The 288,358-nt window shown below is 36.0% G+C and overlaps 2 protein-coding genes across 6 annotated transcripts in view; both read right to left on the bottom strand.

Annotated features, from left to right (window-relative positions):
- Positions 1-78,632: 78,632 nt before the first annotated feature.
- NRK (Nik related kinase) lies at positions 78,633-217,180 on the bottom strand. 3 transcript variants are annotated; one of them, XM_023249087.2, is made up of 29 exons: positions 216,817-217,180; positions 208,770-208,835; positions 147,811-147,867; positions 146,406-146,477; positions 138,986-139,111; positions 135,779-135,889; positions 134,209-134,299; positions 131,189-131,319; positions 129,489-129,543; positions 124,248-124,326; positions 123,033-123,208; positions 121,393-121,456; positions 119,807-120,974; positions 117,543-117,650; positions 114,557-114,624; positions 112,359-112,453; positions 109,669-109,766; positions 108,296-108,660; positions 106,199-106,538; positions 103,073-103,259; positions 102,251-102,406; positions 98,670-98,813; positions 96,608-96,766; positions 92,510-92,614; positions 90,762-90,904; positions 90,313-90,462; positions 87,261-87,420; positions 83,463-83,602; positions 78,633-81,787 (listed from the first exon to the last, which is right to left on the bottom strand). In XM_023249087.2, the coding sequence occupies exons 1-29, from the start codon at positions 216,871-216,873 to the stop codon at positions 81,692-81,694; spliced, it is 4,767 nt and encodes a 1,588-aa protein (XP_023104855.1). In that variant the 5' UTR covers positions 216,874-217,180; the 3' UTR covers positions 78,633-81,691. The 3 variants fall into 3 exon arrangements, with proteins under 3 accessions (XP_023104855.1, XP_019679682.1, XP_019679683.1); XM_019824123.3 differs by lacking the exon at positions 90,762-90,904 and having other exon boundaries at positions 92,514-92,614; XM_019824124.3 differs by lacking the exon at positions 90,762-90,904 and having other exon boundaries at positions 87,261-87,396; positions 92,514-92,614.
- Positions 217,181-267,168: 49,988 nt separating this feature from the next.
- The window catches only part of IL1RAPL2 (interleukin 1 receptor accessory protein like 2), a 1,211,101-nt gene continuing 1,189,911 nt past the window's right edge, over positions 267,169-288,358 (bottom strand). For 2 of the 3 annotated variants that reach the window (XM_045051172.1, XM_045051173.1), the window contains exons 11-12: positions 282,877-283,047; positions 267,169-269,988 (exon numbers count right to left, since the gene is read on the bottom strand). In XM_045051172.1, the coding sequence (XP_044907107.1) occupies positions 269,291-269,988; positions 282,877-283,047 (869 nt within the window). In that variant the 3' untranslated portion in view covers positions 267,169-269,290. Of the gene's footprint in view, positions 269,989-270,929; positions 271,734-282,876; positions 283,048-288,358 lie in introns of those variants that run through there. The other variant, XM_045051174.1, reaches the window with a different exon arrangement.

The following is a 288,358-nucleotide window of genomic DNA, read 5'->3' as shown; positions in this document are numbered from 1 at the left end:
TTTTTTAGCTCCTCCTGACTGTTTCTTAGTTCCTTGATCTCAGTAGCAATAGATTCTCTGCTCTCCTCTATGATTTTTTCAAGCCCAGCGATTAATTTTATGACTATTATTTTAAATTCATTTTCTCTTACATTGCTTAAATCATTTTTGATCAGTTTGTCAGCTATGCTACTTCCTGGAGTTTCTTTTGAGGAGAATTCTTCTGTTCCATCATTTTGGATAGTCCCTGGAGTGGCACAGAATGGCAGGGCTCTTCCCCTGTGCTGTCTGGAGTAACTTGCATTGGTGGGCAGGCCGCAGTCAGACCTGGTGTCTGCCCCCAGTCCACTGCTGGGGCCACAGACTGGTGTGTACATTATCTCCTCTCTCCCAGGGGCAGGACTCACTGTGGAGTGGTGTGGCCCCTGTCTGGGCTACTTGCACAGTGCCAGGCTTGTGGTGTTGCTTCGATGGGATCTGGCCAAGGGCATATTAGCCGGGGTGGATCTGCAAGGTGCACAGGGGCGGGAGCAGCAGGCTTAGCTCACTTTGCCATTGGTGGTCCCCTGAGGGAGGCGCCCTGAAGCACTGGGATGGAGGCAGGCAGACCTGTCAGATGGACAGATCCACAGAAGCACAGCATTTGATATTTGCGCAGTGCAAGCAAGTTCAGTGATCCAAACTGGTTCCCTTTGGGATTTCAGCTGGGAGATACGTGAGAGAGATGGCACTGGCTAGTGGCTTTGTTCCCCACCGAGCTGAACCCTGTCTTCAGGAGCTCAACACCTCTCCCTCCTGTTGTCCTCTCACTCTCTCGCTCTCTGAGCAGAGCTGTTGACTTATAACATTCCAGATGTTAAGTCCCACTGTCTGTCAGAACTCATGCACTCTGGCCCTTCCACTTTTGCATGCCAGACTTGGGGTCTCTGCCTGCTGGGCGGGGTGCCCCTCCACTGCCCCGGCTCCCTCCCACCAGTCCATGTAGTGCGCTCTGTCTCTCCACCTTTCCTACCCTCTTCTGTGGGCCTCTTGTCTACGCTTGGCTCCAGAGAGTCCTTTCTGCTAGTCTTCTGGTGGTTTTCTGGGTTATTTAGGAAGACGTGTGTAGAATCTAAATGATCAGCAGGACGCAGTGAGCCCAGAGTCCTCCTATGCCGTCATCTTCTTCCCCTCTCCTGGGTTTCTTTTTTAACATTACTTTGGATATTCAGAGTCTTTTCTGGGTCCATACAAATTTTAGAATTGTTTGTTCTAGCTCGGTGAAGAATGCTGGTGTTATTTTGTTAGGGATTGCATTGAATATGTAGATTGTATTGTATAGTATCTACATTTTAACAATATTTGTTCTTCCAGTCCATGAGCATGGAATGTTTATTCCATTTATTTGTGTCTTCTTCAATTTATTTCAGAAGCTTTCTATAGTTTTCAGTGTGTAGATCTTTTTTTCCCTCTTTGGTTAAGTTTATTCCTAGTTATTTTATGATTTTTAGTGCAATTGTAAATGGGATCAATTCCTTGATTTCCCTTTCTATTGTTTCATTATAAGTGTATAGAAATGCCACAGATGCCTGTAAGTCAATTTTGTATCCTGAGACTCTGATGAATTCATGTATAAGTTGTAGCAGTTTTAGGGTGGAGCCTTTGGGTTTTCCATGTAGAGTATCATGTCATGTGTGAAGAGTGATAGTTTGACTTTTTCCTTGCCGATTTGCATGTCTTTTGTTACTTTTTGTTGTTTGATTGATGCAGCTAGGACTTCCAACACTATGTTGAAAAGCAGTTGTGAGAGTGGACATCCCTCTCGTGTTCCTGACCTTGGGGGGAAAGCTCTCAGTTTTTCCCCATTGAGGATATTAGCTGTGTGTCTTTTGTATATGGCCATTAACATCTTGATGTGTTTATCTTCTATCCCTACTTTTTTGAGGGTTTTTTATCAAGAAAGCATGCTGTATGTATTTTGTCAAATGCTTTTTCTGTATTCATTGAGAGGATCATGTAGTTCTTATCATTTCTTTGATTAATGTTATGTATGACATTGATTGATTTGTGGGTATTGAACCAGTCCTGCAGCTCAGGAATAAATCCCACTTGATCGTGGTGAATAATTCTTTTAATGTGTTGTTGGGTTGGTTTGCTAGTATCTTGTTGAGGTTTTTGCATCCATGTTCATCAGGAAATTGATCTGTAGTTCTTCTTTTTAGTGGGGTCTTTGTCTGCTTTTGGAATCAAGGTAATGATGGCCTTTTGAGTTTGGAAGGCCTTGAATGAGTTTTGAAGTTTTCCTTCCATTTCTATTTTTTGTAACAGCTCCAAAAGAATAGGTATTAACTCTTCTTTAGATGTTTGGTAGAATTCCCTGGAAAGCCATCTGGCCCTGGACTCTTGTTTGTTGGGAGATTTTTGATTACTGATTCAATTTCTTTACTGGTTATGGTTCTGTTCACATTTTCTATTTCTTCCTGTTTCAGTTTCGGTAGCTCATATATTTCTAGGAATTTGCCCATTTCTTCCAAATTACCCTATTTGTTAGCATATAATTGCTAATAATATTCCCTTTTTTTGTTTGTATTTCTGAGGTCTTGGTTGTGGTCTCTCGCCTTTCATTTGTGATTTTATTTATTTGGATCCTTTCCTTTTTCTTTTTGTTTCTTTTTTTTTTCTTTTTTTCAATATATGAAATTTATTGTCAAATTGGTTTCCATACAACACCCAGCTCATCCCAAAAGCTGCCCTCCTCAATACCCATCACACACCCTCCCCTCCCTCCCACCCCCCATCAACCCTCAGTTTGTTCTCAGTTTTTAAGAGTCCCTTATGCTTTGGCTCTCTCCCACTCAAACCTCTTTTTTTTTTCCTTCCCCTCCTCCATGGGTTTCTGTTAAGTTTCTCAGGATCCACATAAGAGTGAAACCATATGGTATCTGTCTTTCTCTGTATGGCTTATTTCACTTCGCATCACGCTCTCCAGTTCCATCCACGTTGCTACAAAGGGCGATATTTCGTTCTTTCTCATTGCCATGTAGTACTCCATTGTGTATATAAACCACAATTTCTTTATCCATTCATCAGTTGATGGACATTTAGGCTCTTTCCATCATTTGGCTATTGTTGAGAGTGCTGCTATAAACATTGGGGTACAAGTGCCCCTATGCATCAGTACTCCTGTATCCCTTGGGTAAATTCCTAGCAGTGCTACTGCTGGGTCATAGGGTAGGTCTATTTTTAATTTTCTGAGGAACCTCCACACTGCTTTCCAGAGTGGCTGTGCCAATTTGCATTCACACCAACAGTGCAAGAGGGTTCCCGATTCTCCACATCCTCTCCAGCATCTATAGTGTCCTGATTTGTTTATTTTAGCCACTCTGGCGTGAGGTGATATCTGAGTGTGGTTTTGATTTGTATTTCCCTGATAAGGAGCGACGTTGAGCATCTTTTCATGTGCCTCTTGGCCATCTGGATGTCTTCTTTAGAGAAGTGTCTATTCATGTTTTCTGCCCATTTCTTCACTGGGTTATTTGTTTTTCGGGTGTAGAGTTTGGTGAGCTCTTTATAGATTTTGGATACTAGCCCTTTGTCCGATATGTCATTTGCAAATACCTTTTCCCATTCTGTTGGTTGCCTTTTAGTTTTTTTGGTTGTTTCCTTTGCTGTGCAGAAGCTTTTTATCTTCATAAGGTCCCAGTAATTCATTTTTGTTTTTATTTCCCTTGCCTTTGGGGATGTGTCGAGTAAGAGATTGCTACGGCTGAGGTCAGAGAGGTCTTTTCCTGCTTTCTACTCTAGGGTTTTGATGGTTTCCTGTCTCACATTCAGGTCCTTTATCCATTTTGAGTTTATTTTTGTGAATGTTGTGAGAAAGTGGTCTAGTTTCAATCTTCTGCATGTTGCTGTCCAGTTCTCCCAGCACCATTTGTTAAAGAGACTGTCTTTTTTCCATTGGATATTATTTCCTGCTTTGTCAAAGATTAGTTGGCCATACGTCTGTGGGTCTAGTTCTGGGGTTTCTATTCTATTCCATTGGTCTGTGTGTCTGTTTTTGTGCCAATACCATGCTGTCTTGATGATGACAGCTTTGTAGTAGAGGCTAAAGTCTGGGATGGTGATGCCTCCTGCTTTGGCCTTCTTTTTCAAAATTACTTTGGCTATTCGAGGCCTTTTGTGGTTCCATATGAATTTTAGGATTGCTTGTTCTAGTTTCGAGAAAAATGCTGGTGCAATTTTGATTGGGATTGCATTGAATGTGTAGATAGCTTTGGGTAGTATTGACATTTTGACAATATTTATTCTTCTAATCCATGAGCATGGAATGTTTTTCCATTTCTTTATATCTACCTCAATTTCCTTCATAAGCTTTCTATAGTTTTCAGCATATAGATCTTGTACATCTTTGGTTAGATTTATTCCTAGGTATTTTATGCTTCTTGGTGCAATTGTGAATGGGATCAGTTTCTTTATTTGTCTTTCTGTTGCTTCATTGTTAGTGTATAAGAATGCAACTGATTTCTGTACATTGATTTTGTATCCTGCAACTTTGCTAAATTCATGTATCAGTTCTAGCAGACTTTTGGTGGAGTCTATCGGATTTTCCATGTATAATATGTCATCTGCAAAAAGCGAAAGCTTGACTTCATCTTTGCCAATTTGGATGCCTTTGATTTCCTTGTGTTGTCTGATTGCTGATGCTAGAACTTCCAACACTATGTTAAACAACAGCGGTGAGAGTGGGCATCCCTGTCGTGTTCCTGATCTCAGGGAAAAACCTCTCAGTTTTTCCCCATTGAGGATGATGTTAGCTGTTGGCTTTTCATAAATGGCTTTTATGATCTTTAAGTATGTTCCTTCTATCCCGACTTTCTCAAGGGATTTTATTAAGAAAGGGTGCTGGATTTTGTCAAAGTCCTTTTCTGCATCGATTGACAGGATCATACGGTTCTTCTCTTTTCTTTTCTTAATGTGATGTATCACGTTGATTGATTTGTGAATGTTGAACCAGCCCTGCATCCCAGGAATGAATCCCACTTGATTATTGTGAATCATTCTTTTTATATGCTGTTGAATTCGATTTGCTAGTATCTTATTGAGAATTTTTGCATCCATATTCATCAGGGATATTGGCCTGTAGTTCTCTTTTTTTACTGGGTCTCTGTCAGGTTTAGGAATCAAAGTAATACTGGCTTCATAAAATGAGTCTGGAAGTTTTCCTTCCCTTTCTATTTCTTGGAATAGCTTGAGAAGGATAGGTATTATTTCTGCTTTAAACGTCTGGTAGAACTCCCCTGGGAAGCCATCTGGTCCTGGACTCTTATTTGTTGGGAGATTTTTGATAACCAATTCAATTTCTTCGCTGGTTATGGGTCTGTTCAAGCTTTCTATTTCCTCCTGATTGAGTTTTGGAAGAGTGTGGGTGTTTAGGAATTTGTCCATTTCTTCCAGGTTGTCCAATTTGTTGGCATATAATTTTTCATAGTATTCCCTGATAATTGTTTGTATCTCTGAGGGATTGGTTGTAATAATTCCATTTTCATTCATGATTTTATCTATTTGGGTCATCTGTCCTTTCTTTTTGAGAAGCCTGGCTGGAGGTTTATCAATTTTGTTTATTTTTTCAAACAACCAACTCTTGGTTTCGTTGATCTGCTCTACAGTTTTTTTAGATTCTATATTGTTTATTTCTGCTCTGATCTTTATTATTTCTCTTCTTCTGCTGGGTTTAGGCTGCCTTTGCTGTTCTGCTTCTAGTTTCTTGAGGTGTGCTGTTAGATTTTTTATTTGGGATTTTTCTTGTTTCTTGAGATAGGCCTGGATTGCGATGTATTTTCCTCTCAGGACTGCCTTCGCTGCATCCCAAAGCGTTTGGATTGTTGTATTTTCATTTTCGTTTGTTTCCATATATTTTTAATTTATTCTCTAATTGACTGGTTGACCCACTCATTCTTTAGTAGGGTGTTCTTTAACCTTCATGCTTTTGGAGGTTTTCCAGACTTTTTCCTTTGGTTGATTTCAAGCTTCATAGCATTGTGGCCTGAACGTATGCATGGTATAATTTCAATTCTTGTGAACTTATGAAGGGCTGTTTTGTGACCCAGTATATGATCTATCTTGGAGAATGTTCCAGGTGCACTCGAGAAGAAAGTATATTCTGTTGCTTTGGGATGCAGAGTTCTAAATATATCTGTCAAGTCTATCTGATCCAATGTTTCACTCAGGGCCCTTGTTTCTTTATTGGCCATGTGTCTAGATGATCTATCCATTTCTGTAAGTGGAGTGTTAAAGTTCCCTGCAATTACCACATTCTTATCAATAAGGTTGCTTATGTTTATGAGTAATTGTTTTATATATTTGGGGGCTCCCGTATTTGGCGCATAGACATTTATAATTGTTAGCTCTTCCTGATGGATGGACCCTGTAATTATTATATAATGCCCTTCTTCATCTCTTGTTACAGCCTTTAATTTAAAGTCTAGTTTGTCTGATATAAGTATGGCTACTCCAGCTTTCTTTTGGCTTCCAGTAGCATGATAAATAGTTCTCCATCCCCTCACTCTCAATCTAAAGGTGTCCTCAGATCTATAATGAGTCTCTTGCAGACAGCAAATAGATGGGTCTTGTTTTTTTATCCATTCTGATACCCTATGTCTTTTGGTTGGCGCATTTAATCCATTTACATTCAGTGTTATTATAGAAAGATACGGGTTTAGAGTCATTGTGATGTCTGTATGATTTATGCTTGTAGCGATGTCTCTGGTACTTTGTCTCACAGGATGCCCTTTAGGATCTCTTGTAGGGCTGGTTTAGTGGTGACAAGTTCCTTCAGTGTTTGTTTGTTTGGGAAGACCTTTATCTCTCCTTCTATTCTAAATGACAGACTTGCTGGATAAAGGATTCTCGGCTGCATATTTTTTCTGTTCAGCACATTAAAGATCTTGTTCCAATCCTTTCTGGCCTGCCAAGTTTCAAAAAAGAGATCAGTCACAAGTCTTACAGGTCTCCCTTTATATGTGAGGGCACGTTTATCCCTTGCTGCTTTCAGAATTTTCTCTTTATCCTTGTATTGTGCCAGTTTCACTATGATATGTCGTGCAGAAAATCGATTCAGGTTGCGTCTGAAGGGAGTTCTCTGTGCCTCTTGGATTTCAATGCCTTTTTCCTTCCCCAGTTCAGGGAAGTTCTCAGCTATTATTTCTTCAAGTTCCCCTTCAGCACCTTTCCCTCTCTCTTCCTCCTCTGGGATACCAATTATGCGTATATTATTTCTTTTTAGTGTATCACTTAGTTCTCTAATTTTCCCCTCATACTCCTGGATTTTTTTTATCTCTCTTTTTCTCAGCTTCCTCTTTTTCATAACTTTATCTTCTAGTTCACCTATTCTCTCCTCTGCCTCTTCAATCCGAGCCGTCGTGGTTTCCATTTTGTTTTGCATTTCGTTTAAAGCGTTTTTCAGCTCCTCGTGACTGTTCCTTAGTCCCTTGATCTCTGTAGCAAGAGATTCTCTACTGTCCTCTATACTGTTTTCAAGCCCAGCGATTAATTTTATGACTATTATTCTAAATTCTCTTTCTGTTATATTATTTAAATCCTTTTTGATCAGTTCATTAGCTGTTGTTATTTCCTGGAGATTCTTCTGAGAGGAACTTTTCTGTTTGGTCATTTTGGATAGTCCCTGGAGTGGTGCGGACCTGCAGGGCTCTTCCCCTGTGCTGTGGTGTATAACTGGAGTTGGTCGGCGAAGCCACAGTCAGACCTGATGTCTGCCCCCAGCCCACCGCTGGGGCCACAGTCAGACTGGTGTGTGCGTTCTCTTCCCCTCTCCTAGGGGCGGGATTCACTGTGGGGTGGCGTGGCCCGTCTGGGCTACTTGCACACTGCCAAGCTTGTGGTGCTGGGGATCTGGTGTATTAGCTGGGGTGGGTAGGCAAGGTGCACGGGGGCAGGAGGGCAGGCTTAGGTCACTTCTCCTTAGGTGATCCACTTCAGGAGGGGCCCTGTGGCAGCTGGTGGGAGTCGGACCCTCTGCCGAGGGGGTGGCTCCGCAGAAGCACAGCGTTGGGCATTTGTGTGGAGCGAGCAAGTTCCCTGGCAGGAACTGGTTCCCTTTGGGATTTTGGCTGGGGGATGGGCGAGGGAGAAGGTGCTGGCGAGTGCCTTTGTTCCCCGCCAAAGTGAGCTCTGTCCTCCCAGGGCTCAGCAACTCTCCCTCCCTTTGTCCTCCAGCCCTCCTGCTTTTCGAGCAGAGCTGTTAACTTATGACCTCCCAGATGCTAAGTCCTGCTTACTGTCAGAACACACTCCGTCCGGCCCCTCTTTTTCAAGCCAGACTCGGGGGCTCTGCTTGGCTGGCAGGCTGCCTCTCCGTCCCAGCTCCCTCCCGCCAGTCCATGCAGCACGCACTGCCTCTCCGCCCTTCCTACCCTCTTCTGTGGGCCTCTCATCTGCGCTTGGCTCCGGAGACTCTGTTCTGCTAGTCTTCTGGCGGTTTTCTGGGTTAGTTAGGCAGGTGTAGGTGGAATCTAAGTGATCAGCAGGACGCGCGGTGAGCCCAGTGTCCTCCTACGCTGCCATCTTCCCGCAATTCCTCTCCTTTTTCTTTTTGATCAGTATGTCTAGGAGGCTCTCAATTTTGTTAATTTTTCAAAGAACAAGATCTTGGTTTCGTTGATTTGTTCTACTGTTTTTTTTTTTTTTTTTTAATTAATGTCTTTCATTTCTGCTCTAATCTTTATTATTCCCTTTCTTCTGCTGGTTTTGGACTCTATTTGTTTTTTTTCCCCCATATCCTTTACATGTAAGGTTAGGTTGTGTATTTAAGACATTTCTTCCTTCTTGAGGAAGGCCTGGATTGCTATATACTTCCCTCTTTTGACCACTTTTCCTTTATCCCATTTGTTTTGTCCTGTGGTGTTTTCATTTTCATTGACTTCCATGTACTTTTAAATTTCCTCTTTAATTTCTTGGTTAACCCATTAATTCTTTAGTAGCATATTCTTTAATCTCCAAGTATTTGTCATCTTTCCAAATTTTTTTCTTGTGATTGATTTCAAGATTCATAGTGTTGTGGTCTGAAAATATACATGCTATGATCTCAATCTTTTTGTACCTGTTGAGGGTTGATTTGTGATCCAGTATGTGATCTATTCTGGAAAATGTTACATGTACATGTTAGAAGAATATGTATTCTTTTGCTTTAGAATAAAATATTCTAAATATATCCGTTAAGTCCATCCAGTCTAATGTGTCATTCAAAGCCATTGTTTCCTTGTTGATTTTCTGCTCAGATTATCTGTCTATTGTTGTAAGTGGGGCACTGAAGTCCCTTACTATTATTGTATTATTATCAATGAATTTTCTTATATTTGTGATTAATTGATATATGTAATTGTGTGTGCCCTGACGTTTGGGGTATAAATAATAATAACTGGTACATCTTCTTGGTGAACAAACCTTTCAATTATGATATAATGCCCTTCTTCATCTCTTATTAAGTCTTTGTTTTAAATTTTTTTTTTCAACGTTTATTTATTTTTGGGACAGAGAGAGATAGAGCATGAACGGGGGAGGGGCAGAGAGAGAGGGAGACACAGAATCGGAAACAGGCTCCAGGCTCTGAGCCATCAGCCCAGAGCCTGACGCGGGGCTCGAACTCCAGGACCGCAAGATCGTGACCTGGCTGAAGTCGGACGCTTAACCAACTGCGCCACCCAGGCACCCCAAGTCTTTGTTTTAAAATCCAGTTTGTTTGATATATGTATGGCTTCTCTGGCTTTCTTTTGATGCCCATTAGCAGGATAGATGTTTCTCCATGTCCTTACTTTCAAGCTGCAGGCGTCTTTAGGTCTAAAATGAGTCTCTTTTAGACAACATATAGATTGGTCTTGTTTTCTTATTCATTTGGATACCCTTTATCTTTTTATTGGAGTATTTAGTCTGTTAACATTTCAAGTGATTATTGAAAGATATGAATTTAGTGCCATTGTGCCACCTGTAGAGTTGGTGATTCAGGTGATGTTCTGTGGTCCCTACTAGTCTTTGTTGCTTTTGGTGTTTTTTTTGTTTTGTTTTGTTTTGTTTTGATTTGTTTTTTCTAAGATTAAAGAGTCCCCCTTAGTATTTCTTGCAGGGGTGGTTTAGTGGTCATGAACTCCTTCACTTTTTGTTTGAGAAACTTTTTATCTCTCCTATTTTGAATGACAGCCTTGCTGGATAAAGAATCCTTGGCTGCATACTTTCCCAATTCATCATGCTGAATATATTCTGCCACTCTCTTGTGGCCTGCCAATTTTCTGTGGACAGACCTGATGCAGACCTGATCTGTCTATCCTTGGAGGTTAAGGACATTTTTTCCCTTGCTGTCTTAGGATTCTTTCTCTGTCTGGAATTTTGTGAATTTGATTATGATATGCTTTGGTGATCAGTTTTTGTTGAATCTAATAAGAGTTCTTTGTGCTTTTTGGATATTGATGTCTGTGTCCTTCCCAAGATTAGGAAAAATTTTCAGCTATAATTTTCTCACATAAACCTTCTGCCCCTGTTTCTCTCTCTTCATCTTCTGGGACCCCTGTGATTCAAATGTTATTCCTTTTTTGAATGTTTTACTTATTTATTTTGAGAGAGAAAGAAAGGCGGAGGGATAGAGAGAGAGAGAGAGAGAGAAAGAATCCCAAGCAGGCCCTGTGGTTTCAGTGCAGAGCCTGATGTGGCTCAATCCCACAAACCATGAAATCATGACCTGAACTGAAATCAAGAGTCAGACGCTTAACCAACTGAGCCACTCAGGCACCCCAACTGAGCCACTCAGGCATCCCCTAAATGTTTTTCCTTTGTAATAAGCCACTGAGTTCTCTAAGTCTTGTATCCTGATCTTTTGTGTTTGTTTCCCTCCTTTTTTCTGCTTCATTATTTTCCATAACTTTATCTTCTGTCTTGCTGATTCACTGATTTGCTTCGTCCATCCTTGTCATCACTACATTCATTTGAGATTGCATCTTGGTTATAGCATTTTTAATTTCAGCCTGAGTAGATTTTAGTTCTTTTTTCTCTGCAGAAAGGGATTTTCTGGTGTCTTTTATGCTTTTTTCAACCCCAGCTAGTATTCTTATAATCGTAGTTTTAAATTCTAGTTCAGAAATCTTATATCCGTGTTGATTAAGTCTTTGGCCATCCTTTCTTCCTATTCTTTCTTTTCAGGTCGATTCTTCCATCTTGTCATTTTGGAGGAAGAAAAAATTAATAAAATAAAAAATTAAAATTAAAAAGTTAAAAACTAAAAAAATCAAATAAAGGAAGCTAGATTCTATGTGTGTTTCAGTCTGCTTGTTGAAATAAACTTGATAGAATAGAGAAAAAAGAGAAAGAAAAAATTTAAAAATTTTTAAAAATTAAAAAACTTTAAAAAGTAAAATAAAATGAAGAAATTAAAATAGAATAATAATCTAAAAGAAAAAAATTGAAAAAGAATTTGTTATTTCTGTATCCACAAAAGAGAAAAAAAAGAAAGAAAAGAAAAAGGAAAAAAATCAATTTAAGCAAAAACAGAAGTAAAGAAAATGGACAAATAAAGGAACCAGCAAACACAATGAAACCTGAAGGAAGTTACATCTAGTTTCTTCTAGAACTGAAACTTTGAAGTATACTATAGTCCATAGACCAAACAGGTGGAAGGATTTTGTTGCTATTTTTTAGGATGTGCTTGGGGGGCACAGTTTGCCGGGCCTTGGTGTAACACCTCTGTTGTCCACTTGGTGGTGCTACTTAGCTTACTGGGGTCGATAGGTATGTGTTCATAGTAGGGGTGAAAATGGCCTTACCCAGCTCCCTTGTCTCTGGCACAGGAACTTCAGGCTCTCACAGACCTGTGATCAAGTACCTCTCCTTTGTCTTAGGCCTCCATCCATTCCCTGCCTTTACACTGTCCTTGTTCAAGCTTTTGGCCTTCCAGGGGGTGCCTACCTCCAGCGTTTTATCCCAGATGAAGCTGTGTTTCAAAACCCACTCTTCAGAGCCCCCCGCTCCCTTGATCTGTGCTGAATCTCTGGGGAAGGGTGTCTCTGAGCAACGGCTGGGTTTCTGCTTGACCCAGAAAATGTTTGTGCGATAGCACAGTGGCAGAGGTTCAGAGTTTATGGCAAATCACAATACAAAGACATTGCCAGGTTTTGCTTCACTGTGGAATCTTTGTCCTAATACCAACACATGTGGCTGCTCTCCAGGGTCTTCAGGGACCTTTACCTGCAGGTAGGCATACGGACACCACCAAATGCACTCCAAGCAGGGGGAACTGTTTCTCCCTGTGTGGCCCACAGATCCCTGTTCCTGGGGATTTGCCCTACTTCCTCACCAGAACACCGCTAGGCACTGGGCTCTGAAACTTCAGACTGTGCACTCCACTGTTTATGTACTGGTAGTATTGAAACCCTTTCCTTTTCCCATCAGTGGTTTTGGGGAACAGATTTCTTGCCCATTCCTCTGCAAGTGTTTTCACTCCTTCTCTTACCTTTTCTCTCCAGCTACTTTTGGGCGGAGTGCTTTTCTTGTGCCATTTCCATGCACCACACTCTCCCTTCTCTTTCTCTGCCTCTCTCTGCAAAGTTGGCTGCCTACCCTCTGAAGCTCCATGGCTTTTATCTAGCCCAATTCACCTATTTACACTGTGTACCTGCCAAGTTTTGTGGCTCAAGTTATGCAGATTGTTGCATTAATCCTCAGACAAATTTCCGATGGGTTCAAAATGACTTGATGCTGATCTAGCTGCATTTGAGGGACAAGACAAGCTCAGGGTCTCCATACTGTAATCTTAACTTCTAAAAATAATGAATTCTAAATGGAAAGACTTCATGCAGAAAACGTCTTTAAGCAAAAAGACTCATTAAATTTCCTCAGAGAGAAATGTCAACACAGAAAACTCCAAAAGCCCCTTCCTCCACAAAAAATAAATAAATAAACTGGAAAAACTGGTTAGAATAAGATTTTCCTAATTTTGGAAACTAACCAAAAGCTTTTGGCAATGAGGGGAATGCTTAGTCAAGAAAAACATAGCTAAATCTCAGTAAAAAGAGAGATTATTGTGAAATTTTAAATTATCCTGATCCCATATCCTGCTCTATAGCTCAATCATGGCCTTGAAGACAACTTCCTACATTCTGGGTAGAGATACTAGTACCAGGGAGATCAGAAAAGAATTTTGGATGTTTGCTTTGATATGTCTGGTAGCTCCCTGAAGGACGGGTTGAAAAGATTTGCCTTTATTTCACCAAACTATAAATTCTTCCATGCTAAGAGAAGAGCATTTGTTGAAAACTTTTATAAAGGCCAATGACTCAGTCACTGCTGCCTGAGAAAATTGATATCAGTTGAGGCAAACAGCAGACTAATCAAAAATCTTGGGTAGCAAATCTGGGAAATGTAATGCTTTGGAGAATAAGGGCCTTCAAAATTTCTGGCATATTCCTGGCAACCTAAAAGTCCACCAACATGCCCAGGGACCAGTGCATTCTCAGGAAATACTTGAGAAGGACCAAGACCTGACCTCTCACTGACCTTCAGGCTCTGTAAAGACAGGAATTAAAGGCTAAGGCAGAGTTGTAAATGGTCATGCTGAGTTTTGAAGGCATGTATTAATACACACACAAAGCTCATTTGGAATTAGCTTTTGTTTGTTTCAGGGATATAAAATAATCTCTGTACATTCACTAACTGACCGCTAAGCTAATAAAGCAAATAGTTCACTGGCTACACATGAAGGTGACATAGACTTTACAAAATCAGCTCAGAAAAGTCACTAAATAAACAATAACAATTGAAATAAGCAGCAATGACAAATTTTGAGGATGAGGGAAATACCTGTATCCAGAATTGCCACATTATAATATTCAAAATGTCTAGTCTTTATAAAAAATGAATACATGCCATGAAAGTAAACAAGGAAATGTAGCCAATATACAGGGGCAAAAGTAATTAACAGAAACTATCCCTGTGGAAACCAGATAAAAACTTTAAAATAATTATTTTAAATGTTTTTAGAGAACTAAAGGAAATCACATAATAAAAATAAGAGGAAACCATAAAAATAATGTTACACCAATAAAGAGATAGAAATTATAAAAATGGACCAAATATAAATACACTACAGTTGAAAAGTACAGTGACTCAAATTAAAAATTGACTAGGAGTGCTCCATAGAAGATTTATACAGGAAGAATAAAGAATTTACAAACTTTAATATAAGGAAATTGAGAATCAGAAAGGAAAATAAATAAATAAAATTTAAGACAGCCTGAGAATCCTACAGTGTATGATCAAGTCTACCAATGTACACATAATGGAAATTCTAGAAGGAAGTTGGGGGGTGGAAAGGGCAAGAAAGAATATTTAAAGAAATAATGACAGAAAATCTCCCAAATTTGATGCAGTATACGAATCTACACATTCAAGATGATCAATGAAACCCAAGTAGGAAAAACTTAATGAGCTACATTATAATAAAACTGTCAAAAGGGAAATACAAAGAGATAATACTGAAAGTAGCAACTGAAAAGTATCTCATCAATTACAAGTGATCCTCAATAAGTTTAACAATTGATTTATCATCTGAAACTATGGAGACCAGTAGGCAATTACCCTGTGTGGCCTTTTGATATTTTCAAAAATACTGAAAGACAAAAAACTGTCAACAAAAATTCTATATCCATCAAACCATTCTCAAAATGAAGGAGAAATTAAGATAGTCCCATAGGGGGAAAAAGCTGAAGAGTTTGGCATTAGAATTGTTCTACGAGAATTGATAAAGGTTGTCCTCTAGGCTTAAATGAAATGGCACTAGAAAGGGAGTCAAATACATATACAGAGATTAAAAACACCATCAAAGGTAACTAGTTAGGAAAATAAAAATGCAATATTACTATATGTTTTATTTGTAACTCTTCTGTTTTCTTATATGATTTAAGACAACTACATAAAACAATAATTATGAAGCCATGCTAATGGGCACATAATGTATAAAAATAAAGGTATAATTTGTGACAATAATACTGTAGGGGGCAGAGCTATATATGAACAAAGTATTTTATGCTATTGTAAATAAGTTGACATTAATCCAAACTAGATAGCTATAAATTAAAACGTTAATTTTAATATCAGGGCAACAACTAGGAGAATAACTAAAGTACATATAGTTTAAGAATTGACCATAAAATTAAAATGAAACACTAGAAGATATCTATTTACCAGAAAAGAAGGTAATAATTGAATAATTAAGGAACAAAAAATATATAAAGTATATAAAAAACAATAGGAAAATTGTATATGTAAGTCCTTCTGTATATACATTATACTCTATGGATTAAATTTTCTAATTAAAAGGTGTAGATGTACAGAACATGATCTAACCTTATATTCTCTACAAGAGACTCATTTTAGATTCAAATCCACAAATTGTTTGAAAGTAAAAGGAACAAAATATGTTCCACAGAAATAGCCAAAAGAGAGCTTATGTGGCTGTACTATTTTCAGAAAAAGTATACTTTAAGATAAAAGTTATTACAAGAGAAAAAAGGACATAGTATAATTATAAATTCACAAATCATGAATAAAATACAATACTTATGAATATATATGCACTTAAAAGCAGAGCCCCAAAAATATGAGACAAAGACAGATTTCAAAGAATAAATAGTTCAACAGTTATAGTTTGAGGGTTCAATACCCCATATTCAATACTGGATAAAACAGGTAGGTAGAAGAGTAGCAAGGAGATAGAATATTTAAATAATACTGCAAAGAAAGTAGACATAACAGATATACAGAAAGCATAATACCCAAGGACAATACACATTCTTCTTGTGTACCCATAGAACCTATTACAGGATAGACTATGTGTTAACCCACAAAACCAATCTCAATAAATTTTAAGAGATAGAAATCATATATTTTCTCTGACCACAAGGGAATAAAATTAGGAATCAATGACATGAGGAATACAGAAATCTCATGAATATGTGAAAATTAAACATTACACCATTAAACGACCAAGGATCAAAGTAAAAATAAGATAAATAAGAAAATACTTTGAGAAAAATAAAAATTAAAAAAACATATAGGATGCTGGAAAAGCAGTACTTAGAAGGAAATTTATACTTATAAACACCAAGCTTGAAAAGGAAGAAATCTCTCAATAACCTAACTTTCCATCTTAAAAAACTAGAAAAACATAGGCAAATCGAACATGAAGCAAGCAGAAGAAAAGAAATAAATGATTATATTAGAGATAAATACAATTGAGAACAGCAAAACAATAGTGAAGATCAATGAAACCAAATGTTTTTCTTAAAGGTCAAAAATATTGACATGTTTTTGATTGACCAAGGGAAAATAACCCAGTTACTAAAATTCAAATGTAAGTGAAGACATTACTACTTAAGGAAATTAAAAGGATGATGACAGGGTACTATGAGCTTTTGTATGGTAATGCCTAGCGCCAGATGACTTCACCATTAAATTCTATCAAATTTTTATAAAAGAATTAAAAGCAATTATTCTCAAGATACTCCAAAAATATAGAATAAGAAACACTTCCTAACACATTTGATTAAGCCAGTATTATCTTGATACCAAAGTCAGACAAAGACATCACAAAAGAAAGAAAACAAACTGCCAATAACTTTTATAAATATAGATGCAAATATCCTCAATAAAATACTGGTAAATTTAATCCAACAGCATATTAAAAATATTATACACCATGTCCATGTGATATTTATTTCAGGTAAGCGACGCTGGTTCAACAAATAAAAATCAATCAATATAATATCAGTTATTAATAGAATGAAGAGAAATAACAATATGATCTAAATAACTGAAGAGAAAGCATTTGAAAAATTGAACACACTTTCATGATAATAATGGCCAACAAGCTAGGAATAAAAGACATCTTCCTCAACATGATAAAGGCAATTTATTAAAAACTCAAAGCTAACAGTATACTCAATAATGAAAAACTGGCAGCATTTCTCCTAAGATCAGGAAAAAAACAATGATACCCAGTCTTGCTACTTTTATTCAACATTTTGCTGGAACTTAGAGCCAAAGAAATTAGGCCATAAAATAAAATAAAACAAATGTTATACAGATTGGAAAGGAAGAATAAGCTATTTTTATTTGGAGATGACATAATCTTTTATAAGGAAAACCCTTAAGAATCCACAAGAAACTATTAGATCTAATGAATTCAGCAATGTTGTAGCATACAAAACCAACACACAAAATTAGGTATATATATATATATATATATATACTTAATGTGTATATATATGTACATATATATACTTAATGTGTATATATATGTACATATATATACTTAATGTGTATATATATGTATATATATATACTTAATGTGTATATATATGTATATATATGTGTGTGTATGTATATACACATCAGCAATGAATAATATGAAAGAAAATTAAGAAAACAATTTGATTTATTATGTAATCATAAAGATTAAAATATTTAGAAATAAATTTAACCACAGAAATGCAAGACTTGTATACTGAAACTATAAAATGTTGTTGAAAGAATTTAAAGAAGACATAAATAAGTGGGAAGCCATCTTGAGCTCATGGATTAGAAGACTTTATTATTAAGATGGCATTACTCCCCATATTGATCCACAGATTCTATCCAATTATTATAAAAATTCTAATAAACAGTTTTTGCACAAACAGAAAAGCTGATCCTAAAATTCATAAAGAAGTGCAAGGCGTCCTGAATAGCCCAAATAATCTTTAAAAAGAATTAAGTTTAGAAATTACTCAATTCTTGGGGCGCCTGGGTGGCTTAGTCAGTTAAGTGTCCGACTTTGGCTCAGGTCATGATCTCACAGTTCGTGAGTTTGAGCCCCATGTCGGGCTTGTGCTCATAGCTCACAACCTGGAGCCTGCTTCGGATTCTGTGTCTCCCTCTCTCTCTGCCCCTCCCCTGCTCGTGCTTTGTCTCTCTCTCTTAAAATTAAATAAACATTGAAAAAAAAAAGAGATTACTCAATTCTAAGCCTATGCCAAGCTACAGTAATCAAAGCTGTGCACTACTGGCATTTGTTAGTTCAATGGAATAGGATTGTGAGTCTATAAATAAATCCATAAATTTATGGTAAATTGATTTTTGACAAAGGTCTCAAGATCATTCGATGAAAAATTATAATGTTTAACACATGGTGCTGTGGCAGCTGAATATCAGCATGCAAAATAATGAAGGTGCATCCTTACCTCACACAATACACAAAAATTAACTCCAGGTAGAAAAATACTAATTAACTAAAGTAGAAAAAGTCTTTGAACAAAACTTGCTTCTTAAGAGTTTTCATTTAAGCAAATGTATTCAGTCATTCAGCAAAGATAAGATTAATATTATTTCCTTCTCACACAATGAAACAGATTCAGATGCCCTCAATTAAGGAAAGAGAGCAGTAGGAGTACCTGGGTGACTAAGTCAGTTAAGGGTCTGACTTCTGCTCAGGCCATGACTTCACGGTTCATGGATTTGAGCCCTGTGTTGGGCTCTGTGCTCACAGCTCAGAACCTGGAGCCTGCTTCAGATTCTGTGTCTCCCTCTCTCTCTGCCCCTCCCCTTCTCACTTTCTCTCTCTCTCTCTCTCAAAAATAAACATTAAAAAAAAAAAAAGAAAAGAGAGCAGTAAAAGGTGGAAGTAAAGAAATAAGGCAGACTTAGTTGTATATAGGAGAAAAGTTGGATGCAGTTGTCACATGGGATTGATTGAAAGCAAATAGACTGAAAGCTTATTGAGTTTTGAGGCAATTGCATTGCCAAAGAAACCACAACCTTGGTCTAAAAAAGCCTGTGACTGTTTAGCCTGGTTCCCAAGACTGTGCTATAGGAAGAGGGCTATAGAAAATTATGTATCTACCAATAAGGGTAATCTCCCCAAAAGCTGCTTGAGATATATCAATAAGAGCAACGGACTAGGGAGTTTCCCACAGAAAGAAGAATCAGTATCTAATTAGGAAATCTTCCCCACTATCGGGTCAGAATGTCTTCAGAGTACCTGATCAGTAAGATTTCATCATGGCTATGGGCCAGCAATCATATATCTTTCATTCCTCCATTTTCTTAATGAAAGTTTTTACTCCACTTATTCTGTCCCTATTCCACCATTGTATATTGGAGATGTGGAAGAGGCATATAATTTAAATTTTAGTTCAAAAGGATATACATGTGGACCTGATGGAGAGGTATGCACATCATCTTGAGGTCCTAGATTTTGAGCTGAATGTAGTAACTAGTTAGGGCATTGACTTATCTCCCCTGAAGAGGGAATGAATGTATTCTAGGTTTGAGAGGGAAGATACATACAAATTTTGGGGGCCAAAGGAAGAAATATACTTAAGTAACTGTTCCCCCAAAACATGTTCAATACCTTCCATTGTATAAATTTGTGTTGAGAAATAGCTTCCTAACCAGAGACTACATTTCCCAGAATGCATTTTAACTAGGTGAGTCCTTGTAATTTGTTTTTACCAATACAATAAGAGTGGAAATTGGGGTGCTTGGGTGGCTCAGTTGGTTAATCATCTGACTTTGGTTCAGGTCATGATGTTGTGGTTTGTGAGTTTGAGCCCCGCATCAGGCTCTGTGCTGACAGCCCAGAGCATGGAGCCTGCTTCGGATCCTATGTCTCCCTCTCTCTCTCTACCCCTCCTCCTCTCATGCTCTCTCTTTTTCTTAAAAATAAATAAACATTTAAAAAAAAGAGTGGAAATGACCTGTATTACTACTTCACCAATAAAATTAAGTGGCATCTATAGCCTTTATATCATCTCTTTCCTGACTTGCCAGCTTTAGTGCCCTAGAGTATGGAGGACTCACAAGACAGGAGAAGCCTGGATCACTGAATCACCATGCGGAGTAAACCACCCATCTATCAAGAACAACTACTCTGGATTATTAGGTGAAAGTGAAATAAACTTCTAATTGATGAAACCATGGAAATATTAGGTGTTATTTGATAAACAGCATTGCCCTTATATAGAAATGTACCAGTATTACCCCCACTTGTAATATATATGTAATATATATAATGGTAGGGAAGTACTGTAAGTGAGGAAATAAAAGCTCAAGGGCTTAAGGAATTTTCCCAAAGTCCAATGGCTTTTTAGTGTTGAAACAAGGATTCTAACCCAAGCCACCTCACTGTGGAGCCTTTGCTCTTGGTAAACACCTTATTTGTCTCCTGGGAAAAGGTAGGAACAAGGGCAGTGACAACAGGATTGGTGTTTTTCCAAAGTTACTTCCTATTACAGCAGGAATCCACCCAAAAGGTAAATAGAAAGCAATAAATAAAAGCAGTCAGAAAGTGTCATCAGATTTTGAGAAGGAGCCATGAGTTTCCAAGAAAACCCTTGGAAAGCAGGAATTTAGTATCAGAGCCTCAACATCTCCATCAGAAGGTGAAAATCACAAATCCTCTTGATGATGCATTTATTAACTCAGTCATTCAACAGACATTAATGGAGGGCCTACCATGTGCCAGGATCTGTTCCAACAAAACAAATAAAAAATCTTCATGGAGCCTACATTCCAAGTGTGGAAAGACAGACAGTAAGCTAAATAAGTAAAATACAACAAGTCTTACATGGTGATGAGTACTAGATAAAACAATGAAGCAGACAAAAAGGAAAGTATAGCAGTTAAGATATAATGGTTTCTTTCTGCAGGCTGGAGAAATAAGGGTTACTATTTCTGTTTGATATACCACAATTCCCAGGACCTGAGATGAAATGCCCCCACAAAGTCTAAGTTGATTTTTTTCTCCACCTATCACTTATTTGTTTTATTCCCTTGCAAATTATTAACTTTACAAGGTACAATTTTTCAAGGGCTTGTCTCAGTCTGTACCGCCTTCCTCTCATCCTGTTGGGGCAACTGCCTTATCTACTTTCTATTTCTCTACTGCCTATCCAACAGGTCTGTTTTACTGATTGTGGGCCTATGACAAGAACAGCGCTTTCTGATGTTGTTCCACTTATTTCCTACCTCTTAGTTCTTTCTCCCTCCCTACACCCTCTCTCTTTCTCTTTTTCTTTTTCTCTTTCTTTCTTTCCCTTCCTTTCTTCTTTCTTTCTTTCTTTCTTTCTTTCTTTCTTTCTTTCAACCAGACTAAAACCACAACTGTGAGTTTTGGAGTCAGAGGAACCTGATTTTAAACCCTGATTTTTCCACTACTGGCTGTGGGAACTTTGGCAAATCACTTATTGTCTGAATATCATGAAATGGGTATAATGTTAGGGAAGCAATCCTTGTTGAGAAGCTGGTACCACAATGTAAATGAATGCAACTCTTCTCAGGTAGGGCATCTAAGGACTCAGATCAGCCAAGAATTAAAGTTTGAGTATACCACTCAACAATGAAATCTGTTAAGGTACTGGTAAAAAGAAAAGTGAATATTAGTTGGAGAGTAGAGGAGAGACCTCAAAATCAGCTACAAAACTGAGGGTTTGATCTTCCCAAATAAGTTCTTTCTCCCTGTTCATGGACTTATACCTATATATTTCAATTAATATGCATTATCTTTCTTCTGAAATGCTATATAAACTGTGATTATGGTAGCTAAAATTAGTCTACATGCTGAAAAATATCGAAACATAATCACAATGAATGTAGAGAAAGTATAAGTCTTACCCATAGATCCTGGAATCAGAGCTCAATGAAGTGACTAAAGGGATGCTGGGAAGTGACAGGATTTGTTTTGGGTTATACATGAAATAATTGTGTACTTTTAAGCGGCAACATTTTTGGAGGAAAGATTATGGGAAAAAGTGTATATAGATGCTGTGCAATCATAAACATGGACTCTAATAGGTATCTATTGCTTTTTGGCAACTTGGCATCAAATTTCCCCTTCTTGATTGTCCAATTTCCTTTTAAAGAACTATCTTTGCCCTCTATGTTAAGTCGACTTAAGCCAATGGCTCTGCTTTGCTCTAAACAAAAAGCAGGCATATCCTGACCTAAGTTAGGATAATCTAACACTCTGTGGCTAGATTTTGGATCTTAATAATAGGGACAAAAAGACTGAAGTCTGAAATCTAAGGAAACAAGGTGTCGGTGTCCAAATTGAACCAATTGTGCTACACCACCATTTTTGGTTATTCCTAGCCCAGTTGTCTAGATTCCTATTGGTTCTCTGAGGCTTTAATATCATTATAACAAATTCACTTTTGCTTAAGTTTGCCTGAGTTGTTTTCTTTTTTTTTTAACTGTCATAAAAATTTAATAGAAGTGCCATATATAATAAAGCAATGTTGTACATGGGTACTAACAATAGAGCATGGGTTTAAATTCTGGTCCATCCACTTAAACTCTTTGGGCCTCAGTTTCGCTATTTGTGGATAGGGAATGATGAAAAATGACACATACAGAACTGTTGTGTGGTAAGTGCCCAATAAATGTTAGCTTTTACTATTATAAAACAGACTAAATTTTCTTAAGTATTTCTACCCTTTCCTCTTTCACTACCGTGTTATAAGGATAAATCCCCTGTTTCACAGGCAACTCCTAGACATGGGATTTTATTGTGCTAATTGGAAGGAGTAGAGCTCCAGAACTGAAGGGCCCTTAAAAGGTTAGCTCAGTTTACATCAGAGAGGGCCAGGAACTTCTTCTAGGAAAAGGTGAATATTTCAAATTGATTTTCAATTATCTTTGGGTATTGACCTGGAGTCGTTTTGAATATAACCTTGGTATAACTGACTGGAGACAACAAGCTTTACTTTGTATTAATTAAAATAAATTAGGTGCGTGGTGATATGGAGGGGTGTTGTTCCTTTGATCTGTTACTGAAAGCTTTAGCTAAAGCATTCTGTTGTCCCCATTGTTCAAAAATTTCTAGGCAATGTTGATCAATATTTCCTTTATCCGTGCTCATTTCCCTATTGTTTTCTGTAATCAGGTCTTCATCACCAACACACATATAGTTAAATTCTGACCTGAATATTTCCTATAGTTCATGGCATTCCCATTGGTCTGCCTCAGAGTTCTAAAGCAGTTTGTCAGTACTATTTAACTAGTGTTTACTTTGAAAACACTGAGGAGCTTTAAACTCTCTCTATTAAGGTTTTTTTTTGTTTTTGTTTTTTTTTTCATCTGACAGCAACAAGTTTTGCTCCAGAAAGGATTCAAACGCCTCTGGTGCTAGAGCAGGATTACCTAAGAAAAATCTCTGCTTTTAATAAAATAATTCAACTATTTAAGGGACATCTTTTTATATTGTTTTTCCAATTTAAGTTCCCAGAATTTGCTAAATCTGTGGGAGTCTGTATTTATGCAGCCATGAATCTTTCTCTTTCTAGGAACGCAGCTCTTTTACTCCTCAAAATTGCTGTATCTACAGGGAGAGGATTTGAAAACCAACTACATTTTGATGTGCAGGCATACATTTAACCCATTTTGTAATAGTTGGCCCTGAGCAGTGGAGGGTGGAAGTGTGGATGTTGGGTATTTTAGTTTTTATTTTATATATTTCATTTAGAAAAAAAGGAGCATGTGGCATTTTTACAATTATATATTTTTTAAAACTATAGATTCTTCGTCCTAAATCCACTTTCTATTATAATAGAATAGAATAATAGAATATAGAATATATTAGAATATAATAGAATAATATAATAGTCTATTATAATAGACTTCATATCTAGGTATTTTGTCCAGATCAAATTCCACTGTCAATCATGATGTTCATTTTCTTGCATTTTCTTGGCTCTTTTACCCTTTTTACATCTTGGCACACTTATTTGGGAAACTACAACCTTGATTAAATCCAACTTTCTTCCATGCTTGCATCTAAGACTCTGACCATGACTGAAGAAAAAGATGCACAATAATAAATAATGTCCACATTCTCAAAGTACAGTTTTTAAAGTTTTCACTTAAATTCCAGTTAGCTAACATGCAGTATAATATTAGTTTTGAGTATACAATATAGTGATTCAACACTTAAATACATCACCCCATGCTCATCACAAGTGCCTTCCTTGATCCCCATCACCTATTTCACCCATTCCCCCAGCACCTCCCCTCTGGTAACCATCAGTTTGTTCTCTACACTTAGTGTTCTGCCTCTTGGTTTGCCTCTGTTTTCCCTTTGTTTCTTTGTTTTGTTTCTTAAATTCCACTCAGGAGTTAAATCATATGGTATTTGTCTTACTCTGACTGACTTATTTTACTTAGCATAAAAGACATTTTTAATGATGTCAATTATCTTTTATTTGTTTCACATCCATTAAATCTCTCATCCACCCGGTTAATTGTTTCATAATTTCTTCTCTCTCCTCAAACCTCCAATACCATCTCCTCCATCCTCCTTCTCAGCTGATGATTTCGCTTCCTATTTTGCAAAGAAATTGAAACAACTAAAGGGGGGAATTTCCACATACTCTTATCACTACTACTCACTTAGCAGCATCTATACCCACATACTCTAAGTCCCTGCTTATTATACACATGATTCCTTACTCTTCTCTAAAGCCAATCTTTTTTTTTTTTTTTCCTAGTTTGGCTTAAGCTCCAGGGATTCTTCCTTCTCTTTCTTATAAATTATCTTTTTTTTTTTTGCTCTTTAGTGGATCACTCTAATAAGCATACAAATTTGCTATGATTTCTTCCATCATAAAAAAAGTTCCTTAAGCTCACATTTCTGTTCACTGACACCACATTCTTTTACTCGCTTGTGCAGCAGAAATTCAAAATTCATTAATATTTGATGTTTCCAGGAGTGTCTGGGTGGCTCACATGGTTGAATATCTAACTCTTGGTGTCAGCTTGACTCATGATCTTGCAGTTTGTAAGTTCAAGCCCCTCACCAGGCTCTACACTGGCAGTGTGGAGCCTGCTTGGGATTCTCTGTCTCTGTTTCTCTCTCTCTCTCTGCCCCCACTCTCCCTCTCTCCATCTCCCTTTCAGAAATAAATAAAAATTTAAAAAGTTTAAAAAATACTTGATGTCTCAAGTTCCTCTTATTCCATTCTTTATTCTCTTTCTTCTACCCTTTCTCTCTCTCATGAATGTGCACACACACTTACATTTCTTTATAATTTGCATGTAGTGAAAGAATTATGCTTTAAGTGTACATTTCAGTGAGGTTTCACAAATATATACACCCTCAAAATCCATCCTCAAATGGAGATACAAAGTATTTGCATCAATCAAGAAAATTTCTTCATATCCCTTTGTAACCGATTTCTACCTCAAATAATCATGATTTCCATTTCTGTAACTAGAAGTTAGTTTAATTTGTTCTTAAATTAAATGTAAATGCATTCAGTAGCCTATAGAGAGACTCTTTTATGTCTAGCTTTTTTCGCTCTTTATTTTAAGGCCTGAAACTCCACATACTGCCTTGACATCTTTAAGACTCACATGGCCCCAAATAGTTAGCCATGAGTTCTGCTTTCACCATGTATGCTCCCCCAAGAGGAAAATGTTCCCCACCTGGTTAGTCCCTTTATCAGTGAGCCAGCTGCATCCTGCCTGGTCCTCAACCTAAGGGGTTTCATTTCCCTGGCAGCCCATGAAACCGTTTCAATAAGCCACAGGTAGTTTAAGGATGTTGTTTTTAACACTCATTAATTTTTATATATTTTATTATAACATTTATATAATTTTATAGTAATGATTTGGGATTTGGGTAGATGTCTGTTTGCCAGTTAGATTATAAATAACTGTAATGGATGAGAATGTCTTGTTTACTTTATACTACCAAGCCTCACATACATAGTAGGTGCTCAATACATGTTAGTTTAGTTTAATAATTTGATTCAAACATTGTGTTTGAATAATAAGTTGTGTGGACTGAGTACAGGTTATGAGAATGAAAAATAAAGTAGTGGTTCACCACTGAAATTTTTGAGGAGCATGCCAAGAACTTTGAAACATATTAAAGATGTAATTATCTTATTCCAGAAGAGAGAGTATATAGGCCCAGACTATCATGAAAGCACTAAATTTAATTATTTATTCCCTACATACCAATCAGCAAAAATATGTCACCTACATAAATAATAGATACCATTATTTTCCTAGTAGGAATGAAAACTAAGAGTTTGCAATAGTGGAATACAACTGCATAGAAATATCTGTGTTGAAAATAAACTATGCATGAATGATTTCTAAGTTTAATTACTTATAGAGGCATTTAATAATATAATATAATATAATATTACATATTTTAACCAGTACATAGGGCTTTTAAGGTAATCTATCCTGAGTGAGATTTTTAATAGCTTTTAGAATTTCTAGTAATGCTGCCTCTCTCATTCCTGTTATTGGTAATTTTTGTCTTCTCTCTTTCATTCCTGATCAGATTAATGATAATTCAAAGAGCCAGCTTTGTTTACATTGACTTCTTTCTACTGTTTCTTGGTTTTCTACTTCATTGTTTCCTATTCTGACCTTTATTTCTTTATTCTGCTTAATTTGAGTTTAAGTTTCTCCAATTTTTCTAGTTTCTTAAGGTAGAAGTTGAAGTCATTGATATGAGATCATATAGCCCATGAAGGGCCAGACAGTAAATGTTTTAGGATTTGTAGTCCATATGTTCTCTGTTGCAACTTCTCGGCTCTGCCACTGTAGTGAAAATATGACTATAGACAATATATAAGTGAATGGATGGAGCTATATTTCAATAAAACTTCATTGATGAAAACATAGGGAAAGCTGGATTTGCCTCTATGGGCTATAGTTTGCTGACTGCTAGTCTATAGGTTGTGTTGAGAAGATGATCATATACATTCCTCTTAAATTAGAGTTGAAGGGAGGCAAGTTAACAGCTTTAATTAGATTGGATTCATCTGTGAAGAACTCAACTCCCAAACTCTTGCACCACTGCCATTATTTGATTTGTGAGGATTTTAGGCTATAGTTTCTAACATTTTTGGTTTACATTTGGATTAAAGTTTACACAACCCACAATTCAGGCACTGTAGGGATATTATTGCTTCAACTTTCTTTTTCTTCTAGCAGCTTCTCCACTAACATCATTTGGACAGATATTTGGGATGTGTTTGTGAAATGAATTATTGGACCACACAGTTTCTTTTTGCTTCTGAGACTCATCCAGTTTGCAACATGTCCTGCCAGATCACACTGTTGTCTGAGACTTGGCTCATTTCCCCTTGGCAAATGTCTCTCTGATCTATGGAAGGCCTGGTTCCTCATTATCCTGTCCCTGTGTCAGCCACCTGCCCTCATCTGTGGAAATTGTCAAAGCTGTCGGCTCCCCCAAGAAAGGCTCATTGCTGTCTGTAATTCAGTAGATCTAGTCTTCCTGTGTCTTCCTTTGCTAGTTCCAGAAGAAAAAGATCTTTCCCATTTTTCTATTACTGTAATAAGAAACAGAAGTTCCATTCCCTTAGAAACTGACTCCAAACCTTTTTTATAGTTTATCAGAACTGCTCTCATAAAGATCACTAATTACCTCTATATTGGTAAATCCTATCAAATGCCTAATCTTCACATTAATTACCCTACCAACAGCATTTTGGTGAATCCTATGAAATACCTAATCTTCATATTAATTGCCCTATCAACAGCATTTGAGTCAATTGATTACACCTTCTCTTTGATAAACACTTTTTTCTTGATTTCCAGGAAGTGAGATTCTCCTGGTTCTTCTCCAACATATTGGCAGCTCCTTCTCACTGCCCTTTCTCATTTCTCCTGTTTTCCCTAAATTCTTAACACTGGAATTCCCCAGGGTTTGGTTCTTCTTCTCCTTCTCTATACTCATTCTCTTGGTTATATTCAGTCTTGTGGCTTTAAATATCATCCATATGCTGAAGACAATTAAATTTGCATCTTTTTCCCATGTCTCTTCCAGACTCTAGGTTTGTATATACAACTGCCTCCTTGATATTTCTGCTTGAATGTCTTGTATATATCTCAACTTAACGCTCTTCATCTTCTACCTGATACCAGGTCCACCTAGAGACTTCCCCATATTAATTAATAGAAACTTTATGTTTTTCAATCTTTTCAACAAATGGTATTGGGAAAACTTGTCAACTACATGCAAAAGAATGAAAATGGATCAGTTTCTTACATAAAACACAAAAATAAACTCAGAATGTACTGAAGACCTGAATGTGAGACCTGAAACCATAAAAACCCTAGAAGAGAGCACAGGCAGCAATGTCTCTAACATAAGCCACAGCAACATTTTTCTAGATATGTCTCCTGAAGCAAGGGAAATAAAAGCAAGAATAAACTATTGGCATTACTTCAAAAAAAAAAAACACTTTTGCACAATGTACTAAACAAAACTAAAAGGTGACCTACTAAATGGGGGAGGATATTTGCAAATGACATAGGGATTAATATACAAAATATATAAAGAACTTATACAATTCAACAACACAAAAGCAAAAAATCTAATTAAAAAATGGGCTGAAGAATGGCTCAGTCAGTGGAGCATCTGACTCTTCCCTTTGGCTCAGGTCACGATCTTGCAGTTTGTGGGTTCGAGCCCCACATCAGGCTCTACGCAGATGGCATGGAACTTGCTTGTAATTCTCTCTCCACCTCTTCCTTCCCAACAGCTGCTTGCTCTCTCTGTCTCTCAAAATAAGTAAATAAATAAGATAATAGGTTGAAGAAATGAACAGACATTTCTCTAAAGAAGATAGGTGATCAACAGAGACATGAAAAGATGTTCAACATCATTCATCATCAGGGAAATGAAAATCAAAACTACAATGAGATATCACCTCACACCTTTCAGAATGGCTAAAATAAAAAAAAATAAAAGAAACAACAAGTGTTGGCAAGGATGTGGAGAAAACCCTCATGCTACATTTATTGATGGGGATGCAAACTGCTGCAGCCACTGTGGGGGTTCCTCAAAACACTAAAAATAGAGCTACCTTACAATCCATTAATCACACTGCTGGGTGTTTACTCAAAGAATACAAAAACACTATTTCAAAGGATACACCCATATGTTAATTGCAGCATTATCTACAATAGCCAAATTATGGAAGCAGCCCAAGCATCCATCAGATGAATGGATAAAGAAAAGGTGATATATATATATATATATATATATATATATATATATAATGTATGGAATTATTGATCACTATATTGCTACACCTGAAAGTAATATAACATTGTATGTTAACTATACTGGAATTAAAATTCAAGAAAACTCTGTCTTCTCACTTGCTACAGGACAAAACCATGAAGTTTATCATTGATCTCATTCTTTTTTTCACAGCCCATATCCAATTCACCAGCAAATTCTGTAGTTCTACCCTCAGATATATACAGAATTTAACCATTTCTCACCATGTACACCAGTCGAAAACAACAATTTTCACTTCCTAAGTTACTGCATTAGCTTCCTAATTCTTTTCTTTCTTCCTTTGACCACCTCTCCTTCACCACACATACAACTTATTTTAAACCAAGTTTGCAGAATGATCTTTTTATAGAACAAATTAATTATGTAACTATTTGCTCAAAAATCCTCCAGCAGATTCACATTTCACTCAGGAAAAAAAACCCAAAGTCTTTATCCATAAGAGTCTTCATGTTCTGTCTGTTCTACCTGACATCTTTTAATCTATTTCATCCACACTGGCCTCCTTGTTATTCCTCAAATATGCTAAGCATGCTCTTACTTTAGGATCTGGGTTCTGGCTCTCCCTTCTGCCTGGAATGTTTTCCCCCAGATTCATGTTTGACTAAGTCTTTCATTTCCTTCAGATCTTTGCTCAAAAATCAATTTCTCAATAAGACCTAACATGTCAAAACAATTTAACATTGCAAGCAACTTTTTCCTCTTGGATTTTTTTCACTTAAAAAAATAACTTTGATACACCTAATATGGATACATTTTGAGAACATTATACTAAGTGAAGTAAGCCAGAAAAAAGAAAAAATACTGTATAATGTCACTAATATTTATCTAAGGAACACAAACTCTTAGAAAAATAAAGTAAAATGGTGGCTTCCTGAGGCTAGAGGGAGATTGTTGAGTGGATATAGAGTTTCAGTTTGCAAGATGAAAAGTTCCAGATATGTTGCATAATGATGTGCATGTAGTTAACACTACTGTACTATACACTTAAGATGAGAAATTTTATGTTAACTATTTTTTATTAAAAGCAAATGTTGGGGAACCTTGGTGGCTCAGTTAGTTAAGTGTCCAACTCTTGACTTGGGCTCAGGTCATGACCTCACAGATTGTGAGTTCGAGCCCTGAGGCTTGGGCTCTGTGCTGATGGTGTGGAGCCTGCTTCAGATTCTCTCTCTCCCTCTCTCTGTCTCTCCTTGATTGTTCTCTCTTTCACTCTCTCAAAATAAATAAATAAACAAAAAGGGCAAATTTCAACTAAACCTGAAAAAATAAAATATAACAAATTAAAGAGAAAAAAATCAACTTGACTTCTTTTTTGTAATGTTTATTTATTTTTATTTTTAGAGAGAGAGAGAAGCAACGAGAATACAAGCGGAGAGAGGCAGAGAGAGAGAGGGAGGGAGAGAATTCCAAGCAGACTCCGTACTGCCAGCACAGAGTCTAATGTGGGGCTTGATCTCATGAATCGTGAGATCATGACCTGATCTGAAATCAAGAGTCAGATGTTCAACCCACTGAGATACTCAGGTGCCCTCAACTTGGCTTCTGATCTGAGCTGTGACATGTAAAGAGACTGGAAGTCTTCATTCTTATACTTATAAAGAGAAAGCTAACCAAATTGAAAATATTTCTTGAACATTTTCTGGACTCATCAGTGAAATCTGTGAAGACAGGAGAATTCAGGGTCACACCAACTCCTTCCTCCTTGGAGCAGAAGACACTAGAACCACAAACGATGATTTTGACTGTGAAAGAGCGTGAGAGTGAGAAACTTCTGGGGGCAACAGTTTTAGGAGTGCTTGAACAGCACAGTCAAATTAATTGAACTGACATTAATGGAAAACTTCCAGCAAATGTAGAATACATTTTTCTGAAACTCACATGGAGTATTCACCATGTTAGAACACATTCTGGGACACAAAATACAACTTAACAGATTTAAAAGAATAGAAATCATACAAAGTGTATTTTCAAAATACAATGGAATTAAAGTAGTAATCAATAACAGAAAGAAATCTGGGAAATCCCCAAATATTTGGAGATTTAAAAACATACTTCTGAGTAACATGAAGTATCAAGAAAAAATTTTAAATATCTTGACCTAAATTAAAATAAATTTCAAAGTATGAAAGTTTTGGTATACTGCATACCAGTGCTCATGAAGAATTTATATCATTAAATGCATATATTATAAAATAAGTAAGATCTAATAGCTGTAATGTAAGCTTACACTTTGGGAAGCTGAATAAGAAGAACTTAAGCCTAAAGCAAGCAGAGGAAAGTGAATAATAAACATTTGAGCAAAAACAAGAAAAAAATTGGAAAGAGGAAAACAGTAGAGAAATTGAATCAAAAAGCTGGTTCCTAGAAAAAAAGGAATAAAATTGATAAATGTTTAGCAAGGCTAACCAAAAAAGAGACAGGATGAAATGAAAAAAAAAAAAAAAAGCCATTACTAGTGATCTCATGGACATTTAAAGATAATAAAGGAATACTAGGAACAAGTCTATGCCCACTAATTTGATAAATTAAATGTGCCAATTCCATTAAAACACAAACTAAAAAGCTCACAGGGAGAAATAGATCATCTGAATAGGCCTATATATATTGAAGAGAATGAAGTAATAATTAACCGTCTTCCGAAAAAGAAATCACCATGACCAGACGGTTTCCCTGGTGGAGTCTACCAAACATTTAAAGGAGAAATCATGCCAATTCTTCACAATCTCTTTAGGAAAATAGAGGCAGAAGGACCACTTTCTAACTCGTTCCATGAGGTCAGTTTGGCCCTAATATCAAAATGAAATAAAGATGTTACAAGAAAGGAAACTACACATCAATACTTATCACAAATAGTAAATCCAATCCAACAATATAGAGAAAGAATTATATACCCCCACCAAGTGGGATTTATTGCAGGTATGCAAGTCTGGTTCAACAGTCACATATCAATCAACATACTCCACCACATCTGTAGGCTAAAGAAGAAAAATCATGACTATACCGTTGATGCAAAAAAAAGCTTTTTGAAAAAATCCAATATCTATTCAAGATAAAAAAAAAATCTCAGCAAAATAAAAAATAGAGAGGTAATTCCTTAACTTCATAAAGAACATCTACTAAAAATCTACAGCTAACATTATAATTAACTGTGAGAAACTGGATACTTTTATCTTAATGTCAGGAGCAAGACAATGATATTCTCTCATCACTCCTATTCAACATCATAGCTGGTGCAGTAAGACAAGAAAAAGAAGTGATAAGTACGTAGACTGGGAAGGAAGAAATAAACCAGTCTCTAAAAAATTGTTTTAATGTTTATTTTTTTACAGAGAGAGACACTAATGCTGTCTCTGTCTCTCTCAAAGTAAATAAATAAAACTTAAAAAAAGGTGCTGAATGGTAAAAACCTTAAGTCAAGAATACTCCATCCAAAGAGTCTATCATTTAAAATAGGAGAGATATAGAATATCCCAGACAAATAAAAACTAAAGGAGTTCATGAACACTATACCAGATCTGCAAGAAATATTAAAGGGGACACTTTAAATGGAAAGGAAAGAACAAAATTGATAGTGAAGGCAGGAAACAAAAAAAAAATCAGTGAAAATAATATTTCTATAAGAAAAACAGCCAAGGAACCCACAAAATAAAATGATGTTAAGTATGACACCATATACCTAAAATGTGGGGAAGAGAGGAGTAAAAATTGGTTCAAACTTAAATAACCATCAACTTAATATAAACTTCTATATGCAGATATTATATGCAAATCTAACAGTAAGCACAACTCAAAAACCACTAATAAATATGCAGAGTAAAGAGAAAGAAATCCAGAAAACCATGAAAGAGAGAAAGACAAGAAAAGAGAAAAACTTCAGAAACAAACACAAAACAATAAAATAAATATAAATACATAACTACTGATAATAATTTTGAATGTAAATTAACTAAATGCTCCAATCAAAAGACAAAGGGTGACAGAATGGGTAAAAAATAAAGACCCATCTGTATGCCTACAAGAGACTCATTTTAGACCTAATGACCCCCACAGATTAAAAGTGAAGAATAAAGAAACATGTATCATCCAAATGGGTGACAAAAGTAAGCCAGAGTAGCAATACTTATATTGGAAAAAATAGACATTAAAACAAAGACTGTAACAAGTGACAAAGAAAGACACTATATCATATTGAAGGGGACAATACAACAAGAAGATATAACAATTGTAAGTATTTATTAAACCAGCACAGGACCACCCAAATACATAAAACAATTAATAACAAATATAAAGGAACTAAATGATAATAGTACAATAATAGTAGGAGACTTTAACACCCCACTTGCAACAACGTACAGATCATATAAACAGAAAACCAACAAGGAAACAATGGCTTTGAATGACACACAGGATCAGATGGACTTAACAGATATATTAATAACATTTCATCCTAAAACAGCAGAATACACATTCTTTTCAAGTGAACATGAAACATTCTCCAGAATAGATCGTATATTAGGCCACAAAACAAACCTCAAAAAATTTCATAAAATCAAAGGCATATGACTGTGGTGATCTTTTCTGAGCACAGTGCTATGAAAGTAGAAGTCACCACAAGAAAAAAATCTGGAAAGACCAAAAATACATGGAGGATAAATACCATGCTACTAAAGAATAAATAACAGGAAATAAAACAAGAAATAAAAAGTGCCTGGAAACAAATAAAAATTAAAACACAACAATTCAAAACCTTAGGGGTGCATCAAAAGCAGTTCTAACAGACAAGTTTATAGCAATACAGGCCAACCTCAAGATGCAAGAAAAATCTCAAATAAACTTAACCTTATACCTAAAGGAGCTAGAAAACAAACAACAAATCAGGCCAACATCCAGCAAAAGGAAGGAAATAATAAAAATTAGAGCAGAAATAAATAATCAAAAGAATCAAAAAGACAATGAAACCAGAAGCTGATTCTTTGAAAAAAAGAATGATAAACCTGTAGCCAGACGTATCAAGAAAAGAATGGAATGGATTCAAATAAATAAAATCACAGATGAGAGAAGAGAAATAACAACCAACACTACAGAAATACAAAGGATTATAAGACAAAATTATGAAAAAAATTATGCCAACAAATTGGACAATCTAGAAGAAATGGATAGATTCCTAGAAAAATATAAACTACCAAAACTGAAACAGGAAGATAGAAAATTTGAACAGACCAATTAACAGCCAAGATATTGACTCAGTAATCAAAAAATTTTCAACAAACAAAAATCTAGGACCAGATGGCTTCACAGTTGAATTCTACCAAACATTTAAAGAAGAGTTAATACCTATTCTTCTCAAACTATTCCAAAAAATAGAAAAGGAAAGAAAATTTCCAAATTCATTCTATGAGGCTAGCATTACCATAATACCAAAAACAGATAAATACACCACGTAAAAGCAAAATACAGGCCAATATATCTGATGAACATAGATGCAAAAATCCTCAACAAAATAGTATCAAACTGAATCTAACAGTATTTCAAAAAAAATCATTCACCACAACTAAGTGTGATTTATTCCTGGGTTGTAAGAGTGGTTCAATATTTGGAAATCAATCAACATGATACATCACATCAGTAAGAGAAACGATAAAAACCATGTGATTATTTCAATATATTCACAAAAGGCATTTGATAAAGTACAACATACATTCATGATAAAAGCCTTCAACAAAGTAGGTTTAGAGGGAATGTATCTCAACATAATAAAGGCCATATATGAATACCCCACAGCTAACATCATATTTAGTAGAAAAATCTGAGAGGTATTTCCCTAAGGCCAGGAATAAGACAAGGATGTCCACTCACCACTTTTATTCAACATCGTACTAGAATTCCTAGCCACAGCAATCAGAAAGCAAAAAGAAATAAAAGGCATACAAATCAGTAAGGGAAAAGTGAAAGTTTCACTATTTTCAGATGACATGATACTGTACATAGAAAACATGAAAAACTCCAACAAAAAATTTTCTAGACTGATAAACAAATTTGGTAACTTTGCAGGATGCAAAATCAATCTACAAAAATCTGTTGCATATCTATACACCAATAATGAATCAGTAGAAAGAGAAATTAAAGACTCAATCCCATTTACATTTGTACCAAAAACTAAAATACCTAGGAATAAATCTAGCTAAAGAGCTGAAATTCCTGTACTCTGAAAACTACAAAACACTGATGGACATTGAAGATAACACAAAGAAATGGAATACATTCCATGTTCATGGATTGGAAGAACAAATACTGTTAAAATGTGTATACTGCCCAAAGCAATCTACACACTTAATGCAATCTCTATCAAAATACCAACAGCACTTTTCCCAAAACTAGAACAATCCTAAAGTTTGTATGGAAGCACAAAAAATCCCAAATAAAGCAATCTTAAAAAAGAAAAGCAAAAATGGAGGTATCACAATTCTGGACTTTATGTTATATTACAAAACTGTAGTAATCAAAACAGTGTGGTACTGGCAGGAAAATAGATAGATAGATCAATGGAACAAAATAGCCCAGAAAGAAATCCACAACTCTATGATCAGTTAATCTTTGACAAAGCCGGAAAGAATATCCAATGGGAGAAAGACAGTCTCTTCAACAAATGATGTTGGGAAAACTGGTTAGCTACATGAAAAAGAATGAAACTGCATCACTTTCTTACAGCTTACACAAAAATGAATTCAAAATGGATTAATAACCTGAATGTGAAACCTGAAACCATACAAATCCTAAAAGAGAGGATTACTGATGGCAGTAATTTCTCTGATATGGGTAATAACTGGTTTTCTAAATAGGTCCCCAGAGGCAAGGGAAATAAAAGCAAAAATAAACTACTGGCATTCCATCAAAACAGAAATCTGCACAGTGAAGGAAAAAAGAAACAAAACTAAAAGGCAACCTACTGAATGGAAAAAAGTAAAAAGGTATTTGCAAATGACATATCTGATAAAGGGTTAGTATCAAAAAATATATAAAGCACTTATACAACTCAACAACCCAAAAAACAAAAAAAAATCCAATTAAAAATGGACAGTAGAGGGGCGCCTGGGTGGCTCACGTCGGTAAGCGTCTGACTTTGGCTCAGGTCATGATCTCATCGCTCATGAATTTTAGTCCCACGTCAGGCTCTGTGCTGACAGCTCATAGCCTGGAGCCTGCTTCAGATTCTGTGTCTCCCTCTCTATCTGCCCTCTTCCCATCACACCCTGTCTCTCTCTCTCTCAAAAATAAATAAATATTAAAAAGATGGACAGTAGACATGAACAGATATTTCTCCAAAGAAGACATCCAGACATTTCATGCTCATCATCACTTATCATCAGGGAAATGAAAAATCAAAAGTACAATGAAATATTACCTCACATTGGCTAAAATGAAAAACACAAGAAGCAAACAAGTGCTGGTGAGGATGTGGAGAAAAAAAGATCCCTTTTGTACTTTTGGTAGGAATGCAAATGTGTGCAGCCACTATAGAAAATAGTATGGAGGTTCCTCAAAAATTTAAAAATAGAACTATAATTGTGATTCAGTAATTACACTACTGGATATTTACCCAAAGAATACAAAAACACTAATACAAATGTATACCACTTCTATTTTTATAGCAGCATTATTTAAGATAGCTAAGATATGGAAGCAGGCCAAAAGTACATCGACTGATGAATGTATGAAGAAGTGGTATATACATAACAATGGAATATTATTGAGCTACAAAAAAGAACAAAATCTTGCCATTTGCAATGACTTGGGTGAAGCTAAGAGCATATGATGCTAAGTGAAATAAGTCAAAGAAAGACAAATATGATTTCTCTCATATGTGGAATTTAAGGAACAAAACAAAGTAGCAAAGCTCAAAAGAGAGAGAGAGAGAGATACAAACCAAGAAACAGAATCCTAACTATAGAGAACAAACTGGTTGCCAGTTTGGGGAGCTGGGGGGGATGGGTGAAATAGGTGATGGAAATTAAGGAGTAAACTTGTGATGAGTACAGGGTATTGTATGGAAGTGTTGAATCACTATATTGTACACCTGAAACTAATATTATACTGTATGGTTACTAACTGAAATTTAAATAAAAACTTAAAAAATAAACTGTATAAAGAGAGTTTTAAAATAAAATATTATTTTAACTTATCTTAGATCCACATGCAATTGTAATAATACAGAGAAATACTTTGTATCCTTTACCCAGTTTCCCATAGTTGTTTATATCTTGCAACATTACAGCACAACATAACAGACAGAATATTAACATTAATATAGTCAAAATATGAACAATTTCATCACCCCAAGGATACCTAGGTGAGGGGATGGAAATGATGGAGAATAGCATGAATATAAAAAGGCAATATGAGGGATCTTTGTGGTGATGGAGCTGCTCTGTATCTTAACTGTATCCATCTCAGTATTCTCACTGTGATATTGTAAGATATCAGAAAGTGTCACTACTGGAAGAATTTTCCTTAATCCTTCTCTTTGCCTTCTTTTTCCCATAGAACCAATAAGAAACTAACATTCTATATAATTTACATATTTATAACATTTATCGTATAGGTTCTGTCCCTACTAGTACATAATTTTAATGAGAACATGAATACTTTTGTGTTTTGCCCTTGATGTATTCTAATTGCCTATAATAGTGCAAAACCATATTATGAGTTCAAAAATATTAATTGAATAACACAATTTAAAGATTATTTTAAAAGTATCACTTACTGATGACATATCCAGCTCTGAAGGGGTTTTTCCCTTCAAGAGCTCAAATATTAACTGCATGGTGTCTCTCACAATCCTCTTATCCTGTTGTCAATGAGCTAGCACTTTTAATGGTAAGATAGTTCAGAGTGGGTCTATCAATACAGGCTGCTGTTCCTAAGGTCCCTCCTTTCATGAGTATCTCCTTGTGAATTCCTTATTTTTGACATTAAAGAAAAAATTATTAACTCCAAAATTATCGAGTTGTATGCATTAAAGATGTACAGTTTTTCTGTATTGCTCATACCTCAAGAGTGGTCTTTTAAATAAAACACATTATTTTATAAAATAAAATAAATAAAAAGGACACTTATTGGGAGGATCATTGGGTGCCATATGTAAGTGGTGAATCACTTAATTCTGATCCTGAAATCAATAATTGCACCATATGTTAACTGGAATTTATTTATTTATTTACTTACTTATTTAATATAATTTATTGACAAGTTGGTTTCCATACAACACTCAGTGCTCATCCCAACAAGTGCCCTTCTCAATCCCTTTAACCCACTTTCCCCTCTCCCCCACCCCTCATCAACCCTCAGTTAGTTCTCAGTATCCAAGACTCTCTCATGGTTTGCCTACCTCCCTCTCTATAACTTTTTTTCCCCTTCCCCTCCCACATGGTCTTCTGTATCTCAAGATACACCTATGAGTGAAAACTTATGGTATCTATCTTTCTCTGTAAAACTGATTTCACTTTAGCATAACACCTTCCAGTTCCATCTACATTGCTGCAAATGACCAGATTTCATTCTTTCTCATTGCCAAGTAGTATTCCATTGTATATATAAACCACATCTTCTTTATCCATTTGTCAGTCTATGGACATTTAGGCACTTTCCATAATTTGGCTATTGTTGAAAGTGCTGCTATAAACATTGGGGTATATGTGCCCCTATGCATCAGCACTCCTGTATCCCTTGGGTAAATTCCTAGCAGTGCTATTGCTGGGTCATAGGGTAGATCTATTTTTAATATTTTGAGGAACCTCCACACTGTTTTCCGAGCAGCTGCACCAGTTTACATTCCCACCAATAGTTCAAGAGGGTTCCCATTTCTTCACATCCTCTCCAGCATCTATAGTCTCCTGATGTGTTCATTTTAGCCACTCTAACCGGTGTGAAGTGATATCTCAGTGTGGTTTTGATTTGTATTTCCCTGATAAGGAGTGACGTTGAGCATCTTTTCATGTGCCTGTTGGCCATCTAGATGTCTTCTTTGGAAAAGTGTCTATTCATGTCTTCTGCCCATTTCTTCACTGGATTATTTGTTTTCTGGGTGTGGAGTTTGGTAAATTCTTTATAGATTTGGATACTAGCCCTTTGTCCGATATGTCATTTGCAAATATCTTTTCCTATTCTGTCGGTTGCCTTTTAGTTTTGTTGATTGTTTCCTTTGCAGTGCAGAAGCTTTTTATCTTGATGAGGTCCAAATAGTTCATTTTTGCTTTTAATTCCCTTGCCTTTGGAGATGTGTCAAGTAAGAAATTGCTGCAGCTGAGGCCAAAGAGGTTTTTCCCTGCTTTCTCCTCTAGGGTTTTGATGGTTTCCTGTCTCACATTCAGGTCTTTCATCCATTTTGAGTTTATTTTTGTGTATGGTGTAAGAAAGTGGTCCAGGTTCATTCTTCTGCATGTTGCTGTTCAGTTTTCCCAGCACCACTTGCTGAAGAGACTGTCTTTATTCCATTGGATATTCTTTCCTGCTTTGTCAAAGATTAGTTGGCCATACTTTTGTGGGTCCGTTTCTGGGTTCTCTATTCTGTTCCATTGATCTGAGTGTCTGTTTTTGTCCCAGTACCATACTGTCTTGATGATTACAGCTTTGTAGTATAGCTTGAAGTCTGGGATTTTGAAGCCTCCTGCTTCAGTTTTCTTCCTCAATATTATTTGGCTATTCAGGGTCTTTTATGGCTCCATAAAAATTTTAGGATTGTTTGTTCTAACTTTGAGAAGAATGCTGGTGCAATTTTTATTGAGATTGCATTGAATGTGTATATTGCTTTGGGTAGTATTGACATTTTGACAATATTTATTCTTCCAATCCATGAGCATGGAATGTTTTTCCATTTCTTTTTGTCTTCTTCAATTTCCTTCGTAAGTTTTCTATAGTTTTCAGCATACAGATCTTTTACATCTTTGGATATGTTTATTCCTAGGTATTGTATGGTTCTTGGTGGAATTGTGAATGGGATCAGTTTATTTATTTTTCTGTTGCTTCATTATTGGTGTGTAAAAATGTAACCGATTTCTGTACATTGATTTTGTACCTTGTGACTTTGTTGAATTCATGTATCAGTGGAGTGTGTAGGGTTTTCAATGTAGAATATCATATCATCTGTGAAAAGTGAAAGTTTGACTTCTTCTTTGCCAAGTTGGATGTCTTTCATTTCATTTTGTTGTCAGGTTGTTGATGCTAGGACTTCCAACACTATGTTCAACAACAGTGGTGAGAGAGGACATCCCTGTCATGTTCCTGATCTCAGGGGAAAGCTCTCATTTTTCCCCATTGAGGATCATGTTAGCTATGGGCTTTTCATAAATGGCTTTTATGATGTTTAAGTATGTTCCTTCTATCCTGACTTTCTTGAGGGTTTTTATTAAGAAAGGATGCTGTATTTTGTCAAATGCTTTATTTGCATCTATTGACAGGATTGTATGGTTCTTATCTTTTCTTTTATTAATGTGATGTATCATGTTGATTGATTTGCAGATATTGAACCAGCCCTGCATCCCAGGAATGAATCCCACTTGATCATGGTGAATAATTCTTTTCATATGCCATTGAATTAAATGTGCTAGTATCTTGTTGAGAATTTTTGCATCCATATTCATCAGGGATATTGGCCTGAAGTTCTCTTTTTTTTGCTGGGTCTCTGTCTGGTTTGGGAATCAAAGTAATGCTGGCTTCAAGAATGAGTCCAGAAGCTTTCCTTCCCTTTCTATTTTTTTGGAACAGCTTGAGAAGGATAGATATTAACTCTGCTTTAAATGTCTGGTATAATTCCCCTGGGAAGCCATCTGGTCCAGGACTCTCATTTGTTAGGAGATTTTTGATAACTTATTCGATTTCTTCACTAGTTATGGGTCTGTTCATAATTTTCTATTTCTTCCCATTTGAGTTTTGGTAGTGTGTGGGTGTTTAGGAATTTGTTCATTTCTTCCAGGTTGTCCAATTTGTTTTTCATAGTATTCCCTGATAGTTGCTTGTATTTATGAGGGATTGTTTGTAATAATTCCATTTTTATTCGTTATTTTATCTATTTGGGTCCTCTCTCTTTTCTTTTTTAGAAGCCTAGCTAAAGGTTTATAAATTTTGTATATTTTTTCAAAAAACCCACTCTTGGTTTCATTGATCTGTTCTACTGTTTTTTTTTTTTTTTGATTCTATATTGTTTATTTCTGCTCTGATCTTTATTATTTCTCTTCTTCTGCTGGGTTTGGGGTGTCTTTTCTCTTCTTATTCTAGTTCCTTTAGGTGTGCTGTTAGATTGTGTATTGGAATTTTTCTTGTTTCTGGAGATAGGCCTGGATTGCAATGTATTTTCCTTTCAGGGCTGCCTTTGCTGCATCCCAAAGGGTTTGGATTGTTGTGTTTAATTTTTATTTGTTCTCATATATCTTTTAATTTCTTCTCTAATTGCCTGGTTGACCCACTCATTCTTTAGTAGGATGTTCTTTCATCTCCATGCTTTTGGAGGTTTTCCAGACTTTTTCCTGTGGTTGATTTCAAGCTTCATAGCATTGTGGTCTGAAAGTATGCATGGTATGATCTTGATTCTTGTATACTTATGAAGGGCTGTTTTGTGACCCAGTGTGTGATGTATCTTGGAGAATGTTCCATGTGCACTGGAGAAGAAAGTATATTCTGTTGCTTTGGGGTGCAGAGTTCTAAATGTACCTGTTAAGTCCATCTGGTCCAATGTATCATTCAGGGCCATTGTTTCCTTACTAATTCTCTGTCTAGATGATCTATCAATTGTTGTAAGTGGAGTATTAAAGTTCCCTGAAATTACCACATTCTTATCAATAAGGTTGCTTATGTTTGTGATTGTTTTATATATTTGGGGACTCCCATATTCAGCGCTTAGACATTTATAATTGTTAGCTCTTCCTGGTGGATAGACCCTGTAATTATTATATAATGCCCTTCTTCATCTCTTGTTACAGCCTTTAATTTAAAGTCTAGTTTGTCTAAGTATGGCTACTCCAGCTTTCTTTTGACTTCCAGTAGCATGATAAATAGTTCTCCATCCCCTCACTTTCAATCTGAAGGTGCCCTCAGGTCTAAAGTGAGTTTATCTATTGTGATACCCTATGTCTTTTCGTTGGAGCATTTAGTCCATTTACATTCAGTGTTATTATTGAAAGATATGCGATTAGAGTCATTGTGTTGTCTGTAGGTTTCATGCTTGTAGTGATGTCTCTGGTACTTTGTGGTCCTTACAACATTTCACTCACAGAGTCCCCCTTAGGGTTTAGTGGTGATGAATTCCTTCAGTTTTTGTTTGTTTGGGAAAATCTTTATCTCTCCTTCTATTCTGAATGACAGGCTTGCTGGATAAAGGATTCTTGGCTGAATATTTTTCCTGTTCATTACATTAAAGATTTCCTGTCATTCTTTTCTGGCTTGCCAAGTTTCAGTAGATACATCTGCTACTACCATTATGTGCCTACATTTGTATGTTAAGGCTCGTTTATCCCTAGCTCCTTTCAGAATTCTGTTTGTCCTTGCATTTTGCCAGTTTCACTGTATGTCATGCAGAAGATTGATTCATGTTATGTGTGAAGGGAGTTCTCTGTGCCTCTTGGATTTCAATTCCTGTTTCCTTCCCAGATCATGGATGTTCTCAGCTATGATTTGTTTCAGTACACCTTCGGTCCCTTTCTCTCTTCTTCATCTGGAATTCCTATGATACTGATATTGTTAGGGTTGATTGCATGACTTAGTTCTCTAATTCTCCCCCTCATAATCCTGGGTTTTTTATTATCTCTCTTTTTCTCACCTTCCTCTTTTTCCATAATTTTATCTTCTAATTCACCTATTATCTCCCTGTCTCTTCAATCTGTACTGTGGCTGCCTGTAGTTTATTTTGCATCTCATTTATAGCATTTTTTAATTCATCATGACTATTTCTTAGTCCCTTGATCTTTGTAGCAATAGATTCTCTGCTGTCCTCTATGCTTTTTTTTCAATCCCAGCGATTAATTTTATGACCATTATTCTAAATTATTGTTTATTATGTTGCTTAAATCTGTTTTGATCAATTCTTTAGCTGTCACTCTTTCCCGGAATTTATTTTGAGGAGAATTCTTCTATTTCATCATTTTTGCTTCTTTTCTGTCCCTTATGAGTTTTAAAAGTTTGTAGTGTGCTCTGCACCTGCGAGCACTGCTATATTAAAGGAGGGTCATACACTGTCCAGGGCTTGGCCCTTCAGGAGGTGTTTTTTGGAGAGTGTTACTTGCTTTCTGTTGTGATTTTGATTATTTTATTTCCCTATTTGTAGTGATGTCTTGTACCCTCCTCTAGGTGTGCTTTGATTTGTTCCTTGAAGTAACCTTGTAAAGGAAAACAAACGAACAGGAGACAAAAACATGCAAACACACAAACAAATAAAACAAACAAACAAAAAACAAAAAACTAAAAAAACTAAATACAATCCAAAAGGAAAAAGCCACAAACACCAGCTACAACTAAAGAACAGGGTGGAGGTGGTGCTGATGGAAGAGCACATACAAAGACAGAAATGACAGGGGCAGGGAAAAAAGAAAAAATAAACACTGACCTGGCAGAGGGTCTAAAAGGTTTAATCCAGAGAGAGATAGGAAAATAAGGAAGGAGGCAGGGAAATAGAAATTAAGACAAAGTTACCCAGACACAGAAACTATACAGCTTGATTATTCCAGAGAGAGAGAGAGAGAGAGAGAAAGAAATGTAAAGAAGGAGGTGTAGAACATGTATCAAGAGAATGGATTAAATATGTATTTTTAAACAAACCAATAACCAGAGTAACCAGCCTAGAGGAGGGAAGAGATAAGAGGGAGAAATGGAGGGAGAATATATCTATATAGCAAGAATTGTCTTAGAATTAATCCAGGCAATGCAGCAGCGCTGGTCAGGAGGAGGGTTCCATCTGTTTCCACAATATCTATCCTGCTCCAGTAGATACACAGTTACCCAGCTCTGAGGGGCATGGTTTGGTGTAGGCTGGTCTCGTCTCCACTGTGGGCCCTGCAGACCAATCCCTGAGGCCTCATCTTGGTGGTGGTGGGGAAAATAATGTTGACCCCGCACTCTCTTCTCCATGACGCAGTGTCCCAAATCACTCCTTTGGAGCCGTCCTCACTGTGCTGTGAGTGCAGAGGAAGCTGTCTGCCTCGCCTCACCGACTCCTTTGCGCCTGGGGTTTGGCTGGGAGTAAAAGTCCTGCTCCGTGCACCCCAGTACTGGGGAAGCATCTCCCTATATGAGGTATCAGCTGGTTTTGTCCTGTGCTGCAGTGCTTCAGGGAAGGGAACCTGTTTCTCCTGGTGTGGAATGCACCCCTGATCTACCAGTGAACCTGGGGGTGGCTCCCCTCTTCCCCAGGTGTGCGAACAAGGGAGGCGGGCCCCAGTCCGAAGATGGGATCTGCAGTTAGAGATCCTCTAACCTGCAGTTAGAGATAGGATCTCTCTCTGTCCTGGTCCAATGTTTTTTCTCTTGTCCAGATACAGTTCTACACTTCCCCAGCTGCTCTTTCTCTTTCTTTTGTCTGTCTGCAGAAGGGGATCCCTCCCCTCCATGCCTACACATCCTGTTTTATCTCCCCCAGTGCACTATCACCCACCTATTGTCTCTCAAGTTGTCCCATTTTCTTCCTGGTAGATTAAGTCTCTTTTCCTCCCAGACTCTTGGAGTTCAAAGTCCTTTGGTTTCAGCCCTTCTTTGGGAGATGTAGGAAGTATAGATTTCCTTACTTCTCCACCATGTTGGCCGTCCTCTCCTCTTGTGAATTCCTAAAAGTGGTCTCCCATATGGTCTACACCTTGATCTACACTTTTGCCCTTACTCTGCAGTAGCTGCCAAGCACTCTGCCTTTCACAAAAGTTATTTGATATCTATTTCAGAAAGAAATATGGACATCTTTAAACCTTGACTCTCAACTTTTTAACAAGCTTCAATTGATACATGTTCCTTCTCCCTCAAAATGTATACATTTTCTTCCTTCAGATTTCCAAGGAAGCTATATTCTTGCTCAACTCAACTTCTAGGATCGACTTTCTCATATTACATGGTTATGGATATAACAGTTTCAGGAGCAAGGGCATCCTTACATTTTGGTTTTCTACATCTCCCTATATATAAAACCTGCCACAGGTGTACTCTTATTCAATTATTCAAAAGAGTTGTCTATATTTATTCAGTATTTCCAATTCCTTTCTTCCTCTTCTCTCTTGAATCAATTCCAATCAGATTTTTATCACCACAATTTAACTGAAAACATTCTTGTCAATGTTACTATGGACTTCTATCTTATTAAATCCAATGGCTAATTCCCAGTGTACATCTTGCTTAACCTATTTGTATTTGACATAATTACTCATTTGCTTCTCCTGAAAGTACTTTTTTCACTTGACATTCAGGACATCACACATTCTTGGTTCTCCACCTACCTCAGGGTCACTGCTTTTTAGTCTTATTTTTTGTTTCTCCTACTCATTTGTGCCTCTAAATATTAGAGAACCCCAGGATTCAGTTATTATGCTATTTATCTTCGCAATCTAAATTCACCCACTATGTGATTTCTTCTCATCTCATGGCTATATTACCATCTATACACCCCCTCAACTGCCTACTTGGCATCTCCTCTTGTATATCTAAAGAGATTTCAAATTTAACATGTTTGAAACCAATTTACCCAAAACAAACAAGCAAACAAGCAAACAAATAAATACAATACAATACAATACAATACCAAACAAAAAAACCTTCCTACACCTTTATTTTCTCCATCTCAGTTCATTTTAGTTCCTTCAACTGACATGTAACAATAATCTTGAAATCATCCTTCAGATCTCTCTTTCTTGTACTATTTACATCTGATTGAACTGGAAATTTTTTTGACTACCTATATACAATATCTCCAACCAACTATTTCTCATTCCTTCTAATGCTAATATCCTGGTACAAGCCACCATCATCTCTTGATTTGTTTATTTTAGTAGATTTTTAACTGCTTTTACTTTTGTTCTCCTATAGTCTATTCTCAAAAAGTCAGAATAATCCTGTTTTTTTAAATCAATTTATTTTCAGAGCGTGAGAGAGAGAGAGTGAGCATGAGCAGGGAAAGGGGCAGAGAGAAGAGAGAGAATCCCAAGCAGGCTCCATGTTGTCAGCGTAGAGCCTGATTCAGGGCGTGATCTCACAAACTGTGAATTCATGACCTGAGCCAAAATACTTAACCAACTGAGCCACCTAGATGCCCCCAGAATAATCCTTTTAATACCTAAGTTATCCCATAATTTTTTCTGCATAAAATCCTCTAAACACATCATCTCAGAATGAAATTTTAAGTCCCTCAAATAGTCTACAAAATCTTAACCTTTATGACCTCCCTTCCTACTATCCATTATCTCAATCAACTACAGAAATTCTGACTTTTTACTCCTTGCGCATAGTAGCATGTTCCCACCTCAGATCCTTGATACTTGCTATTTTTTCTTATTGTTATGCTCTGTTGAAATAGACACATGGCTCAAATATTAACTCAATGAGACTTACCCTGATCACCCTACTTAAAACTGCAACCAACTCCCCTTCACATCTCCCTTTTAGCATGCTTTATTTTTTTCCACAGTGTTTCATCTTCTAAAATACTTTGGGGGTGCTTAACAGTTGGTTAAGCATCTGACTTCATCTCAGGTCATGAACTCAGTTTGTGAGATCAAGTCCCACACTGGGCTCTGTGCTGACAGCTCAGAGCCTGGAGCCCAGTTTGAGTTTTGTGTCTCCCTTTCACACTGTCTCTCCTCTGCTCACTCTCTTTCTCTCCCTCTCTGTCTCAAACATAAATACACATTTTTAAAAAATTAAAAAAAAAACACTTTAGACAGAGGAGTTAAGATGGCAGACAAGTACAGGGACTGGGATTTCCCTTGTCCCTCAAACACAGTTGTATTGAGGTCAGATCATTTGGAACACCCCGGAAAATAATAAGCAGAGTGGCAGAAGGATCTTCACAGGTAGAGGGAGCTAGCTTAGTGGAACCGAGGTGCATGTACGTGAATAGGGGAAGATAAAATGGCATAGGCCTTGAAGGGAGGGAACCCCTTCTGTGGAGAGAAGAGAGAAAGACAGAGAGGCTCTGGAATTGTGGTATTTTGTTAGTAGAAGAGAAAAATCTCTCTGGACCACGTACTGGGAATTGAGAAATATGGACAGTGCCAGTTTTTATTTTGCAAACAGCTTCAGGAGCTGAAGATCAGAGTTTTCAAAAGTGGGTGACTTTCTCTGGACCAAAGGTGGCACTGTGTACGTGTCTGGAGGGAGGGACCTGGCCTTGAGGTGCAGTAGCAATCTCAGGGGCACACTGGGAGAGAACAGTCCCCTCCCTTGAGTACTGTGGGAAGAGGGTTTATTGCCTCCCCAAAGACAAAAGACCCTGCAGTTTCTAGCCAAAGGCCATCGGCAGAGCTGAATGGCGTTACACCAGAACAGGGTCCAGGCAGTGCAGCACCCTTTAAGACATTGGGTTTTGAATGCCAGTGGAACACTTAGGAGGCACAGAACTATGAAGGAGGGCAAGCTGACTGCCCTCGCTATTCTGTGAGGGCTGTTTGAACTGCGTGGTTTGAGACATCTGATCTGGGGAGGAGAGATTGGGGTGTCATCATTTTTCTCCCCATCACCAACACAGTGGGGATGTGGAGAGCAGCACAGTAGCCCTCAGTGGGGGCGGGACATGCTTATAGCAAACCCACCCCTCCGTGCCTGGCAACTGATGATCTAGTGGAGGGGGACTGATACTGAGCTAACCAGAAGGCCTCTCTTTCAGTCTAGAACAGACATTATTCCCGGGTACCAACAGACAACTGTCTTCTGTTTTTTGTCTGTTAGTCTGTCTTTTTCTCTTCTCTTTTCTTCCCTTCTCTTCTCTTCTTTTTTTCTTCTCTTCTCTTCTCTTCTCTTCTCTCCTCTTTTCTCTTCTATTCTTTTTCTTCCTTCTTTTTTTTTTTCCTTTGGAGTCAGGCTAATTGATTCTGATTTGATTTTTGGTCATATATATATATATATATAGTACCTATATATTATAATATAAAATATATACACCTTTCCTATGTCTCCTTCTTTATTTTCCTTTCTTTCTCTCTGGATTAAGCAATATAGTTATTTATTTATTTTTTATTCTCTGCTTGGTCTTTTTTTCACTTCTCTCATTTTTATTTTTGTATGTGACCAGGCTCCCTCCCCTTTTCCTTTTTTCCAGGTTACTTCTAAAAACAAATCAAAGCACATCTGGTGGAAGGTCCAAACAGTCCACCAGTATAAGCAAGGAGGAGCTTTGCAGAAGACTGACCAGTGGGATAGAGCAATCAACAGAGTGCATGCAACACACTCCAAAAACACTTCCTGAAGTTCCAGGCCCTGGAACGGGTATGATCCCTTTTTAATATAGTAGTACTCATGGGTGCAGGGCACATAACAAGCTATTAAAATACGTAAAAGACAGAAACCTAGCCAAAATGATGAAATGAAAGAATTATCCTCAAAAGAAAATCCAGGAAGAAATGAAAGCCAGAGAATTTCTCAAAACAGATATAAATAATATATCTGAACACGAATTTAGGATAACAGTCATAAGACTAATAGCTGAACTTTAAAAAGGTATAGAAGACAAAGAATCTATTGCTGCAGAGATCGAAGACCTAAGAAATAGTCATGATGAATAAATTTATAAATTTATTAATAGGTAATAAATTTATAAATTAGATGCAAAATATAAAATAAATTTATAAATTAGTTGCAAAATAAACTCGACACAGTGACAGTGAGGATGGAAGAAGTAGCGGAGAGAATAGGTGAAATAGAAGGCAAAAATATGGAAAATGATGAAACTGAAAAAAATAGAGAAAGGAAATTACTAGACCATGAGGAGAATTAGAGAGTTAAGTGATTCCATAAAATGAAATAATATCCGTATCATAAGACTTCCAGAAGAAGAGCAAGAGAAAAAGGTGGAAAGTTTACTTGAATAAATTATAGCTGAGAACTTCCCTAACCTGGAGAAGGAAACAGGTATCCAAGTCCAAGAGGCACAGAGAACTCCCTTTGAAATCAACCAAAACAGGTCAACACCACTAAATATCATAGTGAAACTGGCAAAATACAAGCATAAAGAGAGAATTCTGAAAGCAGCTATGGATAAATGGGCCTTTACCTACAAGGGTAAACACATAAAGTGTAGTAGCACACCTGTCCACTGAAACTTGGTAGGCCAGAAGGGAGTGGCAGGAAGTATTCAATGTGCTGAATTGGAAAAATATTCAGCTAAGAATCCTTTGGCAAAACTTTCATTCAAAATAGAAGGGGAGGTAAAGGCTTTCCCAGACACACAAAAATGAAAGGAGTTCGTGACCACTAATCCAGCCCTGCAGGAGATCTTAAGGGGGACTCTGTGAGTGGAAAGCAGCAAAGACTACAAATGACCAGAAATATCTCCAAAACATGAAACCTACACATAACACAATGACACCAAGTCCATATCTTTCAATAATCACTCTCAATGTAAATGGACTAAATGCCTCAATCAAAAGACATAGGTTATAAGAATGGATAAAAGAATACACCAAAAAACTGCTAGACCTGATAAAGGATTTCAGTAAAGTCACAGGATATAAAATCAATGTACAGAAATCGGTTGCATTTCTATAAACCAATAATGAGGCAACAGAAATAGATATCAGGGAATTGATACCATTTACAATTGCATCAAAAATCATAAAATACCTAGCAATAAACCTAACCAATGAGGTAAAAGATCTGTATACTGTAAGCTATAAAAAGCTTATGAAAGAAATTGAAGAAGACACAAAGAAATGGAAAAACATTCCATGCTCATGGATTGGAAGAATGAATATTATTAAAATGTCAATACTACATGAAACAATCTACACATTCAATGCAATTTCAATCAAAATAACACCAACATTCTTCACAGGGGTGGAACAAACAACCCTAAAATTTGTATGGAACCATAAAAGACCCTGAACACTGAAAGTAATGTTGAAAAAGAAAACCAAAGCTGGAGGCATCATAATCCTGGACTTTAGACTATATTACAAAGCTGTAATCAAGACGTATGGTATTGGCACAAAAACAGACACATAGACAAATGGAATAGTATAGAAAACCCAGAAATGGACAACTATATATGGACAACTATATAGACAAATATATGGACAACTAATATTTGACAAAGTGGGAAAGAGTATCCAACGTAAAAAAAGACAATCTCTTTAGCAAATGGTGCTGAGAGAACTAAACAGCAACATGCAGAATGAAAATGGGCCATTTTTTTATGCCATACATAGAAATAAATTCAAAATGGATGAAGGACCTAAATGTGAGACAGGAAACCATTCAAAATCCTACAGGAGAAAATAGTCAGCAACCTTTTTTACATTGGCCACAGCAACTCTTATTTGATATGCTTCTGGAGACAAGGGAAATAAAAGCAAAAATGAGCTATTGGGACCTCATCAAGATAAAAAGTTTCTGCACAGCAAAGGAAGCAATAAGCAAAACATTAAGGAACTGATGGAATGGGAGATATTTGCAAATAACATATAGGACAAAGGATTAGTATCCAAAATCTATAAAGAATTTAGCAATCTCAACACCCAAAAAACAAGTAATCCAGTGAAGAAATGGGTAGAAGAAATTAAGAGACACTGTTCCAAAGAAAACATCCAGATGGAAAACAGACATTAAAAGATGCTCAATATCGCTCATCATCAGGGAAATACAAATCAAAACCACATTGAGATACTACCACACACTGGTCAGAGTGGCTAAAGTTAACAACTCAGGAAACAACAGATGTTGTCAAGGATGTGGAGAAAGGGGAACCCTCTCGCACTGTTGGTGGGAATGCAAACTGGTGCAGCCACTCTGTTAAACAGTGTGGAAGTTCCTCAAAAATTTGAAAATAGAATTACCCTATGACGCAGAAATTGCACTACTAGGAATTTATCCAAGGGATACAAGAGTGCTGATTTGAAGGAATACATGCACCCTAATGTTTATAACAGCACTTATCTACAATAGCCACAGTATGTATGGAAAGAACCCAAATGTCCATCAATTGATGAATGGATTAAGAAGATATATATACACCCACATCCACATAATGAAATACTACTCGGTGATGAAAAATAATAAAATCTTGCCATTTATAACTACATGGATGGAACTGGAGGGTATTATGATAAACTAAATAAGTCAGTCAGAGAAAGACAAATATATGATCTCACTCATATGTGGAAGTTTAGAAACTTAACAGGTGATTATAGGGGAAGGTAGGAAAAATAAGATAAAAACATGGAGGGAAACTAAAAGAGACTCATAAATACAGAGAACAAATAGGGTTGATGGTGGTGTGGAAAATGGGTGATGGGCATTAAAGTAGGCACTTATTGGAATGAGCACTGGTTGTTACATGTAAGTGATGAATCACTGGAATCTACTCCTGATGCCAAGACTACACTGTATGTTAGCTAACTGGAGAGTAAACAAAATAAAGTAAGTAAATAAATAAATAAATACATAAATTATAAACATTAAAAATAAAATACTTTAAAATTTAATTCATTTGATTTTTATTATTTATACTTTAGCTAATATACAGACTAGTAGTGGTTTCAGAAGTGGAATTCAGTGATTCATCATTTACACACAATACCCAGTGCTCATTACAGTATCCTTCTTAATACCCATCACCCATCTAGCCATTTCCCACCCACTCTCTCCATCTACCTTCAGTTTGTTCTCTATCATTAAGAGTATCTTGTGATTTGTTTCCCTTTCTTCTCTTTTTCCCCCTTTCCCATATGCTCATCTGTTTTGTTTCTTAAATTCCACATATGACTGAAATCATATATGTCTTTCTCTGATTGACTTATTTCGCTTAGCATAATACATTCTAGCTCCATCCATGTCATTGCAAATGGCAAGATTTATTTTTTGCTTGATTTCTGAGTAATATTCCCCTGTATATACATACCACATCTTTGTCCATCAGTTGATGGATATTTGGTCTCTCTCCATAATTTGACTATTGTTGATAATGCTGCCATAAACATTGGGGTGCATGTACTCCTTCAAATCTGCTTATTTGGTATCTCACTGTGCTAGAAAATAAGCTACAGGAGAACAAAGGGTTTTGTCTCTTTCATTCACTGCTATATCACCATCATCTAGAAGAGAGCCTCACAAATATTAGTTACTCAAGAAAACTTGGTGAATTTTGAATCATGCTGCACTTGGACTGTTTTCAAGGTTGTTCTTGCCTGAACATGTGTCACACCCTGAATTCATCCATTTTTACCAATGTTAGCTTGCTGTCGTGGCACATACTCAGGTGATTGCTATTGTACATTGACACTCTCTACCTATAAGTGCTAGTTTCTGCTGTCACCATTTGAGGCAAACTTGTCCAGTGTCCACCTTCATGGATTTACTATTTGTTCAAATGCCACTAGTCATTTATGAAACCTCAGTAGACCATGGTAGTCTAGATCATAACTTAGAGTTTGCCTGAGTAATTATCTACACCATCACAGTGTACTTAAGATATAATCATTTGTTATAATCATCTCTTGGGCTTAAGCTTCTTGGGACCACAAGGAAATGACATTTTAATCATATCTTTGTGCTGGTTTAGAAGGGTCAAATAGTAAATAAGCAAGGAACACTTGTACAATAATACATTTAGTTTTATGCTCACAATTATTTCTTCTCCTAGGACACAAAGATACTTCTTGGGAGTAGGGTCAAGGTGGGTTCAGTCTTCGACTGAGTATGCTTTAATGTTTTCAGAATGCCACGTACTGGAGGCGCCTGTGTGGCTCAGTCAATTAAGTGACCAACCCTTGATTTTGGTTCAGGTCATGATCTAATGGTTTGTGTGTTTGAGCCCCACTTTGGGCTCTGCACTGACAGCATGGAGCCTGCTTGGGATTCTCTCTCCCTCTCTGCCCCTCCCCCCTCTCTAAATAAATAAATAAATAAACTTTTAAAAATAGTTTTTAATTTTTTTTTCAACGTTTATTTATTTTTTTGGGACAGAGAGAGACAGAGCATGAACGCGGGAGGGGCAGAGAGAGAGGGAGACACAGAATCGGAAACAGGCTCCAGGCTCTGAGCCATCAGCCCAGAGCCTGACGCGGGGCTCGAACTCATGGGCCGCGAGATCGTGACCTGGCTGAAGTCGGACGCTTAACCAACTGTGCCACCCAGGCGCCCCTAAAAATAGTTTTTTAAAAAAAGAATGCTACATACTGTATTAAAACTTAATGTCCTCTAATTTCAGTCTCTGTTGTATATTTGACTCATATTCTGTCATTTTGGATTTTCTTACAGGATCCTTCAAGCTCTTCTGTCATGCATCCCCATACAGTTTATCAGATGTGCCTCCTTGCAGAACATGTAAACCATTAGTGTGAAAAATTAAGTTCTTCCTTAGAAGATGAATTGCATCTAATGAGGACTTTCATCAAGGATTGCACAGCTTAGGTCTAGCCAACAAAGACTCAGTATCCTCCACCTGTGTGTCACATGTGTCCAGTAAGGTGTTAATATGACAAAGGGAAAGCAGATTTAGTTTCAGAGAGTCAGGATACCTTTATCTCAGGAATATTGTGTCCAAGAAGTATCAAATTAAAAAGAACTCCTGAATATCTCTTCAACTGTATCTGTGGAAATATTGTTGGGGAAAAGATACCATAGACTTGAAGACTGGGTGACCCCCATCTGGAAAAGCAGTGTTATGATATAACCAGTAAGGTCTGGAGTGTGAGTGCATTTCTGGCTTTTAGCTGTCCATTTGAAAAATACTTTATCCTTATGACAGTTAGGATTGAGATCTGCTGTCTGTTGACTAAAATTATTAGTATTGCAGTGGCTTAAATAATTTAAAAATGTATTTCTCTCATGTAAAAGTCTATAATTTCACATTTCATGGGTGACATAGAAGCTCTGATCAATAAAATCCTTGAGAATTTAATTCCTCCAGTTCACTCTCTACCTTGTGGACTGTAGCCTTCATCATTAGGTCTGAAGCATCAGCTCCATTCCAGGAAGTAGTCAGAGGAAAAAAAAATGAAGAAAAAGTCACAAAGTGCAAACTTCAGCACTTCTATAAAGATGATGGTTGGAAACTATCACATGACATTTCTACTTCCACCTCATTGGCTGGAACTTAGTCACATGTCACAATTAGGAAGTCTCAGAAATTTATTCTTTATTCCAGGCAGCTACATTTCCAGCTAAAAATACTATTGCTTGGTTGATTGAATATAAGGGCCTATATCAGGCTAGAGAAGAATGGGTATTATGAACAGTCTCTGCTACAACCATTCTCAATTAAGCTACCTTTCTGTTCCATATATGTGTAGTATGATGAGCATCTGTAGGTATGTGTGTGCACGTGTGTGTATGTAGTAGTAGCCTTTATGGGAGAGGTGGTTATGAGATGAAATAGTTATCTTGGATTTGATTCCACTGAATTTTGCTGTGAACCTAAAACTGCTCTAAAAATTAAAGTATATTCAAAATAGAAAACAAACCCATGAACTTGAGTCAGTAGGCCTCAGATTTAAACCTCAATTCCTCCACTTACAAGCTTTATGAACTTGGACAAATTATTTTACCTCCCTGTACCTCAATTTCCCACTGATAAAGCAGACATAACACAAAATCTTGGGGTTGTTGCAGTTTTAATATCAATTATATATATATATATATATATATATATATATATATTGTTTAAGCAAAGTATCTGACATATAGTAAGTTTAATAAATAGAAGCTTTTATTATTGTTTTATTTATATATTTATGCAGGATACATAAAAACTTACCCATATGTCCACATGGAGGCTGTTCAAACAATAGTTTCAGTTATTACAACACAGTGTGTTAATATTCAAAGAGATAGTGTGGTTTTCTGAAAGGGCCCCAAAGTCAGAATCACTGAGTTATAACTCAGATGGCCTTGGGCAATTCACTTACTTATTTTTTTATTTTCTTTCTTTATTCCTTCTTTCTTTCCTTTTTTCCTTCCTCCTTTTCTTTCTTTCTTTCTTTCTTTCTTTCTTTCTTTCTTTCTTTCTTTCTTTCTTTCTTTCTTCATATTGTGGCATCAAGAATCATGAGGGGTAATAGGAATGCATCAGGAAAACTATAAAGTACTTTCTCCTTGACATCCCTTGTCTCTACACACTGCATGGTAGTAGCACCTATTTCATTTATTTGTGACAATTAAAATTGTCTCCAGACATTGCCAAATGTCCCCTGAGGGCAAGGGGGTATACAAAATTAACCCTATTTGAAAATCACTATTCTAGGCAATAAAACAGCATTGTATAATGCTAAAATTGTTGAACATTTTATAATACTGCAATTGTTTTAAATAATCTAGTAAGAAGTGGAATAATGAAACTGAATATCACCTATGTGTTTCAGTCCTAGGTCTTCTAACTGGCCTCATCCACCTATTCAAAATCTTGGCTTCTGAATACTCATTTTGATCAAGGGAGGAAATAGGCTTAATTTTTGTTATTATTTTTGGAGAACTCCAAGAACACTGTTATATCTATTTTCATAAAATAATTTAACTCATACATTACATTTCTTATACTTGAGCCTATAGCTCCACTTAGTGGTTAGTTAGTTATGATTCATAGGAAAAGCAAGAGTAGTTTTCTTCCCAACTCTAGTAGGAAAATAGATGCTATTTCTATGTTCCGATTTTGTCAAGACACTTAAAACAATCAAGTTCAGCAGAACTATAATCCAACTATAGTTGTAGTTTCATCTAATATCAAAGAAAAATCATATTCCCCCTTGATAACGCATTAGAGGCCTAAGCTCACATATCCAAGTGAGGAGACTCCTTTTCTCTCATACTGCCTTATTCTGCTCCCAAAACAGCAGTTAGACCATGGTAGAGGAACCAAAGAAAAGGCAGTAGTTAGCAATAGGATAAAAGAGCTTTAGAACGAAGAGGATGATGACATCAGAAATGCTATGCAGAGTTCATAAAAATATTTTTGAGGGAGAGGCCTTTATTATTATTATATTATTAAAGTAATACTTGCACATTACAAATAATTCAGAAAATTACAAGAATAAATAAGATAATATATAATCCTATATTTATGTAGATAATTACTTTTAACACTTTGGTGTGAATGTGTGTTTTATTCTATGCACAAGGTCTACAGAACAATAATTTTTCTCTATGAAACCAACAGTTAAAATTAAACTGAAGCTTAATTTTGATTACAATTGAGGGACACAACATCCATTATTTGATTTAAATTTTTTTTAATGTTTATTCATTTTTTAAGAAACAGAGAGTGACAGAACGTGAGTGGGGGAGGAGCAGAGAGAGAGAGAGAGACAGAATCCGAAGCAGGCTCCAGGCTCTGAAATGACAGCACAGAGTCTGACACAGGGCTCGAACCCACAAACCGTGAGATCATGACCTGAGCCGAAGTTGGATGCTCAACCGACTGAGCCACCCAGGAGCCCCAATTATTTGATTTTTATAATTGAAAAAGTAATGTAAGGACATGACTAAAAATTCTTAGAGTAAAATGGGGTAGAAAATGAAAAATAGATATTTCACTCACTCAGACATTATTTTTCCTTTCACAGAAGAAATATCTGTTAAAGTCAAAAGTTTTTATAAAATAAATATAATATAAAATAATGTGTGGTATAAATATACAAATTGTGGCACACATAAATATATAAATTATGTATTGCTTTAGTATAAAAGATAATATAAATAATATAATTATTAATTATATGGTGTAAATTTTTTGCACCTTGCATTGTCCCATTAATGAATCAGATATTTTTCCAAATTGAACCACATTGATATGTTCTATTTTTGTTAATGGCATCTTATCTGCTTTAAGAAATTTTTTATTCTTTTATTTTTATTCCAGTATATTTAATGAACAGTGTTATATTAGTTTTAGGTGTACAATATAGTGACCCAAAAATTCAGTACATCACCCAGTGCTCAGCATGACAAATGCACACGTAATCGCCATCACCTATTTCACCCAACCTCCACCCAACCTCCCCTCTGGTAACTATCAGTTTGTCTTGTATAGTTGAAAAGCTGTTTCTTGGTTTGCTGTCTCTCTCTTTGCTTTTTCCTTTGCTCCCTTGCTTTGTTTCTTGAATTCCACATATGAGTGAAATCATATGGTATTTGTCTTTCCTGACTGACTTATTTTGCTTAGCATTATACTCTCTAGCTGCATCCATGGCATTGAAAATGACAAGATTTTATTCTTTTTAATGGTTGAATAATATTCTATTATATAAATACACACACACACTTTCTTTATACATTCATCAATTAATGTATACACATACACTTGGGCTGCTTCCATATCTTGGCTATCATAAATAATGCTGCTATAAACATAGGGGTGCATGTATACATTTGAATTATTGTTTTGGTATTCATTGGGTAAATATCCAGTAGTGCAATTACTGAAGTGTAAGGTAGTTCTATTTTTAACTTTCTGAGGAAACTCCATACTGTTTTCCAGAGTGGCTACACCAGTTTGCATTACCTGTTTGCATTACCATCCAATAGTGGATGAAGATTCCCTTTTCTCCACATCCTTGCTAATACCTGCTATTTTTTATATTTTTTATTTTAGCCATTCTGATATGTGTGAGGTGATAGCTCATTATAGTTTTATTTGCATTTCCTTGATGATAAGTAATGATTAACATCTTTTCATATGTCTGTTAGCCATCTGGATGTCTTCTTTGGAGAAATTACTGTTCATTTCTTCTGCCCATTTTTTAAATTGGATTATTTATTTTTGGGGTGAGTTATATAAGTGTTTTATATATTCTGGATACTAACACTTTATTAGATTTCATTTGCAAATATCTTCTCCCAGTTGGTTGCCTTTTAATTTTGTTTATTGTTTTTCTCACTATGCAGAATTTTTATTTTTATGAAGTACTGATAGTTTATTTTTTCTTTTATTTCCCTTGCTTCAGGAGACATATCTAGAAAAATGATGCTATGGTTGATGTCAGAGACATTTCTGAGCACTCTACTAGGATTGTATGGTTTCAGGTCTCACATTTAGGTCTTTAATCCATTTTGAGTTTTCTGCTTTGTCAAAGATTAGTTGATCATATAATTGTGGATTTGCTTCTGTGTTTTCTATTCTGTTCTGTTGGTATATGTGTCCATTTTTGTGCCAGTACCCTACTGTTTTGATTACTATAGGTTTTTAGTATAAAATGAAGTGCAGAAATGTGATACGTCCAACTTTTTTTTCTTTCCTAAATTGTTTTGGCTATTTTTTTTTTGTGGTTCCATATAAATTTTAGGATTGTTCTAGTTTTGTGAAAAGTGTTGTAGGTATTTTGATAAGGGTATTTTGATAAGGGTATTTTGATAAGGTATTTTGATATTTCCTAAGTATTTCACCTCTTTGGCTAGGTTTATTCCTAAGTGTGTTAGGAATGAGATGAGAAGAAACCAGAAGAGATACAAAGAAATGAAACCAGTTAGCAGAATTGTATATTTTTCCACAGTCAAAATTAATTGCAATAGTGATGTGGGAGACAAATCAGAAGAGACTGGTATCCCAGAAGTCAAGAGAAGAAATTGTTCCAAGGAGGAGAGAGTGATAAAATTTGCCAAACATTACTGATATATTAAATAAAAGAAGAATGGGAAGAATTGGTACTTAACAACGTAGAGGTCAGTGATGACCTTGAGAAGAGCTCTTTAGTTCTTTGCATGAAGTGGTGGGGATGGAAATCTGATTGCAATTAATAAAAAAACTGATCTGATGAAGAGGAATTGAATAAAATCAATTTGATATGTGAGTCGGTAAGACGGTGGAAGCTACTGGTTGTTTGTATTTTCTCAGTGAAGTATAAAAAGGTCATTAGGCGAGAATGAGAATGAGGGAGGAGATTTTGGAGGATTAAAGATAGAAGAAAAAGTATGAATTTTTAATCTTCCTAGATGTTAGTGGACTAAGGGAATGCAGTATGTTAATGGATGGCATTGCCAGCCTACTGTACACTTGGGTGTTTTCTATAGCCACAATCAACTGTAATGATGTGGGTGTAGAGGGAATGAAGAGCTAAATTCAAAGATATTTGTGATTTTGCCAAGATAAAGACAGGCTATGGAATCAATCCCATGCAAAGGATTGATTATATAGATACATCATGAAAACTTAGCTGAGTAAGTAAGAGAGTGAGAAGTTCTTTGGGTGAGGGTAAAGGGCAGTAAAAAGATGTTAAGATAAATGGATTTGGGGTCCACATGAAGTCAAAGAATTTTTGTAGTTCAGTGATAGAGGGAGTTGACTGGAAAAATTAAAATGGTGGTATGAGAATGAGACAATTGAAACTAAGGTTATAAAAGAAGTAGGTATTTGTAATTATGTGGTCTAGAGTATATTATTGTGGAAGTAGGTGGCTGAGATAATGTAGTCAAGTTTATTCAGATAAGTCATGGATTACAGAAGGAAGAACATTGACAGAATCAGCTAAGTAGATATTAACTGTATCAAGAATTAGTAGTGTGGGAGTAAATGGCAGTCAGCCAGTGCTAAAATTTTTAAGTAATGAGGAGGAATGATGTGGGGGTGTATACATGACTGAAACAAGGAAGGGATAATGGATAATATCATCTGATAGCAAGAGAGTCAGATGTGGGGACTGTCAAGGAGAAAGGAGAGACAATGATTTAGAAGGGACAAAGGTTTGGAACTGCATTAGGGCACAAAGGAAAAGTATCAGGGTATGGGGAAGGGGATCGTAGAAATGGCAATGAAAAATTATTAGAAATTTCTGGGCTTCCTTATCATAGCAATAATAGTGTCTCTTTTATTCAAAGTTTTCATTTCTTTGATAACAAAAAATTGAATGTTTTTCATATGTAGGTGACAGGATAACTAATTGTGGTCTTAATTTGCTCTCATTGATTTTTCTCTCCCCAAGTTTATGGAGGGATTTTTCGTGGGCCAGTACAGAGGTTACATAGTTCAAATTAAAGCGAACATTTTCTCAAAATCTCTTGCTGAATTTTTAAGCCCAAAATTTTTGACACAATTATTTTAGGTCATTCTTATCAAGGAAAAGGAAAGAGGTAATTACATTTTATAAAGGATGAGGTGGGAACAAAAATACAAGAGTTTAGGGGGAGAGAGAGATTCACTGGGAATAGGAAAGGACTATTAGGACTAATAGGAAAGTTCCTTATGGAACTGGGGTTACAAAATAGCAGGGACTCATGCCCACTCAGCACCCAGGGAAGTAGTGTGACCACAGTGGATATGAACCAAGGTATCTGGATTCTCTGCTTTGCCAAATATTTCCATAGCCAGACATAACACGGAAATATCAGAGTCACTGTAAGAGACTAAATGAGCAATATCAATGTTGACTAGATCAATGTGGAGACTATAAACCAGTGGGAGTACCTCTCAATTTTCTGATCCCCCAGACATTTGTACAATCTTAATGGATGAATGAGGAAAGTCCAAATAATGATTAAGATTAAATTTCCTCTCAGACTTGTGGGATGAGCGTCTGAGTTCAAATCATGATTTTTATTTGTTTTCTTGTTTGCTTTGGTTTTTGCACATTCAAGTGTGTAAAGTAATATTCACAAATCCATTTTACATTTTCAGATATTTTTTTAAATTAAGTTTTTAATTTTATTTCCAGTATAGTTAACATACAGTGCTATATTGGTATCAGGTGTAGAAAATAGTGATTCAACAATTCTCTACTCAGTGCTCATCATGACAAGTGTACTCCTTAATCCCCATTACCTATTTTATTCATTTCCCCCCCCACCCCCACCTCCCCTCTGGTAACTATCAGTTTGTTCTATATAGTTAAGAGTATGTTTTCTGGTTTGTTTCTCTCTCTTATTTTTTTTCCTCTACTTGTTTGTTTTCTTTCTTAAATCCCACATATGATTGAAAATATATGGCATTTGTATTTCTCTGAGTTATTTCCCTTAGTATTATACTCTCTAGCTCCACCAATGTTGCAAATGACAAGATTTCATTCTTTTCAGTGGCTGAATAATATTCCAGTGTGTCTGGGGGCACCTAGGTGGCTCAGTCAGTTAAGCATCTGACTTCAACTCAGGTCATGATCTTGTGGTTCACGAGTTTGAGACCCACGTCAGGCTCTGTGCTGACAGCTCAGAACCTGGAGCCTGCTTCAGATTCTGTCTCCCTCTCTCTCTGCCCCTCCCCTGCTCATACTCAGTTTCTCTCTCTTTCAAAAATAAATAAAAAATTAAAAAAAATATTCCAGTGTGTGTGTGTGTGTGTGTGTGTGTGTGAGTGATAGAATATTTTTCGGCCACAAAAAGAATGAAATCTTGCCATTTGCAACAACATGGATGTATATATACCACGTTTTCTTTAAATAGTCATCTATTGATGGATACTTAGACTGCTTCTGTATCTTGGCTATTGTAAGTAATGCTGCTATAAACGTAGAGGTGCATGTATCCCTTTGAATTAGTGCTTCTGTATCTGGAGGATACATACCCAGTAGTGCAATTACTAGATTGTATGGTAGTTCTATTTTTAATGTTTTGAGAAAACTCTACACCATTTTCAACAGTGGCTGTACCAGCTTTCATTCCCACCAACAGAGCAAGAGACTTCCTTTTTCTGTGTAAGCTCACCAACACTTGCTGTTTCTTGTGTTTTTGACTTTAGCCATTTTGACAGGTGTGAAGTGATATATAATTGTACTGTTAATTATGAGTGATAATGAGTGAGGTTGAACATCTTTTCATGTGTCTGTTGGCCATCTCAATGTCTTCTTTGGAGACATTCTGTTCATGTCTTCTGCCCATTTTTTTCTTCAAATGAAGCACTTATTTTTCCAGTCTATCATATAGTATTACTTTTACTTGTACAGAAAATGTTTTCATCACTAATATAACTTGAAGTCCAGAATTGTGATATCTCCCCTCCAGATTTGATTTTCTTTTTCAAGATTGTTTGGGCTATTTTGGGTTTTTTTGTTGTTCCATAGAAATTTTAGGATTTATTCTAGCTCTGTGAGTAGTCCAATTTGCTTTGAATTTTATTATATTCATTTATGAATCTCTTGAATTGTGAGACTCAACTTCATGGTGCTGCATGCTTGCTTTTTGATTTTTGGAAAGATGGTCCCATTTGGCATGCTTTTTAATGGCTACCTGTCCACCTACAAGTCAGATACACTCTATCTACTCAAAACATACCTTCAGGGAATGCCTGGAATTTGATATATGTCTTTATGGGAACATAATTTGTTTTTTTCAATGGTTATTTATTTTTGAGAGAGAGAGGGAGAGTGCAAGCGAGAGAGAGGCAAAAAGAAAAGAAGACAGAGGATTCAAAGCAGGCTCTGTGCCCTCAGCATAGATAAGGGAATTGAACTCATGAACTGTGAGATCATGACCTTAGCTAGTCAATGCTTAACTGACTGAGCCACTCAGGCGTTGCTATGGGAACATAATTACAAATCTTTGATCAAAAATTATATTGACAAGTTTGATGACCCTTAAATATGTCTCAAAATGATATAGTCAATCTTGTCAAAAAGAACTACATTCAAAACAAATGTTTGTACAAAACAGCCAGTTGAAAGGCTTGCTTTTGTGATATTTTTATTTTATTAAACAATATTTGTTGGGGCGCCTGGGTGGCTCAGTCGGTTGAGCGTCTGACTCCGGCTCAGGTCGAGATCTCCCGGTCCGTGAGTTTGAGCCCCACGTCGGGATCCGTGCCCACAGCTCGGAGCTTGTTTCGGATTCTGTGTCTGCCGCTCTCTCTGACCCTCTCCTGTCCATTCTCTGTGTCAAAAAAATAAATAAAGGTTAAAAAAATAAAAAAAAACAATATTTGTCACAATTCATGACCCTTTGATAATGACTAAAGGGGCATAGTGTGGTCCCTCATATGTTGCTTTTTTAAATTAATTAATTTATTTTTAATTTACATCCAAGTTAGTATATAGTGCAACAATGATTTCAGGAGTAGATTCCTTAATGCCCCTTACCCATTTAGCCCATCTCCTCTCCCACAACCCCTCCAGCAACCCTCTGTTTGTTCTCTATATTTAAGAGACTTTTATGTTTCCCCCTCCCTGTTTTTATATTGTTTTTGCTTCCCTTCCATTATGTTCATCTGTTTTGTATCTTAAATTCCTCATATGAGTGAAGTCATATGATATTTGTCTTTCTCTAATTCCAATTAGCATAATACCCTCTAGTTCCATTCACGTAGTTACAAATTGCAAGATTTCATTCTTTTTGATTGCTGAGCAATATATATATATATATATATATATATATATATATATATATCTCACATCTTTTTTATACACTCATCTGTTGATGGACATTTGGGCTCTTTCCATACTTTGGCTATTGTCAATAACACTGCTAAAAAATTGGGGTGCATGTGCCCCTTTAAAACAGCACACCTGTATCCCTTGGATAAATACCTAGTAGTGCAATTGCTGGGTCTTAGGGTAGTTCTATTTTTAATTTTTTGAGGAACCTCCATACTGTTTTGCAGAGTGGCTGCACAAGTTTGCATTCCCACCAGCAATGCAAAATAGATCCTCTTTCTTTGCATTCTCGTCAACATCTGTTATTGCCCGAGTTGTTAATGTTAGCCATTGTGACAGGTGTGAGATGGTATCTCATTGTGGTTTTGATTTGTATTTCCCTGATGATGAGTGATGTTGAGCATGTTTTCACGTGTTGGTTGGCTATCTGGATGTCTTCTTTGGAGAAGATCTATACATGTCTTTTGCCCATTTCTTCAACTGATTATTTGTTTTTTAGGTGTTGAGTTTGATAAGCACTTTATAGATTTTGAATACTAACCCTTTATCTGATATGTCATTTGCAAATATCTTCTCCCATTCTGTCGGTTGCCTTTTAGTTTTTCTGATTGTTTCCTTTGCTGTGCAGAAGCTTTTTATTTTGATGAGGTCCCAATAGTTCATTTTTGCTTTTGTTTCCCTTGCCTCTGGAGACATGTTGAGGAAGAAGTTGCTGAGGTCAAGGTGAAAGAGGTTTTGCCTGCTTTCACCTCTAGGATTTTGATGGCTTCCTGTCTTATGTTTAGGTCTTTCATCCATTTTGAGTTTATTTTTGTGTATGGTGTAAGAAAGTGGTCCAGGTTCATTATTCTGCATGTCGCTGTCCAGTTTTCCCAGCACCACTTGCTGAAGAGACTGTCTTTATTCCATTAAATATTCTTTCTTGCTTTGTCAAAGATTAGTTGACCATACGTTTGTGGGTCCGTTTCTGGGTTCTCTATTCTGTTCCATTGATCTGAGTGTCTGTTTTTGTGCCAGTACTATACTGTTTTGATGATTAGAGCTTTGTAGTATAGCTTGAAGTGTGGGATTGTGATGCCTCCTGCTTTGGTTTTCTTTTTCAAGATTGCTTTGGATATTCAGGTTTTTTTCTGGTTCCATACACCAGAATTATTTCAGAATTATTTGTTCTAGCTCTGTGAAGAATGCTGGTGTTATTTTGATACGGATTGCATTGAATATGTAGATTGCTTTGGGTAGTACTGACATGTTAACAATATTTGTTCTTCCTATCCAGGAGCATGGACTATTTTTCCATTTTTCTGTCTTCTTCAATTTTTTCATAAGCTTTCTATAGTTTTCAGTGTATAGATTTTTCATGTCCTTGGTTAGATTTATTCCTATGTATTTTATGGTTTTGGTGCAATTGTAAATGGGATCGATTCCTTGATTTCTCTTTCTGTTGCTTCATTATTGGTGTAGAGGAATGCAACTGATTTCTGTACATTGATTTTATATCCTGCAACTTTGATGAATTCATGGATCCATTATAGCAGTTTTTTGGTGGAATCTTTGGGTTTTCCATATAGAGTATCATTTCATCAGCAAAGAGTGAAAGTTTGACTTTCTCCTGGCTGATTTGGATGCCTTTTATTCCTTTGTGTTTTCTGATTGCTGAGGCTAAGACTTCCAATACTATGTTGAATAACAGTAGCGATAGAGGACATCCCTGTGTCCTGACCTTAGGAAGAAAGCTCTGTTTTTAGCTCTCAGATATTAGCTGTGGGTCTTTCATATATGGCTTTTATGATCTCAAGGTATGATCATTCTATCCCTATTTTCTTGAGAGTTTTTATCAAGAAAGAATGCTGTTCTGCTAATCAGCAGTGTGGAGGTTCCTCAGAAAATTAAAAATAGACCTACCCTATGACCCAGCAATAGCACTGCTAGGAATTTATCCAAGGGATACAGGAGTACTGATGCATAGGGCCACTTGTACCCCAATGTTCATAGCAGCACTCTCAACAATAGCCAAATGATGGAAAGAGCCTAAATGTCCATCAACTGATGAATGGATAAAGAAATTGTGGTTTATATACACAATGGAATACTACGTGGCAATGAGAAAAAATGAAATATGGCCTTTTGTAGCAACGTGGATGGAACTGGAGAGTGTGATGCGAAGTGAAATAAGCCATACAGAGAAAGACAGATACCATATGGTTTCACTCTTATGTGGATCCTGAGAAACTTAACAGGAACCCATGGGGGAGGGGAAGGAGAAAAAAAAAGAGGTTAGAGTGGGAGAGAGCCAAAGCATAAGAGACTCTTAAAAACTGAGAACAAACTGAGGGTTGATGGGGGGTGGGAGGGAGGGGGGTGGGTTATGGGTATTGAGGAGGGCAGCTTTTGGGATGAGCACTGGGTGTTGTATGGAAACCAATTTGTCAATAAATTTCATATATATATATATAAAAAGAATGCTGTATTTTGTCAAATGCTTTCTCTGCATCTATTGAGAGGATTATATGGTTCTTGTCCTTTCTTTTATTGATGTGATGTATCACATTGATTGTTTTGCAGATATTGAACCAGCCCTGCATCCAAGGTATAAATCCCACTTGGTTGTGGTGAATAATTTTTTTAATGTATTGTTGGATCCAGTTGGCTAGTATCTCGTTGAGGATTTTTGCATCCATGTTCATCAGGGAAATTGGTCTGTAGTTTGCCTTTTTAGTGAGGTCTCTGTCTGCTTTTGGAGTCAAGGTAATGCTGGCCTTTTAGAATGAGTTTGGAAGTTTTGTTTCCATTTCTATTTTTTTGTAACACCTTCAAAATGGTTGGTGTTAACTCTTCTTTAAACGTTTGATAGAATTGCCTGGAAAGCCATTTGGCCCTGGACTCCTGGGTTTTTTTGGGGGAGATTTTTATTACTAATTTGATTTCTTTACTTGTTATGGATCTGTTCAAATTTTCTATTTCTTCCTGTTTCAGTTTTGGTAGTTTATATGTTTCGAAGAATGTGTTCATTCCATCCAGATTGCCCATTTTGTTGGCGTATAATTGCTCATGATATTCTCTTATTATTGTTTGTATTTCTGCTGTGTTTGTAGTGATTTCTCCTCGTTAATTCTTAATTTTATTTATTTATTTCATTTCCTTTTTATTTTTGATCAAACTGGCTAGGGGTTTATCAATTTTGTTAATTCTCTTAAAGAACCAGCTTCTGGTTTCATTGATCTGTTCTACTCTTTTTTTTTTCTTTTTGGTTTCAATAGCATTTATTTCTGCTCTAATCTTTATTATTTTCTGCCTTCTTCTGGTTTTGGGTTTTATTTGCTGTTCTTTTTCCAGCTCTTTATGGTATAAGGCTAGGTTGTATATCTGAGACCTTTCTTCCTTCTTTAGGAAGACCTGGATTGCTATATACTTCTTTCTTATGACCACTTTTGCTATGTCCCAGAGGTTTTGAGGTGTGGCATTATCATTTTAATTGGCTTCCATGTACTTTTAATTTCCTCTTTAACTTCTTGGTTAACCCATTCATTGTTTAGTAGGATGTTCTTTAGTCTCCAAGTATTTGTTATCTTTCCAAATTTTTTCTTGTGGTTGATTTCAAGTTTCATAGCGTTGTGGTCTGAAAATATGCACAGGATGATCTCTGTCTTTTTGTACTTGTTGAGGGCTGATTTGTGTCCCAATACGTGATCTATTTTGGAGAATGTTCCATGTGCACTGAAGTAGAATATGTATTCTGCTGCTTTAGGATGAAATGTTCTGTATATATCTGTTAAGTCCATCCAATCCAGTATGTCATTCAAAGCCATTGTTTCTTTGTTGATTTTCTTTCTTTATTTTTTTAATTTTTTTTAACGTTTATAGATTTATGAGACAGAGAGAGAGCATGAACGGGGGAGGGTCAGAGAGAAGGAGACACAGAATCCGAAACACGTTCCAGGCTCTGAGCTGTCAGCACAGAGCCCGACGCGGGCCTCGAACTCTCAGACTGCAAGATCATGACCTGATCCGAAGTCGGACGCTCAACCTACTGAGCCACCCAGGTGCCCCATCTTTGTTGATTTTCTGTTTAGATGGTGTGTCCATTGCTTTAAGTGGGGTGTTGAAGTTCCCTACTGTTATGGGATTATTATCATTGAGTTTCTTTATGTTTGTGATTAACTGATTTATATATTTGGGTTATTCCATGCTAGGAGCATAAATGTTTAAAATTGTCAGATCTTGGGGATTCTAGGGAAGATGGCGGCGTAGGAGGACGCTGGGCTCACCGTGAGTCCTGCTGATCACTTAGATTCCACCTACACCGGCCTAAATAACTCAGGAAACCACCAGAAGATTAGCAGAATGTAGTCTCCGGAGCCAAGCGCAGATGAGAGGCCCACGGAAGAGGGTAGGAAGGGCGGAGAGGCGGTGCGCACTACACGGACTGGCAACAGGGAGCCAGGGCAGAGACACACCCGCCGGTAAAGCAGAGCCCTTGAGTCTGGCTTGCAAAATTGGAGGGGTCAGACGGAGTGTGTTCCGACAGTAAGCAGGACTTAGCATCTGGGAGGTCATAAGTTAACAGCTCTGCTCGAAAAGCGGGAAGGCTGGAGGACAAAGGGAGGGAGAGTTGCTGAGCCCCAGGACGACAGAGCTCAGTTTGGCAGGGAACAAAGGCGCTCTCCAGCGCCATCTCCCTCGCCCATCCCCCAGCCAAATTCCCAAAGGGAACCAGTTCCTGCCAGGGAACTTGCTTGCTCTGAGCAAACAGCCAACGCTGTGCTTCTGCAGAGCCACCCCTCTGGCAGCGGGTCTGACTCCCTCCCACTGCCACCCGGCCCCTCCTGAAGTGGATCATGGAAGGAGAAGCGATCAGAGCCTCCCCCTCCTGCCCCTGTGCACCTTGCCTACCCACCCCAGCTAATACGCCAGATCCCCAGCACCACAAGCCTGCCAGTGTGCAAGCTTGCCCACCCCTAAGAGAGGGGAAGAGAAGGCAGACACCAGTCTGACTGTAGCCCCAGTGGTGGGCTGGGGGCAGACATCAGGTCTGACTGCAGCCCCGCCCACCAACTCCAGTTATACACCACAGCAGAGGGGAAGTGCCCTGCGGGTCTGCACCACTCCAGGGACTATCCAAAATGACAAATGGAAGAATTCCCCTCAAAAGAATCTCCAGGAAATAACAACAGCTAATGAACTGATCAAAAAGGATTTAAATAATATAACACAAAGAGAATTTAGAATAGTGGTCATAAAATTATTCACTGGGCTTGAAAACAGTATACAGGACAGAAGAGAATCTCTTGCTACAGAGATCAAGGGACTAAAGAATAGTCAGGAGGAGCTGAAAAATGCTATAAACGAGATACAAAATAAAATGGAAACGACCACGGCTTGGATTGAAGAGGCAGAGGAGAGAATAGGTGAACTAGAAGATAAAAATATGGAAAAAGAGGAAGCTGAGAAAAAGAGAGATAAAAAAATCCAGAGGTATGAGGGGGAAAATTAGAGAACTAAGTGATGCACTAAAAAGAAATAATATACGCATAATTGGTATCCCAGAGGAGGAAGAGAGAGGGAAAGGTGCTGAAGGTGTACTTGAAGAAATAATAGCTGAGAACTTCCCGGATCTGGGGAAGGAAAAAGACATTGAAATCCAAGAGGCACAGAGAACTCCCTTCAGACGGAACTTGAATCAATCTTCTGCACAACATATCATAGTGAAACTGGCAAAATACAAGGATAAAGAGAAAATTCTGAAAGCAGCAAGGGATAAACGTGCCCTACCATATAAAGGGAGACCTATAAGACTCGTGACCGATCTCTCTACTGAAACTTGGCAGGCCAGAAAGGAATGGCAGGAGATCTTCAATGTGATGAACAGAAAAAATATGTAGCTGAGAATCCTTTATCCAGCAAGTGTGTCATTTAGAATAGAAGGAGAGATAAAGGTCTTCCCAGCAAAAACTGAAGGAATTCATCACCACTAAACCAGCCCTACAGGAGATCCTAAGGGGGATCCTGTGAGACAAAGTACCAGAGACATCGCTACAAGCATAAAACATACAGACATCACAATGAATTTAAACCCGTATCTTTCTATAATAACACTGAATGTAAATGGACTAAATGCGCCAACCAAAAGACATAGAGTCTCAGAGTGGATAAAAAAACAAGACCCATCTATTTGTTGTCTACAAGAGACTCATTTTAGATCTGAGGACACCTTCAGATTGAGAGTGAGGGGATGGGGAACTATCTATCCTGCTACTGGAAGTCAAAAGAAAGCTGGAGTAGCCATACTTATATCAGACAAACTAGACTTTAAATTAAAGGCTGTAACAAGAGATGAAGAAGGGCATTATATAATAATTACAGGGTCTATCCATCAGGAAGAGCTAACAATTATAAATGTCTATGCGCCGAATACGGGAGCCCCCAAATATATAAAACAATTACTCACAAACATAAGCAACCTTATTGATAAGAATGTGGTAATTGCAGGGGACTTTAACACTCCCCTTACAGAAATGGATAGATCATCTAGACACACGGTCAATAAAGAAACAAGGGCCCTGAATGAGACATTGGATCAGATGGATTTGACAGATATATTTAAAACCCTGCATGCCAAAGCAACAGAATATACTTTCTTCTCGAGTACACATGGAACATTCTCCAAGATAGATCACATACTGGGTCACAAAACAGCCTTTCGTAAGTATACAAGAATTGAGATCATACCATGCATACTTTCAGACCACAATGCTATGAAGCTTGAAATCAACCACAGAAAAAAGTCTGGAAAACCTCCAAAAGCATGGAGGTTAAAGAACACCCTACTAAAGAATGAGTGGGTCAACCAGGCAATTAGAGACGAAATTAAAAAACATATGGAAACAAATGAAAATGAAAATACAACAATCCAAACGCTTTGGGATGCAGCAAAGGCAGTCCTGAGAGGAAAATACATCGCAATCCAGGCCTATCTCAAGAAACAAGAAAAATCCCAAATACACAATCTAAAAGCACACCTAAAGGAAATAGAAGCAGAACAGCAAAGGCAGCCTAAATCCACCAGAAGAAGAGAAATAATAAAGATCAGAGAAGAAATATAGAATCTAAAAAAACTGGAGAGCAGATCAACGAAACCAAGAGTTGGTTTTTTGAAAAAATAAACAAAATTGATAAACCTCTTGCCAGGCTTCTCAAAAAGAAAAGGGAGAGGACCCAAATAGATAAAATCATGAATGAAAATGGAATTATTACAACCAATCCCTCAGAGATACAAACAATTATCAGGGAATACTATGAAAAATTATATGCCAACAAATTGGACAACCTGGAAGAAATGGACAAATTCCTAAACACCCACACTCTTCCAAAACTCAATCAGGAGGAACTAGAAAGCTTGATCAGACCCATAACCAGCGAAGAAATTGAATCAGTCATCAAAAATCTCCCAACAAATAAGAGTCCAGAACCAGATGGCTTTTCAGGGGAGTTCTACCAGACGTTTAAAGCAGAGATAATACCTATCCTTCTCAAGCTATTCCAAGAAATAGAAAGGGAAGGAAAACTTCCAGACTCATTCTATGAAGCCAGTATTACTTTGATTCCTAAACCAGACAGAGACCCAGTAAAAAAAGAGAACTACAGGCCAATATCCCTGTTGAATATGGATGCAAAAATTCTCAATAAGATACTAGCAAATCGAATTCAACAGCATAAAAAAGGAATTATTCACCATGATCAAATGGGATTCATTCCTGGGATGCAGGGCTGGTTCAACATTCTCAAATCAATCAACGTGATACATCACATTAAGAAAAGAAAAGATAAGAACCATATCATCCTGTCAATCGATGCAGAAAAGGCCTTTGACAAAATTCAGCAACCTTTCTTAATAAAAACCCTTGAGAAAGTCGGGATAGAAGGAACATACTTAAAGATCATAAAAGCCATTTATGAAAAGCCCACAGCTAACATCTTCCTCAATGGGGAAAAACTGAGAGGTTTTTCCCTGAGATCAGGAACACGACAGGGATGCCCACTCTCACCACTGCTGTTTAACATAGTGTTGGAAGTCCTAGCATCAGTAATCAGACAACAAAAGGAAATCAAAGGCATCAAAATTGGCAAAGGTGAAGTCAAGCTTTCACTTTTTGCTGATGACATGATAGTATACATGGAAAATCTGATAGACTCCACCAAAGTCTGCTAGAACTGATACATGAATTCAGCAAAGTTGCAGTATACAAAATCAATGTACAGAAATCAGTTGCATTCTTATACACTAACAATGAAGCCACAGAAAGACAAATAAAGAAACTGATCCCGTTCACAATTGCACCAAGAAGCATAAAATATCTAGGAATAAATGTAACCAAAGATGTAAAAGATTTGTATGCTGAAAACTATAGAAAGCGTATGAAGGTAATTGAAGAAGATATAAAGAAATGGAAAGACATTCCCTGCTCATGGATTGGAAGAATAAATATTGTCAAAATGTCATTACTACCCAAAGCTATCTACACATTCAATGCAATCCCAATCAAAATTGCACCAGCATTCTTCTCAAAGCTAGAACAAGCAATCCTAAAATTCATATGGAACCACAAAAGGCCCCGAATAGCCAAAGTACTTTTGAAGAAGAAGACCAAAGCAGGAGGCACCACAATCTCAGACTTTAGCCTCTACTACAAAGCTGTCATCATCAAGGCAGCATGGTATTGGCACAAAAACAGACACAGACCAATGGAATAGAATAGAAACCCCAGAACTAGACCCACAAATGCATGGCCAACTAATTTTTTACAAAGCAGGAAAGAACATCCAATGGAAGAAAGACAGTCTCTTTAACAAATGGTGCTGGGAGAACTGGACAGCAACATGCAGAAGATTGAAACTAGACCACTTTGTCACACCATTCACAAAAATAAACTCAAAATGGATAAAGGACCTGAATGTGAGACAGGAAACCATCAAAACCCTAGAGGAGAAAGCAGAAAAAGACCTCTCTGACCTCAGCCGTAGCAATCTCTTATTTGACACATCCCCAAAGGCAAGGGAATTAAAAGCAAAAGTGAATTACTGGGACCTTATGAAGATAAAAAGCTTCTGCACAGCAAAGGAAACAACCAACAAAACTAAAAGGCAACCAACGGAATGGGAAAACATATTTGCAAATGACATATTGGACAAAGAGCTAGTATCCAAAATCTATAAAGAGGTCACCAAACTCCACACCCGAAAAACAAATAACCCAGTGAAGAAATGGGCCGAAATCATGAATAGACACTTCTCTAAAGAAGACATCGGATGGCCAACAGGCACATGAAAAGATGCTCAACGTCGCTTCTTATCAGGGAAATACAAATCAAAACCACACTCAGATATCACCTCACGCCAGTCAGAGTGGCCAAAATGAACAAATCAGGAGACTATAGATGCTGGAGAGGATGTGGAGAAACGGGAACCCTCTTGCACTGTTGGTGGGAATGCAAATTGGTGCAGCCACTCTGGAAAACAGTGTGGAGGTTCCTCAGAAAATTAAAAATAGACCTACCCTATGACCCAGCAATAGCACTGCTAGGAATTTACCCAAGGGATACAGGAGTACTGATGCATAGGGGCACCTGTACACCAATGTTTATAGCAGCACTCTCAACAATAGCCAAATTATGGAAAGAGCCTAAATGTCCATCAACTGATGAATGGATAAAGAAATTGTGGTTTATATACACAATGGAGTACTACGTGGCAATGAGAAAGAATGAAATATGGCCCTTTGTAGCAACATGGATGGAACTGGAGAGTGTGATGCGAAGTGAAATAAGCCATACAGAGAAAGACAGATACCATATGTTTTCACTCTTATGTGCATCCTGGGAAACTTAATAGAAACCCATGGGGGAGGGGAAGGAAAAAAAAAGAGGTTAGAGTGGGAGAGAGCCAAAGCATAAGAGACTCTTAAAAACTGAGAACAAACTGAGGGTTGATGGGGGGTGAGAGGGAAGGGAGGGTGGGTGATGGCTATTGAGGAGGGCACCTTTTGGGATGAGCACTGGGTGTTGTATGGAAACCAATTTGACAATAAATTTCATATATTGAAAAAAAATTGTCAGATCTTGGTGGATAGACCCCTTAATTATGATATAATGCCCCTTTCATCCCTTGTTACAGTTTTTATTTTCAAGTCTATATTGTCTGATATAAGTATGGCTACTCCAGCTTTCTTTTGGTGACCATTAGCATGATAGATCGTTCTCCATACCCTTATTTTCAATCTGAAGTTGCCCTTAGGACTAAAATGGGTCTCTTGTAAACAGCATATTGTTGGATCTTGTTTTGTTATCCATTCTGCTACCCTATGTCGTTTTAAACTTTTTTATTTTTTATTTAAAAAAAATTTTTAATGTGTATTTATTTTGAGAGAGACAGAGAGAGACAGAGAGAGAAAGAGAGTGCAAGCAGGGGAAGGGCAGAGAAAGAGAGAGGGAGACACAGAATACAAAGCAGGCTCTAGGCTCTAAACTGTCAATACAGAGCCCGACACAGGGCTCGAACCCACGAACTTTGAGATCATGACCTGAGCTGAAGTCAGAAGCTTAACCGACTGAGCCACCCAGGCACCCCTACCATATGTCTTTGATTGGAGCATTTAGTTCATTGATGTTTAGAGTGAGTACTGAAAGATATGAATTTATTTCCATTATGTTTCCTATAGAGTTGGAGTTTCTGGTAGTGTTCTCTGGTCCTTTCTTGTCTTTGTTGCTTTTGGTCTTTTTTTTCCCTATCATTTCTCCCCTCAGAGAGTCCCCCTTAAAATATCTTGCAGTATTGGTTTTGTGCTCATGAACTCCTTTAATTTTTGTTTGGGAAACTTTTTATGTCTCCTTCTATTTTGAATGACAGCCTTGCTGGATAAAGAATTCTTGGTTGCATATTTTTCTTATTTAGCACATTGAATATATCCTGCCAGTCCTTTCTGGCCTTCCAAGTTTCTGTGGATAGGTCTGCTTTGAACCTGATCTATCTTCCCTTGTGTGTTGAGGACTTTTTTTCCCTTGCTGCTTTCATGATTCTTTCCTTGCCTGAGTATTCTGTGAATTTGACTATGATATGCCTTGTTGATGGTTGTTTTTTGTTGAATCTAATGGGAGTTCTCTGTGCTTCCTGGATTTTGATGTCTGTGTCTTTCTCCAGTTTAGGAAAGTTTTCTGCTATGATTTGTCACATAAACCTTCTACCCTTATTCGTCTCTCTTCAACTTCTGGGACCCCTATGATTCGGATGTTATTCCTTTTTAATGAGTCACTGAGTTCTCTCATTCTTATATTGAGCTCTTTTGCCTTAGTCTCCCTCTTTTATTCTGCTTCATTATTCTCCATGTTTGTCTTCTATATCGCTGATTCACTGCTCTGCTTCATCCATCCTTGCTGCGGTGGCAACCATTCAAGATTGTAGCTCAGTTATAACATTTCTATTTCATCTTGACTAGTTTTTACTTCTTTTATCTCAGCAGAAAGGGATTGTAATCTATTTTCAACCCCAGCTAGTATTCTTATTATCGTGATTCTAAATTCTGGTTCAGACACCTTGCTTGTATCTGTGTTGATTAAGTCCCTGGATGTCATTTGTTCCTGTTCTTTCTTTGGGGGTGAATTCCTTCATTTTGTCATTTTGAAGGAAGAAAATGAATTAATAAAGTAAAAAAAAAAATGAAAATTAAGCAATTAAAACAACACAAAAAAATTTAAAAAAGCATGCTAGATCCTAGGTGTTTTTTGGTCGGGTTGTTGAAAGAAACTTGATAGATTAGAGAAAAAAGGGAAAGAAAAGAAAAGAAAAAAAAAAACGATAAAAAAGGAAAACATTTAAAAAGTTGAAAAAATGAATACAATAAAATAGAATAAAATGAAATGATGGAAGTAAAATAGAATATAAAAATGTACAAAAAAGTAAAAAATATAGTAGAAAAAATTAAAGAAAATCTTTTTAATACAAATGGAAAATAAAAATAGTTTCTCTTTCTGTTTTCAAGAATAAGAAAAGAAAGAAAAAAAATAAATAGATGGGCCAGCAAACAGAATCAAATATGATTGAAATTACATCCAGTTTCCCCTAGAATTCAAAGTATGAAGCACTTTACAGTCTATAAACTAAGCAGGAGGGGAGATTTGTGGTGCTCCTTAAAAGTGTGGTTGGCCTAGTTGGGCAGGGCTTAATGTAACGGCTCTGTTCTCCACTAGGTGGCACTGCTTAGCTTACTGAAGTGGATTGTTGTGGTGCATGTAGGCGTGAATGTGCATGTGCGGAAGGGGTAAAAATGGTGTCACCCAGCTACCTAGTCTGTAGTATCAGAACTCTGTGCTCTCTCCCACTAGCATTCAAACACCCTTCTTTTGTCTCTGGTTCCCAAACTCCCCACTTCTACACCATCCATGACCAAGCCTTTAGGCTGCCAGGTAGCACCTCCCTCCTGAGATTCATCTCAGATGTGGCTGTGTTTCCCAACCCCTCACTTCTGAGGGACTGTCTTTGACCCATTCTGACCTTCTGGGGGAGGGTCTCGCTGAGCAATGGCCAAGTTCCATCCAGCCTTAAGGAATGTTTGCAAGACCATGAGGCTGCTGGTATCCAGAGACTGTAGCTGGGCACCAGCCCAACCCAGAAAAATTCATGTGACCGTGTAGCAGCAGCATTTCAAGGATTAGGGCAAATCACAACACATATCTGGTACCAGGCTTCACCCTTATCATCTTCATTCCAACACCAGTGCATTTTGCCATTCTCCCGTGTCCACTGGGACCTTTGCACTCCTCCCCCCACAAAGGAGACACTCCCACAAACTCTGGCACAGGAAATAAAGTGGGAAAAGCTGACTCAAACCACTGAAACTTATGGGAAATCTAGTCCACAGTCAGAAAAGTAGAGGACTGGCCAATACCAACAGATTCTGTCCAGTGATGAGCCCAGGCTCGATGGACCTCATGTATTGCTTTTAAAGGTAATGCAGGAGGTGGGGTATGGGTGAAATAGATAAAAGGGGATTAAGAGTATACACACTGTGATGAACACTGAGTAATGTATAGAATTGTTGAATCACTATATTGTACACCTGAAACTAATTTAACAGTGTATCTTAATTATACTACAATAAAAAACAAAAAATCAAAAAAATCCAAAAAAATAAAGATAAACAAAACTTGAGGAGACACTGCAAATTTTAATTTTATCTTGACTTATTCTTTGTTTCATTTTAGGTTTATAGGGTAAAATCATTTGAAATTACCTCAAATAGGTCATTACTCTTTGGTCATCTGAATATAGATGGCACTTTGGTGAAACAAATGGATTTGTGAATTTTAATTTTAAACTTTTGCAAATAAAATAGCACTAAGAAAATCAAGGCAAAAAAGGTCAATTTTTCCTTTTCAATTCATGTTTTTATGAATCTTTGTTGTATGCTAAGCACCAAACGAGTCACTTTGACATAAAGGGTGGCAAAGCTATTAGAAAAACTTAATCCCCAACCTGATTTTGCATTCATCTACACAGTATGGTGTGGGCTAGCTTCTAAAAATATAAATCCATATAGAATAAGTTTTACTCCCTCAGGAACTACTTTTTTAAATTAGTTGAAATGGTTGTGAACAACATAAGACATGGCATGTGACACTGTTTTCTTATTTTTAATGTTTATTTTTTGAGAGAGAGAGAGAGAGAGAGAGAGAGAGAGTGAGTGGGGGAGAGGCAGTGAGAGAGGGAGACAGAATCTGAAGCAGACTCCAGGCTCTGGGCTGTCAGCACAGAGCCTGGCATGAGGCTCGAACTCACAAACTGTGAGATCATCACCTCAGCTGAAGTCAGAAGCTTAACCCACTGAGCCACCCAGGCACCATGACAATGTTTTCTAATACATGTTTGGCCTTTAATTCATTAGCTACCTTCTACTTAATTTTTGGAATTAAACAGTGGCTATACACAATGACTTTATTATCTTCAGAAACTTGAATTCCTTGAGGGCCAAAGGCCCTGTAAATAAAAAGGTGCTATTATATTGGAAGTCATAGTGTTGGAAAAGATTCAGTTAATAGAAGTGTGGTATTGGAGTATGTAAACCCACTGCTTTTTTCAAGAATGATAACGTTACTAATAACAACTTCTACTCATGACCTACCCTGTTCCTATGCTTTGGTAAAGGGTTCCTAGGATAATGCCCTCTTTCAGCCTTGGGTCATCACCCAGCCCATTCCAATTCCAATCTGTGATGGTATTTTTATTCCATGGCTCTGTGCCCCTTAAAATAGTTGAAGTCTGTGGGCTGTAAATATCAAGCTGAATGAGTCAATTTGACCATAGAAGCACTGAGAATTTAGACTGTAAAAGCCTGGATGAGCTTGTCATGTCTAGGTAACCCAACTAATGAACACCTTGCCACACTTGACAAATTAGAACCACACTCAGCCGGCCCTAATGGGAAAGCTTGATAAACTTCTCTCCATAATGTCCCAAGACAATAGGATATTAATGGGGCCAGGTCTCTGATGGTTCTGTGACCTGCTTGATAGAAGTGCTATTCCTCTTCTGTTCCCAACTGAAGGACTCATCTTCCTTGACAACCTGCTGTAATTACTCCATCTTCCATTTTTGACCATCAGCCTGCACTAAACCCTTTCTTGAATGCTAAGAAATTATAAATATTTTATTCCTTTCTATGGATAAGGTTTCTCCTCTTCTCCACTGGATTTCAGGACACTGGGGTGGGATGGGAATGGGGTCAACATTAAAACTTCCTTGGGTTTTACCCATCCCATGTGATACTGTGTGTCTGTGTAAATTCCCACATATTTGGAGGAAAATTAATTGGTTTCTAATTCCATCCACCAGTATACCCAGAAGAATTTTAGCCGTATCATTATAAATTTCCTTGCCCAGAATTCCTAATGGAACAACAAGTAGAACCTCTGACAACTTCCAATCAGTGCCTTATTACATAATTTAAAGAAATGAATAGTCCCTGAATGAATCCTAATTCTGAGGCATTAGACAAGCATATTTCAAATAATGATATAATTCAATAATTTTTAAAATGTTTATTTTTAGAGGTTGAACATGGTTCATTGCAGACTTTCTGATGAAACAATTAGCAGTCTCAAAGATTATTTCAATATTTTTTTAAGTTAAAGCACATATTGAATACAAATTGATTTAAATAGGCACATTTAAAAAAATAATTGAAGAGTATTTAAAAGATCCCATTGAGTGCATGTGGCATTATTCCTGGTTTTATGAATACTGTTTCAATTAAATGAGTGCTGGCAGAAAACACAGTGATTATTTTATCTAGAAACTGGTAGCACTGAAAATATTAAAATTATGCATTCTAATGGTCTGCATGTGTGTATGTATATGTGTATGCATGTACGTGTGTGATTTCTGCTTTGCCTATTTTACTATCTAAACGATTATCCTTTCCTACTATTTCCTCTGAGCTCTTCCCTTACTTCAACAGACCTAATCACTCACAGCTTTTCTTGTTAGCCCTCTTCATACATCATTTTTTAGTTTTCAAATATTTCCAACAATGCCTTTTATTTTGGACAAGAGCTTTGGTGAAAAAAACTAAAGTACACTAAAATAAAACTGTATTTTGTCCCAATGCTACTCACAACCTGCTAGAACTTTCATGCTTTCAATCACAGGGCTAGGAGAATTGGCTAGCCAGGATTACCCCACCATTGCTTCTGTAATGAGCTGGGACTGCCAAGTGCTGATCTACAAGGTGAGGTATAGATATAATTTCTTCCATTACTGCACGGACTATGAAATTTAATTGCCCCTTCACTTTCTTGTTTCAGCTGGCAAAGGGTACACAAATTCCAGATGGAATAACATCAAAATTTGAGATATTCATTACTTATACACCACTTTAAATATTTTCAATCCTTTCTATTTGGCTATCCAACATTTCAATCTCCCTTTGTGATGTGTGCCAGCTTCCTTTCTTTGTTAACACCTTATCCTTTAAAGTTCAGCTACACGTCTGCAATTTTTCTTGTTTGTTTACTTTGGTACATCTCTGTAGATTCAGTTCACCATGGTCTATGTTTTACTAGAATAACAGCCACAGAGCACAATGGGAGTTGATTTCCTAAACTAGTTTACTGTCTTACTGCCTTAAAAATATGATTTTAAGATGAAACTTATTTCTCTAATCTTAACTTTGAGTAAATATTATGAAGAAAAATGAATTTTTAAAAGACTTGATTCTACACACTACTTAAATGAAAGAATTTTCTGAAATGCAAACATAGCAAGCTCCATTTGCTCAGCAATGAGGTACTTGCACAAAGTTCCCCCATGGCCTTTTTGGTGTACAAATTTATAATAATGAAGACTGCTTCTAAGGAAATAATTTGACATAAATGTTTCCTCTTTAAACTACTGCATTTAAAAAGTCATTCGAGTTGTAAACACTCAAGGATAAGCCAGTTTTAGGATCACATTATTGTGTCACAGTAACAGAGATGTGAATCACATTTATTTCTGTAATTCATGGATTCAGGTTCTCCTAAATTCTCATTTTGAGCTACTACACTCTTGATGTAAGTTGTTAGGAAAATCCAAATCATCATTCTTGTCACCAAGGCACCAAGAAATAATGTGCTATCACGAAATCACTCATAGTCAGCTGATTTTGTATTTTGGTTAACCAGGTAGTTTGAAAACTATTATCCCATTAGCACTGTCTTCATACTCTTGAAGCAGAACTAGAGGAATTATACTGAGGTATACTTTGTGGTAGTTCTGTTGCTTATTCTTGCCCCAGAACTAACCATGGTATTGAGGATGGATATGCAGAAATTATGGTTTTCACCAGGTAGCAGTTACCATAGGTGACCAAACACCACCTACCTATGGCGTCTATAACATATTGGGTGATGGACTAACATGATTTTCACTACTCTAAATTTGATGAAAGTTGCATTTTTTTCAAAATGTTTTTTTCTTTTTCTTTTTTTTTTTTACCTAAACATTAAGTCCCTACATTTGGACTTATCACTTTTAGATTAATTTCTTATTTTACAGAAATAGAAATGGGAAAAAAAAAGTATTAGCAGCCAAAGTTTTTTTGTTGTTGCATTTTGTTCTTTTTGTTTAATAACTGAGGGGAACTTCTTATGTAGTTCAATCTAGGATTGGGAAAATATTCCATGTTGTCTGATGGTCCCACTTTTGGCCAGATAAGAATTTTTATAAATCAACCAATCTGTCTTTGGGGGTTAGAATTTGACGCCTATTTTAAACTATTAAAAAAAAAACTCAACTCATTCTACAGTACATGTGTATAGGAGTTTAGTCCTATATTCAGGCTTGCAAGTGTATTATTTGGTGGTTTAAACAAACAAACAAACAAACAAACAAACAAACGGCTATTGCACATCTTCAGGGGTTCTGAGGAACATCAAGCATCTAAGACTTTCTTCCTTCTTATCAGGAGAAAACCAGCTGAACATGGTATGAAAAAAACACAACTGGTCTCTGACTGGGGGCTTAACTGCCAAGGAACAGCAAGGAAATGGGTGGCCTTTTCCCCTTTATCACTGTAGTTTTCTCTAGGCATGCAGGTTGTTCAGCCTTAGTCTTGTTTGTAGCATAGTTCTTATTATTTTCATTTAATAATCTAACTTTTGGTTCTTTATATGACTTTGCAAGTTTGCATATAGTTTGTTGCTATTTTTATTTCTTTCTGAAAAACCTCACTCAGGGCCAATTATTTTGAAAGCTACTTGGAATCTAACTCATTACAGGTTTCTTTACTCCATGTAGTAATATCTGAATATAGATACTGTCCAAACTGTACTAAGAGTAATATTTGAGTTCACAGTAACAAAAGTTACAAAGTTTGTGCAAAAGACATTGTACACCATTGGAGTACACAGAGCTTGCTATAGTTAATTTTATATATAAAGCTGCATTTCTCATTAGAACTATTTTGTGCTACATTAAAAGTAAAGTATCTGATTTAATTTTTCCCTAACAATAAAACTGAATGCTCATTTAATCTCAGAAATTTTAAGATGCAGATTTCATATTTATGATGTTTGTAAATGTTGTAATAAATCACTGGAACCTTCTAAACATCATAAATGCTTTGGAGCTCTTCAAGTTTTCCAAGGGTCATGAAATAAACCCGGCTGTGGCGATTGCGCAGGGTAGAGGTAAAAAATAGCTTTAGAAAGAGAGAAAGAGACACCATCAGTAAATATTTTACAGATACAACTATAATTTCATTTGTTCTTCATCAACCAATTAAAATTATTAAGCCATACATTTTTTTCAGAACAGGATTTCCTGAAAGAACAAGACTTTAAATTGGTACAGAGTCTAAATTATATATTTAAAAATAATCTTTCACCGTATTCTATATAACTGTACTTCGTATAGTTAAATAAAATTAGGTTTTTGTTGCGGCATTTATCTGCTGATATTCTTGATTTGTTTTGGTTAAGGATTCCCTTTTGCTTTAAAAAAAATCTTTTACTCAAGTTGGCTTTACTTTTTCTTTTAATACAAGGAAATGTATTAAACGATGTTGTTTGGCATTGTTAACGGTGTTTAAATGGCTACTGAAACTTTCTATTTTGTGGGATTTTCCATTTCAGTGGAATGGACATGACATCAATACATTGATAGTATGAGTTAAATTAATCAGCCTAGAGAGGAACATGTCTTATGAATATGGTCTGTGCCATACAGAAAATTAAAACAGAACATGAATATAAATAGCAAATGGAGGCCTCCTTGTTAGGACTAAGGCTTTATACATCCACAATGAATATACTTAGAAGAGTTTTGATATTGATGATGGTGATGATGATGGTGATGATGATGATGATAACACTAGCTACCCTTGACTTAACACATTTTATATACAGGCAGTATATGATATGCTTACTATATGCACATTAACACTAATTGTCAAAATTATTACCAAAGCAGTTTTTGATATTTCCATTTGGGAGATGAAGGAACTAAGGGTCAGGAAGATAAATCAAACTTCCAGGTTCTTATACCTAGTTATGTGGCCGAGCCGGTACTGCATGCTAAGACCATCTGACCTCAAACACTGATTCTTCCCATGTATGTCCCGTCATATTGCAAACCAGTATTTTTCTTTGATGCACAATGCTTTACCCTGTTTGTTCTAATATTAATTTGAATCCTCTGCAATGTCTTCCAAAGGTGGATGTTTCATAATTTTATTAGGATTATTTTTTCATGCTATTATTTCTCATAATATGTAGAGACTGTAATGATTTTATACAATGCATTTTTTCCATTTAAAGTATCTGAATTGGTTGTTAAAAATGATCACACTACACAAAAATTGACAAATCTTAACTTTATTTTTCTTACCTTTAAAATGGAAATAATACCCACTTGTGAAGATTAAAGTAATGTTGTGAGTATTTAGCACAAACTCTACCACATATTAGGTGTTTGGGAAACATAAATACTTTTTTCTTCTATTATTGAACTATGTTGAAAACTATAAAAGACAGATTTACTCAAGCATTCTGTTTCAAATTATCATTAATACAAATATGAACAGAACTGTGCATCAAAGGCAATAATGGATTTTGCATCACACAAAATAATGGTTAAGTTTTTCTTAGGACATAATTAGGATTTTTACTTTTTTAGAAAAAAAAAATTTCAAATCAAATTATCATCATTTACCAAATTGATATTACTACTGCAAAATGAAAAACTGTTTTCATCAATAGTTTGCCAACTTGGGAATTATGTCATAAATATATTTATGGACAGAAGGCATTGGATTTCCTTGTTTAATTTTCATTGTGTGCTTTATTTTTGCTGTAACTAGGGGATATAAACAATACCTTGTCACCTCGGGTACACAGAAATCTCAGCTTCTTAATTGACCTGCGCTTCAGTTCACTTTCCAGAACCCTTGATTGCAAAGAGCGGACTTCAATGGCCTTTTGGCCCCATCCTGTGGTTCGCTGTGTACACTCAAAAGCTGCAATAAAAATTTAAAAAGCAGAAAAGCAGTCAACATTTGATTATTAAGAAGCTCATTATTATAGTTCAGGTAAAAATATTCTTTTTTCCCTCCTTCTGCAGTTAGTCATCTGCCCATTATGCTGCTCAGCAGTGGTATTCATGCAAGCTATCTACTGTTACAATTGTGATCAATGTTGAGTAATTAGATCTCAATTAACTTTTGTATTCATATACCCTAATACCACAGAAAAAGCTAAGTGTTAATTCTATCCTGTTTGTAAAAAGTCAAATCAACTGACAGCCATTTTTTTTTTTATCTTACAGTCTAGTTGAGGTATAGCATTCCATAAGGGTTTGTATTTATGCTCAAGTGACATACATAAAAACCTGATTAACATCAAAATTAAAACTGTTAAAAAATGACTTGCTCAGATAATGACTTTAGCAACTCTAATGGAAGTCAATGAATCACCACATTATAAACAGAACTACACCTAATTTGATACTGTTTAGGCTCAATCTTATTCAGGAAATTTTATTAAGATTTTAACTTTTGGACTCTGTGTCACTTGGTGACAGTAAAGATTATGACAATTGTATGTTGACAGATAATGACTACACTTATCGTGGTGAGCATTGAGTAATGTATAGAATTGTAAAATCACTATGTTGTACACCTGAAACTAATATAACATTGTACGTTAACTGAATTTCAATTAAAAAATTATGAAAATTGCTTAAAGCAGAAAAACCTAATTATGTAACTAGCTATATAGTCATCTGGTGCTGTAAGGTATTTTCTGACACAGGGAGCAGTATTATTGTTAAATGTTTAATATTTACTTTGATTTTATGTACTTTATAGGAAAGCAAATTTCCATAAATAAATCCAATCCTGCATTTAAAATAATATCAAAATTTTATGTCAAGCTGAAATAGTCTAGAGAACACCAAAATAAGGCACCTCCATTCCTATATTAACATGACTAAAATCAGAATTCAGTTCATTAGACTTCCCATTTTCTTATTTTTAAAATATTTTTTTTAGACAGAGAGAGTACAAGTTCAGAGGAGAGGGGCAGAGGGAGAGAGAGAGAGAGAAAGAATCTTAAGTAGCTCCATGCTTAGCACTGAGCCTGACATGGTACTCAATTCCACAACTCTGGGATCATGAGCTGAGCTGAAATAAGAGTCAGATGTTCAACTGACTGAGCCTCCTAGGCACCCCTCCATTTTATTCTATTATAAGCACAATAAACTCTGAGTTGTTATAATATAGTCTTAAAATTTTTATCAATGTCAAAAGTCCTAGAATACCTTTAAGCCAAAATTTACCTGGCCTATATATGTAAAAATTAAATATGCATAAAAGGACACATGAAAAAATGATTAAACTTGATTAAAGTGACTTTCTATAGGCACAGTGTGAGGCATTTAGAATTCCTCAACTAAAACCTACTAAGCATTTATTATCTCTTGCCTCCTTTCCATTATAATTCAAAGTATTTTTGTGTATGAAGTTGACTACAAAATTGTAATTAAATTATAATTGCACTTTTTTGTGCAATTATATTTTATAGTTGTATTTTTATTCAGACAAATGGCTCTCTTGGAAGAAGACTTAAGTCTAGTTTCAGACTAGAATTAAAATCACTCCAGATACAAAGTAAGTGAGGGGAATCCATGACCTGATTGATGGAAACAAGTAATAGATGTAGTCTATCCAGATTTGAATTTTTTCACCTATATGAATACTTTATTAAAATTGTTATTTTTGTCAACAACCACACAGAGCAAACAATTCTAAATTTAACACACAGGGTACTTTCTGAGTCCAAGCACACAGTTCACATGGAATTATACAATTTTCACCTTAATTCTGAAAAACATTAATTTGCCATTTAACCTAGCTACTGAGCTAGCTTGCTTATGAAATGGGATCCAATGATTTGGAGTGGGTATGTTTAGTGATACCTGCTGTGAATGCTAAGCCTCTATTTATTTGTTTGAAAATACAAATCAATGATCTTATTATTGAAAATATTTATTATATCTCAAGGTATTGTAAATTTTAGATTGGGGAAATCTGGATCTAGGTTAGTTTTAAATAACAAAGCAGTTGGATTTAGACAGAAGGAGAAATTGATTTCCTTAATATCAGTGTTATACTGTAGTCTTTAGTATATTCTCAAAATACCCTTAATACACAAACCAAAATATCACATTCTTATAGTGCCATACTTTATTTTACATGGAGAGATACATTTTTCAAATTCTTGCAACTTAAAATAGCTTTTTGTTTTACATCAGAAGTTGTCCTGCCTAAGGACAAGAGCTTATGAGATGACATTTTAAGACCCTTTGATTCCTATGATTGTCCAGTGGCATAAATATAGGGGTTTGCCCAGTTTCCCATTTCAGCTGAATTTCCTTATTTCAATTTCTGATTAACATATTGATTGCAAATGTACCATTGTAAAGGTTAGAACAAGATTCATTTTTCAGTTTCTTTTGTCCTAGGTCTGTCACTTATAAGCATTTACCTCTGTCACTGAAAATGGTTTTAAACCCTTTGGGAGTTCTTACCTATTTGAAGAAATTGGAAGAGGTTTTCAGGACAATGCTTAACACTGTGTGCAAAAAGAAAGGATTCTGCAAATGCAATGCAAAGTGCCATCATCCCATAATGAAAAAAAGTCCATTAAAAAGCAGTTCTTTCAAACTGGTCCTTAAAGCCACATGGGAATCACACTTAACCATTTCATAAAGATTTCAGAAGCTTCCAACTCTTTAACAGAAAAATTACCCTACTCTCTCTCTCTCTCTCCCTCCTTCCCTCCCTCCCTTTACTTCCCCTTCCCCCTTCCCCTTTATTTGCTTCATTAATCTCCTCTTCCTTTCAGAATCATTTACCCTCCATCAAATCTTCCTATTCTCCCTAATACTTTCCTGTTCATATGCATTCTGTTTCTTATCTACAATCACCTTTGTAGTCACCAAACCTCAGAAACATACACAAGAGTCTCAAGTTATTCATATTTTGCAGATGAGCAGTCCTGCATTGGTCAAGAAGAAAACAATGTTCTGGCCTGATGAAGATGAAGTCAGTTTTCTTTATGTTGCCACCTGGATAGTACCTAATAGGCATTCCAGCTAGTCATGTTTATCTCTTACATAAATGAAGGACGATGAAATCTTAGTGATAACCAACATGTCACATATTTAGTTTGTATTTGATTCTTCACAGGATTATCATTCTCTAAACAGATAACTATTTACTATGTGAAATAGAGATATTCTGCTCTTCTTTTATGATTATTTGGCAGTCTCCTAAGATAAAGGTAACCCCCTAACATCAGTGTGAGGGAATGAAGCATTTCCAACATCTGCATAAAATCTGCAACCAAAGAGAATTAAAATAAAATTATGGATTATTGTGGAAAGGAATTCCTTTCTTATTTTAATTTTATGATTATTGCACATGAACAACTAAAGCAGTTGAAATTAGACTCTTTGTAGTAGCCTTGTGAATTCATTAAGCATATGGCAAACAAACACAACTTAGTAAGTATGCAGTATCCTAAATTAACCCTATATGCCTTGAGGAAATGTGATATTTCAGAAAACAGAAGTTTCTATAGGATCATATGAAAAAGAAAAAATTTTGTACATACCTACTGAAGATGGTATGTTTTTCCACACCTCAAGAATCTTCTTGAAGAGTTGTTCATTTGCTTCCATAGAAAGGGCTTCAGCATTGAAGGTGAGCATCATGCCAATTCCCAAGGAATCAGGTAAAATGATGATATTCTGTGGTATAATGATTTCCAGGGGCTGGAATTATGTTTCATAAAGATTTATATGTCCAACATTTTATCACTACTACTTTAATTGAAGCAGCTTGACTGAGCAATAAAGATCAAAAAGGGGTTTGAAGTGCAGGGAGGAAAAGAAACTTCTATTTTAATATTAAACAGCATGCTATCTAACATTTTAATATTAAACACCATGCTCTCTTTGAAAAGAGCCTTTTCCATGTCATAAAGACATCACTGTTTAAATAGTGTACTTTAGAAAACTTTGTTTGAAAAAAAGCAGAGAGATATTTCCAACACAGGAAAAATTGTTGAAATTTAACAAAGTGTGTATAATGATAAAAGAAACGTTACTTGTTACAGAGTTGGACTACAGATTCATTTCAGCACACTAATGAATACTTTAATGATGAATATGTGAACCAACTAACAAATACACAATCACTGGTCACTACACAATTAATTTACATCAGAAATAGAAATTTAGCTTTAAAAAAAGCTTGAGCTTGAAATGTTTACAAGGGGCAACTTTATAATATTCATCACTGCTTGAAATAAAACAGCCATTCTCCCTTCACAAAAATGTAGAATTTCTTATCTAAATTATATAATCATAAAATATCTTCAATACACAATTCAGACATGAGAGATGTATCAGGTGACATAATATGAAATATTAAGCAATATCTAAGAATTTGTTAATTTTATGATGTTAAAACAATGTGATCAATTTTAAACTACATAAATTGCCACATTAGTAGTATTTCTCTGAGAAATGAACAATTACATTCCTTTATTATTTCTCTAAATTAGCAAGTTACAAGAAAATAAGGTCAGAAACTATACTTGCCAAACCCAGCGCACTCAGGCCAAGTGCTTGAGGCCATGTCTCAGCAACAACAATCCTTAAAACTAAAATGGGGATCCAGAGGCGAAAAGCAAATTTAATGCGTTCCCTGGGCACTTGCATGAGCAATTGAATCAGAAAAGAGATGAAGGAAGAGATAAAAAGAAATTTCAAGGAAGAAAGTTGTCTAAAAACATCTGTTTAGAATAGAGGTGGACTGCTGTAAACCCAGAAAGCCTCAGAGGTAATTCCTTTGCTTCTCAGAAGATTCCTGCAGTAACCAGATATTCTTTAGCACACATGGCTCCCTTGTAGCATTACAGGTTTTGTACTTTGGAGCTCTTGGAAAAATTGCATTTTTAGTGCATTCTGTTTCAGAAGACACTCCCCTCCATTTTATTAGAGTCCTTACTGTTTTAATGGGTCAAGACACTAGGGCATTTAGCTAAAAATACTATTTTTTGAATATACTTAAGGTATCATAATTAGGTCATAAAATAATTTTTTAAAAACTGATCTCTCATTCTTGCTTCTACAATAATGAACTGATTGTTTCAAAAGGAAATAATTCTCCTTGCTTGGTAATCAAGTAGAACACAGAGTGCAATCTTCCTGAATGATGTTTCAAATAAGTATAAACTTGGACCAATATTGCAATGTTTAATATGGCACTGGCTTCAAAATGAAGGCTATCTGCCATGTCATAAAAAAAGATTCAGGAAGCTATGGAAGACATTCCAACTGACAAGTACTATAATACTTACATTAATATTAATCTGAACTCATATCTAAGTGACTTTGGCTGGGCTTGTTTCAATACTTTCTACATTATAAACAGGGTGGTTTCTATATACTCATAGGTGACAACTGAGTGATCAGCTAATTAGATTGTTAATATGACCAACATGTTTTTTTAAATGTCTCCACTAGTGATCTGACAATTGCTCTATGTAATTTTTCAGAGATGTATGAGACAATTCTGAAGGCTATGTAAAATATCATATTACTACAGTGACTTAACAGTACAAAAAAGTTTTCTCCTGGACTTTTATATAATGCTAAACTGCTAAAATTTTAGTTGTCAACAAACTGGGGAATTAAAAAAGGGTGAAGCAGAGATTTGTTGTTTCAGCCCTTTTTAAAAAAGATATAATTTCCAATAAAGCAAACATCACTGCTACCATCAAATTTGAGACACTCAGAATCATATTTTGTATGGTGCATGTGCGGGGGGGTATTATGTTCGAACTCTATAAATTATGTGTATGGTATTTTTACAATTATCCATATTTTAGATATTTCCCCATAGTCTCATTACTTATAATTATTTAAGAGTTAAGAGTTGAAGTACATTATCTTTTAAACTGCTGAATTCTTTGATCAGAAATTCTAACTATAATTGATACTATATAAGAGAACACTATGATAATTTGCTATATGCCACAGTTAAAGCACTAGGATTTGGATAATGAAGGAGGGTACATATAATAATGTTGCAATACTGCTGTGTTTTTAAAGAATCTGTTTAAAAATGTATTATGGGGTACAGAAGGACTAAAAGCAAAGATTGCAAACTCATACATCTTCTAGGGCTAGTTATTATAAATACATAAAGGTGGATGGATAGGCAATGTATGTATATATTCCATCTAAAAGGGGGCAGCCATAAAAAATAAAAATAATAATAAAATAAAAGGGGCCAGAGAGGAATAATTTCCAGTTGATAATGGCCAGATAGTAATGAGAGCCAGATGTTATCAGACCTTTTGGTTTATCAATGGAAGTCCAGATTTTTAAGTGTAAACTCTATTCATTTAAAAACAAACAAACAAAAACACTGTGCAAGACAAAATACAAAATATATCTGAAGAATAAACAGACTCAGCTGTGTGGCTAAGAAGCCATTAGTGATTTCTGTTTATCCATTACTACTTTCTGGTACTCTATACTTATCTTTTAGGTTTCAGCTCCAGTATAGATATTCATAATCATATTTTTAAATCTTTAAGAGTTTTGACTGTTAGAAAAACTCAAATTGTGGTGTACAATTTCTAGGGATCTTACGTTATTTGGCAGAGTCACATCAGACATAACCTCAGATTCTGCATCAATGATGTGATATCCATCTGCTGAGCTGAAGAAAATCTTTAGTCTTTTTTCAGAACCAATAGCCAGGTCAACTGTCACTGGCTTATGACCAACTGTTGGAAACACCTGTAGATATAAAACCAAATATGGCCGAAAGGCCAAAAATGACACTCTGACTAAGGTAAATGTTCCCATGCTCGTGTTTAACATGTTTATAAAATCCTGGTTGATTTCTAAAATTATATAATGCATTTAGAGACCTATGTATTATCAATTTTTCTTAGGTCTGTTACTATAACAAGAACATAATTATATTGAGGTTTTAAATTTTGAGTTTTCCTTCAGAGGCCGAATCTCCAATGATTATAAGAACCTTGTATGACCTGCACTCTTTTCACTCTTTTTTCTGTCTTTAAATTCCTTGCCTTGAGTTTCAGCAGATGAAGGAGCTCATCTGGTCTCTTAAACCGGTTCGCTGGATCAGCTGCCTGTATTTTTGCCAGTATTCGTATATAGGCTTCATAGGACATGTAGTCTCCTTCGGAGTCTGCTGATTGATCAATGCATACTTGGTAGGGAATGAAAAAGGCCAGACATGTTAACCTACCATAGAATGGATGTACTCTAGGCTCCTATGATTCCTAATCCAAGGAAACAAAAAGCCAAACAGGATTCATTGCCAAGTTCAGGTCACAGGAGAAGACTGGGCATCACAGGATTCACCATACTGTAGTCATGAGGTGAGATTCAAGAACTAGAGGGAGGACTTTGACCAGAAACTGTATATCAGGCTAGACAGACTGTTGGTACTTATCTTCTTTGTTTTCCAGCTCCATATCAGGCAGCTCTGACCAATCAGCAGACAGCCAAGAACAAACCCATATCCAAATACTGACAGCTGACCCAAGGCCCAATTTAGGGAGATCAGATCAGACCTGCCAGGGCAGACACAGACTGTCTAATATAGTAGTCTGTGCTATTTACAAAAGAACATACTTATTATTCAAATAGACATTAAGAGGCAGTTATAGAAATTAGCCCATCTTATTGCATACATGTGATGTTTTGGCCTCGAAAATATACCATGTAAACAGATCCTGACCTTAGATACAAAATTATTTAATAAATACCTTGTTGGAGTCTATCATGATGTGTCCTTAATCAGTGCTTTGTAAAAACTTGTGCATGGACCAACTAGTTCAAAGTCACTTGAAACATTTGCTAAAAATACAGATTCTCAGGCCCTACTCCAGACCTACTAATTCAGCCTGGGGTTGGGTCTGAGATCTAAACTTTTAACAAATGTTGCAGATGATTCTGATGTTCACTCCAGATTAGGAGTTATTGGGGCTGTATATAATGCTCCAAGTTCATTAATCAGTCCTCACTGCTACAGAATAAGCACAAAATAATCCTATTTCACAAAATTCTGGAGTATTATTAAAAACTAATAAACATAAAGAGTCCCCAGTTTATGAGATGTGATTAAAAAATCATTAGTGACTTAGTTGTTTGGGACACCAACTGGTTACCTTAAGAGACTGATCCATAGAAGTTCATTTAAACCATAATAAGGGTGGAAATATTACTGGTAATCCAAATAAGCCTAACCACCATTCCTTGTAATAGTTCTGGAGAGAAATGTGTTTAGAGTTCCAGCTTGGATGAGATATAGACCCACCCTTTTCTCACCACCCCCATCCTTGTAGCCCTGGTAATTAGAGCAAAGGCTTTCTCTTCCCTCATTCCTCTTTCAGTGGGGCTCTCCCCTCTACCATTGCCACAACTTTCCTCACCTTCCCTCTGCTCTCCACCCCCCACTAAGAGAGAACAGGGAATTTCTCAGCTTCAAGTCATTGGGGTGGCACCCAAAGCCTGTGTGTGGGGCTCTAGAAGAATAAGTCTTCATGTTGACTACAGGAATTGGGAGAGAGGAGCTGGTAGGGTAGTCCTCTAAGGGGAGGGGTCAGGGATTTCTCTCATACTCTCCCTTGCTGTGTGGCACCTGTGAATTATCTAAAAAAGGGTTAAATGATAATTATTCACATGGTATAGTCAAATTACATTAACTGTTGAAGAATGGTATATATTTCTGCCAGTATATTTCAAAATATTGTTGTGTTTACAATTTCTCAAAAGAAAAACCATATGATCTAAAGAAAATGGAGACCACTTACTTTAATAGCAGTACTTTCATCGAAGGACTTTGGTGCCCATGCATAAAGGTGAATTGATGACTTCAAAGCAATTGCAATATATGTTGTTTCTTCATGTTGGACTACAATGATAAAACACAAAGAAGTAACAATGCCACAGAGTTAACAAGAACACTCAGGTATTTGTATTGGTCATTAAGAATGTTATAACCACAATATAAGCACAGATTATATATATTAGAAAAGCTTTTTAGTTACAATTTGATGCCCCCCAAAAGGTGACAAAACTAACTATATAGTTTTATGAAGTGTACGCATTAGACTTTAAGAGTACTCTAAATTGTACACTGAAAACTACAGAACATTGCTGAAAGAAATTAAAGGAGACCTAAATAAATGGAAAGACTTTTTGTTCATGGATGGGTAGACTTAACATTCTTACAGGGCAATACATGGATGGACCTAGAGGATATTCTGCTAAGTGAAATAAGTCAGACTGAGAAAGACAAAGACCGTATGACTTCACTCATATGTGGAATCTAAAAAAAAAAAGGAATAAACAAACAAAAATCAGAATCAGACCTATAAATACAGACAACAAACTGATGGTTGCCAGAGGGAAGTCAGTCAGGGGATGGGCAAAGTTGGTGTAGGGGAGTGGGGGATAAAGGCCTCCAGTTAGGGAATGAATAAGTCATGGAAATAAAAGGCAAAACATAGGGAACATAGTCAACGATATTGTAATAACATTGTATAGTGACAGATGGTAACTACATTTGTGGTGAACACAGCATCACATACAGAGAAGTTGAAGCAATATGTTGTACACCTGAAACTAATTTGATATTATATTGTCAACTATATTCAGAAAAATCCAGCTGAGCCTTGCTCAACTCACAGACTTATCAGAAATAATAAATTACTGTTGTTTTAAGTCACAAAATAAATAAATAATAAAAATGTAAATATTTTAAAAAGTGGACAGTACTATTTAAAGTGATCTATGGACTAAATTTAATTGCTACTAAAATATCAATAGTCTCTTTTGCAGAAATGGAAATGCTGATCCTAAAATTCATGGTATTAGAAGAGTCCTTGAATAGCCAGAACAATCTTGCAAAAGGAAAACAAAGTTGAATGACTCATACTTCACAATTTCAAAACTTACTACAAGCTACAGTAATCAGAACAGTGTAGTACTGAGATAGGCATAGGCATATAGATCAACAGAGTAGAATTTGGAGTCTATAACTAAACCCATATATCTATGGTCAATGGTGTCCTATCCATTCAATTGGGAAAGAATATTCTCTTCAACAAATGCTACCAGGACAACTGAATATCCACATACAAAAGAAGAAGTTGGACCCATTACCTCACACCATATGCAAAAATTAATTCAGAAGGGATCAACGACCTAAATGTAAGAGCTAAAACTATAAAACTCTGAGTAGTAAATATAGGAATAAATCTTCATGGCAATGGATTTTTATATTTGACACCAAAATCATAAGAAACAAAAGAAAAAAAATAGATAAATTGAGTTTTATCCAAATCAAAATTTAGGGGCATCAAAAAAACACTATCAAGAAAGTGAAAAGATAACCTATGAAATGTGATAAAATATTTGAAATTCATATATCTGATAAGGGCCTAGGATCCAGAATATATAAAGAATGCTTACAACTCAACAACAATAAGTAAATAAATAAATACATACATACATACATACATACATACATGACAACATTAGTTATCAGGGGAACACAAATCAAAAGTACAATGAGATACCACTTCACTTGGATGGCTAGAATCAAAAGACAGACATCTACAAGTGTTGGTAAAGATGAAGAGAAAATGGAGCCTCCATACTTACGGCAATGTAAAATGGTGGAGCCACTTTGAAAAACAGTCTGGCAGTACCATCCAAGAGAATATAAAACATGCATTCCCATGTACAGACACATGTATGACAGGTTAATACATTTAGTGTGTTAATCCACATTAATTTGTAAAGAGTATAAATGTATAAATAATGGATGTGCAAAAATCATATGAACAAAAGGTATATCTATACAATGCAACACTATTCAGTAATAAAAATAATAAATATTGATACAAGTTATACAGGCTACAGCATGCATGAACCTTGAAAACATTATACTACGTAACAGAAGCCTGTCACAAAAGACTATATAATATATGATTCCATTTAAATAGATTGTTCAGAAAAGAAAAAGTTATAGCAAAAGAAAGTAGATCAGTGATTATTTAGGACTCTGAGGAGAAAAAGGTTAATGTAAGAGAGATGGAATGTGGAGTGATTACTAATGGCTATGGGGGTTATTTTGAGATAATGAAAATGGTCAAAAAATTCTACAAGCATACTAAAAACCATTGATTGTACACTTCTAAATGGGTAAATTTTATGGTATGTAAATTATTTCAATACAGCTGCTTTAAAAAAAGAGAAATGAATAAAAAGTATATGCTTTCTTTCAGACCTTCTAATTCTTATGGAATATGTTGTCTTCCTAGATTTATATTTTGTGTTAAAACCCTTTTTCCTTGTTTAGAACATTGTTTCTGTCCTTTCTAGTCAGACTTCATCAGAGACAAAATATAAGGCTTCTCCCCCCTTCTCTTATTCATACCTGGCCCCCCCTCTCTCTTGGTCTTGCTCTCACTCTCGCTCTCTCTCTCTCTCTCTGACTCTGGTTGTTACTTTTTCTTTTCGACACCCAAGTAGGCTAAAGAAGCATGATTAATATACCCCCAACAAGCAAAGAAATTCTCTGTTAAGCAAACACTTCCTATAATTTTAGTATATGGCAGTAATTGGTGTCAGTCCATTATTTTATGGATCTTGAAAGGCTATGAAAATGCCATGCAAATATGAGTACATGGCTGTTCTCCTATATTCACATGTCAATAAGACAAAGGCTTTTAGTTGTTATGGGAGGGTTGTAATGGGTTCAGCCAGGAAAAAACGCCTTAACTAATCCATCTACTCACCAAGAACACAGATTTGCAAGATGTTCTTGTAATTGATTATTGTAAACTCTCTCTTGTTGAACTAAAAAATTTACAAGTTAATAGGAGGCAGTTCTGCTATACAAACCCTTTGTTTAACATCTTGGGATCTCTTTCACCTTTGGCTACTAAATACATACAATATGATTTGGAGGAGAGTAGTGATACATAAAACTAGAAAAAAGTTATTTAATGCCTAGTTTGGGTACTCATTTCTCCCTTTAATGGTGTATGTGTACTTATATAAACACATATGGAAAACTATTCTGGAAAAGCCTCTTTATATACAGAACAGAAATGGTCAGTCAGGATAGCAACACCCTGTTAAAATATCATGTAATTCCAGCTATCTTTTATCTATGTCACTAGTTCTGTCTGAAGGGGTAATTAATGAAAAGGAAAGGAAGAAAACAAAGGCTGAGAGGAGATTTGCTTCAGAAATAGAACAGAATGGGATATTATAACTGTCTAATTGTTGACAGATGAGAGCAGGATTCTGAGACCCTGGAGTTGTCACCTCATTTTGCAGTGGATAGTTGTAAAGAGATAGGACAAATGAAAACAATCTAACAGAAAAATATTTAGCAATTATATTCATGAATATTGACAGTGGAAGCAAGAACCAGCAGACCACAGAGGAATTTTCTTTTCTACTCATTGCAAAGTTTCCTAGTCAGTATTAAGATAAGTTTTCCAATTAAAAAAGTGGAATTATTATGTGATTCTCTTTTATTGCTTTTCCAAAGAAAGATAATATCATATGAATCTCCATACAGGTATCGCAGATCCATTAAAAACATTCATTTTTAAAAATTTTTAATGTTTATTTTGAGAGAGAGAGACAGAGCATGAGTGGAGGGGGTGCAGAGAGAGAGGGAGATACAAAATCCAAAGTAGGCTCCAGGCTCTGAGCTTTCAGCAAAGAGCCCAACACAGAGCTCAAACCCACGAACCGTGAGATCATGACCTGAGACAAAGTTGGATGCCCAACCAACTGAGCAACCCAGGCACCCCCAATGTACTTTACTAAATGAAGGAAAGCAAACTTTATATAGCTATAGTAAACATGAAAAGAGACTTACGGACACTGAAGTGTTCACAACCTGTCAGTTTATCAATAGCTTTGCAGGCTTCCTCTGTCTTTAGCATCTCCTCTTGTCTTCTTTTACTATCAGGATCATCATTCAAAATCTTGTTCCTCAACCAGGTCAAATGATACACCCTAAGTCTGTTCTTATGGCCTGATAGATAAGAAACAGTATTTCAATTCTGTCTATTTTTTCTTAAATTAGAAAGAGAAAATAATAACAGTATTTTGTCCTTTTAACAAAATCTTCTCATTAAAGTAAAAAGCACTTTTAGAAAAACTACACTATATTAGATTCTTCCCGTCAGGATTTATAAATATGATAGAAAAGTCTTTCTTAGTCTCTCACTTCCAAGAGATAGTCAAAATGTTTACCAGCTACCTATCTGCCTATCTGAAGAAATGTAAAATACATCTTTGGGACAGATTAAGACTGCCATGGTGCAGGCAATAGAATTACCATCCATGTTTTGGCTTTTATCTAAGTCATGATCTTTCTGGGATTCAGAGACCCAGAAGCTGTTCCTGGTAGTATGTATGCATGAGAGGGATGTCTGATATATTCACTGTTAGGCATTCGGGGCTAGTGGGAAGGGTCTTTTTATGCTCCTTCTTTCCAGCATACTTAGAAAATAATTAAAGTTTTATCATGTTTTTCTCAATCCAATTTATCTTTAATGCTAATTTTCTAATTGTAAATCCCAGCAAATTCTTACAATTCCTTCAGGAAAAACAGACCATTAAATTACACATTTATTTGTATACATAGTGACTTCATATTCATTTTTATAGTTTATTTTTATAAGATTTCTAGGCCCAACAATAGGATTATTCCTTGTGATTAATCTTACTTACATATGTTTTTGCATTACATTTTTTAAAGCAGCATTAGAATTCAGACATCTACGTCTATTTCAATTCTACTCTTAAGAGGTAGAATAAATTTGTACTCTAAATAATTAGGTATCTTTCTACACTGATGTTCTCAGTATTATTTGATGCAAAAATAATCTACATTTGACAGAAACTTAAGCATTAAAAAGAGCACATTTTGGTTAGAGAAAGTTGGATAAAAAAATAAATAAATCGGTTTTCCAGGTGTGCAGTCTCTTGGCCACCCAGATGTTTTCAAAATCTAAATGTTGTATCTGTGTACCTCAAGCAATTATAAATTAATGAAAATGAAACATGATCAAAAAATCATGAAGCTTTAGCATATCTAGAGAGGATTTCCCCCCAACCAAAACCTAAAGCAGAGTTAATAATTTTTAGGAAAATAAATAATCATTAATTAATGTGCCACATAGCTACTAGGTACAGACAGGAAGTATGCAAACACATAAATAGCTGTAATTAGCTTCATTTTATTCTACAAACTACTTTTTTAACTTTTCCTATCCTTTTGTCAATCATTTTTGCCTGCAGTTGGCGTTAATACTAGTGCTTTTCTAATACTGAGTACTGTTTAGTAGTGACAATTATTATTAACATCTGTTTACTTGCTCTCTCATATTCAGAGATTCAGGCTCTGACTGACCAAAATTAAGAAGTTCAATTACTATGTGGGAATAAGGTCGAGGACTTAGGGTATCTGTTCTTGTAATTAATCCTATCTGAAGACTCTCATAAGGCTGTGCCAGGGGCAACACTTTCATTTTTATCCAATTATTGTCCAGTTTGTTCTTTGTTAACTTCTGGCAAATCACAAGAAAAGTATATGATGAATGTGGTCATGTACACATGGGTGGGTAAAATTGTGAGTCATAAGGTTGTAGGTGGCTACTCAGAAAATACATGAAAGATGTAAATGACATGTTTTTTTCTTATCAATGACTTAGGTGCATTACCAGCAAATATCCAGACACAGAAGGAAAGTCAGAAGTTAGTTCAAACTGTAAATAGACAAGAAAACACAAGTAGGAAAGTTTGGTGTCCCAATTTAAGGTTATATTTAAAGTGCTTTCCTATGAACACTGTCACCTGAGAAAGTCTTTAGCCTAGTTTGGAACCTAATTTATCTGCATAATTACTTAGCTAATTTTAGTTCTTAAACAAACCGGAGATGGTAATCAGCAAATTGAGTGGCTCTACAACTTGAATCTGACGGAATGGTCTTCGCTTTATGAGTTTAGTAATGTCTGCCTTTCCACTTCTGTCCATCAGATACAGATTAGATCGAGTTCCCAACAGCAAATTCACTCCTGTTTGTATATAAAAAGAAAGGTACTATATTAGCTCAGATCACATTTTTTTATAATTTATATTAGTACTTTTGCTACTCCAGTGTGCTGATCTGTGCAAACATGACTGACAACACTTTAGGCTAATGTTAACCTCATACTGTGTAACAGTGAAGCCTATCAACAGAACAAATTTCACTGAAATACACTAAAATGTAGAAGATAATACCCTCTGGCAATATTCTACTGGCGGGTATCTGGTGTGGCATCTGAAAAGGAGAACTTTATAAATATCTGAGCATCCTTTAGCAGTGTCCCAAACTTTAGAAAAATTAATCAACCGTTTTGAAAATTACCATTAAACATTAAGGATGTCTATTGCATATGAAAACTTCAATTCAGTTGATTTGTCATTCCTAATTATAACTAAAGGTTTTAATGCTTTTAAAATAATTATATGCAAATTGTTTTTAAATTGAGTGATTCTGTGTTCATGCAAATATTTAAAAACTTACATTTCTAAATACCTATGAAAGTAGTTCTTACTTTTATTTATCTAAATTTCTACATTCTATTGTCTACTTGCTCTATTTATTCAAACATAAACACGGTTTAAAGACTGAATGAGAGGACTGAAATGGAAGATTAAGCTAAATTAGAATATACTTCAAACCACTGTGGGAGTTTTCCCCCCATAACCTGATACACAGGAAAAACTCAGCAAAGTAATACAATGGAGAGTATTTCAGTGTCTTCCTTCTACTTGTAGACTATTTGTGTTTCAAGGATATAAGGAGAAAAGGCAAGTGTCTCTGCTTTTACCTTCCCACTCTGTCCTTTACCAGTTCTCTAAGTAATGGCCTGTGGCAGATTTAGGAACTGCATCTCCTCCCACAGGGCAATCAGAGACAGAGAGGAAAATATAGTCAATTTTGACCATAATCTTTTATTTTTCAAAATATAAAACCACAAGTTATAAAAATGAACGAGACACTAACTAGATCTCTGGATAGTTGTCTGACTGAAATGATAATGAAGTAAACTTTGCTTTCTTGTTATCTGACATAATATATTAGCTTTGAGGATAACATGGTTTTTTCCAAGTTGTTCAGTCCATATAACTATACTGTTTTCTACACTGCTCTACTTTTAATTTAAAATTCTGTCCCTGTTTGCTACACTGCTCTATTTTTAATTTAAAATTCTGTCCCATGTTCAATCATACATTAAGCAAAATCTATGAAATTGCAAGTGAGAGGTTGGAATTTACTTTGAATTTCTTCCCTCTTTCCATTTATTTATTGTTTCATTTATGATTCAGACTAACTTTAGTAAAATATTGTCTGAGCCTTATTAATATGGTTATAATTATTCTGGAGCAAAGGATTGAAAAAATCTATCATTAAGACATTATCGAAGGTCATCCAGATGGCTAACATACACATGAAGAGATGCTCAACATCACTCATTATCAAGGAAATACATATCAAAGCTACAATGAGATATCACCTCACACTTATCAGAATGATTAAAATGAACAGCATAGGGAACAACAGATGTTGGTGAGGATGTGGTGAAAGGGGAACCCTCTTACACTGTTGGTAGCAAGGTAAACTGGTGTAGCCACTCTGGAAAACAGTATGGAGATTCCTCAGAAAGTTAAAAATAGAACTACCCTATGGCCCAGTAATTGCACTACTAGGTATTTACCCAAAGGATACAAAAATACTGATTTGAAGGGGGACATGCACCTCAATGTTTATAGCAGCATTATCAACAATAGCCAAATTAGGGAAAGAGCCCAAATGTCCATCAACTGATGGATAAACGGATGGATAAAGAAGATGTATATATATACAATGGAATATTACTCAACCATAAAAAGAATGAAATATTTTCATTTGCAACGATGTGGATGGAACTAGAGTATTATGCTAGGTGAAATAAGTCAGTCAGAAAATGACAAATACCATATGATTTCACTTACATGTGGAATTTAAGAAACAAAACAGATGTACACAGGGAAAGAAAAAAATAACAGGAGGCAAACCATAAAAGAGACTCTCAAGTATAGAGAACAAACTGAGGTTGCTGGAAGGGAGGTTGCCCGGGGTGATGGGCTAAATGAGTGACAGGTAGTAAGGAGGGCATTTATTGTGATGAGAACTAGGTGTTACATGTTAAATGATGAATCACTAAATTCTCCTGAAACTAGTATTACAGTGCATGTTAACTAACTAGAATTTTTTTTTTAAATTTTTTTTTTCAACGTTTATTTATTTTTGGGACAGAGAGAGACAGAGCATGAACGGGGGAGGGGCAGAGAGAGAGGGAGACACAGAATCGGAAACAGGCTCCAGGCTCTGAGCCATCAGCCCAGAGCCCGACGCGGGGCTCAAACTCACAGACCGCGAGATCGTGACCTGGCTGAAGTCGGACGCTTAACCGACTGCGCCACCCAGGCGCCCCTTAACTAACTAGAATTTACATAAAAACTTGAAACACTGAAAAAAGACATTATCAAAGGAACTTTCTCTACAAATCCTCAAAATTATTTTATTTATTTATTTATTTATTTATTTATTTATTTGCTTGTTTTTACTTATTTTTGAGAGAGCACAAGCAGGGGAGGGGCAGAAAGAGGGGGGGCAGAGGAGCTGAAGTGGGTTCTGTGCTGACAGCGCAAGCCTAATGTAGGGCTGGAACTCACAAACCACGAGATCATGACCTGAGCCAAAGTTAGACGCTTAACTGACTGAGCCACCCATGTGCCCCAATCCTCAAAATTATTTAAAAACAAGAATGTAAAGAAATCTGTCTTGTAATATCTCATTAGGTGTTATATGCTACACACTACCCTAAATTAAAAATACTAAGCTCAGGGGCGCCTGGGTGGTTCAGTCAGTGACCGACTTCGGCTCAGGTCATGATCTTGCCCTTCATGAGTTCAAGCCCTGTGTTGGGCTCTGTGCTGACAGCCCAGAGCCTAGAGCCTGCTTCAGATTCTGTGTCTCCCTCTGTCTTGGCCCCTCCCCCACTCATACTCTGTCTCTCTCTTAAAAGTAAACAATCATTTAAAAATTTTTTAAAAAATACTAAGCTCAAATTTTTAAATAATCATAGCCTAATCCAATATTACATTAATTACATATAAGTTAAATATGTATGTGTGTGTGTATATATATATATATATATACACATACACACACAGAGTTAATAAAAAGGGTAGGGATGATTGCCAATTCAAGCAACAAAAATCAAACTGAATTGAGTGAAAATAAATCAGTAAAAAAAAGGGAACAAATGAACTACTATAAATAAATATGTTTTATTTGCTTGATAATGGTTTAGTAATAAGAAACAAGTGTTTAACATCTATGATTTTTCACAAGTTTGCTACATTGATAAAAATATATTCTTTAAAAAGGAACAACTCAGTTTTAAGAAGCTAAACATACCCCACAAAGAACCACAGCAGATCTCAGAAGTGAATTCCTTTTCATACATGTGGATTAGTGGTTTTTTACATGCAGGAGACACATATAGTGGGTTAACGTTGACTTCAGATGGTGGCTTAGGTGATTTCTCAGGTGCTTCCACTAACCCAGTATACACTGTGAAGAAGTAAAGGTAAGATATTCAGAGAAATTACTAGTGTACACACCAAATATGCTTGAATGTTTCCACAAATAAGACACAGCATAGAAAAGTTTCTTTTCCTTTATTGTATTTTGTTTATCCAGGATTTATCACTTCTGTAACTCCTAAACCATCAGATAACACAAATCATGATAGTTAAAGTACTTTTCTGAATATGAATGTATTTCAAATTACCACAATTAGATTGCCAAAAAATAATAAACCCAGATGAGGTACTCGATTACTTATTTGTAGTTTATTTTTTCTTCAATGTTTATTTATTTTTGAGAGAGAGGGAGACACAGAATCCGAAGCAGGCTCCAGGCTCTGATCTATCAGCACAGAGCCTGACACAGGGCTTGAACCCATGAACTGTGAGATCATGACCTGAGCTGAAGTCAGATTAACCGACTGAGCCACTCGGGTGCCCCATATGTACTTGTAGTTCAAATTTAGGTGCCATAAAGACTCAATATATATATTGAGAATATATTTTTTAAAGCATATATTCATCCGAATTTATGTTAACTGAATATAAGAATGATTTCATTCTTTTCGGATCATGAACCGATGAACCAGTGGTCAAACACTACAATGTGTGAACAGACTGCAACATTTTGAGATTATATTAACATACTTACAGGTGGCACTGGCAAAGTCAGCATTTGCAGCCCTCCCAGAACTATTAGAAGGAGATGAGTGGCTGGCAGAAAAACCTGATTGTGTTGACGCTTCCAATATATCCATGCTGTCATTCTTGTCATCAGGTGCTGCTGGTGCAGCATCTGAGGCAATGGCATTTGAGGCCTCACTTCTACCACCTGGCTCCTAAAAGAAGATCAAAAACCAATTTTGACTTTATTCAGAAGAGATTAACTGTGAAAGAAATATAATATGCCTAGAGGTCATTTGGAAAAGAGAATGCAAAATTTGTAGCATTTATAATTCCGTGCCCTTTTATTTTTTTAAACATTTTTAATGTACATTTATTTTTTGAGAGCAAGAGAGACAGAGCGGGAGTGGGGGAGGGGCAGAGAGAGAGGGAGACACAGAATCTGAAAGAGGCTCCAGGCTCTGAGTTGTCAGCACAGAGCCCGATGTGGGGCTCGAACTCACATACAGTGAGATCGTGACCTGAGCCCAGTCGGCAGCTTAACTGACTGAGCCACCCAGGCGCCCCTATCCTTTTAAAATCTACATTTCTCAGAAGAACTCAACAATCTCATCCATTGAGACAATTGATGTCAGAGGAAAAATTAAATGAACTTGAAATCCCTAGCTGTGAAATTTGGGGCCTAATATTTGTGGAATTTTATTATATACTAAGTACACTGTTAGTTATTTTACTTACATATTATTGTGAATTCTTATATCAACCCAAAAAGTAAGTATAATTATCTTCAGTTTACTTACAAGGAAACAAACGCTTATGAAAGTTAAATAATTTATTCAAAGTCATAGAGATAAGTAGGAGGGCCAGAGTTTGAAGCCAAAGTTTGATTTTAAAACTTATGTTCAGCTATGCCATGCTAAACAGCCACTTGAAAAAATAAAAAAGTCACCAGAGTTGGGGGTATCAATTCTATTTTGTCTTATGACAAAGCTAATGATGGAATATCAACCAACACAAATTCTAGGGTGAACATGCCACACTGAAAATCTGGTTGGTTTCCATCAACTTACGTAGAAGAAACTCAAGGATAAAAGCCACAAAATGGACAGAATGTATGTGGGGAGCCATGTCCTGTGCAAAACATACCAACTGTTTTTGGTAAGCCTTTCTATTGATAAGCATTTCTTTGCATCTAAACAGTGATTCTTGGCATTGAGAGAGCTGTACTGCCCTGTCAAAGACTTGTTTTTATGACCTTTCCAGCAACAAAAGTATTGTATGGCAACATGTCTTTTTTAAATTAAAATGAAAAGAATACCCATTCGTTCTGTAAATGTCAAAAACTGTTCCCTGCGATAGAGATACCCAGGGGTGCTAAGAAAACAAAACTGATAGGGTATCCTGTTTTAACGTCTTTAATTTAGATAGACAAGTAGCGAGGGGGTGGGAAGAGAGAGAGAGAGAGAGAGAGAGAGAGAGAGAGAGAGAGAGAGAGAGAGAGTCTTTCCCACTGCTTTCCCATTGGAAACTATCTAGGGAATTTTCTTCCTTCCTCAATTTCTTCCGTAATTATTGTGTCTATCTATCATAGACCAACTCCTAGTTTGGACCCTGGGATTGGGTGAGTTGACAGAGAAAAGTAATTGAGGATGGATTAAACATAGCTTCTGCCTTTTAAGAGTTCACAATCTAGTATGGCAGAAAAGCAAGTAAACAACCAAATACAATGTCACAAGTACTAAAATTAAAATATAGGCAAAACGCTTGCAAGCACACAGGGAGGGATATATAATTCCATCCTGAAAAGTCAAAGATAATATATAAGTTGGATCATGAGGATGACTAATTACCCAAGCAGAGAAGAGGTGAGGGGGCAGCCTTACAGACAGAGGGAACAGCTTGCACAAGGGCACTAATTCATGAAAGAGCATGACATCTTGTAAGCCAGTTTGTGGGATAGGACAACAGTCTGGGAAAGTAAATTGGCATGATCTTCCCTCTGTCTGGAATATCACCTGTGTTTTCAGATATCTAAGAACTTCCTGTTTGTCAAGAATTAGTTCAAATACCACATGCTCCAGGAAATCTCTGTGATCATTCCTATTGATCTGGCATTTGTGAAGCTATTTGACTATTTTTAAAACTATTTATAAAGTTAGTAATGTTTTGTTAATGATAAAATCATTGTCTAAACACAATACATTACTTCTATTTAAATAGTATGTGTTAATAGTTCCTCAAAAAGTTAAAATAGAATATAGCAATTCCACTCTAGCAATTCTACATCTAGGAATTCCACTCAAAATAATCGAAATAATCGAAAACAGGCACCCCAATAACATATGGTTGTACACCAGTATTCATAGCAGCACTGTTCATGAAGCCAAAAGGTGAAAACAACCCAAGTGACCATCAACAGATGAATGGATAAACAAAATGTGATATATTCATGCAATGGAATATTATTCATTAAATTAATATTAAATGAATATCATTCATTAAAATATTATTCATTAAAATGAATTCATTAAAAATGAATGAATTCATTCATTAAAAATGAATAAAATTCTGATAAATGCTACAACATGGATAAACCTTAAAAATATTATGCTAAGTGAAATAAGCCAGATACAAAAGGACAAATATTGTGTGATCTGCTTATATAAGATACCTAGATAGAAAGTAGAATAGAAGTTATTGGGAACTGGTGGGAGGCATAATAGGGAGTTAACTGTTTTAATTGTTTGGGATGATGAAAAAATTGTAGAAATTAATAGTAATAATGGCTGTACAACATTGTGAATGTACTTAATGCCACTGAAATGTATACTTAAAATAGTTAACATAGATAATTGTATGTTATGTATATTTTACCACAATGACAACTTTCCAGAAAAAAAAATGTATGTGTTAAGAGACACTATCCAAAATGTGTGATCTGAGTAATAAAAGCAAACAAAAAATACATTTTTGTCCCTAGAAGTAAATAGAAACCATACAAATGAGAAGTAAAGATCTACCTATAGCTATAATTTAAAATGTTTAAGCCTTTGGAAGTTAAAAATATATGAAATGGCTGGAAATGTGAAATATCACATGAAAAAACACATTTACAAGGTGAGGAATTCATTCTCCTTTTCAAATGGTGTATTACCTCCTGTTGATGTTCAAAGTCCTGGGATGTCAGTCTCTCCAATCCTTGACCATCTGTCTCTGCTGTCTCTGAGTAATTTTCTCCTTCACTGAGTTCAAAGGCTCCACTTTCTTCATTGGTTCCACTGACTCCCTTACCTCCATTTACCTTGACTCTTCTTCCATTGCCTATATTGGCTCTATGTTCTTCATGGTCTCCAATGGCCGCACTGCCCCCACTGGCTACACTTCCTCCATGGCTTCTACTGACTCTCTGACTTCCATAGCTGTTGCATGTCCCTTCTCCACCATCATTTCCATCTCTACCATCTTGCTTGTAGCTTCCATCGCCATAGCTTGGTCTGATAACAAGATCCAATTAAGGATAGCCACCGAACACAAACACATTTGAAAGTCAGCAAATAAAACAGAATTCAGATGTGTCTGATACATATGTACCACCTCTAGGAACATTTTTGTTCTATGTGAACACTACCGGTATGATACGGACAAGAAAAATACCCCTATATCCTGTCAATCTTAAATACTGAATTAACACCATAACCTCCACCAATTCCTCAATTGCATGTGGATGGCAGATGGAAGAGAACTTGCATCCTTTATTAGGAACATGTGTTAGGTTAGCGGCATGAATATGTTTTTTTTTTTTTGCTTAAATAATAGACTACATGCATTAGCAACTTCACAACCACATAAATGATCAAACCCATATTTTTGGCACAACCACAACATCGAATAATTCTTCTTGCAATATATTTAATTTCTGTTGATTTTAATATATGCCTCAATTTTCTAACATGTGTATTGACTACTTTGCTACAGAATCCCATTGATTTTTTCTATTACCACCACCAGGAAATAAGTAATATAGATTTCATTAAGCTGAGAGAGTCATTTAATTAGTTGCCAAGAACACCAAGCTTAGCAAAATGTCTCAATGATTTTTTTTTGTTTAAGACACAACATAAACATATACCTATAATTCTGAAAGCAAATTTATTTTTTTAATGTTTATCTTTTAGAGAGAGAGAGGCAGAGTGTGAGTGGGAGAAGGGGCAGAGAGAGAGGGAGACACAGAATCTGAAGCAGGTTCCAGGCTCTGAGCTCTCAGCACAGAGCTCAATGCTAGGCTTGAACTTACGAACTGCGAGATCATGACCTGAGCCGAAGTCAGCACTTAACCGACTGAGCCACCTAGGCACCCCCAAAAGCAAATTTATTTGAGAATGGAATTCCTGGTAGATTTTTTAGTTGGCAAAAAAGAAAAAAAAAACTATTGAATGATCTGTGGTCTGTTCTGCCATGTATATCCACCAACAACATTTGAAAATTAACCAAACAATATATGAATTTCAATATTATAAAGCAAACAATTCTCCCACTGATAATTTTTCTAAAAATGTAAACATTTACTATATTAAGTAATCTTCGAGAGCAGTTTAAACACAAACCATGAGCATATGTAAATAAGAACACACTGGCCTGTTTTGAGCAGGAGAAAGGAACTATATATATAGCAAACAACTGGTGGCATGCCAAAAACATCACTTCACTAAATATTACCACTTTTGGCAGCTGCTCTATAAGAAGATAAAATTGAATGAGTACTGAATTTAGTTACAGCAGTTTGCAGAATTCCAAGAATAATGCCATGTTAGTAAGTTTCAGCCTAAAATTATCAGGTGAAAGTCAAGTTTGCAATTCATTGTTCTCAGCAAATTTGGAGATTTTGTTTGCAATATCAGGGCTTCATCACACAGTTATTACGTAGCACACTATTTGTTACCCCATTTCATTTACTCACTGTGGTTTTACAGCATAAGATGACTCAGTAGCACTAATTTTAACAGAAACATTAACAATTCCAGTTATAAGGAACATAATACTTGAATACTAATAAAATATACCATATAAAAATGCAAAATGAAGTGTTTTGCATCAAAATAATTTAAATATATTATTGAAAAATGAACCATTTACTAATATACAAGTGCAATTCATTCACCCTTTTGGTAATAAAATTTGAAAGTAAAACAAACATGCAAATAATTGAAACATTCTAAAATATTGGTAGTACAAGTAATCCAGAAAAACCAACCTTGGCCGACACGGAGCATCATCATGATTATTGTCTTTGTCATCAATAGCTTCATCATTGTCATTATCATCATGGTCTTCACCAATACCATTAACCTGACCAACCTGGTTATCCAAGCCATCATTGCCATTGTCATGGTCATAGGTATCTTCATAAGCACCATTAGAATCATCATCATCACCATAAGTATCAGCACCAGTATCATAGAGTTCAACATAATCACCATCCTCTTCAGGTGGCTGAATGACAGGTGCAGGAGTTAACCAATCATTCCGGAAGATTTCAGAGAGTGCATTAGAGCCTACCCATTCATTTGTCAAGTAAACAGGGGGTGATATTTTTCCTACTTTAAATCCATCTGGAACCTGTGTGCACAAGAAAGGTTAATGCAATCTCTAGTAGACTTTTATTTTCTTCTAGATTGGAAAGTTTCCAAGCTGGCAATATTTTAAAATATATTTTCAATTGAAATGAAGATATGTATTTACAAGATAAAGCCAGCATTTTTTTAAGATTGAATGCCAAAACCCAAACTTCAGGCTATGATCATTAATGGCCTTTCTGGATCACAAAGAGAAAAATTTATCCACTTTGTTTTTTATTGCCCCTACTTTTCTGCTGAGGAATAGACATTTGGTTTTGGTGATAGAAAGTAAAACAGATTATTTGATGCTCTATAGAGGGTATACTCATTTTTTCCCTTTCATTTTATCCTCTGATATTAGGATTAAAACATAGCTCTTAAAATTGATACTTAATTTCCTAGCTCTAGTTTTGTACATAGGTTGTCTTAAAGTAACTCAAACACTTCTAAGAACCAAATTAATATAAATGCACCTTTAAGTATGGTGTCATATAAGCAATCTTTAGGCAATCTGAAAGAGATGTGTATGTGGAGGGTAGGGATAATTACAAAAGTAAAATGGAGTGACCTGAAAGCACACTGTGGAAACAACTGGCAGACTATTGCTTACGCTGTCAGAGGGCATTTTATTTTTCTACAAATGTGTTATTTTTATGTATTACCTCATAATCCAAGAAATTATATTAGCTAAAAGTGAACATCTAGCTTTTACTCCTTGATTTGAGATTAACTTCTACAAAGACCTTTCTATCCCTCCTATCTGAACATGTTCTGACAAAAGCATGTGAATATAAAATATTTTATGATCAGTTTAAAGTTTCTCCATTTCAAGCTTAATTTCTAGATTTCATATTCTGCATACTCACATAGCAATGGAAATCTATCTTTGAAATACTAATTAAAAAAAATACACTTTGGCCTTTCCCTCAAGTGAAGATGAAAATATGCAGGTCTAAAGAAGTTTTTTAAGAAACAGATAAATGTGTTAAGAGTCAAGATGGCAACCTACATGAACATCAACCAGCAACTTCTGATCAATAGTAGAATAAGGCGGTGATGACTGGGACCTCCTCCAGGTTACAGGACTCTCTTCCTCAGAAGAAGATTCTGTAGAATGCCAAAAAGACATTAGTAAGTGATGACCACAACCATTGCGTTCATTTTTATAGTGTACCATTTCAATACCTTGGTATGTTTCTTGTAGCTTCTTTCCATTCAGGAAATACCACCTAATAAATTATCATGGGGCCAAGATCCTAGATTTCTGTTTTCAGGAGTAATGGCAGGCTCAAGGTTTGTTCTGTCGTAGATCTATATGGCTTTTCTGTTTTCAATATTAAGTGTACACTTGCTAAATATTTCTGTGTGAGAAGGTATCCAGTAAGACTGGTAGACAAATAGTTTCATTTAAAAAATAATATGTATCTAGGATAGGAAGAGCTAGGTGGTATCACTGGCCTCCCATACTAACTAGTAGAAAAAGAGCTCAACAGTGCATTAGATGATGACAGATTAGACAACATTTTCAAGAGGAGAGTTGACCCTGCAATCTTAATCCCCCAATTTCCACTCAGTGATATATCTTGAAGTATTTCAATACAGTTGAAAAGTGAACAACTGAAAAAGAGACAAAACCTAATGCTTTTTATAAAGCTGGGAATCTTTCTATAGCGATGTTGTGCACTAGAATTTTCTGCAGTGATAGAAATGTTCTGTATCTGCATTGTCTAATACAGTACTAGTAGCTGCACATGGCTATTGAGCATTTGCAATATTGCCAGTGTGCCTGAGGGGTTGGCATTTTAATTTTAGTTTTAATTTTAAAAGCCATATGTGGCTCTTGCTATCACAATGCACAGCTGAATTCTATAGTGTAAATATTGCCATTTAAAATGCTAATTTAGGGGTGCCTGGCTGGCTCAGTCCATAGAGTTTGCAACTCCTGGTCTCCGAGGTGGAAGTTCAAGCCCCTTGTTGGGTGTAGAGCTTACTTAAAAATACAAAAAAAAAAATCTTTAAAAATGCAAATTTACCTGGATTCGAAGTCTGGAGTTTTGACATTAAGATTTATGGTATAGTAAATAACCTGTGGTTAAAATCCAGTGAGAATATTTAGGCTCAAAAATCAGTAGATCTGGCTGAGTATCCCCAGAAAAAGTTTCACTAAGGGGACACTTATGTCCCTGCTTATTGTTTTAGTGTGCTTGGACATTGAAGATAAACAGTACTATCCCTTTTTTTATTTGCAATATTGCTATTTATAGCTATGGTATAGACACCACAACTCCAAAAATCATGTATTTGCAAACACTTCTATGTTTTGAATATATTATCCAGAATGCACTCTACAATTTATGTCTGTATCTTGTGGCATAGTACTTTTGCAATTTATTATCTTTCTTCAGGAAACTTTTTTTTCCTCAAGTTTCTGGGTATGTTGTTAGGCTAAATAAGAAATTTGGGTGAGTGTTTGAGATTTTGAGGCAAATTTGTGGTAAGCTGCTCTGACTTCCTGCATAGTAAAGTATGTAATCTAGGTCTAAGTAGCACACACAATAAAAGAATTTTAGAGTTGAAGAGAACTTCAGCTATTACCTACACAGATGCTATCCACTTCTCCCCCTTACCAATGTTCATATAATTTCTTTATTTAAGAAAAGGCAATATAAATAAACCTTAAAATTTTAGGTGTTTTCCCAGTATTAGCAAAATTAGTCCTAGTCAAACCAGAAAGATTCTGAGAAAAATATTCTTAAAGTTACTTTTCATGCAAGCTTATTTTCTCACAAGATAATATTTCTGTATGAGAGGACACTACTATTTAAAGAATTCTACCATTATCTGAGTCTCCTAAGAAGAATGGGGTTTTTAAGTTCAGGCCTTCAAAATATTTGATTTTTATACAGTACATTTATATGCCTTTTTTTGTTATTAACATTTTAATAAAATATGTGTTCTACGTTTTTAAAGATGACTTGAGGACTCAGTCAGGCATTTTGCCCTTGCTAAATTTACTTAGGTTGGTTAAAAGTACATAGTGCCAGATTTTATAATCTAAGACATAAGGTTTAGCTTTATCTCAATATTTCACAAATCTATAATTCATTTAAACTCTCAAAAGCATATCATAAGATAAAATACTTGTTTGAAATTATTATCACAAATTATGAAGTGATTTTGTATGATTTTATCAAGTTTTCATGTGTTTTGAGTAAAAACATCAATTTGTAAGAGTTAGGGATGTTTATGAGATACTATATATATTTTACTTTGGGGTGTTGAAATAACAAATTGATAAATAAAACACATGCCTAAAACTACTCCACTTAATATTTCAATATTTTAAAGATTGCTTATACATTTTAGCCTGTTAAAACGGTCTCTCCCAAGTTCCTTTCCCATATTTTTCACACATGGTACAGAAACTAAAGTTGACATCTCCCACCTCCCCAGACACATTCCTAACTACTACCCAACTTAAAGAGAAAAATAAACTTCAGAAAAACTACTTTCCATTTCTCAAAGGTCACCCATGACCACCCAATTGCCAAATCCAATGGCCTTCTGGTCTTAATTCTACTTGGCTTCCTTAACACTTTTGATTCATTTCTTCTTGAAATTCTTTCTTAACTTCTGCAATACAGACTGTTAAATATTAGGTCTGTGTTTTGACTGTTCAAACTTTGTGCTTTGAATCACCTGATACTGCTGGGCAATTTTGAGGATTTTGTGAACTCCTTTGTCTGATGTCAATGGGCTTCTGAGCTTGTTCCAAAACAGACCGCTGAGGAACACTAAATGAAAAGACAGAAAAGCATGTGCCATGTCCTAATATTCATAAAGGGAATATATAGCTCAACATCAATACCAACAAAAAATTTTAACTATATGAGTATATATCAAACTAAAATAAGTAGAGCTGAAGTAAAATTTTCAAATTTCCATTTTCCCCCAAATGTGCTATTTTATCTAGAACAGAGAAACAACTTCCAAAATACAAATAAAATGTTTCCATATAGTATATGTTTCCTTTACATATCGTATTTAATTTCAAAAAATTCAATAAACTTTCTTTAAGGTAATATTCAGATATTATTATATACCTAGTAACACAGTGATAAACATAACTTAATATGTATGCGTTGATTTTAACAAGATAAAAACTTATTGTCATGTCAAATATTCCACTGTGATCATCCTGATTTTAAAAGCTTGATGTTTGCGTTTTTTAATGTCCTGGTTTAGATTTAATGCTCCTGATTTAGCTAAATGAATGGACATACAAATAGGACACTAGTTTTTAACATTCAAATTCAGGGAATATTCAGAAAGCTTTTTCGGACTGGTGCTGCTAAATTTTATAGTTGCTTTGGAATTTCCATATAGGAAGGACTTTGGTTATTGATCTAGGCCTAGAACATACTAGAGTCTTTTCTATGACCCCAAATTTCAGGAAAGACTCAAGTTTTATTTAAATTAAGTTTATAAATTTAAGATAAACCCGGGTGTCTCAGTGGGTTGAGCATCTGACTCTTGGTTTCGGCTCAGGTCATGATCTCACCTTTTGTGGGTTCGAGCCCCACCTCAGGCTCTTTGCTGACAGTGCAGAGCCTGCTTGGGCTCCTCTCTCTCTCTCTCTCTCTCTCTCTCTCTCTCTCTCTCTCTTCCCCTCCCACGCTCGTGCTCTATCTTTCTCTCAAAAAATAAACTTAAAAATTAATTAATTACTTTTAGAAATTTAATCATATTTAAAGTTAATATATTTGCTATTCATAAATTCAACAATCCCTTTAAAATGTGAACAGCCAATTGTAGTTTAACAGAAATATTACTTTTTATATGCTGGATTTTATTAAAGATATATCCCATGATACCAAAAAGATACATAAAATTAAACAGGTTTCTCCCTTTGCGGTCAGAAGGACCATGACAACTCATTTACTGAATGTAGAGAAAGCAAAAATTCCTAATCTTGCTTTCCAATTTTCCAAGATTTCTGCATATAAGTTAAATCTAAGTACCTAAATCTTCATATAAGTTAAATCTAAGTACAGAAATATATGGGGTTTTAAGTAATAATAAAGTAGGAATATACATACTACATAACATCAACACTATGCAATCTGTCCATACTGTCCAGTGTCTTGAATATAGTAGGTGTTCAATAAATATTTAGTGAAAGACTGAGTGAATGAATATAGGCTAAGATCTCTCCATCATAATCTGGAGTTGAAGGGGGTATAATTTTTAAGGAAAATCTACCTTAAAATTTAGGTTTTAGATATAACACAAAGCACAAACATCTAAAATATGAAACACGATCTTTGAAAATCACTGAAGATCACCAATATTACAGAGATAAAAGGTACAGTGACTGTTATAAAATATCATTGATATAATATTGAGATTTAGATTTGATTTTTCCCTTAGGTCATTTCAGGCTGTCCATTCCATGGCATTAGCTTCTGAGGTTAGGAATTCTGTGAGTGTTTTAATGTGTAGTACATGTACATGAGATTCATGATATACTACATGATAAAATGTATAATCAAAGTACATGATACACGTGAAACTTCACATCTTTTTATTATAAAATACTAATTGAAAGCTGTCCAAGAGTTCATTGATTTTTTAAATTAAATTGTGGATTTTATCAGCAAATTATAAAACTAAATGACACAGAGACTGCAGTATATCCAAATGTAAAAGATCTAGTTAATGGATTGCTGCAGTTAAGGTTTTAAATGTAGGCCAACAATATCATTTATGATGATGCTGTCATTAATATTTTAGTTTGACTTTACACAAAACTTAGTGTCAAATAAATAAATACCTTTTAATTTTCCATGTAGTAGTAAGTTACGAGCAATTTGAATATAGAAATTAGAGACACATACCTTGAAGAGAACTTGACATAGTGTGCACAATCTTGATTGTAAGGCACTGAAGTAGATCTCTCTTGGACCTTAAAGACACAGGGAAATACTTTGGTAAAAATTTTTATCATAAATTCTTTTGAGTTATTAATCTATGGATGAAGATTCCTTTCTTCATATAGAGATATTTTCCTAAAAATACAACATATAAAATCTGATTTTCATAAATAGATTGTATTTTCCTAATTTTAGTATAACTTTATAGCTGCTTAACCATAATTTCTGATGGTATCCTTGAATTTTAGTATAATAACAGATTCTGGACATTATATAATCAAACACTTTAATTTTTGTATTGAATAATCTGTGCCCCAGAGAGGAAAATAACTTTTCTAAGAATTTACATCAAGTTAAAGGATATCTATAATCAGAATATAGGTCTCACAACTGCTAATTTAATGTTCTATATTTTCATATTACTTTTTATATCAAGTCCAAATTTCTCACTCAGAATTTAAGCTCAAACTTCTCACCCACTGACCCTTTTAAACTAACCCTAGATTTTCAAAAGCTGTAACACACACACACTACATCATTAAAATCTCTTGAGTCAAAACTGTCCCACCTTTAAGAAAGTATGTTTTTTTTTTTCACTTTACAATTTGACTATATTATGACAGTTTTCCAAATACTTTTTCAATTCTAAATGAATTAGTTTGGTTTCTATTAATTATTCCTTCATCTAATGCAGCAAAATGCTTGAGAAAAGAGCACATATATCAGCATCCATCAGTGGGGCACATTATTTTCTGCTAACATTAGTAGATAGGACCATGTAGTGTTGCCTTGCCTCATTTAGTTTTATATCATTAGGTTTCTACTTAAAATACTTTTTAACTAACCAAAACAAATAGGTTATTCTGGCATTCAACAAGGTAGTCACACTAGATTCTTTAGAAAGAAAAATTAAACATGTTACATTTTTTTAAAACTCTAGCATTTTCATGCTCATAAAGTCATTCTATAGGTTCTAGAAACGTGACTTATCAAGGTTGTGATCGATAAGAAATGAAAAATGTTGTTAATTGTTCACCTGTTTGGTAATGTGTATTTCCAAATGTAACCACATGTTTAGTAGTATGGATAATAAACATCTTTTTCCATATTTGATTCACATGCCCTGGCATTATATTGACCCAGACTAGGTCTTCCTGGTTCATTAAACTGATCTCGGAAAGTTTATTGACACTAGTAAACCAGAGGCCAGGATTCCTCAGAAAAGATAAAGGCCAAAAATAAGAAAAACTAATGCCTAATAAGAATTGGCTTGTTGAATTTTGAGGAATTCGGTCCCAAAAAGGAGAAGATGATTAGTAAGAATAGTTATGTATGAGACAAATGATGTATTCCAAACCAGTCAGGTATAACTCATTATATTTCCTGTTTAAAGAGGCATGCTTAAGGTAATAATTATCTGAGAGTAGGAGTAAAGTCATAATTTCATAAGGCAGAGAGGGAGACATAAGGCCTTTTGTAATTAAACAATACAATCCAGTTTATGTTCCTTCTGCCAGTGGTTAGTATTTATAAAGTAATATTCTCTTATTCACTCCAGAGGACTGTTAGTATCAGAAGTAACATATTTAAAAAGAATAATTGTCCATGAAAGATATCACTGTGAAGCATCTAGAAGGAAGAAGTATAGTGATCTGGGACCCTTGTGCTGATTAAGAACAATGAGACTTCTGACTCACTATTAATAAGGCAAGAATTTGAGTTCTTTACTCAGCCACTTGATTCATCCTTAGTGATCAAGAAATTTTTAGATGACTAGCTGTTATGAATGCTAGCTATGATGATAATATCTTGTCCTTATGGGAACTGAAACTGCAACTTGGGCTTCACCAATACCCTATGCTAAATGCTGTTAATACAGTCGTGAAAACAGAATCATCCTGGCTATGAGGACTGACTTGATTATTCCTATAAGTGTAAGAAAATAAACCACAGATTAAATGATCCAGATGCTGTCATAAACAGAACAGAGACAATGAACGGAAAAGGTATGTGTGATTGTGTTATAAGTTTAACTACCCAAGTTTTTTATGAGCAATGTTTTTACTTAAAAGAATGACAAGACAACTATGATTATTCAACTTGGGCATTTGGCAGGCATTTTATTTAAAATCAGTGAAGTTAGCCAGTCAATTCAAGGAAAAAACAACTGATGTTATTTGTTAGTAGTGATAAAATTGAGCTTTGAAGTAAAAATTTAAATTTTAAATTTATTATCTGTCACCATGCACTTGGCAGCTTATCAATAATCATTTTTCTGATGAAATTGGTGATATTAATAGATGTTGTTTATTGATGTTGTATAATGAAATGTGTAAATATTTGGAAAGATCTACATACACATTGAAATAATATTTTCCAACTGACCAATGTATTAAGATACAAAATTGTGCATGAGTAAAACATCTATTCATAGCAAATAATAGAACAATAGATTTTAATATTTATGAATACGCAAAATTTCACTGATAGGGTTTTAAGTTCCAGTTCCCTAGCTTTAGTGTATTATCAAAGAATATCCACAATTATCTGAAAAAGCTATGAAGATTCTCTCTTCCCAATTCCTTATATGTGAGAAGCCAGCTTTTACTCATATAATTCATTTAGCATATACTAAATATATGGTAACAAATGGGATGCAGAGCACATATGAGAATCCAGTTGTTTTCCATTAAGCAAAATGGAAAATAGTTATTGTTTATTAAAAATTATTTCTTATGTTGACATATAATACTTTTAAATGAATTAGTAAATATTTTATTTTTTGTTTTAATTTCTAATACATTAAATATTGGATGACACAATCCACATAAACAAAAGTTTTTGGGGGGTCTTCAATGTTTAAGAGTATAAAGCATCCCTGAGACCAAAAAGTTTAAGAATCACTGTTTTAGGCACTTAATGTCACGGCAACTCATACTGAGAAACTTACTTCATTTCCTTTAGGATTTGGAACATATGGCTGCAATGGTTCTATTTGGACTTCAGCCTGAATTGAATGAAATACTTCATCATTGTCTGATGATTCATCTTCTTTGTCCTTTGAAACAAAAAGGAAAATAAATATTTTAATTGTTGTTAAAATACAAATAATATGAGTAATTCTATCATCCCAATGTACAATTTAAAAGAATAATTTTCAAATATTAAAATTGATTTAAACCAGAAGATTCTAATAGTTTGTGGTTCTGGATTCCCTTTAGAATCTGAGGAGATTCTAGGGTTGCCTGGGTGGCTCATTCGGTTGACTTTCCAACTTCGGCTCTCATGGCTGTGCTCATGAGTTCAAGCCCTGCATCGGGCTCTGTGCTGACAGCTCAGAATGTGTAGCCTGCTTCGGATTCTGTGTCTCCCTCTCTCTCTCTGCCACTCTCCCACTTGGACTCTGTCTCTGTCTCTCTGTCTCTCTCTCAAAAAAATTTTTTAAAAATTAAAAAAAAAGAATCTGAGGAGATTCTAATTGCATATGGACACAGATATCTGCATATATTTTCAGGGGGATCATTGACCACCTGCAGCTAATCTGTTAGACCCAGGTTAAGAATCTCCGGTCTAAAGCTTACCTCAAAATCTCAAACTGTCACTTTTAGTAAGCAGTTATAATTACAAAGTTTGGTCCTCCTGTGCAATGGAAGATCTGAAATATAGCAGTGCAAATATTTCTCACTAATTGAGCTCTAGGAGTTTAAGAAAGTTTCTGTTTGCACACTTAAGCCAATCAATATTTCTTCAACTCAGAGTAATGAAAATTAGTTTTCTTTCCTTTGGCTAAAGAACTCACATACGTCTCTAAATGCTAACAAATTTTTAGGTAATTCAAAAGATCTATGACTTTGATTTAATATTAATTCTTTTCTTTTCTTTTATATTTTTGTTAAGAATCACACATAAAGATATGAATGCCTGTACAAGATCCTAGGGTCATGGGATTGGTAACTATTATTTATTGACCTTTTCTTCCATGTTAGAATGGCTTCTCACATATATACTTAAAACACTGAATGACAATAAGTATGTGTCATGCTACCAATGCCATGGATCTTGCATGAAAGTATACAACTCTTTTTTATAAATGCAAAACCCGTTAATTCAGTTGTTACTAGCGCTCATTGATATTAGTCAATTAGGTCCTTTCTTTGCTTGTTGCTTCTACCTTTTCTCAAGTTAAACATGTTAGGGAAATAATATGTGTTTAATTGGCTCAATGAACATAAACCAAAAGACTCACTTATCCAGACATTCAGACAAGATACATTTGTAATTACTACATTAATTATTATCAGACAAATGGATTTTGACACCAGGGTTTAATTTAGGATTCCTTTATGTAAATGGTTGTTGTGAAGTATTAGAAAACAACTGCTCTCCTAATCCTGCTGACCTCATTAATTTGCTTATAAAGACCACAAAATCCTTCACTGTCAGATTAGATCTGCCAAATTGAATTCAGCAACTCCAGCCAAATTATTTTAGAGGATTTGAAAGAATGAAGTTTTGACTATTCCAAAATAAGCTAAAGATAGTAGCATACTGCATTTCAAAAGAGTGCAGAGATGAATTTGTAACTTATGTCATGTTCAATGCAGACACTTCATTAATTATGTAAAATAGTGGAACATTAGTGAGACAAGTCATATATATGGTAACTATATACAAAATATTTTGGAAACTGCTTTACCGTTTCATTTTAACCTTGATTTAAACATGCAAAATAAAAAAATAGTATATTTCACTTAAATAGCAGAGTTCAGCATTCTATGGGGAAAAAGGCAAATTAACTTAGAGGTTAGAGGAGTAAAACCAAAGTTGTTCTTTTGTCTTTAATTTTAATGAGTTATATTTGAAATATTGAGCTATGGCAATAATTTTTAAATATCCAAAATAGTAGTTTTAAAGGTCTATACAGTGTTCCTTTATTGGTTAAGGGAATAATAGGTAGAAAACTAATAATTAAAGCTATATCTCTACAAAGATATTAAACAATTACCTGGATTATTCAAGCAACTTTTTCTTTCTCAAATTTAGTCATAATTACCTGGAAATTTTAGGATAATTTATTTGAAGCACAAATTAAGTTAATTTTCTTTGGGACACAAGGAATATTTAACTCATTTGGTTTTACAGAGGGAAAACATGAGCATGGACTAGTATGTTTCTCTGCATATTTGATTCAGTAAAAATATCAGAAAGTCTTACATTTGCAACTTGTCTCAATTCTTCCTCGTGCTGATTAAAGATATCTTCCCATCTGCGCTGGCACCTTCTCCTGCAGGCTTCTAAATCTGAGATCTCAAACTCTTCAGGTCTCTGTGATAGCTTTGCCCGGAACTTCTTTGGTGATAGTCTTTTTGCCAATGCCTGCCTTAGACTAGAAACTTTTGATTTTTTCTTCCCTGCCTGTTCTGGTTGAGAGTAAAACATGTTTGAAGACAGACTTTCCATCAAGGTTTGCAGTGGACCAAGTGGCTTTGAGTTATGTGAGTTTGGTGCTCGAAGTAAGTCTCTTGATAGTCCCTCTATCAGTTCTTGAACTGAGCCAACTGCCTGTGGGGGCTCTAGTGCCCAGATGTGTGCCTGAGGTGACCCTTCAATTTGCCCCTCTACTGGAATGAGCACTTGAGTATCCAAATGTAGTGGCAACAGCACATGGTGGTTCTGTGACAGTAGGGGCAGGAATACCTGGGCATGTACTCGTAATGACTCAGGTTCCTCTGCCTCAGTCTCTGCCTGTGTGGGCTCAACAGCCTGTTCCTGTACCTCTGGCTGTTCAGGTACCTGGTTCTGCTCCAGCTGTTGTTCAGGTAACTGGTTCTGCCCCTGGTGTTGTTCAGGGGCCTGACCCTGCCTTTGTTGTTGTTCTGGTACTTGATCTTGACCCTGAAATTCCTCTGGTACCTGGTCCAGATCCTGTGGCTCTTCTGATGCCTGGGGCTGAGCCTGAGCCTGCTGTTCTTTTGGTACCTGGGCTTGTAGCTGTAGAGGCCTAGGTGTCTTAACCTGAGCCTGTAGTGGCATGAGCATCCAGGCTGCCCTCCGTAGTCTTGGAGGTGCCTTAACCTGCATCTGTAGGGGCCTAGATGCCTTCGTCTTAACCTGAGCCTGTAGTGGCTTAAACACACGAGCTGCCCCTTGTAGTCGCTGAGGTGCCTGGGCTTGCCCCTGTAGAAGCCTAGGTGCATTGTCTTGAGCTCGTAGTGGCATGAACACCCTGGCTGCTCCCTGTAGATGCTGAAGTGCCTGGACCTGTGGCTCTTCTCGATCAGGCAACCACCTTGGCTGAGAGGGTTCTCCATGCAGAACTCTAAGTGGTCTGCATCTACTGCTAGTTGGCAGTCTCAGAAGCTCATGAGTACAAGAAGGTCCTCTAGAAGGAAACACACAAATGATTGCTATATAGTAAGAACTGCCAGCGGAGTGAAGCCACTCAGGCTTCACTTTTTTTTTTAATTTTTAAAAATGGACATTTTCTGCAATAAAGGTATTTTCAGTAAATCTTTCTTGAATCATTCCTATAATGTCTGAAGTATTCTTTGTATTACTAATATACTCAATATTAATTATCTCATAAACTACTTTATCATTCTACTACCAGAAATGAAAGAATCTTTGAATAGTAATAAAAATTTTTCCTCAACATTTCCATTCAAATATGTTTTGAAAAAAAAGATCTGTTATTTGTTGTATCAGAAAGGATTACTCTTCTGAGTCAAATGCAACAGTACAGGATCAACTGTCTTACATAAATTGCTAACAACAAATTATATGCAATTTATCAAACACACCTGAATCTTCTCATGGTGTACTGCTCCTTAATAGCTTCTTCTCTTTCAAATATCAGAGGTATTCCTTTGTATAAAAAAAAATTATACATAAAAATCAGCAGAGATTAATGCAATTTATCCTAGTGAATTTTCACCATTTAATGCTCAAGATGTCAAGTAAATTTACAAGGACAAGAAAGTAACCCTTCAAATCACACCTGGTTGGTAATGTAGACAATATCCTAGTTCTTAGAACCACTTTTGCAGCACAGTGAAGCTATTCCATACAGATTAATTTCTCTGGGCACAGGAAAGGGAATTTAAAAATTTGGTTGCTGTAATTCTAAAGAGAAATAATTCAGAAAGGCAAAGAGGGAAAGGGACAAGAGGAACTCTAGATGGTTTCTGAGCATGGCCTACATGTGTGCGATGTAGATGCAAGAACTTTATGTCTTGGGCCCACATCTATCTTTGGTCCTTTCGATGAGGATCTTTGAAAATGAGGATCAGGATCTTTGGTCTGTTCAATGAGAAGGTGAAAATCTCAATTCTGGGTTTTACACTTACATTCAACATGTTCAGCTTCTTTCATTTCAGCTGTGCTGCACCGAAATAGAGAAGCTTACAAACAAGAGATTTCTTTTGAATTTCCTATATAAAAGTGTTTAGGGTAACTATATTTATATCTAAGCAATTCCCACATAAATGTGGCTTTTTCTGCAGGTAACATTCTGGAAATCTTGCAGCTCTGGAAATTAGCAAATTCTCAAGTAGAAATGGGGTCTTCCTGTACCAAATTCAGACTGGCTGGCTTTTGTAATGCTGGTCCAGTGAATTTTCCACATGGTTAAATAAAATAATTTCTGCTGTTTCTCACTCCAAAATAGGATACATATAATTATGCAGGAGGAATAAACTCTATTGCAATAAATTCTGTAGCTATTCTGAGAATGCCTGCTATGTTTCAGGTTTCTCCTTTTCCACTACATCACCACTCACAACACTGCCTATGGTGCCCCAAATTAAACGTGGAATATACCATACAACCTATAAAGTTAGAACTTCCTAAGTAGTTTACTCTGGATTTGATGAAAATCCATCCTGCCATTTTTGGCATTAATATACAGAAACTAACTTTTATTTGTATAAATTAGTTCTTTTAATTACATCTTATAGTTGGAGATTAGTGTATAAAACAAACTTTATATAGTACACAGAAATTACTTCAGAATTAACAGCCAATAAATGAGTAATTATAAATCCATTTATCTCAATGGAGTTAATTAAAAACACAGAAAAAAGCAGTAAGATATAGATTTCGTTATATTTTTATTTATTTTTTTCTTTACTTAGGAGTTTTCTTAAAATAAATTTGGCACATCACAAAATTATTCTGGATGCATTCAGGGTTTTTGTAAATATAAACATTTGCCAGTTCTAATCAGTTATCAGTTTAACCCTATATATATATACAGATGACCAGGTGAGAGGTAATTAATTGCACATGGAATATTAGTGGAAAAACTAAATATCAAAGGCCTCAGAATTTTTACTTTCAATGTAATTCTTAAGAAAATATTATTTTTTCCTGAAAAAAATGAATAAATTTTGCTTGCATCTAAATATCCATTCCAGTAAAATGAAAGTTCACATATTCTAACCTTTTTTCTGTCTCTTTTTAATGATTCCAGTAAGATGCTTCTTTAATGACTCAACAACATGTCCTTCATTTTTTATATTCTGAACAAAAGGGTGATGAAGCATGTTTGCAGAAGTAGGACGAAATAGGAAATTTTTTATCATGCACTTTTCCATGAAATTGTGGAACTTACGAGACCTAAAAGAAATGAGTCAGAGATAAAAGAGTATCCTCAGGACTACTATATTTTCTCCCACCCTCACACACATGCCACTCTGCAGATCATATTTTTGGAGAGAGTTGCCTCTAGTTATAATTGTCTTTTCAATTGCCATATATCCTGCAGCTTGACAATATACATTATACTACAGATAAGCCAGAGTCAATGGCATTTAAATAGTAGTAGAAACTTCAAGGAGTACAGAAATATGTACATGGTAAAAAGTCAAGTGATGGTATGGCAATGAAGTGGTTAATGCAATATATGCAGGTCATGAGACTAGACTGGTCAGCCAACAGGAGTCATACTTTGAAGCCTGAATGTTTCACTTGACTATATGTATTTTGAGCTATGGAGGTGTAGGTATGATGATCCAAAAAAGGATGTTAATAGCAACAGGACTAACTAATCTTATAAAATGGTCCATGAAAACAGATGTGGCCAGAAAGCCTGAATCTGTGGTAAGGGTTAAATTGAATCACAAGGAAAAATGTCAGCAATCAAATCACAGTCACCACTTTCACCAGGGCAAGCAATAAATACTAAGAATAAGCAAGAGCTTCAGACATTCAATCAAAATGCTTCAGTGTAAAGGGTTCCCAAGTTTAGTTGGCTGGTAGCACTCTGGAAGAACAAATTCTCTCCTTTAGATCTATGGATGTTTTTCAATGGGCTGAACAACTGAGTTATATATCACAATCACTGACAGCCTATCTAGGCACAGTAAAAAACATTACAAACAAATGATTTTTATTGGTCCATGCCATCAATGAAGAAACAACTAAACATGTCATTAATTCCAGGGCAGTGACATCATCATAATATATATGGAAGGTATTACTTATTTCTAGTTGACTAGCTAGTTTTTAATGAAAACTAATCATTAAGATATTAGTTTTTAGGAAATACTGTCCAACAAAGATGTTGAAACAGGATTATAAAATTAATTAAAACTCATGTGCTACATAAAAAAATGTCAAGTTAATGTGTTTAGAAGATTAAGTCATTTATCTTTACCATCCACTGGATTTGACTTTGGGGGCAGATTCCCGCAAAATAACAAAGAGGGCTTCCAGGGGCTGAAGGTTACACAGGGCTGCAAAGGAAAATAGATATGTTTAGAATGAATGAGAAGGGTAACAACAGAGCACATTCCTCATTCCAGAGGGGATTCTCAGTGTTCTTTCACATTTCATATTAAGGAGACACTGAGGAATAAGTAGATACATATTAATGTAGTCAGAGGAAAAGCTCATTTTAATGCAAACGGTACATTATATTATTTTAATTTTTTAATGTTTATTTATTATTGAGAGACAGAGAGAGACAGAGCATGAGCAGGGGAGGGGCAGAGACAGAGGGACACACAGAATCTGAAGCAGGTTCCAGGCTCTGAGCTGTCAGCACGGAGCCCAATGCGGGGCTCAAAGTCACAAACCTCAAGATCATGACCTGAGCTGAAGTTGGACACTTAACTGACCGAGCCACCCAGGTGCCCCCAAACAGTCCATTTTATAAGATCCTCAAGCATCGCCATTGTCAGGTGTGGCAAATTAATAATAAATTACACTGGATACAAATTTCAAAATGTGTGATGGATGATTTCTATCTAGAGATGTAAACCCAAAATGAAGACAAATACTCTTCTGTATTTTGTGTTGTAGGTATCTGTAGTTATAAAATTGTAATTATAGGCCGAAAAAATCAACAAAACAAGTAGCTAAGCACAATAATATATAAAGAATGATTTAGTGGTCTAAAAAGATGAGAATAATCTGTTTTGGAAGCTGACAGTCCTAGGAAAAGAGGTAGATATAGTGTAACAAATTGTTAAATATAGTGTAGTATATTTATTTAAATTAAATTAAATTAATTGTTAAATATAGTGTAGTATAAATAGTTGATACAGTATAACAAATTGTTACCCTCTAGAGTAAGATCACTTGGGTTCAAATCCTAGTTCTGCCTTTGTGACCTCAAACAAATTACTTAACCTATCTGTGCCTAAGTTTCTTTATCTGGAAAAAAAAATCAAGAATTCCTTCAAAGAGATGTCGTGAGCATTAACCTACACATAAAAGTGTCTGGCACAGAGTAGGCACTTAGTAAATTTTAGCTATTGGTATTATAATAAAGATTTTAACTATCTGACACTTCAGGTCTGTGCCAAATTACAGGACTTTCATTCTCTTTTTGAAACACACATCTATATATATATATAAAAAGCCTATTCCAATATGTGCTATATTGGAAAATATCCCCAAAGGAGAGCCATAGTATAAATTTATTTTTTTCTTAATATATTTTTTTATTTTATCAAGTTTTTAATTTTAATCACAGTATAGTTAACATACAGTATTATACTAGTTTCAGGTACATAATTTAATGACTCACAATTCTATACATTACTCATTGCTCATCATGATGTGTACTCTTTAATCCCCATTACCTATTTCACCCATCCCCCTAACCCACCTCCCCTCTGGAAACCACCAGTCTGTTCTCTATAATTAAGAGCCTGTTTCTTGGTTTCTCTCTCTCTTTTATTTCCTCTGCTCATTTTTTTTTTGTTTTTAAATTCCACATATAAGTGAAATCATATGGTATTTGTCTTTCTCTGATGGACTTATTTCACTGAGCATAATAGTCTCTAGTTCCATCCATGTTGTTGTAAATGGCAAGATTTTATTCTTTTTTGGCTGAGTAATATTCCCTGTAGATAGATAGATAAATGATAGATAGATAGATGATAGATAGATAGATGATAGATAGATAGATGATAGATATATGTGTGTATGCCACATCTTTATCCACTCATGTATGATGGACACTTCCATAATTTGGCTATTGTAATAATGCTGCAATTACAATTGGGGTGCATATGTCCTCTCAAATTAGTGTTTTTGTATTTTTTGGGGTATATACCCAGTAGTGTGATTACTGGATCATAAGGTGGTTCTATTTTTAACTTTTTGTGGAACCTCCATACTCTTTTCCACAGTGACTGCAAAAGTTTGCATTCGATCAACAGTGCAAGAGGATTCCTTTTTCTCCACACCCTCACCAATAAATTTCATCTAATATTACAGGTGTGTCATTCATGTGAGGACAATTTGATATCAGTGACTCTTTAGAATCATCGTTTCTCTCCCAAAATACATCTCCAGAAAAACTATAATGCCAAACTAGCTTCTTATGATAGTAGGAAAAAACTCCCCAGGGTGCTTTCATTAGAGTGATATAAAGGCACTTGCTCAAAGGTCAAGTTTTTGGTTCAATTACATAGGTAAAGATTAACAGAGGTACAGTTTTATACTTGATGGCAGAATTATCCCCAAGCTCAAAAGATCAGGATCACATTTTGTTCTTTTCATTCCCCTACTCTAACCATCCAGTCACCAGATTCTGCCCTTTAAACATATTTTAAGTGAGTTTGTACAATACTAAACAGTTGTCATTTATTAACATTTTAGCATCATTTAGTCAACTAACAACACCCCCAGGGGTCAAGAGCTAGAGCATAGACTAAGGAAGTTTTCATTAAGGGAAATGAGAAGTCCACAAAGGAATGGAGTACAGGGTGGGTACAAGAGCTATGTCAAACAGTGGAGGTTTCCTATATAGTCTAATTTTAGGAATTCCAGTAAATGCTCCCTTTACCCCACATATAACATGCCTAAATATTTTACCATTAGAGTCTCATACTTTGAAATAGCAAGCCTACTTTAAAAATACATTTATAGAGGGTATAATGCTAAGTGAAATAAGTCAGACAGAGAAAGACAAACACCATATGATTTCACTCATATGTATAATTTAAGAAACAGAAAGAAAGAAAGAAAGAAAGAAAAAGAAAGAAAGAAAGAAAGAAAGAAAGAAAGAAAGAAAGAAAGAAAGAAAGAAAGGACCCAAGCACTTAAGAAGATCCTGGCGTGCAATGGTACAGGTCTTTTCTCCTCTGGGAACCTCTACATCACCCTTTTAGTGAGAAGATGTTCTCCGTGCCCCCCCCCCCTTTTTTTACATCTCTGTAAAAAAAAGGACCTCAGAGTCAATTATCATATAATTGTAACTTTGGAGGGCCACCCCCTCTGAGACGGTAATTATCAAAACCTGGAGGATTTCTACAGTTAAGTTAATGACGATCATTTCTATCCAAAGTTAATACTCCAGGCAATATAGGAGGCTGGTGAAAGACCAATGTTTTAGCAGAGTGGCTATTTCAAGTTACTCATCACCAAAGTTTCAGCCTTCTGATTACTTATTTAGGCATGTTGGTCTTATTTTTTCTCATTGTAAATTAAGAAACTCCTGGTCCTCACACATCTTTTGTAAGAAGTTTGCCATTTGTGTATTCTGTGCAAAACTCCTTCTCTGTAGTCCTTCTGTGAGTTTGCTCATTACTCCTTTTTTTCTCCCATGATTTAATATTTTGGAATGAAAAAATTAAACAAAATAAAGGTGAATTAGGAAGTACAAATCTTCAAAATGTAGAAAGACAGTTTTTTTTAAAGACATGGTAAGGAACATTCCAAAACAACAAAAAACATATACTCTTTGATGCAGTCATGCATCCTAAAAAAACACATACATCAACACTCATATGAAATACCATATTGTTAAGAGAAGAAGGAGAAGAAGAAGAAGAAGAAGAAGAAGAAGAAGAAGAGAGGGGAGGAGGAGGAGGAGGGGGGAGGAGGAGGAGGAGGAGGAAGAGGAGGGGGAGGATGAAGAGGAGGGGGAAGAAGATGGAGAAAAAGAAGAAGGGGTAGGAGAAGGGGAAGAAGAAGAGGAAGAGGAGGAGGAGGAGAAAGAGGTGGAAAAAGAAGAGGAGAAGGTGCTGCTGCTGCTGCTCAATCTAATATAATCTAAACATGTTTCACAAAGACAAATAATCAAGAGGTGATGAGCAATAATATGTATCTTCCCAGTCTCATTTCAATTTTATATATGTGGCCATCACTAAGTTTTTATTCACCCAAAACAGATGCTTTGCAGTTCTGGGGGCATGAAAAGAGGGACAAGTTACCTTTATTTCTACCCCTTGAAATTACTCCCATTGGACTTGAAACACAGTATTAAGATATTTCAAACTTACAAAGCTTGTTGTCTGGACATTGTGCCGACAGACCATGCAGGAACGTGGGAACCTATAGGATCTCCTTAGAAAGGGATAAGCAAAGAAATTCCACTCCACCCACCTGCCCCTAAAAAAAACACTCCAGGTATTTCTCTCACTTCTCTTCCAATGACACAAGGAATGTATGTATCATTTATATCTTTAGATTTAGGTATTGAGGACAGTAGATATGCCCTGCTTATGGGTGTCATACATTAGATGGCTATCAATCATTTATATCTAAGTTCACATTTAATTTTCACTTTCGTACCAGAAAGCAGTGTGCTGAGAGAACAGAATACTAACAGATCATTTAAATGATGGGGGTGAGGAGGAAACAAGAGGAAACTGAGTCTTCTGAGCAATTAAGGACACTGGAGTTGCTAAAAGGAGCAAGGAAGGCACCAAAGGTGAGCTGACTGACTCCAAATGAAAAACAAACAAACAAACAAACAAAAAACCACTCACTTCCCAGAGTTGAGGATTGGTTTATTTTCAGTGAAACACTGGAAGATTCTCTTAACTGTCATAGTCTGCAGCAGTAGCAGTGTGTGACTATAAATGTTCTGGAACCTAAATACTCTACCAATAACTATGTACTGGAAAGGCTTCAGATTCTCATTAGTTATGACTGTCAGTACCAAATAATTTTGATGCTAAATTGAAATAAAACTCAATAAGCCTAAAATAAAATATCATAAGAGAAAAGCACAAACTCTTTATAGATATATCTGGCCATTCTGACTAGAACATTTGATAATCACTCAGAAGTCCAGTATTTACGGTTTGGCAATAGTGTGGCATCTGTCTGACCAAGACAAGCTGACTGGTGCAAGTTGCAGATTTGTATAGCATGCTTCCCTAGCTTTTTTTTTTTTTTTTTAATTTTTTTTTTAACGTTTATTTATTTTTGAGACAGAGACAGAGCATGAACGGGGGAGGATCAGAGAGAGAGGGAGACACAGAATCTGAAACAGGCTCCAGGCTCTGAGCGGTCAGCACAGAGCCCGACGCGGGGCTCGAACTCACGGACCGTGAGATCATGACCTGAGCCGAAGTTGGCCGCTTAACCGACTGAGCCACCCAGGCGCCCCGCATGCTTCCCTAGCTTTTAACAAATAAACATCATTTTTACTCACGAGGAGCCCCTTCAGCCATTTCAATAGCAGTGATTCCCACGGACCACACATCACTCTGCAAAAGAAAAAATGAACCCAAAGTCACCTAAACTGGAAAATTCATAGTATTTAGAATTTCAAAACAATCTTTGGTTGGGGGAGTGTCAATGCCAGAGCCATTTTATGGGTTTTCTACAATGAACCTTCATTATAGAATGGTGTTGTAGGAAGATGTTATCTAAGCTTGTGATCTGCCAGTACTACACCACACAACAGAACGATATGGGATAGGGTTCAGTGTAGGGAAAATTCATCTTGAATGTATTGCTATTGCTGCCTTAACTGAAATAACAAAAGTAGCTTGCTGTGAAGAAATCCAATCACATAGACCTATTAACTGTGCCCTCTTAGATAAATGATTTAACTCTCTGTACCTCAATTTTACCCTATATGAAATGGGGATAATAATGATATCCACCTCATAGCACTGGTATGAGTATTAAATGAGATACCATATATAAAAAGCATTTTCAGCAGTTACTTGAATATAGTAAATTGATAATATAATTATTGTTATTCTAGGAAATGATATTCCAAGAGGATCAAGGAAATTATCCTCACTATTAACTGTACTTCGTTTAGAACGTGCAAAGGGCACAGGGCTGTAGGTACACTGGCTGGCTGGATGACTCCTAAACAAGTCAATTGAATTCTGAGAATCTCAGCTAATAGAGTTCTTAGCTTCAAATGATTGTTGTGATGGTGTAAGTTGAAGCTTTCTTTCAATTAAATGAGGCTAAAAATGAAAAAAAAATGATTAATATAGGTGAAAGTCCTTTGAAGACTGCAAAAAAATTTGTACAGGCATAAAGCATCATTTTTACAGCAAGCCACCTAAAAGAACATTATGCTTCCATAGTCTCCATAGCCTGTAATAGCAATAGACTATAAACTCTCAATGGATCTGCTTGCAGATCAAGCAGAGGGCATTTAAGGAAAAGGGAAAAGAGATGAGACTTGAATTAATCAACTTCAAGTATTGAGCTCTAGGTTCCACACAATGAAGCCACAATGAATTGTTTGGATGACTTATGATGTGAAGACTGAATGTGGTTTTTCCAGTCTATAGCAAATGGAGAGTTTTCTTTCCACATCAGGTTTTTGAAATGTGTACATAGATGTATATTGTCCAAATTGCAATTTCAGTGGAAATTTTAATAAATACCATGAATTGTTACTTAATTTGTCTATTCCACTGATTTTCAGTGGTCTGGAGGTGAACCATGACAAGGATTTTCTCCATTACCCTGAGTAATCGAATTATTTTTTATTTTCTTTTTGAAGCTAAGTTACTGTGGGGATTAATAATTGGCTTTACATTCACTCATTTTTAGGTTTACAAAGTTCTCTGCCCCTGGAAGTTAAATTTCCATATAAAGCCACATAATATAATATTTTTCCCAAGAAGTTGCAAGCAACATGAACTAGACATTCTTCCTCAAATGTAGATAATTACCAGTGGTCTATGTTGTCTATATTCTTAGAAAATATTACATTTATGCATATAATCAAACCACAAATAAGAATAGCAGCTAGTCTTTCTTATTAGAGTTTAATGTGAAAGGAGTTGCCTGCTTTTTATTTTTTATCATTTACAAATAAATATTAGTTAAAAGTCCTTTCCAATCTTTGATTCCCACTATGTGAATCTTCACACTTACTCTGTAATCATAGGAGCGTCTTGGGTCCTCATCACAGTCAATCACCTCAGGTGCCATCCAGTATGGCGTCCCAATGAAACTATTTCTCCTCCCATTAGTTCTGCTCACCTGGGCACTCACTCCAAAATCCACTGCAAAATTCAGCATATGTCAAAATAATTAATCAGTAACAAAAAGCTCAATAAGTTATTGCTTTAACTTGGAAAGCCAATACAAAATCCACAATGGATAACAGATTTTCATTCCGGCCCAGAAAACTTTACCATGAAGTCCACTCCAGAAATACTGAGAATTAGGTTTTTGCTTCTATTTATGTTGGAAAGAGACTCAGAAGTGCTACTATAAATCTACAGTAGGTTTGGCTGAAAGTTTACCATGAATATTAAAAATAAAGTTCCATCAGTATACCCTGAACCTCTGAAGTGATAACATATGTAGTGTTTGGAACTGCCACCAAGCTGAAGGAAGACCAACACTATAAGCAACATCTAAGAAATCTAAAACCTATTAGTAGCTTATTAGGAAGCCTCGCTCATGACATTAGAAAGTCCTATTACACCAATAAAGAAAAATGAGTTTTCTGTTAGAATTTAGTTTAAGTTCTTCTACAGATCTTCTGAATCAGATGCATATATTTACTGTGGTATCTATATCTTAGGTTAGACTGTAAAAGTTCAGTCTTCTATTAATCTGTGGGATACATTATATGAAAATATTTAGTATGGTATCCTCAGTAACAGACAGAAAAAAGGCTAAAGTAGACAGGGGTTATTTAGTCCAGAAAAAAAAAAAAGATGAAAAATGAAAGTAGATGAAATTTTTCAGGGATGAAAAATGAAGTAGATTTTCTAATTTAGAATGGTTTCCAGGAATCTAGAGGATGGATAGCAACACTGTCTAAATAGTAGTTTGAAGAATTTAGGAGAATAAATGAAAAATTAAAAAGTTAAGAGCTTAAAGAAGTCTTTAAGGAAGGATTTAACAAGAATAAAAAATGCCTATAATATGTGCAAATCATCAGTGGGTATTGAACAATCTCATTATCTACATATTTTTGGAGAACAGGTTAAATCAGAGCCCAGCAGTCTCACTATCCCTGAGGGCCAACTTAAAGGGCCAAGAGATACCTATGAAGGCCATGAGCTAATGTATGACATTCAGGGAAGAAAATGAAAAGAGAAAAGACTAGAAGAAAGAGTGATGGATGGAAGAAAAGGAAACAAGAAAAGCTTGAAATGAAGACAAAAGTAGAGATGAGACCTCAACAGTGGTATAATTTAACCTTTTCTTTAATGACCTAGGGACCAGAATATAAGGATTACTTATCAATTGCAATTATAATATGATCATTTTCCAGTCTCATTCCTATCACTCCCTTTTTATGGCCTTGGGTTTTCCTTCTGCAACCTTCTCATAATATGTTGCTTAAAAATATCCTGGAATCTGAGAAATGTAAAACCAAATGTATAAGGGTTATATGTAAAATAAGCCTGATTAAATTCTTATCCATACTAAAAGGTCTCTCCCACAGAGTAAAGTACATGAGCTTTAGTGCATGGACTTTGTGACAGATTTTTCAGTGGCATTTCATTTACTTAACAATTTCTCTTCTGTATCGCAAATGGTAGAGTTTGCCAGAAACCTGACTCAAATATATGGGAGTGCTGCCACATGTGAACATAGTATGTATGTAGCCTTGCAACAGATTATCTATCCTGCACATTTGAATATGAGATCCAAATTCCCCCAAGGTATTGGCACAGTGTCTTAAAATTGTATTTCTAGCTTTGTAACTTTTAAACACATGAGACATAACACATTTTCTTGAAATTACTTTTTTCTTATTTCAGGAACGATTATTACTCAAGCTTCTTCTGCAAATATTCAATGAACACATTCTCAATGAATGAACAAAAATCTCTGCCATGGTTATATTTTTTATAAGGAAAATGGGAACTATCTTAAGGTCATGCTAGAGATATGGTAGAACTGATATCATTTAAAAATAATACAGGATTTAATACCAGTGATTTATATTCTATATCAATGAGGTTATCTGCCATTGCATAGTACTAACATTAATCATATGGTATTATTTAAAACCCAACCAACGATATTTATATTAAACATTAAAGGGTACAATAAATTGCACCCTGTGTGCCTGTGAGACAATATGTGTGGTTATTTTTAAATAAATTATGCCATTTTAAATCTTGGAATAGAAAGCCAGGGACTTTCTGGTCTTTTGATTTCTAATTCTGAACTTGATTTTGATATTATGAGAGCAACTGATATCAGTTCTTTAAATATTTGAGGCGAAATTCCAAAGAAGCAATTTATGCTTAAGTAATTTAAAAGTTATTTGATGTTCTTTGGAAAATATGGCTTTGTGATGTGGAAGAATTGTCTTTGTTTCTTGTCCATGGCACAAAAACTTGCACATAATAAATACTCAATTCAATTGTTGAAATAAATATAATATCTATACTTAATAGAGAGTAAAACAATGACCAAAATGTAAGCCTTCCATTATAATTTAAAAGTTGTTTTGAGGGGCGCCTGGGTGGCGCAGTCGGTTAAGCGTCCGACTTCAGCCAGGTCACGATCTCGCGGTCCGGGAGTTCGAGCCCCGCGTCGGGCTCTGGGCTGATGGCTCAGAGCCTGGAGCCTGTTTCCGATTCTGTGTCTCCCTCTCTCTCTGCCCCTCACCCGTTCATGCTTTGTCTCTCTCTGTCCCAAAAATAAATAAACGTTGAAAAAAAAAATTTAAAAAAAAAAAAAAAAAAAGTTGTTTTGAACTAATGATTCCAGAGAAGCAGTAAATGGTGCATTTTTCTCCTGCTCCACCTTCCTCACCAAACAAATTTTCAAAATTTCACTGGTTTTGCAAGCAATGAAGACACAGCCTAAATAAGTAGCAGATATTGTTAATGAAATTATAAAAAAATAGTTATCTTAAAGGATTATTCTCCATTAAAATATTTTGGGCACCACTTAAAGTACTGCAAGAACAAACTTACCAAGTTTTACTTCAGCATTATGAGTCAGTAACACATTCTGACCTTTGATGTCCCGGTGAATTACACGGTGTGCATGAAGATGAGCTAAGCCCTGCACATAGATAATGTATATTTATTTTAAAAGTCACATCAGTATATATATTTTCTTTCTTTCTGGTACTGTTCTTAGTATTTTTGGAAAACCTTTTGGTAAGAAAAATGGCCCAGATTTGCTTTTTTCAGACAAAATTCTTTATTTAGGCTGGAATTACTACAACCAGTTCCCAGAAATACTGCTTTTGGCTATAAGGAAAGGAAAATAAATCAGGACACCCATGAAAAGAAAAGAACACCAAAAAGAAATGTTTGTATACATTGGGCCGTTTACCTTCCTTTCTAGCCTCCATCTTTCCAACTAACCATAAGAGTGAAGACCTGGACACCTTAAATATAATAGCCACTGTTTTACTCTATTCCTCATTCAACCATTTCATTAATCCAGAATATTTTCTAGTCAACCTTGTAGGCTGAGAATTTGGGGGACTATGGAAATTCCTTTGAAAGCGTTTGCAATTTGTATTGGCTTACTATGTTGGCTCCAGCCTGTTCACCACTAAAACTAACCTGTGACCTGGCTTCAGTGAGATTTCTCCAGATAATAACTGGGGGTTAATAACAGAAGTAACAGTAAAAACAGCTAATATTAATTGAATCCTTTATTTTGTTTTACTTTATTGCCAGGCACTGTGCTAAGTGCTTTACATGAAGGAAATTATGAAGCTGTCACTGCAATCCTTTGAGGAAGGTACTACTATCACCTCGTATTATAGATAAGAAAAGTGAGATTTGGAAAAATTAAGTAACTGATTCAAGGACACACAGCTAATACATCATGAACCAGAATTTAAACTCAGTATAGAGTTTGCACTCAACTAGTTACACTATTAGCACAAGTGAATCCAATTAAGATGGGAGGAAGGACATTCTAACAGTATATCAGTGGTCCGATTCAGTTCTGTTAATATCCTTCTCGGGTGACCCTAAGCACCTAAGCCACACAGAAAAATTTGAGTGTGGTAGATCAAGAATATTGTTCTCATCCAACTTGGTATTCAAAATGAAGCAAGCTTTAAAAGTAGGGCATTCTTCAAATAGGATATCTGTCTGCAAAATGGTTATGGATGGTTTGGGGCCATTCTGTAAAACACGGACTTTTGTCTCACTTTTAATCTCTAACGATATAGTGCAGCTTTTTTTTTTAAGAACTCTAAAAATCTGAATGATGTAATAAATATTCCAAGTGGTTATTTCTATGATCCAATGAACACAATAGTCTAACTGTGACAGAACCATTAAAGAGCAAGGCTTGGAAGGGCCTGGTTACCCGTATTGCAACCTATCTAAAGTTAAGGACATAGACATCACCTGAAAATCTGCTTTCTCTAAAGCCTTTAGGTCTTTTTTGGTATCCTGATCCAGAGATTATGTTTAGAATTCTTAAACCAACCTGTATGAGCAAGTATAAAGTACACTGCATATATTACTCCCAGGTATTTTCAAGGCAGGGGAGAATGACTATATGAAGACTCACCTGAAGGATTTCTCGGCAGATATAAGCAATCCAATCTTCTTTCAAACTCTGATTTCTGGTCATTCTTACTACATCAGTGACTGAGCCTGCTGCACATAACTCCATCACCATCTGCAGGGAAGTCAGCAAAGTGTCAAGAATTAGAAAGTAATTCTATGAAAATATCTGGAGAGTTTTAGTCCATATGGCTTGTATTTATATGTAATGTTAGGGATTAAGACATTGCAAATACTGGCTCAATTGTCTGGTGGGAGTCTCTAAAGGCTAGTGGAATTAAAGAGTTGGAACCTATCCAAAGATCAGTGGAGGGAGGGAAGGCAGGTACCACACCAGGGATATTTAACCAAGAGGTAGAATTTGAGCTAAGCCTTGAAGGATAGTGTTTGGATATAAAGAGAAGGAAGAACATTCAGTTTATTGAAAAAAGAATGATTATATTCCTGTAGAAAGCTTGTGCAGGAGACAAGACTGATGCCTGGAGTGCAACAGAAAAGATCATTGAAGGAACAATTTGATTGCAAGTGAAGAAGCAGGATAGAAGGATCTCAAAAGAATTTGCACTTCAACATTAAGACTAAATTTGTTTGTTATTGTTGTTTTGTTTTGTTTCTGAATTCTAAATTTTAAATTATTGTTTCCTGAGATAGTGGCAAACTACAATTTCAAGGGGTAAACTATCAATTGTATTCCTATAGGGCATTTTTTCCCAAATGACTTTACTGCTAAGGAAACTCTATTTTAAGGCTATTATCACTGAAACCATCTTGTTCAGATGTTACTTTATTAACAAAAATTTCTCAGAAAATTTATCTTTTTGCCATCAATTAATCAGGTACTAAACTAGTAAATTTCCTTTCCTATATTAGCTGGCTAGAGGCCTGGACAATGTAAAAGAGAATATATCTATTATAATCAACCCAACAAACTTTTCTTAAGCACAGGCTTCTGCATTAGTGCCCATGTCAAAACCTCTTTATAAATACAACATGTTTTTTTAAAACTGTAGGCAAGTTAATTATTGCTGTAGATGAAGGAAACCTAAAGGATATGCCCCAAATCATGAATATGTAAAGTCTACCTCATTTCTTGTTGTAATGCTAACATTTTCTTTTCAGTAAATCATTCCTTTAATTTATATTTGTTCACAATTCATATTATTGCATATCTTTCACATAAGTACACTCTCACAAAAAAGAAGAGAAGAAATTGCCTAACAAAACTAATTATACAGAGAAACCACGAAAGTTTAATTTTCATGTTAACTGTATTAAATGGTCACAACATGTACAACTGTGGTAATGGAAGAAAAGGGGCTCATTTTGAACCATGACAAACATAAATTAAAGCCATTCATTCAGATGTACCCTGGAAAAATCTTGCTAATGTTACTTAAGTCAGAAGCGCTCTAGTCTTAAAGGAACATAAAGACATTTTCAATTATTTTCCCAGCTTTGTAAGCATGATGTCTGGCACATATACTTTATAAATGGTAATTATTTAGTCATTTACTTACTTCCTATTTGTTCTGATTTATATGGGCAAGACAGTGTAAATGGTCCCATGAAAACTCTTGCCTCCACAAATAATTTATTCATCCTTCAGATCTCAGTTCAAAAAAAAGTTTATTAAAGAAGAGTTTCTCATTCCCTACTTAACTTAGATACCTTTGTTATTTGCCCACATAGAAGCATGTTATTTCCCTTCTGACAAATTATATACTCATTTGTGTGATTATTTGACTGATACTGGTCATTGCAAATGGACTGTAAGTTCCAACAGGTCCGGGACATGTTTGTTCAGTTTATCCATGTAATCTCATAATCTAGCAGAAGGCCTGGCAAATAGATGGTTTTGAATAAATATGTTGAATAATTGAATTAATTGAGTACTGATAAATACATCTAATAAGGAGACTGCCATACAAGCAAGAGGAAAAAAATTGTAAGTAAAATTATATTAAAAGACAAATATTGTATGCCAAAAATATACCAATAGTCATTAAAGGTGTACAGCAATATTTAATGAAATGCCAACTGGAGTTGTCAGATAAAAGAAGATTTACTTAACTGGACATTTGGAATAAAATGGGATTAAAGTGAAGATGTTTAATTTGGTGGTTTTGAAAGTGTGGTACCCAGACCAGTAGCATAAACATCATCATCTGTTGTTAAAAAGTGCAAATTCATGGGCCCACACCCCACACCAATGGAATCAGTAACCCTATGGGTAGAGCTCAGCAATCTGTGTTTTATCAGGCTTTCCAGGAGATTCAGATGCACACTAAAGTTTGAGAACCACTATTTCAATTCAGTTCCTTGTTGAAAATATTTCTATAATGTCCACTGCCCTGCTTCCTAAAGTCCATTATGTAAAGTGGAACAATCTTTCCTTGACAACTGAAGGTTCTTAAAATTCTTAGTTATTATTTTGAAAAAAAAACCAATACTATTCTTGACTTGAAATGGAAATGGAAATGTAGCTAGCAATTGACACTGACCCCATTTCTGTTCTAAATATTCCTTTTGAAATAAACATATCTCTGACCAGAGCTCATTTTCTTGTTATTTGACTATTTCTGCCATAGTGGGAGGCAGCAACATTCTGGTAACTGTAGCTTATGTTTTAGTTACCCTATACAATTTATATCTCATTGATCTTTAATTTGTGACAGTATAGGCATAAGTAGACTAAGAAAAAGATAAGTCAACTAACAAATTAGAAAAAAACTTCCGGGAGTTATGTTTAAACTTCCAGGAGTTATGTTTAAACATAAGTGCATTTCCTTAGAAAAAGTTAAATGCATCCATATGTTCATGCTGAATGCTAATTAGAATTGATACTTATCCAGTCATTATTTGCAAGTCCATCAGGTAGTCTCCTTAGCCATACCTCTAATTTACCAGCAAATATACAGAAAAAGTTAAAAGCAGCAAAACGATATTTAAAAAGAAACATGTTAGATATTCCCAGTGTTCATTTGAGTCCTCCTCTATTTTACTCTGAAGACCCTTGCCAGGAACTTATGTTACTTTTCCATACTTTATTACTCCCATCTCCAGGAATCAGAACACATTTTGTCATACTACTTTGAGCAGTGGAGTGTTTAAGTATTCCTGTAAGTGCACAAAAGTGCATCTCAGCTTGTGAAAATGTATTTCCTCAAGTGAGATTTAGTCTTAGGAAATAAGATCAAGGTTAAATACATACCCAAAGTTGGTGCCTCTGGCCAGGGGGGCTCAGCTTGAAAAAAGCACCATAGAAGGACACAATGTTTTTGTGGAAAGAGTACTTCTTTAAAAGGTTGAGTTCAGTCCTAAGATCCTCTTCCTCATCCTGCAGAATAAACAATAGACAATAAAATTCCTAAACTATGCCAGTTAATAACTATGGGATCCTAAACTAGAGTAGAACAAAGGAAATTCTATGGCCACCCATTATACCCCACAGCAATTTATAATATAATCTCAACTAGAATTATCAGAGAATGGAGATCTCTGGTTAACCGGGAATTTTGGAGAAAATAAAGCTTAACTGAAGATCTTTTAATTTAGTGGTTCTGAAAGTGTGATTCCTACACCAGCAGCAATGGCCATTGTATAAAGTTTTCACTGAAAAGAATCATTACATTTTGTTTATTTTGTAACTGTTTTATTGGAATATAATTTACATGCCATACAACTCGTCCATTTAAAGTGAAAATTCAATGGTGTTTAGTATATTAACAGAATTATGCAACCATCACCACAATCCATTTTAAAATATTTTTATCACCCCAAAAGGAAACCTTATACCCTTTAGTTATCACACACAAATTCTCCTACAAACACATACCAGCTTTAATGAACCACTAATACATTTTCTATTTCTATAGATGTATCTATCCTGGACATTTTATATAAATGAAAATCATTTCATATGTGGACTTTTGCGACTAACTTTTTTCCCAAGTTTTGCCCATATTGCAAAATATATCATTATTTTATTCATTTTCATTTCCATTTATTAACTGATAGACATTTGGGTTAGTTCTCTCTTTTGGCTATTATTAATAATGCTGCTGTGAGCATTCATATCAAGTTTTTATTTGAATATATGCTTTTATTTCTTTTTGGTGAATATATATATTTATTTCTTTTTGGTATATACATAGAAGTGAAATTATTAGGTCAAATAGTAACTCTGTATTTAACATTTTGATGAAATGCCAAATCATTTCCACAGTGCTGCACCTATTTACATTCCCAACAGCAATAATGATTCCAATTTCTCCATACCCTCATCAACACATATTATTTTCTGTTTTATTATTATAACCATCCTAGTGGGTGTCAAGTGGTATCTCACTGTAGTTTTGGCTTAAAATTCCCTGATGACTGATCATATTAATGATCTGTTCATGTGCTCATTGGCCATTTGTATATGATCTTCAGAGGAATGTCTAGTTGAAAATCTTTGCCCCTGTTTTCTAATTACGTTATTTGTCTTTTCATTATTGAATTGTAAGATTTATTTATATATCTTAGACCCAAGTACTTTATAAGGTATTTGATTTGCAAACATTTTGTCCCATTCTGTGGGTTTTCTTTTCACTATCTTGATAGAGTTCTTTGAGAAATAAAGTTTTTAATTTTAATAAAGTCTGATTTATTGATTTCTTATTTTATTGTTTATACTTTTGGTGTCATATCTAAAAATCCATTGCCAAAACTAAGGTCATGAATATTTATCCCAATGTTTTCTTCTAATAAGCATTTTATAGTTTTAGTTCTCACATTTAGGTATTTGATCATTTTGTGTTAATTTTCAATTTTTTTAATGTTTATTTATTTTTGAAAGAGAGAGACAGAACGTAGAGCAAGGGAGGGGCAGAGAGAGAGAGAGGAAGGCACAGAATTGGAAGCAGGCTCCAGGCTCTGAGCTGTCGGCACAGAGTCTAATGCAGGGTTCAAACTCAAGATCTGTGAGATCATGATCTGAGTCAAGTAGGTCGCCCAACTGACTGAGCCACCCAGGTGCCCCTTAATTGTTAAATAAAGTAGGGGTCTAAGTTCATTCTTTTACATTTGGATATCTACTTATCTCAGCATCATTTGTTGAAAAGACTATTTTTTCCCCATGTATTGTCTTTGCTATGTTGTCAAAAATCACTTGACCATAGGTATATGGAAATAGTGCTATTCCATTGATCTGTGTATCTATCCTTATACATGTAACCACACTGACTTGGTTTGTGACTCATTGCATTTATTTAAATGTTTATTTATTTATTTTTGAAGAGAGAGAGAGAGAGAGAGAGAGAGAGAGAGAGACAGAGAGAGAGATAATGAATCCCAAGCAGGCTCCACACTATCAGCACAGAGCCTGAGGTGAGGCTTGAATTCACAGACTGTGAGATCATGACCTGAGCTGAAATCAAGAGTTGGGTGCTTAACCAACTGAGCCACCCAGGTGCCCCTCTGACTCACTGCATTTCAAAGGTACTGGTTTGATCTGTGTTAATGTTTTTAAAAGATATGCTTAAAGTCATTTATTTTCTTAACCACAACAGTGATACATATGGATAAAATATATTTACACATATGAAATAAAATATGTAAGTACTCCACAATCATTGAACATTTCTTCCTACCAATGGTAACAGTTGAGTGTATATTCCTCCAGACATTTTTATTCCTGCAGAATATATATATTTCACTACTCTGCAACTCACATGTCTTATTCAATACCCAAAGCACACATTTCTACATCAATAAGAATAAATGCACTTCCTTTCTATGGATGTGTAGAATTACATTGAATAAAGATACGAGGCTGCCACTCAGGGTATAGGTCAGGGCTAAAGGTATGTTTTTGAGAATTATCTCTATAGTGATAACTGAAGCTATCTTTTTGGATGGGTTCACCCAGGTAGAATACATAATTTTAAGAGCTATTTCTAGAAGAAGACAGTGTGATGTCATCAGAAAAGGGCATCTACACTGAGCATAAGGACACATGGGTTTTACAACAAATAGCTAAAAGTTGGAAATTTACTTAATTTTCCCAAGGTTGAATTTGTCCTCAGAAGTCTGATGGAAGTTGGCAGCCATTACCTATCTAAATTGAATATTAGTAGAACCAAATAGGACAATATATTTAAAGTTCTTTGAAGTTCTTGAAAGAAGAATGCTATAAATGTAAGGTATTATCATACAGTATCTATGTTACTTCACCTTCTCACTTGCATTAGTGTTATCAGAACTGTACACCTTTCTCCACTTTTTACCCTAATCTACAACATCAGCTTTTACTTTCATCACATTTGTTATAGTGGAGTGAAATGGGAAGCTATTCTCTCTCCCTAAAGATTCAACTGTCCCCTTGTACCGTGACAACTAGGTAGTTTCCATAATCCATCTGTAACTATTCGTAGCCAATCTAAAAACAGCTTTTTGCTTCTCAATAATTTAAAAATCATCATACTTTATATGTATACAGATGCAATGCATTGGAGAAAAATATCTTAAAATATTAACTTACAAAAAAGTAACTTAAATTGTTGGGAATTTCTGATGAGCATATCATTGGTTTATGCATTTAGATATAATATTCCTAATTTAAAGGAACTTACATACAAAGAAATAAGATTCACAAACATGAATGACACAATCATTGATGAATACAGGATAGTGTATAATGAAGTTGAGGGTGATATAAAATGGCTCAGGTAGTGATCTCCCACTTGACAAAAGAATTCACTACCTGGGTCTTTTGAATGCCTACTAGCTCTAAATTTCATTTGATTGTAAATAAAAAAAACTCTCTCACTGCATCTATAAATGTTCCATTTATATAACTTTTCAAGAGTACTGTTATTGTGCAAAATAAATATATGCTGTAGTATGTAAAGACTTTTTTGACCAAAAATAATTTTTTTATTAATTTTTTTATTTGAGTATAGTTGACACAATGCTACATTAGTTTCAGGTGTATAACATAGTGAATCAACTTGTCTATATGTTATACTATGTTCAGCACAAGTGTAACTACCATCTGTCACTATACAACACTATTACAATATAATTGACTATATTCCTTAATTCTGTACCTTTTTCATCCCTGTGACTGACTCATCCATAACTGGAAGTCGGTATCTCCCACTACCCTTCATCCATTTTACCCCACCTCCTCCCCTTTGTCAACCATCACTTTGTTCTCTGTATTTATGTCTGACTCTGATTTTTGTCTATTCATTTCCTTTTTTAGATTCCATATGAATGAAATCATATGGTATTTGTCTTTCTCAGTCCTACTTATTTTATTCAGTAGAATGGCTAAAATTAAAAAGACAAGATATAACAAGTGTTGACAATGATATGGATAAAAAGGAAATTCCACACACTGTTGGCAGGAATTCAAGTTGGTATAGACACTGTGGAAAACAGTATGGAGGTTCCTCAACAATTAAAAATAGAAAAGAAGACTTTTAAATTAAAAATACAGTTGAACTCCTATTCTGAAATCCAGTGAAAAAGGATACCTTTGACTTCTTTCGGGCAATGAATCAGAAAGGGCCAACTGGCATGAAAATAAATTAAGGAATTAACCTTTATCTTTAGTTTTCCCCAAAATTTCCTTCAATTATATTGGCTTGATGACCTGGGGGTAGGGGGAAATAGATATTTTAGCTGAAATTAATAGGTAGCTGAATATATCTAGTCAGTTATCATTTTCTTTCTTAGTTTATTCTCTCAGACCCAGTAGGAAAGATGGGAAATGTTTTTAATCTTTAGCTATAGTGTAATTAGACTTTAAAAAATAGTTATAAAATAAATATAAGGCAATGTACTAGGTTCTGAAATGTCCCCAAGTATTCATAATACATTATAAAAAGTTTGAAATCTCAGAGAAATGGCTAGCAGCTGAAGAACACTCTTTAACATTTCTCTGGGATTTTCCAGTGGATTTACCCATAAATATTCAACAACTAAAAAAAAATCTAGACACCTATTTGTCTTTGGGAGAAGGGGATGAGGCCTGGTTTCTCCAGGTTCTCTGTATTTATTGTGTCATAAAGGCAGAAATAAATAAAACAATTAACTTGTGGCATGAGAATCATACAGAAGTCCAGGTTCCAGTGTCATCCCAGCCTCCCAAGGAAGCTCAGTTAATAAGTTCTCTTTGAATTTCCTTAACCTGTTTTCTACAAAGATAAAAATTGATCCTTGTGACTTTCATTCTTGTCATGTAGGAACCTTGAACTTTCTGCTTTACCTCAGATATGGCTGTCCTTTGAAATGGTAACAACATCTGCCATTGTATAGAAATAAACCTCAGGAACTAGCAATTCTATGTGTACATGGGCATTGTCAGTACCTAGCAAGCCACCATCATTGGGTTGAAAGGAACATGAATTCATAAAGAGTGCAGTAAATAAGAATGAGATGATGGTGTGAGGGTAAGAACACAAAGAACATGTAAAAGAGAAGCAGGGGCCAGCCTGAGTCCTTTAACTTGTTTGGTAGTTTGATTATCAAAGAGCTTTTTTTTTCCTTCTGAGTTAGAAAGGTCATGTCCACAAGCAAGAATAGAAGAATGGCTGGGCTCAAGGCAGCTATGCAGTTGCATTTGACCATATTTTTAACTCTGTTTATAAGTACGCCAAATATTCTGGTGCATTTTACGTATGAGAAATCTGAGGCCTAGAGAAGTAAGACCTGTTTCCCAAGTATTTCTTAGCTGTTTAGTGGTAGACTTGGGATTTAGATTTGTGTGTCTGGACTTCCACATTATTGCTATTTCCATAAACCTCTGACTCAAAGAGATGTGTGTGTAAGTCACAACCTTCTTATCCCAAAGGATTCAAGATGATTTATAAATACTAATTGACTGATCAGCTAGCAGTTATTTTTCTTACTAAAATATATAATCAGAGAGTTCAAAGTTCCCAACTAGAAAAACTTTTAAGAGTGAGTTTCCCACATAAATGTAAACTCTCCCAAAACCAATAAACCAAGATCAGATATGTTTGAAAAGCATTAGTGTGTTTGCCATTCTCAATTAACAGGAAGTTGAGCTTGTGAGAAACATATAAGTACATTATATCCATCAGGCCAAGTAGGTAATTTAAAACTCTCACAAATATCTCAGTAATATGATGCTATAGCATTTCCTGGCTCAGGGCCAGTTGTCCCAGCGTGGCCTGAATATCCTAATTTTTGTCAGAAAGAGACAGCTCAAGGATACGACAACTTCCTTTATAATTTCACCCCATTCTAGAACCAAAATATTTTTCCTTGTGGAAAGAATACCAGAGAAGGTTTGGGGAAGATCTTTAAAGGAACTTATTAACAGAAATGTGTGATGAAACCAAATTAATCAATTATATTTTTCATACCTTACACTTTGCAGCTTCTTGATCTACTAAAGTGTGTTAGATTAATCAGTACTACCTGTTTTATTTGGATAGGCTTTGATTCCAGAGATACATTGTAAACAAAACAGGAGCCTGGTACTTACTAGATCAATCATGAAACTGTTTACCAATACCTTTCTAATATAAATACAAACTTTCTCTGAATGTGATTGGGTTAATGGGAAAAGTTATCCTAAATCCTGAGAGCATATTTATTAAGACACAAAAGGTTGAAATATTTGAATACCAGATAGCTGAGGAGAAGTGTAAGAAAAAAAAGGTCAATTAACAAAATTGATAATAGGGTGCCTGGGTGGCTCAGTCAGTTAAACATCTGACTACAGCTCAGGTTATGATCTCTCGGTTAGAGGGTTTGAGCCCCCCGTTGGGCTCTGTGTGGACAGCTCAGAACCTGGAGCTTGCTTCAGATTCTGTGTCTCCCTCTCTCTCTGCCCCTCTCCTGCTCATGTTCTCTCTCCCTCAAAAATAAATAAACAGTTTAAAAAGTTTTAATAAAATTGATAAGAATAGGAATTTTGCTTTTAGGCTCACACAATATTTTGATAGGTCACCAACATCTACTGAAGAAGAATTTTCTTTGTATGATTGTATTCTAGAGCTAGCAAATTATTAGTCATAGAGAGTGCTTTGTAAGGAAGTTATAGAGCTTCAAGTACAAAGCATTTCCACTCCTTTATGTATTCAAGTACTGTGCCAGATATCTGAAGACTTTTATGTTGGATAGCTGTGGTTTTCTGTCTGCTATTGTTCTTACAATAAAAAAAGAGTAGTCCTCATTTAACTCATATACAATAGCAATGTTTCTTAGAATCATAATGGGGGAATAGCCAATCAGTCTGGAATACCATGTAAAAGGTATAAAAAAGACCTTACCAGGGCCAATGTAAGGCAAAATTTGCTCTTCGTTTCATCATCTCCTTTGTTGCTACTCAGCTAGAGTGCTCTATACTCTGTGGATATAATTAATCCTTCACCTGCTTTCAACACTTACCTGTTCAGGGAACTGTTTCTTCTAGCCCCTGATTTCTGACGATGTTAGTGTTCAAATATAATGATTGATCTATGTGAATGTGTTAAAAGATAATATGTTATCACTTCCAGGCAAGAATATTTTAGTTATGGCCTTCTAAAGATAATGATACAAGGGTTAGTTTAAAGGTGAAAATTAAAGGAAAGACAACTTGGGAGCTAAAGGAGACTTTCCGTACTCACGCTGTATCTCCATCCAACAGACTTTTGATATTTATTCACTCTCACTCGTCTTCCTATTTCAGGTAAAGCGGTCTGCAAAACCAAGAACAAAATGTTTTTAGACCTACTAGTACACTTTGAAAATGATTTATTCTTAAATAATTTGTGTTCTTTGGGCATTAAATGTAAGAGTGACATAATATTATTCCTCTTTCAATTTTCACTAATAATTTTACTTAAAAATCAGATTCTTATATATACAGAAACTTGGCACCAAATTCAAAATAACAGATTTAACTACCATATTAATGGAAAAATTACAATTTGGTGTTAGTAAATTGCTATTTTTCCTTACAAAACACAGTAATTGAAACTATCTATGGTATGAAAATGAGTTTTAAATATTTCAAAAGTTAGAGTATCTAAAATGTAGATTAAATGTCAGTCAAAGGTCTCTCAAGTCAAAACAAGGATAATAAGTATGTTAGAGAGTCTCACTAAAAAAGTACTGGGCTGATTATTTGGAAGCCATGATTTGTAGGGCAAAATAAATCCACAAAACCTCAAAATCCCTTAAAATTAACATTGGTTTGCAACATTTGACATTTACTGGCAAAATAAAAAGCATGCAACTCTTTAAATAGTTTCAGCAATTCACTCCTTGCACAAATTGGAAAATAAGTTTATGGCATTGACAACAGTTCAGTGAATATGTATAATTTTTCAAACATAACATTTGAGAATTTTTCTTTAAGGTATAGTGAAGTGAAATTTTTTTGACTTTTGCTATGTTCATGCTAATATTATCTAGAGAAAGTGAGGCACTCATGCTAAAGAAAGAAGACAGAAATCAGTACTTAGCAAATTCCAGGACAATATGTTATGAACCATGACGCAACTTTATAAATGTTAGCAGGAACAATGCCAATTAAACTGTCTCTCTTGCTCATCTGTCAAAAATGTCTGAAAAATGTGCATCTCTGACAATTTCTTTCCTTCTACCTGTCATTGAGAGTCTAATGGCCTCAATTCTCAAAAGGAAAGATTGGACAGGGAAAAGTATATGATCGAACACAGAAGGATTAACACAAAATTAGAGGAAATCTCCTCTTTGCTATCCTTAGAAACAGATAATAAATTAGAAATATACAGGAATATAGATATTTTCCTTATTCTTATAGAATACCAAAATATGTAGACTTTTTGTTGTGAGTGAAACATTTTTTATGTGTAACTACAATAAATCAATAATAAAGATAATATACTATGGATAGAAATAATATTAAATGACACATATAATAAATCTAGATCAACATAATTATAATTATGTATAATAATGATGAAAAAAATACAATATTTTCTGAGCTGTGTATCTAAGTCCATAGGATACCATTAAATTGAACAATATATGGATAAGATACATTACCTTACGAGCATTCATCACTTTAACAGCTGTAAATGCACCAGTTTTTTCATGGAGTCCCTGAAACACAGGAGAGTAATAAACATTAAATGCCATCTATATAATCAAGAAGCAGGCATCAATGGATGAATGGATACAGTATACTGCTAAGTGAAATAAGTCAGTCAGAGAAAGGCAAATACCATAAGATTTAATTTATATGTGGAATTTAAGAAATAAAAAAATGAGTAAAGTGAAAAAAAAAAGAGAGACAGAGGCAAACCAAGAAACAGACTCTCAACTATAGAAAACAAACTGATGGTTATCAGAGGGGAGGTGGGTGGGAAGGTGGGTAAAACAGGTAAAGGGGATTAGGAGTACACTTATCTTGATGCACTGACTAATATATAGAATCATTGAATCACTATATTGCACACCTGAAACTAATATAACAATGTGTGTTAACTGGAATTAAAAATTTTAAATTAATTAATTAATTAAGTTAAAATATTGTAGCCTATTATGGAATATAGCATATTACACAGAGATGAAATATCAGGTACTACATAGAGAACAGAAAAATCAAATTGTGAATATTTTAAAGAAACTCCAACCAACTGACTTGAAAAATCAAGCAAGTTTATGGAGTATTTTTCCTTTTTTGTGTTTGTATTAAACAGTGGACATAATTGGCTATTTGAAGGTACTGCTTTCTTAGTATATTTAGTCTAGGTTTACGTGGCACCAGAGAATCTAAATGGAAAATAAAAATTTCAGATTGAAGATAGGAAAAAAGGAGATGTTAATACTCAACATTTTTTCAACTGAGTATGTGGTATTAAACAGATACATCTTTCCACTGGACCCTCATATACACTAAACAGGTTTTTCCATAATGATCATAGGTAAGAGTGATACATAAGCAATTCAATGACTGTAAACTGTTTGGTATGCCCTCAGTACTAAGAACCAATGATATTTATGAAAGGAAGAAGTTCTGAAAGATTCTTTCTTATTGAAAATGTTATGAGTTCCAAAATTTAATCTTATCCTAAATGCAAATACAAGTTATAGATTTATAATTTTCAAAAATGGACACAGATGTTTGGAATATGAATTCTCATTGTGTGGCTGGTGCCTTTGGACATATTTCAACTTGTAGTCATAGAAAAAAGTTCCGTTTTTTAAAGTTTATTTAGAGAGAGAGAGAGAGAGGGAGAGAAAGAATCCCAAGTAGGCTCTGCACTGTCAGGACAGAGACTAATGTGGGGCTTGAACTCACGAACTGTTAGATCATTACCTGAGCCAAAATCAAGAGTCAGGTGCTCAACTGACTGAGCCACCCAGGAGCCCCCAAAATTCAGTTTTGTGTTGATATGAGTTAAGCTTCAACTTAAAACATAACGCCTTTTCTAGAAGAATATTTGATTTGGGGGCTGTAGTGAATTACAGTCTCCCCCAAATTTAGGCTAACTGATAACTTCGGAATGTGACCTTAATTGAAAATAAGGTCTTTGCACATGTAATCAAGTTAAATGAGGTCATACTGCATTAAAGCGGCCAATGATTGCTGCCTTGGTAAGAGAAAGGGGTGGGGGGAGATTCAGACACAGAGACACAGACACACACACAAAGGGAGGATGGGCATGTGAAGACAGGAGAAATTGGAGTGATGCAACTACAAGCTAAGGGATTCCAAGGATTGCTGGCAACAACTAGAATCTAGGAAGAGAGAAGAAAGGATTCTTTCCTAGGGCCTTCAGAGGAGGAATGGCCTTACAGACTTCTGGCCTTGAGAAACATAAGAGAATAAATTTCTGTTGTTTTAAGCCACCTAATTTGTGGATTTGTTGCCATAGCTGTAAAGGACTGTCACTAATCACAGATCTCATGTGAAAGACAGCAACACTTTTTTACTTATAGAATGATCGAATGAGGGGTGGTGTGTCTCAATAGTATTGTTAATATCTTGGGTAACCTGTCAAGTGAGTAAATGCAAAAGATTGATTTCAGAAATGTGATCCTTAAATATATTACTTGTTTGTTGTCAAATCTCTTGTATAAAGTATCCACTTTGAAGTATATGAATACTATTTTTAGATGATTCTTACAAGTCCTCTCATCAAAACAAAGCCAACTGATCAAAGAAAATCAAAAGGAAAAGAATTCTCTACCATTACCACTAATGTTACATGCTACATAAGAGTGTCAGCACTTCTCTATTTTTCCCCACTGATAAGGCTGATAGTTTTTTAAAAATATTTATTTATTTTGAGAGAGAGAAAGAGAGAGAGAGAGAGAGAGAGAGAGAGAGAGAGAGAGAATCCCAAGCAGGCTCCGTGCATAGCCCAACATGGGGCTCAATCCCACAAACAATGAGCTGAAATCAAGTGTCAGATGCTCAACTGACTGAGCCACCCAGGTGCCCTAAGGCTGATAGGTTTTAATCTCATGTGTTTAATGTTACTTCAATTTTATTGAGCATGCCACAATTTGTAAATGGGGTCATGTGTCAGAAATGGATCAGAAGATTTTCCAGTAACTAGAATAACTCTAGAAATGCTGGCACCTTGACTTAACTCCAGTTCTTGCCAAATAACTAAGCATTAAATAATCATACTGGATAGATGGTTGTAGCACTGATTGGAAGTGGCATGGGTTGCTGATTTCAGTTTATGAGGTCAGGCCTGAAAGAGTTATGTGTCAAAGTGTTATGTGTTGAATTGTGTCCTCCAAAAATATACACTGAATCTCTAACCTCTGGTACCTGTGAATGTGCCCTTTTTGGGAAATAGGGTCCTCGCAGATGTAATCAAGTTAAGATGAAGTTATACTGGACTGGGGCTGGCTCTAAAACCAATAACTAGTGTCCTTCTAAAAATAGGGACATTTGGACACAGATATGGAGAAGCAGAATATTAGACTGATATGTATGCAAGTCAAGGAAGAATTAGATTTCTGGCAATCACCCAAAGGTAGAACAGGCAAGGAAAGCTTTCTCCCTAGAGACTTGAGAGGAATAATAGCCCTGTAGACACTTTGATTTCACAGTTCTAGCCTTCAGAATTGTGAAGGAACAGTTTTTTTTTATTTTAAACCATCCAGTTAGTGTTAATTTGTTACAGCAGCCCTAAGAAATTAGTACACATAGAAGGATAGCAACTAAGCTAAGGGAATGAGCTGGACTTGGGATAGGGTTCAGAAGAAACTACTAATTAATGTATAAGGAAATGTCTAGAATCAGGTGAGCAGTTTTGGGTGAAGCATCACAGCTACCAAAATCTAAAGGAAAGGAAAATCTGAAGGTAGCATGACAGCCACAAAAAATTTTAAAGGAAAGGAAAAATTGTAGGTTATTGATTGATCAGAAAAAAGGAAGTTAATATTTTAGATATTAACCCTTTATCAGATAGATGGTTTGCAAATATTTTCTTCCATTCTGTAGGCTGCCTTTTCATTTTGTTGATGATTTCTTTTACTGTGCAGAAGGCTTAGTTTGATGTAGTCTTACTTATTTTTGCTTTTGTTGCTTGTGATTTTGGTGTCATACCGAAAAAATCATTGCCAAGACCAATGTCAAGAAGTTTTCTCCCCTATGTTTTCTTCTAGGAGTTTTACAGTTTCAGGTTATTTAAATCTTTAACACATTTTGAGTTAATTTTTGTGAGTGGTGTGAGATAGGGGTCCAATTTCATCCTTTTGCATGTGGATATATGAATATGTTGGAGACTCTGACATTCGTCTGCATCTCTGGAAGAAAATATACATTAATATTTTTATTTATTTAGCTCTTATCAAGAATTATAAAGTGTTTCCCTAATCATTTATATAAGCGTTTTTAGTGAAAATTTTCTACATTGGTATGCACAAATACAACGTGATGAAAACTGGTTCTCGCACATCCTTTAAAGGAGTTATATATGTTTCCTTTCTTGATTCTCAAAGGTTATTTATGGGCTAAAGTACTATTCTGTGCAACACAAATATTTGCCATGTTATGTAGCAAAGATATCATTTGCTCAGTGGTTAGTAAGCCACAGAGTTTTTAAAAAGCTAGAATACACAGTTATCATACTCATGACACACATTTAGTGACATAATTGAATGTCTTTAAGGTGCCACCAATGGCCATAAAGCAAAGATAATCAATTTGGTTCTTATTATCTGTGATTTATTCTCTCATTTGAAAGTTGCATGAACATATTTTGTCAGACAAAGTATCATAATGTTTGGTAAACATGCTCACTGTGTCTGTAGAGGAATTAAAACCTAGATCATGAAACCATATACTGGGTTAATATGCCTAACCATTATGCAAGCTTTTATGGAAGTCTGGTATATCCATATAATAAATAAATGGAAAATTGCTGCCTGTTAACCTGGTATTTTGGAGAATTCCTTCTGTATCTTGACTTAAAAGTTTTTATTTTCAAATAATTTTAGACTTAGAGAAAAGTTTCAAAGATCATACAGATCTTTGTTTCTATGTATCTTCTACCCAACTTCTTCTAATGTTAGCATCTCATATAACCAGAGTACAATTTTCAAAACTAAGAATTGATATTGGTACAATACTCTTAACTACATCATAATCCTTATTCAGATTTTTCCAGTTTTTTCACTAATTTTCTTTTTGTAAGACCCAAACTGGGATATCTCATTCCATTTAGTTGTCATATCTCCTTAGGTTTTTGCAATCTGTGACAGTTCCTCAGTCTTCTTTCTTGTTTTTCAGGATTTTGACACTTTTCAAAAGTACTCATCAAGTATTTTGTAGAATATACCTCACTTTGGGTTTGTTTAAAGTTTTTTGAAAATTAGACTGAGGTTATGGGTTTGGGGAAAGAACACCACAGAAGTGAAGTGCCCTTCTCAACACATCATGTCAGGAGTATATGGTATGAATGATCACCAGTGATGTTAACCTTGATTACTTGGTTAAAGTGATGTCTGCCAAGTTTCTCCATTGTAAAGTTACTATTTTTTCCTTTCATACTTTATTCATTAGAAGTGACTGATGTTGGTTTTGAAAAAAGATAACATTATTCTCAAGTGTTTATCTAAAGAATGTAGAAGTCATCTTGAGATAAACTAATTGTTCAGTGGTGCCATCTTGTGGTTCCCTGGCCATATAGAAGCTGTTTTGTGATCTCAACAGAAGGCCATGTTGTCATAAACAGATTGTCTCCCTCAATCAGATATTGAACCAGGACCAGCAAATCCAATTTCTAAGATATGCCTTGTTTTTCAATTGCAACAAATGTTTTATGAGAAATTAATTTAATACACCATTGTTGAAAACACAGAGAAAATGCTAAAAAAAGAATTTTGGTTTTGGATTCTAGACTGAGTGTTAAATAACCTCACAGTTCTCACTGGTCCGTGTGAATTTTATACAGGAAAATCACAAGGAAAGCCTTAAACTATAAATGTGGGGTTTTAATTTTTTTTCTATCATCAATAAAACTACCAATATCATACAGGAGCCACTATCTGCACTGTATTAACAAAGATTCCTGAAACAAAGTTTGCATGCAAAAAATGACTTTTTAATTCTCAAGCATTAGAGAGTAAGGAGAAAAAGATTCTCTTAGCTCTCATTCCTATTATATGAAAAGAAACTGCTGCTTAAATCTATTGTGTAAGCTCACAGGCCCTCTCATATTTGAATAACAGAAGATGATATGTAGTAACTGATTTGTAGCCATTCTTGACACTAAGTTCAAACCTATTGACATTTGGAATCAAGTAATCTATATCTTCAACTCAGGCATCTCTTTGACTTGTCATCAAGCTCATTCAACTTATTCAAGTTTGATTACTAATAGATACATACGATATAATATAATTTTAGCGGCAATAAAAGGTCAAATAGTCAAAGAATTCCCTCTTCCACCCCACCACCTGCCACAAAATCATTCATTATGTCCTCAATTTTATTAAAGTAATAAAACTCCCTGATTATTCAAATGTTAGCTGAGAGAAAGACATACTGAGTTATTATTTGTCATTAACACTTTAGCATGAGTTAGATGCTCAGATTAGATAACTACAAGAATGGCAATGAATAGTTAAGTGTTGATGGAGGCAGAAGGTGGAAAAGGAAAGGATTAGAGTCTGAAGAGTTCCAGGAAATCTTATCCTGTAGCCACAAGGAAGGTAGCAGGTATCTGGAACGGTGAGCAAAGTAAAGGTGAGTGAGAAGGGATACTCAAAGTGTGAAGGGAGGTAAGAAAAAAATAGGGGGAGTGGATGGATAAGTGAAAAGAAACAATGTGTCAAGTCATAACTTTATTAGAGGAATTTACAGTTTTTAATATGTATACACCTGGAACAATTAGAGAGTAAAACAAAATGCAGAGATTAATTAACAACATGAATTCCAGGTCCCAAATACAGACTAAATACAGTTTAAAAGCAAAAGAATGAACACATGATACCCTGTGAAGGTCTTAAATGAAGTCCTAAAAAAAATCCCTGAATAATTTATGTTCTTACAACTATTTTCTAGGGTTGTACTCTAAAATATAGTAATTGGGACAAATGTGTATTTTTTTTTTCCAGGATCATTTGAAATTTTCTAGGAGAGAACATAAATTCCTCAATGTGTTTATTTCAATTTGGCAAGAATTTGTGTTCTTAAGTAATTAACTTAGATAACCAAATAAGCAGCATTATTTAGTAATTAAGTTAGATAATCAAATAAGTAGCATTATTTAGTCTGCTTCCCCCAGGCAAAACATTTTACTACTGTGCTGTTGCTCTGCAATGGCTCCAAGCTGAACATTAGCATTCAGAGTCTGCCCTATAAAAGGAAAATGTGGCATGTTCCTGAATTTAGGGTACTAGCCATATATAAAAAAAATTGTTAAAAGGTATATGTGTCTGCTTTAAACAAAAGCCAATGCAAGAATATCTTGATACACATAACAGGAAAATTAAGAGATGGTCATACAAGAATTCTGTAGTTTACAAATGGACTTATACTAGTTTTCATTAAATACTAAACGTATCAAATTTATTTTTGGAAAGTCAAATTATGTACTACATTTCAGATTACTTCCAATTTGGGGGAAAATCTCAAAAGTAATAAAGCAGGTCAACTTGTACATTGGGGATCCATAATCAAACTATAAGTTACTCAACTGTTGCAGAAGAAAATTATTCAGTGTCCTAGTCACTTGAGACTTAGCCTTGCTGACTTCTAACTGACCAACCAGTCCCCCATACTTCTTTTTGGTGCACATCATCTCAAGATTTCCATTTTTGTTTTATAGGCTTGTCCTGTGCCTTTGGCCCTGCTCAGATGGAGATAATTTGATGTTCCAGTTATTCATTATTTCTATTAGCAAATTTAGGAGATAGATTCAGTAATGGAAGGGAGAGTAGGAAGAGTGGTAGTGGTAGAGCAGGGAATAGGTGATGAGCCTTAGGTGGGACTCAGTCGTCTCAAATCCTTTATAAGTATAGAACCACACTGACAACACAAGAGTAAGATAATTACATACAGAAAATGATAGTGAAAAAATACATTAAGGCAATGAAGTCTAGTTATGAAGCACATAGTTATATCAATGTTTTAGTCACTCCATCAATAAAATCAGGTGAAACATAAAAGTACTTCAAGTCTTGGAATATATTTCTTTTGCTTTGGAATCTGTAGTGCCTATCATAATGCTCGATACAATAAAACCATTTTAATGAATAATTGTCGAATAATAATAAATGATGAGTAGAGTAACTGAAAAGGCTTCCTGGAAGAAGTAGAATGTCAACTGGACCATAAAGATGACATAGCATTTTAGCAAATTCTGAAGGGTAGAGCGGACCTAATGAGTGACACACCATAAACAAAGGCTATGGGATAATGTTCAGTATGAGGGCACAGCCACTAAAGAAGAAAAGAAAAGGAAAAAGTGGGAGTGGCCTTAAAAAGAGATGAAAATGAAAGAATTCAAGAGTGCACCTGTTTTATAATGCTAGAAACTTCACTGTACAATTTTTTAAAATAAAATCTTGTTGAAAATAAGACAGAAATGATCATTAAGTAATTAGCCATTAGTTGTTTTACATTTTATGACTGACTTCTGTTAGTTAATGGTCTGAATGCAAAGCTCAGGGTGGCTAAGGCACTGAAAAACCAGTAGTGAATTGCAGTAATGATCAAGTTCTTGGGGATTACACATTTTAAACCATAACAAATGATTTAAAATAGCAGTTGTGACAGCTGTGTTGGAAAAATCCATCATTCTGTGGCAGTTAATTACTATGTTTTTCCCCAGAAAGAATACAAGACAGTCCTTGATGGCCTTGTAATTTTGATTAGGCAAAAAAACTTTATTTTTAATCATGCAATTAAGGAAACTGTTGTGGAAAGACTGTCAACTATTCAGCACTTCCTACATTGTCCTTCCAGATTTGCTTTGCCTTATGTTGGCAAATATAAACCACATAATCCCCAGGGCATTCTTTCTTTCTTTTCAATTGGTTTTGTGGTGGTGAAAGGCCACAAGGCACTCACTACATTCATGTCCATTTGGTAACCTTGTTTTTTATTCACACTGTTTTGTCCTTCTAGTCATTTGTTTGACTGCCAACTTTGTGCAAACAAACCAAGTGATGCTTCAAGGCCACCAAGAGTGCAGCCGCAAACAGCATCTGGGAGTACTTTGTGCTGTGCTGTGGAGGAATGAGACAATATGGCTAACAGGATAGTTTATGTCAGCCTTGTGTTTGTGGGAAAGTAAAGACATGGGGCTGGAGAGGACTTACAAAGAGTAGCGAGTCCATATTCGTGCCTTTTAAAGGAATTCCACAAACTACAACATTAGAATTGCTTTAAAAGTTTTAAGGAAGTCACAAATGTGTAGAGATGTTTGATAAATACTATTTTATAACTGAAAAATTTATTGAGACTCACATTTTTTATAGATCCCACAAAACTTAGTGAAGTGCTAGGTCACAAAAATCATGCCCATTACATTTGATTTAGGCGAAATATTCATTTAGCTGACAAAGGGCACTAAAGAAAAGAGAATTTCTGATTTGATATTTGTAATCACAAAGGTTTTGATACAGCCAAGTGTATCAAAGTTGGAAATTTAATTTTGGGTGTGACTTTCTCCTTTTGGAGAGAATTCAGAGTAAGCAGGAGCAGTTATTTCTGGCTTTGAGCAGGTAAATCCTAGAGTTGAATAAATACTATTTTAACCTTGGCACGTTAGGATTGAAGTCTTCTGTAATCAAGCTGCTACAACTTTCAGGGAAAACACTGCAATTTGGGGGTGAGGGAAAACAGCAACTACTCTTCCTTCAAGAACAGTGACAAAGAGATTGTTGCTGGTCTTTATAAATATCATTTATGACACAGTTGTCACTTTTGGGTCCCTATGAAGAAATGTCATAACTTTATAAATACGAGAATAAATCTGCATTCAAGTTGTTTCAGTAATGAAAATGAAACTTACATTACAACTTGGAACATCATAATCCTGAGGCTTCATAAGATCCTCTTACTTAATTAGAGTTGACCCTTAAATAACACAGGGTTGAACTGCACAGGTTTACTTATATGCAGATTTGTTTCAATAAATATATAAACTTATGATACCAATAAATATAGTACAGTACTATAAATGTATTTTATCTTCCTTATGATTTTCTTAATATTTTACTTTCTCTAGATTATAATACAAAATACAGTATAATACATATAAGATATACATATATATAACATACACATAACTTATAAAATATATGTATTAATGTGTTAATATATGTGTTAATCAACTGTTTATATTATCAGTAAGGCTTTCAGGAACAGTAGACTATTAGTAGTTAAGTTTTGGGGAAGTCAAAACTTATACATGAATTTTTTGATTGTGTGGGTAGATTGGTGACCCTAACCTCTGCCTTGTTCAAGGGCCAAACTGTAGTCTATTTACCTATCCATCTCCATTATTCTACTGGCATCTCTTTAAAGGCAATTTTTTTCTATACATCTTTAGAGTCTAGCACAGTGCCTGGCACATAACCACCACTCAGCAAATATGTGTTGACCTAACCAAATAAATCTCCACATGGGGCTCTAAATAGGGAGGAGATGCATGGGCAAAGGTGTGTGTATGTATATGTGTGTGTGTGATAGCAGGAATTACAAAAATAGTTTTTATGCCAGGTTATGTGGGAAAAGAGTTAAAGAGCCCAAAGTTCAATGTGCACCATGATACACTGGAGTTTCCTCACAATGACTGTGAAATGCTAAACTGCAACAGACTACTCCAGGAGCTCAAAGGCCATTATTTGTCCATAGGTTAATTTAATTTTTCTGACCCTATAATCATCTTAGAAGTTCCACTGTGAAGCCACTCAAAATTCTTCAACTCTCTTCAAGTTAGAGAGCCTCAAAGGGGAAGTTATGAGCTGGTCAAGGTCAGTGCATGAGCCTGCAAAAGTAATAAAAGTGCTAAGGCTCTTGCCAAATTGGTACAAGTTTGGTTTGTTAGGTGACATTACCTAATTCTTATCCATACTTCCCCTAACTCCTGGATACTACTCCCAAAACTTCTTCACCAAAGATCTTCTGTTTATATCTCTTGTGGTCATATCAATTGTGAGTACATGAGATGGTGAGAGCTCCAAAGTCCTCACTTCTTTTTTTTTTTCTTAGCAAACCACCAAGTTACCCAAACCTTGGCTAAATGGAACCAAATAATATATGCTGAAACAGAAATTTTGTAGTTAAAAAGCTATTGAACCACTGGCATAATCCAACAAACTAACGTTTTTCTTCACCCAGAAATATGGGACAGTCATGGTCATGCTTATTAGAACTATGAAAGGAGTCGGAAGAAGGCCTTCATGGTTTCAGTGGCTTTGTAGCTTAGAAACTGCCCTGCAATTTGAGGCAGTTATGTGTGCTTATACAGCAGCTTCAACTGAGTTTTATTACCCTTGTTATTACTCCTGTAGGGAAAAATAGGTCAAAATATGTAGTAACATCATTTGCAAATGGAACTGCTCTCTTTTGCATTATAGCATTCAAACAGTGAATTGCACAAAATGAAAAATAAAGTGCAATGTTCTTGGATGCAGTATACATATAACATTTGGTGGAAATAAATGAATAGCTACTAGTAGGCAACCAAGGGAAGACCTCAATTCACTGCCTTGTGAGAAGCATAGTACTCTCTACAGGGGACAAAAATAAAAAGGTACTGAGTATTGGTGCTAGAAATGGGTGACATCATAAAACCTTCAATGCTGGTCACAAATTCAAGTTTAAAGTCACAGTCTATAAATGTGCTAATGCTAAGGAAACTATACAGGAACTCTCTGAGACTAGGGTCCATACTATGTCAAATACCCTAAAAACATTAGAAATGCTTTGTAAAGTATAGTAAAATCATGATCTAGTGTAAGATGACAATTTAGTTCTCCATGTGGGAAGCCTCCTTCACCCACAAAGTTCTGTTTATTTTCTCTCTCTGAAGGACCATACACTACAAAAATAAAAGAGAACTCAGCTATCAAAAGCCACCTTTGTATCAAGATTTTTTTTCCTTTCAGTTTTCATTCTCTCCCATTGTCACAGAATGCTTTTTTGTCTTTAAGGTTTTTCTGGGCTTTACCATGGGGGTAGTGTGTGAGGGCATGGGCAAAGGCAAAGAATTAAACCCTCTATAAGCAAACAGGTTTTAGCACACAACAGATTATGCTTCATTACAATGTCACAATGTTTTAACACAGATTGCTTTCTTTATGCAATGCATGAATCAGTTAACACTCATGCAAAATGCATTCCATCTGCTCAGACAGATGTAAGCTGCAGCATTTCCAATTCTATCAAACAGCACAACTAGTTGAAATAAAATCACTGAGACAGATGGGTGATGGGGAAGGAGAGGGACTCAACCAAAAGAACCAGCTTTACCTCAAAATCTACCCAATCAAAAGAATATTCTCTTGCCTCCCAGGTTTATCATAGAGGTACAAACACAACAGCCCTTAGCATGAAGCTAAGGTAGAGAGCATGCTGATGCATTACAGAGAAAAAAAAGTCTTTATAAACAGAACTGTCGCCACAATCTATAACAGTGATTAGCAGTTCTCAAAGGTATCTTAGAAGCATCTACATTTGACTAGGATGGAAGTAGGACTTGGGGAAATGCCAAGGAGGAGGGAAAATGGAAACGAAAGTAGCAGTGGAAAAAGTAAGAGAACAGGCATAGAGTATAAAAGATTTAAAAAGCATATGAGGAGAAAAAGTGGCTTTAATTGAAGATAGGCCAAGAAGCAGCAATAGCCTTTATGGTCTAATCAATGCTATAAAGCATAGGTGTAAAGAAAGTAAAGGACATCTTCCATCAGTTTGGTAATTTACCACTAATTCCCAGGCCCTGCCAGCCTGGGACTCCTCATTTGGGACTCCTCATTCTAGCCACTAAGTTGATTTTAAAGCTACTTCTCCTTGAATTGACCTTGAATTGACCTTTGTGGGTAATGCTCTATGGTCCAGCCAGATATTTGTTCCCTTAACACTTCACTCTGCTATCCCATTTCTTCAGGATCCTGCTCTGTCTTTTCAATGTCAAAGCATTAAGTAACCTTCCCTTACTGAAGTATGGGGAAGGCCTTGTCCAGTAACCCCCCTTCTCACTAAGGTAGTATATGTACATTTTAACTGGAGGTGTCTGGTTTTTGGAGGGCCTTTTTAATCCTATGGAATTATCTAAAAGTGGTGGGAATTTCAGCACATTTTGGCTACTATAATGCTGGACTTGCCAATAACAGGCTGTTTATTTCAATACTACAGAAATGAAATCTGAAGAGTGTGAAATCAGGTAAAAGGCTCAAAGTTAAACCTTTCAGTGTATCCCTCAGAGTTGTGTGGCAGACAGAGGTAGGTTCAGGGTAAAGGGTAGTGGGATATAGGCACCCAGAAAATGCTGAGCTGAAATCTGTAACATGATAAGAGGAGGATGATGCTTGTGCACAGGAAAATAAACTCCAAATACAGGACGATCTTAGTTAAGGCTACCTGAAAGAGGAAAGCCAGTGAGGCAAAGTCAAATCTAGCAGTATAATATGGAAGACTAAGAGACTAAGGCAATAATAATGCTGATTAATAAGGCTAAAACTAATAAGGCTGAAACACACATTTATATAAAATATATGCATAGTGTAACAAAATCTGCATCTCTGTGTGTACACACATGTACATACACACTGGAGAGCTGCTAGTAGGGAGTTATGTGGGTGTGTAGCAATGATTCCAGGATTTGAAGTAAAGGAACAGAAGAAATCTAAGGGATCATGGAAACATGAAGAAACCAACTCTGCCTTCTTCACAATTTTGACTTTCTTCTTTTTTTATTATTTTTCAATGTTTATTTATTTTTGAGACAGAGAGACGGAGGCAGAGTGCGAGTGGGGGAGGGGCGGGGGGGGGTGGAGACACAGAATCCTAAGCAGGCTCCAGGCTCCCAGCTGTCAGCACACAGCATGATGCCAGGCTGGAACCCACAAATCCTGAGATCATGACCTAAGCTAAAGTCAGATGCCCAACTGACTGAGCCACCCAGGCACCCCTGACTTTTCTTTCTTCCTTCAAATACTTTGTCATTTCTTCCTGCTACATTTACCACTATTGGTCTCCTAGAGTAGTAGCGTAGCCACAATTAAGCCCAAGATTCCTTTCCAACTCTGGTGCTCTTTTCACTCCTGCACGCAACTTCCATATTTAATAAGTATTTATTAAATCCAATCTATATGCTAGACACCAGACAGGACATTACGGTTTCCACTTCTGAGGAACTTTTAATATAGTAATAAGCATACACAAACTACCATAATGTGGAGACAAGGTGGCAATTTTCATAATAAGAGTACAAATGAAAAGTTACAAGATCCTTGAAAGTATATTATAAAACAAATTATATTTAAATAAATTAAGTATATTATAAAGTAAATTATATTTAAGATTTTCCTTGAAAATATTTCACAAATCCAGAGGCTCCTGGGTGGCCTAGTCAGTTAAATGTCCGATTTAGGCTCAGGTCCTGATCTCAGGATTTGTGAGTTCGAGCCCTGTTATCAGGCTCTGTGCTGATAGGTCAGAGCCTGGATCCTGCTTCAGATTCTGTGTCTCCCTCTGTCTCTGCCTCTAGCCCGCTCGTGTTCTGACTCTCTTTCTCTCTCAACAATAAACATTAAAAAAAATTAAAAAAGAAAATATTTCACAAATCCAGGCCACTATTCCCCTCCTCCAAATCAACGAGATTCTACATATTTGACTATTTTCAAATTGTAATACCTATATATTACTGTTATAATTATAAGCTTCAGGATGGATTTATGATTGAATCCAATGGAGCAAACTGCTAATAGTTGGAGAATATGAAGAAAACAATTGATATAACAGGATGATTGAACTTTTTATGTCTCAATTTCTATCTATAATGGAAGAAAGAATTTTACTCTAAAAATTTCTGTGAATTCAAATGCTGCTACAAATGCATTGTTTAAGTACTACTTTAACCAGCTGAGTGCTTATCTGACAATGTTGAGACATATTAAATAATAAAAATATATTTGATGAGATTTATTTTCAGGGTGACTTTGTATAAGTCAGGAATTGGAATCCAATTATTAGCCTGGAATTAGGCCACTATGTTTAGATAGCCAGCCCCACTTGGCTAATCAGACCTCTCAAAAACCACATATCCACACCTGGCTTAAAATCAGAGTATGGAGTCCAGAGAAGATACTTCCCCCATGCCTGACTTGAACAAGAGGGCATCTGTAAGATGTAGCTTTGAGAGCCACTTTGCCTTTTTGAAAAGACTAAACAATTATATTATGCTTCATTAATTTAGCAGAACTTTCAGGAAGGCCAATCTGAATTACTTCAAAATCTAAATTGAAGTAACTTTAATATATTGATACAGGTTGCTTAATAGACAACCTTGGTGAATTTACTTTAATGACTATGTAAGAATGATTTTCAATTAATTCATCAACACTATACCAAAGTATAGTTTTTTACTATTTTGTATTGCATACAAGCCAACAAAAACTACCTGAAATGCTTGTTTGCAAGGCATTGTGCTAGGAATTGTGTGATAGAAAATCTAGTGCTGCCAAAAGACTTGAAAAAATTGTTTTTCCAAATGCATCAAATAATATTTTTAGTATTGTTTATTGTATTAATTTTTTTGACAACACATTGTTTCCAATCAGCCAAGTATTTATGAATTATTACGCAAAGGGTTTATTACTATTATTTGATATGCATGTAAGGTTCAAAATACACTTCTTATGCGATCAAAGGTATTGGATTGGATAAATATCTGAATAAATATTTTTAGTATATGTTAAAATATTTACTGCTCTATGAATTAGTTACATATGCAATCATTCAATTTCTAAATATATTGTTGTTGCTTTTTTTAATGTTTATTTTTGAGAGAGAGAGAGAGAGAGAGAGAGAGACAGAGACAGAGAGAGAGACAGAGAGCGAACAGGGGAGGGGCAGCGAGAGAGGGAGACACAGAATCTGAAGCAGGATCCAGGCTCTGACCTGTCAGCACAGAGCCTGATATGGGGCTCGAACCCATGAACCAGGAGATCATGACCTGAGCTGAAGTCAGACGCTTAACTGACTGAGCCACCCAGGCACCCCAGGTTGCTTTCTAAATTGTACTGAATTTTGGTCACAGAATATCTTCTATAGGACACAGATTCTTTAGTATTTAAGATTTTCTTTATAGCCAAGTAAATATCTCTTAAGTGCTGGGAAAGAATGTTTATTCTCTAATAGATGCTTGAAGAATCCTACATATTTCTAAGAAATCAAGCTTGCTAGTTGCATTTTTATTAATTTTTTGTCAACTAGATCTATAAAATTCCAAGACATCAAACACTTTCATTGTAATTGTGGAGGGATCAATATCTCCTTATAATTCAATCAATTTAGCTTCAATTACTTTTAGGATATATTTTTGATGCATTTACATATACTTTTATATGCACATATCAAAAATAAATTTTCACCAAAATTTTTATCATTATGCAATAAACTTCTAGTTTTAATTTCAGCATTATGCAATAAACTTCTTTTTATCAATAAAAAAAATCTGTTTAAGCCAAGAAACATATTCATTTGGGACTTCGTAACAGAAATAAAATCTTATGAAAAAAATCTGCTTTTATTGATTACTTTTTACTTTGTTTTAAGTGACTGACTTACATTTTTTGAGAGCTATGCCACCTAGAGTATTCCCCAGGCTAAGCAGTGTTCCTTGGGCCAAACTTTGAAAACAAAATAACTGAGTGAACTGGTTTTTCCCGGAATTGACTGACAAATGACTGTGTTAACAGAATGTAAATGAAGAAAAGATCATCTTGCCATAGTAATGACTACAAGGCTGTAAGACCAGTATCTTTTTCCTTAATAAGTCTTTGACAAATACAGAAATAGAGCTAAAGGGCTACAAAGAAAGATTGCAAAGGCAGATGGTTTATTTGTTTCTTTACACCAATTTTATTTATTAATACGCAAAATCCAATTCCTTTCACCCTCAAAGTAGTAGCTCAGCAGCTTTTGCCATTTGTGTGAGTTTAAATGTTTGTTGCACCCCTTAAAAGCTGCCGAACTATTACAGTTTCCACTTCTACAAGACAATTATAAAAAAAATCCACCATCTGTCTAAGCCAATATCTGAGCTTTCACCAAACCAAAGTACTCTCGTTTCAAGGGTCTTCACTGTTGTTTTGGTCATGAGTCACTGTCAGTGAGATAATTTAGAAGTTTCTCTTATTTATCATACACTACACATTTATTCTACTGTGAACTATGAGAAGTCAGAAATTCCTACATATTTTTGGGGCAGGATTTGAAGGAGTATTAGCTCAGAGCCCTCCTTAAGAAGGTTGCTGAACCTGCAAAAATTAAGCTTTCTCTCCAAGGAACACTGCTACCCTCCACTACCTCTCCTCTCACTCTCCCCAATTTACTATTCCAAATGTTGACTTTGAGAAATAGTGAGATTGTTTTATAATTGTCTTGCTGAAATGGAACCCCTGCGATATATTTTAGCAGCTGTTACACATTACAGCAAGCATTTAAATGCAGGGGAGATTCACAGATTAAAATAGACATTTAAGGCAATCTTGAAGAGGAAAAAATCTCCCAAGAGGAGCGTAAGGGGGAGCTGTGTAGAACAGAGGAGTAGACCCATCCACTTTGGGTGAAGGTGGGTGGTAGTGTTGATGGGGTTATTAGATGTAGGGGCGGGGCCTGGAGAAAAGGGGGCAAAGAGGAAGGGGAGAAAAAGAAGAAAGAAAAGGAGGATGAGGATGAGGAAGAAGGAGAAGAGGACAAAGGAGGAGGATGACAAAAAGGAAAAGAGGAGAGAAGGGGAGGGGAAAGACTGACTTTCCTTGGAAAATGGGCAAAGTTTGTAGCCAAAGCAATTCATCTTACTAGTTCCTTTTGCCTAGCATCTGTAACATTTACTAGCCGCTCAGCAAAATTCAGACAGCCTAAATGATCTAGTTTCATTCTCCTGAATTAAACTCTGGCCTGACTAAGCCTTGTCTTACAGAAAGGCAAATGGAAAGTAGCTTTTCTACCCCCAAAAGTTTAAGTACCAAACTGCACCAATAAGACTATTCAGGTATTGAGAACCATACATATGTTTGCATGTGCATATGTGTGTTTCACTTAATAGGTATATATTCATTAAACTTTGGATGGCTTGATAAGTCCTTGCAACCAGCTAAAATAAATAGTGATTTTATATAAAGATCTTCTACTTGATATGTTTGAAGGTTTCAGAGTTTTTCAGTAATTATACTGAGTTTATTCCTTTTAATTGTAAAGGATTTAGAAACTTCCAGCTCAAAGAAGATTTTTCTAATAAATAGCATCAATAAATTTGCAGAATTGGCCAGTTATGACTGGGCAGTAGCCCATAGATGTTTTAAGTTCTACTCTGTGTTTACGAGGTAACTTGATGTACTACACAAAATTACAAACTAAATATCTGTGTTTTGTCTCCATCTTATTTAGATTTTTGAAGCTAAACAGCAGCAAAAACTGTGTCATTCTTTCTCTAGGAATGTGTAGCTCTAAACTTTGCCCTTTCAGATGTATAAATTCAATTCGGCATATCACTGAAGTGTGTGTGTGTGTGTGTGTGTGTGTGTGTGTGTAAAGTTATAGCAATAGAGAAAGACCTTTTTAATCCAATTTTTAAGTCTCCATCCAAATTACAACTTTATATTTTTATGCATTACATTGACTGACCATGGATAAAGGAAAGCTTACAAGATTGTCCGCTTGCAAAAAGTGATTCAATTTGATTAAACATGTTGTTCTCCTGGGTTAATGACCAAATTGGCTCCAATGGCAAAAGCCTCTGAAAAATGCTTTGGCATAATCTTTGCTAATATAACATTCAGATATGATCATACACCGATGGTGAGAAAAAAATGTCTGAGAAATATCAAAGTGACAAATGCAAGTCTCCTAGATTATATTATGAAATTTTAGGCTCTCTCTTTCATCTGAAAAAGTAGAAACAAAAAACAAAAACAAAAACACAGACTCTCATAAGGAGACTCCACTTAAGTCAATTTGAGCATTATTATCTTTTACAGAGGAAAATACTCTTTTACAAAGAATAACAGAAATAACTGAAGTGATGGCAAATGAATCTAGGAAAGTTTAGAGATCCTAGGGTTGTTAAGCTGAGTGAAGAGAAGGTTCAATGGTAACCTTGAAGAATGTCTTCAAATATACACAGTGTCATGGATACTGCTGTGACTACAGGAAACTGACAAAAAGAAAATAGGCTTTAATTAAAGCAGGAAAGATTTTTACTAAACATCAGCAAGAACTCTGACAATTAGAATGATAACACATGGGAATGAGTTTCTTTCACAGAGACTTCTAGAGCCTGTTTGTGTGTGTGTGTGTGTGTGTGTGTGTGTGTGTGTGTTACTATCTAAAAGTTTGAAGCTTGGTGGGTCTAAAAAGAGAGAGTTTTAACAAAGCTCTCTATTTCCTGATAGTAACAATATTTAATAATACAACTGCTCTTTTACCTTTTGTGACTTCAGCATCCTTAGAATCATCCCTAGTGCCTTCATAGTGACTTTCCTTTTTGTCTTTCAAGAAATGCAATCAATATGGTATAAAAGCCTGGGCTCAGGATTCATAGAAATCATGTATTATATCTTTCCATAGCTTAACTATTATTCTTTTTCCACCATTTATACAATATTGGTTGTTTTCCCAGACCTATTCTGCAGGATAAATTGAATATAATCTCTTCTGCTACCTCTCAACTTTTTAATGACTAACCTAATTTTCAAACCAGTCACTCATCATTTGAGAGATTTAAGGACAGTTAAATATGAATTTGCTAATACTATGTGGGGCCCCACTTACACGAATGTATTATCCACTGGAAACAAATTTATTCAACTTGCTGAGATGCACTAAGAGCACAAATAAGCACAAGCCCCTCCACCCTGGTTTTAACATCTGCCGCTAATTGTATTACTCATTTTAAATGTTGACTTAGGAAAGTTGAAGCCACACCCATTTTAAAACCAAGTTTTTCTCTGTATAGTTTGTTTGTACATGAAATGATCCATATCATAGTATCAAAATATTCTGTCATCCATTGTTATTCTTTGAAACAAATCTCAGTCAAAAGAAAGTCATAAGAAGAAAACACTTCAGAGACTAGAAAATGTATTTCTTCTTCATTTTGGAAATGAGGGAGAACTTTCCTTTTATTCTTATTTGTTTTTAAAAATGTCTTATGCATCTATTTATTTTGTAAAGGATAATTATCTGGCTGATTTTCTTTGCCCCTTTGTAATTTTAGTGGCTAACCAATAAGAAATTCTTCTTGCATTTAATAGAAGACAGTCAATGGTGACATTTATATATAACCTTATTCAAAACTAGCTCTTGGGTAATCCATTTCACAGTTAAGGTTATAGTAGAGAATAATTTACTGTAACAAAGACCCAAGTATATTTATTTTCTTTTTTTTAAATTTTTAATGTTTTCATTTATTTTTGAGACAGAGAGAGACAGACATGAGTAGGGGAGGGGCAGAGAGAGAGGGAGGCACAGAATCCAAAGCAGGCTCCAAGCTCTGAGCTGTCAGCACAGAGACTGACACGGGGCTCGAACTCACGGATGGTGAGATCATGACCTGAGCCAAGTTCGGACGCTTAACCTACTGAGCCACCCAGGCGCCCCAAAGCATATTTATTTTCAAAGCTAGAAACCATTCATTTTGCTTCCTTGATGACAAAATTATTTCAATAACTATTTTACAGCAAGTAAGGATGGTCTGTATCTTATCACCATTTAATTTAGTGTGAAACTCAAATATCTAAATTCATTGCAGGCATCAAAAAAATTAGATGAAAATAACTTAAGTAAACTCTTAAATTTATATTTATGGTCAAATGATTGTTGACAAGAGTGTCAAAACAATTATGGAGAAAGAATAAGTCTTTTTAACAAATGGTGTGAAACAACCTGCAAAAGAATGAAGTTGTACCTCTCTCTCATACTATAATCAAAAACTAACTTGAAATGGATCACCTACCTAAATGTAAGAGCTAAAACTATAAAACTCTTAGGAAAAAACATATGGGTAAAATCTTTGTAACATAGGATTAGCTAATGCTTTCTTAGAGCAACTAAAAATATAGATAAACTGGACTTTATCAAAATTAAATGAAAGCTCACAAAATAAGAGAAAATATTTGCAAATCATATATCTGATCAGGAATTTGTATTATCAAAGGATTTTAAACAGACATCTACCCAAGAGAGATACACAAGTGGTTAATAAGCACATGAGAATATACTCAACATCATTAGTCATTAGGAAAATGTATATTAAAATCATAGTGAGATACCACTCTATATCCACAAGGATGGCTATAATTTTTTAAATGGAAAGGAGTGTTGGAGAGGATGGAAAGAAATCAGAACTTTCATCTTTGTTAATGAGAATGGAAAATGGTTCAGTCACTGTGGAAAAGTCTTATAGTTCCACAAAAAGTCACATATAGTTATCATGTAATGAGCAACTCCATCCCAAAATGTACACCCACTAGGATTGAAGATGTGTATCTATGCAAGAACTTATACATGAATCATCATAGCAACATTAATCATAATAGTCACAATCACTAAAACAATCCAAATGTCCCTCAAAACTCAAGAGTCAATGATTGAATGGTATGATTATACAATGAGCTATTATTCAGCCATAAAAAATGATGCACTGATTCATACTACCATGTGATGAATCATAAAAAATAGTATACTAGGTGAAAGTAGCTAGTCACAGGACGTCACACATTATATGATTCCATTTATGCGAAATTTCCAGAATATGCAAATATTCTGAGACAGTACAGTAGTGGTTGCCAGTGGTTGGAGAGAGGAAGAATGGGTAATGATTGTTAATGTGTACAGGATTTACTTTGTGGGTCATAAAATTTTCTGGAATCAAGTAATGACCATGGTTGCACCAATTTGTGAATATACTACCCCCCCACACACAAATTATACACTTTTAAAGGGTAAATGTTATGTAAACTTTATCTCATAAAAGCTGTTACTTAAAAAATTAAAATAAATTAAATAATAACTGTGGGAACATTAAGTATGAATTTCCTCTAGTCTTAACAGAACAATTTAGGAAAAGAAACAGTTTAATAATTGTTAGTAATGTATTAGAGAGACTAATATATAGTTAATGTCTTTGGACAGTGAAGCAAGCTCTGATATGGTAGAACGAGTATGTTGGTTTTGAATTTTAGCTTTTTACCACTACCTAACTATGTGACCAACCATTAGGCAAGTTACTTGACCTCTCTGAGTCTCCATTTACTCATCTGTAAAATAGGAATTCTCACAGGAATGTTTTGGAGTTTACAAGACATAACATACATGAAAGGAGTAGCACAGTGCCTGACACATAGCAATCACTAAAAGAATATAAAACCAAATAACTAAATCATTCAATGCAAGGTACTGGGCTTAAGCTTCAAAAGCAAATCAAGTCTAGGACTTCACCTTCAAGAAGTTCAGGGTCAACTAAGCTATTAGAAACTACCATAAACACGTTTTATTATTCTCCACAAGCTTTCTGTGGGGCAAGGGATCCCCAACTCCCCCACATTGCTCCCTCAGAAAGTTTCTGAACCTTCCCACCACATCCCACCCCCCCCCAGTCAAACATAGGATTATAGGAACATCAAACAAGGTAGTGCAAAGAATTCTACTTATGCATGTTGCTGTTAACTGAACACTGTAAAGCAGTTATCACTCATTGGGGATATCTGTAATATATTTTTCAAAAGTATTGTCTTTCTTTTTTTATTGTTTATTTATTTTTGAGAGAGACAGAGACAGAGTGTGAGCAGGGGAGGGGCAGAGAGAAAGGGAGACAGAATCCAGAGCAGCCTCCAGGCTCTGAGCAAGCTGTCAGCACAGAGCCTGACGCGGGACTTGAACTCACAAACCGTGAGTTTGTGGCCTGAACCACCCAGGCATGCCTTTCAAAAGTATTTTCAGGGTGCTGGATGGCTCAGTCAGTTGGGCGTCCGACTTTGGCTCAGGTCATGATCTTGTGGTTGGAGCCCCACGTCGGGCTCTGTGCTGACAGCTTGGAGCCTGGAGCCTGCTTTGGATTGATTCTCTCTCTCTCTCTCTCTCTGTCTCTCTCTCTCTCAAAAATAAACATTAAAGAAAAACCGTTTCAAACAAACAAACAAAAATGTATTTTCTAATAGAAGCCTGGGTCCCTGCACTCTGTTGAGGAACATATGTGTGTTTCTGAGATATATGCAGTCTTCTCAGTTGCTGCTGTTCTCTAAATTCAAGCCAGATTTTACCTTAATTATACCCTTGTTGGGTGAAAAACTAAAGCCATGCTGATATTGGCTATATACAATTGCTCAGAAGTCATTGACATAAAAGTACTCTATCATTGGAGAATCTTATCTGGCAGGTTTCATTTATTGATGCTATTTATAGTTTGAAGACAACCAAGTTCAACCAGAGAACATGGTTTCTTTGGCTCCTATTATTTCTTGTTCAAAATCTCATCTTATCAAGTTTACTGTTTTTCATAAGTCTACTTGTGCTTGTAAAAGGAAATTCAGGTCTCCCAGACATAATCAGGCTATATTATAGCACATTCAATATTGTTCAATTAATTACTCTTTCACATTCTATACTGATGCAATCAATGATACAGGTTTTTCTCTTTTCTCTAATTGAAAGAGATATATTTGAGCAAGCATTTACAGGAAAGCAGGTCAATAAAATATTCATAAAATAATAACCACTCATCTTAGAAGCAACCTTTACTCTTCTAAGATGTGTATACTTCTCTTATGCTGAGAATAACTTCATTAATTCACTTTCCCTCTTCCTCCACTAGCTCTGAAAAAACAATTTCAAGAAATTAAAGAAAGTAAAAACAACCCTAAAAACTATAAAACTGATAATAGTTTCTTTTTACACTGGTCAAAATGTCTTGGGTCAATGAAATACTGATTTTGGCAACCTGATACATCACTTCACCCATGTGGCTCCATCTTGACCCAGACACTACTATAGGCGAACAGATGTTTCTCAAATTTCACATGACATTATACATTCCACCTGTTTTTGTGACAGATGATTTACTTTCTGACACTTAAACAAATCTCCCTAACCGTTCTTCCCGCCCTCCCTCCAAATCAAGGTCACGTCAACAGAGAATTGCCTGAGCTTAATGAGATTCTAGTCTACCTCTTTAGGTTTGTAGAGGCAGAAACGACCTCCAGAAAGGGAAATTAACCTTACTCATGTCACTTGGAAGAGGAGTGTAGCTCAAGGTATGGCTGAGCCTGAAATTCTGCTTCTAGGATCTCAGTTTCAGTGCTTTTCTATAACTACATAATTTTATGTGTATAGAATTTTGGGTATCTATCCATCCATCCATCCATCCATCCATCCATCCATTCACATATCTTTCAAATTACTCCCTTTATTTTTTTTTTCAATATATGAAGTTATTGTCAAATTGGTTTCCATACAACAACCAGTGCTCATCCCAAAAGGTGCCCTCCCCAATACCCATCACCCACCCTTCCCTCCCTCCCACTCCCCATAAACCCTCAGTTTGTTCTCAGTTTTTAAGAGTCTCTCATGCTTTGGCTGTCTCCCACTCTAACCTCTTTTTTTTTTTCCTTCCCCTCCCCCATGAGTTTCTGTCAAGTTTCTCAGGATCCACATAAGAGTGAAAACATATGGTATCTGTCTTTCTCTGTATGGCTTATTTCACTTCGCATCACACTCTCCAGTTCCATCCATGTTGCTACAAAGGGCCATATTTCGTTCTTTCCCATTGCCCTGTAGTACTCCATTGTGTATATAAACCACAATTTCTTTATCCATTCATCAGTTGATGGACATTTAGGCTCTTTCCATAATTTGGCTATTGTTGAAAGTGCTGCTATAAACATTGGGGTACAAGTGCCCCTATGCATCAGTACTCCTGTATCCCTTGGGTAAATTCCTAGCAGTGCTATTGCTGGGTCATAGGGTAGGTCTATTTTCAATTTTCTGAGGAACCTCCACACTGTTTTCCAGAGTGGCTGCACCAATTTGCATTCCCACCAACAGTGCAAGAGGGTTCCCGTTTCTCCACATCCTCTCCAGCATCTATAGTCTCCTGATTTGTTCATTTTGGCCACTCTGACTGGCGTGAGGTGATATCTGAATGTGGTTTTGATTTGTATTTCCCTGATAAGGAGCGACGTTGAACATCTTTTCATGTGCCTGTTGGCCATCCGGATGTCTTCTTTAGAGAAGTGTCTATTCATGGGTTGTTTTTCTGCCCATTTCTTCACTGGGTTGTTTTTCGGGTGTGGAGTTTGGTGAGCTCTAATTACTCCCTTTCTAAACACCAAGAAGAAAAAAAATGGAGATGGCGTGCTCTCTCTCTCTCTCTCTCTCTCTTTCTTTGGTTGAGTTTATTGAAACATAATTTTCATTAATAAAGTGTACCTGTTTTAATGTATATTTCTACTAGTTTCGACAAACACGTGCAGTCATGTAACTACCACCACAAGTCAAAATATAGAATAGTCTCGTTGTACCAGAAAATTGCTTCATGTGGCATTTTATTCTTACTGTATTGACAGTGTTGGTAAAGGACTTAGCAATTAATAGAAAATTCTATTTGACTAAATGTTTAGCTTAACTGTGAGGTAACCAAAAAACACTTTGGGTACCACTTTGGCTGGAAAGCTTTCTAAACATTTACTGCCTTATAAGTAGAGAAGAGAAACGTAGAAGATATAGGCCAACTTACTATTGGATTGGATAGAATTCCTAAGGTGAGAAAACTGAGAAGGACTCTACCAAATCAAAGAAAGGAAGAAAAGAAGAAAGGAAGGGAGGAAGGAAAAAGGGAAGGAAGAGGCAACGAGAGGGGAGATGGCAGAGGAAATTTTGCTTATTCATATATTTTGCAGTCAGTCTTGAAGGTTAATATAGACAAAGGATTTGTTAAACCCTGCTGAATGTGTGCCCACCTGCTAGAAACTGCCTGGAAATAGATTTTTAAGATTGTTTTGTTATTTCCTTTGTTGTCCTACAAGTTATTTATGTAACAAAACCTCAAGTTAAGGCTTTATTTGGTTAGGCTTAAATCAATCAAGATATGACAGCACAAATAATCAGTTTTCTGTCTTTTAAAAAATGTAGTTCTGTATAAATTGATATAAATGCCATCATACTTTTGGGTGGGGTGTTTTTTTTTCTTTTTCCTTTTTTTTTATTTTGGCCTCAGATTCTAGAAAATCCACCTGAACTTATTTTCTTACCTTAGATTATTGGTATAATTATCTTTATTCTTCTCCTAATTTGTTTCTGATCTCTCACCTTGATGGTAACAATGTGTATTAATACTTTAAATTACCTCAAATCCTCTGACAAAAGGTGAGGTTTAATTTATAAATTATTTATATCTGGTTTCTCAGTGGCTGACTAAAGAGTAAAGTGCAGCATGGATCTGTACCAATCTTTTGCTTCTTAACTGATAGCCCATATTTTAAGAGGGGTGTGATTCTAATCAAATATTATAGAACAATACAATTTTCTTTTTTTAAAGTTTATTTATTTTGATAGAGAGAGAGAGAGAGAGAGAGAAAGAGAGAGAACAAGTGGGGGAGGGGCAGAGAGGGAGAGAGAGAGAATCCTAAGCAGGTTCCACACTGTTAGTGCAGAACCTGATGCAGGGCTCAATCCCACAAACTGTGAGATCATGTCCTGAGCCAAAATCAAGACTCAGACACTTAACCAACTGAGCCACCCAGGCACCCCAATACTATTTTCTTAATAGCAGATTAGAGCAATAAAAATAATGATTGCTTTAAAAAGGAAATGAATCAAACTCAATTTTTTAAAATAATGCTGATAAGTATGTCACCATTACTCTACAACAAAGACCCATAGACTCAAATAACTAACAAAAACAATAAAAATAAATAATTTTAGATGGCTGTCTATGTACTACATTCTGTTCTAAGAAGTGTTATATATATAAATTTAGTTAATCCTCACTATTGCCCCATGGGCTGAATATTATTATTATACCCACTGTACAGATGAGAAAATTGAGAGGTCACATGCCCAGGATCACATAGGTACTTAAGTGGCTGATATAAATATGGATATATATCCAGAAAATCCAGATCCCATGTTTTTAATGATTATATAATACTTCGTTTCACTATTTTTTGAGTCAGATAATTAAAAACATTATTATATTTATGTATTTTTGAGAGATGGGGGAGGGGCAGAGAGAGGGAGACAGAAGGGTTGAAGTGGGCTCTGTGCTGACAGCAGAGAGCCATGCAGGGCTCAAAGTCCCAAACTGCTAGAACACGACTTGAGCTGAAGTTGGACGCTTAACTGACTGAGCCGCCCAGGCATCCCTAGTCCAATCATTTTCTTAACTGAACCTCAGCACCCACTTACTGATCAAACTTATTTGATTTAGTGTCTGTCTAAAACAACCTCATATATATGGATAGTTAGACTTAGACACTCTTGTATCTAAGAAAATCAGGCCGTTTTATTTCTATAAGTGGTCCTGAGGTCCCTAGTTATGTCTCTAAATAGTCAGTGGCACTGGTATCCTTAGCCTGGTATACTATTTCTTTTCTACTTTGCTAAAACTGGAATGGTCTACAAACATAACAAATATTGATGTTGTTCTCTACTGTTGTTGTATCCATTGAGGTTATTAAATCATGAACATGCACACTGGCAATATCAATGTGATGCCATAACATTCAAATGTCAAATATCCAGATGTTTAGCATCTTATGTACATTAGTACTAACCCTATGACATAATGGACTAAAATAAGATTTTTTTCATGGCATTCCAGGAGCATTAGTGTTACTTTATTACAGACTGTTTACATATCATTGAAGATCAAGTGGCAAAAGTAAAGAATAAACATAGTCCCAGAATTTGGAATTCCTTTAAGAACAACAATTCCAATGAGAATTGTTAGGTTCCTAGGCACTCCCTCAGCAGAACTTTCTCATAAATTTCTCTGTTTTCAAACTTTCTGTAAGCAACTATTAATGTATCTAAAAAAATATTTAGATCTATTTTTATAAAGTAGAAGCTGTCCAGAAGATTTTTCTTTAATTAAAGAAGAAATGACTACAGGAAATAGATCAATAGAAGCAACATAAATGTTAATACCTTGAATTTTCCTTTCAAATGTGGTTGATAGGCATAAAACTTAAAACAATAGTAAAAATTAAGTAAAGTTATTTTCATGGATCAAATAGCTCACAGGGAGACCATAACTATTGTTGATTAATAGGTGTAGAGTGACTACTAATCCTAATTTATTTATCAAATTGTTATTCCCTTTATGTTAAGTACATTAGGGTGGTGGTAAAAATGTGGTGCATGAAAAAAAGGTGTAGCATGAGTTGATACCTTAATTTCATATTTCATCTTCCACAAAAATAATTATCTACAGTGGTTTAGTAGATTTCATGTTATCTTCTTTCTGTCAAAGTCAGAGCACAATTAAAAAATAGTACTGTCTCAAAAAAAGTGAGGCATAAATATCTTTAGGTTCCTATTGCTAATAATTTTCCTTCACTCTTTTGTGGTATAAGTTAGATGAAGATCATCATTCAGAAGATAGTCACCTGAGGAAATAATTATGTATGCTGCAAATGCAGACTTGTCTCCCAGCTAGAGGAGTTGAGATGTTTTAAGGAGAAAGCTTCTAGAAACTCCCTCCAATCTTCTCAATCAGAATAATTTCAATATGTGTCTTCCTCCTTCTCTCCCACAACTCTCATTGTCATTCATAGCTATTTTATAGTACCTATTGTGATATTCACTTATTACATTTATTTCTTGAATTCTACCCTAATTCAATTACAAAGGTATCTTTCCCCCTCCTCCCAATTCTAGTTTTTACTTCTTCCCTCAGAATACTGTACTTCCATTTTACCATTTGGTATTGTTTTCTCCGTTGAATCCAAACTCTTGTTTTTATCCTTGTTCTTAAAGCAGATCACAAAGATGCCAACCTCAGGCTCTTTCCCCTTCTCTTCCTGTCTGTTCAACAGCTTATATATTACCATACATAGAGCTCATGACTGATTCTGTCAGGAATACAAACAGTATACTCCCCCCAGGTCACTAGAACAACTCCATGTTTATGGCTATTAATTTCAATTCTCAAGCATAGATTCCTTTGTCCTGAAAGGGGTAACTAATATTTACCGAGCACTTCTTAGGCACCAGGCACTGTATCCTGTGAGGAATTATCATACTTAATTTTAACGATGAGGAAACCTGAGGTTCAGATAGGTTAAGTAATTTACCTAGCGTTACCCAGAAAGGGACAGAGTTAGGGTTAAATCCTAGGTCTGAGTGACTTCAAAGTTCATGCTTTCTGCAATATACTATGCAGCTCCCTAAAGTGATCCAGGTTTTATTTATTTAAAATAAAAATAAAGAGAGCTAATACAACTTAAAATTCCCTTCTAAATACTGAAACTCAACCTAGAGAGCAGAACATTTATCATCTGACATGTGCACTTATAATGTTATGTACCAGACCACAGCAAACTTGGGTTTAGTCAACTTGGGTGCAGGTTAAAAAATATGTAGGTGAGGTGTACTAGACTATAAAAAGTTTGGTGCTTCCTGTGACTCAAATGATTAAGTTTCACCTGAAGCTCATTAACCAAACAAAATTACATTCATGTGGCTTGCAGATGTTAGCGTTTCCTTAGTTTGTTACTAGGAATATATCAAATTTAGGCTGTGCCTTGAGGCTACGTGTCTTGAATGAAATAACCAGTCATATAGTTAATCAAGAGTTAACTTAGTCAAAAGACTGGTTTGACAAAGTTTCCTTTTTATTATTAAGTTGACTCACCAAGTTAACTGGAGTAGACCAATCTGGCAGTAAAACAACAAAATTCCTCAAATCGTCTACAAAGTTATCTCACTCTATAAATCCTACCAGGAGAGGGATTCATACAGCATTCTCCATTACCAACTACAACTTATGTCCTTTCTGAGAATTCTTTGCCAGGTTTTCAGATCTGAAATTTCTGTAGAAACATTTAGTAAAGTGTAAGCCATCATCTTGGGGAAATTTACTGTAGAATGCTGTTACAGTACTCCAAACCATGGCACTAATCTGCCACCACTAACTTGCCAAGAAAGAATTTTGTGAAGACAGCCTCAAAATGCTACTTGACTGTATATTAAGATGTAAGGAACAAATTGCTTAAGTTACCAATTCACTAACAGGATACATATGCAAAGCAAGGAAAAGTAACTAATCCTATAATCAAAACCAGGACTACATGTATTTCTAAATTTTTTAGGGATTTGTGGTGTGGGAGTAGGGGAGTCGGGAGATTTGCTTTTATCAATGCCCAAGGACATGCTTTCATAGTTTATAGTTTATTTTTATTATGAAAGTCTTAAATACCTTCCTCAAGTCTATATCCTCTAAGAACGTAATGTGGTGAATAATGTATATAAATGCATATTCCTGACATGGGGACATGTAGTATGTGCTATGGCGGGGGGGGGGGAGGACAAAAGAGCACCTTCAAGGATGGTATATAACTAAAGAATGTACTAAAGCAGTGGCTCTTCAATTTCGTGCATGAATCAGAAATGCCTGCTTCCACAACCAATACTCCTTCCCTAGTTTGAGTTTCTGATTTAGTAGTTCTGGGATGACAAACAAGAATTGGTACTTCTAACAAGTTCCTGAGTGATAGTGGTACAGAGGCCAAGCTTTGAGAACCACTGCACTAAGGGTATTAACATGTGAAAGTGGAATCTGTGAATCAACCACTCCAAAAGGTCATAAAATAAAGACTAAAGAGTCACTTTAAGGATAGCTGCAACACAGCACTGAACTTTACAGGAAGAAACAGCTATGCCAGAGAAGGAAAAAAAATTAGTCTAATTACTTGGTTGATAGATTTAGTTCACAAAGGTATAATATGGTATTAAAAAAAATTTTTTTTAAATCACTGTATCTCTCTTTTGCCACCAAGACTGTTAAGATCTTGGGCATTTAGGGAAATCTGAACATACTTCCAGTAAGTCCATACTGACTAGATTTTAATTCCACTGTATTTTCTTCCAAGACTTCAGTCATGGCTTCTGGGCTTCCCTTAAGAAAGTGGTCCCACTCATGCCACTTCAGCAGACTTTCTTAATTGAAAACATTAGTGCTGCTTTAGGAATAGATCCTAACTGTGGGATGGGAGGGGAATAAGGAGAGCTCATGCACTTGGCTTGGTTTAAATCCTGCTTAGACTTGATATGTACTTCAATCCCTCTTTTACATGGCCAAATATAAAAAAGAAAAAAAAAAACCCAAGATTTAAGAGCAACTGGATGATCCAAGAGCAGATGAAAGGAAACCACATTTTTAAAGGGAATATAGTCTCTTAACCACATGCTGCTCAGGATATCTGGACAAATGGGCTTTATTGATATCTGGAAAGAAAGATAAAATTCATAGTAGAATTCATGGTTACTGATGTCCCAAAACTTTTTTTTACAACCAAAACCAGAACTGTTACCATTTCACCATATTTCAGTTAACTTAACCAAATCTACCTATTTCCCCCAACTCCTCTATCCCACCTTCAGTCTAGATTCCTGAGCTTGATTTTCAGCATATTGAAAAGTTCTGACAGTATTTCTCTTTCTCCCAAGAGTCTGTTCTCCTATCTGCCAGGGGACTTAGTAGGACCTACAACTCTGGCTGAGATTCAGGTGATCAAACAGAAAATTGCATTTGCAAAAAGACTGAGAAAGTTGTTTCTCCATTGGTCTAACATATTTTAACTTTTTCCTTTGAATTGACAAATAAAAAGTTGCTTTGAATCTGTGTGTTTCTCTTCACTGAACAGACCAAACCAATCAGCTGTTTAATACCCTGTAACCTAAATTGTAGGATTAAGTACCTCCAGGCTTTCTCCTGTTGTTGCTTTGCATTTAAATGAACGAGGGTCACTGGTGGGTCATTCTGAGCCCAGAGATACTTGAGCCTTTAAGAGTGCAAGAAGCAGGCTCCCTTCATCAAGGGCAATTGGATAACCTCTGACAAAGTGTATTTTGCCTTAGTCCCAGTACTCCTTCCACTGGCCCTTCCGATGTTGCCCTTAAGGCTCTCTTCTTACATAAGGACTACATCTGGCTTTGATTTCCTTGAGAAAAACTCCCCATGTTACAAAACTCTCCCTCTCCTCTCTCTCACAGCCATTAAAAATAATTTACCTGCCTTGTGCCTCATTTCCCTTGGGATTAAGGTGAGCCCTAATCTCATCTGTGGTAAAGTGTTAATTACTGGTTTAGTGCATTACTTAATTTATAATATGCATGTGAACAGGTGATTTCTGCTTAAGTCCAGAGGAATGACTCTAATAATGGGAATTTCGAGGAATGTGGTAAGTTTGTCTGTAGGACATAGTTTTGGTCTGGGATATTTTTCCTGCAAATTGCTTCATATTGAGACAAACCTCTACTTTCCCAACACATATACTTAACTTTTTTCCACTTCTGAAAAAAAGTAAACCATCTCTGAGATTTCTAGTATACACCAAGAATCTCATTTTCAAATAGACAGTGGTTCCCAGTCAGTCTCCTAGAGTGGATCTTGAGCATTTGCTTTTTTCAAATTATTCTGCCAGAGGATTTTGTTATGTGCTCCTGCTTGGGAACCATGGAAATACAGAAATAATGGCATTCTGCTCCATCAGAAGGCAGCAAATCCAGGCCTGATATTGCTTCTGCTCACAATGTTGCTTAAACACAATTTCCTAATTCATGTCAAATTATGGTATTGCTCTGGAAAGAATGCAAAATTAACATCTATGAGTATATATTCTTTCATTTATTCTCTCTCACCCCCCCTGCATATCTATTACCAGCAGTTATTTGATCTGCAACAGGGCCATGTAAAGAACAATACAGAAAAACATTTTTAAGGTGAGGCAGGCCAGGCCTTCACTTCATTTCAGTGTTTTCAAATGTTCATTGCCATCTTATATACTTGGGAAAAGTTACTCAAAATTTTACATAATAATACAAAGCATATAGAAATAAACATGGTAGAAAAGTGATTCTAGAAAGTCAACTAATGAGTTTCTTTTACATTTCTCCAGACTCTGTAAAAATAAAAAAAAGACTCACAGCAGCAAAAGTCATTTGCCACACTTAGAATTGGTAGTATCTAGGGGTATCTGGGTGGCTCAGTTGGTTGAATGTCCGACTCTTGGTTTTGGCTGAGGTCATAATCTCACGGTTCGTGGGTTTGAGGCCCTTGTCAGGTTCTGCACTGATAGCTGTCATTTCTCCAGATTCTGTTCAAAAAAATTCTGGGCTGCACTGTCAGCCCAACGGAGACAGCTTGGGATTCTCTGTCTCCTACCCTCTGAGTAATAGTCCGTGGTGTATGCACCACATCCTCTTTATCTATTAATCAGTTGTTGGTAGACATTTGAGCTCTTTCCATAATTTGGCTATTCCAACAAACCTCTTTAATGTAATTTTAAAATATCCTTTTACTCATAGCTGTCACTCATAAGAACCTGGAGGTACATTTGAATTGTCATTTCTGATTTCATAAACATTATCGCGTCACTGGTATAACATGACAATATTTATTATTATAAACTTGAATTACCACCATTTTAATTATGTACAATCTTGTATGAGAGGGGAAAATTAGATATTTTATCTTCAGTTCCCCCAGGAAGAAGTAGGATACTTAGGGGATAGCCACCTGGAAGTTAGAGTATTAGTTAATATCTGGGAAGCCTTGAACAATTGAGCGTGAGTTAGCAAGGGATAGGAACATCTACTTCTATACTAAAGTGAGGTTTTATACTTCTAGTTATTTGATGTTAAGCAAGTCACTGCCCCTCTCAGTGCTTGAGTTTTGTCATCTGTAAATAATACTCTGTCTAGGAAGTCTTTCATCTCTGTCCTGCAGTAGAGTTTAATTCTTCCTCATTTACCTACTTTTCTGGGTAGTGAATATTAAACTTTATATTAAAGAAAGGCATTCCTCCTCCAATTCCCCCAATCTCAATGGTAATAATATTTTTATAATATTTTCAATATTTATGAAGGCTTTTTGCATGTTCTCTCATGGAGGATAATAGCAGCTACACTGTATAATAGGTTTTATTGTCCTCATTATTTTTGTGAAATTGAGGCATAGAAATATTAAGTGACCCACTTCCTGGTCATTCACCTCATGGAGTTAAATTCAGATCTGTGTGACACCAAAATACATGCTCCCAGTGTGGCATAGCAGGGGAACTAGGCAGATTTCATTATACAAGGATGGAAACTGCATACTTTAAACTTGTGTCAAAATAAGTTCCTACATGAATTTTTAGCTGACTATTTAGAATCTATTCCATGAGCCTAAACTGATACCTTCCTGGCGAGGGCTCTCATTAAAGCAGTTAGTCTTTTAAATAGTATGTTTCTACTGTCTAGTTTTCTGAGGGAAGAGCTTTCCTCCTTGAAATTGTATAGCACAATATCAGTAGCATGTCTAATTTATTTCTGTTCTAGTTGGTTCTAAAACCTATATTGTGCATCAGACACTTTGCTGTTAATAGATTTTACATAAAACGTATTACTAACACTAAAATCTAGCCCCTATTGAGAAAATTAAATCGAATCCTTCTTAAATATTTACTATTCAGAACAGGCACTTCATGAATGGCTAATTAATTTCTTATATAGCTTCTAAAATTCCCTATAAAATGTACCATGTAATTTGGGTTTTTCAATTGACTGAAATGATAATTCTCTAATTTTCTCTGTCTTCATCAGAAAGGCTCTCTGAGATTGACTGGAGGAAAAGAATAATGCTACTGAAACTGGAAATGTATACACTGGAGCCTCATAAACATTCCCTGGGGCCTTGGTGGAACTATCTTCCAGGTTCTCATGAGTCCAAATATATCATGTAGAAATTGTACTTAAAAATCCTATTGTAGTTTTATATAGCATAGTTAAAAGTGAGGGCTTTGATGTGGTGCCTGGTTGGCTCAGTTGGTTAAGGATGACTCTTGATTTCGGTTCTGTCAGCACAGAGCCTGCTTGGGATTCTCTGTCTCCCTCTCTCTCTCTGCCCCTCCCCTGCTTGCATGTGGGCACTCTCTCACTCTTTTTCTGTCAAAAATAAATAAATAAACGTTTTTAACAAAGTGATGGCTTTGCAGGCCAGAGAGATCTGGTTTCAAACCTGCGTTAGCCACTTACTGTATGACTTTAAATGAGTTATTTAATTTCTCTATGCCTCAGTTTCATATACAAAATGAGAATAACAGGGATCCTGGGAAGATGGCAGCATAGGAGGACGCTGGGCTCACTGCGCCTCCTGCTGATCACTTAGATTCCACCTACACCTGCCTAAATAACCCAGAACTGCCAGAAGACTAGCAGCAGGGAGTCTCCAGAGCCAAGGGCAGACGAGAGGCCCACGGAAGAGGGTAGGAAAGGCTGAGAGGTGGTGCGCGCTACACGGACTGGCGGCAGGGAGCCAGGGCAGAGGGGCTGCCCGCCGGCCCACCAAAGCCCCCGACTCTGGCTTGCAAAAGCGGAGGGGCCAGACGGAGTGTGTTCCGACAGCAAGCGGGACTTGACATCTGGAAGGTTATAAGCTAACAGCTCTGCTTGGAGAATGGGAGACCAGGAGGACAACTGGAGGGAGAGTTGTTGAGCCCAGAACAACAGAGCTCAGCTTGGCGGGGAACAAAGGCGCTCGCCAGCGCCATCTCCCTCGCCCATCCCCCAGCCAAAATCCCAAAGGGAACCAGTTCCTGCCAGGGAACTTGCTTGCACCAGGCAAACACCCAAAGCTGTGCTTCTGCGGACCCATCCCTTCAGCGGGTCTGACTCCCTCCTGGTGCTGTAGGGCCCCTCCCGAAGCAGATCTCTGAAGGAAAAGCGAGCTGAGCCTGCCCCTCCCGCCCCCATGCACCTTGCCTATCCACCCCAGCTAATACACCAGATCCTCAGCACCACAAGCCTGGCAGTATGCAAGTAGCCCAGACAGGCCACACCACCCCACAGTGAATCCTGCCCCTAGGAGAGGGGAAGAGAAGGCACACACCAGTCTGACTGTGGCCCCAGTGGTGGGCTGGGGGCAGAAATCAGGTCTGACTGCGGCCCCGGCCACCAACGCAAGTTATTCAAGACAGCACAGGGGAAGTGCCCCGCAGTCCCCCACCACCCCAGGGACTATCCAAAATGACGAAATGGAAGAATTCCCCTCAGAAAAACGTCCAGGAAATAACAACAGCTAACGAACTGATCAAAAATGATTTAAACAATATAACAGAAAGTGAATTTAATAGTCATAAAATTAATCACTGGGCTTGAAAACAGTATAGAGGACAGCAGAGAATCTCTTGCTAGAGAGATCAAGGCACTAAGGAACAGCCAGGAGGAGCTAAAAAATGCTATCAAAGAGATGCAAAATAAAATGGAGACAACTATGGCTTGGATTGAAGAGGCAGAGGAGAGAATAGGTGAACTAGAAGATAAAATTATGGAAAAAGAAGAAGCTGAGAAAAAGAGAGATAAAAAAATCCAGGAGTATGAGGGGAAAATTAGAGAACTAAGTGATGCACTAAAGAGAAATAATACATGCATAATTGGTATTCCAGAGGAGGAAGAGAGAGGGAAAGGTGCTGAAGGTGTACTTGAAGAAATAATAGCTGAGAACTTCCCGGATCTGGGGAAGGGAAAAGGCATTGAAATCCAAGAGGCACAGAGAACTCCCTTCAGACGGAACTTGAATCGATCTTCTGCACGACATATCATAGTGAAACTGGCAAAATACAAGGATAAAGAGAAAATTCTGAAAGCAGTTAGAGATAAACGTGCTCTAACATATAAAGGGAGACCTATAAGACTCGTGACCAATCTCTCTACTGAAACTTGGCAGGCCAGAAAGGAATGGCAGGAGATCTTCAATGTGATGAACAGAAAAAAATATGCAGCCGAGAATCCTTTATCCAGCAAGTCTGTCATTTAGAATAGAAGGACAGATAAAGGTCTTCCCAAACAAACAAAAATTGAAGGAATTCGTCATCACTAAACCAGCCCTACAAGAGATCCTAAGGGGTATCCTGTGAGATAAAGTACCAGAGACATCGCTACAAGCATGAAACCTACGGACATCACAATGACTCGAAACCCACATCTTTCTGTAATAACACTGAATGTAAATGGACTAAATGCACCAACCAAAAGACATAGGGTATCAGAATGGATAAAAAAACAAGACCCATCTATTTGCTGTCTACAAGAGACTCATTTTAGACCTGAGGACACCTTCAGATTGAGAGTGAGGGGATGGAGAACTATTTATCATGCCACTGGAAGTCAAAAGAAAGCTGGAGTAGCCATACTTATATCAGAATAACTAGACTTTAAATTACAGGTTGTAACAAGAGATGAAGAAGGACATTATATAATAATCACAGGGTCTATCCAGCAGGAAGAGCTAACAATTATAAATGTCTATGCTCCGAATACAGGAGCCCCCAAATATATAAAACAATTACTCACAAACATAAGCAACCTTATTGATAAGAATGTGGTAAATGCAGGGAACTTTAACACTCCATTTACAGAAGTGGATAGATCATCTAGACACCTGGCCAATAAAGAAACAAGGGCCCTGAATGATACATTGGATCAGATGGACTTGACAGATATATTTAGAACTCTGCATGCCAAAGCAACAGAATATACTTTCTTCTCGAGTGCACATGGAACATTCTCCAAGATAGATCACGTACTGGGTCACAAAACAGCCCTTCATAAGTATACAAGAATTGAAATCACACCATGCATACTTTCAGACCACAATGCTATGAAGCTTGAAATCAACCCCAGGAAAAAGTCTGGAAAACCTCCAAAAGCATGGAGGTTAAAGAACACCGCTACTAAAGAATGAATGGGTCAACCAGGCAATTAGAGAAGAAATTAAAAAATATATGGAAACAAATGAAAATGAAAATACAACAATCCAAACGCTTTGGGACGCAGCGAAGGCAGTCCTGAGAGGAAAACACATTGCAATCCAGGCCTATCTCAAGAAACAAGAAAAATCCCAAATACAGAATCTAAAAACACACCTAAAGGAAATAGAAGCAGAACAGCAAAGACAGCCTAAATCCAGCAGAAGAAGAGAAATAATAAAGATCAGAGCAGAAATAAACAATATAGAATCTAAAAAAACTGGAGAGCAGATCAACGAAACCAAGAGTTGGTTTTTTGAAAAAATAAACAAAATTGATAAACCTCTTGCCAGGCTTCTCAAAAAAAGAAGGGAGAGGACCCAAATAGATAAAATCATGAATGAAAATGGAATTATGACAACCAATCCCTCAGAGATACAAGCAATTATCAGGGAATACTATGAAAAATTATATGCCAACAAACTAGACAACCTGGAAGAAATGGACAAATTCCTAAACACCCACACGCTTCCAAAACTCAATCTGGAGGAAATAGAAAGCTTGAAGAGACCCATAACCAGCGAAGAAATTGAATCAGTCATCAAAAATCTCCCAGCAAATTAAAGTCCAGGACCAGATGGCTTCCCAGGGGAGTTCTACCAGACGTTTAAAGCAGAGATAATACCTATCCTTCTCAAGCTATTCCAAAAAATAGAAAGGGAAGGAAAACTTCCAGACTCATTCTAGGATGCCAGTATTACTTTGATTCCTAAACCAGACAGAGACCCAGTAAAAAAAGAGAACTACAGGCCAATATCCCTGATGAATATGGATGCAAAAATTCTCAATAAGATACTAGCAAATCGAATTCAACAGCATATAAAAATAATTATTCACCACAATCAAGTGGGATTCATTCCTGGGATGCAGGGCTGGTTCAACATTCACAAATCAATCAACGTGATACATCACATTAATAAAAAAAAAAGACAAGAACCATATGATCCTGTCAATCGATGCAGAAAAGGCCTTTGACAAAATTCAGCAACCTTTCTTAATAAAAACCCTTGAGAAAGTCGGGATAGAAGGAACATACTTAAAGATCATAAAAGCCATTTATGAAAAGCCCACAGCTAACATCATCCTCAATGGGGAAAAACTGAGAGCTTTTTCCCTGAGATCAGGAACACGACAGGGATGTCCACTCTCACCGCTGTTGTTTAACATAGTGTTGGAAGTTCTAGCATCAGCAATCAGACAACAAAAGGAAATCAAAGGCATCAAAATTGGCAAAGATGAAGTTAAGCTTTCATTTTTTGCAGATGACATGATATTGTACATGGAAAATCTGATAGACTCCACCAGAAGTCTGCTAGAACTGATACATGAATTTAGCAAAGTTGCAGGATACAAAATCAATGTACAGAAATCAGTTGTATTCTTATACACTAATAATGAAGCAACAGAGAGACAAATAAAGAAACTGATCCCATTCACAATTGCACCAAGAAGCATAAAATACCTAGGAATAAATCTAACCAAAGATGTAAAGGATCTGTATGCTCAAAACTATAGAAAGCTTATGAAGGAAATTGAAGAAGATTTAAAGAAATGGAAAGACATTCCATGCTCGTGGATTGGAAGAATAAATATTGTCAAAATGTCAATACTACCCAAAGCTGTCTACACATTCAATGCAATCCCAATCAAAATTGCACCAGCATTCTTCTCGAAACTAGAACAAGCAATCCTAAAATTCATATGGAACCACAAAAGGCCTCGAATAGCCAAAGTAATTTTGAAAAAGAAGGCCAAAGCAGGAGGCATCACAATCCCAGACTTTAGCCTCTACTACAAAGCTGTCATCATCAAGACAGCATGGTATTGGCACAAAAACAGACACACAGACCACTGGAATAGAATAGAAACCCCAGAACTAGACCCACAGACGTATGGCCAACTCATCTTTGACAAAGCAGGAAAGAATATCCAATGGAAAAAAGACAGTCTCTTTAACAAATGGTGCTGGGAGAACTGGACAGCAACATGCAGCAGATTGAAACTAGACCACTTTGTCACACCATTCACAAAAATAAACTCAAAGTGGATAAAGGACCTGAATGTGAGACAGGAAACCATCAAAACCCTAGAGGAGAAAGCAGGAAAAGACCTCTCTGACCTCAGCCGTAGCAATTTCTTACGTGACACATTCCCAAAGGCAAGGGAATTAAAAGCAAAAATGAACTACTAGGACCTTATGAAGATAAAAAGCTTCTGCACAGCAAAGGAAACAACCAACAAAACTAAAAGGCAACCAACGGAATGGGAAAAGATATTCGCAAATGACATATCGGACAAAGGGCTAGTATCCAAAATCTTTAAAGAGCTCACCACACTCCACACCCAGAAAACAAATAATTCAGTGAAGAAATGGGCAGAAAACATGAATAGACACTTCTCTAAAGAAGACATCCGGATGGCCAACAGGCACATGAAAAGATGCTCAACGTCGCTCCTTATCAGGGAAATACAAATCAAAACCACACTTAGATATCACCTCACGCCAGTCAGAGTGGCCAAAATGAACAAATCAGGAGACTATAGATGCTGAAGAGGATATGGAGAAACGGGAACCCTCTTGCACTGTTGGTGGGAATGCAAATTGGTGCAGCCGCTCTGGAAAACAGTGTGGAGGTTTCTCAGAAAATTAAAAATAGACCTACCCTATGACCCAGCAATAGCACTGCTAGGAATTTACCCAAGGGATACAGGAGTACTGATGCATAGGGGCACTTGTACCCAATGTTTATAGCAGCACTTTCAACAATAGCCAAATTATGGAAAGAGCCTAAATGTCCATCAACTGATGAATGGATAAAGAAATTGTGGTTTATATACACAATGCAGTACTACATGGCAATGAGGAAGAATGAAATATGGCCCTTTGTAGCAACATGGATGGAACTGGAGAGTGTGATGCGAAGTGAAATAAGCCATACAGAGAAAGACAGATACCATATGGTTTCACTCATGTGGATCCTGAGAACTTAACAGAAACCCATGGGGGAGGGGAAGGAAAAAAAAAAGTGGTTCAAGTGGAAGAGAGCCAAAGCATAAGAGACTCTGAAAAACAGAACAAACTGAGGGTTGATGGGGGGTGGGAGGGAGGGGAGGGTGGGTGATGGGTATTGAGGAGGGTACCTTTTGGGATGAGCATTGGGTGTTGTATGGAAACCAACTTGACAATAACTTCATATATTGAAAAATAAAAAAAAGGGGGGGGAAACAAAATGAGAATAACGTTTATTCCTTATGAAAATATGAGGATCAAGTGAGTTAATGCCTATAAAGTGTACAGTTATGGTCTTGTATGTAGTAAACTCTTAATGGTAACTTGAATTGTTATTGAGTAGAATTCAAGACTAACTTACTTTGTATCTCTATAGTATAATGCATGGTCTTCCCAACTTCTTATTTATGAACTACTTTTTCATGAAGAAGTAGAAAAAGTTGATGATGGTAGAAAATCCAGCAAATAAAGTCCCTGAGAAGCTGGAAGACAATGACATTTTTTCAGTCTCTATTTCCCTCTTTACTGAGATTCTTGGCAAATCCAGAGAGGGCCTAACTGACAATGCCACATCAACTGGAAGCATCCAGTATATTGCTGCCTCTTGGGGGATCTTCATAAAATCTACAGAAGCATTATTCCTTTGTAGATTATCAGTTGTTTTTCAGAAAACATTATTTACAGAAGAGAGAGAATAAATAGTACATTCTCTGAGCTGTCCTGAGGGAATTAGCAGTAGCCTGATGTAATGGCTGGATTTAAACAGTTCTAGTGGCAGTCTGCTTCTATTTTGTACTGTAGATCACTCATGCCCCATATAACCTTCCTTAAAGTAATCCTCCCTGTACCACAGGCAAAATGGATGATTTAACTCACAACTCACAAAGGAAATGGGCCACATGCAACAGGGCTCTAAATAACACAAATAGTCTTTTTGTGAACAATCTTTAGACTGTAACCAGTGATAGCCTGGCCTGTGAAACAGAAGAACGTAAGGTCTTTCACCAAAACCAAACCAAAACAAAACAAAAACAACAACAACAAAATACACATCGACTGCTACTGATTGCAATCACACTAGGTTCTTGGACCCATATTAGGGATGATAAAACTGGAGAGTGACTAATCAAGTCAGCAGCCCAAAGTCCTTCCGCTTTGGGAGTAAGAAAAAAGAAATGATCTTGATTCTCTTCCATAGCCCAGGAGACTGAGCAGGCAAAATGCTCTCCTTGGCATGTCAAAGAGAAAACTCTCCTTCCTTCCCCTACTCAGCCTCTCAGTAAGGAGAGAATTACTCACTTGAACTCAGTGGCCTCTACAAGTACCAGCAAAGCAGTTTTTCTATAGAGTTCTGAAAGCAGCACCAAACATTTTCCAGAAGAAGCAGGGAGGAGTGGTAGCTGTTTTAGGACCAGAAGATCACCTCCTCCCCACCCTTTAGCAACTTCTTAGAGAGGCTGAACTGGCATTCTCTGCCATACCACAGCAGGTGAGAGAGACAATCTTCCTCTTATTTCTTAACACAGAGTTGGCAGGTGGCAAATCTGTGACCCAGGTGAAGTTGGTTCTAGATAAGGCTGGCAGATAAAGTAGAGGAGAAGTCCAGTGAAATTTGAATTTCAAATAAACAAATAATTTTTTAGTAGAAGCATATACTTTTGGGACACACTAACACACAGAAACATGTGTTCTTTATCAACATTCAAATTTAACTGGGCATCCTGTATTTTTATTTGTCAAATCTGGCAACCCTAGTTCTAAGGTCTCTCTTACCTTTTCTATTCCTCTCCCGTTTTTCTTTCCATTTCCCCCACTCCCCTTACATGATTAAAAAGGATGCTGGAATATAAGATTCAAATAAAGAAATCCACAAAATACAGAATTAAGCAACAAAATGTGATTAAGCACAGTGCTACCACAGGGAAAATTTAAAAAGCAGTGTATATTATCTAGTCCCTGCTCTCAAAGCCTTTCTAAAATTAAAGGTTTGATTGGGGCCAAATGATGTTGCTTGGGTCCACATCTCATTCTGCAGGTTTTAATGCAAATGTAGGGTAAACTACATCCTTAAAGACTCAAGTGGCTTTTGCTTCTATATAAACCTGGGCACTGAGTCTCTGTTAACTCATTCAAACTGCAATTCCCTATCACGTGCATAATGATATATAAAATTTGGGTAAATGGCAAGGTAATTCATAGCACCAACAGAACTCACAAAGAAGTAAGTATTTATAAAGGAGTTGAGAACACATAATTATATATGCCAGTTGCTTTAGAGAGGCAGATCTTTTGCCTATTTAAAAAATATACAAATTTTCCTGATCTATAGAGTATAATTAAGTTTTACTACTCAGTCTCAATACAATCATAAAAAATAGTTACTTTGATATTTATTTCTTTAAACAAATTATCTTGAGTAAATTAACTGGCCATATTCTAATTGGTTTCTGTAAACCCTCTTCCAACTCAACTCAACTCAACTATCATTTATACCACTGCCAAATTCAAAAAAGTGCAGGGAATGGGAGGAGGTTAATCTGGAAAAGTTATGGTCTCATACCAGAGCATCCTATCTGAAGGGCCTTAGGGAAATAGGTTGACAGTAAATTGTGCTTCTCAAATATCCCTCCCTTGAAGTCCAAGCATTAAGATCTGCTTGAGAAGTCAAGTCCCTTATAGAAAGCATTTTTGATGCAGTGTAAAACATCCATTTTTCATTTTAGTAAGGCTATGTGTACTAGATGCCAACAAACATTTTAGTGACTTCTGTCAAATAACCAATTAATTCTGTCTGTATATTTTTGGAGGGGTAATGGTAGTAGTGGTGAAGAAATTAGTCAAACCAATTTTCACATTGTGCTGGCTGGAGTGAACACAGACTATGGTCTCTACAAATATCACCACTCTGTTTTCTGCTTCTCTTAAACCAGTTTGCACCTTTCTGGTCATATCTGTTAGTTCTGCCCTTTGTGCAATTGAGGGAAGGACACAACTATCTCTTACTCATTACAGCATGTTGCTCAGGTGTTATATACATACATCAAGCACATATGTATGATATCCTGGACTGATGGAAGTTTCCTAGGACATGGGATCAGACAAGTACCTAAAAAACCAAGGTGAGTTGGTTAATGTATGTATGTGTGGGTACGTATATGTATGTGTGTGTGTGCGTGTGCGTGTGTGTGTGTGTGTGTGTGTGTGTGTGTGTGTGTATAGTCTGAAAAAAATCCACATTACTAAATCTTTTAGAGTTTAACATTTGGGGGCATTTAATTTTTTTTTTGAAACTTACTAAACTTTAAGGTAGTTAAAAAAAACCCATTACAGCAACTGGCAAGCATGGGTAGAAGGCTAAGAGAAGCAAGGACATTTGTAAGCTCTTATTTATGTGTTTTTCTTTCTAACGGCTGCCAATCTTCCAAGTCAGGAAATATTTGCACATGTTCTAGACATCTTCCTGAAGGTATGAGGCTCGCTTGAAACCATCCTTATACTTGGCCATGCCAATAACACTACAGCAAACTACAGTACCCTGAGAAAAAATATACTCTTTCAAGCTTCCTAAATGACTCATTCAGCAAAAAGTAATAAAAAAAAAGTAAGACTAATATTTCCATCCTTTGGAAATATTTATCTCTACACAGTGCCACCTTTTTTATAGTCAGAGTAGAAAGTTACTTAGGTGGTATAATTTTGAAAGGCCAACCTGTCTCCAGCACTGGCATACCAGGGTGTCATTAGTCAATTCTTTCCATCAAGGCACATCTGCAGAGAGCCCCTGTTAAAATATGCCATTTGGGAAATGGTCACTTTTGCACACATCTTTTTAGTCCCACAAAAAATTGTGCAAAGCATCCATATGTATTCTGTTAGTTCCAAACATATTACATAGGTGATTAAGATAGATTTTCTGGAGACATCTAATTTTTTCATAATACCTTCTTATACAATGACAACACTGATTATAAATGAAGAAAATGAGTGTAGGCAATAGAAAACGTACTACATCTACATTGAAAGTTTTGCTTGTCATATATCCCTGATGCCTTGTTCCTACTATGTTCAAGGCACTTTACTAGGTGCTCTGGAGGTATAGCCAAAATTAAAAAGTCCCATTCTGCCTGTGAAGAAATTTTCAAACTGGTTGTAAAGACTAATAAATTCTTAAGCATTCATTCCAAGACTTGTAGTTGGTTTTGTACTATGATTCCAACACTTAATTTTGTGACAAGGTGGGAGGAACTCGGCAGGTTACAAAATTCTTGTACAGGTTAACAACAGGAAAGCCTTAAGATGTAAGTTCTTTTGAAACCTGAATGCCTATCTGATGGGACAATATACAGAGAATTTTATTTAAGTAGCACACCTGGTACATACACCTCTTCATCTCAATGCCAAATGTGCCTCCATCCACCTGCTCAATTCTCTTCTTCTGCCAGCCTCTCATTTTTAAGCTATAGCCATTTAGCTGCTACATATAATTTATTCCAGTTTAGACTCTGGGAGAAATTCTATTCTTAGGCAGAAAACACAAAATGGTATCCTAAATTGTTTGTATATATATATATATATATATATATATATATATATATATATATATACATGTATACACATATGTATATATACATATATGTATACACACACATATATATATAATTTTCACTCATGTTCTTAGAAATTCATCTATTAGAAAACATACAAAATTTTTAAAATTTGTTAATTTTTAATATCTTTGCCAATCAGAAACCAATCATCCACAAAGAAGATGCTGAGGTTCTGTTTCATATTTGATAGGCACTAACTTTTTAAAAAAATGTTTATTTATTTTGAGAGAGAGAAAATGAACATGAGTGGGGGAAGGGCAGAGAGAGATGGAGAGAGAGAATCCCAAGCAGGCTCTGTGTTGACTGTGGGGCTCTACATCATGAACCATGAGATCATGTTCTGAGCTGAAATCAAGAGTCAGATGCTTAACAGACTGAGCCACCTAGGGGCCCCAAGAGAGGTACTACCTTTCAATTATCCTTTGTTGTTTCCCTCTTCTCTGGGTCTCCCAGCAGGAGCAGTAATTTAGGCCTAATGCCTCTAGCCCTGGAGACAGGCCGTTTCTCACTAGAAAAGAGTGCAGAAGTGACAGGAAGGAATCTCTGCCTTCCTAGGCCTTTCAAGAGTCTGAGTAGAAATTTAGTCATGAGCTTAAGTGTCCTACAAAGTGTCCGATAAAGCCAATCTGATTTGTTCCTGTCCACTTCTGAAATCTAAATCCCAGAAAAAGTTCCTCAGACTTGAGTGTGTCTTGGTGCTTGTCATAAAGGAAACAAATACACTGAGGCACACATCATGAACAATCTTCATAACTGACCTCAGCTCACCAGTTTCCTATATACTTCTATATTTGGGCAGATATTTTTTTTCAACTAGCTGAATGCTTTTTGAATCTGGCTTGTAGATGTTGAACTGAATGTAATATAGTAGAGTTAAGAGCACAGACCTTAATTAGTTAAGAGTTAGGAAAATAGTGGGTTGACTCCTGATTTTGCAACTTACTGGCTTTGTGAACTTGTTTAGTAACTGAAGTTCTTGAGTCCTCAGTTTCCTCAGTTATGAGATGGGAGGATGATGACAACAATGGCATTCACCTCATAACACTCTTACAAAATATAAATGGTATATGCAAATTAAGCACTAGGCACATTGTAAACATTCAATAGATGTTACCCATTTTTAGGACACTAAGCTCACTATCTCTAAAGTGACTAACATTTAATTCTCTATCTTTCATCTTCCTCAATGTGTATACCAACTAAGTTTATTTCATTTTAATTTTTTCTCAGAGTCAAGAAAAGCTATCCTTCTATGAGAACCCTTAACCTTGTCCTTTTTGATTACGGTGGTGTTTTTGTTTTTGTTTTGTTTTGTTTCTCTTCAGTTAATGATTTATACAAAATGTTACTGGTAGTGCTTAGAATATAATCAATCTTCTTTTCCCTCAGGGGACCCTGAATAATCCAACCTCTTTTCCCTAGTCATAAAGGGACTCTGCCTATAAATGACATACCTACAAGGAGCTTTCTTATTTTTCCAACACAAATTACATAAACCACCTCTATATTGCTATTTCTCCAACTGAAATGACACACAATTTATGCCTCATTTTCCCTCTCTTTCTCCATGCTCTGGTGGAGAAGGAATTTGTTATAACTTGGGTGTAGCTGAGCAAAGAAAAATAAAACTACAGGTTAAAAAACTGCTTACATATTCTGATAGTCTTTGATATTTTAGCACAATTTTACTCATAGTCCTCTTTGTAAGAATCTGCCTTCACTGTAGCCCCAGCAACATAAAAAATGTAAGACTTTCCATTTTTTTTCTTTGACACCTCCAGAGAGCTACAGTGTCACATTCATTACTAAATGCAATCGTAGCATCACTCACAAAACTACCTTAGACACAGATATGCCAATATGGTGGAATGTTGGAAATTCCTAAAACCAAGTTAGGACTCTTTTACTTCAAGAGTTAGAATTGCCTAAATTCTGTTTTCTAAAGTGTCTGTTTCATAAAATTTAGTGAAGACCTAGCTAACTAGTTTTTAGTAGTCAGCTACTAGAGGGTCAAGGAAAGCAAGAACTCTTGATTCTTCAACCACTTTTAATGAATTTACTGAGAATCTGACCACAATCCTATCTATTTATCTGTATATCTATACATAATTTATATTCTATATGTGTATAACATATATACATACAAAAATATAGTATTTACAGGTACACAAAGTGTTTTGTATATATATGTATACATGCATATATGCATATATGTACATACCTATACATGTATATTACATATAAATATATATGTATATGCAAAAGAAAACTAAATTTTTGATATATTGGAGAATACATTAGTGTTTCTAGCAATGCTCTCACTCACTCCCATCTCTCTTTAAAATGGTTTATAAAAAGCTTGTCCACATAAATTTTCCTAGGACTGATATATTAGAAAGAGATTTAAGTGTATAAGCTAAGCATCATTTGTACAATTTTGTATATCTGTTTTTAAGTAACTGTATTATTCCCCCACCCACAGATATTTATACTTTTATTTTATAAAACTTTTTATAATTAGGATGCTTTTATCTGATTGACCCTATGCTATAGTTTACTTGCCTTGGCTTTTGTTTAGAAATGAATATTTGTCTCCACACATTTGAATTCGTCTTTTCTGTCCCTAGAACAACTTGATAAAATCACCTTAATTAGAAATATAAAGGGGTACCTGGGTGGCTCAGTCTGTTTAGCTTCTGACTTCAGCTCAGCTCATGATCCTGAATTGGAGCCCTACATGGGCTCTTTGCTGCCAGCACAGAGCCCACTTCAGATCCTCTGTGCCCCTCTCTCTCTGCCTCCTCTCTCTCTATCTCTCAAAAACAAACAAGGAATCTACTCCTGAAATCATTGTTGCACTATATGCTAACTAATTTGGATGTAAATTTTAAAAAATAAAAAATTAAATTAAAAAAATAAACATTAAAAAAACAAATCTAAAGATGTGAGATCATAATTGTTGCATTACTGCAACACACGAAATACAGAATTTGAATTTCTCTCCATGTATATCTGTGAACTTATTAAACATATTATAGTAATTGTGACAAAATTTAATTGTGGCCTCCTAAGACACAAATCCTACATATGACTTTTACTTTCACATTTCAGTCCTATCATGCTTTTGCTTCTTCCTCCCTCAAGATTTACCAGGAGGCAGAAGTAAATTTTGGTATAACACAAAAAAGAAAAAACAAGCCTAAAACTCAGAGCCTAGGTTATATTCCACAGCTGGAGAGATGTCATGGTCAAGATAGAAATATTCCATTTTTATTCCTAAGGTCTTTAAGCCTCACAACCTTCCACTAATTTGGTCCCATGAGTCTCAATTTACTTAGCATATATTAGTTCTTTTTACCCCCATTACAAATATTCAACCTCAGTTACCTTTTTGAAAAAACAAAACAAAACAAAAACCTGTTCCTGGAGTCTCAGTTAGAAGCTTCATTAGACTTTCTACATCCAGGGAAAAACAACACAACACAAAACAAAAACCCTGATATCCCTATTTCTTCCCTCCTTTTGCTCAATCTCACCCTACCTACCTCTCCCTTTCCTTATTACATATCACTCCTTCCTCAAATGTAGATGCCATAAATCATAGGAAAAATGGCCTCCTTCCTTATGTCTACTAAAACTAAATCAATAAAACATCCCCTCCAAAGTTTTCTGATCATTGTAACTGGCACCTAGTGACTAACACAGTCCTTGGAACATAGTAGGCATTTGATGAGTATTGTTTTATTATAGAAAATGCAAACATTCAAAATAATATTTTTATTTAGTGGAAACATTTAATATTTCTTATGTAGAGAAGCATGAGGGTTACTTAAAAGGGTAATCCCCACTTTTGAGACATATTATCAGAAGGAGGAAATGACACAAATAAAAGGCAGAACGAAGAGAGGGCTCTGGACTTATGGTAGTGCACTAGAAAGAATCCATAACCTAGTAAAACAGAAGTCTCAAGTCAGCTGCAGCTTCAGCTCCTGTTTCTGAGGCTCGAAATGTATAATAAAATGCAGTGTTATGCACTTTATGGGTGCTCAAGCAACATTTGTTGGCTGACTTAATTGAGCTATATTTGCAAAATGGCAAGGATGTGAGGAAACTTTCCTACCTAAAAAGAAAGCATTCACAGTGCTAGACATTTGGTAGGCAAATAAACAGTATAATTTCAGCCTAAAAGGAAAAATACTCAAACCCCTATCCAATAGGCCTAGTGGCTAGGCAACCCAAATGTCAACACCATGTTTCTGAAACTTAATTTAAAATATCATAAATTTTATGTCATCAACTTTGAGGATATTTCTTTCCTGCCTTTCTGTTCCCATTCCCTGCTCCAACTTCAAATCCAGAAAATGTAATTAATAAACCTAAATCTCACCTGTCTGGTGAGATTTCCAAGTAAAAGCAATGTGTCAGACAGTGATTTAGGAAACCAAATTTTAAGAGTGATACATTTGACAGTGTTTTAAAAAGAAATTTCCATATTCAGCGGTGTACTTCCATAGTGCAAACAATTCAGGAATTTGATTGTGATTGTAATGCCACACCTTCATATACTGACTTAATCTGCTAACTACTAAGGGGCAGATGACTCCTCTGCTCTCTTTCAAAGACAAATGCTTAGTTATTCCCAGGATATATTTTTAAGTTTTAGAGCAATAAGATATTTGGGGTAGTCCCTTTCTTCTACTAGCATTAATTTAGTTTCAATTAGGTATCAGGCACATGTGACAATCAAGCTCTAGATCTAAGTATAGAGGTTTACCCTATTTCCGGTGAATTTTTCCTTTCCTTGAAATGGTTGCCTTGAACCTTTTCCTATTCCCTTTTCTTCCCTCACTGCCTACAAATGGCAATGTGGGAATAGATGATTGAGATTAAGGGTGCACTCAAAATTTCATGAAAGTCACGGCAAAATGGCTCCTTTTGGGCATTCAGTTATTTTTCTTTCCCTACTAGTATTCTGCTTAACAAAATGGTGTTGGTTAACAGTAACATAATGAAACATCCAGAGTGGCTGCACCAATTTGCATTCCCACCAACAGTGCAAGAGGGTTCCCGTTTCTCCATATCCTCTTCAGCATCTATAGTCTCCTGATTTGTTCATTTTGGCCACTCTGACTGGCGTGAGGTGATATCTAAGTGTGGTTTTGATTTGTATTTCCCTGATAAGGAGCGACGTTGAGCATCTTTTCATGTGCCTGTTGGCCATCCGGATGTCTTCTTTAGAGAAGTGTCTATTCATGTTTTCTGCCCATTTCTTCACTGAATTATTTGTTTTCTGGGTGTGGAGTGTGGTGAGCTCTTTAAAGATTTTGGATACTAGCCCTTTGTCCGATATGTCATTTGCGAATATCTTTTCCCATTCCGTTGGTTGCCTTTTAGTTTTGTTGGTTGTTTCCTTTGCTGTGCAGAAGCTTTTTATCTTCATAAGGTCCTAGTAGTTCATTTTTGCTTTTAATTCCCTTGCCTTTGGGAATGTGTCACGTAAGAAATTGCTACGGCTGAGGTCAGAGAGGTCTTTTCCTGCTTTCTCCTCTAGGGTTTTGATGGTTTCCTGTCTCACATTCAGGTCCTTTATCCACTTTGAGTTTATTTTTGTGAATGGTGTGAGAAAGTGGTCTAGTTTCAACCTTCTGCATGTTGCTGTCCAGTTCTCCCAGCACCATTTGTTAAAGAGACTGTCTTTTTTCCATTGGATATTCTTTCCTGCTTTGTCAAAGATGAGTTGGCCATACGTCTGTGGGTCTAGTTCTGGGGTTTCTATTCTATTCCAGTGGTCTGTGTGTCTGTTTTTGTGCCAATACCATGCTGTCTTGATGATGACAGCTTTGTAGTAGAGGCTAAAGTCTGGGATTGTGATGCCTCCTGCTTTGGCCTTCTTTTTCAAAATTACTTTGGCTATTCGAGGCCTTTTGTGGTTCCATATGAATTTTAGGATTGCTTGTTCTAGTTTCGAGAAGAATGCTGGTGCAATTTTGATTGGGATTGCATTGAATGTGTAGACAGCTTTGGGTAGTATTGACATTTTGACAATATTTATTCTTCCAATCCACGAGCATGGAATATCTTTCCATTTCTTTAAATCTTCTTCAATTTCCTTCATAAGCTTTCTATAGTTTTGAGCATACAGATCCTTTACATCTTTGGTTAGATTTATTCCTAGGTATTTTATGCTTCTTGGTGCAATTGTGAATGGGATCAGTTTCTTTATTTGTCTCTCTGTTGCTTCATTATTAGTGTATAAGAATACAACTGATTTCTGTACATTGATTTTGTATCCTGCAACTTTGCTAAATTCATGTATCAGTTCTAGCAGACTTCTGGTGGAGTCTATCAGATTTTCCATGTACAATATCATGTCATCTGCAAAAAATGAAAGCTTAACTTCATCTTTGCCAATTTTGATGCCTTTGATTTCCTTTTGTTGTCTGATTGCTGATGCTAGAACTTCCAACACTATGTTAAACAACAGCGGTGAGAGTGGACATCCCTGTCGTGTTCCTGATCTCAGGGAAAAAGCTCTCAGTTTTTCCCCATTGAGGATGATGTTAGCTGTGGGCTTTTCATAAATGGCTTTTATGATCTTTAAGTATGTTCCTTCTATCCCGACTTTCTCAAGGGTTTTTATTAAGAAAGGTTGCTGAATTTTGTCAAAGGCCTTTTCTGCATCGATTGACAGGATCATATGGTTCTTGTCTTTTTTTTTTATTAATGTGATGTATCACGTTGATTGATTTGTGAATGTTGAACCAGCCCTGCATCCCAGGAATGAATCCCACTTGATTGTGGTGAATAATTATTTTTATATGCTGTTGAATTCGATTTGCTAGTATCTTATTGAGAATTTTTGCATCCATATTCATCAGGGATATTGGCCTGTAGTTCTCTTTTTTTACTGGGTCTCTGTCTGGTTTAGGAATCAAAGTAATACTGGCATCCTAGAATGAGTCTGGAAGTTTTCCTTCCCTTTCTATTTTTTGGAATAGCTTGAGAAGGATAGGTATTATCTCTGCTTTAAACGTCTGGTAGAACTCCCCTGGGAAGCCATCTGGTCCTGGACTTTAATTTGCTGGGAGATTTTTGATGACTGATTCAATTTCTTCGCTGGTTATGGGTCTCTTCAAGCTTTCTATTTCCTCCAGATTGAGTTTTGGAAGCGTGTGGGTGTTTAGGAATTTGTCCATTTCTTCCAGGTTGTCTAGTTTGTTGGCATATAATTTTTCATAGTATTCCCTGATAATTGCTTGTATCTCTGAGGGATTGGTTGTCATAATTCCATTTTCATTCATGATTTTATCTATTTGGGTCCTCTCCCTTCTTTTTTTGAGAAGCCTGGCAAGAGGTTTATCAATTTTGTTTATTTTTTCAAAAAACCAACTCTTGGTTTCGTTGATCTGCTCTCCAGTTTTTTTAGATTCTATATTGTTTATTTCTGCTCTGATCTTTATTATTTCTCTTCTTCTGCTGGATTTAGGCTGTCTTTGCTGTTCTGCTTCTATTTCCTTTAGGTGTGTTTTTAGATTCTGTATTTGGGATTTTTCTTGTTTCTTGAGATAGGCCTGGATTGCAATGTGTTTTCCTCTCAGGACTGCCTTCGCTGCGTCCCAAAGCGTTTGGATTGTTGTATTTTCATTTTCATTTGTTTCCATATATTTTTTAATTTCTTCTCTAATTGCCTGGTTGACCCATTCATTCTTTAGTAGCGGTGTTCTTTAACCTCCATGCTTTTGGAGGTTTTCCAGACTTTTTCCTGGGGTTGATTTCAAGCTTCATAGCATTGTGGTCTGAAAGTATGCATGGTGTGATTTCAATTCTTGTATACTTATGAAGGGCTGTTTTGTGACCCAGTACGTGATCTATCTTGGAGAATGTTCCATGTGCACTCGAGAAGAAAGTATATTCTGTTGCTTTGGCATGCAGAGTTCTAAATATATCTGTCAAGTCCATCTGATCCAATGTATCATTCAGGGCCCTTGTTTCTTTATTGGCCAGGTGTCTAGATGATCTATCCACTTCTGTAAATGGAGTGTTAAAGTTCCCTGCATTTACCACATTCTTATCAATAAGGTTGCTTATGTTTGTGAGTAATTGTTTTATATATTTGGGGGCTCCTGTATTCGGAGCATAGACATTTATAATTGTTAGCTCTTCCTGCTGGATAGACCCTGTGATTATTATATAATGTCCTTCTTCATCTCTTGTTACAACCTGTAATTTAAAGTCTAGTTATTCTGATATAAGTATGGCTACTCCAGCTTTCTTTTGACTTCCAGTGGCATGATAAATAGTTCTCCATCCCCTCACTCTCAATCTGAAGGTGTCCTCAGGTCTAAAATGAGTCTCTTGTAGACAGCAAATAGATGGGTCTTGTTTTTTTATCCATTCTGATACCCTATGTCTTTTGGTTGGTGCATTTAGTCCATTTACATTCAGTGTTATTACAGAAAGATGTGGGTTTCGAGTCATTGTGATGTCCGTAGGTTTCATGCTTGTAGCGATGTCTCTGGTACTTTATCTCACAGGATACCCCTTAGGATCTCTTGTAGGGCTGGTTTAGTGATGACGAATTCCTTCAATTTTTGTTTGTTTGGGAAGACCTTTATCTGTCCTTCTATTCTAAATGACAGACTTGCTGGATAAAGGATTCTCGGCTGCATATTTTTTCTGTTCATCACATTGAAGATCTCCTGCCATTCCTTTCTGGCCTGCCAAGTTTCAGTAGAGAGATTGGTCACGAGTCTTATAGGTCTCCCTTTATATGTTAGAGCACGTTTATCTCTAACTGCTTTCAGAATTTTCTCTTTATCCTTGTATTTTGCCAGTTTCACTATGATATGTCGTGCAGAAGATCGATTCAAGTTCCGTCTGAAGGGAGTTCTCTGTGCCTCTTGGATTTCAATGCCTTTTCCCTTCCCCAGATCCGGGAAGTTCTCAGCTATTATTTCTTCAAGTACACCTTCAGCACCTTTCCCTCTCTCTTCCTCCTCTGGAATACCAATTATGCATGTATTATTTCTCTTTAGTGCATCACTTAGTTCTCTAATTTTCCCCTCATACTCCTGGATTTTTTTATCTCTCTTTTTCTCAGCTTCTTCTTTTTCCATAATTTTATCTTCTAGTTCACCTATTCTCTCCTCTGCCTCTTCAATCCAAGCCATAGTTGTCTCCATTTTATTTTGCATCTCTTTGATAGCATTTTTTAGCTCCTCCTGGCTGTTCCTTAGTGCCTTGATCTCTCTAGCAAGAGATTCTCTGCTGTCCTCTATACTGTTTTCAAGCCCAGTGATTAATTTTATGACTATTAAATTCACTTTCTGTTATATTGTTTAAATCATTTTTGATCAGTTCGTTAGCTGTTGTTATTTCCTGGACGTTTTTCTGAGGGGAATTCTTCCATTTCGTCATTTTGGATAGTCCCTGGGGTGGTGGGGGACTGCGGGGCACTTCCCCTGTGCTGTCTTGAATAACTTGCGTTGGTGGCCGGGGCCACAGTCAGACCTGATTTCTGCCCCCAGCCCACCGCTGGGGCCACAGTCAGACTGGTGTGTGCCTTCTCTTCCCCTCTCCTAGGGGCGGGATTCACTGTCGGGTGGCGTGGCCCATCTGAGCTACTTGCACAAGGCCAGGCTAGTGGTGCTGAGGATCTGGTGTATTAGCTGGGGTGGATAGGCAAGGTGCACGGGGGCGGGAGGGGCAGGCTCAGCTCACTTTTCCTTCAGAGATCTGCTTTGGGAGGGGCCCTGCAGCACAGGGAGAAAGTCAGACCCGCTGGAGGGATGGATCCGCAGAAGCACAGCTTTGGGTGTTTGCCTGGTGCAAGCAAGTTCCCTGGCAGGAACTGGTTCCCTTTGGGATTTTGGCTGGGGGATGGGCGAGGGAAATGGCGCTGGCCAGCGCCTTTGTTCCCGCCATGCTGAGCTCTGTTGTCCGGGGCTCAACAACTCTCCCTCCTGTTGTCCTCCAGCCGTCCCGTTCTCTGAGCAGTGCTGTTAACTTATGACCTCCCAGATGCTAAGTCCCGCTTGCTGTTGGAACACACTCCGTCGGTCCCCTCCGCTTTTGCAAGCCAGTCGGGGGCTCTGCTTGGCCAGCGGGCCGCCCCTCTGATCCAGCTCCCTCCTGCCAGTCCGTACAGCGCGCACAGCCTCTCTGCCCTTCCTACCCTCTTCCGTGGGCCTCTCATCTGCGCCTGGCTCCGGAGACTCCGTTCTGCTAGTCTTCTGGTGGTTTTTTGGGTTATTTAGGCAGGTGTAGGTGGAATCAAATCGATCAGCAGGACGCACTGTGAGCCCAGCGTCCTCCTAAGCCGCCATCTTCCCAGGATCCTATTCTAGCCATTTAATTCACCATTTTTCACGTGCATGTTTTTTTTTTTAACATAGCTGTAATCATGGTGTATATATAATATGGAATACTTTACTTCACATACTAAAGATAATTCTATGCTGGTATATATCTTCATAAACATTACTTTTAAGAGCCATGATATATTGACTGAATAGATATTTACTTCATCTTGTTTTTTACTATTTAGAATTTTGCTGAATTTTCCTTTTCACAAATAATAGAAACAGTAACAGTAATATGAATAGCTACCTTTAAAAGATATGTACTATGTGCCAAGCACTTTATATGTGTTGTTTCTAAATTATATCTTGGAAGTTAGGTATTATTAGCTCCATTTTATAAATAAGGAAATGTATACTCAGAGGTTAAGTGACTTGCTCAAGGTCATTGCTAATTAATGGCCAAACAAGCACTGAATCAGGTCTGCCTGGTTCCAAAGCAGGCCCCATTTTCACTACATATGCTATATTTCTGCTAAAATAAATATTTATGCTTTTTATACATTTTTGGTGTTTGTCATTGATTTCCAAAAGTGAGATTATTGGCATAAAGTGTATGAACCTTTTAAAAGAGTTTCCTACATACTCAAGATTATATTCCATGAAGGAGGTATTAGTTTACAGTAACACCATCCCAAGACTTTTTCAGAAGGAAATTAATTTGAGATAGAAAAAAAGAGGTCACATCAATGAGTGACAAAGGAAAATCCGTCTAATGTAAGTAAACCATGTGTAATCATCTACTTTCTGTAACATCGAGGTTTCTGCTTTGAAGATCTGATGGTGAAAAGTTTTTTCTATCTCTGGATCTGAATAGGTACATATAAAATATGTACAGGATTTAGCATATGGTAGATGTTTCATGCAGATTCAGTTAAAGGAATTGACATGGACTTCTGGCTCCTGATAAGAATGTGGAAAGCAGGAAAGAGTGCCACCCCCACCCTAGCAAGAAGAAAAAGCTGAATATCCTAGAAAATCATAACTTTTATTGAGCCTAGAGATAAGACTTAAGGAAACCAACTAGCCTGAAGTCTGATGAAAGATGATTCAAGGAGAGATGGAACGTTAGCACTGGCTCACCTGTGGCTGCAGGGGAAATGCAACGTCACCACAGAAGGTGGTATAATGAATTCAGCTAAATTTTTAATGAACTGCTAAAGGCCAAGTATGGGCTAGCATGAGAGTACAATACCCTCGGGAGCCATAGATATAAGAGGAATTTATACACACTCACAGGCTTTTCTCTATGGATTTTATGTATGGTACTGACCTGGGAGAGAGCAGAAGCCACTGCAGTAAGAAAAACATGAAACCATGTCCAACTCCTTTCTCCTTTAGGAACAAGAGCCTTAAACTTCAGGGGAAGGGCAGCAAACTCTGTTCCCCCCAGGGTATATAAATGAAAACCCACTGAAGCTGGGGGAAATGTAAAATAATAATAATAATAATTTCTCTACTTCTGGTCAGGATTTAGTCCTGAGCTCAGACCATTAAGAAGTATGCTACAACTAGCACAGGGAAAGAATAGCTAAAAAACCAAAACAAAACAAAACAAAAAAACCAAAAACCTACTCCCATAATCCGGAGGCATAGGATCTGTCTAAGGCTGAGGCTGAATTAAAAAAAGCAGAGAACTCCTCCCTGTCCCACACTGTCAGGCTAACAAACACTTAATAAGAAGCAATGCCAGCATACATTAGGGGAAGCACAGGAGCATGAAGAGAGAATCTCTTTGAGACACAGATGCACAAGGAAGGTCTAAAGCTGAGGGTATCACAGGAATACTGGGAACCCTACCACCATGTAAGCACAAAGTAACATTAGAACTTGAAGCTGGCGAACTGAGGGTAACCATAGCAACAACATAACCCAAATATAGCCCATCTTAAAAGACTGACTCAACCTCCCATATTAATGACTTAGAAGAACAAGCGTGCCCATTTCAAGGCATAATTACTATTTATTTCAATCTCTACTATTCTACATATGATGTCTGGCATTCAAACAAACATTTTGAGAAACAAACAAACAAACAAACAATTCACTCTCAAGAGACAAAGTAATCAATATACCATCCTTAGAGATGACTTGGATATTCAAAGTGTGGACAGAAAATTTAACATAACTATAATTAATATGTGAAATGTTTTAATGAAACATATGGAAAACATGCATGAACAAATGGAGATTTCAGCAAAGATGTCAACTATAAAAAAGTCAAGTGAAAATGCTAGAAATGAAAAACAGTAAAAGAAATAAAAAATGCCTTTGATAATCTTATCAGTTGATTCAAAAAAGTTGAGAAAGTAAGAAGTGAAACTGAAGATAGGAAAAAAATTGATCCAAAGTGCAACACAAAGAGAAAAGAGAATAAGAGCAAATAAACATGAACACATACAAACACACATAAGAAACAAAATAGAGCATCCAAGAGCTGTATGTTAATATCAAATGGCCTAACAAATATAAAATTGGTTTTCCACAAGGAGAAGAAACAGAAGAAAGCAAAATAAAAATATTTGAAGAGATAAAGGTCAGGAATTTCACACAAATTACAATTGGGGTAATTACAATACGTCAAATTACATGTTCAAGAAATTCAGAGAACCCCAAGGATGATAGTCCACTGAAGACACACATGCTTACACACACACAAAACAAAAAAAAACCCTACATTTCATATTTAAACCACTGAAAAAGTTAAAGAGAAAAGTCTTAAAATTAGCAAGAAGAAAAATACAAAGAAGCAAAGATAGAAATGACACACTTCAAAAATTATGAAAGCCAGAAGACAATAGACTGATTATCGTTAAACTGCTGAAAAAAAAAATTGTCAACATAACACTCTATATCCAATGAAAATATATTTCAAAAATGAAGAAATGAGGGATTTTCACATAAATAAAGGCAGATAATTCATTACCAGAAGCCTTACACTATAAGAAACATTATAGAAAATTCTTCATGCTTAAGAATAGAAACTTGGATTTTTCCAAAGAAATTAACATTCCAGAAATGGCTCAAATGAATAAAAATATTTTCTTCATTTTAATTGCTCTAAAAGGTAACTAAAGAAAAAGTAATAGTATTGAGTATGGGAAACAGAGAAGTAGTATTGTGGGTTTATATCACATGTAAAAGAAAAATATGGGGCGCCTGGGTGCCTCAGTTGGCTGAGCGTCCAACTTTGACCTAGGTCATGATCTTGCAGTTCCTGAGTTTGAGCTCCGCGTCAGGCCCTGTGATGACAGCTCAGAGCCTGGAGCTTGTTTCAGATTCTGTGTCTCCCTCTATCTCTCTGTCCTTCCCCCACTCATGCTCTGTCTCTCTCAAAAATAAAAATAAACATTAAAAAATTAAAAAAAAGAAAAATGTGTAACAACTATAACCATACTATACAAGCTGGGACACCACATAGTGAAGTGTTACTTGAAGAATATTACTTAAAGGTATACTGTGTATTTTAAGATGTATGTTGGAAAAATCTTGATTCTGGTGGTAGTTACATGATGAAATGTATTAGTCCAAACTCTTAGAATTGTATACTTAAAAGGGCAAATTTTACCAAATTCAAACTACATCTCAATAAACCATAGTTTGAAAAAAAAAAGAGAGAGGGAATTACCATGTACAACTCACCTTTTACCCTCGACTTTTCTTCTTTATATGGCATCACAGTTCTGATGACTGATGATGAGAAACCATCTTTGTGTGTTATCTAACCTTACCTTTGCCTTTTACCTTATATGACTGATGTTTTTATTCCCAAAATCTGGTGGTGGAGAGAGCTTTATTCTTTCAAATAAAAACAAATATACACACATATTTAAACACATGCATACACTTACAGACACTTACACACATACACACACATACATACATACATACCCTTCAAGAATTAAAATGAGTATGGAGTCATGAAGATTATAAATATGCTGTAAAGAGGTGAAGAAGAACTTCCACACATATAGGTGTATGTGTCTATGCATATGGTGGCAAAATTCACCTAGATCACACAATTGTTAACTAATCAATCAGTCTGAGATGCAAATGAAGTGACATAAACAACATACTTGTGTTTGTATCACATCACTGTCTATACCTTATTGATTCCATTAATAGGTAAAGTCAAAATGGCTTGAAAAAACTTTTGTCACAATTATTGGCATTTACCAATATTTACCCTTTATTCACCCAGGTACCTTCTGCTTTTAGGAACCTTCCACAATGCTACTTCTACTACTCAACTTCAATGCTATAGGTACTTTTGTGCAAATTTTAAAGATCTTCCCTATCCTAACTTGGGTACATGATTTTTAAAAAAAATCTTCTAGGAAGATGTAGCCTAAAGGTACCAGGCTTGGCAAGCAGAGGGCAACTCTGTCTGAACTACAATGAAGCCTCTTCCACTGGACCTATACCAGGACACCTCTATATAATCCATATGTAGAGAACCTGTGGTCAGTCTACAATAAGGATCAGCCTAATGATAGTGATTTGGTTTTTGAGGGAAAGGCCTAGGGAAAAGGAACACTACTACATTTGTACAGAACTTCACAAAAGACTGAGAAAATGCCTATTTCCCATGTTAGTGAGGGAAGGGCACCTGATCAAGGTGATGGGACCATTAAAGTAAGGCCCCCTCCAAGCCAGCCCTTAACAGTGTCCCTGCCTTTACCTAAAATGTATCAACATCATCCTCAACAACCACACAAGGAATATAATTGCAAATAAACAGTTATTTGTGTGCTTAAAATATGTAAAAATGTCCTCTCCCAACCCTTAAATCACTTTATCTACAGGGACTATTACAGTGCCTGGCACATACTTTGTACTTGATAAATAATCATTAAATAAATGCAGAGTTTTTCTTGTTAGATTATTTGGCTAACTCTGTTACACACATGTGCACACACAGACACACAGTATGATGTAGAATGCTGTGGAAATGTTTGTTTTCGTAACATTCAGTTTAAAAGTTGAATGTGAGTAATTAGAATGCTATGGATGTATAACATAAAACAAATGATATTTTTATTTGGGTACTTCTTATTTGAATTAATTATTTTTTCTGTTGATTTTATTAATGGTATGCTAATAATTTTTAGACCTTTGGTTGGTAGGTTCATTCACTGTAGATTTTCAATCCATTTATTTTGTAATAATTTTCACAGATATCACTGAGCTATCTTAATTTGATTCATCTCTCAAAGTGAAATGCTTTTGTCATTATTTGCTTTGCAGTGTAGGGCTTTGACTTGCAATCATTGTTGTTATAGAAAATGAATAACCAATACAGAATCTAACTCCACTTACCAGATAGATCCTGCCATAAGTACCAAGGCCAATGGTTTTATCCAGTGAGAATATCCCAGTTGGATCCTGCAAAAATGTAGAACAAAATATATCAATCTTCTTGAAAAAATAGACAAGTATTCAACTATCTAGAATTGTATTTCCAATCTTCCTTGCTCCCTTAGAATTTCCATGGGAAGAACATGGTGTCATTTACCAAAAGAATAAACATGTCACAATTTTTCTGGACAGAGTATAATCATTTATAGAAAAGAAACAATGACATGAATCTTAAGCAGTTGTATAATGAATTATCACAAACCTGTAAAATGCATACAATTATGTCTAGTTGAAGTATATTCCTAATGCAATTAGAGAAATTATATTAAAATAGAAATAAATTTATCTCCCTTCAGTTGACATACTCTTTTAATATTCATTTTCTGAGTGTTAGGCAGAAAGTTTAGCACATAGCAACGATGAGTAGAAATTGGATACAAATTCTGGGTAGTTTATTTACGTAATGGTAATTCTTGGGAAAGAATATCACCTCTAAATATGAATAACACAAAATGTGGTATATATACAATGGTATATTACTCAGCCATGAAAAAGTATGAGATCTTGCTATTTGCAACAACATGAATGAATCCAGAGTGTATCATCCTAAGTGAAATAAGTCAGAGAAAGAAAAATACCATATGATATTACTCACATGTGCAACTTTGGAAACAAAACAAATGAACAAAGGAAAAAAAAGAGGCAAACAAAAAAACAGACTTAAATACAGAGAACAAACTGATGGTTGTCACAGGGGAGGTATGGGGGGGGGGCAGGCCAATGGGCGAAATAGATAAAATTGATTGTGATGAGCACTGAGTAATGTATCGAATTGTTGAATCATTGTATTGCACATCTGAAACTAATATAATACTATATGTTAATTATACTTCAATAAAGTAAATAAGTAAATAAATAATCTTTAGTGCTACACTCAGAAAGAATATGTATGGCTCCTTGAATAAGGCTAAGTCAATAGAATCAGACTAAAAACTATAGATGAATAGCAAAATAAGAGCATGGTATTAAGAGCAGTTTTTTTTTAACTAGACAGTTGAGGGGGTGTTCTTTATTTTTAAGCTAATTTTTGCATCAGCTGAATATCTTTTTATGGCACACGTTCCCTGCTGACATTTTCTGTGTCTTAATCCTGAATGTGGCATCATAGAAGACAAAATAAACATGTTTATGGACAGATTCCTAAGATTTCCATATTCATTCTTAAACATTGCTTCCTTAACTTTACTATGGATATCCCTTTCTTGTTCACTACAAAACATGGTTTCTTAAATTTTATCACTACTTAAACTTTTATTCTAGCAGCTTAATTTGCTATATTAGCAAAACCTAAATGAGGTATGAGTAGACACCAGTTTATACACAAAGTGGTAGAATCGCTGGCAAATCCTTAGACATTCACATGCTTTATATAGAAAGCACATTTTATAAACACAAACTTTGCTTAACCCTGTTAGAAAACATTTTTATCATTGTGACAAATGCGAACTAAATGGAAAAATTATTGAGGATATGCAATGTATTATGACTGCAACAATGGACTTCTTAAAACTGTCATGATATTTGTGTAATCTATCAATAGTGTCATAGGAAATTGACACAGTTCTAGGATTACTTCAGTCAATAAGTATTCAACTGGACAGAGTCAGGATACTGGAGTTTTAGCCCCAGCTCTGCCGTTAATTAACTATAGGACTCTGAGTAAGATATTTACTCTTTCTGGGACTCAGTTTTCACATATATAAAATGAAGGTTTTATGTTAGGTGATTTCCTACTAGCTTTAAAATTATATAGTAAAAAAACAGGTTATAATGTTCTAAAATCCTGATTGGATTTGATATGACCATTGTTAGAGAAAACAGCAGCCTACTTTCTTAAAGTCATCATCAAAATCAATGTCACAATATGCACTCTATTATTATAACCAAATAGTACAGGTAACATACTCTCAATGAAAATATAAGTTATTTAAAATGATAATTTTGTGAATTTAAGAGAAGTAAAAATAGATTGTTATAGTGGCCTTGATATTCAGCATGTCATTGTTGTTATAACTCATTGAAAGTTTAATGGGAAAATAAGATAGCCAACAAAGGAGTTGTGAAGGTTTGGCTTAAAGACTTCATCACATTAGCATATTTCTCTGAAGGATATTACTGAGGGATTTATATTAGACATTATTAATTCTGGAGGAACAACCTCTGGCCATCTGTCAAAAGAATCAAATGTGTTAGTTGTTTCTTGTTGGTAATCCATTCTTTGTTATAAAGATACATTTTAGCTGGAAAAATACCACATATTAGAGAATTACTGTATTACCTGAAAAACTTTACTTCTGAATCTTTGAGCACAAAAGTCCTAATTATTTTTAAGGTTTTTTCTAGCCTTCAAAAGCATAATAAATGTATTATTTATACTCATATTTGAACTCAGGTATATAATTATTCAAAAAAAGCAAAGAAATGGATTGGGATAATAAAATACCTGTGGAATTCTTGGGGGTCCTATTTTATCTGTATTCATGTTGTTTGGAAATGTTTTCTGCTCATAAATGACCAAAACATTTTAATTCTCCTCATGCTCATATTTAAAAAAATATTTTAATGTTTATTTTTGAGAGAGAGAAAGAGAGAGAGCACAAGTGGGGGAGAGGCAGAGGGAGAGGGAGACACAGAATCTGAAGCAGTCTCCAGGCTCTGAGCTGTCAGCACAGAGCCCAATGTGGGGCTCCAATTCACAAACTGCGAAACCACGAGATCATGACCTGAGCCGAACTCTGAAGATTAACTAGCTGAGCCACCCAGGCTCCCCCTCATGCTCATATTTTTAAAAAGAATGTTATAAAACTCTTTCTTCTGTTCTTAAAAGCAGCTCAACTTAGTATTCATCTATACTAAGAGTACTTTTTTACTTAATTTCATGTAATATTTCTGTTTCCCATCTCCACTATAGTATCTTTCAAGACTAAATAATTATCAAACTGGGGGAAAAAAGAGGTGAGAAACTATGCTAATTAGTAGGGTACCATTACTCAATTTCTTATATTAGATTTTCCACTGAATGGTACAGAAAGTCTATTCCAGGCTCCAGAGGAAGTAAACATTGAAAGAGAACCTTTTTATTGGTATCTATGACATTAAAAAGTCAACATCAGAGGGATCTCCATAATACTTGGTCCTCTTCTCTGCCCTGCCACTCTGAGAAAAGGGAACCAGCAGAAGAAGGTCTTTGTATCTATGATTGCTACAATAATTTGGGAATTATTTGATGGTTTAATATGCATTGGTGTTCTTTTTGGTTAAAAAATTGTCACTCAAAAAGAAACTCTAGAGTTTGTAAAAGCTTTTCTCAAAAGAAATTATGAAAATTCTAGTCTTAAAATATTTTTGAACCATAAAATACTAGGCAAATCCTTTACACTTTGTTATATTTTCTATGTATCTAAAATATCTCCGGCAATTTAAAGGTCTTGGTCTGGTTGCTACCTGAAACCCCACATTTTCAGGAGTTGTTTCTGTCGTCTGAATTCCAGGAGAGGGGGCACAATTAGCACCTTGATGGATAATTTTATTAAGGATAGGGGGTTGGGGGTAACAGGAAGAAAAAGAGCCACTAGAAGGCAGTGTTCACTGGTCATGGAGGAGGCTCAAAAGCAGAGGCTGATCAACAGAAACAAATATAGCAGAAATTAAGAACAAAAGGGTACTGATAAGTGGTCAGTATGAATAGTAAAGAGCTTTAGATTCAGGGTAGTAAAAAAAAAAAACTAGGGAACACAAGCCATTAGACAGCTAAAGAAAGGGAAAAGATTGCACAGCACCTAGAAGGACTAGCAGAGACTTTTCTTCTTTTGTTTTAAATATTAGAAGTAGAGATTTTATGAAAAGTTTATGAAGAGAAAACCTGAAAATGACATATGTAGCACAGCAAGTGCCAGAGAGAGTGTTACAGAGATAGAGGAATGGGCTTCACAATCCAAATGGAATATTTAGAAAGGAAAACCTCTTCCTCAAGACCAATGTTTCTCAAACTATGGACTGTATAGACTTGGGGAATGATGTTTAAAATATAGATTCCTTATCCCTACCATCGAAGTATGAAATCAGAATTTCTGGGGATGGGTCCCAAGATCCCCCCAAATGATTCTTGTGCATTATTCTTGTGCAGTAATATAAACTGCTCTAGAAAGTGGCGGGGGCTGGTGGGGAGACTGAGAAAATAGATTGAAATACAGTGTCATACTGAGGTGATGCTCTGAAATACATAATGGAAGACATGCTGAATGTTTCAATATTTGTGGACTAGAAGGTAAAACTGCTTCAAAACAGGGGGCTAAGGTTCTTGTAAAGTAGGAAAGTTCTCAGGACTGAGTGTGGAAGACAGGCTTGGTCTGGGTGATGGAAGACTGGGAAAGCTGACAGTTATATTTAAATATAAACCTAATGTAATTCAAATATAGTTTTTGGATCATGTGCTATTTCAGATCACCTCTGCCACTACTGTCCGGCCGGCCTGTCTACTCCTGACCCCAATATAGATTAGGACTACACATGGCAGTGTCAAATACCAAGGCCACAGCCATGAGGAGTGTCATTACCATACTGGGCACAGAAGGCAAAGGGGACTATCATAGTGAAAGACGTGCCAGATTTGGAGATGAAGAAATAGTTTCCAGTCCCAAGGACTGAGTGACATGGGCATACAAGGAGAAATAATTAAGATGTATATATGTGTGTGTGTGTGTATATATATATATATGTATATATATATGTATATATATATACATATATATGTATACATATATATACATATGTATATATACATGCATATATACATATACATGTACATGTATATATACATATATATACATCTTAATTATTTCTCCTTGTATGCCTATATATATATGTGTATACACACATATATATATATATATATAGAGAGAGAGAGAGAGAGAGAGAGAGAGGAGATCCAGGTATTGCTTGCAGGCAAGGTGAAAATAATGCATACATATGCGTGCACACACACACACACACACACAAGGCTTTGCAATTGTGTTTTCAAAAGTAAGCACAAACCACAAATCTCTGTACTTTCTTTGTTGTTTTGTCATCTATAGGAAATATTTATTCAGTGGTAAATCAGAAAGAAAAATTACAGCAACCTATTAAATATAGCTGACCTGTCATTCTCTGACTACTATGTTGGGTCTCTTTATGTCTCTAACTTTAGTGTATTATGCAAAAAAGGTTATACAATTCCTTCCCCTCCTCTCCTGCTTCCCTAGCTTTCACTCTTGCTTACTATTTTAGGTTTAAAAATAATATCTAATTAAAAAAATACCAAATAAGCTTCTACCGCTTTCTTTAAATCCAAGTTTGCACAGTAAGCCTGACCTCTGTCAAGGGTCCTTGCCTTATGGTCATTTAGCTGGCCAGCTCTACAAAGGACATAATATATCAATCTTAATCTAGACCCATATTTAATAATTTTAAAATCTGCAAGATTACCTCTTGCTCAGTGTGATATACCAAGGTCCAAATCTCCCCTTATTATGTGGCTATTGTCAAATTGGTATATTTGGTGTTGATTGATGCCAACCTTCTGACCTTAATATACTATGAGGATAATTACATTGAGGCTAATTATCAGAAGAGATCCCACCATATGCAGGTTTCTTTGCTTTATCATCTACTTTTTATCAAGGTGCAAACTTCCAAAAAGCTAATCTAGATGTCTTTTGACTTCTTCATTTACTTTTACTTCTACTTCCTCAGGAAATAAGTCAAATGCAAAGAAATATCAAATCATTAAGAATATACCTCTGTGACCAAAGCAACAGTGAATGTTTTGCATCTCTAGAAATTTGACAGTAAGGAAATTCTGAAGGGAGTGCTACTCTTCTGCTAGATTTCTTAGGGTTTAGACCTGGCTGTTTGGGAGAGGGGAGAATTGGGCATAATTTGCTTAAATATGCATAATTTGCTATGGTGATAACCTCCACAATGAGATAAAATGGATCTTGTATAATAAAAATTTAAAAATTGTTAGAAGCTGACGACTTTACAACACTTTCAAGAAGTCTATAAAATGAAATTAAGCATCAATGCCCTTAGGTTTTGTTTCCCCTATTCCTACATTAAAAACCAGCCTCATCTTTCTCCCCTCCACACCCCGACCAAATCCCAGAAAACTAATATTGCACTGAACTGCAATGTAAAGATTATAGCCTTTCTCCTTATCTCCTCAGCTCTCACCAAGTTCTTATGCCCAAGGGCCATGATGGGGTCAGTTAGTCTGGGCCATTTCCCCCCATTTTTTTGTACCAATAAAACCCTCCCCCCCCCCCCCCGCCCGGGTTTGGAATTCCCTACTATATCATTTCTATGACGTCTTACCAATTCCACTCTTCAGTCAATTTTAGGGAAAAAAAGGGTTTATTTCAGTTTACTTATTTGTGGTTTCACATATTTGCCCTAGTTTGCTTTTGTTCCCTCTTTCTCCCACCATATATAGGGAATGTTGGAGGACGGTAACATTTTATTCATTGATTTTACACTTTTACTTCAGAGTAAATCTAGTCAAAATATGAAAATTCTGTTCAGAAAGGAAACCACCAATTGAGGCCTCCACATGCCAGAAATTTCATGTATGCAGGGTAAAAAAAGATTTAACTTCTAAACATTTTGTGAATTTATTTTATAAAGCTGTATCAATAACCATAATGTTAATATTTGCAACTCAACATGTCAATATTGAAGTTCCTTTCTTTAAGACTGAAGACAATTTGCTAAAATGTTACCCATGTGCATCACCACCTCCTCTACACCATTCTAGTATAAAATTATATAGGTGAGGCTTGGGGAATGCCCCATTTTTTTTATGGGGACAGGTGTATGCCCTCATTAAGAAGACAATCTTTAAATGGCAAATATGTATAAAATTAAAGCACTGCGATTCTGAATAGTCCTATAACCTCAAGGTTAATATTTAGCTTTTCCCAAAGCACGAAGGCCACTGCCCTGAACTACAGTTGCCTGGTGATCATTCCAGCATGGTGCATGCTTATTCCCTTTCAGAGAGTCCAGGGGCCCTTTGCATTCAAGAGAGGGTGCGAGTGAAATGCCAATCTAAAAAGGGAACTTAAAAAACGGAGTTGGGTGGAATCCAATATCTGTCAGAGACCAGATGCCAATGAAATAAACGGCACTGCTAAAATAATAACTCTACTAATAACGACAGTGATAATAGCTCGCCAATCAATTACAACTCTGGAGGAAAGCCGGGCATTTGGAAAAAAGAGAATTCACAAACGAAAACCCTGAGAAAAATCTATATCTGGATAGCTAGTGAGCACAATATTTTCTTTTTTAAACTGGGGTGTGCAGAATTCACTTCTTCCCCAAGCGGCGTCGAGTGCTTTCGCTCCTGCAATACTAAATCGAGAACAGTGCCCTGGCAGAATAAGGTTTTAGAAAGCGCCATTATAAAGTGAGAGAAATGAGCCTCCAAAGCTTTAATTTTCTAGCCCCCTGTCACCTAGAAGTAAAGGTCATTCCTCGAGTGGGCATCTGCTTTGGCAAAAGAAGCAAACGACAGAGCGGCGGGGTGACAGGGAAGAGTGCTCTCAGGAAGCCAAGCATCGTCTTGCTTTTTGGCCTCTCCTCGAGTTCTGGAAGTACAGGTACCCGAGCACCACTAGACAAAACGGGCCACATTTAGAAAATGTCCCGTATTTCAGCGCCCGCACCACCCCACTGCCACCTCTTCTCTCTTCCCCACCCCCGTCGCTTTGCCTTTTCGTGAATTTGGCGCGGCCGGGAGTCTGGCGGGGGAGCGCCTTTTCCACAAGCCAACTCCGGGGTCTCTTTCCGCACCCGTGGTCCCGTCGAACTTCTGTCCTAGCCCGACTTGCCCAAGTCTGTCTCCTACCCCAGTGCTCAGAGCCCGAAGAAGAGAGCACTTCGTAGGCGATGGGCGTCCTCTACTCACCGGCAAGTGGCCCAGATCCGTGACTTCCTTGTCCCTCCAACCCCCAGGTCCCGCCATGGCTTCGAGCCGAAGGAAAGCGGGCGACTGAGTTAGGAACGCTTGGAGCCTGAGGTGGAATCGGACAAGAAGTTGAAAAGGGAGAGAAGAAGGGAGAGTGCGTTGGGGGTGGGGAGAGAGAATTGGGGACCGGGGTTTGTGGCTTGGGAGACAGAGGAGGGGAAACTGGAGGGAAAAGAGTTTGGAGTGCAAGGAAGTCGAATTTGAGAGGCGGGAAAGCAAGTTTGGCCAAGGCGAGGGAAGCGCCTGAGCGTCCGTCCTGGAGACCAAGAAGTTTAGAGGGGTGCTCTGCGGGCGAGAGCGCAGTGTCTGCCCCGGCAGGGTGCGCCTCTTTCAGGGTGGGGAGGGGGGCGGTACAAGGAGGGCCCCCCCACCCCCGGGAGCAGCTCGAAGAGGATTGGTGCAGCGTCACGTCGCCAGGTGGGCAGCCGCGCGGCGGGGAGGCGGGCTAGGGGGGCCACTGGCCAACGGAGGTGCTGAAGGACTATAACGGTTTGCTAGTCGCCCCTGGCGTCCTCCCCCGCCTGCACGCCCCCTCCCACATACACCGCTGCGCCTGCCGCCCCCGCCCCCGCCCCCGCCGGCGAGTGTTCCAGAGGAAACTTTTTCGAGGCAGCTGCCAGCCCCGGAAAACCGGTCCCGCTCCGCGCCGCTCCCAGTCTGGGCCTCACAGCTCTGCCACAGTCCAAACAGCCCGCGCCCTCCTCTCCATTAAACACTTGTGACTTTTCTAGTTGTCTATTTTCTCTTTATGCTCCTCTGATTTTATTGCTTCATTTACTCAAAGACCCATCAAGTTAGATAAGGGAATGACTGGGCACTGGGTTAGGGATCAGACCTAGGCGAGCCCCTGTAAGGGCGGGGAAAAAGCACCAAGTGCATAGCAGGGCTACCACAGCTCGGCCTTCGAAGCCACTAGATGAGGGCAGTGCGGCGTGGACAGGCTGCGAAGGCCCCTTCAGGAGGGCCGCATCTTTTCCGCCCCAGAGTTAGTTGGTACCAGGCCCGGGCTGCTCAGTCGGAACCGCACCTGTTCACAGATGCTGGGAGTTGAGTGACACTGAGTCTCTGAAGCCCCAGCTCTCCCAGTTCCTAAGTTTGCAGTTTGCTGCGTTCCAAGAGCACAGAGAAAGTTCCTGCTAATTCCCCAGTCTCCAGCTCTCTGGGGCCAGGTTTCATTCATTCGCTCATACGTTGCAAAACGTTTCAGGGCGCCCAAGCTCTTCGCCTCCGTTTCCCCTACAAAGCTCCTGGTATCTGACACACGTTTTAAAAGAATCTGACAAATGGGATTTAGTCTAAAGAAGTAAGGCGCCTCTTGAAGAGTTTATTGGAAAGGGATTCCGTGCCTAAAACTAACCGCATTCTAAGCTCTTGCACTGCAAAGAGCACTTTAGAAAATGTCCCGAAGCTGCTTGCTTACTTACTGGAGCTTACTTACAGACTGCTTCCGCGCGCACTGGCACTCTGGAGTTGGAGCGCAATGTGTGGGTGTGTGTGGGGAGGGGTTCCTGTTTCTTTTTTAATTAAGAAATTTCTACCATTTGTAGGAAGATTTACACGAATAATTCTTCCTACCTACCTGAAGTTCACCATTTCTGACACACGCTTCTAACTTTTGTAATTATTCTCTATATATTGGTGGATTTTGTTTCTTTCATGTCTGTTTCAAGTTCTCAGTTTGACTTCTTTACATTCCTTAACCTCCGAGCCTCAGTGAGCTCTGTAATAGCCACAGCCGGTCTGAGTAACCGGGTCTCCCTAAATAAATTCTCCGTTAACGGATGCGGAGAAAACTAACAACCACCCCCACCAAAAAGAAGCTCGGGTGTTCTGGATAGAATTTTCATGTTAATTCAAATATGATGTAAACCATACAGAAATTTCATTTTCCAAAAATCCAAACCTTGACAACTCCACCGCACAAAATCTTCCCTTTTAAAACACAGTTTAAGAATTCCTGGGTGATTAGGAAAACTCTTCTGGATGTTACTAAATATGCATGAAAACAGCAATTCATGACTAGAGATGGGCAGGTGAACTAGTTAATAGAAAGCTACACTTTTGTATACATATCTAGTTTTCAGAAATCAAAACACGGAGTCAAGAAATACAATATTTAAAGGAATTCTGAAAAGAGTTGTTGCTAAAGGGAAGAAGTGTTCATAAGTTAAGGATTTGTTTTTTTTTTTTTTTGGCAGTGCGGTTTGCTGCAGGTAATGTGTGGGGAAATGCCCCATGGCCCCCAATGGCAGACTGTTTTAGCCTGTCTAAGGAGACAAGTCCAAACCAGGCAAAAGAATCCAGGCTAGATCTTTGGGCTCTCTAGTTGCAAGGCTCTGTGGGAGGCTAGCGGCTTCTTGACTCCACAGGGATTAGCCACTTAGCAGGGTGGGACCCCCCTGGGGGGTGGGTGTGGGTGGGAATCTAGGTGTTTGACCAGAACATGGTAGAGAACCTACACATTTTTAAGTTATTATTATTTTCAAGGAAAAATGAGGCATGGAAGAGCATGGAAACTTTGCCTTGTAAACTGGCATTATGGGAATTTCTGTGGCAGGTTTAGGGAAGGTCAGCCTAGCTAACAGACCAGAAGGCAAATAGGTGGCCCCCAAGCATGAGGCTTAACCCTGAGAGAAACCTTGAAATAGGGCACTTGTTTTCTGACTTCAGGACTTCTATTCTCCTCATCCCCAAACCATCACTTCCCCTTCCCTTTTAAAATGTTATTTTTTCTCTCTTTCTTTCCTGACCTGAAAAAGCATAAAAACAACCCTAGTCCATTCAGAATCTAGGAACTTGTCAGATTGTGTTTTACCTGGAAATAATTTATCTGTCAGCACTATATGTCCCATATTCATTACATCTCTTTCTCTTCCAATCCATTCTGTTATCTTAAGGTCCTGAGAGCTTTCTAACTTTTGGTTGTTGGTATTTTTTTTTATAGCGAAAATGTATTGAGTGCTTGATATATCTTCTGGTCTAAGTGTTTCGTATATACTATCTCATTTAATTTTGTCAAAAATTCATCCAGATTTTTAATTATCTCCATTTCATTGGCAAGGGAATTGAGGCACAGAGAGATAAAGTAACTTTCCTAAAGCCTCACAGCTAGAAATTGGAGGAGCCTGGCTTCCAACTCAGGCAGTCTGGCTCCAGAGACCACTTGTCAATGACTGAAGGGCCTGTGCATATTTTGAGACTGTGTGAAGAGGAGCCAAATTCAAAAAAGCCTCAGGGTAAGTCAGATCAGATGACATTAGCTAGGCCCATGAGCTATCCAGTTCCCCTTTCCCCCTTGCAGCCTTCAAGCCCTCCTAACAGAAATAACAAGGGCTTTATAAAAATAAATGGAACCCAGTTATAGCCCAAGAGTAGCTAGCGACCTGCCTAAGCAGAGATTACCAAATGGATCATCTCACAGGGAAAAATCATGGATTCCAAGCTTAAGAAAATTCCAGAGGAAAATAATCCCAGTAATTTTCAATCCTTGGAAAATATTAAAATCCATACCTATTCCTTCCAGAGAGGTTTTTTTTTTTTTTTTTTTTGGCTGAGAACAAACCCTATTCAGTGAAGTCTTGAAGGAGGCTGTGTTTGTGAGCAATCGTGCTTAGCAGAACTGAGGTGCTAAATGGCAAGGTTATAGCCAGTTAGTTCAGTTGGTAGGAATACTATGACATGGTGCCAAGGGTATGGACTTTATCCTCCAGAGGGTCAGTGTGCATCTCTCCATTCTTTAGTCCGTTAGCCCTTGATAATAATTCCTCTCTGGCCAGTGATGTCTTTTGAGAAAAAACAACTCCAAAACCAACACTTCATCTTTGTATATAAATAACTGCATATTCTTTTTTTCATGTACATTGCTAGTCACCATGATCTGGAGAAAGTATATTGCAAGAGCATGTGTGTGTAATAAAATACATAGATTCAAAAGGTTCTAGGCTGCTTTTTCTCCTTTTTTATTCACTCATTTATGATTGGCAATATATATGTAAATAAACACTTTAAAAATGAACCTCATAATATGCTTTATTAGCCATTTATTAAATATTTAAGCACACAAAAGTTCTGTCATTTATTGTTTTTCCTCTACTCTGACACCTCATGTATGAAAATGAGTATCTTGCAAACTTCTGTTAGGACAAATTTGCTGTCTACAATTACTGCTCCTGGGTGGGACTAGTGAAATAAGGTTAAATAGCAATCTTCTTGAAAAAATACTTTCTAACTCTTGTGATGGCAAACACTAAAGATCTAATACCTCCCAATATACTTGTAAGAGGCTGGGGCAGCATATCTGAAAGAGTGTCAGGAACTGCTTGTTGAGGGATGAAACTTCTTTGGGAACCACTGCTTTAATGGACCTTCTTAAAGTTTTCTTTTTTCTTTATGGAGACACATTTGCAACTGTAGGATTTCTGCCACAATCCCCAACACTCTTGCAACCATTCCTTTTGATATTTCTTATGTGCCACTCCTCTGGGGACAAAGCAACAAGCCACCTGATGTTTCTCAGGCTAAAGGTCATAAATGTGCCTTCTGACCATAGTTTGCAAAGCTTCTGTCACTTGTTATGGAATGCTCTTAAGCTCGGCATGATTTGAGCTATGCTTGTTTCTAAAATGAGGCCCTGGAAATCTGATCCTAACTGAACACGGGTCTCATTGCTATTGAAAACTGGAATGCAATGCTAAAAAAAGACAATTGTTTTATAAAGAGAACTAAAACAAGGAAATTAAACCCAAAACTCAGATAAATTTCTGAAGTTGGTCATGGGGCTTCCTTTTATTCTTATCTTTTCCATCTTGGAGGCCATATCATTCTCGTTCTGGAATTCCCCACCCAGAAATTTCAGGCTAGCCATTCTTCCTCACTCAGAACTCACCAGAAGCACATTAATTGATGCTAATGAAACTTATGCTTCAAGAAACCTCATTTGCATTTCCAAGGGCCGGGGAGTGGCCCCAGTAATTCTGTATTGATAACTCTATATTCCTTTTTTGAAGTGGGCTCCCCAGATTATAAAGGGGATACAACAAAACTTGGATTTCTCCCTGAATACAAATGTATAATAAACATAGTTGAAGTGTGTGTGTGTGTGTGTGTGTGTGTGTGTGTGTGTAATCTCCCTATCACTGAGGCTTGACAAAGTAAGAGTTGTAGCTAGCATCCCATAACCAGAAAGTGTGTACTTTAAAAAGAGAGAAAACTCAATGAAGAAAAGAGGAATAACACCAAACATTAAGAAATTATACATATATGTAGAAAAGAATACATCACATAAGCAGGATGGATATCCCTTTGATGGAGAAAAAAAGGATAGAGGAAACAGAAGTGATATCATTATGGGCATATGTTACAGACCGATGATAGGAACCATATAATGGGCAATATTTTCCTAAAGTTCAGTTACAACACTGCTACTCAGGGAGGAAGTAATAATGATAGAGAGCATATTTTTAATGTTTTATATTATTATACAAAAACTTATCAAATTAATACATACTTATGGTAATAAGTCAAAACTTTCAAAGATAAATGAAAGAAAAGGTAACAGTCTCTACCTTCTCCATCCAATCACACACCACCACCACCACTCGCTCCTTCAACACGTTAATGATTTGGTGTATATATCCTTCCATACCATTCTCCATGACCATAAACTTTATGGAAACACATATGCACATGCTCACACACACACACACATACACGCACACATACATACATCTCTTTCTTCATTCTTTTGTTTTCTCTTGTTTGTTTTAAAAAACTGGGATTATACCATATATACAACCTTACAACTTAACAGCATGTATCAATGATATCTTTCCAGGTAAATATACAGATATAACTAATTCTAAAATTATCTCCTTAATTTTTTTTCCAAAAGAAAAAGCAGAATGTAATGTTTTTGAATTGCCAAGCTGACAATTTCATTTATTAGAAGATAAACAATGGAAAAAGCTGCTACTCTTGATTTAATTCTGAGGATTGAAAAAAGCTAGTTGGTGATCTGGAAATTGCAGGATTGTATTATATATATATATAGATAGATTTATATAATTATTATATATCATATATAGTTATATAAATATATTTAATATAATATATAAATATACTTAATATATAAATATATAATATAATAAATATATATTATATAATTATATATATAACTATATATATATAACTATATATAGTTATATATATATAATTATATATATAGTTATATATATAGTTATTGTTCATTTTTATGCTTTTTAGAAAGCAACATATGTGCATACACACATACACATACATGCACACAAAATTCAGAATGTTCTGAGAGAACATTAGTTCAACAAAAAATTTTTGTGACGCAGTAACAAAGTTTAAGAAGATTGACAGAAAGCACACAGCTGCTGCCCTTCAGCACAAACCTCCGGGCTGAAAAAGAAAAGACAGACGTAAAAAAACAAAACAAAACAAAACCTTTCAGATGTGATTGTCGTGGTCTTTAGAACATCACAGGAGCACCAGGAGTTTGAAAAAGGGATATATTCCTATTTTCAAAACAGAACAAGAAACTAGATCCCAGAAACTATAAACCAATAAACTTGATGTTGGTGCTCGGGAAATTCTCACAGAATAGTATACATTTGAGTCCGAGGAGATGCTTCCCAGGAGCAAGCAAGGATACATTAATAATAACCCCTGACAAACCAACTTATGTTCTATGTTGAATGGTGTAATAATATCAAGGCTTCGAGGTATCCCCCAATGAACCAGGCATCTTGTTATTCATAACATGACCTTGCGTGATCTCTTTTCACCATGAATCATGGTTGAACCTATGTGGCTAATAGAATACAGAGGAATTGATAATGTATGACTTATAAATCTAGTTTACAAAATACATTGGAGCTTCTAGCTAGGACTCTCAGATTCCTTGATATGTGATGAGCCATTTGCCAAGCTTTGAGAACACTGAAGCAGCCCTGTGATGAGATCTATATGGAGGAGAATTGAGGCTTGTGGTCAACAGCCAATACCATCTTGCCTATCATGTGATAAACCACATTGAAAGCAGATTTCCCAGCTTCATTCAAGCCTTCAGATGATAGCAGTCTCAGGCAGCATTTAACTGCAACTTCATGACAGACCCTGAACTAAGCCACTCCCAAACTCCTAACCCATAGAAAACATGAGAGATAAGAAAAGGTTATTGTTTTAAGCCCTACATTTTGGGATGATTTGTTACAAATCAATAAATAACTAATGAACTGATTTTCTCACCAAGTAGACCAGGATACTACTATAGTCACTATATTTTTATTTCAACAGAGGATCTTATAATATCTCCTTAGACAAGATAGACAAACATGGGCTGGATAAAGTGCAGGTAGGCATATTCATGACCAATTGAACCAAAAAGTTAATTAATGAATCAATAGCAAATTGAAAAGAACTTGTAATATTGATATAAACTTATACTTAGCATAATAAAATATGCATTCTAGAGTAGTGCTGTCCAATAGAACTTTCCATGGTGGTGAAACTGTTCTGTATCTGCACTATCCAATATGGTAACTATAAGCAACATGTATCTGAGTACTTGAAACATAGCTAGTATGACTTAGGAACTGGATTTTTAGTTGTATTTAATTTTAATTGAGGTACATTTAAATTTGTATAGACACATGTGGTAAGTGGTCACTGAACTAACAGTGTAATTCTCTATGATTTGAGAAATCAAGTTTGTTAAAATTTAGAGAAAAAAAATAAACAGAATCTTACAGAAACTCTAAAAAGAATGTGGTACAGAATTTTTGTCCTTGGCCTGGTGTTCAACGTATTAACCAATGTTTTAAGTGACAACATGGAAGACATACATATAACTTTTGTTGATGAACTCAAACTTGGAAGAATTATTAAAAATATGTTGACAGCAGTTTTCCTAGTTTTGGCACTCCAAGGTCAGAGCAAAAAGGGAGTAGAACTAGGGAAGTGACTGGGCACAGACATAAGGTAGTCTTTAGGATTAGTTCAAAGGAAAGGGTCCCAAGTCCAGAACAGGATAGAGGAGACAAGCAATGAATTGAGCATAGATTTGGGAGGCAGTGAAGCAGACAAGCTGAGAAGATAAAACTAGAGATCAGACTTGAGTTGACAGGAATGATGAATAAGCAGGGGTTAGAAAAGGGGGAGGCAGGGGGCAGACTGAAATGTAGCAAAGAATAAGCATAAATGAGGGTCAGTTCTTGCTGACTTTGGGCTGCCTTGCTCCTCCTTTTGTTTTTGCTTTTGGTATTTTGCATTCCCTTTGAGTATAGACTAGACCATTAAAGTAGAAGGTCCATTCTGTAGAGAATCATACTGTGCAAGAATAATTGGCCTAAACCAACCAGATGATATTTTATAGATGTAAGTATAAAACTTTGCCCATAAGTTTAATAAAATCAAACAATCAATTCCATAAGCATAAGAAGTGAGAAATTTAACTTTTAAAGGTAATGTTAATTTAGTATTGCAATGGTACCAGAAAGACCAATAAAATATCCAAATCAAAAACAATTTTTAAATTGTACCTCATACCTGATAAAGACATCTGAATAGGTGTGATTATTTTGGGGTATTATATTTCAACCATATAATCTCCAAACTAGGGAAAGTAGAATAGTGAATAATTTAGAAATCATGACATTCAGAAAGGTTGAGGGACTGGTGATACATAGTTTTTGAGAGGAAGTTTTAGGGAAATGGAGTAGCAATCTTCAGATATTTTTAACAGGATGTCATTAGGAAGAGAGATCAATGGATAGAGGTTGTAAAAAGGTACGACTCATAGAAATCTAAAGGTGAACATTCTAACAATAATTAGCAGCTTTATAAAGAAGAGAGCTGCCTCAAATGGGAAATATATTTCAAGCAGACACTAGATGATTATCTTCCCTGGATTCATGCAAAGAACTCATGGATTATAAAATATATTGAACTAAAGCATCTCTAAGTCCTTACCGATTGTGAGAAATTGTATAACTACTATTCCTTTCCTTTATATATTGTTGTCTCTGGCTATTTACACAGAAGACATTGCTATTCTGTTTCCAACTTAGAGACATGTACTATCCTTTAAGTCACACCCATGAAACTACATTTTACATAAAGTCACAGAACAAATGCTACACTTGGGTAGAACACAAAAGCATAATTAGCTATTTTTACATGTGGAGCAAGTGCCAAGCAATGCAAACACTGCCACCACTCCTTCCTTCTTTTAACCCCATCCTGACCCTAGGCATTACCAAGCAAAGTGCATTCTCATCAGGTCAGGTAGTATGTGTGTGTTGCAGGGGTAGTGTGTCACCTCTGGGAATGTGAAATCCAATCAATTATTCCTCTTATAGTGCTTCCAATGGAAATCTGTGAGAGTTGTGTTTGCTCTACATGATATACATTCTTTGCCAAGGAGGAGCGGAAAGCACAGTGATGGTATTCTTTATGACTTTTTTTCCATTTATTGGATGTTTCAAAAAATACACAAAAGTAATATATCTTCCTCTATTAAAAATAAGATAGATTATACTATACAACTTGCTTTATTTCACTTAATATGTTATAGATATCAAAATATAAATGTAACTTTCTATTTTAAGAACTGTGGGAAAAGACTGAAGGTTTGATTACATAAAAACTAAAAACATTCAGGCGCTTGGGTAGCTGAGTTGGTTAAACATTGGACTCTTGATTTGGTCTCTGGTCATGATCTCATGTGAGTTCTGCATCAGGCCCTGTGCTGACAGTGTGGAGCCTGCTTGGGATTCTCTCTCTCTCTCTCTCTCTCTCTCCCTCTCCCTCTTTTCTCTGGTTCTCTCCCTCTTTCTCTGCCCTTCCCCTGCTTGTGCTCTCTCCCTGTCAATAAATAAATAAATAAGTAAATAAATAAATACACAAACAAGCAAACAAACATTTAAAAAAGCCTAAAAATATCCAGTGGACCTATAAAAATATTTGCAACACATATGACCAACAAATGTTTAATAACACTAATAAACAAGGAGCTCCTACAAACTGATAGAGAAAAGAAGCTCTCCAATAGAAAAATGAGCAAAACCTATGAGTAGGCAATTCACAGAGAAAGATATACAAGTAACAAATAAGTATATGAAAACGTACTAAACTTCATAGTAGTCAAGAAAATATAAAAGAAAGAAAAAGCATATTTCATTAAAATTATGAAAGTAATAAAACTTCATTGTAAAAGCAGAAAAAAATAAGACTATATAAAGAAAAGTGCTGTGATGAACATTAAGTGTTATATGGAAGTGTTAAATCAGTATATTGTACAGCTGCAACTAATATTACACTGTATGTTAACTGACTAGAATTTATATAAAATCTTTAAAAATTAAAAAAAATCACGTATAACCTCCCAAAAAGAAAAACATAATAATAGTCCTACATTAACTCTTGCATTCTCACTTCCCATGAGTTAACCATATTTACCACACAATTCTCCATATTCTTACAAATATAAACAAACCCATAACAGAGTCTGTTTTAAATATACGTGGGAACTCCTAAATATACTAATGTGCAACCTGCTTTTCACATTCAACAATTTCCATGGACATCTTCCTGGTCAATGTGCAAAGATCCAGCCCATTATTTTAAATAGCTACATAGCATTTCATAGAATAGATCTAACAAAATTTATTCAACCTGTTGGTGGACTTTCAAGTAGTTTCCAGATTTTATTTCTTTATAAATAATCCTTCAAAAATATCACAGATATATCCTATGTGCTGATGCTTAAATTATCTAGTACAGATCTCTAAAATTGAAACTTCTGTCTCAAAGGGTATGTTAATTTTAAGTGTTTAATAGTTGTTGCAACATTAATTTCCAAATGTTTACTAGCACACATTTCCACCAGCAGTTTACAATGGTTCTCATATTTCTACACTTTTGCTCCAATAGATGATGCCAATATTTTTTTTCTTTTCTTTCTTTTTTATTTTTAAAATAGTAATAGATATTACTACTGCTTGGCTCATAAAGAACTATAATACTACCAGTGTTTATGCAGAACAATAATTCTTCAGATTAAAAAAATACAATACATGCATATATATACCTCATATACAGTAAGAAATGTCTGTTATTCAACTTTATGTGCCTAAATTATGGTACAGGATCTTGGATTTTTGTAATTAAGATTTTACATTTTTAGAGAGGTTTTAGGTTCACAGCAAAGTTGAGGAAAAATGAAACAGATTTCCCTCCCAGACATACCCGGCCCCCACACATGCATAGTCTCCCTCATTATCAACATCCCCCGCCACAGTGGCACATTTGTTACAACTGATGAACCTATATTGGCACATCATAATTACCCAAAGTCCATAGTTTACATTAGAATTCATTGTTGGTGTTGTGTGGTTTATGGGTTTGGACAAATACATAATGACATGTATCCATCATTATGGTATTATATGGAGTATTTTCACTGTCCTAAATATCTTCTATAGTTCACCCCCTCTCTCCAAACCCCTGGAAACCACTGATCTTTTTACTGCCTACAAAATTTTAACTTTTTCAGCATGTCATATAATTGGAACTATCTGATATGTAGCCTTTACAGATTGGATTTTTCACTTAGTAATATGTATTTAAGGTTCCTCTATGTCTTTTCATGACTTGATATATCATTTATTTTTAGTTATGAATAATATTCCATTGTCTGGATATACCACAGTTTATCCATTTACCTACTTAAAGAAATATTCCATGCTTCCAAGTTTTAGAAATTATGAATAAAGTTGCTACAAACATCTATGTGTAGATTTTTGTGTAGACATAAAGTTTAACTCCTTTGAATGAATAACAAAGTGCATGATTGCTTGATAGTATAATTAGAGTATGTTTAGTTTTGTAATAAACCACCAAACTGTCTTGCAAAGTGGCTGTACCATTTTGCATTCCCATCTTCATTGAATGAGCATTTCTGTTGCTCTATAGCCACACCAGCATTTGGTGTTAATGTTCTGAATTTTGGCCATTTTAATAGGTATAGAGTGATAGCTCATTGTTTTAAGTTGCATCTACCTGATGACATAGATGATGTGGATCATCATAGAAGATGATGTGGATCATCTTTTTATAAGCTTATTTTGCATCAGTGTATTTCTTTGGTGAGATGTCCATTGAAGTATTTGGTTCGTTTTTTTTTTTATTAGGTTGCTAATTATTGAGTTTTAAGAGTTCTTTGCATATTTTGGATAATTCTTTTTTTTCAATTTTTTGTTCAAATTCCATTTAGTTAACATACAGTGAAATATTAGTTTCAGGTGCAGAATTTAGTGATTCAACACTTACATACAACAGCCAGTGCTCATCACAAATGCCCTTCTTAACTCCCATCAACTATTTAACCTGTCTCCCCACCCACGTTCCCTCTCTTAACCAACAGTTTGTTCTCTATAGTTAAGAGTCTGTTTCTTGGTTTTCCTCTCTTTCCACCCCCTATATTTGTTTTATTTTTTTCTTAAATCCATATATGAGTGAAATCATATGGCATTTCTCATTGTCTTACTGATTTTTTTTTCTTCTGACTGATTTATTTTGCTAAACATTGTCTTTCACAGAGTAGATGTTAATTTTAGCGAAGTCCAGATCATCAATTATTTCTTTCATAGATTTTGCCTTTGGTGTTGTATCTAAAAATTCACCAACAACACCCGAGGTCTTCTGGATATTCTTTTATGTTGTCTTCTAGAAGTTTTATAATTTTTCATTTTACATATAGGTCTTACTTATTTTGAGTTAATTTTTGTAACAGATGTAAATTTTGTATCTAGATTTTTTTTTGCATGTTGTTATTCCGGCACTATTCGTTGAGATGGACTACATTTGCTCTATTTTTAAGCTTTATATTCTGTTCCTTTGATTTATTTGTTTGTTCTTTCACTAATATCACACTGCCTTAATTACTGTAGCTTTATATTAAGTCTCGTAATCTGGCAGTGTCAGTCCTCCAATTTTGTTCTTCTCTTTCAATATTGTGTTGGTTATTCTGGGTTGTTGTTGGTTTTTCTTTTTTTTTTTGCCTTTCCATGTAAACTTTAGCTTGTCAATGATTACAAAATAATTTTCTAAGATTTTGATTGGGATTGCATTGAATCTATAGATCAAGATGTAAAGAACTGACATCTTAACAATATTGAGTCTTTGTATTCAGAAACCTAGGATATTTCTCCATTTATTTAGTTCTTCTTTGATTATATTCATCAGATTTATGTAGTTTTCCTTATATAGGTCTTGTACATATTTTGTTAGATTTATACCTATTTCATTTTTGGAGGTCCTAATGTAAATTATATTGTGTTCTAAGTTTCAAATTCCACCTGTTCATTGCTGGTATGTAGGAAAACAATTGACTTTTATATATTAATCTTGTGTCCTACATCCTGCCTATAATGGCTTATTAACTCCAGGAGTTTTTCTGTTGATTATTTCAGATTTTTGACTTAGACAATTATGTCTTCTACAAAGACAATTTTATTTCTTCCTTTTCAATCTCTGTGTGTGTGTGTGTGTGTGTGTGTGTGTGTGTGTGTGTGTCTGTGTCTTATTTCATCAGCTAGGACTTCCAGTATGATGTTGAAAGGGAGTAGTAGGAGGAGACATCCTTGCTTTGCTCTTGATCTTAATGGGAAAGTTTCTAATTTCTCATCAGGGTTTCTCTGATTTCTCTATAGGGTTTTATGGTATATATTATTTATCAAATTGAGGAGGCTCCCATCTATTTCCAGTTTACTGAGAGTTTTTATCATGTATGTTGAACTTTGTCAATTAGTAAATTGTGATGATAACTTTTTGGACACAATGATTTTTCTGCAACTATTAATATTTTTTTTTAAATTCTTTTTCAACGTTTATTTATTTTTGGGACAGAGAGAGACAGAGCATGAACGGGGGAGGGGCAGAGAGAGGGAGACACAGAATCGGAAGCAGGCTCCAGGCTCTGAGCCGTCAGCCCAGAGCCTGACACGGGGCACGAACTCACGGACCGCGAGATCGTGACCTGGCTGAAGTCGGACGCTTAACCGACTACGCCACCCAGGCGCCCCTATTAATATTTTTATATGACTTTTATTTGCTGTCTCTCCCCCTCCCACCCCCTACCCCCCAACTTCTGGCTTAGTTCAAGGAGAATGATTAGAGTGGGCTGGGCTGGTGTTGGATAGTTCATTTTTCCCAGGTCATTTAAGGTCTTATTATACTCTGGCAGGTTGGACTCTGGTTAACCTGTTTTCCATCAGGGTGAGCCTTGTTATGAAAAACAGAGTTCTAGCAATAGCACTGCTAGGAATTTATCCAAGGGATACAGGAGTGCTGATGCATACGGGCACTTGTACCCCATTATTTATAGCAGCACTTTCAACAATAGCCAAATTATGGAAAGAGCCTAAATGTCCATCAACTGATGAATGGACAAAGAAATTGTGGTTTATATACACAATGGAATACTACTTGGCAATGAGAAATAATAAAATATGGCTTTTGGTAGCAAGTGGATGGAACTGGAGCATATTATGCTAAGTGAAATAAGTCATACAGAGAAAGACAGATACCATATGTTTTCACTCTTATGTGGATCCTGAGAAACTTAACAGAAGACCATGGGGGAGGGGAAGGAAAAAAAAGGTTAGAGAGGGAGGGAGCCAAAACATAAGAGACTCTTAAAAACTGAGAACAAACTGATGGTTGATGGGGGGTGGGAGGGTGGGGAGGGTGGGTGATGGTATTGAGGAGGGCACCTGTTGGGATGAACTCTGGGTGTTGTATGGAAACCTATTTGACAATAAATTTCATATTAAAAAAATAGCAGAACCCATAAATGTAAAAAAAGAAAAAGAAAAAGAAAAACAGAGTTCTATGGTGTATTTCAAAATGATTCCTTTACCTATCCCCCTGCTGGAAGCACAAGGGTATTTTTTCCCTAATATTTACTGTGAAGAACCTGTTCAAATTCTTGGAAGTAAATTTCATAATATCATGCCCTCCCCCACAACTGGGTACCACTAGAGTTGTTAACTCTTATATTTGTCCTCTGAATCTGTAGCAACTCTTCACTTATAGTTTAGGTTTTCCTACCTTGGCACTGGTACCCACAACAGTGTCTGCTTGTGAGTCTGTTTCTATAAACTGCAACTCTCTGTATTCACCTGTCTCTCCAATTTTGGAGTCAGCAGTTTGCCCTATGTCCTCTCTTCTCTTATGGATCCAAGAAGAGTTGTTGAGGTTTTAGTTGGTTCACCTTTTTACTTGTTAGGATAGAGTGGTTACTTCCAAGCTCCTTATATTTGAAACAAGGTCTTTAGTCTGTTCATCTTTTACTTTTAAGAGTACAGGTTTGTGGGAAGAGATGATAATGATGGGAAAATGTGTTTAAATATAGTGAAGCATTATATTGAGACCTATCACCCATTTCATTTGACCTAACTGTGGAATTCTTGGTTTCAGTTTGTTCCTTGGTGTCTGTCATTACCTTATCTGATAAGTTGACAAGAAGACTTTCAACTAGCACTGCCAATGTGCCAACTAAAATTTAGAGTAAATATATTTGCACACCAACTGGCCAGACTAGCATGATAATCATCATTTCACTGAGGAATTAAGGTATCAATGTAGTAGTATGCTTGTATGGAGATCATTGTGGTGATTAGTAAATTTATTGTGTGTTTTTAGGAATTACCTGTTTTATTTTTTCTAAGTTATCTCATTTTTTAGCATATAATTTTTTATAGTACTGTGTCATACTATGTATTTATGTGGTGTCTGCTGTATTATTTTCTATTCCATTTCTCATTTTTGTTTTTGAGTCTTCTTTCTTTTCTGTTAATGTAGTTAAAGCAATGTCAATTTTGTTTATGTGGGAAAACTGGATATTACTTTCAATGTTATGTTACTGTTTGTTCTGGTCTCTATTTGTTTCTGATTTTTCTCTGTTATTTCTTTCCTCTACTAAATTTCAGCTACATTTCTTCTTTTTCTAGTTCATTGTGGTGTAATGTTTTCACTTGATCTTTTTTTCTTAATATAAGCATTTATAACATAAATTTTACTCTAACATCTGCCTTTGTTCCATCTCATAGGTTTTGGAATATTTTCTTTTCTTTTTCTTTTGTTTTGAAACATATCTTGATTTCCATTTTGTTTCTTATTTGGCCCACGGCTTGTGTAGTCGTGTGTTGTTTAATATTTGCATATTAAATATTTAATATTTACAGTGTAGATTTTCCACTGTTGTTATTGTTGATCTTTCATTTTATACCATTGTGATTGGAAAATATACTTGGTATGATTTCAGTCTTCTTAAATTTGTAATATTTTTTATGTCTCTTTATGTGATTTAACTAGGGGGATTTTTCTGTGAGTACTTGAGGAAAGTGTGTATTCTATTTTTCTTGAATGGAATATTTTATATATATCTTTTAGAACCATGTATTCTGAAGTATGCTTCAAGTAAAAACAGTTCTTGTTCGTTTGCATCTGGATAATGAATTTGTTGAAAATAAAAAAATATATTAAACATATATTGTTAAGAGACAAAAAATTAACATGGTGATACATGCCAATTATCTCTAAATAAAACTGGAAAAAAGAAAATATAAATAAAAATATAGTGATACTTAATGGGGTAAGAGAAAAGATAGCAAATACTGAATGGTTTTCCAGATTTCAGCTTAGAGCTTTTTGGTCAGATATCTTAGTAACAGCATCAGAATTGCCACCTATGGCTCTTTCATACAGCCCACAGAGCCCAGTATTTTGTCTCAGACCCAGAGAAGATTATTTGTAATAGCTTTGATTTATTGAATGCTTAAAACATGACAGCCACTGTGCTGATATTTAACATGTATTATTCCATATGAATTATATGAAGATACTATTAATCTCAATTTTTGCATGAGAAAATTGAAGTTCACAGAAGTTAAGTAATTTTCTCAATGCAGAGTAAGGACTTAGACCTAATTCTGTGAAACTTTAAAGCTTCCATGGACTATGGTAGGGGTCATTATATATATATATATATATATATATATATATATATATAATAGTAAATAATGTTGGTTTTGTTGGCTTTGTAGGCCATACAGTCTCTGTTGCAACTACTTCGTTCTGCCATTGTAGAATGAGAACAGCCATAGATAATACAAGTGAGCATGGCTGTATTCCATTAAAACTTTATTTACAGACACTGAAATTTGAATGCCACATAATTTTCATGTGTCATGCTCTGTGTTTTCATTTCCTCATGACCTACTCCGAGGAAGGGAGCTGCTAAATTCAACAGAAAATGATGGATATGGCTAAATATGATGTTTTTTTTTCCCCAAGGATGGTTGAATTTTAGTAATACTAATACTAATAGCTAACTACATTGCCAACTTAGTCTATTCCTGGCATTTTACTAAATATGTTGTACCATTTAATCTACATGATAATCCAATAAAGTAGGTATTATTATTAATATTACTATCAACTTCATTTTATAAATTTGGGAAAATGGGCTCAGAGATTGAATAATTTCCCCATGGCCCCCCAGTTAATAAGTGGTACAGATGTGATTGGAATATAAATCTGACTGAATCTCAAGCCTATGTTCTTACCAATGCTACAGTGCCTCAAGCCAAAAGGATAAAGCAATAACTGAAATTTAGATATTGTCAAACCAGATGAAGGAGGTATTTGGGGAGTAATGAGGAAGAGGGAAGGAGGCAGAAGCTGTCTTCACGATGTCTCCATAAAGACATCATAACTTAGGCTGCCTGCTCCATTCACTACCCATAATGATGAGAAACAGCTCTTCTAAGCACAGTGTCTCTCAGTTTATAATTTCTGAGTGGGTGAAGATGTGATTTTTTTTTCCAAATCCTTTCCATGAATGATCCAAGCTGTTTCTATTGCTAAATCATACGCATTTAGAGGAAAGGAAAAAAAAATTCCTCAGAGTATTGTTAGCATTATGTCCCAAAGTGTTTAAATCCATGTACTACTTGATACTAACCTTTGATTTGCTAGCATCCTTTTAAAGTGAATAAATGTTGCTCAATTGTGCAACAGAATTCAAAAGTGTACTAAACTCTACTTTCCTTGATTTTATACACTTTTATCATCATGCCATGATCAGTTTGCAGAGGGATGAAATAGAATCAAATCTCAGAATAATATATTAAATTCTGAATTGTACAGTAGAGCCATTAATTTTGGGATCTTAAATGATGTTGGTCTTATATCAGTAAGAGGAAAAGGCTGGCTTTTTCTCCTCCTGTATCTAATGACAGGAAGAATGTTGCTAGTATATTTGGCATTTAATATCCTTGCTTTGGAAGACAGTAATCTTAACAACTCTTTTATTTCTCTCAAATTCCTGAGTTTATTTCAATGTATTCCTCCAAAAAGAAATTTCACAAGATCGGCTTTTCTTCCTTTCCCCAAGTATTCCCCATTGGATGAAGAAAGTTGGAAGAGAGGCTCTTAATACTTTAATCATTGTGCTCTTTTTTACCTTAATTCCCCTAGCCAAATGTGAGCTCCAAGTCTCACTTACACCATTAATTAGTCACTTGGAAAGAGATTTCTTGATGTTTTAGTAAAAAATATCACCCATTTGAAGTATGGGAGTGTTTAATATTGTGCACCTGAAACTGAAATAACACTGTATGTTAACTAACTGGAATTAAAACAAAACATTAAAAAGTAAAATTAAAAATTAAGAAAAATCACCCATTTAATTTGCGCAAAGTAGCATTTCTCAGCACTGTTTCCAAGTTCCCCTGGATGGCCATATATATCTTTTCCTCACATGACTTAACATCATGACATTATTTTCAAGTAACACAAGTCATTGAAGGTTTTTTGTTTACTTTTACATACATTCACACAGTAAAATTTCCTTTGGGGAAATTTTTTACAATATTGGCACAGGCCTGTCTGGGTACCAAATTATTTTAAAATTTATATTATTATTATTATTATTATTATTATTATTATTTTGCTTACTAAGCTAAGATTTGGCTTCCCTTGGTGTATTCCTTCAGCTTGGAACACAATCTCATCTATGAAGACTCCAAATAATGACAGCTTCTTTTGGGGAGGGTGGATAAATATTATTCAAAAATTAAGTACTCTATTTTAAATTTATAAAGTAAAATTTAAGAAATATTATTTCAATATTTTTAAAAAAGTGTCTTTAAAACAAACGTCTTTTCCATAAGAAGAAACCTTCAAGCTTATCAACACAGATATTATATTTTATTTCTAAAGGACAAAAAGGTAATTTCCGGTTTATTTAATGTAGTTTTACTCTGATGTATAGCTATTTTTGTTTGCTATTTTGATTGATATTATTCATGTTATAAGCTTTCATTGTCATTTAAGAGCAAAGTGGAATATTATGTGATGTACGTATTGTCATAGGATTAGGATAAACTAAGTTGCAATGAAAGGAAATGCTTACCAATTATATGTCTTTTTTTTCTTCTAAGCATATATTCGGAATACATTACCCTGGTGTCTAAAAGTTTTCTGCAGAAATTCTGATTGAAAAAAATGTAATTCTACTTTATTTGTATTTTCAGCTTGAATTAAGAGTCTTTTAGGAGAGCCTGGGTGGCTCAGTCTGTTGTGTCCAACTTCAGCTCAGGTCATGATCTCCAGGTCTGTGAGTTCGAGCCCCATGTCGGGCTCTGTGCTGACAGCTCAGAACCTGGATCCGGCTTTGGATTCTGTGTCTCCCTCTGTCTCTGCTCCTCCCCCGCTCATTTTCTCTCTCTGTCAAAAATAAATAAACATTTTTAAAAATTTAAAAAAAGAGTCTTTTAACATTTTTTTCCCTCCATTTTATTTGGCTGCTTTGTTTTGCTGCCAGTGTTACATTCTGCATGAAGTATTTGGTCATTTGGCTGTTAGCAGTATGATGGCAGCAAATTTATGAGGAAATAAAGGATTCTGCTAACCACCATTATATCTGGGTATCTACACATGTTTAACTGGTTGGCCTTGGAAGGTAAAATGAGAGGCTTGGCTTTATATTGGATGTCACTGGGGACACTCCTTCAAGGGTGAGTCACTTTGTGCAAATGGTTATTATGTGCTTGCTACTTTCTGGTTAACACCTTGCTCCTCTTGGGCAAAGAGGTTGTCTTAATTCTCATGGCTTTCTGATTGATTCATCCTTGATTCTATCTTGCCCCCTTATGAAGAAATATTATTATTACTATTCATGTATTTTTTAACTAGAAACTCACACCATAATTTTTCAGTTAGCTAAGTCCAGTGATAGGAATGTCAATACTTGAAAGGGTTGAGATGGGTATATAGATGGGCAAAAGTAGAAAGGGAAGAACATTGCTCCCGTGTTTGGCCTGGTCTCTGACCTAGATACTGCCCTCTCATACTTCCCTCCTTCTAGACACTCCTTTTACTGTTCTTTCTCTGCAAGTGCCAAAAAATGTGTTTCTTATGTGTGATGTTGGAGGTAGAAGGTTTAAAATGTGTATTATGGAAAAATATATTCTCTTTCCCTCACCACTCCCTAATTAGTATTGGATTTGTAAGTTCTTGCCTAATACAACGTTGTTAACTACACTACATTACTGTATTTGTTTTACAGTGTAGTTTATCAACTTTAAAATGACTCTGCTTCGAGATAATACCTACCTTCTCAAGCTATTCCAAGAAATAGAAAGGGAAGGAAAACTTCCAGACTCATTCTATGAAGCCAGTATTACTTTGATTCCTAAACCAGACAGAGACCCAGTAAAAAAAGAGAACTACAGGCCAATATCCCTGATGAATATGGATGCAAAAATTCTCAATAAGATACTAGCAAATCGAATTCAACGGCATATAAAAAGAATTATTCACCATGATCAAGTGGGATTCATTCCTGGGATGCAGGGCTGGTTCAACATTCGCAAATCAATCAACGTGATACATCACATTAACAACAAAAAAGAGAAGAACCATATGATCCTGTCAATTGATGCAGAAAAGGCCTTTGACAAAATCCAACACCCTTTCTTAATAAAAACCCTTGAGAAAGTCGGGATAGAAGGAACATACTGAAAGATCATAAAAGCCATTTATGAAAAGCCCACAGCTAACATCATCCTCAACGGGGAAAAACTGAGAGCTTTTTCCCTGAGATCAGGAACACGACAAGGATGCCCACTCTCACCGCTGCTGTTTAACATAGTGCTGGAAGTTCTAGCATCAGCAATCAGACAACAAAAGGAAATCAAAGGCATCAAAATTGGCAAAGATGAAGTCAAGCTTTCGCTTTTTGCAGATGACATGATATTATACATGGAAAATCCGATAGACTCCACCAAAAGTCTGCTAGAACTGATACAGGAATTCAGCAAAGTTGCAGGATACAAAATCAATGTACAGAAATCAGTTGCATTCTTATACACTAACAATGAAGCAACAGAAAGACAAATAAAGAAACTGATCCCATTCACAATTGCACCAAGAAGCATAAAATACCTAGGAATAAATCTAGCCAAAGATGTAAAGGATCTGTATGCTCAAAACTATAGAAAGCTTATGAAGGAAATTGAAGAAGATTTAAAGAAATGGAAAGACATTCCCTGCTCATGGATTGGAAGAATAAATATTGTCAAAATGTCAATACTACCCAAAGCTATCTACACATTCAATGTAATCCCAATCAAAATTGCACCAGCATTCTTCTCGAAACTAGAACAAGCAATCCTAAAATTCATATGGAACCACAAAAGGCCCCGAATAGCCAAAGGAATTTTGAAGAAGAAGACCAAAGCAGGAGGCATTACAATCCCAGACTTTAGCCTCTACTACAAAGCTGTCATCATCAAGACAGCATGGTATTGGCACAAAAACAGACACATAGACCAATGGAATAGAATAGAAACCCCAGAACTAGACCCACAGACGTATGGCCAACTCACCTTTGACAAAGCAGGAAAGAACATCCAATGGAAAAAAGACAGCCTCTTTAACAAATGGTGCTGGGAGAACTGGACAGCAACATGCAGAAGGTTGAAACTAGACCACTTTCTCACACCATTCACAAAAATAAACTCAAAATGGATAAAGGACCTGAATGTGAGACAAGAAACCATCAAAACCTTAGAGGAGAAAGCAGGAAAAGACCTCTGTGACCTCAGCCATAGCAATCTCTTACTTGACACATCCCCAAAGGCAAGGGAATTAAAAGCAAAAGTGAATTACTGGGACCTTATGAAGATAAAAAGCTTCTGCACAGCAAAGGAAACAACCAACAAAACTAAAAGGCAACCAACGGAATGGGAAAAGATATTTGCAAATGACATATCGGACAAAGGGCTAGTATCCAAAATCTATAAAGAGCTCACCAAACTCCACACCCGAAAAACAAATAACCCAGTGAAGAAATGGGCAGAAAACATGAATAGACACTTCTCTAAAGAAGACATCCGGATGGCCAACAGGCACATGAAAAGATGTTCAGCGTCGCTCCTTATCAGGGAAATACAAATCAAAACCACATTCAGATATCACCTCACGCCAGTCAGAGTGGCCAAAATGAACAAATCAGGAGACTATAGATGCTGGAGAGGATGTGGAGAAACGGGAACCCTCTTGCACTGTTGGTGGGAATGCAAATTGGTGCAGCCGCTCTGGAAAGCAGTGTGGAGGTTCCTCAGAAAATTAAAAATAGACCTACCCTATGACCCAGCAATAGCACTGCTAGGACTTTATCCAAGGGATACAGGAGTACTGATGCATAGGGCCACTTGTACCCCAATGTTCATAGCAGCACTCTCAACAATAACCAAATTATGGAAAGAGCCTAAATGTCCATCAGCTGACGAATGGATAAAGAAATTGTGGTTTATATACACAATGGAATACTACGTTGCAATGAGAAAAAATGAAATATGGCCTTTTGTAGCAACGTGGATGGAACTGGAGAGTGTGATGCTAAGTGAAATAAGCCATACACAGAAAGACAGATACCATATGGTTTCACTCTTAGGTGGATCCTGAGAAACTTAACAGGAACCCATGGGGGAGGGGAAGGGAAAAAAAAAAGAGGTTAGAGTGGGAGAGAGCCAAAGCATAAGAGACTGTTAAAAACTGAGAACAAACTGAGGGTTGATAGGGGGTGGGAGGGAGGAGAGGGTGGGTGATGGGTATTGAGGAGGGCACCTTTTGGGTTGAGCACTGGGTGTTGTATGGAAACCAATTTGTCAATAAATTTCATATATAAAAAAATAAAAAAAATAAAAGCAAATATTATCAAAAACAAAAAAAAAATAAAATGACTCTGCTTCTCTGTACTTAGTATATACATACACAATATGTAGGTTTCTATGATGTGAGTTGAAAGATGCTGAAATCACACTACCACCACCATCCCCACAATGGGTCTCTAGTCAGCATGTACCTATGCCTAAAAGAATAATATTTTTTGTTCCTTTGGAATAAGTCTTTGTTGAAGTCTCTTTCTAAAATGTGTATACCAGTGGGTTAAACAATCATTCTGAGCTAATCTAATATAAAAATTTATCATATTTTATCTAGGAGAAAACAGGCTACTAAAGGAATAAGGCAAATGATAAGAAAGTTTAAATAAGAAGAACTTGGAGAGGAAATATCTTGAATATATCTGGAGATTGGGGAGCCAGGTTGGAGAAACCCAACAATTTTATGTATGGATTCCAATTAAAAGCACACACAAGTGACCTAACCCTACCTGCATGGCAGCATATTGCATTAAACATTGCCTATCTTGATGGTTTCCACATTGTTGGTGTTGCTGTTATTTGTTCTTTTTTACCTTGTTTCCCACCCCACCCCCGTTTTTCACCTTGCAAACCACGTTGGAGGTCTTTCTTTCTTAGTTTCTCTCATTTTTGAAAAGACTCATTTGGATTCTTTTTTGAAAGTCATTTGAATCTATTAAATTCTTCATTCCCCAAATGGTTTCTAACTTTGAATAGAGAGATAAGGTTGGGACTTGTTTACTGATAGGATAAGGTACTCAGATATAACTGAGAAAAGTACTTTACTCTGTTTTTAAAAGCTACCATTTTCAATTTTTAAAACATTCAAGGACTAACAATGAATTTTCTTAATTTTCTCTTTTCCTCTCAAACAAGGGGAATTCTACCTGTCTGCTATCCTTTTAACTCACTGAAGTGAAAAGCTACAGGAGACTTTAACTATCTCTGCTCAAATGTTAACATCTTTCCTCCAATCAATAGAACTTATAATAATCAGGCTTACATTGTAGTTTCCAGTTTCTCACCTTTCAGGTCATGGTGGTCTCCTTCCCAAGCTTCTTGGGTGGCACTTTTAATGGTAGTTAAGGAATGAGAGTAAGTGGTCAAACAGAGAAAGGAAGAAGCAAGTTGAAACAAGGACTGTTAACTGGGAGGAATAATTTTCACAGGGAATAAAATGTAGTATAAAAAAAAGAGACAAGAATATGGTCATTCAAGAAATATCTAAAGGATTTTATATTCAGATTTGAGTTTATTGTTGGGTATATTAACACCTGCCTCATGGGGTCATTGTGAGAATTAGATATCTTGTATGTAAAAGTATTTTATAATCACACAAAAGTAATTTTGAAAGTCAATCTGCCAGTCTTACCACCCCTTTCCTCCAAGCCAACCTTTTTCTCTTAAAACAAAAAAGCCCTAAAAAACTGTATAGTTCTTTCTTCTTTGGCTAAGAATTTCTCAAAGTGAGCATCTGTCCTAGAGTCAGGCTATCTTGGGTTTGATTCTGAATTTTGCCACTTTCTAAGAATGCCTCATAATTGGACCTGTCTCTTAACTTCCAAGGGGCATGACTTCTTCTCCTATAAAACAAAGATAATAATATTTACCTATACAACTATTGAGAGAACTAATAATATGTGAAAAGTATATGCACAGTGCTTGGAATACAGTAGGTACTTGGTAAACTACAGGTTATTCCCCACTGGTGACCATTAAAAGCATGAAGAAAATTTTGTTCAAGTAAAACCTCTATTCTGTCTTATTGAATCCCATCTTTTCAAAATGGCAAGATCTCTTAGCTACATTCTTCTGGATTTTGTAATTTGGTTAAGGTGATAATTACAAAGGCAGGTAAATTTACATTGGAATTTGGAATAATCAGGCTGCAGCATTGCTCAGTCCTCCAGAGAGTTCCCTGTGGGTCTCTCATGGAACTATACACTTGTTGGAAGAGCTGACCTTCATCAGAGAGAGACTCAGTTTCTTTGGTTAAGGTTATGGGAACAGCTGTGCACTCCTATGAAAATCTTCCAAATAAATGCATTGGCATATCTGATAACCTTTTCTTAGCATGTTAGCATATCTTTGGCTTTGAATAGTCCTTGATATTTTAGTATGAGTAAGCAAAGTTGATAGGACATTTTCTAGTGAAGTTCTTAGCTACAACAGAGCTGGTGGTTTCCAACTGTGGACCTTAATGTATTAATTATCTTCCAAGGTTATCTTTTATAATGCTTCACAAGCACATAAATTTACTGATATCAACCTCATCTGTCATTATAATTCACAAATGAGGTTTTCATGTCTCAGTGATGTTCTTGCCTTTCAAACTAAACATTATCTTCCCAGTATTCCTCATGCTCTATATTTCTTTTGTATTTTAAAACATGGAAGTTCTGCCTGAATTAAGAGACTATCAAAATTCTATTAGAAATATGGTTTTATTACTGATATAGACCAAAGGGTAAAGAATATATCATAGAAGTTATAACTATAGCTGTGGCTTTCTACACTGCAGCCCAAGTTATAAACATTTTTTGTGATGTTTATAAACATTACTGACTTACATGTCCACCCAACTTTTAAACATAAATTTGAGAGCTTCTGAAAAGCAATTAAGTGGAGGTGGTGAACTTAACATGGAGGAGCATATAGACAGATTGACCATGGGAGCTTTTGAATGTTTCCCCTTCAAAAATCCCAAGGAATTCACGGAGACCTTTATTCCCTAAAAAGGATCTTCACAAGTTTAACCAGATCCAATGAATCATTTGGACCCCAGGTTATACTCAGCGAGCACAACAATAGACATATTTCAAGTTGTGACTGGAATTGATATGGAGATAAAAGGAACATGAGTAAATTTGGTCCATTTTCTTTCTTTCTATCACATAGACATGATCTGTTCTCTACTCTTATAGGCATGTCATGCAGAGTGGGAGGAAGATAATGCAAGGGAAAGGTAGAAAAAATAAGAAGGCAGAGAATAGACAAAATATCAAGATAAAAACATGCAGGGTGTCACAGTGGGAATTGGGCAATAAAAAGAAATCAAAGGTGGAACCAGGAACTCCAAGAGACCAGAGTTCTTAGGGGCCAATGTGGGAAGGAGTTGCTTGGTTTAGGGAAGGTCTGGGAATATGAGCTCATTAGAGAACTAGAATTCTACTTTCTTTGTGAAACACAATTTAAACTCTTAGTTTTGGGTCTTTGGTTATGAAAGTGTCTCCAACTTTGTATAGGACAGGACTCACTTATTGAAACCATGTTCTTTTATTATCCCAGATATCTACTCAGCTGGGGTTATTGAAGCAGCCATTTGGATAATTAAGGTCATAGTTATTTCATGATGGACATTTATTTCCTTCAGTATTGCATTTACCTATACAAATTATCAATGTGTCAATTAAATACCTTAATCAACTTAAGAAGAATAAACTCCATCACACCCCAAGAGAATTGTGGTGATTACCATCACTAAACTTTTGGAGATGAAAAAAAGAGTCACGTATGTTACCCTTAAGCAGGTTTGCTCCCAGTACTTCAGCAGCTTGTAGAATCCTCTTGGTTTCTCAGTTAATAACATGTCAAAATCACAATGCTTAAAAATGGCTGACATTTGAGCAAGATCATGCACTCATCTGCATGGAAGCTTGATTCCTATTAAATAAGAATGTGTGCAATACATGGAAAACAGAAAGTACTTGTCCTCATAAAGATTGGAAGATCAGGATAATTGAAACTTTTGGAACAGCATTGTCACATCCAATGCCTCCTATCTTTTTTCCATGCAACGTAATTGGTTTTGTAACTCTGGAAAAGTTGTTTAATAGGGACTGAGCCTTGAATTCTTTATCTGTATAATGAGATAATATTGTTTGCCTTACAGGGTAATTATGAGAATTAATGGGATAAAATTTGGAAACTGTATGTAGTAAAAACATAAATTGTTTCCAAATATTCTGTACCACATTTTTTGCTTAATAGTAAAATGATAAATTTTACTTTGCCGCATGGTCACCTATAATAAAGATGTCATTTCCTGAACTCTTTTGAATCTGGGTGTGCCCAAGTGACTAAGTTTTGTCCAAATAGATCAGGTTGGAGAAGGAACTGGCAGGAACAAGGGGCAAGGGGCAACCTTCAGTTAACTGCCAGCAAAGAACCAAATCTTGCCAACTAACATGTAAGCTTGGAAGTGGATTTGTTTCCAGTCAAGTCTTCACATAAAACACAACCTTAACCAACATTTTGACTGTAGCCTTGCAAGAGACTGCGAGACAGATGATGCAACTAAGCCATGCCCAGCTTTCTGACCCATAGAACTGTGAGTTGTTTTATACTTGCTAAATGTTGGGATGTTATTATGCAACAACAGGTAATTGATATAGGGATAAATGCAAGAGTGGAATGTGTGAATTCCAGAAAGTGTCCTTAAATAGAAAGAATGTGCTCTTCTTCTGCTCCTTCCTCTTGATAGTTAGAATAAGGTTATAATGACTGAAACTCTAGCAGTTATATTGAACAATGAAGTGATAATAGAGCAAAGCAACAAGTCAAAGGGAACCCAGATTCCTGAGAGTATTATGTAAGGTACTACTCTGGATTACTTGCACAACAGAGAGATTAATGTCAACTTTTTGTTTAATTTATTTTTTGTTCATTTTGGTTTATTTTGATTTTTCTGTCACATAAAGACAAAAACAGTCCTAACTAATTGTGGCTGACACTATTCTTAACACCTGATAAATATTTAAGAAACAATACGATTTTTTTCTGTACTAGGATTTTTTTTTTCTTTCTTTAATGAGGAACCGAAAGACCTGTACACTGAAAACTACAGGACATTAATGAAGGAAACTGAAGACATAAATAAATGGAAAGATATACCATACTCATGGATTGGGAGAATCAGTATTGTTAAAATGTCCATACTACCCAAAGAAATCTACAGGCTCAGTACAATCTTTATCAAAATTCAATTTTTCATGGGGCGCCTGGGTGGCTCAGTTGGTTGAGCATCCGACTTCGGCTCAGGTCATGATCTCGCGGTCTGTGAGTTCGAGCCCCACATCGGGCTCTGTGCTGACAGCTCAGAGCCTGGAGCCTGCTTCAGATTCTGTGTCTCCCTCTCTCTGCCCCTCCCCCACTCATGCTCTGTCTGTCTTTCTCTCTCTCTCTCTCTCTCTGTCAAAAAATAAATAAAAACATCAAAAAAATTTTTTAAAAAAATTCAATTTTTCACAGAAATAGAAAAAAAATCATAATATTTGTATAGAACCACCCTGCACAGCCAAAGCAATCTTGAGAAAGAACAAAGTTGGAGGCATCACACTACCAAATTTCAAACTATACTGCAAAGCTATAGCTATCAAAACAGTATGCTATTGTCATAAAAACAGACACAGTGGATCAATGAAAAAGAATAGAGAGGTCAGAAATAAACCCCTGAATGTATGATCAATTAATTTATGACAAAGGAGTCACAAAAATGCCATGGGAAAAGGATAGTCTTTTCAAAAATGGTGATGGGAAAACTGAACAACCGTATGCAAAAGAATGAAACTGGACTAGTCTCTTACTCAAAAATTAACTCAAAATAGTTTGAAGATTTGAATGTAAGATATTATGCCATAAAACTCCTAGAGGAAAACATAGGTAGTAAGCTTCTTGACATTAATCTTAGCAATAATTTTTTGGATCTAATGCCAAAAGCAAAGACAAGAAAAGGAAAAATAAAGTGGGACTAAGTCAAACTAAAAAGATTCTGCACAGCAAAATAAGTCAGCAAAAAGATTAAAAATTAACCTGCTAAATTGGAGAAAATATTTGCAAATTATATATCTGATAAGGTATTAATATCCAAAAAATATGAAAAGCTCATTCAACTCAATAGAAAAAACAACACACACAGGCAGTTCAATTCAGTAATGGGCAAAATAGAATATGAATGTGTCTGATTGCAACATCTGTCCCCTTTTGATCACCATGGTTGATTCAGCTGATCTTGCTGGCTAGGCTGGTATCTCCTTCCTCACTCACCACTCCATGTGTGTCCCTCCAAAAACTGCACACTTGGCTGAAGAGGATAACCTTCCCTGATAGAGGAGGACCATTCTTCCAAGAGCATATGAGTAGCTGTGCTCTCCTGTTAGAACCTCCAAACAAGCTCTCAAAAATGGGCAAAATATTTGAACAGACCTTTTTTCAAAAAATACTTTCAGTTGAACAACAAGTATATGGAAAGATGATCAACATTACTAATTATCAGGGAAATTCAAATCAGAACCACAATGAGATATCACCTCACACCCTTAGAGTGGTTATTATTAGAAAGACAATAGCTAACAAGTGTTGGAAAGAATGTGGGGGGAAAAACCCTGTGCACTAGGTGAGAATGTAAATTGCTACAGGCGCTATGGAAAACAGTATTGATGTTCCTCAAAATATTAAAAATAGAACTACCATATGATCCAGTAACTCCACTTCTGGGTATTTGTCTGAAGAAAATTAAAACATTAACTCAAAAAGATAGATGCACCTATATGTTTATTGCAGCATTATATAGAGTTGCCAAGATATAGAAAAAATCTACATGTCTATTGATAGATGAATAGATAAAGAAAATGTGGCATAACAAAAAAATAATAGGATACCTAGGAATAGACCTAACCAAGGATGTAAAAGATCCGTACTCTGAAAACTATAAAACATTGACATAAGTAATTGAAGATGACACAAAGAAATGAAAAGACATTCCATGTTCATGGGTTGGAATAAAAATATTATTAAAATTCTATAATACCCCAAATGACCTACACACTTGATGCAATCCCTATCAAAATAATGATGGCATTTTTCACAAAGTAGAAAAATCTTAAAATTTATGTAGAACTGCAAAGACCTTGAATCACCAAAGCAATTATGAAAAAGAAAATCAAAGCTGGAGGTATCACAATTCTGGACTTCATGTTATATTGCAAGACTTTAATAATCAAAACAGTATGGTACTGGCACAAAAATAGACACATAGATAAATGGAACGGAATACAAATTCCAGAAATAAACCCACAAGTATATGATCAATTAATCTTCGACAAAGCAGGAAAAAATATTCAATGGGAAAAAGAAAGTCTCTTCAACAAGTGGTGTTTGGAAAACTGGCGAGCTACATTCAAAAGAATTAATATGGACCACTTTCTTACACTATACACAAAAATAAACTCAAATGGATTAAATACCTAAATGTGAGACCTCAACCAACAGGGCTCTTAGTACCAGCTATTGGCACCAAGGCAGAGATAACCCAGGGTTATTTTAGACCCTATAGCTCTGGTGTCCAGATAAGCAGTATTTTTGTTGTTGTTGGATAAAACAACATTTTTTTTGTTGTTGGCTGAACCTTGGTTAAAGCAATTCAGAAAGCTCAGAAAAAAACGAAAACAAAAAACAACCAGTTGGGAGGGAGGAAAAATGGGAGGAAAGAAGGAACAAAAAAAGGAAAAGATGAAATCAATGAAAGTCTGGTAGGACAGGGGAAGAGAACACAGTCAGTAATGTCTCTGACATCAACCATAGCAACATTTTTTCTAGATATGTCTCCAAAGGCAGGGGACATATAAGCAAAAACAAACTATTGCATGTATAATATTCCATTATATATATCACATTTTCTTTACCTATTCATCAATTGATGGACACTTGGGCTGCTTTCATATCTTGGCTATTGTAAGCAATGCTGCCATAACCATAGGGATGAATATATCCCTTTGAATTAGTGTTTTTTTATTCTTTGGGTAAATACACAGGAGTGAAACTACTGCATAATAAGGTAGTTCTATTTTTAACTTGGTGAGGAAACTCCATACTGTTTTCACAGTAGCTTAAGTGTGATGGAGATTAAGGAGTGCACTTGTCATGATGAGCACAAGGTGATGTATGGAAGAGCTGAAATCACGACAGTATATATTACACATATGCATATATTGCATATATATTATATATAATATATACATACATATTATGTAATATATATACACAGAAAAATGGAATATTATTAGGCCATAAAAAGAATGAAATCTTGCCATTTGCAACAACGTGGATGGAGCTATAGACTACAATGCTAGGTGAAAGAAGTCAGTCAGAGAAAGACCAATACCATGTGTTTTTTCACTCCTATGTGGAGTTTAAGAAACAAAACAAACAAGCAAAGGAAAAAAATGGAGAGAGAAAGAGAGAGAGAGACCAAGAAACAGATTCCTAACTATAGAGAACAAACTGATAGTTATTAGAGGGTGGGTGAGGTGAAATATGTGGGGATTAAGGAGTGCACTTGTGATGAGCACTGAATGATGTATGGAAGTGTTCAATCACCTGAACTAATATACACCTGAAACTAATATAACACAGTATGTTAACTATATTGGAATTAAAATTCAAAAAATGTGGCATATATACACAATGGAATATTACTCAGTCATTAAAAATGAAATATTGCCATTTGCAGCACCAAAAATAGAACTTGAGAGCATTATGCTAGGGGAAATAAGTCAGACAGACAAAGACAAATACTATATGGTCTCATTTATATATGGAATCAAAGTAAAAATAGGAAAAAGCTCATATATACAGAGAACAGATTGATAGTTGACAGAGGCAGGGGGTTGGTGAAATGGGTGAAGGGGCCAAAAGGTACAAACTTCTGCTAATAAAATAAATAAGTCATGGGGATTTAATGTATGGCATAGTAAGTATAGTTAATACTAATCGCCTATTTAACAGTTGGTAGGGGAGTAGATTCTAAAAGTTTCATCACAAGAATAAAAATTTGTAACTATGTGTGGTGATTGATGTTAACTAGATTTATTATGATATTTGTAATATATACAAATATCATATCATTATGTTGTACACCTGAACATAAAATGTTATATGTCAATTATACTTTAATAAAAAAGAAATAATAATTTTCTTTCTACTCCAAGTATCATGGAGGAATGAATAGAAACTATCTTGTGGCAAAGTTCTTGTCTATCAGGAATATAGAGTCTAATTTCATCATGGTTTTAATGATTTAGCTAAATTGTTCTCACTAAACTCCATCTCTAGCAGTCTGTCTTTGTTAACATTTAAATATACCAGGTTCTCTAAAGAATGCTGAATCCTATTTTTGTAATGGGAAAATTTTGTTTTGTGATGGTAATTTCACTTCTAATTGTATCCATTGGTTAAAAAATGGAGCTGTATGCATTTTTCTTCTTATTTAAGTAAGAATGTTTATATTGAATCTTTACACCTTTACATAAGTTCTGGTTTTGTCACTGGCAAATTGTATGAACTTGCATATGTCCCTTACAACCTCGGATACTTAGTCTCCCTGTTGGCAATAGAGGAATAGTAATATTGCCTTCTTTATAGTGTAGATTCAATGAGATAATGCACTTAAAATATATTTAGCATAGTGTTCCACACAAGTAAACAGTATATAAATTCAAGTATCCTGCTATTTGGAATGTTATTATCAATACATTTATCTAGGGTAAATATTAAAAAAATTAAGTTTATTTTTGAGAGAGAGAGAGAGTGAGAGTGAGTGCACAAGCAGGGGAGGGGCAGTGAGAGAGGGAGACACAGAATCCAAAGCAGACTCCAGGCCCTGAGCTGTCAGCACAGAGCCGGATGCGGGGTTCAAACTAACCAGCTTTGAGATCATGACCTGAGCTGAAATTGGATGCTTAACTGACTGAGCCACCCAGGCACCCCTCTCTAGGGTAAGTATTTTGTGTTGATCCTGGCCTTCTTTGTTAATATGTTGGCTCTGAATGTCCCTGGAGATAGTGTTTAAACCTGAAAGAATGATTCTAATGTTGAAAATTTCAGGTACTAAGGCAGACTAATAAGGTAGATTTTTAATTTTATTTATTTATTTATTTATTTATTTAGGTCAGGGATGGGCCTTCTCAAGCATCCATCAGGTTCCTCTCCATGCTGGAAGGCACCATGTATTTTTATGTCTATGGCAGGCCCACTAACAACAGATTATTACCTTTTTTTTTCTTGAAGAACTTCTAGAGTGAAAACTCTCCACTCTACCTTACCTTTCTTCACTGAGTCTTCCCTTATGGATTCTTGTCTCTTAGATGTTCAAGAACCTCTTCCTTAGGTCTTGATTTGTATATCTGGATTCATGGAAAAACCTAGATATCTAGAAGTTTCTTCACTAGCTGACCATTGATATCATTTGCAAATTATACAATGTATACATTTAAGGACAAAATGGTGCTCAAATTTTGGTCCCTTTTATGTATTTTATGCTGCTTTTGGCTGTGGGGCCCATTTGTGGGATAATTGATTTTGGCAAATGTTTCCTGGCCTGGTTTTCTGGAAGTAATAAATTGTCATATAATTTGGTCTCAGGTTCATATGAATTTCTCTATGTTGCTTACCCAACTGCTTTGGCTTGCCAGAGACTTCTCAATGCTAGAATTTTCATACAAAGCTCTTTGCTGTCCACCCCACCCAAGCAGCTTAGTTCCCTCAGGGGTGTGATCAGAATTGAAATCACTGGAAAATTTTTGTAGTTCTAATTGATGATAAAGAAATCCTGAGCTGGCCCCAGGGTTTAGCAGACTCAGATATTTTATAAAAATGAAATTTTGACAGAACAAATAGCATCTATAGGCCTTAATGTTAATGAAGAAATATATTATTCATAGAAGATAAAGATGTTCTAACTTGTCATCATGAAGTTTGAGTGTGGTTTTCTTTATTTTTCTAGTTGTGTTGCTACATCTGGTTATATACTTGATCTACTATCTTTTCCAATATTTGGGTTAAGGATATATCTATATATCTATATCTATATCTATATTTATATCTATATCTATATCTATATCATCTATATCTAGATAAATAAGATAGGTCTATATAGATATATATACCCACACACATGCACATGCACACACACAAATATACACACATATATATGTATATGTATATGTATATATATATATATATGGAATACACCTATATATCTCTAACTATATCTATATTTGGAATATATCTATATCTATGTCTATCTACATTTATATCTATCTGTATCTATATATCCATATCTATCAATCTATACATCTAGAAGTAAGCTAACAGATTTTTTTCTAAAAAGCATGATGTTTATGACTTATTGATGATCATGGTTTTAACCAAAGGTGATAACTGCCACAGATTTTAATGATCTGGTCAGAAGTTAACCAAAGTTTCCACTACTTAATAAGATAGTCCACCAAAGTGGACTTGAAGTAGATTTTCTCTCCTTGTCTTGTTCCAAATTCTGTCTTATTCATACCCCCTAGGATATCCATCATCAAAAAAAAAGAAAAGAAAAGAAAAGAAAAGAAAAGAAAAGAAAAGAAAAGAAAGAAAGAAGAAAGAAAATATTTAAAAAACACAGAAAGTAACTAATGTTGGTGAGGATGTGAAGAATTTGGAACCCCCATCCATTGCTGGGAGGTATGTAAAACAATGCAGTTGTAGAAAAGTTCCTCAAAAAGTTAATCACAGAATTACCATATGACCTAGCAATTTCACTCCTAGGTATACACCCAAAAGAATTGAAAAAAAAAAAAAAGGTGTTCAAAAAAATGCTGTGCATAAAGGTGCATAGAAACACTGTTCAAAATAACCAAAATGTGGAAAGAACCCAAATGTCAATCAACTGATAAGTGGATAAGCAAACTGTAGTATGTCCATATGATGGAACATTATTCAGCCATAAAAAAACGAAACACTGATGCATGTTACAACATTGATGAGCCTCAAAAGTGTGATGCTAAGTGAAATATGCCGGACACAAAAGATCACATATTGAATTTATATGAAATATCCAGAATAGGCAAGTGCATGCAGATAGGAATCATATTGCTTCTGATTTGGTGGTTGCCAAAGGCTGGTGGAAGGAGAAAGGAGTGACTGCTTAATGGTGCAGTGTTTTTTTTTTTCATATGACGAAAATATTTTGCAATTAGATAGAGATGTTGGCCATATAACATTCTAAAAGTAAAAGTACTAAACGCCACCAAATTGTACAAATTTTAAGTTACATGAATTTCACATTAAAAATTTAAAAAGAAAGTTCTATCTTACTGGTTTTGCAAAGAACTCTTTTAGACTTTTTTTAAAGGCAGTAGGCAGTTACCACTCAGTTGCTTTTGTGGAAACGTGCATTTCAGCAGTGAGGTTCACAGTTTGCACTCTAACATGAATTGCGTTTAAAGACAGAACATATAGAAGAAAAACTCATTGAAGTCTAGATATGCACTTTTAAAAAGCAGTGTTAGATTTGGCAGCCCTAATATCGAGTTAAAAGGCTTCTTAAGGTCATCTGGGTCAACCTAATCCTTAATTATAAGTCTCATGGAAAATCAATGGATCTAACTGAAATGCTAAGTTTATTTTGTTTAACTTGTCACATGTTATGGTCCAGTAACAATACCCTGTTTGTACTTCTCCAGGCATGCATGTTATTTCATTTCCTGATCACTTTGGACTTGCTAAACGTTTTGATTAGAATGTCCTTCTTCCATTTGGTCACCTAGCAAACTTCTACTCTTCTTTCAAGACCTAATTCAAAGTATTACTTCCTCAAAAAGCCTTAGTTTCTCCTTCCTCTGTTCTACCTAATATCTTGTACATACTTCTATTAATGCACTTAGGACACTAAATTATAATTATATGCTTGCATTTCTATTTTCTCCACTAGGCTGTGAGTTCCTTAAGAATAAAAACTTCACCCATTATGCTTTCTGCCATGTCCTTTTTGCTCAGAAAAGTGCAAGGCCTATAAAAACACATAAAAGTACGCTGAGACCTTTAAGTATACAAAATACAGTATAATGTTGGTTTTCTCGGAGGTATGAGAATAGTGAAAAGACTCTTGGAAATCTGGTGATATCTGAGCATGATTTCAGCTCCACAGAACCCTTTTTGAAAATTTTATCCCCCAAGGAATCCTGTCACAGAGCCTCAATCATCCATCTCCTCCCAAGATATAAAATCTCTGCTGTTATGTTCCCAGTTTCTCCAATTAAGAAAGGTTCCAGATTATTTGTGCTGGCAAAAGTACTTCCTGTAGATGCTCTTAATGTAAAATACAGCATTCTGAGACCATGGGATCTACACTGAACTTTTTTCTACTTGTATCTGCTGCCATGGCTCAATTGTTCTGAAGACTTGGACACTTTTTTTGTGACCTGATTTTCTCTAAAAAAAGACAACTCCCTCATCCCTAGAGCACTTGAAGATCTCTAGAAGTTTTAGCAAGGCAAATGAGTCCGCCAACCTCAGCATTCTGCCAGTTTCCATCCTGTACATGTTATTAACCCTCAGGGTAGAGTGAGTGCCTGGAGATATTCTTTCATAACATTTGTTTGGCAAGAAAAATAGAAAAAAAAATGATAGCAGCCAAGGGTCACAGTTTCCACATTCTGCAAGAATATCTTAAAGCACATTCTACTTTTATTTTTTCAAAGTAAAGAACTCATAGTTTTGTGACAACTCCTCACATTATCTTTTTGTTTTGTTTTGTTTAGTTCTTGGGATAGGACTATCACAGCTATAATTCTAATTTGCTTTGCTTGCATTATTTGCATTTTTGTCTTACTTGAAAATGTTATATTCCCTACGTTTTATTTTCCTATGCATCTTTCGTTGTATGTTCATTTGTCAACTTCTAGAGGAGGCACTCTTAACTTGGGGACCACTGACCCTTAATGGCATCCAAACATTGGTTTGTGGAAATATATGAACCACCTCACATTTTGAGCTGTGCAAAATTATATATATTTGTATATGTGTGTATTTTTCTTGGGGAATAAGATGCATAAATCTCACCAGATTATCAACATAGTCCGTGAGCCAAAAATTGAACATATGGTTCTGAAAATGAACCATCACTGTATATAAACCTAGACGAATCTGCCTTAAGACACCTCTTCAGAGAATGAAATAAGGGTCTCTGGCCCCAAGCAGAGTTTCTTCTCAAGGGGAGCTTTATTTCTTTGGGGTGTTCTCATGAATTTGACTAACATTTTCTGGATTGTAAAACTGATTTTGTGATTGCACTCTCACACTTTGAGATTGAGTGTCCTTATTCAAGCTGCTGGAACTTACAGACTACTAGCTGAGCTGTTAGAAGTCACATAAAAATCACCAGTTGTAACTCCTAAAGGAGAAACAGCAAAGGAACTGTTGCTGGACTTATAAATCTTTTTCAAATATTTGAGGTCCAGTTGTTATTTGTAGGTTGTTGGAGAAAATGTTCCAGCATATTAATATCAGTGAATTTATATGTGTAAACCTGTGTACATTTCTTTATCAATCTGCATTTATTCAGCACTCTAAGATGATTTACACCCTCCCAGTCCCTGAAAACCCTGAGGACAGAGCGTTACACATACTCCAAATTATTTATGCATAAAAATATGAGGTTTGGCTATTGGACTCACTGACATAGCTAAACATTTTTGGCCTCCTCACAAGGTAAAGAGTGGAGATGTGGCGGTTTGTGGACTTACATTCCATAGTCTGCATTGGTCTGTGGGGGGAGTGAAGAGAGGGGAGAAAAAGAGCTCCTTCAATTTCTTAGGTTACTCTCTCAAAATTAGGGTTTCATCCATTGAGGCACAACATCAAAATTGGGATATTTTCAGGTTTTGTCAACTTAGAACTCTCATTTCTGTTCTTAAGTTATTCCCTTCCTCAATACTATTTCCTATGCATATGCTTGGTTTGATGATGGGACCAGGAGGGGAAGTTTTTGCATATGTAGTGCTTGTATTTCACACTAGGTACATTTTGTTTTTTATCTAGAATCATGAAGGCAGGGGCCATGACTTATACTTTATATGCACAATGCTCACCATATAATAGATACTCAATATCTACTGATTGATATCAATTTTCAAGTTGACTAGCATTTCTGACCTTTAGTGACTTAAAATAATATCCCTAACTCCTATAGATGGGGTGGTTGAATTTTCATTTAAAAGTATAAATCTTTGGAGCAGTTCATATTAAGTAAATGTGGTTGTGGACACCCAAACTCAGTCATTCTGTTCTTAGTTTTGGTCAACTTGGTTTGGAACTAGTAAGACTAGACATAACTAGGTAGACTGGACAAGACTAGAAGCTTCTAGGACTTACTGTTATTCACAGAAGCATGGAAGTTCTTTCTAATAAGTACATTAAACACACACACACACACACACACACACACACACATCCAGTTTCCAAAATTGTTCCATATGTTAAGGTCAGTGTTTAGTTCAAGTCAGTTTGGTGGTATGCAAGGAAGGTTTTTAGAAGGGCAAGTCAGATATACTTTCTTTCAACCAGGCCTATTTTTTTAGTTTATTGGTCATCTGTGAAAATGTAAGTTTATTTATTTATTTTTATATGTTTAATTTTGAGAGAGACAGAGACAGAGTGTGAGCAGGGGAGAGGTAGAGGGAGAGGGAGAGAGAATCTAGAGCAGACTCCAGGCTCTGAGCAAGCTGTCATCACAGAGCCTAACGTGGGGCTTGAACTCACAAACTGCGAGATCACGACCTGAGCTGAAGTCGGACGCATAACAAAGTGAGCCATACAGGAGCCCCGAAAATGTTAAGTTTTATAGGAATTTGATACTTGTTTTGTTCATTTCGGTGAGAGCTTAGTGAGCAGTACCTATATGCCTAACAAAGTGGTAAATTCTCTGAAAATACAAAGGAAAATTTTAAAATGGAATAATCCTTCTCTTCCATGAGTTCATAATCCACCTAAGAATGTGAAATGAACAGACTCAAAAAAATTGCATGCTATAGCAACCAGACCAAGAACAGTAAAGTTTGAATTATCTTTCTGGCTCTGCTACTAATTTGATGGATTAGCTTGGACAAGTCACTTTATTTGGGGAAATTATCATTTCCTCATTTAGAAAACTGTGGATTACATAAAATTAGAGATTGAAACTATGATTGTGCTATATTTATAAATTCAGAGGAAACAAGAGACACAGGGTAAGCTATAATAGCCAAGGAAGGAAAGAGTCAGGTAAAAGATGGGTTATAACTCGGCGTTGGGACAAAACAAACAAACAAACAAACAAACACCCTCAGCCTTGAAGGGTGAATGCAACTTTGTGAAGGGGATGATTGGAAAATTTTCCATAAAGAAGTACAGTACATAAGAAGTACAGTAGTAGAAGTACAGAAGTACAGTACTTTCCATAAGAAGTACAGTACATATAAAGACATGGAGTAAACTATAAGTTTGATAGAGATAAGATGTTTTCAATAGTGGAGAATATATTTTGGCAAAGAGGAAGAAATAAGATTGCCAGAATGAGGAGTAGTTCTGGTAGGAGGGAGGTATAAAGTGTTAGAAAAGAGATTTGGACCCAATTCAGAAGAAGCAGTCATATATAAAGTGTGTGTGTGTGTGTGTGTGTGTGTGTGTGTGTGTGTGTGTGTGTTTGTATGTGTGTGAATATATATAGTGTATCTATAGTGCTGGCACACAGTGAACTTCATACATGGTTCAGCAAGTGTGTGTGTGTGTGTGTGTGTGTGTGCATGTGTGTGTGTGTGCCTGTGTGTGCCTGTGTGTGTGTGTGTGTGTGTGTTAAAAGAAAAAAATGGAGGAGAGGGAGAGGGAGTGGAAGAGAAGTGTGAGAAGTAAATAAAAATTGATCTGATTGGTCTGGCAGTTGTATAGTAGGTAGAAGTGTTCAGAGTGGATTCGAAGACAAATCAGCTAGATGGGTATTTCAGCTATCTGAGCATAGAGTCACAGGGCTACAATCATAGATTTGAGTTGGAAATACTTTTAGGTAACAACCATTTTACCTTCACACTTAAGTAACAATCCTTTCTGAATTCTCCCAGTCTTTGACACTCTGCAGTGACAGAATTTACTGTTTTGCAAGGCAGCCCACTTTGTTTATGGGTATTTTGTATCTTCAGATGGATCTTTCTGATCCTGAGCCTTAATTTGCCTCCTCATGATTTCTACTCATTACCCTAGTTCTCCCCTTGGGGCTATGCTGAATATATCTATTTTGTCTCCATGTCACATTTTGGTTAAATTTTCTTTTTTTCAAGAAATACACTTCCAGTTTTTTCAATCCTCCTTCCACAGCATGATTTCAGAAACTTTTCCATCTGGACTATCTTCTCCTGAAATCTTTCTAGACTGGTAAAGATGCTATTTGAATGTGGGTGCCCAGAAATGAACATAGCCTACCAGATGTGTTCTGACTAGTGCTGAATTCTTCCTTTGAACTGGGCATTCTATTTGTATAGTGCTCTATTCTAATACTGAATTTGCTTTCTAAGTAGCTACATCACATTATTGAGTCATTTCAACTTGTGATAGCCTAAAAGCCACAACTATACAATGGTTTGTTGACCTAGTGAACTTCCTCTTTACTATTTTGGCCTTTCAGTCCTGTTAAGATCTTTCTGTGTGGAAAATCCAAGGGAATTGGCAGGTTGAAAAAACTACTTCTTTCTAAAAAATGTCTAGGGTTGTTATTGTTTTGGGGGAGGAGTGTTGGGATACAGTCACAACTCACTAATTCAAGAGTAGTTGGAAGATCTATTTACTGAATTAGTGAAAAGTCTGAACTACTTTTTAATTTGAAATATAATGGCATTTGAAAGAAAACAGTAATTGAAATAAAAAGTATGATGATATTTTCCAGGAAAGGATGTGTACAGTTAGCTCTAATGGACATGACTTGACAGTAATTAACAGCCCCCTTCCTTACATACATTTCTTGGTTAAAATCTTTTATTTATTTATTTATGTTTGTTTGTTTATTCTTTTTTTAAAATATGAAATTTATTGTCAGATTGGTTTCCATACAACACCCAGTGCTCATCCCAACAGGTGCCCTCTTCAATGCCCATTACCCACTTTCCCCTCCCTCCCACCCCCCATCAACCCTCAGTTTATTCTCAGTTTTTAAGAGTCTCTTATGGTTTGCTTCGCTCCCTCTCTAACTTTTTTTTTCCCCTTCCCCTTCCCCATGGTCTTCTGTTAATTTTCTCAGGATCCACATAAGAGTGAAACCATATAGTATCTGTCTTTCTCTGTATGACTTATTTCACTTTGCATAACACTCTCCAATTCTATCCACGTTGCTACAAGAGGCCATATTTTATTCTTTCTCGTTGCCAAGTAGTATTCCATTGTATATATAAACCACAACTTCTTTATCCAGAAGTTGGTTAAAATCTTTTAAAACAGTCCCAGTAATTCTCAGTGTTCAGTATTAATTTGCTGAGTCATTTTTTTTCCTATACAGCAGAGAAGAAAATACAAGTAACAGTTAAAATTTTTATGGTACCTACTATACGCAGAGTTCTCTTCTAAGCACTTTATATGCTCATTTAAACTTCTCAACAATGCTTTAAAGTGGACATCATTGTCATCATCACCACCTCATCTCTATTTTATAGCTGAGGAAACTGAGATAATGAAAATTTAAATAACTTCTCCCAAGTGAAATAGCCAGTAAATTCAAATATGGAATTTGAATATGGATAGTCTGTCTGCAGAGTTGACACTCATAGTGCTTCTCATATCCAAACACTCATTTCAATCGTAATAATAAAATCAAAATAATATCTTACCATACCTAAAAAATATCCTCAACTTGCTTGGGCTAAGAAGACCAAATTTAAGAGTAAGTTAGGCTTCCATGGTTCAAACTAATATGTCTTCTGTCTTGCAAGTGGTGGGTGGTTATGGTAGAGGAAAGTTCACAATTGATTCTGGTCCTTCTGTGTATGTAGTATATTTGATTAAACATTTTAGGATTTCAAGAAATATGACATAAAGCTGTTTGAAAATATTTAAAGTTATATGAATTAGAAAGGCATTGGCTGCCCTCCATCTGAAAAAGTAGATGGATGGATAAATATATTAAGAATCCAGTCTATGAATTCCTGAGAGCATGATTGGGATAGTGGAAAGAGAGATCAATCAGGAATCTTGGATTCTAGTTTTGGTTGTCACTCGTTCTCTGACTTTCAATAAGGCACGTAACCTTTCTAAGTCTCAGTTTCCTGATCTTTAAAATAAGAGGATTATATGATCTTTTATATCCAACTCTAATGTTCCATGTTTTAAGAGATTATAGGAAACCAATGGTACAGAAGTAGAGAAAGAGTTTAAGATGCTGCTATGAATAGAGAAAGTCTAGCGTTGGCTTTGCCATTTTTAAAAATTAATTCAATTTTTAATGTTTATTTATTTTTGAGAGAGAGAAGGAGGGATGGCGGGGGAGGGTCAGAGAGAGAGAGGGAGAGACAGAATCCAAAGCAGGCTCCAGGCGGTGAGCTGTCCACACAGAGCCCGACGCGGTGCTTGAACTCACAAACTATGAGATCATGACCTGAGCCAAAATCAGCTGCTTAACCAACTGAGTCGCCCAGCACCGCATTTTTAATGAATTTTTTTTTAAAGTTCATTCATTTATTTTGAGGTGGGGGGGGGGTGGGTAAGGGAGAGAGGGAGAGTCCCAAGCAGACTCTGACAGTGCAGAGCCTGATGCGGGGCTCGATCTAATGAACAATGAGATCATGACCTGAGCCCAAATCAAGAATTGGATACTTAACTGAGTGAGCCACCCCGGTGCCCCTTGGCTTTGCCATTTTTAATCATTCTGGGCTGTACATGAAATTGAAAAGAAAAGAGGGAGATTGATGACCTCATCCTCCACAATATGGCACAAAACATTAAAGGAAAGGAAAGGGAAGGGTAAAGAAGAGAAGGAAATGAAAGGAAAAGAAAAAAGGAAAGGAAAAGAAAGGGAAGGGAAGGGAAGGAAAGGGAAAAAATAAATCTTTCATCCTTATAAAGCTAATTTCATGTGAATTGGCATCACTGTAAAATAAATTAGATGAGTAGTTTACAGTATATCCCCCATAATAATCTGGCTTGTCTTGAAATGTTGAGCTTTTTAAACAAATTTTACTGCCTACTCTACGGCTTTGTGGTTTCATCATGCTTTAGGAAAAATGCTGACAACTTGTTTTCTGTTTCCACTGGCAGCATTACTGTTTTTAAATTGAAATGATAAATGGTCGGGTATGGTGCAATGGCTGAACTCTGAATTCTATACTTATACTGTATATTTCTCTTTATATGCACATATTTTTATTTCCAGGTAGATTTCAACTGTGTTAGATAAAATGGTCATCATGTGATAATTGTAATCAGTGAAAAATTATATGGAGTTTGATCTTAAGACTTGAAAATAATATGTCCTGATTTAAGCTTTTCTTCATTATATGGGCATACTTTTGAGAAGACAAGGGAACTCTGAGGAGAAAATTACTCTTAGATTTTTGTACTTGGGGAAACTCAGGTGTGCAAAATACTTTCCTAATTTTTTATCCTTGCCTTATAAAACATTTGAGAACAGTTGTTTGGATTTTCTCTATACACATTGCCAAAGATAGTGCTAGAGACCTGGAAAGACTCACTTTGATCTGAAGATAGTTTTGCTTCCATGTGCTTATGCAATTGAACCTTACCTGATAATCAAAAACCAACTCTCCAAACCTGAGCTGAGTCCTTTGACGCCTTGAGTCTTAGGGAGCAAAGTTTAAACCTTTATATCTTTTTTTTTAATTTTTCAAAGTTTATTTATTTTTGAGACAGAGAGAGACAGAGCATGAACGGGGGAGGGGCAGAAAGAGAGGGAGACACAGAACCGGAAGCAGGCTCCAGGCTCTGAGCCATCAGGCCACAGCCCGACGCGGGGCTCGAACTCACCGACAGCGAGATCGTGACCTGAGCTGAAGTCGGACGCCTAACCGACTGAGCCACCCAGGCGCCCCTAAACCTTTATATCTTTGTCAAGTGAACTGATAGAAGTTCCAAACATTATACTCAATGTGGAAGATGGAGCATTCACAAAAGGCTGTCATTTGTGTTAAGTAATGTGTATGTTAACAAAATTATTCATAGGTGAAACTTACTGATGTTTCGTTATTTGCTTGGTGTTCACCTAACTCCCTCTCCTATCTTCAGCATATTCCCAACACTCCTTCTGTACCCAGTGCCTTCATGAATTCCAGAATCCTTTCTTCTTTCTGTCTTTACTTCCACCTTTATCAAAACCTACCCATAAATTGCCTAACTGTATGCTTCTGTATTCCATGTCACTTGACCAAGTCACTTAGTTTCTGGGCCTTAGTTTTCCCGTAAGTGAAATAAAGGGATTGAAAGAGATGATCTTGAAGGCCCCATCTAGTTCTAAAATTACAATACCTGCATTAATGTGGTGTCTAATAAATGTGCTTTACTTCCTGTTAGAGGAGTTTGGTGGAATCATAAGGGCCAGATAGTAGCCACTCCCTGGGAACATCATGACTTCACTTAGTTAAAATTATTTTAGAACACTAATTAAAGGTATTTCAGAGACTTCCTCATTAATTTTGTTTTCCTTCCAATCACACTCCATAAATGGCTACCTATTTTCTTTATGCCTATAGTCAACTCTCTCTGTTGGTTTCCTGGTAGCAAATATGACTTCATAAAAAAAAGAAGAGATTTAAATGTATTCTTTTGGATTTAACTCCTTACTCACTTGGTTGACCTTAGATCTTAGGAAATAAACAATATGTCTGTGGAGTTTATTCAGCACATTATCCTTTACTGTTGGTATCATCCTAGCCATACTTTCCTGGATCATTCATTATGGTCAAGTATTCCAAAATATTATCTCACTCTAAAAGCAATCACTTCTCACAAATGCTACGCATGGCTAAGATGTCTTATTAAAGTAAATTTTAAAAATCTCCTCTTGAAACACAATTTATCTAGTAATATTATCAACAAACTTTCTAATCAGCTTTTAGGCATTTTAAATTTCTATGTCAAAAAACCAGCTTGACTTTACTCAGGTTAAGGAAAAAGACATGGTAGAGTTTTTGTTTTGGCTTCTCTTTCTTTTAAAACAAAGAACAAAATGACAAATCCAAATTTGAGACATCTGGCTGTTTCCCATGATGTGGCTTAAACATCTGCATTTTTCACTTCTGATCCAGATGTTTTGGTCTTATGTAAACCTAGCTAAAGTTAAGGAGAATATCAAGCAATTATCTGGGGACTTTGATTAACATGGACAGCAAATCTGAATAATCCATGTTCTGAGAGTCCTGTTTTTTATCTAGCTCAACACATTACTAATGGGGTCAAAGCTACAGTAGGTTTGTTCCTTATATGGGCCAGTTAGCTCTGATCTGTTCCATGGCCACAGAATGTACCTCTAGCCTCAGCCAACTGTCTGGAAAATGAGTGTCCTTGGTCCTACAGGCACTCACGCAAAGCACTGAAGAGCCAATCTCTATCACTTGGAAAGTAAAATAAAAATGCATTGCTCATGGATGGTGGGTCAGAAGTGTCATTTTTGTATTAAAGTAATAATATAATTATTAATACAATAATTCTTATATAATGCTTATTTTGTGTCATTCTTCTAAGTAGTTTACATACATTAAATTACAATGTTTGCAACAACCCTATGTATATTATTGTTATACCCATTTTACAGGTGAGAAAATAGAGACATAGAAGGTTAAGTAATTTGCCCGAGATGAAAATGAATGGCATTCTCATTCTTTCTACTTATTTCCACATGTCTCCTTTGTCAAGAAGGCTTGGAGTACTCACAATGTATTGACTGTCTAGAAAATATGACAAGAAGGACAGAAACTTTGATATTTCTGTATCCTGAATTCATTGGTGGGACTGCTACTGTGGCACATCCTGGGCTCAGTAAAAGGGGTTAATCTAATCCCTATTATTTTACCCAATATGAAAATTATAGGCATAAAAGTGCCCTTTTGCAAAAAAGAGAGGCAATGTTTTTTTGTTGGCAGTAAGTCCGTATATAAAGTACATATTTACAAAAAAAAAAAAAAAAGGACTATGTGGTTAGGAGAAATGATCTCCATTGGGTGGTTTCACAGAACTAAATTGTCTGGATGCTCTGAGGTAGAATGATTTGTTTGACTACAAAATGCTTAAGAAACTTTGATCTCCAACCACAAATTGATTTAGAATCCTAAAATCCCAGACCTAGACAGGACATAAAAAGATAATCTAATCCATTTTTCTTTTTAAAAAATTGAAAGTAATAAACAAAACTTGCTGAAAGAAGCAAATGAAAAAACATCCTTCATATTTTTAAGGAATCCAGGAACTGAAACTTCACAGATGCTCCCAAATTCATTTGTCCATTTAACTTACTCTGTGACCAGTACTGTCTTGAGTAATTGGACTATAGCAAAAAATAATATGTGACCACTGATCTTCAGAAACTGTATGCTGGTGTTTTCCATTTCTGAAGATAAACATTCTCCTTCCTATAAATTTACTGCTTATTTTTTTGCTTGTTTCATCTTCTGGCATTGTGGAAAAGAATTGCTCAGCATGTTACTAATTGAAACTATGTTCATTTGTTCATTAAATTCCATTTTCTTTTCCTCCTGGGAAAACAACTAGACTACCCTCCCTCACCCTTTAATGTGAGTGGTTTTTATAGGCCATTTTGTGCCAACCTCTATGCCTTCTCTTTTTACCAATCTACTGGCTGAATGGAGAGAACTTCTTTGACCTAGAGGAAATCAAAGAAACAAAAAAGAAAGAGCCTATCTCTGAATGACTATGGAACACAGCCTCTCCCCATGAACTCATGCAATCCTCATTAGACTGGGATGTGAGCAAGCAGTGAATTTTATTGTGATAAGCTATAGATTTGGGTTGTCATCCTTTAAGGACAGTTATGTACTCTTATTAGTACAAGGTCCCTTATAAAATTTCCTTACCTGATGGTAATCATTCCACCTTCAATTTTGGTAAAAAAAATGGTTCCTTGGGCTCAAGCCTTACATGGTTGTTAATTCTTTATTGTTCTTCACAGGACTGCTCTGTGCACCTCCTCTGACCACTGCAACACACTTCAACATATCCTTTTTTGCTATTTGTAAATCTTTTCCAGTTTCTCTGCTTTAAAACTAGTGACAAACACCCTCAATCCTTGTCTTTTGGAGTTCCCTTTGATTGAATAATTTTAATTCTTTTATTTTCAGATCATAATTCTTTACTCCAAAGTGAAGTGAGGGATTTAAATAGAATCAGTAAATAGATGAAACCTACAGGACCAAATTCATAAATTCTTTCTTTGAAAATTTGAGATTATGCTTAGTGGAGTGAATGTAATTGTTCATTTCTAAAGCAGATTTGCAGAAGTACTTTGTCTTTCCTGACCACTATTCTCATTCAAACACTTCATAAGTTGCTCCAGTAGCAAATACACATATCATTGTGTTGTCTCTATTCTTGTCCTTACAGGGGCGCCTGGGTGGCTCAGTCGGTTAAGCGTCCGACTTCAGCCAGGTCACGATCTTGCGGTCAGCGAGTTCGAGCCCCGCGTCAGGCTCTGGGCTGATGGCTCAGAGCCTGGAGCCTGCTTCAGATTCTGTGTCTCCCTCTCTCTTTGCCCCTCCCCCGTTCATGCTCTGTCTCTCTCTGTCTCAAAAATAAATAAATTAAAAAAAAGAAACGCATATTCTTGTCCTTACAGTGTCAAGATGCTCAATTAAGAAAGTAAATTAAATACTCTAAGAGAATTCCTTTGGTGCAACTAACTTTCTTGATCTTTGAAATTTTTAATGACTTTTTAAAAAAAAATTTCGCTTTTCACTTCACCACATTCTGCCTATTCTTCTTCCTTAGATTTGCCTTTTCTGTATACAGGTCACCATTCTCCATCTCTTATCACCTCTCACATGTGGACTATGACAACATCTCAATTAGTCTCCCTGTCACCATTCTTTCCCCCTCTTTAATTCTTCCTGCATCTGCTATTGCATGAATGTTCCAACACCTCTCCTAGCCTTATTTATTATTATGCCTTCACACATATTTCTGCTCTTGCTAGTCAAATATGCTTGTTATCAGCTTAATGGGACTTGCTTATTTTCTCCTCAATCTTCACACGTGTTATTCTCTGCACTTGGGAAATTGCCTTTCTTCACCACTGTTCTTTGTATTCCAAACTCATCTCTTGCTCAATTTGGAATTGAATCATGCCACCTCACTTATCTACTGTGGATGTAAAATATTAATTCTCTTACACTGGAATATGTTTTGCAAATACTCTTTTCTTTGTGCATATGATGTATAAACCATTTGAAAATGGGGATTTAAATTAAGAAATATTTCTATTATATTTTATGTAATGGGCAGCAAACAGTGGGCACTCAATATTCGTGATTGACTTTAGTATTATCTGTAGAAAATGTGCTTGATCAAACAGCAGTGAACATTTGAGAAAATAAGTTTAGATGGGTACAGGTGATTTTACAAGTTCTGATTTCATGGTAAGAAAACAGAATGATAAATAACCTTCTTAAATTGCTTATGGCTGATTTCAGTTCTAAAAGGTTAAGTTTTATATGAAAAAGTTTGAAGCTAATGATTATTGTTTATTAGACATCCCCATACATTCATCAAAAAGCTGTAATATTTAACAGTGTGACTTCCTATAAGATATCTTAGAAGAAAAATGTATGAGTAATAGAGAAATTTGAGCCAGATAATTTTCAACATGAAATTCTCTCCCAGAAAAGAGAAACAACTATTGCAAGTGTTCAAACTTAACTGGTCACTATGGAACTATGTTCTGTGTTAACTTCATTCTGGTTTTATCAGTTCACTATCTCACCTTGGGAAATGAATACAAGGAGCATTAAAGATTTATATGTACAATTTTCAGATTATTTCCCATGGTAATTATTTAATTTTCTAGAAAACACTTGGTGAAAACCAACCAATTTATTTAAAAATAAAATGCCAAAGGGCAGTAAAATGCTTGAAACTAGTGGTTCTAGCATTAGAAGAAGCCCTTCAATCACCAAGTGGGTCAGATAGTCTCCTCTTTTTTGCCAGAATTTGCTTCTTTCACACACCTGCCATTTTTCAACTTGTTACAGACATAATCCATAGGATATTAATCATTTTCATGTCCTCTTGAAACTCCTCTATAAACTTTTCTTTCATAACTGAACCATTTATCCACCCATTGCAATTTGTTTCCTACTTGTAAGACCCACAATGTTAGCTACCGATACTAACACAAAATATCAACTTTTCACATGATACTATCTTGGGCTTAAGCCTTACCCAAAGCCCACAAGTGTCTGTATGCATTTTTTTTTAACTGAGAGTGATTGAAGGCAGAATAGATTTGTATTTAATTTAATTAAGGCTTAGAGGGAGGTGAGGAGAGATACCTTCATACCTCCTTTCAGGAACCATCCAGCTACCTTTCAGAATCTCCAGAGTTAGATTGGAGCCAATAGATTACCAAACCTCCTAGATTTTGTATTTTGCCAAATTAAAACATGTAGATGTTCACAATCTCCTGAGCATTGTTTATTCTTAATGTAGCTTTCACTTCCTGTATATCTATTGCTTTTATGCATTTCTTATTTGCCTCATAATTTCTGACATTTTCAGAGTTTTTTTACTTCAAAATAACCTCAATTTTTAAAAGTGTATATACTGCTGATAGATGAGCTAAATAAATTTGCTATGAACATATGGGAACTAATTACACTAGTATTTTTCTAAATTTTCAAATCCATTTCAGTGAATAAGTGAGAAGACATTTTTCCTACTGTGTAAGCACCTGGAGGAATATATTATGTTCTAGACTAAATTTTTATTATACCCTATGGGTTATATCTTTTAAAAATCTCAGATGAAAATCAAATTTTGAATTGCCATCTAGAAATAAATTTTTATAGATAGTGTACACATTGGTTCCTGAAAATGGTAGAAAAGGTTTCTTGTCAAGTTCCCCAGCACAAGTGTGAATGCTCTGTTTTTGAGTACTTACTAGTAGTGAAAGGACACATTGTGGCCAGCCAACTCAAATTGCTACCCACGTTTAATCATTGTAAATAAGGGAAGCAGAGAGACCCATGTTATATTTTCAGAACTGGCATGCTCAATACAGAACTATTAGTTTAAAAATACCACTGAACATTCTATTTGAATTAATCTAGGCTTCTGTGAAAAACAAAATAATAAAAAGTACAATTGGTCACTTAAAAATATGCTACTCATTCCATGCAGGTTATTAACTTAGTGATTGCACATATCATTAAAGAACAATGAGAGTAAATACAACTCTATAACACTTGGAAAACAGTTCAGAATTGATAAATTTCCATTTTGAAATATCTATTTTTTTTTACAGAAGCAAAATCACCTTTCTTAGTGGAAACAATATATCTATGAAACATGTATATATGTTGAACAGGACTTTTCAAAGGAGCAACTAATTGTCCCAATATGAAATGAACATGTATCACTGCTAAGCTTTTACATATTGTTGGTGCATAATGCATTTTCTGAGAAGCTGAGTATAGAAAAGCAATGGAGAAACAAGTACTTTAAACAAAACCCACGGATCACAGAGAATCAATAATGTAAAGAAGTTGAAAGAAAAAAATCAAAACATATTATCTAATATTCTCTTAAACATTTGAGTTTCACATTTACAAGAGCTGGGAAAATTCTTAATTTTTACACACTGTGTACATCTGTCCTTATTATATTTGTCCAAAAACATGATTTATGAACCATTTTCAAAATTCCAGAATCAGCCTTGATTAAAAATTGGCCCCCAAAGGCATCTTAGTTGAAAGCACACCAAAATTGATTAATTGGAAAGAACACAAAATAGTAATCCACAATAAATACTAGATACTAGATAGGGGCACATTCCTTACAGCAAATTTATAATATTTTAGATCATTCATAGGTATTTTCTGGTGTGGTATAGTCACAGTCATAATGGGAGGGTGGAGAAGTTTAGTCTATAAAATATACTCTTTGAAGCACCAGGAATAGAGATACTTCTGCAGGAACCTTGCACACATGGCCAAGCAGACATTGTGTATGTACAGCATAGTCTCTTTCACAACTACATTTCAGATGAGAATAACTGCAATTGCTGCTCTGCCACTAGTAAACTTGAATCATTTAGCACTTCATCTGTGAATACTGTTGTTTTACTTCTTTTCTACTGCTGACACTTGCAGTCAATATTTATTTAAATTCAAACTCCAATGATGCTGTAAAAAAGTAGGAAGATGCTCACATCTTCATATAAAGCAGGTCAAGAGATCATTTGGAAAAATATCCAAATGTGAATTGTTAGGAAACAATAAAATTTGCATCTTAAAATGTGTTTTCAAGTTTGTAAAACTTTTGAAATAGGCTAGAAAGCCATAAGAGTTGTTCAAAATCATCTTCAAAGAACTAGTAGCCTGTCTACTCATTTGCTCAAGAATGCATATTGTTTGCCTTCCTACCACATCTTGCCTACAGAAGATGTGCTTGCCTATACAACAATAAGCTGTCATATTAGCTGCTGATTTAGTCTACAGAAGTTGTCCATTATGTTGAAGAACTTCCAAAAATTTCGGTGACATTTTTTCTTAACCGATCTTCCTCTACATACAATCTTGTAACTGGGGTGCTTCAACACGTCTTTCTTGATAATTCCTGATTTTTCAGTTATTCTGTAGAAGTTCTCTTTTCCCCCTTATACTTAGTTCAGAATTTTCAAATTCAATTAAAGTTCTTAAATTTTCCTTATTTGAAATGCCATGTTAATCTGAAATATACATAAATAGGGGTAGGTTTCTCATCTAGTAAGTTTACAGTCCAAATAGTATCATAAAACCTACTCTAAAACAACAGGATTTTTACATTTTTATTTTCAGGAATAAATAAAAACTACACATTGAAACAAGGTACTATACTACAAAAGCAGGTCCTTCTTTACACCCACTATTCTGCAAATGTAAACACAAATTTTAAGTACAAAAGGGATTCTGTGCCTTTCACTCTGAACACTTTTTCAGCACCTCAGTGTTATTAGGTGTACTTTATGCTTGGCTTAGCAGAAATTCTATTCTATGTATGTTCTGTTCTGTTCTATGTATGTTCACATAGCTGTTTAGAGGACTTCAGAGTTTTCACTACCAAATATCACTGGTGAAGCTAAGCTCTTTGGATGATAAAGGTAGCAGGGAATTGTTCCTATGAAATTCCTGGGTATCTTTCAGGGCATTATTAAGGGGTAGCTGTCCATTGAGAAGTGTCAGAGGCAGGTTGCAATAAGTGTGGTGGTTGCCTAAGGAAGGTACTGGCAAGGTGGTGGTTGGCATCTCATGTTTATAACCTCTGCAACAGTGTCTCACTTGCATTGAATCTGAATGGTGGAAATCAGGGAGAGCAGCTTGAGATGACACCAGAGAGGTCGAGGTACTGGTCATAGCAATAGAGGGTATAGGCTGGAGTTCTCCAAAAAGTCCTTGTTCTGCAGAGTCCAGAACATGACACCGAGAAAGCATTTCTTTTTTCTTGACGGGCATTTCATATACTAATTGCTTCCAAAACTTAGAATTTAATTTGCTGCTTTTTGGTCCCTTCCACTTGATTAGGGACAGAAGTTTGATGCTGTGCTTTAGTGATTCTACTTCCTGGCAATCCATCTTTCCTCTTAATTCTGTACACTCAATCAAAATCACTTTGATTTCTCCACTGACTAGTATGTTATGGAGTCTGCTTTCCAATTCGAAAATACTCCATCCTCGTCTGAGAATATAGTCTGGAGTTAGCACGATAATAAGTCTTCTGCTTTGCTCAACAAATCTTGTGAGATCTTCAATGTATGCTACAAATCACAGAAAGAGAGAAAGAGTAAAATAAAGACATTTCCAGTCTTTAATGCATTAGGTTTGCACTCTAATATAGCAAAAAGCCAGTCTTTCGCTAAGGTATATCACATTTTCTTGCATTGCACATTCAGAAAGTCCATTTCCTTAAAAATAACAATAAAAAAACTCTGCTTATACTACTTATTTTATTTCTCCTCATTATTACTTACAGTGTTCTGTCGATGAATACAAATGCTGACTTCTTCAGAGCTCAGCTGTATTTAAGTTATTTTTATTTATTTAATCATTTAATTCAAGGCAGGCTTCCAGGTTAGTGCTTGAGGTGAACATCAGATTGACAAAAAGAGAAATGGAGCTGTTTAATGAATGAAGGGCCACTGTTTTGTGGGTTGGCTTTGGTTTTTCCCCTAGTTTTAAACTACTAAACAATTGGGGGGTTTATGTGTATGAGCTACTTCAAAGATAATTGTGATAGAAATAATTGAAAATCTCTTCTAGAATCATAGCTTGTTTCTCAGAATAACATTTGTTATCTGCAACCTTAGGTTCCAAATTTGGCCCTTCAAACTAACAGACAGGGAAGTGGTGTGTGTGTGTGTGTGTGTGTGTGTGTGTGTGTGTGCATGCCCATGAGTTTAATTTGAACCAGCTGCTCTTTGTTCTGGGGAAGAGTAAGGGGTGAAGTCAGAGATGGGGGCCATACTGAATGAACAGTAAAGGAGGAATCTATCAGTTGAGAGGTCTTTGCCCTACTTTGTGGAACAATTCTGAGAGTGAGGTGAATATGTTATATAGTCTTTTCATGGTAGAAAAACACCCAACTAATGCTAGATTGATTTATCCTGTGGAATAATCCTTTTGTAATCATGCTTCCTAAAGTCTTATCTGCCAAAAGTGGAAACACACACATGTTAACAAACGGACACTTGGACACAGGTGCGGCAACAGAGAGCTGTCTTTACTAAGCAGAGCACAAGGCTTTGTCTAATGTACAGTGCCCTCTAGCAGAAGCAGTGCTTACAGAAGCATAGCAACACTTGTCACTGCAAATCTGCCGAAGGTTACAGACTGCATTCAAAGAGTCACGTCCAGTACATAGTGTGGGGCCACCAAACAGCTCAGTACAAGTCATTTGAAAAGAGAAACTTATTTTACAAATGCATATTTTACAGATATCTCTCTTTTCCAGTGTTTTATTTCCACCACTAGGCAGCAAGAACACTTTTGCAAGTGAAAATGAGTAAACTTTCTACACAGCCTATAGAGAAACAAAAAACTTTTTAAGACATACACATTGAAATTGCTCATTTAACAATTTGTTGTTACTATTGTTTTGGTTTTTACTTAATACATTTCATGACTTTCTCATGCAGTAGTACAATGACTGTTTATAAGGCAACTTCTAGGTGTAGAGGGAACCTCTTAAGAATTTTAAGAGATCATGTATTCAGGGAAAAATCAGCATTGAAATCTGTAAAAAAATAAAGTCCAATAAAATAAACGCAAAAACAAAACAAAACAAAATAAAAACACCACACAAGCAGCAATGGGGAAGTTATCACTTTGTAATTATCACTTAGAGAACTGGTGAAACAGAATGAAAGGAAAGGTAGAAAGTTTCAATAGAGTGGAAAAATATTATCCCAATGTATCAACAGCTTTGACTCTTCATTTTCTTCCTTTCTTCCTGCTCCCAAAAAGAAAGAAGTTATGTGGGAACCTTCATCATTAGAAGTTGGATCTGTAAGATACAGTAAAATAAACTATCATGCATCTTTCCCATTATTCTTTTCACCTTTCCTCCACACAAAGCAAAGCAAAGCAAAACAAAACAAAACCCAAATTCAAAATTATGGCATGAATGTAGGAGTCCATGAAAATACAATTTTTCCACTTAAATTATGAGTTAATTGTTAATTTTACGTTGGAATTCATTACAAAATAATTTACCAAAGGGTTATTCTGAGTAGTAGTATTCCCTCATTATTCAGCTTTTCCTTTAATTAAAAAAAATCTATACAAGAGCACATCTGTCAACATAAACTATGCTTCCATGAGTAACCCTTTTTCTATGTGTTGGGATGTAGTCTAATTTACTTTTTAACTATACTATTAAAATCAAAAGGTATATCTATCTATACATATCTCTACTTAAAAAAAATTACAACTCAGGTGTCTACAGAATTAAGAGAAACTATACACATATATACTAAAAGGTTTTATTGGGATTCATGGGCTTTGGCTTTTGCTATCTCCTTTCTTGAATGGGGAAGGGAACAGGGTACATTTTTTCCCTCAATTGGTATGGTTCTCCTTCTTCATCTGTCTATTATATTTCACTATTTGAGAGCTAAGCCAAATGCAACATTTAACATTTTAGGGGCTTCTTAGAGATCCATTAGACAGAATTTGCATTTGCCCCCAGAAGGAATGACTGCCAGGACAGATCCCACTATGTTCAGCTGTGCAGTGTGTGGGTGTTGAAGGGAAACTTGGATAGAGGGATTGGTCCCTGTCTCCTGCATACTACACTGGCTATGCTTATCCTGGCAAAGCCTAGTGGAGAGTTGAGGCAACCATCCAGATAATTCCGGCTGAAAACCTGCTGTGGAAGAAAAAAGGTCTGAATTACCCTGGTTTGTCCTATATATACATTAATCATATGCACTGGAGTCAGTCAGTCAGAACATCAAAATTTTCCCTGGGCAGACACAGCCCAAGTGTCCCAAAGAAAACATGAGACATTTGCTTGGGCCCTGAATTTCGTGTTCCATTTCACTTGGTGAAAAACCAAGTGGAAGTTTTCAGATGTGGAGCCCATATTTCGCTTCTTGGGATGGTGATCAGTGGCTGGGCAGCAACCTCAATGTTTGAGAGCAGCTGGGGAGGTGCCTCTTAATGCTGCCTGGCTCTAAGGAAAAGAAGGAGAGACTGTGCACTAACTTCCATATTCTGGCTCTCTCCCTGTTTTTCTCTCTGTTTTTTTTCCACCCCCACCCCTTGCTCCTCTATACCTCTCTCTTTCTCTTTTTCTGTCCTTTCTCCTTCTTGTCCTTTTATCTCCCTCTTTGCTTTCTTGTTCATTCTTTTTCTGCCTTTCCCTCTCTTGTTCTCCCTTCCTTTCTCATCTATCTCCCTTTGCCCCTTCCTCCCTTCTTAAGTCTTTTCATTCTTTCTCTTTATCTTTGAGAAAAAAACCAGGACCTAGCCATCATGGAAAATATAAGTAAATTAACAAGAGACCAAACAGGTAGAGTTAACATTTTTTACTTGCTAATCCTTAGTCAGGGAGTTGTTGCTGGCTTTTAAGCAGCAAGTGCCCCAAATAATTTCCCTCTTACTCCCAGGTTGCATTTCTGCATCCAATGACTATGAACTGGAGCCTGATCCATTAGGAACATGTTCTGTTTTTGTATGGTCTGTGAGCAAGGAATATTTTTTTAAGGGTTATAAAAAAAAAGAATATGATGTAACAGAGACCATATATGACCCACAAAGCCAAAAATATTTACTATCTGGACCTTCACAGAGAAAGTTTTCTGTCCCTGAATTAGAGACTAATCAGGGTGTTTAGGTTTTGAAAAGTTCAAAATAAACTAAGCAGAAACAGGTATCATGTTAAGACATTGCTGATCCATAGCTAGTGTAGTCTCTGACAGGCAGTGGTGTTTGCCATGGTAGGGCTGTGGTTTTGCAGGGGACATTTTAGAAACCTTCAGAAACCATTTAAAAAGCTTGTTACCATGAAGAGATAATAAGGAAACTTAAAAAAAAATCCCTAAATCCACAACACACATGAATATTCATTAAATCTTGCCTTGACTTATTCAGGCAAATTTAGCACCTGAGTACCAAGAATCCCTTAAAAGGCTCTTTTTCCACATAAAAAATATGAAATATCCCTTAAATAAAAGGTCATTAAGGTATTTCTTCGCAGAGTTTTGTTTGAAGTAACTTATGATGACAGAAAAGACTAAACAGGCCTGGTGCTGATAGCCTTCTGCTTCTGTAGATAAGGCTATGAAACCACACCAAATTATCAGACATGAAATAAAGCTGATTATGATTCATCTATTTGTGATCTTTACAATTGGTAAAGAAAAAAATTCCCTTGAATGTAGTTTTGATAGGGGTGCTTAAGTTGGTATAAATTCATTTTTCACATAAGTGCAACTGCAAAGAACCTTTTTTCTTTTGTTTATTTGGGAGTTGACAGAGATTGGAAAACATTCTAGAAAGGAAATGTATTGTCACTAGGCCCTCTTTGGGATGTGTACCTATTAGAGAAGTGAAGAAAGGTCAAGCCAACAGGAAACGAGGAAAGTGACTTCCTAAACTATTAAAAGGAAAGCAAATTCAATTAAAAAATTCCTTTCAGGGGCAGTTGTATAAACCAAAATTACAGTGCGTTTAGAAAAGTAGAATTAGATCTACAAAAGTGACTTGAAAATAGGACACTTATTTAAAAAGCAAAAAAGTAAACCGAAGAAAGAAATAAAACAATAAAATAGAAGCAGGAAGAATGGCACTCACAAGAAATTGCTTCTAATGGGATGTATTTACTTTTCCAAAAGAACTCAGTACTCCCCTAAATCTCAGGCTCTCAATCGTACAAGGGAGAAAATTACCTGTATATTTAGGAATTTCTATAAGGTGTTGCTATTACCGACTAACCATCTGATTTATCAAACTAATCAATTAGCTATTTGTAAATGATCTTTGTGTTGACACTCCTACTTAAGTCAGGGTCATTTTAAAAAAGTTGAAAGACAAATAGTTTGCAGACAAAGACATGATTTACTATTTTTCCAGGTTCAAATAATAGTTTGATATACTTAAACCCACAGCTATGTACACCCCCTATCAGTTAAACAGACAAATCATTTGGGTAAGATAGGATGCATTAATACAGAGACTACTTCATTAATCTTTGGCAAACACTAGCTAACTCACAGCTATCAACAGTGGTATTTATAAAGCCTATGGGTTAATACATAAAGACTTAAAACCAAGATTTAATTTCTAAATTGCAATTAGAAATGAGGATTTTTCAGAGAGACAGAGAGTGAGAGAGAAAGAGCATGTGTGCAAGCAGAGAGGGTTAGAGGGAGAGGAGAGAGAAAGAATCTCAAGCAGGCTCCACACCCAGCACAGCCTAATGTGGGGCTCCATCTCAAGACCTTGAGATCATGACCTTAGCCCAAATCAAGAATCAGATGCTTGGGGCGCCTGGGTGGCGCAGTCGGTTAAGTGTCTGACTTCAGCCAGGTCACGATCTCGCGGTCCGTGAGTTCGAGCCCCGCGTCGGGCTCTGGGCTGACGGCTCGGAGCCTGGAGCCTCTTTCGGATTCTGTGTCTCCCTCTCTCTCTGACCCTCCCCCGTTCATGCTCTGTCTCTCTCTGTCTCAAAAATAAATAAACGTTAAAAAAAAAAAGAATCAGATGCTTAACCGACTGAGCCACCCAGGCACCCCAAAAATGAGTTCTAATTGATTGAGATGGGTCCTTTCCATGACTGGTATGGAGAAGCCAGAAAAATAATATAGATTTCCTGTGTATCAAAGAAAAAAATGTATTATTCAGCACTCTATATTTGGGAAAATTATTAGCCCTCTGGTATAACTAGAAGCTTGCTTACAGTGAGGTACTTTATCATGTAGTCTCACTGAAAATACTATCTGCTTTATAAATAATGATGTTTAATACTAACTTATTGAAACAGTTATGCAGGTTGATAACATGACTCTTTATCTTGGCTGATATTACCAAAGATTTGGGTCCTAATTCTGCCTCTGGCAGATGTAAGATTCTCTCTGTGTTGTCTGCCACAAAGATTGGGGCTATGAAAATTTTATGTAACTTGGTGTGTGTGTATGTGTGTAGAAAGGAGAGGCTTTCTTTTTTTTATTTTTTTAATGTTTATTTATTTTTGAGAGACAGATGAAGAAAGACACAGAACCTGAAGCAGGCTCCAGTTTCTGAGCTGTCAGCTCAAGCCTGACGTGGGGCTCGAACCCACAACTGTGAGATCATGACTTGGGCTGAAGTTGGATGCTTAACCGACTGAGCCATCCAGGTGCCCCAAAAGGAGGGGCTTTCTAAACAATGTGTGATATTACTTACCCTACAAAAACTTTCTCTGTCCCCACCTTCCAAGCCTTTGGCTTAATAATTCATAGATAGTTCTTTGGGCTAAATGTTTTGGTAAGAGTTTTGTTCTCTACTGACTAATGTTAAGGATCCTAATTAATTCTGGTTGATAAGTCTATCAATGGTTAACATGGATTTTCTGAGACCTTGTAAGTATAGCAATCTGTATTCACAGTTTTGACTTTGAAGGCTATATTTCTGGTAGTGAATCCTTTACTTTTGCTATTATATTATATATGTGCGTAGGTGGGAAAGCATGACAGGAGGCAGAATCTACTCTGGAATATTGTCCACATCTTTAAATTCTTTCTCATCTCTCTTCATCTCTTTACCAAGAGTAGAGGTAGGTAAGGGAACACATTCAGAGAATATTGAAAGAAAGATAATGTGGAGAGTTAGCAAAAAGTCTGCAAAATATCCTTCCCCTTCTCTTTTCTCCCTTAACCTCATACCCTGGAAACTTGTGGATAAAACTAATTTCAATAAGTTCAATCTTAGTAAATATGGAACAAGACTACTTGATCCTTATATTGTCTTTTCTGTGGCTCCTTTGTACTTAAAGACAATTTTATTATGGTCTTCTACTCTTTTTTAAGATGCCTGTTCTTTGTGCCCCTCAAGCAGTAAATTTCTTGATTGAAATTCTACACAATTCTTCCTTAACCTCAAACTTTCAAGAGAAACCTCAGTCCATTGACCTCAGTACATTTTGGGCATATTGGGGTACAGTTCCCTTTCTCTTGACTCTAATGTGAAGGGGATAGTGGACATATCTAATTTTATTCCATGTAATTAAACTGCACACAATGTATTAAATTTCCATGGTTGTGCATGTCACCCCTGCCTCACACTTTTTAGTTCACAGACATCAGATTGCCTAGAAAAGGATTTTATTACTCCCCAAGGACAATTTACTTGAATGGTGTCCAATATGTCTAGCTATTAGAGGAACTATTGGCAATGAGTACTTACAGATCCATGTACAAAAATGTTTTTTTTTTTTTGCATGCCTCATTTAGAAGTGACTAGGCATCATCTGACACCAGATGTATTCTCCACTCATTTGTCATTTCATTGTCAGCACAATCACATGGCTAGCACTAAGCATTGAAAAACTGAAGATTAGAATAGTAAGGAAATGCAAGAATGTAATCATACATTATCATTTTCCCCTTAAATTACTGAAGGAGTCATAAGATTGTTGAGTTTCACTCACTCAATTACTTCTTCAGTAACACTGATACTTGAGGCCAAATTCATAAATATAACTTCAACAGACATAGCTGGTCAAACATATGTATGACCAGTGCAATAATAAATGAATAATTCACATAGAGATCCCCATAGTCTTTCTATGAATAGAAGGAAAAATTGAAGTAAATGCCTTTGAAGGTTTTTTTCTCTTCAAAGTCCACTTCGATATTTATAGATTTTTTGAAAGCCTCAGCCAAACTGGCTCAATTTACAATTGTTAATAAATATTGCATATGCATTTTTTAAGTACCTTGATTGCTTTCTCTTGAAGGCAAACAAAAGCTACAGGATTGGATTGTTTCTACTTTTAGTTTTAGAATGCTATTTTCTCCAACTGATCAGTAGCCCTCCACCTAATTCAATAACATTTTATAGTTTTATGTTTTTTAATCCCTGCAGAAACACTGAGATATGATAGGCTAGAGAACCTACATGGTACTCATCCAAAAATGTCCTCAATCTCAGGATCTCAATTGCACAGCTGGGTTCTATTGGTCACATGTCAGCTTCAGAGCACATCTGTTCATTCCTCAAGGATCCACTAGGCCCCATGAACACAATGTGCTCTGTGTACAGTACTTTCCACCACAAAACCCAGCAGCTGCAGGGGTGAGAAAAACCTCTACTTCTCAAATTTGTGTCTCTAGGTAGTGTGAGTAGGGTGTTTTCTATCTGGTTTTCTTTTGGTTGCCTGTCAGTTCTGACATTCAGACGCCTGTTGGCAACAAAGTTGCTTTTGCTATTCTCAGGACAGATGTTTCTAGCCTGGGAAGAGACAAACCAAATTTTTACTGGAAAGTAGGAATTTTTGCCACATTCAGGCACTAAACCTGAGAAAACATAAGGAAGATTCTGGCCACAGGCTCAAGAATGGAAAGGTAGGTCACCGCCAGGAAAATAATGTCCAGATCTGAAGCCTTTCAGTTTTAGCCTTCAGGAAAAATATTTGTGTCAAATCTCCCCATCTCTGCTGGTTCATGATGGCCAAAGCATACTTCCCTAGAAGGGCATGTCATAACAGTACAGACACCACCTCACCTTGGAAAGTGACATGTTTCTATTGAAAATTTTTGAGAACTCTTGGTCATATGAAGAAAAGACAGAGAGACAGAGACAGAGACAGGGACAGAGACAAAAGGAAGGTGGCGGGGGAGTCTCATTCATGTACTTTCGAAGTTGTATGCATTGAAAAGTTTTGTACGTTAATGAGATTGAGTTGGAATACCATAAGAGTGGTACAAAAGAAATGGAAGAGACATCAAAAGTGAAGACATTAAATATTAATGGGTTAATGTTGACCTCATTAATTTCATTCATAGAAAATTATTGTTGTAGATCAAGGATGATATTATGAAGTCTCCTTTTATAATCCTCAAAGGCCTCATTGCTAGTTTTTGGAGGAAGGTGTAGTCTTGGGTCAACATGTTTTAAATGAGATGTGAGGGACAAACATAGCTTATAATATTGTAACTAGTTCCCCGCCCCCCAGGAATGTGTCTATATTTATATAGCATAACCTGTTAAATCTGTACCAATGGCTGCAAATACAGACCACAGAAGCTTCTTTAATAACACACATACACCAAGTCCAAAATGTTCTACTCTGTCATTCATGTGTAAATCAAGTATATTATTCATATACTTCATCGACTTCCTGAAGGCGTGCTAAAAATGCCAAGGAAAAACTCGTTAATCGTGACATGGTGACTGCTCAGCCAGCTCTGAAATGTTGATGGAAAAAGAAAAATTGTCAAAGGGCCTTTTTAGGAACTTCTGCAGGTTACACTCGCGAATCAGAATTCAGAGAACATGAATTTCCTCATTCAGGAAGGAAGGATTAAAATCAAACACCCTCCAGTGGTTGCATCTAAAAACTGCATAGTTGTCCAAAATGGCTTACTTGTAAAAGGAGTCTTCCTGTGTACCACTGAGTACCCAGGATCCAAGTCCCTGCTCAGTCTGATGGTTGTATAATCTCAAAAAAAATTAAAATTATCTTCTATGGACTATAAAATGTCTGCCATCCTAGTGACTTTTTGGGTGTTTTTCTGTTAAGTTCTTTAAATGTCAGGGTATAATATGTGACAACTTCCTACTATCTTTTATTCAGTGTGCTATAGTCCCCAACTCAAATCTTGTAGTTTTGAGCTAGGAAATACAGCTTATATACACCTCACACTCTATGGTCAAGGAGGATGACCAGGCCTGTCTTTGATACACCAAAACAACTAATTAATTTGAATCAATTTATCCAAACAAATAGCTAAGTCAGTGAGGTGTAAAATATTCTACCACCTGTTTGGCTAAATTGACACAGCATGTTGATTCATTTGACCTGAGACATCACCAAAACAGACTATATGGGAGCATTAAGAAGACATAATTTGGGGATGCATCTCTTTCACCCTCATGGTGTTTGGGTCTGACTCTCACCTATACACAATAGCTTCTTCTTTACATAATAAGCCAAGTATCATTTACTGAATCTTAGGTAAAGTGGTTTTCCTGTGTTCCATGTTGTCCCATTTCCTTCTTTTTTTTTTTAAATTTTTTTAACGTTTATTTATTTTTGAGACAGAGAGAGACAGAGCATGAATGGGGGAGGGTCAGAGAGACAAGGAGACACAGAACCTGAAACAGGCTCCAGGCTCTGAGCTGTCAGCACAGAGCCCGATGCGGGGCTCGAACTCATGGACCGCGAGACCATGACCTGAGTCGAAGTCGGATGTTCAACCGACTGAGCCACCCAGGTGCCACCCCATTTCCCTTTCTAATGTGCACAATGGTGAAGCAATGTTTTCCAGTTCAGATGAAAGATAATCAATGTTGAAATATTCAGACACGAAGACTAACATTTTTCAGTCACTTGGTGGAGTTGATAAAGACTTCTTATTGTGGTGCAAACAATTTTGGAATGCAAGAAAACAAGCCAGCACCACACTAAATCCTATTGAAGATGACCTAACATAGAATATAAATTTAACTTTGGTAATGATATTACTTTAATACAATTAGGATATTATCACTTTAAAATTGATTTTGCAGAATTTCTACATTTAACAATATGTTTTTGTCAAAATATAAAAAAATAAATAATAATTTAATAAATTAAGCAAAAAATAGTAAAGAGATATTTTTAATTTTTCATCCATCAACTCCTTATAGGTACTCTTTCTAACATCAAAAAATAAAAGCAATATTCTCAGTAGCTTATTTAAGGACTGGGACTATTCCTATGAATTACTCATATTGTTTTTCTTTCGGTAGAAAGCTCCTGTTTAGATTTCACACTCGCCTTGTTAAAGAAAAACGCCTTTTAGATACTGTCATGCAAAAATTTAAACCCTTACTTATCTCAGTCTCATTGTTTCCTCCTGTCTTAAACACTGTCCAAACAAAATCAAAAAGCATCTATGAAGCATCCAACGAGCTCAAATTTTCTACTAGATGATGACAGGAATATGAGGATAAATGAAATACAGTCCCTGCCTTCATGGAACTTACAAGCTTGCTGACTAGATAAGATATAAATAGATGGACAAATATATAAAATAATAAAAGAATGTAAAGTATCACAGGAGTAAAAAATGTATAGGTCAACAAGGGACTATGCATGGTGAACCCTAAGGCTGGAGACATTATTATGGACATTTCACAGAGGCAGTGATATGGAGAAGAGTAAATAGAATTTGTAAAGGTATAAAAAACTAACATGAACAAAAGCATTAAAGGGACACACAATGTATATCAAAAGCACAGTTTGGGTATAGTGAAAGGTATAAGTAGGGGTAATGGTAAGAGACAAGTTTAGGAGACCAATCTGGGCTAGCACCAGACTATGGAAGTGTTTAGCTAAGAGTTATGGATTTTATCCTATAGGAAATGGTGAACAATTTAACGTTGAATGTGGGAGTGACATGATCAAGGATTTATACCTATTAGTGGAAATGGATGAGAGGAAAAATAGGGAAGGCAGAGAGTAAACAACATTGTAGTAATGAGGTGATTAGGGCCTATACTAGAATAGCAGAGCTGAGAATGGAAAAGATCAATGGACACTGGATTTGGGAGAGAGATACAGAAGAATAAAAATGACTCAGAGGTATCAGCAGGTTCCTTGGGGTTCAGTCAATATGGAAGTGGTATCTCAAGTCATGAAGATGAAGAGAATTACAGAAAGAAAAGAGTGGAAGATCATGGGAAAGAGTTTGGAGAATTATTACATTTGTGGTTCAGGGAAGTAATGGAACAATAAATGTTGTCTTTCTTCCTTCCTATGCACATGTAAGTGTGTATATTCATGTACACACAGAAACAGACATATATGCATTCTGAGAAAAGAGATAAACAACCAAAACTCAATTGTCTCCTGTCAGTTTAGTGTCCTTGGTGGACTGCTGATAATCTGAATAAATGTTATTGAGGAATAGCATGATCTAGCAGAGTGAGAACCAAACTCAAACAGATTTAGGTTCGAATCCCAGCTCTATCATTTGCCAGCTATCTGATCTTGGATTTCTTTAACTTATTTTCTCATCTGTGAGATGAGGATAATAGTACCTGCCCTCTCTCCACATAGTGTTATTGTAAAGGTGAAATGAAATTATGTCAAGATATTTTACATACTGTGAAGTAAGGAAAATGCAAGCTTTTTAATTTTGTTATGACATGTGTAAAAGTTACCATATTCTGATTTGTAGTCACATTTTAATCCCCCCCTCTCAAGGATATTAATATAGACTCATACGCAAATTAATTCTAGCACTTTTATTTTCCCTCAATGGCATTTTAAGCTCTTCGAGGGCAAGGAACATATTTTTGGCTTTTCTGTATCCCCCTTACAGTTTAGACTGTACAGCACTCTGAACATTAACAGGAACTAAATATATATTTTTACTTGAATCTGAATTTATTCTAAAAGCTCAAATATAGCTTTCAATATGTAGCATGATATAAAAGTAGCATTCAAGCCCACATAGTCCAGCACTTCTTTAAAATAATTTGAATACACGGTGAAAGTGCTATACCCAATGGCCTCACATATCTTTTTTATGTGGATTTTTTTCTATAAATCTGGAAACGAGTAACAACACATAAATTCAGTTATTAGTAGCAATGAATGTAGGTATAAGTAGAAGCACAATGACAGAAGATCAGCTTTGGAACTGTAATGCTTTGAAAAGACTTTGACTTTTGGAGATTTTTTTAAGGATCATCATTTTCTCACAACACTAAGGCAATATAATAAAAAAAATACCATTAAAGCACAATTTAAAAACCATGCCTAAAATGTAAGTGAGAGTGCCTTTTAAAAATTTTGGGTGGTAGAATATCAGAACACTTTTGAATTTAATAAAATCTGTGAGAACAACTATCTAAATATTTGGCTCTGACATTTGAAGCTTCCATATAACTTCATAAAAGACACAAAGCTTTTTAAATACAAAACTTGAAAGTTTCAAGTACTTGAAAGTACTTACTTCCACTTGGAATCAGGTCCCTTTCTGGGATGAAGAGTTTATATCCATAGTGTTTTTCCAGGACATCTGGCAGTATTTCAAGAGCAAACTGTTCTTCTTCAGGATTGTCACAGTCTAAAGTATCTTGGTCCACTTTTGTGTAAGACAGATAGGCATCATATTCCTTGTTGTCTTAAATATGAAGAATAACAAGTGGGTTTTATGTATTAGCAGGTTCTCTTTAAGTACTAAAATTCTATAACCACTAACAGTCTAGAATAAGCCCTATAATTAGTGACTGTCATTAATAATTAGACAAAATAAGCCACATGCCATATTGTAAGAAATCTAGCACATTTCAACATAACATAGTCATATGATATGAACTGAAACTGATATGTAATGGGAAACCTATAGTCAGGAAGAATAAGAGAGAATTATTTGTGACTTTTGGTGACTATACATCTTGTGATATTCAGTGATGTGTGAGTGATTAGCTCAGTGTGTCTGAATGCAGGACTAAATAGACCAAAGTCATGGATTTGAACTTTTTCTGTGCCAGCTGGCTTGGCTCTGTTACTTGGTCACAGACTATACCTCGTTTGCACAAATATGTGCAAGAGATCCAAGAGGGGCTGGGCCCTAGAGTGTGGAAGATCAAAATAATCCAGCCTCACTCCTGGAGACACTACTCACAACACATGCCATACTTCCAGTTGGTTAGTATCGTCATCTTCATATACAAAAAGCAGTTTATCACCAAATATTAGAGACAGCAGCTGGGTTTTATACAAGTGTATTGTCTGTTACCCTTGTTCAATCCATGGCCAAATAATTTGACACAAGCTTCCAAAAGAAGCCTTTGTTTCGAAATATACATCCTTCCAGTATTGCCAAATTAGGTTTTCCCTTCACACATTTAGTCAGGGAGTTAATTTTGCTTTGAGAAAGCATTTTTTCCTCCTTTGCTGTATTGGCTCAGAGCCAGCCTCTTCAAAGAGAATATGTAAAATGTTTAAATATTTTTCCTAAAAATTATTAATGAATATAGCTACTAAAGCTATTAGTCCCCATTGATTTTAGAAAGGCCACATTGGAAAAGTTACAGTGGCTTTCAAAGTTCCCTCATTTATAGAAAATTATTTTTAAAAGTTAATGTAGTGAGCATAGACTTAAATGAAACTGTTAGTATTTATTAAACCTAGTTACTTGCAAATAATAATTTTAAATGATAGGAAAACATTTTAGGATTTGTTTCTAAACACATCGATATTTTCCATTAAAGCAGACCTGATTAGAATATAGGTAAAACTGACCAAAAGGTAATTTACGGAATGAAGCAGCCACTCATCTATACCATTAATGATTTAGTTCTACCTACTAAATGATAGGCATATAAAGAGATATAAATACCCTAGGGTAGAAGTAGGTGGAACCCCCTATCTAGAGATATTTGAGGCAGGATTATATTGTTCTAATTCTAGTAAGGTTCCAGTCTTCACCACCCCCACATGAAAGGAACTCTGGTTATTTATGTTATGATGGTGCCTGAAGCCAAAAGGTTTTTCTTTAGCATGTCCTCTGGCTGGAAAAGGCTTCCGTAAACCTTGGTTGGGTTACTTGATTGCCAAGAAACAGATGCACATGAAGGACTGCACTGGATAGTTGAAATCATTTGGCTTACAAATGGGACACATTCCACTCTTATGCATAAAACACCACTTGGAAGTGAGAATGTTCATAAGCAATGCTAATGTAAGAACCTCCTGGTAATCTCAGCACCTCTGCCCTTGTTCCAATCAAGCTCAGGATGCACCTGCAAGCTCTTGACTTTCTCCAGCTATAATTACTCACCTGGGACTTAGAGCTGCTGATGATATACAGCTGGAAGAATAAAATAGGCCAAAGGACAAACAGATCCATTCCTATGAACAGAATGTATTTCATTGTTCTTAATGGATGGTGCTACTTCCTCAAACTCCATAATGTCAGACTGCATTCTGGTTTCCTCTGACTTCGATAACTTTTCTACTTCACAAACCTCCCTAAATTCAACTACTTATCGATTCATTCAACAATGATTTGTTGAGCATCTACTATGAGCTAGACATCTGCAATGACTACCTGAGTCTTTGACCCATCTGACCAGGCCATTAGACTCATGCCTCCATTGCTTATCCTGATTAAGACTATTTGCCCTCCAGCTTTCCCTAAACTCACATATTTCTCATCCTTACTCGCTTCACCTATACCCTAATATTGGTGATGCTACAGACTTTCTTCTAGAAAAATATTACTATATTTGCATATCCCAAATCAAGTTATGACAAAAAACATGGATGTCTTTGATGTGTGTTAACACCTAATATGTCTGGATAATAAATTTTACCTAACATTCTAGAAGCATATCATTCTTTGGAAAGTTGTTGTTTCTGATTCTAATCATGTCCCTTTAAGATGAGCTAAAGATAAAGAGCTTATGGTGGCTGGACAGAACAGGAAGAGTGCTGTCAAAGCCACCATGTCAGATGTCCCAGAAGCTCTAGAATGCCAGCTAGTGAGCAAGCAGTGATGCAGATGCCACAGTTTACAAAAAATGCACTTCAGTGTTATGCAGACAGCCAAGAAAACCTCATGAATAGCCACAGCTGTTGATCACAGAGACAGCAAGATGGAAGAGCAAAATCAACAACATGATGCAAATAAGGTTAACAGGAAGGCCTGAAAATTGTTTTAAAACTGAATGGCAATTCCACAACACCACTTTGCTAGGCAAGGCTAATGAACCTTCCTTGTGTTAAATCATGTTGACTAAGCTCATCTAAGGAACCAGGAAATAGAGAACAATGCAGATGGCAGAGCATTATAAGAAAGAGGGCTTGCACAGTGATCACCATAGGTATGTTGTTTCTAATGAAGAGAAAAGTTATGAGAAAGGGAACCAAACTGTGGAAGAATTTTCCTGTTGTCATACCTGTCCTTCCCTGTTTTTAAATTTTAATCCTGCTCACCACCAGGAGGCCATTCCTGTTTACAATCCAGTTCTTCTGGGGCTATGCTAAACACAGTGCTAAATCTTTAGCTTCTAAAGTGCAAAGACTGTGTAACTTTGTTTATTATTATATCCCTAGTGCCTACTATACTATGTGTATTGATCCAGATGAAGAATATAAGTAAATATATCATAAATAATGCCTGCCACGTAGTAGATACTTAATAAATATTTAATGACTGAACAACTCAAAGGTCAAATAAGTGAATTAGTCATTGTTTGATGGATTAAAATGAAATGAATTTTATAAAAAAAGGCTAAGAAGTAAAAGTTTGTTGGATTGATTTTATTTTATAAAAATAAGGCAGTTTTAAAGAACTTTCAGAAAATGCTACTATAGATATGAATCAAAGAGAAAACATGAAAAAAAAGTATATGGGTAAAACTAAGTTGTGTCCATAAGATGTCAGAATATTAAATAAAGAAATGAAAAATTCAGAGGTTATCTAGCTGATATCTGGCATCATGAAACCGAGTATTTCTAAAAGAGCTTTAATATTCATTTATTCATCCTTACCACATACCTGTTGACTTTTTAGTATTCCATTCAGCTAGTACAGGTTGTGTGTTTCAGGTCTAAGTTTCCATGTAGGACTATAAAATATTTGTATTGCCCTTCCTAATGAAAACTCTTGAAATCCCTTCCCCCCAAATTCCATTTTTTCCCCAAAAACAATTGATTTGGAATCAATACACAATTCTCTAACAGAAATGCTCTAGATTATTTGTTATCTTTGACCACATGGGCCACATTGGAGATATAGACACAAAATGGAATATTTTATCCCTGAAATGTCCTATGATGCTAGTATGAATTTAATCTTACAAATATTTACTACAGCTGATTAGTTAATCTGGATTATTGAGTATGGGTGATGAAAATAATTATTGCAGATTAACTTAATAAATTGTATCATCATTTACAGAGTATTGACAAATTGCTTATAATCATGACTCAAAACAAATTAATCACAGGAGCCTCCCTTTCATGTTCTTTCATATCGACAATGCATCTTTTACATTCCCAGTTGGATACTATAGCCCCTTGTTGGCACCTGGGAACCGGTGACTTTTTCCTTAGTAGCACAATTCATCTAGTTATTTTATGTGTGCAGGTAAGAAGTCATATTTTTCTATACTAATTGTTGTATATAGAAACTTAGTATAATTAACATTTTCATTTATATTGTTGGAGCATATAATTATGGTTGCAACAGGCCCTAATCTCTCACTTTGAAACTATGTCTGAATAAGGGTCTGTAATACTTCTAAATGGGCTGCTATGATAGGTAAACACACTCCTTTGATAAAGAGCATGCACATGTACGCATCAAACAGCATTTCTCTAATTTACTATGAAAACATAGTCAATTAAAAGCCACTCATATTATTTACATAATAGAAACAATAGGACCAAAATAAAAGATTCCTCAAAAAAATTCCTTTTTACAGTTACCACTCTGCCCTTCTTTTATCACTATAAAGATAAAATTATGAGCCCTTCTCCTCTGAGGTAAGACCATGATCTTAGCAAAATAAAACTTCTAACCTTCATTATTTCAACATAATGAAAACTAAAATTTAACCTTCCTTTTTAATGACTTACAAATGGACTTCTTTTTAATCTTGGCTTACCTAAGGATTCCACACACATATTTCTAAGACTTACAGTATTTCATGGGTGAGGGCTTTATGCATAAGGAGTGACATGTCATGATTTCTTATTGATATTGACTTGAAATATGGTAATTTATTCTCTTGAAAAATTAAATCATTTTCAAAGCTCAATACAATGCTTTATTGCTATTTAATTCATAAGATTTCCAAAGGACATAGATAGCAAACATAAAATTATAAGCTACATTCTGAACTTCTATCCACTGAGGTCCTCTGTGAGAATGGTTCTATAATCATCAAAAATATGTGGGTCCAGATGCACTGTGAGTTTTAAAAAGATAACATCCATAGCTTTTAATCTGTTTCCTAAATGATTTGTTTTTTCAATGCCAGGAATGGCTAAAAATGATCTGTACCTGCATTTGAATTTTATGGAGGAAAATAATGGAATTTATTCTTAATTTATTTCTTAGTAAGTGGAAGGTTTTTTTTTTTGCTGTTTTCTGAGCTTTATTTTTTTTTAATATACGAAATTTATTGTCAAATTGGTTTCCATACAACACCCAGTGCTCATCCCAAAAGGTGCCCTCCTCAATACCCATCACCCACCCTCTCCTCCCTCCCACCCCCCATCAACCCTCAGTTTGTTCTCAGTTTTTAACAGTCTCTTATGCTTAAGTGGAAGGGTTTTGACAGCGATTGTTTTAGCTCCTGATCAACTAATGTCTCCTTGTTAAACTGTTAATTTGTAAATAATGTCAAACACATAGAAAAATTACAAAAATAAAATAGTTTCAAAGAACATCAATATATTCTTTACCCAGATTCACCATT

Source organism: Felis catus, chromosome X (assembly GCF_018350175.1).
Source record: "Felis catus isolate Fca126 chromosome X, F.catus_Fca126_mat1.0, whole genome shotgun sequence".
NCBI lineage: Eukaryota > Metazoa > Chordata > Mammalia > Carnivora > Felidae > Felis > Felis catus.
Note: the sequence above shows the minus strand (reverse complement) of the source record. Positions and strands in the feature narration are given on the sequence as shown.

Coding starts and splice junctions, on each gene's coding strand:
- NRK (XM_023249087.2), bottom strand. CDS start 216,873: ATGGCGGGACCTGGGGGTTGGAGGGACAAGGAAGTCACGGATCTGGGC. Junction 114,625..117,542: donor CAAATCCTAAAGGAAATGAA/GTAAGTTTCTCA, acceptor TGTGTCTTTAAG/GTCCAAGAGAGATCTACTTC. Junction 81,788..83,462: donor TGTGTACCCGAGGTGACAAG/GTATTGTTTATA, acceptor CTCTTTCTAAAG/CTATTTTTTACCTCTACCCT.